Below are 288358 nucleotides of genomic sequence, written 5' to 3' on the forward strand. Positions count from 1 at the left end.
ACCACACTGCTAAGATTTGGTATAAATTTCCGGTAAAATCCACTCATACCAAGAAACCGCATTATTTCCCGCCGTGTCGAGGGTATCGGAAACGCCCCAATAACTTCCGTTCTTCACATCCCGTGGGACCATTCGACTCTGTCCGATTGTATGGCCAAGGAAAGTGACTTGGGCTTTTCCAAATTCACTTTTGGCTAGGTTTATCACCAAACCCGCCTCCTAAAGTTGATCGAATAACTCCCTCAGATGTTTTAAATGTTCTTTCCATGTCTGGCTGAAAACCACCAGATCGTCGATGTAGACCGCACAATTGAGTAATCTGAAACGACTGTATTAGTTAACCGTTGAAATGTTGCTGGGGCGTTTTTCATGCCAAATGGCATAACTTTGAACTGGTATATACCATCTGGAGTCACAAAAGCTGAAATTTCCTTTGCCCTTTCAGATAAAGGTACTTGCCAGTTGCCTGTCAGTAAATCCAATTTGGAAATAAAAGCGGATTGTCCCACTTTTTCAATGCAATCCTCCAAACGTGGGATAGGATAAGTGACCGTTCTTGTAACTGCATTCACCTTTCTATAGTCCACACACAACCGTTGTGTACCATCTGGTTTAGGTATCATCACTATGAGCTCCATTGGCTGGAACCCACTTCAATTATGCCATTTTTAAGCATACTCTCAATCTCTCTGTTAACCTGTGCCAATTTTAAAGGATTAAGTCTATATGGATGTTGTTTGATAGGAACAGCATTTCCCACATCTACATCATGTATAGCCATTTTAGTACTTCCCAATTTTTCTCTACAAACTTGCCCATGTGATATCAATAACTCTTTCAGGTCAATTCGTTTTTCCTCTGGAAGGTAACTTAACAATTCATCCCAATTTTTAAGAACGTCCTCATTTTCCAATTTAATTTCAGGTATGTCAAATTCACAGTCATCTGGATTTGGTTCATCACTTTGAGTTAGAATCATTAAAACCTCCTTTTGCTCTCCTTCCCTTTCAAAGTACCTTTTAAGCATATTCACATGACATACTCGGTGAGTCTTCCTTCTATCTGGTGTTTTTACCACATAATTCACCTCACTTAATTTCTTTTCAATCTGATACGGTCCACAAAACCTAGCTTTTAAAGGCTCACCTACCACTGGTAACATTAAAACTTTACCCCTCCTGGCACAACTACAAACTTTGGATTTCTTGTCCGCTACCCGTTTCATCACGTTTTGTGCAACTTTCACATGTTGTCTAGCCAATTCACCTGCTCTATTTAATCATTCCCTAAAATTTGACACGCAATCCAATAGTGTAATTTCTGATTTCGCACCCACCAATTTTTCCTCAATCAATTTAAGTGGTTCTCTTACCTCATAACCAAAAAGTAGTCCAAAAGGACTAAATGTGGTTGACTCATTAGGTGCATCCCTAATTGCAAACAATACGAATGGGATTCCTTTATCCCAATCCTCTGGAGAATCTTGACAACATTGTCTTTAATGTCTGATGCCACCTTTCTAACATTCCCCGCGATTCTGGATGGTACGCCGTTGATTCAAATTGTTTTATTCCTAATCTATTCATAACTTCTTTGAATAATTTTGAAGTAAAATTCGATCCTTGATCCGATTGAATTTCTGTGTGTAGTCCATATCTAGTAAAGAATTTAAGTAGCTCCTCCACAATCCTTTTAGCTGTAATATTACACATTGGAATGGCCTCTGGAAACATAGTAGACACATCCGTTATATTCAAAAGATATTGATTCCCACTTTTTGCTTTAGAAAGCGGTCCTACACAATTAGGACCCTTGTAAAAGGTTCCTAAACTGCTGGAATGGGTATTAAGGGCGCTGGTTTTATCACTGCTTGAGGTTTCCCTATCACTTGACATGTGTGACATGATTGACAAAATGTAACTACATCTTTATGTAGTCCAGGCCAATAAAAATGTTTCTGGATTTTAGCTTGAGTTTTCCTTATTCCCAAATGAACTCCCACTGGTACCTCATGTGCAACTCGCAACACCTCCTTTCTATACCCTACCGGCAATAGTACTTGATGAACTTCTGCCCACTTTTCATCCGCCTTCATATGTACAGATCTCCATTTTCTCATCGAGACATCACTTTTACAGTAATAACACTCTGGTATACTCTCAGATTCCTCTCCCGTATATGCTTTCTGATATATCCGTTTTATTTCTACATCTTTCTGTTGTAACTCCGCCAATTTTCCTGAACTAAAAATATCCGTCTCATCCTCCACCTGTTCTTGGTCTTTTTCAACCATCTGATCAAAAATTGTTTCTAATAATTGCACTTCAACTTCATCTTCACTCTTTGATTTCTCCTCTTGTCTTAACCTGTGACTTTGCGACCTTGTTACTACACAATCCAGAAAAATCCCAGGATATTTGTCCTTCAACCCTTCAGTTGTCTGATGTTCCACTGGCTTATCAACCACAGTAGGCATCACTCCCACCTGCGATCCAGCTATATCATTCCCCAAGATAAACTGTATTCCTGGACAAGATAATTTATCTATTACTCCTACTACCACTTCACCACTCTTCACTGGACTTTCCAACCTTATCTTATATAATGGAACGCTACTCCTCTCACCCTAAATTCCACATATCACCACCTTTTCTGGCAACATTCTTCCCAAATGACATAATTCCTCACCTCTATCTTTTGGATAGACATATGGACGATAAGGGAATAGTGTAGTTGGGCTTTAGAGTGGTTTTACAGGCCGGCGCAACATCGAAGGCCGAAGGGCCTGTATTGCGCCGTAATGTTCTATGTTCTATGTTCTTACCATTTAAGATTGACTAGCCCCTGTATCTCTTAAAATTGTGACTTCTTTACCTGCTCCTCCTGATACACATGAGTAAACTTTACCCACACAAGTAAATTCTTTAAAGACATCTGGCACCTTCTTAACAATTACTTCTTGAACAGGTTGTTCAATCATTTGCACCTCCTTCGCTTCCCCTGGGCTTTCCTTTACCACTCTAACAAACCCCACTGTCTTATCCTGTTTTACCACATCAGCCTTCCCAGTGCTTTTCTTCAACCACCAACACTGTGACTTTACATGGCCTAGTTTATTACAGTGAAAACATTTTAAACTTTTCATTTCTTTTCCACCCTCCTGGATTTCTTTTTTAATCTGAGGTACACTCTCTTCATTGTCTCCCAATCAGATCCTTTACCACTTTACCTTTACCACTTGAGTATTTCTCATGTCCCCAGTTTCTATCACTCACCGGCTGAAACTGATGTCGGAAACCAGTCTTTGATTTATGAACTAATTCATAATCATCTGCCATTTCTGCTGCTAACCTCGCAGTTTTAACCCTCTGTTCTTCCACATGAGTTCTCACTACATCAGGAATTGAATTTTTAAACTCCTCCAAAAGTATGATTTCTCTGAGAGCTTCATACATTTGGTCTATTTTCAAAGCTCTTATCCACCTATCAAAATTCCTCTGTTTGAGCCTTTCAAACTCCATGTATGTTTGACCAAATTCTTTCCTTAAATTTCTAAACCTCTGTCTGTAAGCTTCAGGCACTAGCTCATGTGCACTTAAGATGGATTTCTTCACCTCCTCATATGTTCCAGATACCTCCTCCGGTAGTGACGCAAACACTTCACTAGCTCTACCTACCAACTTTGTTTGAATCAGTAACATCCACATGTCCTGTGGCCATTGCATTTGTTTAGCTACCTCCTCAAATGAAATGAAAAAGGCTTCTACCTCCTTCTCGTCAAACTTTGGCAATGCTTGGATATATTTAAATAGATCCCCACCATGTCTTCGACAATGACGCTCTGTCTCATTATCCTCATCCATCTCCTCCAACTGTACATGTCCCTTTGCGTCTGCCAAATTTAACTGATTTTCATGTTTCAGAGCCATTTTGCAAAGTTCAAACTCTCTCTCTTTTTCCCTTTCCTCTCTATCTCTTTCTTTGTTTCTTTCTTCTCTCTCCTTTTTTTCCTCCTCTCTATCTCTATCTCTTTCTTTTTCTTTCATTGCATATTCAAGCCGCTTTAATTCTTTTTCATGTTCAAGTTGCTTTAATTCTTTTTCATGTTCAAATTGCTCAATCTGCAACTGGAGCTTTGCCATATCTAATGAGTCAGAATGTATCACAGGCAAACGTAAATGCGCAGATACCGTGTTAAGGACCTCATCTTTTTGTATTTTGCTGGGCAGTGTTAACTGCAATGCTTTTGCCAAACCAAACAGTCTGTTTTTAGTCTCTGTCAGTAAGGTATCACGTGTTACCGTGTCCACCCCCAAAAACTTCTGAGCCTCCGAAAGAGCCATTGTTCACAACACTCTCCCCACTTAAACTAAAATACCACACCGGAAAAGCAACAATGCTTCACTGTCTTTAAGTACACAAAAGCCAATCCAATAGATAGACTTTTATCCCGGACGAGCCCCCAATTGATATGGGAGAGGTGTTTTCAGAACCCCAAAATGAATCATGGAGTTCAACCATTTAATGGATTGTTGCTTTGAAGCACACTGCTTGTTCCCCAGTTGTAGTATTACAATTATGGACACGTAGCTTTTAAAACACAACAATGTTAATTCCATGAACTCAAATTAACCTTTTAAATAAACATTGGATCTCATAAAACCCCTTACTTCAAAGATAACTCTGAAAATAATACAACACTACCCAATCCTGCAAACTGTTCCTTTACACATCCAAAAGACTTCACCTTCACAAAAACAGTAACACACCAGGTCACAGTAAATATGTACTTTCTGTTGGATGGCAGAGATATATCAGCTTGGTTGACTTCAGCTCCAGCACCTTGGTTTTCTTCCTGCAGCTCTCCGCAAAACACACAGTCACTCCCAGCTTTCTCCTCAAACTGAAACTAAAACCCCCCAAAAGCAGAAGTGAGCTCAGCTCCCCCCCGTGACATCACTTCAGTAATATGATCAGCTTCATTTCTTAATGATACTTTTAAACATCCAATTATTAAAAGCACTCTCACATGACAAATTACATCCAACCACTAGATGGTGATCAAGCACACATACTTGAATCACATGATACTCCTGATTTGGGGAGTGGGTTGTGAGGCGAGATAGAGAATAGTTGTGTTATCAGGAGCTCTGTAGTTAAAATCATAGTTTTAGTCAATCTGTTATCTTTTATATCTTAGCAAGCAAGTCAAATCTATTTAGTTGAAGTGTTAATAAATTAGCTTTATTCAAAACTTAGCTTGATGTTCTTTGTGAGACACTACACTTCGAAGCCACCTTTAGTCAGAAATCAAAGAACATCACATGATACCAGGAGTGGACATCATAAGGTTGCAGGTGTGCATTGTGAAGATAAATAGGAAGGTGCAGAAAGAAAAGAGAAGTTTGCAAGATATTTCCGTAAATCTAAACCTGAAAAAAAAATTCCAACCAGAGTCCGACGTCAATGATGACGTTGAAGCAAATCCCAGTTGAAGCGAGTTGGAAAGTCTGTAAGCTCCACAGCAATTTCATATTGCGGGTAAAGAAAACGTTAATTGCCACAAATTCAAGCAGCAGTTTGAGTTGTATATCTCTGCCCTAAACCTACAAGTGTCTTGCAACCAGCGCAAAATAGCACTGTTTTTAACAGTGGCAGGTGCGCAAGCCATTGAAATTTTTAACTCGTTCCAGTTTGAGGATGAGACATATCAAAAAAGTACGACAAAGGTATTGAGAAGTTTAACAAGCACTGCCAGTTGCAACAAAATGAAACGTTTGAATGGTATGTATTCAGGCAAAGAGTGCAAAAAGCAGGTGAAACGCTTGACTGCTTCATAACGGATCTGAGACAAAATGCACAGATATGTAGGGCTGGATTCTCCGATTTGGAGACCATGTCCTCACGCCGGCGTGAAAACGGTGCGCTTTTACGCCAAGAAAACCGTCTCTAGCTGCCGATACGGCCTGGAGAATTGCCGGGTCCGTGGCCATGCGTGCACACGGTGGCACCCTGCAGCAGCCGCGCCGTGCTTCATGGCGGATGCTGCTCGCGGACCCAGCCTGCGAAGTAGTCCCCCCCTTCAGCCGGCTCGCACGCCCTGGACCCGCCCCCACCACAGTGCCCCCAGCCCCGAATATGTCCACCCCTGCCCGTGGATCGGTCCTCCCCCAACTGTGGCGGCGCTGGACTGAGTCCGAAGCCACTATGCTGAGTTCCTGATGGGTGAGACCATGAGAGACCCACGCCGTCGGGAACTCGGCCTTCGGGGACGGAGCATCAAGGGGCGGGCCTCAGCCAACGTACGGAGGCCGTAGATATGGCGTGCGGCGTAATCTGCGAGTAAGCTGCTTTTCAGGGGGCGGAGCATCACAAGAGGCACCGCCCCCGATTTGGCATCATCGGGGATTCTCTGCCCCATCGCTGAACGCGATTTTGGCTTCGGGGATCAGAGAATCCAGCCCGTAATTTTTTGATTCTCCTTCACTCACTTTTGCGAGAGCAGATAGTCCACGGAGTAAAAAGTGACAAACGGCGAGAAAGGTTTTTGCGACAGTCTAAGTTGACCTTAGAAGGAACAATCAGTATGTGTAGAACAAGCGAACTTCCAAGAAATCAATTATCAGAAATGAATGTCAGAGAAAGTGGTGCGAAAACGGACAACGTGGCCGATGCCATTAATGCAGTGGAGCACCTAAAATAGAAATGTGCTCCAGGCGGTAGCCATTTTAAGAATAATGGCAGCCATTTTACACATGACATCGCGAGCGTCATTACATGTAACAGGTGTGGCAACACACATCAGATTAAAAAATACCCTGCATTTGGAAAAGCCTGTGCTAAATGTCACAAGCTAAAGCATTACACATCTCAATGTAGATCAGGAACACATTCGCAGCAGTTTAAAAACGTAATACAGTAAACAAAGGAAAAGGCGTGCAAGAAGGAAGCATTAAAAAAAAATTAAAACAAGCGATCAAACCTGACTCAGAGGAAGATGAATTTGATTTAGAGGATTCCTTCTTTGTTGAAATAATGGAAAGCATAGAAAACGCACATCAAAAAATTCCCAATTTGGAAACTTTAAAACAAATTTCCATCGTTCAGAATACAGATGATTGAACCTTTCCTTTAATAATAAATGGAACCAACATCAAGGTAAAATTCGATACTGGAGCAAGAGCCAATCTTATTAATCAGACAGATATAGTCAAATTAAGGATAAAACCGGTGATTGACGAGAATGATTGTCAACTATGAGATTATAATGGCAACTTCATAACTATAATGGGTACTTGCTATTTAACTGTCGAAGTTAAAGAGAAAAAAATTCGAATTAAATTCGAGATTGTTGAACCAAATAGATCATCGTTACTTGATGTTCAGGCATGTCAGATTCTGCAGCTCATGAAACACATTTGCAGCTCGCACATGATTTCATATGACTGCAATGACCAGATTGAAGCTTTTATTCTGAAATTTCCGCACGTTTTTCATGGTATGGGAACACTACCATTTGACTAGTTAAAAATCCAGTTAAAACAAATGCCAAAACAGTAATTCATCCAATAAAGTGGGTACCAGCTCCTTTGAGGGAACATTTAAAAGTGGAACTTGAGTGTGTGCAGCAGTTGGGAATAATCACCAAAGTGGAAGAACCAACTGACTGGGCCAGTTCTATGGTTTGTGTGCAGAAAGCCAACGGTGACCTGAGGATCTGCATTGATCCCAAGGATCTGATTCTGAATATTAAGCGGGAACACCATTCGATTCCTTAAAGGGAGGAAATTACTAGTGAAATGTCAGGTGCCAAGATCTTTACCAAGTAGACACGTCCAGGTGTTTCTAGCAACTAAAATTAGATGATGAGAGTAAAAAACTCTGTATGTTTAACACACCATCCGGCAGATACTATTTCAACAGAATGCCTTTTGGGATAATTTCGGCTTCTGAAATTTTTCATTGGGCTATGGAACAGATGGTCAAAGGTTAGGCAGGTGTACGAGTGTACGTGGATGTCATAATCATTTGGTCATCAAATGAAGAGGAACATAATGCACGACTTCTGCAGGGCATGAAGCACATTGAAAAGTTTGATCTCAAACTGAACAGAGCCAAATGCCAATTTGGCGTCTCTGGACTAATTTTCTCGCGTGATCAGCTATCAGCTCAAGGAGTCCAGCCAGATAGTGAAAAGATCGCCGCCATAACCAGAATGTCATGTCCAAAAGACAAGAAGGCAGTCCTGAGGATGCTGGGTGTTGTCAATTTGGGGGGAAAATTCATACCAAACTTGGCGTCACGCACCACAGCACTGAGACAGCTGATCCAAAAGAATGTGACCGTCAATTGGTTTAATGAACACAACAGAGAGTGATCTGATCTGAAAAGTGCACTCAGTACAGCATCTGTTCTGTCGTTCTTTGATTCCAAAAGCAGTACGAAGATCTCAACAGATGCCAGCAAAGACAACATCGGCGCAGTGCTGTTACAACAGACAAGTGAAGGGCTATGGCAACCAGTTGTATATGCCTCGAGAGCGATGACACCAACTGAGTAGCGCTATGCACAAATTGAAAAGGAATGTTTGGATCTACTCACAGATATGGACAAATTCCATAGCTACGTGTATGGATTACCCACATTCACAGTTGAAACCAATCATCGTTCCCTCGTCTCAGTTGTAAAAAAAGAATTTAAACGACATGTCTCCATGACTCAGAGAATGGTCATGAAACTTCAAAGGGACAATTTTGAGTTTGTCTATATGCCAGGAAAGGAGATAGTTGCAGATGATGCACTATCACGTGCAACCGATGATCCGGAGACGACAGACATCGTACAGATCATTGAAGCTCAAGCAACCTTCAGTGAAGAGCCGACCTGTGTCTGATGAGAAGTCAAATTAATCAAAGAGGAAACAAGTAAGGACAAAACCATCCAACGAGTTTTAAAAAACATGCATGATGGTTTGCCCAAAGGAACTTAATCCAACTACCAAAACATACAAACAGAATTGAGCAGTGTCAGTGGGTTCCCGCTCAGGCAAAATCATATTGCAATACCAACTTCTTTATGACAAATGATCCTCAGCAAGGTGCATGACTTCCATCTGGCAAAGGAAAAATGTAAAAGAAGAGCTTGTGAGTCCGTATACTTGCCGGGAGTCAACAACGACATTAGCAACCTAGTTGCACAATGTGAAACGTGTGAGAAGGACCAGTCCCATCGAAAAAAGGAAGCACTGACCATGCACAAAATTGTCACAACTCCATGGTCGAAAGTAGGCATTAATCTGTTTTTCTTTCAAGGCAGTGAATACTTGGTAATCATTGCCTATTTTTTGAATTATTCTGGGGGCATCAAGCTACCCAACTCAAGTTCGAAGACAGTCATCAAGTCTACAAAAGAAATATTCGCTAGGCATGGCATCCCATTCACCGTAATAAGTGACAATGGACCGTGTTTTGATAGCATCGAATGGACTGAGTGTCCCAGACAGTATGATTTCCATCATGTAACCTCCAGCCCATATCATCCACAATCCAATGGAAAGGCAGAGAAGGGAGTGCATATTGCCAAGAAGTTATTAAAGAAAGCTAGGTTTTCAAACAGCGATCCAAACTTAGCTTTGTTAAGCTACAGAGTGAAACCACTTGCGGAAGGTTTCTCACCAGCATAGTTGCTGATGAATCGGAAGATACATACCACGTTACCATCTCTTACAACAACAAATCCTGAAAACAAAGATGCAATCCAAAAATACAAACAGAACCAAAGGAAGCAACAAAAGTACTATGATAGAACAGCAAAAAATCTATCACTGCTAGAACAAGCAGCACGGTAGCCTTGTGGATAGCACAATTGCTTCACAGCTCCAGGGTCCCAGGTTCGATTCCGGCTTGGGTCACTGTCTGTGCGGAGTCTGCACATCCTCCCCGTGTGTGCGTGGGTTTCCTCCGGGTGCTCCGGTTTCCTCCCACAGTCCAAAGATGTGCAGGTTAGGTGGATTGCCCATGATAAATTGCCCTTAGTGTCCAAAATTGCCCTTAGTGTTGGGTGGGGTTACTGGGTTATGGGGATAGGGTGGAGGTGTTGACCTTGGGTAGGGTGCTCTTTCCAAGAGCCGGTGCAGACTCGATGGGCCGAATGGCTTCCTTCTGCACTGTAGCTTCTATGACATAACTTCTATGAAACAAGGTGTTAGTGTCTGACAACAACTACCAAATGGATGGTCGAGCATGGCAATGTCATACGCCACAGAGCTCCACATTCCTGTGTAGTAGTAACGGAAGAGGGTTCTATCTGAAGGAGAAACCGCAGAGCACTTCTTAAGATTACGACCCATTGAACCCACATTTTCAAACATCACAATAGATACAGAGCTACTCAAAGCAGCTCCAACTATATGTCACAAAGACAACATTCCAGTAGCGAACACAACAGCAGCATTGGAACAACACCATGCAGAAGCATCGCAGAATAGCCAAACACAATTGCAAGCCAAGATTGCACTGAGAAGATCTACACATCTCAGGAAAAAGCCAGACAGACTTAATTTGTGAAAAAGCGAAAATAATTATCAACTGACGGACAATAACATTATGAAACCATGTACAGCCTCAACAAGCATCATGTACTGTAAATATGTTTGAATGCATATCCAAATAACTTCAAAGAAAGGAGGACATGACAATATGTGTATTGTGAGAATGATGAAGGGTTAACAATTTACTGTAACTACATCCAACAACGAGATGGAGATCAAGTGCATACACATGGATCATGTGATACTCTTAATTTGGGGAGTAGGTTGTCAGGTAAGATAATGAATGGTCGTGTTATAAGGAGCTCTGTCGTTATAATCAGTTTTAGTCAATCTGTTATCTTTTATATCTTAGCAAGCAAGTCGAATCTATTTAGTTGTAGTGTAAATAAATTAGCTTTGTTCAAAACCTAGCTTGATGTTCTTTGTGAGCTGCTGCACTTCAAAGCCATCCTCATTCAGAAAGCAAAGAACATCACAGTTGCTACAATGGTTTAAGTCATCCTCCAAAGTGTGACATGGTTAGCTCTTCTGTGCATGGATAGAAACCTGATGTTCGTGTGCAACAGGAGCCTAATGGAACTACACACAAAAGTTGTAGGATGATGGGAAGGGAAAAGTAAAATGACATGAGACCAGAATCAGGAAAAGTGTCAGCAGTCACAAAACCTCAAAATTTTCAGGTTTTATTAACAGCCTTCATGATCTTCGTGAAAACATTTGCAATTAGTGCCTTTCACAACCTGAAAACATCACAAAGCAATTCCAGTGATATTATTGAAGTGTAGTCATTGTTGAAGAACCGTAGGAAACACAACAGGCAAATTGTGCACAGCAAGGTCCCATAAACAGCAGCGAGATGATCAAATAATCTGTTTTTTCTATGTGATGTTGATTGAGCGATAAATACTGGCCAGTATACCAGGGATAATGCCCTGTTCTTCAAAGTAGTATCATGGAATCTTTATATCCATCTGTTATGGTAGACAGGGCAGTAGCTGAGTGGATGTTGAACCCACAATGTTCTGCCTCAGAAGCACCTAATGCCTCAAACACATGCTTGAGTCACAAAGATGAACCTTACAAAGCAAGTTAACTGTCTGCAAAAGAATTCCAGTGTTAAAGTAGTTGACTGAGAACATAATTTCCCAAATACTGAAAAAACAAATAGTTTGGATGCTGAAAATCTGAAATTAAAAGCAAAAACTATTTGTGAGCTCAGCCAGTATCTGTGGGGCGAGGAACAAAGTTGTCCAGTCAATTATCTGTCACCAGAAAGAGAAAAACAGTGACATGTACAAAGGCAGGGAAAGATAAACAGTCTGTGATAGGGTCTAATGGGCAGAGAATGGTGCAAGGTAAAAGGAGATGGGAATGGGACGAACAAAGAAATAAAAGATAGGTCAAGAGGAGGTGTAAATGGCATCAGTAGAATCATTACCAACAACTGCTGTCTGAACAAAATGGGAGCAGTGTTAATGATGAATGCAACATTGAGTCTAGAAGGTTATGTAGTGCCCAATTGAAGGATTAGAAGCTTGATCTTCCATTGAGCTTCATTAGAGCAATATGGGATTTCAATAATGGCTGCTTTTACTGCCATTGCTGTGTATGTGCAGCTGAGTTCTGATGACAAGGCCAGGTTAACATCTGCCATATTTATAGGAGACGTACACAGTTATCATAGGCTCTGACAACAGCAGCAGAAAATGTTATGAATTTCTTTCCTGGACTGACAGTGATGGATTTTGGAAACTCTTTTTACAGGGGGTTAGAAGGGTATGATTTGCAGATGGAAAACTAGCGGGATAATTTACTGTAGTGACGTTAGCTCGATTTTCTAAACACTGGGAGGGATTTCACGGGCCTGTTAGCCGTGGGGGCAGAATCCGTAATGACCGCAAACTATCGCAAGAGACCAAAACGGGATTTGCGCCGGCGAGATTCCAGAACACGATCTGCCCGAGCCCTCCCTGATGATGGGATTAGGCTCACGCCCTGGAATTGATTTGCATCAATTTGAATGCATTACCGTGTACTTAGTGAAATTGAATTGGAATTCCAACCTCATCGAATCTTCCACCTATCAGCCATGATGTCACCCGAGTGAGAATTACTACTGCATTTTAAAAACAGGTGCCAGTTGCCATGACGTCCGAGAGTGAGGAAGGAGGGGAGCACTGCCATTACCACCTAGTACCAGGGGACAGAGCCCACTGGCAAACTCCGGGTGAGGAGTGGGGCGGTTGCGGTTTGGGGATTTCTGGGATGGACGTCGAGGCTGGTGTGTGGCCCTAAAACCTATTGCCTGTGTTGTATCAAATGTTCTTAGAGCACTTTCTTCATCAGCGGATTGCAGCAAAGTGTTATGGGGCAGCTGTGGGTGTGGGGATTATGAGGTGGGGTGTAGAGTGTGAAGAGAGTGAAGGAGGCGGGTCTAATAAACTGGGTGGATGAGATCCTGAAAGAGAAGCCAACGCGGTGATGGGCCTGGAAGGTGGGGGGCAGTGCACGACCAAAAATAAATAATTTTTAAAATATGGAGTGGCTGTCCAAGAGTCTTAATGCAGTGGCCTGACCACAGCGAGATCTCAGAATTACACAGCCTGCGAAAAAAGGAACCCATTGGCCTTGCATATCCTCGAAGCAGAAAGCAATTGTGCCCTCTAACATTCCCGAGAGTCATGTTCATCAAATTAATTGGCCAACAAGATTAAACCCTTAACAATGTCAGCTATCCACAGTCTGAAAGTCAAGGATAGGAGTGAAACCTCAGGGTTCAAGGTTTAACACTTCCGTATACGGGATCGAGAGGGACTGTGCCTGTGCCCCAGCTTCTGCCATAGAGGATCCATCAGCCCCCATGATGGGCATCATCGTCTAGTTAACCCTACCCATGACGGGTGGGAGACCATAGGAACCTCCTGTCTCCACCCCCAGTGATTTAGAGAATAATGGAGTGGACAACCAGACAGGGGCCTGAGGCGACTGCGAGGGGGGAGGATATTGATGGGGGCTGGTCATGCAATGGAGATGGTAGGGCACCTGAGATGGAGTGGGTGATAGCCATAGGATAAGGTGTAGGACTGGCTGCTTCCAGCGCCGCGAGGCCATTGGGTGAGGGGAGGTACTGACGTTAAGCAGCGGCAACACTAACCTGTCTGTATCTCACTCTCTCTCTCTCTCATCCCTTGCAGCTTACTGAGAGATATCAGTGGAGCCAGTGGAGCTGCAATTCTGCTCATTACAGCCTGGGGGAGCGCAAATTCCTGCAACAACTAGGAGCAACAGCATTCAGGGAGCACCCAGCACCAGGAGTGCAGGGGGTCACAGGGCAAGCTGAAGGGCCGGAGGCCACATCAGCCGAACTGGGGGATTGAAGGCGAAGAAGGAGACTGAGGGGATACAGGGCCTGTGTGTCCCTCATGGAGATGTCGGACAAAATTTGCCACTGGAGACTCTGCATCACCAGGGAGACAGTGCAGTACCTCCGCCACATTCTTTCCAACTTGGCGCCATGTGGATTTAGAGGCTACCTGTTCCCTGTGGCGATGAAGGTCATGACAGCCTTCAACATCTATGTGACAGGTACGTTCCTGGGCTCCACGGCTGTCCTGTGTGGCATTTCACAGTCATTCTCCCATAAGTACATGAGGTCATGGATTCTCTCTCTGCAAGGGCATCAGGCATCATTCATCTTTTTAAAAATTCAGACTACCCAGTTATTTGTTTCCAATTAAGGGGCAACTTAGCATGGCCAATTCACCTACCCTGCACATCTTCTTGGGTTGTGGAGGTGAGACCCATGCAGTCAGGGGAAAAATGTGCAAACTCCGTATGGACAGTGACCTGGGGCCGGGATCGAACCCAGGTCCTTGGTGCCGTGAGGCAACAGTGCTAACCACTGCATCACCGTGCTGCCTGGACTTCATTCCTTTCAACCTCGACCAGGTCCAACAGGAAGAGAAGGCTGCGGGATTCTGCACCACAGCTGATCCGTCATATGTGCAGGGAGCAATCGACTGCGGTCGGATGGATAAAAATCCCGGCCTTTGTCTGGGCGGGAAAGAGTCTGAGGATATAAAAAAAACATCTTACATAGAGGGCGACACGTGGGAGGCTTGGCTCTACTGAACCTCCTATTCTACCACTGGGCAGTGAACACAGAGAGGGTGTGGGGGGTGATTGGGAGAGCCAAAGGCGGAATGAGTTCAGATGGAGGAGACCTCCTGTACAGGGACATCCCTCTGGGCGCAGGCCACCACCTCACTCCAAGCCCTCCAACCAAATACTCGAGGAGCCCGGTGGTAGTAGCCATATTAAGGAGCTGGAACCAGTTCAGACACCATTTCAAAATCAGTGGCATGTCTGTTGAGCCCCCATCTGCAGGAACCATAAACTTATTCCGGAAAAATAGGTGCCATCTTCAAAACGTGGAGTGAGGACAGAGGAATACTGACGGTGAGGGACATGCACGTGGGTGGTAGAGTAGTGACCCTGGGGGTGCTAACAGAGAAGTTCCAACTCCCGAAAGGGAAGATCCTACTGGATAGACTATTAGCACCGGACTTGCTAGGGGGCCGTAAATGTGGTGACACATACAAACGACTGTTCGAAGAGGTGAAGTTCCCAATGGATGAGACAGGAGAAAAATGTGGGGAGGAGCTGGACATGGAGATAGGGGGAGGAATCTGGATCAAAGCTCTGAACAGGGTCAACTCTTCTTCCTCATGCGCAGGGCGAAGGCCAAAGCAGTTAAATGTGGTGCACAGGGCACACCTAACCGGGACATGCATGAACATGTTCTTCCCGGAGGTAGAGGACAAGCGCAAGCAGTGTCAGGGGGTCCGGCCAACCACACCTGCACATTCTATTCCTGCCCCAAACTCATCGGGTTCTGGACTGCCTTCTTCGAGGCCATGTCCAGAGTAGTGGGCGTAAAGATGGAGCCATGCCTCTCAATGGCAATCTTCGGGGATTGAAGCACCCAGAGCACTTTATGGGGAGAGGGGCCGATGCCTTGGCCTTCACCTCCCTGATTGTGTTCCAGAGCCATCTGCTCGGATGGAGGTCGGCAGACCCACCCCGAGCTTCAGACTGGCTCTCTAAAGTTAGAAAAAATAAAATTTGCAATTAGGGGATCAGACAAAGGATTCCACAATAGGTGGAAACAATTCACCAGCCTCTTCGAAGACCTGTTCATGACCAGCAACTTGGGGGAGGATGGAGCAAGGGAAGTAGAGGGAGTGGGGGCTGATGATAAAGAAGGAACAACTAGAGAAAGGGAAGTAGGGATGAGGCATGATGGGAGGGGGGGGAGAGGGGGGGGGGGGGGGGAGGTGACAGGCCCCAAGATTTGGAGATGCTGACCTGTGGAGGCAGCTTGACACCATGGAAGCCAGGAGGGATGTCCTGTTCCTACGAGGGTTCAGGAAAGTCAGCCACAAGGCAGTCTTCCTTGCAGGTCACAAGTGCTGCCTGGGATGAGGTGGCGGCAGCTGTCAGCTCAGGGAGTGTGGCCAGGAGGGCTGGCCTTCAGTGCCGAAAAAAGGTCAATGACTTACACCGGGCAGCCCGAATCAGTAAACACCAAAAACCTCCCTCCCACCCACAACCCCGTGGGAGCACCCACCCCCAAATCCCCATGTGAACCCCAGCCCTTTCTCCACCCCCCTCCCCCCTCAACTCCCCCCCCCCCCCCCCCAACCCCTCTTCACACCCCCTCTCCCACCACTGTGAACCATTATGTGGCGAAAGATGCCCTCTCTGTGTCTACTCAGGAAACGCTCCATAATTATTGGGAGAGAGCCCAGACAGACAGAGGGGTGGCAGACATAAGAAACCTCTCCTCCTTTGAGGAGTGGGACTTATGGTGACCGATATGGCCGAGGACAGATCAGTCACCCACACGGAGGCTGACGGAAGCCGGAGAGGTGAGGACCCACCAGACTCCACCCAGGGAACCTGTAAAACATGAGTAGTGATTGCCTTACTGACTGAGTCATCCTTCCCATTGACCACATGTCCCATTCTCCAGCAGGTCCTCCAGATGACGGCACCGGCCCACCCCGGGCAGCCCCCTCTCCTGACTCTGAGGGTGCAACCGTAGTCGTGGCACAGCTGTTATCCCCACCCTCCACCAGCACAGATACACGCACCTCAGTGGGACATAGAACATATAGTGCAGAAGGAGGCCATTCGGTCCATCGAGTCTGCACTGACCCACTTAAGCCCTCCCTTCCACTCTATCCCCGTAACCCAATAACCCCTCCTAACCTTTTTGGTCACTTAGGGCAATTTATCATCGCCAATCCACCTAACCTGCACGTCTTTGGACTGTGGGAGGAAACCGGAGCACCCGGAGGAAACACACGCAGGCACAGGGAGAATGTGCAGACTCCGCACAGACAGTGACCCAGCGGGGAATCGAACCTGGGACCCTGGCGCTGTGAAGTAACAGTGCTATCCACTTGTGCTACCGTGCTGCCCTACGTTAGTGTCAGTGTTATGTTAGTGCAAGTGTTATGTTAGTGTTAGTGACAAGTTAGTGGACAGGCTTCGGGGGCACAATCTGGAGAACCACATCACTGATGATGCACAACAGGTGAAGGCAGGAACCCCCAGGTGATACTGCAGTCAGAGGACTGCTGGATGGCAGGACTCAGCCCAGCTGGGTCCCAGCTGGTACAGAGGTACACGGAGCTGATGGAGACGATAGGGATCAACATGGGCATTCAGAGGGAGATGTCAGCTTCACTCCAGCAGATCCATAGCCGCTTGGGGGATTCCCAGAGGCTACGGGTGCAGGAGATTGTACCGCCAATGAGTGGCACCGAGACTAACACTGGTAGGGTGGAGACTGCAGTGGAAAGCCTGGTGCACAAAATCGGCACCATGAGTGAAGGTGTCCAAGGCATCGCACAGTCGGTGGCGCTCATGGCTGACGTTCTCGGCATAATGTTCGACTTGCTTGGGGATGTCACCCAGTAACAGGGTGACCTTGATGAGGCTCTGCGGGACATGCCCCGCTCTCAGATGGGAATGGTCGAGGCACTGAGAAGCTTGTCCAAGTCGCAGGTGGGCATGGCTGAGGTGTTGCAGAGCAAGGCCCTGTCACTGAGGAGCATCGCTAAGGGCGTTGACACTATGGTGCAGACCATGGGGAACCGCCAGGGCTGGCAGCTCAAGCCACCTGCCCTTCCAACCCAAAATGAACCCAAGGGCCCTATGGGCACCGATCGGAAGGAAGGGGCACTGGGTGCCAAGTTGGACCTGTCCCATGGACTGGGGATGGTGGCCACCAGCTCCCCTGAGTTCCACCCCTCTGATGAGGCTGCATCTTGCAGTCAGCAAATGGGACAAGGCAGCACGGCTGTGCGTGAGCCGCTAAAAAGTGAGCTGGGGCCCTCCAGCCCCAGAGGCTCCAGAGCCCCCAGAGGACATACATCAGGGGCATCGAAGGCCAAGGGACGAATTAAGCAGCTGGCGGCCTCCACCTCAGATGCGCATCCTGGGGAAGCGCCAAGCCATAATGGTAGAACTAGGAAGGCATGGTCATCGAAGAACACGGAGGGCTCCGGATGAGTGGGTGTTACTTGGGGTGGGGTGGGGGGTGGGGGGGGGGGCGCCGTGTCAGGAGTGGGGTTTGTGCAACACATTAAACACCTTTTCGCAAAACCATTATGATGCCTCTGTCATTTCCTTCCACAATGCGGGCTGACTACTTGGATGGAAATGGGGCTTAAGTGGTGATAATTGGTTTCTCGCCATGCTCCGACGGGGTCCCGATTTCGCTTATGGGAGTGGGCCGGTTGCAACGCAAACCATTTGGCACCTGTCACAGATCTCGTTTTTGGCCGCTCCCGCTATTCACCGGCCTCGTTACACTTGAGCGAGCGAGCAAAGAGGCCGGAGAATCGCGCCCATAGTTTCAAGTAAGACATGGGGTTGCATTTCACAGGGGGCAGGGGTGGAGATCCAGAAGGAAAGTCAGCTTTCCCCGTGCCAGTCTGTTCTGCAGACATAATATGCTGCAGGTGGGCTAGACTGGCTGACAGTGGGGTTTCCACCTTCACTGGGGAAGAAGTCACGCATTCAGGAGATGCCAGCTCATCCGACTGGCTGGCAACTCTAGCTGTCTCAGTTGCGCCATGAGTACAATGGTGGGCATTGCTGGGACTGCAACCAGTCCCAAGATAAAAGCGCAATGAACCCCGGAGTAAGGTAAGTCTGGGGCATTTGGCCAGTTTAGGGAGTTGGGGCTGGTGGGTTTTGGAGAGCAGGCAGCTGAGAAGAAAATGTGGTATCACCTTAGTGGCCACCCCTGATGCGCCAAGGACCTCCCGTGAAGTAGTAACCCTCTCCCTTCCTGTCCTTCTCAAAATTTTCAGCTCACCCATGTCTGCCACAGGATGAATTTTTTAATTGAAACCATCCACTGTAGTAGGATTCGAGCCAGGGACCCCTGAGCATTGCCCTAGGTTTGTGGTTGACCAGTTCAGTGACCTATGCCTCCAGGCCACATGTGGGCAGGATATTATCAGTATCAATTGGCGGGCTGGCAAACTCGATTGACTCCTAATTACCTATTTACCATGGCAGGACAGCTGTGGATTTTGGTCGTCACCCACCTACCGTATTATGGTGGGGCTGGGCACCCACCACAGTTTACTTGTCTCCCCCATTGAAAATACACCTGGTGAGGCAGGTAAAATCCTGCCCATGGTGAATTTTACAGATGTGCACTTCAGCTTGACCAGGAGTGTAAATCTAGAAAATTGCCCATGCATGAAACCCGTCAAGTGCATTCATATGATTTTTTCAAATAGTCACCACTCGTAAGTGATGCTCTCATGACTGAAAAAATATGGCCTGGATTTTCCTTTCGGAAACTGCTGGCTTTGAAGCCCATATAAAGTGTGCAGTGGCTAGCCACCATAACGTGGCACAAAAAAGTGGCCACCTTTTGAAATTATTTTGAAATTCCACCAAATGCCATTGCCAGACACCGTGAGGCCACATGTAGATGGTGGTAGGTAAACATGGCCAAGCTCCCTCCACACATTCTCATGATAAATGCCCATTGCCCAAGAGTTGTGGTGGATATTGCATAAAGTAATTTCTGCTCAAATGACTGCAGCTTTATTTAACTTCCTCTGCACAATGGCAGGACAGCTGTGGATCTTGGTCTCCACCCACTAACCAATAACTTGGTTATTCTTTCCAGCCTACACATTGTAATTATTGACAGGCGAGATCGATTGCCCATTGGGTAGCCCACCCTTCCTGTGCTATGAAGAGGAGAAGGATAAGGAATGCAAAAGTCTCAATTGGAGGAGCTCGGCAGATACATCAGATAAGACGCTTTGTTTATGGCATGTCGGTGCCCATTATATAGGGTCTCTAGACAAGAGGTCTTACTTAATCTTCTTTGCTGCTCAATGCCTGGACTGCCCCAAGAGGCTATTAGTGGGGAGTGGGTATGTGGCTGTTAGGCCTTCAGCTGATTGATAATGTGCAGTTCACTTGAATGAGGAGCTTGGCACTTTCTGTACTAATAAAAATGACTTTCCTTTGACTTTTTATGCCTCCAGATCTTTCCAAGCAGCATCACATTATTTTGTTGTATTAGTCAGAGAGAAGTTCACCACTCTTTAAAAAAATCACTGATGCCATGTGAACTCCAGAGTTTATTATCTTCCCTATAAAGCCTGCAAAACACAGAGAGAAATTCTGTTGATAAATTGTGTCTCCACAGAGCAGCAAGCAATTGATGGAACAATCAGGGCTTTGAAGGTCCGATTTAATAATTTAACAATGGGAAAGGATTTCACTCAATGATTATTTAGCTATTATTTTTCACAGACCTTGCACCTTAATGTCCATAATCCTGCAAGAGATCAACAGACATAAATTATATGATGATCCATCAAGGTTGATTAACCATGAACCAGGTAGGTTGCTTCATGATCAGTGGTTAGCAATGCTGCCTCATGGCGCCAAGGACCCGGGTTCGATCACGGCTCCGGGTCACTGTTCATGTGATGTTTACAATTTCCTCTCATGTCTGCACGGGTCTCACCCCCACAACTCAAAGATGTACAGGTAGGTGGATTGGCCATGCTAAATTGCTCCTAATGGGAAAATAAAGAGATATGTTGTGCATGGCTAATGACTCCAATGTGATATCCTGAGACAAAAGGAAAGAAAAAATACAATAATTCCCAGAAGTGCTGTCCATAAGTGTGATTGCAAATGGCCATGTAATCAGTGACAGTGCTTTCAAAACATCAACATTACTCAAGTTCCCAGCCTTCCAGTGGCAGTAAATCAATGCCCAATGGTTTTAATGCTGAAGGCTTGCCCTGTACATGTAACCAAAAGAAGTCCACAAAAAACCCACTAGATTGGCAGACCAGTCAAATGGCTGGACAGAGGTCCTCTTCCAGTATCAACCCACCTATGAGAGGAATGTCTGGCCCAATAAGTGTAAAATTAACACAGAATAAATTGCATTTGCAACATTAATAGGTTACTGCCTTAGAGGCAGTTCAGGAAAGGTTCACCAAGTTGAATGCTAGATGAGGATGTTGCCTTTTGAGTAAAGGCTGAGCATGTTCAACCCTTACTCATCAGTTTAGAAAAATGAGAGGTGATCTTATTTAAACATAGAATCTTCTGAGGGGGCTTGACAGGGTAGTCACTTCAAAGATGTTTCCACGCAAAAGAGAATCGAGAACGACGGGGCACAATTCCAAAATCAGGCGTCTTCCGTTTAAGATGGAGGTAAGGATGAATTTCTTCCCTCAGAAAGTGGATAATTTTTGGAATTCTATACCCAAGAGAGTGGCAGAGGCTGGGTCATTGAATACATTCATGGCTGAGTTAGATAGGTTTTTGATCAACAAAGGAATCAAGGGTCATGGTTGGGGTTGGGGGTACAGGCAGGAAAATGAAGTAAAGACCACACTCGGACCAAACATGATCTTACTGAATTCTGGAGAAGGCTCAATGATCATATGATCGAATCCAGTTGCCTGGGATGGAACATTTAAGTAATGAAGAGAGGTTGGATAGACTTGGGTTGTTTTGTTGGAGCAGAGCAGACTGAGGGGTGACCTGATCGAGGTGGCACACGATTATGAAGAACATGGACAGGGTGGATAAGAAGCAGTTAATTCCCTTAGTTGAAGGGTCAGTCACAAGGGGACACAAGTTTAAGGTGAGGGGAAGGAAGTTTAGAGGGGATGTGAGGAAAAACATTTTGACGCAGTGGTAGTCTGGAATGCACTGCCTGGAAGGGTGGGCGAGGCGGCGTGCCTCACACACTTTAAAAATTACCTGGATGAGCACTTGGCATGTCATAACATTCAAGGCCATGGGTCAAGAGCAGGCAAATGGGATTAGGTAGGTAGGTCAGGTGTTTTTCATGTGTCAGTGAAGACTTGATGAGTCGAGGGGCCTCTTCTGCATTGTGTGTTTCTGCCCCTATTTCTTCGGTTTTATTCTTCAAAAAAAGTTTGCACTTTCTCCCCGTGTCTGCATGGGTTTCCTCCGGGTGCTCCGGTTTCCCCCCACAATCCAAAGATGTGCAGGTTTGGTGGATTGGCCGTTCTAAATTGCCCCTTAGTGTCCAAAAGGTTAGGTGGGGTTACTGGGTTATGGGGATAGGGTGAGGGCATGGGCTTAAATAGGGTGCTCTTTCCAAAAGCTGGTGCAAACTCAATGGGCCGAATGGCCTCCTTGTGTACTGTAAGGATTCTATGATTATATTCTATGATGCATTCAACATTTGTGCTGAAGTGAACCATTTTCAGCTGTGCAGCAATACAAACCACATAGTATAATTCAGGTACGGACGTAACCATTACTGAATGTGGAACAATGATGCCCGACCACCTCTCTGAGCTGGGAATGGTTGAGAAGAAAGCTTTTGCAGCTGAACAGCGATCAGCCAGAATGAACAGAATCTCCAACTGGAAGAGAAAAGGTTCATTTTTAAGCAATACAAAATAATTGAATCAGTAAATGTTTTAACTACTATATATTGCTTCATTTATCACCCTGTATGTCAAACAGTGACAGACAGGCAGCTAAATAACATTGCAGCAAAGAGGAACTTGTCCTATTCCGAGCAACCTGCATCGTTCATTTGAAACATAGCTATAGTCATTCCACCTATTTCACAGTGCAAATCAGTGAGGAGACCCAGATAAACTGAAGGAAAAAGCATGTTAAACATTCAATTAATCTGAAACGAAGAGTGGAATGAGGCAGAATATCAATGACCAAGAAAAAAAACGGTAATGTTACCAGCTCGATCGCTTTATTGCTAAGGAAATGAATGAAATGCAAATGAAACTGAGATTGCATTAGCTGGAATCGACTGTGCTGTGTTTTAAACTGTTGCCTGAATCTATATTCTGAGGAATGAGCAATAATGGGTGTCTCCTGGTGTCGACAACTGAGCTATCACTAAACCAAACTCAAAAAAATTGCTACCCCAGAGCAGTTCAGGCAATGGATAAGAGGCACACCATCATTACCGACTTACAATGTAGGTCTTTTAATCACAAATCCAAATTATTTATTAAAGTGCATGTTTGAGGATGAGGCACACAGGTTAAAAACACTTCAATAGGCTAGAGCTGTACTGGTTAAAGTAAAGTGACTCATCAGAGAGGCAGTAATCAGTTAAACTACTATCCACGCTGATTGTCTGGATTCCTGCTTTGACTTTGCCCGGAAAGCAGACTGAATTAGGCTGAAGAGTCAGACAGAGGTGTGGTGAGCATGATGAACATGAGAAATTATTGAAGTTCTTAATTACCTTCATTCCAGGCTGGAATTTGACAGCAAGGGAGGATATTAACAGCAACAGTAATTGCACTCGAAATCCCAAACTATCCTGATTAAAGAAATATGAGATAAATCTTTGTGGTCTGATAGCCAAACCGCTTCGGCACCTCGGTGATTATACTCTTCAACTAACTGTCTAATTTCAGTACAGCACCATCCGTGAGCATCTTCCACTGAGGAGCTGGTTTCTGTAGCTGCACAGGCTTTTCAGGTGCAAGAATACAAACTTATGGGGCTTGATCCCTACACTTGTGCTATTATAACCAGGTTTCATTACTCCAGTGGCAGAATATTTCCATCGAATCAAGATGTATTTAATGGCTGCAACAGGGGCTTCCTTCTGAGCGATGAGTTGCAAGGTTTCCATTGCCTTCTGTGCATGCACCATCCCCAAGGCTATCGCAGCTTCCATGCGGCTGAACTACATTCCCTCCCCACACCCGCCATTTTTTTTCTTTGTGTTTCCTTTTGCCGGGAACTTGGGAGAGTGGCAGGCCTGGAACTCTGGGGCAAAGTTTTGGAACTTGGGGTGGGGGCTTGTGCGGGAAAATACCAGGCACCCGAGGTCGGGAACTCAGGGGGAGGAGGTTGGGATGGGTGGTGATGGGGATGAAGTGGGAAGAATGAAGAAAGGCCTGAACTGATTGCTTGCAAATCTAAAAATGTTTATCTGCGCAACTGGGCTGTTATTTTTTTTTAAAGTTTTAGATTACCCAATTCAGTTTTTTTCCAATAAAGGGGCAATTTAGTGTGGCCAATTCACCTACCCTGTACATCGCTGGGTTGTGGGGGCGAAACCCAGGGGGAGAATGTGCAAACTCCACACGGACAGTGACCCAGAGCCGGGATCAAACCTGGGACCTCGGCGCCGTGAGGCCACTGTGCCACCGTGCTACCTGCTGTTAATTTATTGTAAAACCAGAACAACAAATGACAGTTACCATCATCAATTAAAGAAGCTGCTCAATTTAACCTTGTCATGATGATGGAGAAAAGAAACATGGAATTATGCACTCAAACTAAGTCCCATAGAATTCCTACAGTGCAGAAGGAGGCCATTTGGCCCATCGAGTCTGCATCGACCCTCTGAAAGAGCACCCCACCTAATCCCATTACCCTGCCCCATCCTACCCAATGTTTGGACACTAAGCGACAATTTAGCATTGCCAATCCACCTAACCTGCACATCTTTGGACTGTGGGAGGAAACTGGAGCACCCGGAGGAAAACCACGCAAACACGGAGTGAAAGTCCAAAGCCTGCCTTGGTGGCAACTTTCATGACATCTCGGTTGATTTCCAAAATCTTTCTCCTTTGTAACTCTTCAAAACAACATCCCTTCACTCTCTCTCTCTAAACTCCGCCCAGCCCCTCAATCAAAGGTTCTTTGCTGGAGTTTACAGGCTTCAACCCATCAGTATGATCTTGGCTGTTTGACTACCCATTTCCGTTTCCACAAAAGAACAGAGCCATACTATAGATATGCAACTAACCTCCCATTGACAGACAAAGAGGCAAGCAGACTCTTTAATGGGCTAATAGCTGGTCCGACAGGAGTGTCCTGAAGAACAATGGCTCTGGGACATCCTGTATATTCCCACTAACGACTTTAAGCCTGACTGGGACAATGTAACTCAGCCGGTGTTGGTGTACCCCTCTGACTCTGTGCTAGCGGGGTTTTGTACCCCCAGTATGTTTAACCCCTAAATTCCCTGCTACATTGGGGTCTCATTTCCAGATCCAATTTTCTAATATCTCCCCTGCATGACAATTACAGTAATCAAAGCAGGACCCCTGCAAAAATACCCAGTTTTTTCAGGAATATCCAAAATCTCTCTATAACTGTGGAAGTCAATCAACCAACAATAGAATCACACCTGGAAAGAGAACTGAAATCTTTCCACCAAGCCACAGAATAGCTGAAGTGAAGAATCAATATTCACCTGCAGGAGTCAACCAATACTGGAATCAATCCATAATATTGTCACAAGTAGGCTTCAATGAAGTTACTGTGAAAAGCCCCTAGTCGCCACATTCCAGCACCTGTTCAGGGAGGCTGGTACAGGGAATTGAACCCGCGCTGCTGGCATTGTTCTTCATTACAAGCCAGTTGTTTAGCCAACTGTGCTAAAACGGCCGCAACATTCATCATCTACTCCTCACAACTCAAGGATTGTTCTGCATAACCTTTTATTTATATTTACTCACTATTGGACTCAGTTCTTACTTCTAATCTGTATAAAATCAGGTGCATGTGCTTCACCATTTCTCCTCACATTTTTGGAATTAATAAATTTACTCTATCTTAATTCAAAAAAGTTTGGTTAAATTGGCTCCTTTTCGGGGCAGCACGGTGGCGCAATAGTTAGCACTGCTGCCTAACAGAGCCCAGGTTCCAGGTTTGATCCCGGCTCTGAGTCACGGTCCATGTGGAGTTTGCACATTCTCCCAGTGTTTACATGGGTTTCGCCCCCACGACACAATGATGTGCAGGGTAGGTGGATTGGCCACGCTAAATTGCCCCTTAATTGGAAAAAATGAATTGGGTACTCTTAATTCATTTTTTAAAAATTGGCTCCTTTCTAAAGCATGGGTCTCGTAAAGGTACCCAACGGAAGGGGAAGGTTGTTAGATTGAACCTTGTTGCTCCCAGCAGAGGGTGGGATGAATAAAGACACGGAGCCAGTCAACCTTCCTCACCTCAGTTTGTGGCATTTAGGGAATGTCCCAGCCCCACAGTGACAAATTGAGGGGTCTCGTCCTGATCAATAACCTTTGAAAAACCTCGCCTGGGATTGATCATAATCTAAAATATATTAATTTGTTGATGTTCAATCAATATATTAATTGAAAGACACTCTGATGTTCTGTTGAAGATTAACATGAATGATAGGGAAGAGCTTATATTGCCAATCACTCAAACCTCCTGAGCCCCTGAAAGCCCATTCACCTACAAGGCACAAGTAAAGAGTGTGTCTTTTTTTGCCTGGATGATTGCAGCATTGACAACACTCAAGAAGCTCGACACCATCCAGGACAAAGCAGGCCACTTGTTTGCTCCCCGTTCCAGAAACATTCAATTCCTCCACCACCGATGCACAGAGGCAGCTGTGTCTACCATCTACAAGATGCACTGCAGGATCTCACCGGTGTTCCATCAGCAATGCCTTCCAAACCCACGATCATTACCATCGAAAAGGACTAGAACAGCAGATACCTGGAAAGACCACCACCTGCAGGTTCCACTCCTAATCACTCACCATCTTGACCTGATAAATAGATCACCGTTTCTTCACTGTCGCTGGTTTAACTTTCTGGAATTCCTTCTTTAATAGCACAGTGGGTGTACCTACACTTCAAGAACTGCTGCGGTTCAAGAAGGCAACTCCCCACCACCTTTTGAAAGACAACAAGGATCGGTAATAAATGTTTTCCCAAGCAGTGACGCCCAAATCCTGTAAAATCAGTTGTGAATAATGGAGATAATGTGTTCATCAAACGGCATCTTACTTCGAGTGAGAACATCTGAATGATGAGGCACAGTGGCGATGGGAAGGAAAGAAAAGGAAGCAAATCCAACATTCTGGATCCCATTACCTGGTGGGATGTCCACTCCATGTTCAAAGATCTGTAGGTTGAGAACTGGCTCGTTGAGTCACATGAAGATCCATGGCAGAAACATGTGACCATGAGAAGACATCATCCTTGAATCAAGGAACAGCTGAAGATGATTAAATGGATAAAATAAATAAAAGGAATAAACACTCCGCAGTGATTGCTTGCCGAGTGTATCAGCCCACATGCACTCCATTTGGGAAAGCCCGAAGACTGTCTCGAGCCCCCCTATGCCCAGTTAATACGACCCTCTGCCCTGACTCTGAAATGGAAGCACGATACGGCGAGGTGACTGATACTTGTACAATGGTGGCCAGGTCATGAAAGAAGGATGCAAAAAAACATTTCTGAAGTGAAGGAGTGAATTCTAAAAAGTGGTCCATGTTCCACAAGGAGTACTATCTTCTCAATGTTTAAGCCCCATACCAATTATGCAAATAAATATTTCTAGCTATTCTGCAGCAGGAATATTGTCAACATATATGTGCCTTTTGAATCCCAAGCACAGTGAATTGGTGAATTATGTACACTGGGGAGAGATGGAGAACAACCATTTCACTGAAGAATGTCGATTATGTTGTAAACTGCAGAGGTTTATAACAGTTATTTGAACTCTCAGATTAGGCTGCCATGCAATTACTGCAGGCTGCTGGTTATTTATAGTATCCGATGTTTAGTTTAATGTTGTAAGATTTATTCAGTTTATTGGCCACTTTGGCATAGAGAGAGGCCACCAACATGCTCCCTGTCCCTCGTGTTTAAAGCCGTCTCTACTGCAAGATTACTGATTATAATGTCATGATGAAGCACCTATCGAGAAATTGTCTGGTGACTGCTTATAATAGTGCAGTATCTTAACAGATCATATCCCCCCCGCGGAGTCTGTTTTCATTTGCATTCTGTTTGATGCAAAAGTAAAGAGGTGACTTAGAATACGTATATGTCCCAAATATGCCGTGTTGACTTATGTTGCTGATTTGATTGGCAGTTGGAGAACAATTTGTAAAGATGGTAATTTGTATATTAATAGACTATTTACAGGAGAATAAAGAGAACAAATACATTGTGCCGGAAGCCCATCAGATGTCCTATTTTGATAGCTAATTGAGCTATTTAATGCATTTTAGTTTATTGCACTGCTCTATTGTAACCTGTTATCTTCTATTTTATTGCAATCTGCCATGGACAAAGCTTTTTTTTTACGTTGTTTAACTCAGTCTATCCTGGCAATCAATGGCATCTGTACTCTTAAGTTAATTGGATATAGATGAGCTCTGAGCTTTCCATGCAAGTGAGTGATTATTCAGCTTAGTTTTCATGGCAACTGGTTGAGGCTCTGAACAAGTCTTGTGAAATAAAATGGTGGCCACTCCCTAGTCAATGTCTGAGGTCTGCATTACTCTTTGGGATATACACATATTCTGTTATTCTCTCTATGGTGTATACCTGCTGTGTAATTTCCTTTAATATATAAAATGTAATAACTTATTTTTTCTACAATATTTAAGGGTTGAATTATTCTCTCTCTTTGGCATATTGCCTATGTTATTCTCTACTTAACATTGTGGAAGAGAATGGACTGTTAAATATTGCAGGATATAATGATTATATAAAGGGTAGGGAAGGAACAAAGAGTGTGGGGTAGTTGTACTAAGTGAAATGAAAATGAAAATTTCCATAGTTCCGAACAGAGCCTGCTCTCCCTTTTTGAGAGAGAGTTGACTGCGGGTAATCTAACCTGAGAGTCACAAACCTCAGATGAGGGGCAAGGTTGAGAAGGTGGGGCCTTCATGGATAACCTCAGCTGGCACAGGAATTAAACCCATGCTGTTGGCGTCACTCGGCATCACGAACCAGCTGCACAAGCTAACCGCCCCCCGACTAATTAAAAGTGACAAAATAGCAATGGGAAAAAGGCACATAACAATAATAGGGAAGCAGAATCTTGGATGGGGGGGGGGGGGGGGGGGGGGGGAAAGGAGAAGAAGTGGTGGGCTAATGCAAACAAAGCATATGAAATAGGAACAGAAGTAGGCCATTCAACCCCTTGAACCTGCTCCGCATATCACTAATATCACCGCTGATCTATTTGTGTTTCCAATTCCATATTCCCGTCTACCCCTGATGGAATACAATGTGGAAAAGTGTGAGGTTATGCACTTTCATTGGAAGAATGGAGGCATAGACCATTTTCGAAATGGGAAAAGGCTTAGGAAATCAGAAGCACAAAGGGTTTTAGGGGTCCTAGTTCAAGGTTATCTTTAGGTTAATGTGCAGATTCAGGCAGCAGTTAGGAAGGCAAATGCAATTTAGTATTCATGTCGAGAGGGCTAGAATACAAGAGCAGAGATGTGCTTCGGAGACTGTACAAGGCTCTGGTCAGACCCCATTTGGAGTATTGTGAGTAGTTTTAGGCCCCATATCTAAGGAATGTGTGCTGACCTTGGAAAGGGTCCAGAGGAAGTTCACAAGAATGATGCCTGGAATGAAGAGTTTGTCATTTGAGGAGCGGTTGGAGCTGTATTCATGGGAGTTGAGAAGGATGAGGGGGGAACTTATTGAAACTTACAGGATGATGAAAGACCTAGATAGAGAAGATATTTCCCTAGTAGGAGAGTCTAGAACCTGAGGGCACAGCCTCAGACTGAAAGTACGATCCTTTAAAACTGAGATTCTGAAGGGACGATCCTTTAAAACTAATTCTGCTCCCATGTCTTATGGTCTTATGGTCTAATCTTTGATAGAGTAACAATAATCTATCGACTCCCACCTTAAAGATATTCAATGACCCTGTCTCCACGGCCTTCTGGGGCAGAGAGTTACAAATTCGCACAACTCTGAGAGAAGAAAAATTCTCCTAATTTCTGCCCTGAGGGGTGATTTTAAAACTAATTTTAAAACAGTGTCCCCTTGTCCTGTTGTCATGAACAGGTTTTATTTATAGAACACCTAATAGTGGAAGGGAAGTGGAGGCAGAAGTATGAAGGCAAATCACTGAAATGTAAATAATCATGGATGATTTCAACCATTTTTAAATAAACAGGCAAAAGAAGCAGAGATGGGGAACACCGGGCTTGAAGTTTTTCTGGTGTGTTCAGGACTAGGGGGCACAGTCCAAAAATTAGAATCAAACCTTCCAGGAGGTAATCTAGAAACACTTCTTCCCACAAAGGTGTCAGCAGTTTTAAATGGCAATTAATACTGGATATTAATTTTCAAACTGAGATTAATAGATGATTGTGAGCTGTGAGGTAGTAAAGGATAAGAAGGAAAGTTACAGACCAGCTACAATCTAACTGAATAATGGGAAATCCCAGTCTACCTCCAACAATTGGCCTAATGCTCAATTGGCCTCAATAAGCTCAATTGTTAACCTGCCACCTGCTCATTGTTACCCCCTCCCCACCCACGTGAACCCCACCCCCCCCACCCCCCAACCCATACAGTCCCCCTTCTGGGAAAGTAGTCCAGGAAGAGAATGGAACCACAGATTGGCATGCTGGCCATTGGTGCAAAATTACCCACCCGGCCACCTGCGGTCTCAGCCCCAGAAGAGTATATAAATCTCCTCTTTTTTTATTACCTGTGGGGGGAGCCCAAAACAAGAATTTGTAAAAAAAAATCTATTTGGAAATTCAGGAGAATCTTTTTTGCCGAGAGAAAAGAGTGTGGAATACGCCACCATGTGGAGTGCTGTGGTTGAGGCAAATCACATGGATGTATTTTAAGGGGAAGCTGGATAAACTAATGGAAGGGAAAGGAACAGAAGGATATGCTGATAGAGTTAAATAAAGTCTGGGAGAAGGATTCACATGCAAACTTTAAATGGCAGCAGAGACTAGTTGGGCTAAATGGTCTGTTTCTGTGATGTATACTTGATTCACTCTGCATCGAAAGCTGGGTCATTTACTCATAATTTACTCGTGCTATCGCCACTGAACAGTGGTAGAATCACGGAATTCCTACAGTGTAGAGGGAGGCCATTCAGCCCATCGAGTCTGCACCGACCCTGCCCACCCCTCGCCCCATCTCCGTAACCCTGTAACTTCACCTGCACATCCCTGAACATGAGGGGTAATTTAGCATGGCCAATCCACCTAAACTGCACATCTTCGGAATGCGGGAGGAAACCGGAGCACCCGAAGGAAACCCACGCCGACATGGGGAAAAATGCAAACTCCACACAGACAGTCACCCAAGGTCGGGATTGAACCCGTGACCCTGGCACTGTGAGGCAGCAGTGCTAACCACTCCTCGTTCAGAAAGAGTTCACGTGCCGCTACAGTGAGCGCTGAATTGTTTTAGTGCTGTGACTGTAAAATGCACACAGAGAGTTCTTGTAAGTTTTTAAAAGAAAAGAACATTTATTGAACTTAACACCAGATCGAAATTTTCAAAAATAATAAAAGTGCTGTGGTGCAGTTGCTTTTGAGAATAGTTAAGACCAGAGATTGGACAGGTTGGGTTTGTTTTCCTTTGAACAGAGAAGGCTGAGTGATGACATAATTGAGATATGCAAAATTGTGAGAGGTAGAGACAGAGTAGACAGGAAGATCCTGTTTCCCTTGGCAGAGAGTTCATAAACCATGGGTCATTGATTCAAGCTAAGTGGCAGAAGGAATAGAGAGGACATGAGGGCGGTGGGTGTCTGAAATTCTCTGCCTGAGGTGGCGGTGGAGGCACAGATCCTAAACACTTTTTTAAAATACCTGGAGCTGTGCCTTAAGTGCTGTAAATTGCAGGACTGTGGGCCGTGTGTAGGAAGATGGGATTAGCAAGGGCACCGGGGTGTCTTTGGGGTTGCATAGATACATAGAAGATAGGATCAGGAGGAGGCCTTTTGGCCGTTCGAGCCTGCTCCGCCATTCATCACGATCATGGATGATCATCCAACTCAATAGCCTAATTCTGCTTTCTCCCCATAGCCTTTGATCCCATTCTCCCCAAGTGCTATATCTAGCCGCCTCTTGAATATAATCAATGATTTAGCATCAACTACTTCCTGTGGTAAGGAATTCTACAGGCCCACCACTCTTTGGGTGAAGAAATGTCTCCTCATCTTTGTCCAAAATGGTTTACCCTGAATCCTCAGACTGTGCTGTATAAGTTCTTTGGTTCTATGGTGCACACAGGAAAACAAGTAAATTTCAGAATGGGAGGATAGAATAAGGGCGGGATTCTTCTTTTTTTTCTGGTGCGGTGCGACCCTGCCGGCAACGGGATTATCCGTCCCGCCAGCAGGCCAATGGGGTTTCCCATTGTGGGCAGCCCCTCACCGTCTGGAAATCCCTGGCCGTGGGTACACTGCAGATGCAATGGAGAATCCCGACAGCGGAGAACCCAGTCCTAAGTCTTTAAAAGTATTTTTTTAAAACTTCAGTTCCAGGAAAATGATGCCTTGGATAGTTTCAGCCTGTCTCCATCATTTCTCCAAATTCTGTGATGGGATGATTTAAGGATGTTGATGGATGATTTTCTATTTGGTCGCCTGAAGTCAGCAGCTCTTGAATTGGTTTTCTAAAGCTACCCGGCGGCATATAGCTGGTCAAACGACAGGCAGGGCTCAAACTTGCAGGGTGAAGAGAGAGGGAGTGATAGTGGCCACTTATAGCCCTACCTCTCCTGCATCTCTTCTTCAGTTCTGTGGCTTGGAGATGATCAGTTTCTTAAAACACAAAAGCGGGTTAGTTTGTTCACCAAATGACCCTCGCTCAGAAACTGACAAGTTACCCAAGCATGGTCATGGCACATTTATTCCAAGTCCATGGTTTAGACCGGAGTGATTAGATTATGGATGGAAGAGTTCCCTTCTCAGCCAAGTTCTATTGTCCGAACTGATTATGTCAAATGACGAGCTGAATGCACATGTGCTGCCTGAAGATTTTGTGAACGGGTCAGGAGATGGGCTGTTCACATTCCTCGAAGGTGATTGTCTCTGATACATTCTTCCAGATAGCCTGACTCCATTTTGTTGGCTTCAAAATTTGTAGGGTACAATTCAGCCATCTTGGAAGCTGCTGCTTTAAATCATTGAAGTTCAGTCTTTTAAAATTCAACCAATGGTTTCAGCTCAATTAATAAATAAATAGTCATTTTCGATGTAAAGCAGGGCCCTATAATACCAGGACCAACATTTATATTTTTCCAATCCCTTTATGCCACATATGAAATAATGAAAACCTTTTCATTATTTTAATGCACTTTGTCATGTCGTTTGACTGCTAATTGATGTGTTATTGGGGATACTGTTCTCTAGCACATAACAATATACAACGTTATAATATACCATCTGAAATAATATTGGAGTTAGTTTATATTAATGCAATTTGGGCAGTCAAAAACATTGATAGATGGATTAGACTTTGTTCTCATGGTTCCCAGACATAATCCTTATTAACTGCACATAGTTTTCACCCTTGTGACAATTAAGAAAGCATAAGAAACATAAAAAACAAATACTCAATCACCCAGGATTGAATCTCACATGCAGCCTATAAATGTAATAAGTATCTTTGCTATACTCCTTAACATAACCTGGTTTGATGATAATGGCATTTGAAGATTCAGTCCTGCACATTTCCTCAATACAGTCATTATACTTTCACATGTCATCACTTCCTGAATGAGCTACCGCTTCATCCCTCTATTATTTCAGTTAACTAGAAATGCTCTTATAGCTATCTGACACTTATTTTTAAATTGATTTCTCTCTCTGCTTTCCTACCAAGCAGACAAGTACATCGAGAGATGCCTCAAATACAAATACAAAGAATATAGGCTAAAATAATGGGTCTATGGCATTGCTGTGGACATAGATGGCAGAAAACTGAAAGCCATGTCTATATTCTGTCTGTGATCAATATATCTTTGGAAAGGAAGGTGGGTATGTTTCGCAACCTATGCGTGTGTGGTTATTTTATATAAATTCAGCAGCAAACGTTTGTAAATATAAAAAAAGGATTATTTATTCACACATTAAAAAATCTAAATGCTAAAAATCACTCATTCATTCACTCACTGCTCACTCACTGAGGACCTACACCCTGAGGGTTTAGCTGTCCATCAGACTCAGAGGGGGGGGGCATCTACAGTCCTAGGCACACAGACATTGCTGGTCCTTCGAACAAATAATGGAGAGCTTGTGCCGCAGGAAGCTCCGCTTCCGAAGGGGACGGTGCGGCACCTGTGCCATATCCCCGGGACTTGGCACCACGTGGAAGAAGAGGATACCTGCTCCCGGTGGCCATCAAGGCCACCGCAGCTCTGAACTTCGATGCCTCAGGTTCATTCCAGGGCTCAAGTGGGGACTTTACAAGCTACAGCCCACAAGTGCATTCATGAGGTTTACCCTGGCAGTGGACTATATAAACTTTGACAAGGACCAGGGCCAACACGATGCCCGGGCAGCAGAATTCTGGGTTCCCCAGGTCCAGTGGCTAATAGATGGTACGCATGTCACCTTGCACTCACCAAGCTGTGTTTGTACAGCAGCAAAAAGGAGTTCCACTCCCTGAAAATTCAGCTCATATGCGACCATCACATGAAGATCATGCGTGTGTGCATGCTTCTCAGGGAGTGCGCACAACAGTTACATCCTGGAGCACCCAGGGTGGCTGGTTGGCTCTTGGGGGATAAGGGGTACCCTTTGAGGATGCGGCTAATCATAGAATCTACAGTGCATAAGGAGGCCATTTGGCACATTGAGTCCCCCCAACAACCCTCCCTTGGAAAGAGCACCCTACTTAAGCCCACACCTCCACCTTATCCCCGTAACCCAGTAACCCCACCTAACCTTTTGGACACTAATGGGCATTTAGCATAGCCAATCCACCTAACCTGCACATCTTTGGACTGTGGGAGGAAAGCGGAGCACCCAGGGTAAATCCACGCACATACGGGGAGAAAGTGCAAACTCCACACTGTCACGTGAAGCCGGAATTGAACCCAGCACCCTGGAACTGTGAAGCAGCAGTGCTAACCACTGTGCCACCATACCGCTGGTATGGAGGCTGGTGGCCGACGCTGATATCCAATACAACAAGCCTCATCCGGCCACACGGTGCGTCATTGAGCGGTGCATTGGACTCCTCAAAATGCAGTTCTAATGCCTTGACCGCTCTGGTGGTGCCCTGCTGTACACGCCCCCCATAAGGTCGCTGCTTTGCAGTGGTCTGCTGTGACCTCCGCAACCTTGCACAGCAGTGGGGCGACATGCTGGAGGTGGAGTGTGAGGAACATGTGTCCACCTCCAAGGAAGAGGGCGAGGATGAGGAGGCGCCTCACTAAGAGGAGCTGGGGAACGAGCCCAGGGAAGACCTGCTGGACCAGCTGTAGAATGGAGGTCAGGCTGCAGAGGCGAGGGTTCGGTAAACCCGGAGGGCCAGGAGGCCCAAATCCTCGCCCGCTTCACATAGGATGTTTCCTCGTCTGTCACTTGCCCCCTCCCCAACAACCCTCCCACCCCGCAGCCCTCCTCCCATCCCACTGCCTTCCCCCACCACCCCATCCCCACCCACGCTACACCTTCCCACCTCCTCCCACCATTTCCCACCCTCCCACCCTCTGTGTAACATCACTGTGTTGGCATTGTCAGCGGGTCACTATCGAAGGCAGGGGTGATGATAACCTGCTGAGAGTGGAGCACTGGTGCTCCTCCCTCAATGCAAGTCTGACCCCTGCCATCTGCTCGCTCACAGCCATCACCTGCATGTGGTGTGCTGGGGTGTGGGGGGGGGAGAGGGGAGTGGTGGGGGGGGGGGGGTGGAGGGGGGGGGTGGAGGGAGAGACATCCAGGACCTCCGTGTCCAGGGAGATGGGGTATGGGAATGGTGCTCGGCCCGCATTGCGGATAAAGGTGTCAGAGGTGTCATATTGGTTGCGGTCAAAGATTTTTACGAGTTAACACATGTGTCCCCAAATACCCCAATCCGCTGATGGTGCTGCTCCGCCCTTTCCCACCCCTCCCAGACCCCCCATCCACAACCCACTCAAAACCACTTTACCCCCTCCCCTCCACCCTCTCCCCGTGCCCTCTCAGTGATCCTCAACCTGCTTAGCCTCCTGGGCTCTGCCACTGCACCTAGGTGTGTTGCCTCTCATGGCACCATGATGCCAGCTGGGTGACAATTGCTTCCATATGCGCATCCACCTCCATTCACCCAATCTTTCCCACACAACATGTGTAGTCCATGTGCCCCCCTCCCCCTCAAAATCTGCATCAACCTCTTCAATGAGTCTACAATGAGATTTTAAGAATAATGATTGCAATGATTGATGGATAAAGGGGTGTTTTGCAGCCGCCCCCTCGTCCTACCTTGGTGAAATATGCCAGTGCCGAAGGTAAAATTGGGAGACTGGCACGCTAGCCAGTGCAGGTACTTCCTTCCACCTTCCTACATTTCAGCCCCCGACAGGAGTACGTAGATATGTCGTGAAGAGGTTTTCAGAATAACATAGAGGTTGACTACCAGATTTGTTTGCTGCTGTTTTCCAGTTTAGTGCATCCTATACTTTAACCAGTGCAAATTGTAATTTAATTCGTTAAAAATTCCTTTCAATCACAGTCTTTAAGCCAAACATGAAACCAATTCTTCCCTTCAGTTATCACCAAGCCCCATTTACGATAGACATATTCTGTCATATTCTGTTGAAACATCTTGTTAGTTCTCTTGACCTATTGCCAATAGCTATTAACCTTACTGGGACATTTAGCTACCTATCACAGAGTACAGTAAATGTATACTTTTAAAAATGTATTTAATGGTGTGTAGGCATCCCTGGCATTTATTGGCAAGGCCATTTTAAAGTCACCACATTGCTGTGGGTCTGGAGTCACATGGAGGCCAGTATAGGTACAGATGGCAGATTTATTTCCCAAAGGGGCATTAGTGAACCAAATGGGTTTTTCCGACACTTACTTTGTTAGACTTTTAATTCCAAGTTTTTCTGGAATTAAAATTTCACAATCTGCCATAGTGGGATTAGAACCCGGGTCCCCGGAGCATTATTCTGGGTATCTGGATTACAAGTCCAGTGACAATACCCCCACACCACCGCCTGTGCACTCATCCAAGGCATTAGTCTAAGGTTTCCCCTGATTACACATTACAGGTTGCATGTAATGGGGAGGGCAGCACGGTAGCACAGTGGGTAGCACTGTTGCTTCACAGCCAGGATCGCAGATTCGATTCCCGGCTTGGGTCACTGTCTGTGCGGAGTCTGCACGTTCTCCCTGTGTCTCCATGGGTTTCCTCCGGTTGCTCCGGTTTCCTCCCACAAGTCCCTAAAGACACGCTGTTAGGTGAAATGGACATTCTGAATTCTCCCTCTGTGTACCCGAACAGGCTCCGGAACGAGGGGCTTTTCACAGTAACTTCTTTGCGGTGTTGATGTAAGCCTATTTGTGACAATAAAGATTATTATTATGTCAAAAAGTGGAACCTCTATCCGCTTACTTTGTCAGGAAGCATTCTGATAAAAAAGATGAATCCTGATCTGATTTAAGTTCATAGCACTCTCCATTTTTAACAATAAAGGATTTTGACATTTTCACCGAATATATATATACCTATACTCTGCTCTGCGCTCTTTTATTTCGATATATTCCAGTTTCCAGGTCTTGTTCACTTGTCAGTTATTTTTGTTAGCTCCTGAGCGGTAAGGTTGGATTTAGTAGTCAAGAGCATGAAAGCCTGGTTTCCATGATAGGTGGTATTCCTGTTGATGTGGCTTCCTCCATTCAGATCTCATTAAGTCAAATTGATTTTAATTTCAATCAACATTTGCTGAGTGAATATCTCATTATCACACCTCAAAATGAAGTGAGGTGGTTCTGCGGCAGCTTGTATTTTCATTAGTATTTACTGCCAGTGAAGTCAGAGTGAAACCTGGACCTCTCTGACATTTCTTCATATGCAAACCCAACCTCAGCGCTATATTTAATCTTTTAAACCATTTTGTGGCGAGCTTTTTCGCTGAATATTAAAATGCCTCCAAGCTGGCCAACTTCAGGTGTTAAGCCGGTTTAGCACAGCTTCAGCGCTGGAAGCCGTTTTAGTAAAGGGGTTGAAGAAGATGCTCGGCGTGGCTGCCTCGAGGCTTGTTAAAGCTCTGATTGGCAATGAGATTGCTCGCTCATTAAACGGAATGCATGACAATTTGGCAGCCAGCTCTTCAACTAACAAGCTCGCCTACCAGTGATTGGCTGAACAGACGCAAAGAAGCTGAGAATTTGGGCCACTGGTTAAAGATATTCTCAGCTTAGTCCTCCAGCTTGCTGACGTTTTGAGAAATTTCATGAATTTTTCTCAGACACTTTGTCAATATTTCATCAGTGTCGATCAACATTTCCCCCAGCTATTCTTGGAGGGTTTTTGCTGAAGAGAATGAGTGTCATGTTACTTGACTTATTGGACGCCTGACAGGAGTCAACAGGAAAAATCGAGTTCTTGGTCATCAGCATCTTTCTAGGGGACACATTGATCTGGAAAGAGGTGGGACAGCAGGGGACCAGACAACCACACCGGTTGTTGCAGGAGAATGTTCGGGGGGCTGGGGGGCGGGGGGCGTGCAGAGCAGTAGAGTTTTATTTATTCATGTTTTACAGGATGTGGGCTTTGCTGGCTAGGCCAGCATGTGTTGCCCAGCCTTAATTGCCCTTGAGAAAGTGGTGGTGAACTGCCGTTCCTGCCCATGTGGTGTAGGTACACCTACTGTGCTATTAGGGAGGGAGTTCCAGGATTTTGACCCAGCGACAGTGAAGGAACAGTGATATATTTCCAAATCAGGATGGTGAGTGATTTGGAGGAAATCTCCAGGTGGCTGTGTTCCCATGTATCTGCTGCCCTTGACCTTCTCGACGATAATAGTTGTGGGTTTGGAAGGTGCTCCCTAAAAAGCCTTGGTGCGTTCCTGCAGCGCATCTTGTAGATGGTACACGCTGCTGCTACTGTGTGTTGGTGGTGGGGAGAGTGAATGTTTGTGGAAGGGGTGCCGATCAAGCGGGTTGCTTTGTCCTGGATGGTGTTGAGCTTCTTGAGTGTTGTTGGAGCTGCATTCATCCAGGCAAGTCGGGAGTATTCCACCACACGCCTGACTTGTGCCTTGTAGGTGGTGGACAGGCTTTGGGGAATCAGGAGGGGAGTTCCTCACTGCAGGATTCCTAGCCTCTGACCTGCTCTTGTAGCTATATAATTTATATGGTTAGTCCAGGTCAGTTTCTGGTCAATGCTAACCCCCAGAATGTTGATAGTGGGGGATTTGGTGATGGTATTGCCATTGAATGTCAAGGAGCGATGGTTTGATTCTCTCTTAACGAAGATGGTCATTGCCTGGCACATATGTGGTGCGAATATTACTGTGTGCAGAGATAGGATCCATTCCCCCTCCTGCAGATCATCTCCATAATGCTAAATCTGAAAACCCATGCAGTCTCTAATTAAGTCCCTGAGACATCCTGATACATTTATTTATGCTTCAGGAGCATGTTCCATGGCATCAGTTAAACTGGGTGCATGGTCCTTATAAACTCCTGAATTAAAATGTCTCCAATTAGTGTTTGAGCTTTAAACCTGCAGTTGTCTATTTTAACACATTTAGGCAAATTATAATCTTCGTATCCTGTAATCAGGACCAAAAGTATGTACTGAAACGTAATTTTCAAGCAGGTGTGTCTTATTCGTATCAACATCTATTTAGCATCTGATTTCACCCTTTCGTCAAAATACCCCCTTTTGTTTCCATTCTCCTATCTCCTAAAAGAAAGGAGTCGTGTTATTTGATGTAAGGCACAGATGTTTTTCTTAATGCAGGGCACAGCTGCTCACAGCGCTAGGGACCTGGGTTCTATTCCAGCCTTAGGTGACTTTCTGTGTGGAGTTAGCATGTTCTCCCCATGTCTGCGTGAGTTTCCTCCAGGTGCTCCGGTTTCCTCACAGTCCAAATATACGCAGGTTAGGTGGGATTACGGGGACAGGAGGGGGAGAGAGCCTAGGTAGGGAGCTCTTTCAGACCGTGCTGGCTCGATGGTCCAAATGGCCTACTTGTGCAGTGTAGGACATCCATGGATTAGTTCTTTTATGTTGTTTTTTTTTAAATTTTAGAGTACCCAATTATTTTTTTCCAATTAAGGGGTACTTTAGTCTGACCACCCCCACAACCCTGCACATCTTTGGGTTGTGGGGGTGAGACCCACGGGGAAACGGGGAGAATATGCAAACTCCACACGGACAGTTGCCCGATGCCGGGTCCAAACCCAGGTCCCCGGTGCCGTGAGACAGCAGTGATAACCATTGCGCCACCATGCCACCCATACGGATTAGTTCATTGTAGTTTTAATATGAAATATGAAGGGAAACTTTGTGATTATTTTTTATGAGGCCACAAAGGACTCCACACCGAGTAGTTCAACGAAACTTAGTTTATTTTACAGTAACTATTACATACATCACACGGTAAATCCCAACTGGGTCTGCTTTGCTGGTGCCTAACTGGCCGGCTTTCTATACCCTACAACTTTTCATTGTTCAGAGGTCATCTGCCCCCTTAACCCAAGTTTCACAGCAACGTGAATTGTTCCCACCCCGTAAGTTACCTGCGGGTTATAACATTATGTTTCTTCTGTGAGCCAATTTTAAATAGGAAGTCTCTTTCCATTTCCTGCACCCTAGTTATTTCCTGCATGCAATATCTGATTATGCAAATGCACCGTATGAAAGCTTTCATCTTTCCTTGCGAAGCCTGGAAAGGTAAACAAATCTGAAATTATATAGTTTGAAATGTAAAACATACTATTATAGAATCATCAGCATTGAGTTGGCTGATGTGTTATGTCTGCAACAAAGTTAGTGGGATTGAAGTGGGGGTGGAATCTATATTTCTAATCTTTGGAATTGGCTTGTCGTCGTTCCACAAGCTGCCTCTGCAGATGAGTACGTGGTGATTCATCCCTAATTATACCGAGTGAGTGAAGGGCAGGATTTACAGGCATCAAAAATATATATTAAAAATGTCATGCGGCTTTGAAAATGCACAGCGGGAGAAGGAAGCAGGAGATGTATTCTGGTGTGTTCCAATTGGAAAGACATTTAGAGGTACTCAAAGTCAAAGTTTCCCTGGGAATTTAAGTTTAGACAATCTTCCGAAAGGTTTGGAGTGCTTTGGCGTGTTAGTTATAAATGACTTTCTTTTAGAGCTGGGTTGCAACCCTGTTTTATATTTGCAAACCCAAACAGGTGCCTATTTGTGACATGAATAAAGATTATTATTCCTATTATAAACTTTCGGGCCAACAAATCGGCCACCTTGACCAAATCACCAGATTGCATTTTTCTTAACTGGACTCATTAAAAAAAAGAAGACATTGGTGACAAATGTGTATTTTCTTTATTTGTGCTTGTAATGTTTGAGCTGTCAGTTTGACTGTTTGATTTTATGAGCACGGAGGAGGTTCATTACGTTTACAGTAGGAAGAGATTTGAAAAGTGCCAGAGAGACAGGGGAGGTGCAAAAATTGAGAATCTGTCAACTACGACATAATTATAAATTTGAGTAAGAATAAACCTGGAAATCTCTTTGCTTGCTTATAGTGAAACTCTGTTATGACAATTTGAGTCAATTGTGATCCATTATATACAAAACATGGAGCAAATATTTTTTTAGAGATTATACCTATACCATCAGAGTTTTCAAATAGCCTCATCAACCACACAGAGATAAACATCCGTATCTACATCTTTTTTACCATTCCCCATTAGCAACGTTATTCATGTCAGTTAAGTATGATTCATTAAACATTTTAGCAGCATACGCAGTATTAAAGTTTAAGACATCTATCATTAGTAATCTAGAGGCATGTATATGTGGGCAGCATATGCCATATTTTGACCACATAAACCTCCCACTAAACAGGCAAAACAAATGATACCAGTGATATAACCACTGATGCAGCCTATACCCATAATCATTCATGTCATTTTTATATTGATATTCCATTCCGATCACTGCTAGAAGTGTACGTGTACAGACATTGACTAAGGATAAATTCAGACTCAGCAGTGGTGTCGTTCCAGCGTTAACTAGGTTGCAGACCATCACTGTCAGGCATGCCCATGAATAATAGCCAGACAGATCAGGTTCTGGAAGGTGACCAATGCTGTTGAACTGTATTGGTAAATTGTAAATGCCCCCCAAAGAGGGGCAGAGGAAACATTAGTGAAGGGAATTGGCAAGAAAAATGTCAAAATGTTGCTGTAAACACTGTCCTTATGAACAGAGATACTGACTTTTTGGCTATACGCTGATTTAAAGACTCCTTAGCAGTTGCCACATCAATAACTAATACGATATGAAACCTGCTACTGTACTGACACTGTCTTATCAAAGTGTATGAGGCCATACGAAAGAGGTAAACAATGCATGATGAAAGCTGACACCTCAGGGTTATTGTTGCTGATGAACAGAAATAAACAGCTGCCAGCAAACCTGAGCATTTGAAACAGAGGATCAGTACTGGTAGGGCCTCTACAATGTCATCCATTTCCATTCAGATATCATTGTCACTGCAACAGAAACACTCTTCCATGCCTTTGCCAGATCTCCTTCACTATGGGTGTCTGAGGGGCCTTGGCTGGCACCTTGAGGAGAAGAGGCAACTGGAAAGAGGTGGAAGTACCTTTGCCCACACACTCTTGCATCGCCTCTGATGGATGCCACCAAGGACTACAGCAGTGGCGTGTTGCTCCTGCAGCAGTGCAGGCTGCAGACCCAGACCAAGGTCTCCATGGTGGCTGCCACTCTGCCACTGTTGACCTTGGTGCAGTACCATGCAGTGCTATCATGTCAGACTGTACTCCTCTGTCGTCCATTTCAAACTGAGGAATGCAGCTGACATCCCTTCCTGATGCTCCCGTGATTGTCACTGTAGCTCCAGCAACAAATTTCAGACCGGATCTGGAGGCTTGACATTTGCCTCAGCAGAACAATGTCCTCCAGAAGTCCTCTGAGTGCCACGCGTTATGTTGTCCCTGCCTCCACCTGCTGGGAACCAGTATGCATGCTGTCCACAACAGATTGAGAATCAAAACCTGCTCTAGATCTATGTCCCACTGAGGTGTTTGTGCGCTGGTGAAGGGTATGAGCGAGTGCTGTGACGGGTCTTTGGCTATGGCGTCCTCCGGTTCCTCAGCCGAAATATGGCAGGAATGTGGGATTAATGAGATAATGAGTTAATTTAATGAGATTAACAAGGAATTTGGGACAAAAATAAAATAACAGACAAGTGACAAGACTAGCAGACATCTGGGGGAGTAATGAGATGTGCCTTGCCAAGGAACAAGATTAACAGTGGCATTGAGGTGTCAATGGCCTAATCAGAAACATTGTTCACCAGAGATCAGTGGGGCTATATAAATGATAACTTCTAAAGGCAAGGAATTAGAGGGATGTAGACAGGAAAATCCACAGAGGCGAATATCAAAGAGACTATACAGTATAACTGCAAGCACCCTCACTTTGGAGGCTATTTCTCCATCCAATAGTCATTGTGGTTGACTGATAATAATAATACTAATAATAATCTGTATTGTCACCAGAAGGCACACATTAACACTGCAATGAAGTTACTGTGAAAAGCCCCTAGTCGCCACATTCCGGCACATGTTCAGGTACACAGGGAGAATTCAGAATGTCCAAATTACCTAACACCATGGGCGGGATTCTCCGACCCTCTGCGCCGTAATCGCGCCTGGCGCGGGGGCGGAAAATAGCCGTTCCCACTGGAAATCTGGTGAGACGGCGCTTCCGCGATTCTCCGCGGATACACCAGGTGCACGCTCGCCATCGACGCGGCACCTGTCGGGGGCCGTTGAAAGCGGCGCTAACTTGCACCCTAGCATCCTGGCACTTCCAAGCAGGTACGCGGGAACTGTCCCGGCACTGGAACCTGGCACTGCTGAGTTGGCACTGCCAAGACGTCCAGGATGTAGGCTGGCACTCGCAAGGCACAGCCCTTGCTCTGTCCCTGACCACCTGGAGGGCTCCAATGGCCTCCAAGACTCCCAGCTTGGGCATCACGCCTGGTCTACATTTGTGGAGACCAGTACTAATCGACGCCCGAGTGAGGCCTCGCTGATGCGGCCGTTGACTCGTGGGAGTCGGGAGAATGTGGCCTCAAACAGGCCCTGCATATTTAGTTTAGCCTAATACTTATTTAAAAATGATTATCTGGACCATGCCCAGTGAGGGTGTGATCCAGATTGTGCCAGGCACAGCAAGTCGGGTGACTCACGATCGGCTACCTCGGTGCCTGGCGCGAAGTTCATTTTAGGCCTTTCACGCAATGCACCCATGGAACAGGATCGGCACCGGGAATAACATGATGGAAAATCGTACATTTGGTTTTTTTCTGTCCAACACTAATTAACTTCTGAAAGAATGAATCTCCACACTTGTAAAAGTTACATTTTTGGGGCCAAATAGTTTATTAGGCAGTAATTATTGCTACTAGATTTTCTCTATTATAATGGTGAGAACTGTTGGCCTTAGGGTCACTCTGACTGCAAAATCCAGGCCAATAAAGCAAGGCTCTATATCCAATTAGATTTTAGAGAAAGCATACTTTGGGCAAATTTAACTTCATCAATTTACACGGAAGTATTCAACCTCACTGGGGAGAACGTGCAGACTCCACACAGACGGTGACCCAAGCCGGGAATCAAACCTGGCAGAGTTTGTGAAGAGTTGTGAAGCAACAGTGCCGCCCAGTTAAAGGCCCTCAGTTAAAACTGGCTGTGGATGCGAGTGACATTGCTGTTGCTGCAGGAAGACAAACTTGACATTGAGAAACCTGTGGGCTATTTCTCAAGGAAATTACCGACAGAGGTATTGCACCATGAAAAAGAGACTTAAAGCTTGGAACTGGCATTGCAACATTTTGTGATTTGCATTACCAGTAATCCTGCAGAAATAATCATCTACACGGACTAAAATTTCTGGATATTATATGTTGTTATAACCTTTTAATTTAAAAATCATTCATGTGGCCGGGAAAGAGAGCATCATTGTGAATGCTTTATCACAAATATTGACGAGACTTTGTGGGACATTGCATGTAAATTCTTTGCGGTATATCTTTATTGTTAATGCATGCTCTTAAAACTTTGCAAGTTTTTATAAGGTAGAACAGCTAAGAAATGATTGAGAAATGGAAGCATCTTCCAAATTAAGACTTTTCATTTTTAAAAAGATCTGGGGCGTAATTCTCCCGAAACGGCGCGATGTCCGGCGACTGGCGCCCAAAACGGCGCCAATCAGACGGGCATCGCGCCGCCCCAAAGGTGCGGAATGCTCCGCATCTTCGGGGGCCGAGCCCCAACATTGAGGGGCTAGGCCGACGCCGGAGGAATTTCCGCCCCGCCAGCTGGCGGAAACGGCCTTTGTTGCCCCGCCAGCTGGCGCGGAAATGACATGTCGGGGCGGCGCATGCGCGGGAGCGTCAGCGGCCACTGACAGTTTCCCGTGCATGCGCAGTGGAGGGAGTCACTTCCACCTCCGCCATGGTGGAGGCCGTGGCGGAGGCGGAAGGGAAAGAGTGCCCCCACAGCACAGGCCCGCCCGCGGATCGGTGGGCCCCGATCGCGGGCCAGGCCACCGTGGGGGCACCCCCTGGGGTCAGATCGCCCCGCGCCCCCCCCAGGACCCCGGAGCCCGCCCGCGCCGCCTTGTCCCGTCGGTAAATAGGTGCTTTAATTTACGCCGGCGGGACAGGCAATTTATCGGCGGGACTTCAGCCCATCCAATCGAGCGGGGGGGGCCGCCAACCGGCGCGGCGCGATTCCCGCCCCCGCCGAATCTCCGGTGCCGGAGACTTCGGCAACCAGCGGGGGCGGGATTCACGGCAGCCCCCGCCGATTCTCCGACCCGGCGGGGGGGTCGGAGAATGACGCCCCAGATGTGTTTGGCATATAGGAATTCAACAAATTTAACAACTGAACTTGAGATGAAAACAAAATAACAAGACGAGTAGACATCTAGAGATGCGATTTTCTGAGTAACAAGATTAGCAGGAGTCTATTGAAATTGAGGTGTGAATGGCCATATCAGAAACGTTGCGATCAGTGGGGCTATAAATAATAATTTCTAAAGGCAAGGAATTTGAGAGAGGTAGAAAGCTGAATCCACAAAGGTGAATATCAAAGAAACTGAACAATATAACTGCTCGCACCCTCACTGGAAAGGAGATTAGTTCTCATCCAACAGTCAGACGGGCCATTTCCATCTGTTATGCGAGCCATGGAGGCCTATTCCAAGGTGAAATATTTGTAGTTATGGAGGTAAACCTATCAAACACAAATTTATTCATAAGGTAGCTTTTCCACATTGTGAAATCGATTCTTTCTGACCCAGCAGGCTAGCTTTGACAAAGAGTTGCCCAGACTCAAAATGTTAGCTCCGTTCTCTCTGCCCAGATGCAGTCAGGCCTGTTGAGATTGTCCAGCATATTCGTTTTTGTTTCAAATTCCAGCTCTGTCGTAATTTTATTTTATCAAAAGAATTTGTGAAACAACAGGAAATTACTATCTGATTGGAAGATAGAATCATAGAATCCCTACAGTGCAGAAGGAAGCCATTCAGTCCATTGAGTCTACAATGACCCTCTGAAAGAGCACCCTACCAAGGCCCAAGCCCCGACCCTAACCCTGTAACCCCATAACCACACCTAACCTTTTGGACACTACGGGTAATTTAGCATAGCAAATTAGCCTATCCTGCACATCTTTGGAAACCGGTGCACCCGGAGGAAACCTATGCAGATACACGGAGAGTGCACAAATACAGACAGTCATCTGAGACTGGAATTGAGCCTGGGTCCCTGGAGCTGTGAGGTAGCACTGGGCCATCGTGCCGTCCATAGAGCAAGGGTTTTATGTTAAGGCCACAGCTGGATAGATGTCACTTGTTGTACCGTGACTGCAATTTTCCCTTTGTCATGATGCAGTGCTTCTCCATGCTGTTTAAATTCCTCCATTTATTTTCTCTCTAACTGGAAAGGTAATTTCAGCGAACCTCTGTATTAAAGCTCAGGCAGAGGGCATGCCACCCCCACACAGGCGCAATTCATATTATGATTTATTTTTAATACTGTCTCAACTCTTTCTCATTCATACAGTCACAGCTGTGCATGTGGGATTTTTAAAGAAAGAAATGTTCGAAAGATCCAATGAACCCACCCAAAATTTTAACCCCTTCAGGGCTGATGAAGAGTCCTGAGAAAACCAAGCTCTCTTTTAGCTCCTAACAAACCTGATGTGTACTTTCAGTTTATTCTGGTTGAATATTATGGGCAACATTATTAAAATGCAACTTGCAGCTCACAGAAAATATTGAGTGAAATTTGAAAGTGTGCGTATAATCAAAGAAAGGTCATTAATCAGAATTAAATATGTTTCTTGGATTGAACCACAATTAGAAAACTTGCAAATAATGAAAAAAACAGCACAGCAACAAGGTCAAGAGGAACTAATTCATCAGCTAACACTTCAGTATTGATTTAGCAAACAAATTGAATAACTGTTACATCATTAATAATTACAGCCAAGAGTATTATTATGCTGCTCGTGTTCAATTCTTTATTTTTTTATAAGAAGGCTAAAACAGATTTGTGATCACAGTCAATAAAATCATTAAGCAATGTTCGCAGCCAGGGAAAATAACAGTCCAAATGTTTGTTCAACAGGAAGTCTGTTGTACATTCATTAAAAAACACCACAGAAACTTCAACAATTATTCCACAAAATATGACAACATAAGTGCCATAAGTAAAATTCAGCTTTAGCTAAATGTATAAAATAATGCATTGTCATTCTGAAAAGCTTTGCACATAAAAATTACTTGATCTGATACCTATGGCGGGATTATATTTTTGTATCTAACAGATAGTTTTTAAATATATGTAATATTTTACACTTATACACATAAATGAGCATATCTGTCCTACTCAGGTCGGCAAATATTCTGAGAAAAAGAGTTTCATCAGGCTGAAATGCTAAATTTGAACCTTCAAGCATTCGAACACAATTTTTTTCTCAATCAGAATTTTGATTTTGGGCTCTACTTGCAGTGGCTCAGGAGTCAAGTAGCAGAGTAAGATTTCCTGTGGCATTTTAATTCACTGCAGTATTCATAATTCCAGATTAGGGATTCTTGGAGTGGGCACATAATAATTATGACCCCCATCTGATTGTTAAAGTCTCAATTTTTAAAAGGACCCTGACAAGAATCAGAATGGAACTCTTCTGATATTACCAGAGGAACTAGTTTTATAAAATCTAAGGCTGAGATTTCTCAGCACTGCCGCAGCAGGTGCAGTGTGCCGTTGGCCACCCAATGGCATCTTCCAAACACGCCAAAGACTTTTGCATGGCTTGCCCATCTCACCACTGGGGAACTCGCCACAACAGGGTTGTCAACAGGAAGGGGATGGAAAGTCCCGTCCTAAGTGCTAAATCTTGTGAAGGTGACAAAAGACTCAACAATTAGCTGCAGAGCCAGCAACAGCCCTGAGTCATCTCCTTTCAGGAATACCTTCCACAAGATAGTCTAGCGGTGCGCATTTCCCTTGCATCAGGGGCCCATCCTGCCCACTGAGAGCAGCCATACTCAGCAGCACCACTGAATTGGTGGTGGCTGCTGCTGGTCTGATGCCAAACCGAGACCTGAAATTGAGGGATGGCCCAGGCACGAGTGTGTGCCTTTCGGGTGATCTTTAGAAGGGAGTTCTGTGGGGTAGAGCGATTGGCAACAAGAGCAAGGGCAAGGGAGTGACTCTCAGCAGGCTAGCACTTCCTGATTCTGGGTCCCATCCTTAGGTGCTGAGCACCTTTGAAGAAGGGACCCACCTTGTGAGCCCACAAGAAACCACACCTGGAATTGCTTGTCGTGCTTCCTGCTTGGAGAGCTCCCTGAATGCCATTGGGTTAATCGTATTGCTGGCCTGATGAGGCATCTAAATGTACATTGATGAGGCCCTTTAGGTGGGTGCAATGAGGCCCACTTAAAGGCCTAAATTAGCGGCAGGGCAAGAAGGCCATTTAAGGGCTTTCTGCAGCAATATCACATGCATGTTGAAATACCCCTCACTCTCCCCCCCCAACCCCCTTAAATGCAAAGTTTTTTTTAAATTTAGAGTGCCCAATTCTTTTTTTTCCAATTAAGGGCAATTTAGTTTGGCCAATCCATATACCCTGCATATGTTTTGGCAAACTCCACACGGACAGTGACCCGGAGCCGGGATCGAACCTGAGTCCTCGGCGCCATGAGGCAGCACTTAAATTCAAAGTTGATGTTTTTCAAACACTTCTGGAATTTTATGATGTTAACCCCCCTACAGGATCAATACCCACCCCCCATTTTTCAGGTTAAAAGTAACCCTGAGTGTCCAGTATTCACAAATGCAGCTGATATTCTTCAATGGCTCGGGTTGACAGGCCTTTGTACAGAGACCAGTGCCTGACATAGTGAAGACATGGCCCACATCAATTAGGCTTCATGTTTTCCCAATGTCTGAAATTCATTTTCATCAAGAGAATTAAATAATAAAAGAAGTAAGATTAACTTCACTTTAAAGAGTAAGGTAAATAATTATCTCTTCAAACTAAAGACGTGGGGGTGATGCTTCGACATCCCAGAGCGTGTTGCGAGGTGGCGCGTCGCTCGCTGCTGCCGAGATTCCCAGCTCCTGCTAATGGGATTTCCCATTGAAGCCACCCCTTGCCGCCGGAAAACCGGCGGGTGAGGTCTGCTGCCGGCGGGAACAGAGAATCCGCCACCAGCGAACAACTGGAAAATTCCAGCCATTATTGTGGTAAAGTAATAGTGCAGCAATGCTTAGAACCACACGTTTGCTCATTCACAAAGAACAAATGCTCAACTGAGTAAAACGTTCCAGCCAGGCCATTTGTAAGTTAACTAAGAAAAAGCTTCCTGTTCTTTTTTTAAGCAGGTAATATAAGCCCACTGAAAACTAATATGCTCATTTATTAAACCGTTACCAAAAAAAAATAATTTAATGCGCAGAATTTCTTTTTAACCTTTGGGGGAAGCAATATCTAAACTGTTTTAAAAAGTGAGATTATTTCAGTAAAATACGTGCCAGTTGATTTGATCATCATAATATTAAGAATGCACAATTAACTTAATTTAAAATCCCTTTCAGAACATTTTGGGGACAAGAGATAAAGGTGGTGAAATTTGTCTTCGTAGGTAGCATAAAATGAGTGCTCAATCGTGCATTCCACTGACATGTTGCCTGAATGTTAAAGGATGAACACATATGTATGCCCTTACTTCATTCACTGCTTGAATCGGGTGTTAACTTGGTTATTCCAAGTGAGTTTACTCTGTCCAAATAGCAGACATATGAATGTATTAAATATTAACTAATATTGGCAACAGTACTTTCTGGCCTTTACAGGATATTTGCTGAGTTCTGTTCGTGTGCAAATTCCTCAATAAAACCTTACACTAAGAGTGGAATTTTTCCATCCCTCTCCCGTGGCAGCTTTAATGATGGGCAGGGAAGAACACCGCAGCAGTTGCTGGAAAATCGATATTCCGCCGACGTAAAATGACATCGGGAGTTTGCGCCCCCCCCCCCCCCGATATGGCATGCCGCAATTCCTGTTAGAGGACGTCGCGAAACCGGTTGATGGAATGCAGATGAAGGCCTGACCGGAATCCTGCCCCATCCATTTGTCCGCACTGCCAGTGGGCAATCACGCCGGTCCGGAACTCGTCTGGGCCAAGGTGGCCATGGAGATGTCAGGGCTTACCTGAAGAAGGTCTGGGGTGGCCTGTGGAGATCGGCTTGCAGCGATCGTGGGCTCTATTAGGCCACGTGCAGCAGTGGGTGGACGGAGCACCTATGAGTTGGATTTTCGAGCTGCAGTAACTTACAGGAGATATAATTTTTTTCTTTAACAGTGAGTGAGTTGATGCCCCGGGCACCTATTAAATATGTCACCCAGCCAGACTTGATGGCCAGCCATCCCGCCCGTCCTGCCATGCAAAATGGCAAGAAACCACTGACTGCATAATTAATCAGACCAGCATCACATGACATGGTGAAAATTCCCACTGACATCTGCGGCGCGAAGCATTCCCCATTCCTGCACCCGGAATGAAAAATTCCACCTCTAGTCTGGTCATCTTTGTAAAGAATTAGATACTGAAAAGAAGATTGAATTGAACAAACTGCAGGTCCCCCCCCGCCCCCCCATCAGTTTATAAAAGGATGTATAACAGTACACCATTCCCTATTGCCATACCCATATTGCCTGCAGCTTCAACAAAGGTTCAATTAATGATTTTATTGAACCTAATGGATCAACCCTTTTTAATAGTTTTAAATTGCTGCTGAAATAGAAAGAACAGATTGGAAATGGCAGAAAAGACCAGCAGGTACATTAAATCTGTCACAACCTCATCAAAACACATTAATCCACCTCCACCCCCCACCCGCCCAACACACACACACACAGATATCCTACCTCACCCTACATAGCTGTACAAGCTCCTGCAAGAGGCACAAAGATCAGCTCTCTCAGACAATCGAAGTCTAAGAGATCACGCAGACCAAGTATTATTCATACAGCCATTTACCTTCTGTATTGTATTGTCTCTGTCCCTAGCCAAAGGTTAATGGAACAGCAAACCAGCACTTGCACCTTCTATACCTTGACACATGCTGCCTGTGACAGCAGCTGGTTACTACTTATGAGGGAAAAAAAGCCCCTTGCACTTCAAGTCGTAAGTTATATAAACCAGAATGAATAAGTTTCTTGGACACACTAGCTATCACCTTTACTCTCATTCACCGATCACACCTTCCAGCAGGATTTGAGCTGACTGACATTTAAAATGAAGCAGAAATTGCCAACAGAATATATTGATGTTAGCAGTTTGAATAGATGATCTGAGAAATTCCATCTCTTTATCGACAGCATTTTATGTGGATGGCCAATTATCTCAGTAATGTCAATGGGCAGGTATCTACAGTCGTTTGCGTATTTGACTTATTTTTAACCTGAAACTTCAATCGGTAATTGCATTTGGGCTTAGCTTAGCATCGCTCCCAGCAGCAGTGATTTTTCCAAATCCCCAGTTTGCGTTCTAATGAAGTGCCACTGTGAAGCTGAGAAGCTGGAGGGTCAGTATCGCCGCAAGGTTCCAGCAGATAGAGCCTGAAAAGAAAACACAATCCGAGCAATAAGTTAGAACGAAAAGTCAAACACTGTCTCTGTAATAACATTTTAATACTCAATATTTGCTGAATAAACCAGATTAATCAATTTCCATTTTGCTGCAAATGAGGTCACCGACTTCATTAATGCCCCCTGACGTCACCACAATCTGCTTCCATTCAGCTAACCGTGTTTTTAATGGAGAAAGTGGACAAGGTTAGTTAAGTAGTTATATTCAAGCACCGTCATTATGAAGGACAAATTAATATCATGGTCACACATTGCTGTAAGAGAGACTAATTTATATTTGCTATTTGGAAAATGTGTGGTCTAACTATTTGTCAGAGGTCTGTCCACTGCTAGAGTTGGAGATGGCTAATAGGATTTGTAGAGTTAAAGTCGTCTGTAAGTCTTTATTATAAAAATGAGTAGGGTATCAACCTTCAAGGGCCAAAATGGGGAGTGGGAACAGATAGAAAAGGAAATGTGAAGAGCATTTTCAAAGGGACCCAGTATACACGGTGGATTTTGAATATCAATGGAATCACAGAAATATTAAATAAAAGGACATAAATCCAGTGTTCATACTAATGACCTCACTGGCTCAAAATCCTGGGCTTACAAAGGATTTTATCCTTTGAAATATCTCTCCTCCATTATTCAGCAGGTCTGGATGTACAAGTCTCTTATCGGACGTTGCGTTGAAGATAGATGTAGAGTCTGCTCTCTTCAAGTCTGAGATTGTACATGAATGATCATTGTCATGAAAGAGTACCTTGAAGAAATGGGTGTTTACTACTGCAGTGGTGTCCGAGAGTGGGTGGAGCTGGGCTGTCTGTCAGCTTTTTACATTCGTTTTAGGCTTGTTTGCTGCAGGATATGTTTTTGTTTTGTTTTCAGTGTTGGAGCTGAAGCCAGACACAGCAGGTGTACTGCTGTTCTCTCTGCCAAGAAAAGACTGTCTCTTGATCATTTGGTGAATTCAGAATTATAAATATTTTCAGTAGTGACTTTAATCTGATGTGCTTCTGTTAAAGGTTTTGTTTTTAAGCCGTATGGATGTTAAAAGGAAAGCTTAAAGAATTACTTAGTGTTGTAGTCTTTGGGGGTTGTATTTGAATTGCTAAGATGTTCATTGTATGTTTTAAAAAGGTTAACTTGAGTTCATAGAATAAACATTGTTTTGCTTTAAAAAATACTTTTCCATTTTTGCTGTACCACACCTGTAGAGTGGGCCGTGTGCTCCCCATACCACAATCTATTAAAAGTTGTGGGTCAGGTGAACTCCATGATACACTTTGGGGTTCTCTAAACCCTGGCCCATAACATCATTGTACATAAAGGTAATGCAAAATATAGGCACATAATTTGCTCAAAGTGTTCCTCCAACGTCCATTAAGAGTGTATACCATTATTGGCAGCACGGTGACACAGTGGTTAGCACTGCAGCTTCACAGCGCCGAGGTCCCAGGTTCGATCCCGTCTCTGGGTCACTGTCTGTGTGGAGTTTTCACATTCTCCCCGTGTTTCCATGGATTTCACCCACACAATCCAAAAGATGTGCAGTCTAGGTGGACTGGGGCTGGTTTAGCACAGTGGGCTAAACAGCTGGCTTACGATGCAGAACAAGACCAGCAGCACGGGTTCAATTCCCATACCGGCCTCCCTGAACAGGTGCAGGAATGTGGCGACTAGGGTTTTTTCACAGTAACTTAATTGAAGCCTACTTGTGACAATAAGCGATTATTATTACAATTATTATTATTAAATTGCCCGTTAATTGGAAAAAATGAATTGGCTACTCTAAATTTTATTTTTTTAAAAAGAGTGTATACCATTCTAAAAATATCTCTTTTCATTTCTGGTCGTACACTTTCAGTTTCATTTTCATTCATTTTAATGAAGGTTGCATTACATCAACTGGACAGTAAATCCTGAATCATCTGTGCCAAGGAAAGCAATTGTCAAGGTGGGACCTGTAGTCTCCAGCTACTTTAGGGTCCAAAGCAGTTTGAAGCAACTTTGATATTTCAACACAATCTCATTGAACCCGAGCAATTTGTTGCAGGATTTCATAAGCTCTGCATATGTACAAGATGTGTCATGAAGAAGAAAACCACACAGGTCTATGCCGCAACAGCTAGGACCTGGAATAGTGAATTGACTATTGGTCAGTCACTAAACCCACGTTAGCTTATCACAAGCAAGAAGCCACATGGAGTTGGAAGGTAATGGAGCACATTTTGCAGTTCCAATGATGGCAGGACTGTCGGTATTTGCCATTATTATAGTGTGAAACTGTCAGTAACTTTTGTCCTTGCATGCGCTGTTACATGCAGAAATACAGAAGCTGCTGTCAGTGATTTCCTGCTCTTTTACAGGATGTACTGTTGAAATCCCCATTGTTGAAATCACTCATATATGCTTCAAACCCACTGTAAAAAATCCCCAAAGCATTATGCCTTGTTGAATGAAGAAAAACAATATTTTTAATAGAATGCAAAACTATTATTATTGCTGGACAACATCTCTAGCCTTGAGAAATGAACTTCATATTTGTGGAATGTCAATTTTATTTCTCATATTTTCCATAGGTTACTGATATAATAATAAAATCAGTAACCAAAATATTGTGGATGCCATGAATCTGAAATGAAAACAGAATATGCTGAATAAACTCAGCAGGTCTGGCGTATCTGTGGAGAGAGATACACAGTAAACGGGCAGCATTCTCCATCGGCCAACACCGGAATTGGGAAACACGATTGGGCGGAGAGTCGCACGTCATTTGAAATTAGTGACCGGCGGCGGGTGCCAAACGGAATGCCATGCTCCAGCCACTTGACAGCCGCATGTCAGCGTGGCCATGCAAATTGTAGAGTAAACACAGTTGGAATATCAGTAACGGGCCCGACACGGTATTCTCCAGACCTCCAGCAATGCTCCGTCTCCGTCAGGAGGAATTACAGTTGGCGTGATTTACTTGTGGTACATAAAATCTGGAAGCATGCGCCAAGGCTGCTGAGGGAGAGAGAGAAGGTGGGACCAACCGGTAAGGGTGGAGATACGGCTGCCCAACAGACTGAGGAGGAGTTGGAAAGGGAGTGCTGCATCAGGCCCCATGTATATATCGGCCGTGTTACTTTCTGGTGCTTGACCGGACGAATTAGTGCACTAGAGAACGTCTAGTTCATGACTACTTGAACATTTATTGATTTACAATAACGTGGGTCAGATAACAATATGGAAACTACTAAAATGACTAACTATTAAATTAATGTTATAAAATTATCCAAGAGAGACTATCCACTATGATGACGATCTCCAGACTCCCCGAGGTTGCAGTGTCGCGTAGTTGTTCTTTATTGCCACATGCTGGTTGGAGGTTGTATCTGTTAATATTTAAATAACTGCTTATACATCACAGGCAGCACCTGTCATTCGAGGACCTGCCGGACTTGGCCTGTCACTGAAGACTCCGGCTGAGCAGGGGTATCACCCGACATCTCTGCCAGATCATAGTGCATCTTGTTCCGTGGGGGTATGGGGAGGACACCCTGCCCCCGTGGTTGTCAAAGTGACGGTTGCACTGAACGTTTACACCATGGGATCTTTCCATGCACCAAGTGGGCAACTGTCCGGGATCTCTCAGGCCTCAGTGCACAGGTGCATCTGCATTGTAACGGAGACCCCGTATGCCCGGCCGACACAATACATTACCTTCGCCATGGACCGCGCCCACCAGGTTGCTCGGACAGTAGGATTTCCGCCATTGCTGGGATGCCCCAGATCCAGGGGGTGATGGACAGGACGCATGTACCCCTCCGAGAACTGGTGCACGATGTGCCGGTCTTCACGAACTGAAAGGGGGTTCTCCATGAACAGGCAGTTGGTGTGTGACCATGAGATGTACATCATGCACGTCGGCACCCGATACCTGGGCAGTGTGCACGACGCCTTCATCCTGGCACACTCAACAGTTTCTGACATCTTTGCGGCACACTCCCAGATGAGAGTTTGGCTCCTGGGTGGCAGGGGCTATCTGTTGCAGTCATGGCTGATGACACCTATCCGGATGCCACAGACCAACACGCAGATCCGCTATGACACCCATGCAGCAACCAGGGACGTGAGCGAGTGGTGCATCGGCATGCTCAAGATGCGGTTCAGGAGGAGGACAAATATCAGGCATCGTCCGACGAGGAGGATGTAGAAGCGAGCTAAGATGTGCGGGGATGTGGCCCATGCGGGGCATGAGGCCCGGGCAACCACAGGAGGCTGCATAACGTGTGTCCCTGGGCTGCCGTGCACTGGACAATCTAACCGCCTCCTGGTTCACTGACTAGAGGCCTGGCAACCAGAAGCCCTACTGTCCGGTCCTACCCTCCCCATATTTCCCCTCCTCCAAACACCCCCGCCTCGTCCACCCTCCATGAACCCCCCATCACCATCACACCTGTCCACCCTCCCTGCGCCCACCACTCCCCCACATCTACGCCACCCTCCGTGTACCATACCTGCCTCATTACATGGTGCTGGTCCTGGGTTGAAAGTATCAGCGAGTCTAGTCCATAGGATTGATGTTGATGATGCCCCGCTCCGCAATGAGCTCTGGTGCTTCACATCGTTGGTTGGAGTTTGACTCTTTCCCACTGTAGCACATTCCCCGTACACCCAAGTGATCCCTGCATGCAACCTGACCATTCCACCTCTTGGTTCCATCGAACCCTTGGGGTGGCAGAGGTAATCAACGGGTCAACCTGAAGTTTGAGTATTGTATTGTTCCCAACAGCCCTAGTTAGGTAGATGCAAGGGTTATTTTGGTTTGTGTTGTGGGGCAAGGGCAGGTATTGCGATGGAGTAGAGCCGGTTAGTTTAAATGGCCTACCCCTCTTCCCATTTTCCGCTGTTCCAATGAAACATTGACTCTTTTCATTCCAAACAATCGAGCCCGCTTAACGTTGTCCCCGAGATTCATTAATAAAGCCACTGCTTACCTGCACCACCAGCAACTCGTGGAAATCCTGCATTTTCCTTTAAGGCATTAAGTTTCTCTTTTGGCAAGTCTCTTTTCTGTGCTTCAGTTACCGCACCATAATTCTGTGGCCCCAAATTTCTCAGTTGCTCAACACTCATAGCCTAACGTAATAGGAAAGAGAGATTTTTGTCAACTAATTGAGAACAGATTGCATCTGAAAAATCCATTTCGGTACTCCCACAGATGATGTGAGAGTACGACTTCATTAACGTGCTCTGCTTTTTAGCTAAAATCTAGCAAAGAATTACAAAAGCAAAACGTAAGTGGCAACAAATTCACAGGCACATTCGACACATTATCAGGGAATTTTCAGTCATTGCCAATCCTGGCAAAGCCGATACAGATCCGCTGTCTTGAAGACAAAAGACAAACAATTTGTAACTGGTCCACTGGGACAGATTTACTTGCTCCCTCCCCTGGTGTCTTAGATGCAACACATAAAAGAATATTGGCTGGAAAGGATTGCTTGTCTGTTATGGGACCTTAACATCTGCTTCGCGATAAACTTTTTCGAGTAGTTTGTTTTGTACGACAGAGGAATCTTGATCCACAGCAAGCATGGCTCTCCCGTTCTCTCCGCCTGTCACTGGCATGTGCTGGAAGGAGTTGCAAGTTGACACACTCAACCTGTTGGCCGTGTTTTGGACGCCCCTTCCTTGACTATCAAGTTCTGGGGTGGGACCCAAACCCAGAGCTTATCCATAAGAGGCGAGGTTGCTACCCACTTTGCCAAAAGGCCTCCAGAGTTAAGAGTTCCACCTGTATTAACGGGATATTGTAGGTTCCATTGTAATGCACCAAGCATTGTGCAGTGACAATCATCATCGTGATTTACTAATGACACTGGGCATTCATGAATTTGGATAGATGATAAAGTGGGTGAAATCTCACTTTGGGAGGGGGACATAAAAAATTTACCTCCATTCTATGAGGTAAATAGGACGTGAATTGTCACTTAGCTCAGATTTGATTAGCATTTGCACAGTGCAGCGTCTGACCAGTTCCATGAGCAATGGAATTGCAGAGAAGCGTCGAAGCTCCATGTTCTGCAATTGTAACCATTGTCCCCTCAAATTGACTTGTACCCAGCCGTAATGGCCCGATCTTTAGGGCTCAATCTTGTGAGATGCACTGTGACATACGTTTGGTTCTTCATCGGCAGTCTGCTCAATTTAAGTGAGGGCCTGGAAATCAAGAGAACCTTCTTGCTGCTGTAATATCCGTCCACCCAATGTGTCTCATCAGAAAGCCTAAAAATACTTCAAGATGTTTCAAAGTGCATTAAAAATCAATAATATTCCTCAACTGTGTTAAAGCAAGTTCCTTAGCACCTGTTTTCTCATTTGAGTCCTTCTGATAATCCACTTCCCAGTGTAATACAGTACAGAGTTGCTATGGTACTTGCCGAAAAGACTTTGACAGGGAACTTGGAGATGGCTGCTGGTCTCAGGAATGAAACTGTGGATGTCATCAATCTGGCCACTTCTTCAGCACTGAGCCCAGCTGTAAAGTAGAGGTATATACTGGATAGATCAGGACATTAAAAAAGCAGCACATTTTCAACACTTTCAATAGCTGCTGTACAACCAGCAGGTTTCTCCACTGGGTGTTGTATTCATGATTCCTGCAGCCTGCTACATGCAAAGCAGAAACCTGAGCGAGTGGGAAGGAACCTATCCATCCTTGAATTTTTCAGAAGATTGTTGGGGGAAACATAATCATTTCTGTCAGCCCTTCCCGAATCAATCTTGTTGTTCTGTATTTGTTTTTAACCCTTTATGCCCAATTTCCAATCCTATGCTCCAGGCTGATTTTGGCCTATTGTTTTGAATTATTGCACAGTCAAGAACAAAAGATTTAAATTATGGAATACATTCTCAGAGTTCTTGGTAGGGACAGAGGCTGTCAACAGGGTTGAAGATGTATGGAAATGCTATTTGAATTATTTGCTTATCTGAAGGATAAACAATGATAGGGAATAGTGTCATGGGACTGTCACTTTAAGAAATGTTTGTCTTCTCAAGTGGCTGCAGTGATGTCAGTGTGTGGGTGGAGCTGGGCTCTGGCTCTGCTTTTTACTTTCGTTTTGAGCTGGAAGCTGTTTTTCGCACTGAGTTTTAGTTTCGTTTTCAGTTGGAGAGCTGCATTCAAACCAAGGAGGTGTATTTTGGTCTCTCTCTCTGCATAGAATTTACAGTGCAGAAGGAGGCCATTCGGCCCATCGAGTCTGCACCGGCTCTTGGAAAGAGCACCCTACCCAAGGTCCACACCTCCACCCTACCCCCATAACCCAGTAACCCCATCCAACACTAAGGGCAATTTTGGACACTAAGGGTAATTTAGCATGGCCAATCCACCTAACCCGCACATCTTTGGACTGTGGGAGGAAACCGGAGCACCCAGAGGAAACCCACGCACACACACGGGGAGGATGTGCAGACTCCGCACAGACAGTGACCCAAGCTGGAATCGAACCTGGGACCCTGGAGCTGTGAAGCAATTGTGCTATCCACAATGCTACTGTGCATGCTAAAGAATGTCTCCAGATCACTTGATGATTTCAAAGTAATACCTGTTTCTGTAAGGAATGGATTGGATTGGATTTGTTTATTGTCACGTGTGCCGAGGTACAGTGAAAAGTATTTTTCTCCGAGCAGCTCAACAGATCATTAAGTACATGGGAAGAAAAGGCAATAAAAGAAAATACGTAATAGGGCAACACAATGTATACAATGTAATTACATAAGCACCGGCATTGGATGAAGCACACAGGGTGTAGTGTTAATTAGGTAAGTCCATAAGAGGGTCATTTAGGAGTCTGGTAACAGCGAGGAAGAATTTCTTTTTGAGTCTGTTCGTGCGTGTTCTCAGCCTTCTGTATCTCCTGCCCGATGAAAGAAGTTGGAAGAGTGAGTAAGCCGGGTGGGAGGGGTCTTTGATTATACTGCCCGCTTTCCCCAGGCAGCGGGAGGTGTAAATGGAGTCAATGGATGGGAGGCAGGTTCGTGTGATGGACTGGGTGGTGTTCACGACTCTCTGAAGTTTCTTGCGGTCCTGGGCCGAGCAGTTGCCATACCAGGCTGTGATGCAGCCCGATAGGATGCTTTCTATGGTGCATCTGTAAAAGTTGGTAAGGGTTAATGTGGACATGCCGAATTTCCTTAGTTTCCTGAGGAAGTATAGGTGCTGTTGTGCTTTCTTGGTGGAAGCGTCGATGTGTGTGGACCAGGACAGATTTTTGGAGTTGTGCACCCCTAGGAATTTGAAACTGCTAACCATCTCCACCTCGGCCCCGTTGATGCTGACAGGGGTGTGTACTTTGCTTCCTGAAGTCAATGACCAGCTCTTCAGTTTTGCTCGTATTGAGGGAGAGATTGTTGTCGCTGCACTACTCCACTAGGTTCTCTATCTCCCTCCTGTATTCGGACTCGTCGTTATTCGAGATCCAGCCCACTATGGTCGTATCGTCAGCAAACCTGTAGATGGAGTTGGAACCAAATTTTGCCACGCAGTCGTGTGTGTACAGGGAGTAGAGTAGGGGGCTAAGTATGCAGCCTTGTGGGGCCCCGGTATTGAGGACTATTTTGGAGGAGGTGTTGTTGTTCATTCTTACTGATTGTGGTCTGTTGGTCAGAAAATCTAGGATCCAGTTGCAGAGTGGGGAGCCAAGACCTAGGTTTTGGAACTTTAGTATGAGCTTGGCTGGGATTATGGTGTTGAAGGCGGATCTGTAGTCAATAAATAGGAGTCTGATGTAGGAGTCCTTGTTTTTGAGATGCTCTAGGGATGAGTGTAGCGCCAGGGAAATGGCGTCTGATATGGACCGGTTGCAGCGGTATGCGAATTGCAGTGGATCAAGGTGTTCTGGGAGTATGGAGGTGATGCGCTTCATGATTAACCTCTCGAAGCACTTCATTACGACTGAAGTCAGGGCCACCAGACGGTAGTCATTGAGGCACGTTGCCTGGTTCTTCTTTGGCACTGGTATAATGGTGGTCTTCTTGAAGCAGGTGGGGACCTCGGAGTGGAGTAGGGACAGGTTAAGGATGTCCGCGAATACCTCTGCCAGCTGGTCCGCGCAGGCTCTGAGTGCACGACCAGGGATCCCATCCGGGCCCGTCGCCTTCCGAGAGTTCACTTTCAGGAAGGTCGGTCTGCCTTCGGAAGCTGTGATGGTGGGTATGGGTGAGCTATGGGCTGCTGGGGCACTCGACAGTGGATTGTTGGTTACCTGCTCGAACCGAGCAGAGAATGCATTGCGTTCATCGAGGAGGGGTGCGCTGCTGCCGGAGATACTGCAATGCAAACCTATTGGAATGCAAACCTTTTTGTTAAAAAGGGTCTTTGACTTATGGATGTTGTTAGGAAAGTTACTGAGGGTTACCTATAGAGTACTGTATCTTTGGGGTGGGGGGGGGGAGGTATCAGTATTGGTAGTTGATAAGATGATTACTGTGTGTTTATAAAATGTTAACTGGATTCATAGAATAAATATTGTTTTGTTTAAAAATACTTTAGATATATGTTGCAGCACACCTGTAAAGTAGGCCCTCGTGCTCCCCATAACCAAAATCTATTAAAAGTTGTGGGTCAGGTGAACTCCAAGATATACTTTGGTGTTCTCTAAACTCTGGCCCATAATAATAGTGTGATCAAACAGCTACTTTTAAAAGTCTTTCATGGTGTGTGAGCATCACTGGCTAGGCCAGCAGTTATTGCCCAAGACTAATTGCTCTTGAGAAGGAGGTGGTGAGCCACGTTCTTGAACTGTTGCAGTCCATGTAGTGTCAGTACATCTCACATTTTTTGTATTCGTTCATGGGATGTGGTGTTGTAGTCAATATTTTCCTGCTTCTGTAGTAGAAAGATTCAACAACGCTCGTTGAGACAAAATAACAAGGCTTTATTTTCAAAACGACTGCATGCAGTAATGGCTGAAACTTGAGGTCAGAGAGCAGTTAGTGAAACTTGCTGATTCCTTCTCAAGTCCGCGCTTTTACAGAAAATCAGTTCAGTATTTATACATTATTATTATCAAGGTTGCGTGACTACAGCTAGTCTTATCAGGAGTTGCCGAGGTCCGGTATTTTGGAATGGCTTGACCTTCTCTGATCTTATTCATACTTCAAGTTATGCAGAGTCGGCCTTATTAGTCTTACAGGAGTCTGAAATGGTTAGGGCAGCATTTCTTACATTGTACCAAATATTTGACCAGTCTTCCCATTGATCAGTTTTCCCATCATGCCATTACTTTATTCGTACCATATCACAGTGGGCATCGCTGGCTGGGCCATCATTTAAGAGTTAACCACATTACTGTGGGTCTGGAGTCACATGTAGGCCAGACTGGGTAAGGACGACACATTTCCTTCCCTATAGGACGTTAATGAACCAGATGGGTTTGTACAACAATTGACAATGGTTTCATGATCATCATTAGACTTGTAATTCCAGATTTTTATTGAATTCAAATTCCACAATCTGCTATGGTGAGATTTGAACCTGGGACCCCAGAGCATTACCCTGGATTGCCAGTCCAGTGACAATACCACTATGCCACTGCTTTCTCTAACTGCTATTAGAGATTACATTCCCCAGATTTGAACCTGTGATGGTGAAAGAATGATGGTATAGTTCCAAGTCAGGATGGTGTGTGGCTTGGAGGGAAACTTGCATGTGGTGGCGCTCTCACACACATCTTCTGCCCTTTTTTAAGTTCGTACAGGTGGAGGGTTGTGAAGGGATTGTGGAAGGAGCCTTGATGAGTCACTGCAGTGCATCTTGTAGATGGTACACACTGTTGCTACTGTGTGGTGACAATGGAGGGAGTGAATGTGTAAGGTGGACCTATCAAGCAAGCTGCTTCATTCTGGAGATTCGTGAGTGCTTTTGGAGCCACACTCATCCAAGCAAGTGAAGAATATTCCATCACTGACAAGTACTGACTTGAGACTTGTAGATGGTGGACAGGCTATGGGTAAGAGTTCATCTCTGCAGAACTCCCAGGGCAGGATTCCCTGCCTCCCAGCCACATGTTTCTCAGCGGCTTGAGGTGGCGTGCTGTTCGCTGGTGGCGGGATACTCTGCTCCCTCCACTGACAATGCAAATTCCCATTGAAGCCACCTCACGCCCTCAGGGCGCCATGGGCAGGGTGCACCGCTGGCAGAACCAGAGAATCATGCTGCCAGCGAATGGCTGGAGAATCCTGGCCCCAGCCTTTGACCTGCTCTTTTAGCCACAGTATTTATGTGGCTGGTTCAGTTCAGTTTCTGGTCAATTAATAGATAGGTTTCAGCAATAATAATGTCATTGAATGTCAAGGGGAGATGGTTGGATTCACGCCATAATGTAACATATAAGCATGTCTCACCTGCTACTACCCCTATCTCCTGTAATTCTGCTCCAGTCCAGCTCCCCACATCGGGAAATGCCTCCACTGCTTTTTCCTTCAAAGCAGTTAGAGCCTCTATTTTCGGACACATCACACTCCCAATTTCCCTGGCAGCAGCACTGTGGAATATAAAACAGAGCAATCTGTGAGTTTGTTATTGCCTTGGTAATGCTTAGTACAGATGATTTAATTCAAATTTAGAATAATTAAGTGAAGTAAAATCTGATCCTCATCAGCCACTAAAACAAAAGCACTGACCCATGAAGTACATCAGTCTGTAACTGCAGGGAATGTGTCAGTGGGATCAATAACCACCACCAATTACAGTTTACGTTGCAAGAATTAGTATGAACTTTCTCCATTTATTTAACTCTGTTGAAGGTATTTATTTAATGCAGTCGTTAAATGCTACATTCAGGCAAATAATTTTTCAGCCTTGATCCCCACTCAGTGTTAAACTATTTAGTCCCAGCCGGGATGATACCATGTGTGCTGCAGTGAACCACATGCCCCATTGGGCGTGGGGAAAGTGAGAACAAAGATCAGTCTTAATTTCTGCTCAAATTACATTTCAGTGAATCTTTACTTGAAGTGAATGTGTGTGGACATTCAAAATATACTCAACTGTGATGTGCTCCACATTCACTGGCTTACTAATTTGCCCTGTCTACATCCGTAATGAACCACGGCTGCTTGGAATAAGTATTGGACAGCTAAAGCCGAGGAAATGCACGCGACTGAGCGTTAGCAGAAAGGAAAGAGGAAAAGAGATAAAAAATGTTTTTAAAAAAGACTCCTAACACACATTTCCATCATCAACTTTACTCCAGCTGTTTTAACAAATTACAACCACCTCTCCTCCCTTGACCTCTCAAGGTGAAACGGGTTCACTCTTCCAGCTCTTGCAAACAACTGTCAAATTTCATGGAGTGATTGAGCATCAGAGTCTGCTCCTTGCCCACGAATTCCAACCAGTCCTTTTTCAAAGTACATTCCCCAACACCACATCAGCTGCTTTTGTGGAAAACTGTTTCACGTTTGCATGACCCAGACATTTTTTGGAATAATTTTCCCCATTTCAAACCTTAATCTCACGTCAAAGCGAAAAGTCCACAGGACAAAATGATGAATGAGTAGGTTTTACCTGTAGGCTGTCGCATTAATTTTCTTGATCTGTTCTGAGTTACGGGTACAAAGGAAATAGCCCAAAGCCACCAGATCTGTGCTTGTGAGTGTATTGTCTGCTCGCTCACCCAAAAGGTTCTGCATGATAGTCTTGGCTCGTGTGTCATACTATGAAGGAAATGCATTCTCAGTAAATCATCAGGCCTTGTATGCAATAATTTAATTATACAACTGAAAATTCACAATATCAAATTGGTATATGTTTATCTTTAAGAATCAGTGATAAATGATGCAAAACAGAGAGTAATCAGTATTACAAAGATGCCTATTTGCGCCTGAGAGGCACAACAAGACTTGCCATTCAACACTTCCTCCAACTGGAGATCACTGCATCTTTGCCAGTTTTTCAAATGGCTACATCTGTGATCTCGAGAATGTTCTCCTCAAACCAATTCCTCAAACCTCCCTTTAAACACTACCCAAGCTTTCTGGCCAGGATTCGCCTACTAAAATCGGGATTCGCGATCGGGCGGAGAATAGCGCGTCGGCCGTAAATCGGAATTCACGCCGGAGCATCAGACCCTTCGCGTGTCTCCGCGTCTGCCCTGCAGGTCATAATGGGCTTCCCGCCCCGAGCAATCTTTGTTTGGATTGACAGCTGCAGGCAACTTCAAAAAAGCTAAGTGTTTTCAGTTCCTCTTTCTTAACCGCAGTGCTTGGGTATTCGCAAACATTGCCGTTAGGAGGAATGGGGGGTGCGGGTGGGGGGGCAGGGGGAGTATGTCAGATGCATTCAACCGTTAAGGGAAAGATAAATAAATAAAGCTGGCAATCAAAGGCTAGTAAAAGGCACCAGGCTGTACAATTGAATGAAAACAAAGGTTTTCAAAGGATTTCATTGGATTTTAAAGATTTTCAAAAGTGTTGAGTTTTCCATGAGGACTCCCAGAGGCTTAAAAAAATGAAGTGTTAAAAACATGGGTCTGAATGAGCAGCTGTGGAAAAGGGGAACGTACTTGGGGCTTCCTGGCTTGAATCAACAATGACGTGTTTGATCTGCTCTGCAGCTGTCAAACAGAGCATTTCAACGTAGCCAGGGTGCACGTGCTGCTCTTATAGGCTACAAAAGCGAATCCCTTCTATTGAAACTGACTTCTGTTAGTTAAAGGGGTCCTCTCACACCAGCAGGTTTGAAGAGAGAGAAATGAGAATCCCTCCTGCGGAATGGGATGCAGCTGTGATTTGCGAGCCTTCCAAGTATCCAGGGATCACAGAGATGAAAGTGACCAGGACACTTCTAAGCTTTCACAGTACAGAGACAGGAATGAAGGTTTTGATCAGAAAGCTGCCTGAAATCACCATGCTAAGAGTGATCCTCAGGTTTCTCAGGGCTAGAAGGGGGAGTCCAACCTTGAGACACCCAGCCCAGGGAAGATTTCTGAAGCCAACCCCCTGCCCCCAGCCCAAAACCACTCAACCGCCAAGACCCTTGGGGAGACCCTGCCTCTACAGCCTGGCAGCGGTAGAGGAGCACATGGGCACTGGATTTACCTCCTTGACTCCCCCTTCGGGTCCAATGTGGCAGCTCAGGGTGTCAGTGCCAGGGGGAAGTGCACAATTAGTACTGCCAAGGGGCGAAGTCTGAAGGGGGGGACCTGAGGGGGAGGAGGTTGGATCACTCTCGTACTTGTGTGGTGTGGTGGGGATGATTTGTTATTATAGTGGTGGGGGGAGAATGCCTCTCTTTGCTAAGGGGTTGGGGGTGCTCCCCTTGTCAGCATTGGGGAGAGGGGGTCACCATTTCCATTGTGGCGGGGGAGGTGTCTTGTCTGTGAACGTTGCCGGTTAAGGCATGCCAGACTGTGTGTTTCCCAATATGCACATTTTTAAATATTAAAAGTGGGTGAATCCCATCTGGGAGGTGTTCTTGGTGTCAGCGGGAAGCATTCCAGGTTTCCCACTGGTGGGAGCTCTTGGTCTGAAAATAGGAGAATCATGCCCTATTAGTCTGACTGATCCTTAGTAGATCCAAATAATTTTGTCATTCTCTCGCGGGCAGTCTCCGGGGTCCTGGGGGGGGGGGGGGCGCGGGGCGATCTGGCCCCGGGGGATGCCCCCACGGTGGCCTGGCCCGCGATCGGGGCCCACCAATCCGTGGGCGGGCCTGTGCTGTGGGGGCACTCTTTCCCATCCGCCTCCGCCACGGTCTCCACCATGGCGGAGGCAGAAGAGACTCCCTCCAATGCGCATGCGCGGGAATGCCGTCAGCGGCCGCTAACGCTCCCGCGCATGCGCCGCCCGGAGATGTCATTTCCGCGCCAGCTGGCGGGGCACCAAAGGCCTTTTCCGCCAGCTGGCGGGGTGGAAATCTGTCCGGCGCCGACCTAGCCCCTTAAGGTTGGGGCTCGGCCCCCAAAGATGCGGAGCATTCCGCACCTTTGGGGCGGCGCGATGCCCGACTGATTTGCGCCGTTTTGGGAGCCAGTCGGCAGACATCGCACCGTTTCCAGAGAATTTCGCCCCATGGCCATAATTCTCCAGCCGTTCACTGGCGGTGGAATTCGCTGGTCCCGCCGGCAGCGCGCCCCTGCAGTTTTCCCGGCGGTGTGGGCTGTCTTCAATGGGAAATCCCATCGACATGGCGGGAACAGACAATCCCATCGTCAGCACCGCGTCCTGCTGCCGATGAACATGCGGCAGGGCGGTGGGGGGGGGGGGGGTCGGAATCTAGCCACTCATTTCTGTTTATTTGTAATAGATAAAAATACATTTTCTAAATAGTCTTATCAACCCAATACCTTCCTAATGTTACTTCCTTGAAAGTCAGAACTCAGGGTCAATGTGGAATAATTCCAATCCAATTTTGTTCTTTGAACAAGATAGAGCAGTAAAAATAGCTTTTGGGTTTTGTATGAATGGTAAATCAGCTGCTCATCCTCACCTCAGGGCTGGCCCAATCCTTGTAATCTGAGATAGCACCAACAGTATCAATATCAGGTTTAGTAAAATACTTCTTTACATCCTCATCATTGAAGCCAAGTGTGATCATTTTCAGGGAGGCAAGTTCATCGTTTGTAATATCCATGCCATAAGCCTAAAGAGACAAGAATCAAATATATATAACTGCACCTTGGAGATATAATATATATATATATATATAGAGAGAGAGAGAGAGAGAAAGAGAGAGCTAGAGAGCGAGAGAGAGAGAGACTTCAACATAGTAAAATAAAACAAGGTTTAAACATTTTCTTTGGTACACAAACTGTGATGGACACTACGGAAGTTTAGTTCATACGGAGGAAGAAAATTGCTGGAGACCCCAGAATGCAGGTAAGTGGGTCTTTCTAGGCCCTTCCCGCCCTGAACTTAATAAGGGCCAGTTGGATATGTAATGGGCTCTCCATCCTTGTATCTGCGTACCTGCCTCCCAGATGGGGCGTTAAATTCTGCTCATAGTCTCACGGTCTGTTTCACCATTGTAATGCATTGAATGTCAAAAATATATTGCATTGAATGGCATTGAAGGTGCTGTATGTCCACAGTTGGCAAGAACTAAACACACAACAGAAACTTAACTTAAGCCATTTTAACTGGAGATACCATTTTAACCCCATGCTAACTATTAATTGGTGCCACTCAATCTATCATGCTGTATAAAGTGTGGAGTCTCACTCCTTTAATATTAATTGTTGCAGATTTTAAGAATGTCATTTAAACATTTAAGTTTTTATTTCCTATCTGTTTTATTCTTTCTCTTTTAACCAATTTCACTTCCCCTCTCCTTCATTCTCTGTACCAGATTTGACATTGAAATCATCCATTACATACAAACAAGGAGCAGGAGTAGGTCATCCGGCTCCTCGAGCCTGCTCCGCCATTTAATAAGATAATGGCTGATCTAACAGTAAGCTCATATCAGTGTCCTGCCTACCCTCGATAACCTATCACACACCCCTGCTGGCCAAGAATCTATCCATCACTCCCTTAAAAATATTCAAAGACTTTGCTTCCGCCGCTTTTTCAGGAAGGGAGTCCCAAAGACACACAATGCTCTGAGAGAATAATTTCTCCTCATCATCGTTTCAAATGGACATCCCCTTACTTTTAAACAACGATCCCTCGTTCTAGATTCTCCCACAAGAAGAAACATCCTCCCCACATCCACCCTGTCTAAACCCCTTAGGATCTCATATATTTCAATCAAGTCACCTCTTACTCTTCTAAACTAACCTTCTCTGAACTGCTTCTAACCTATTTAAATCCTTCTTGAAATAAAGTGACCAATATTGTTACATTCCCCCGGGTTTAGCGATTTGATGGTAGATTGAATTGAGGTATTTAAACAGAAAATAGGATTCTGTGGGCTAGTTTCAGAAAATTTTTCCTTCATCTTGTGGAGGAATTCAAAAGAAAAGGATGCACTCCTAAAATTAATATTAGACCAGGGGTTTCCAAACTGGGGTCCGTGGACCCCCAGAGCTCTGTCAAGGATCTCCAAGAGGTCCGATCTGCCGATCACCACATGACTGGCAAACATAGGTTTGAATGCGATTTTGCTAATTCTTCTCAACAATGTTAATAAAAATTAGTATTATGAAGAAGAAGAATTTTCAAAATCAAATCAGCCAATCAGAGCAAGACCTCTTGGAGCACTGGTTTCTTTCCAGCATTATTCCTCCCATTAAAAATCACACAGCGTAAGACTGATATACTTTTAATCAGAGAACTTTTTAATTATTACCAGATTAATACTTGCATAGATACAGTTAGAAAAGACGTGTTTACATTTGATTTCTGTGTTTGCACCTATATCATGGCAAAAAAGGGGCATCAACATTATGAGAATTTCTGAGATTCCCCAATGCTGTTGGGAGGTCATTGGGAGGGGATCTGCAGCTTGAAAAGTTTGAGAAATCCTGTACTGGACCATTCTGAAGTGAAATCAGGCAGCATTGTTTGACGTAAGGATATGGGAAATGTGGAACTGCCTCGCTGGGTAACTGGAACTGTTGGGTAAATTCCAGTTACCCAAGGCAAAGATATCAAAGGATGTGCATCAAAGGTGGCTAAATGGAGTTAAGGACCAGATGAGGCATATTCTAATTAAATAATGGAGTAGACTTGAGGGGCTGAATGGCCTGCATCTGTTCCCACATTTACAACCTGCCTGATATACAGTCCACGGAAATCAACTGACTTAATTTAAAATAAATGGGAAAATAATTCTCCCTAAACTACTCATTAATGCCTGTAATGAATAATGCCGCAGGAATTTGAATGAAACACTCATCTCCTGCTTTGTGTTTTAACTCGTCATCTACCCTGTCCTTCATTGTAACTGCATCATTCGCTGTGGTCTCTCCAATGATGATATGGATAACTCCAAGGTGTGAAAGGAAAACAATCACCTCTTCTTAGAACAATCTATTCAGTGTAAAAATAACTCTTCAGCACGCAGTGAAAGGGAATGTTCTAGCTGAATATGTGTGATTTCACAAAACCATTTGATTTCAGGCTGCTTCGTCATAGCAATCACAGAATGCCAAAATAAGCAAGCTTTAAAACTTAATGCTCAAACTAAATCACATTCTCAATTAGCTTACCAGTTAATGCCTTTGGTTGTCAGTTAAATTTTCAATATCTTCTCTGGCCTGCGCTCCTTTAAAATGCCATTTACATCATATTATGCGCCTCCGGCTCCTTTTATTATTCCAAATTGCCTTTACTGGTTATCTGATACTTCTGTAACCTTCATCAACATATCATCTCTCAGGCCCAGAACTGTGTCAATTTTCACTTTGCTTTCTTCATTAATATTCAATTAAACAAGTAATATTTGGCTGGAGTAGACTTGAGCCTGACCCATAATATCCAATTCACTTAATGTCAAAAAAGGTAGTTTTTATATTTTTGCACATAAATAGGTGAGTCGATTGAGGAGACAAATATCTGCACAGGCATCTAGAATCCTCAGGAAGTCTTCATATACTGGGCTTTTATTTTGTCCAATGAGATTAATCAAATCGACTAGCTTCCTAATCATTGTTTTTCATTAACTTTGCATTGCAGATCTGCTGTTTAAAGGCAACTCTCAGGAATGCGCCAAAATGCTAACTAGTAATCAGACATTTCTCTGTGCAAATGATCATCACATAACGAGTCTCTGAGTTCAAATCAAGCACATTTGTTGAGCCAAAACGGAGTGAAAATTCTAAATTTACCTAATGTAAATAATGCTAGCAGGAGAAGGGGAGAGGCCCCATCAGCAGATCATTTGGGAAAAGGAAAGAAATGGCACAACATCTGCATTCATACCTCAGAGAAGGCTTTTTCAAAGTGGGGCTCACGACTCATGGGTGAGCTGCGGGTAGGTGTAAAAAGGGTCGAGGTGCACCCTGAAATTAGGATCGCGAACACAAAGAATGCCACGAAAATTGCTTTTGTGACGGTAGATATGCATGGCCCAGCAGTGTGTAGCTGACATCCCAACAGCAAGCCAGGAGGTTAGCTGTAATTTGGCACCATCAGATGAATAAGACTGCAGCCGTGTAAAGGACATTTGATCATCGCCAGTCAATCTGATTCTTCACTGTTCTGAACTGAATTCTTTCAATTGACCAATGTTCACCTTGGTAGATTTTCAGGTTAATCCACCAAGAGACTCAGTCCCCATTTCTGTAGAGAAGCTGATGATCATAGAATTTACAGTGCAGAAGGAGGCCATTCGGCCCATCGAGTCTGCACCGGCTCTTGGAAAGAGCACCCTACCCAAGGTCAACACCTCCACCCTATCCCCATAACCCAGTAACCCAGTAACTAAGGGCAATTTTGGACACTAAGAGCAATTTATCATGGCCAATCCACCTAACATGCACATCTTTGGACTGTGGGAGGAAACCGGAGTACCCGGAGGAAACCCTCGCACACACGGGGAGGATGTGCAGACTCCGCACAGACAGTGACCCAAGCCGGAATCGAACCTGGGACCCTGGAGCTGTGAAGCAATTGTGCTATCCACAATGCTACCGTGCTGCCCTGCTAGCACAGGTAGCACAGAACCCACCAGATACACACACTCTCTCTCTCGGTTCTCTCAATAGAAGCAGCTTTTGTGAAGAAAAACACCAGGTTGGAGAGCTTACTCATCCATTCAAAATGTGTTGAGGGACAATAGGGAGAAAACCGTCTTCTTTCGTTCTGTCTGGATGTTGATCCTCACCTGCAGCAAAACTTGCTGCATTTACTGGACTAAATCTGGCACAGAACAATTACACTCTGGCTATTTCGCAATAGTTACCGATGGAAAGTCCTCCAAACTTTACGGGGACTCACTACCTTTGTCTACCCTTTCCCACCCAAAAATAATCTTGCATTTTTAATGTGGTATTCTTTGTGTTGCTTATTTCAGGATGGTTGGCGTAGTGTTGACAAAAACCATAAAGAATAGCTTTTAACTTAAACAAAGCTATGATTTTATTTAGGCTGCTAAACTGGGATTCAATGATATCTAACTACACTAATCTACTGCTAATCTCACGACTGGTATAAACTATAATCTAACTTTATTCACACTATCTGCTCTAATGACCTTCACTAGTTATCTCCTGCATTCACACCTTGTCTAAGGTCTAGCATCACTGTTTTATATAGTTGTGTCTGTAGCTCCCTTTAGTGGCTACTCTCGACACAACATTAACCCTTGCAATGCTGATAGTTATGATAATACCACAGTTAAATGAAAAAAATTCTTGATGTCAGTCCTCAAGGCAGCCTTCTCGAGTTTAAACCTGTTTCCTACTCTCTCAGTTTATCATAGAATTTACAGTGCAGAAGGAGGCCACCCGGCCCATCGAGTCTGCACCGGCTCCTGGAAAGAGCACCCCACCCAAGGTCAACACCTCCACCCTATCCCCATAACCCAGCAACCCCACCCAACACTAAGGGCAATTTTGGACACTAAGGGCAATTTATCATGGCCAATCCACCTAACCTGCATATCTTTGAACTGTGGGAGGAAACCGGAGCACCCGGAGGAAACCCACGCACACACGGGGAGGATGTGCAGACTCCGCACAGCCAGTGACCCAAGCCGGAATCAAACCTGGGACCCTGGAGCTGTGAAGCAATTGTGCTATCCACAATGCTACCGTGCTGCCCTTTAATTTACAATGATGTTCTGCATTCATCATTCCCAATCCTTTACTAGCATAATTTGTCTTCCCATGCATGATTATCTTTAAGATTCAGGGCTATTAAGCCTAAATTTCTGTATTTGTTTCCTCTGTGCTAGTCATGGTTCAGTGGGTGATGCTCTTGCCTCTACATCAGACAGACGGTTGTGGGTTCACCTCTACATCCAGGCCAACACCCAGTGTAGTACTGCAGGGGTGCTGCCCTGTTTGAAATGCTGTTTACCAGATACCATGTTGAATGGAGGCTCTGCCTCTCATGTGGATGTAAAAGGTTCTATAGGATTACATTTATCAGAATGCTCCTGGATCAGGGGACATGGTGCAGTGTGATCCCCCAAATGGACTGTTTTTCTCAGGAACTTCTATTCTAGTCTCTGATTTATTTAACTGCACAGATATTCACCTGAAAATGTTGCTAATTTAGTCAAGTCATTAAACGGTAGCACAATGGTTAACATTGTTTCTTCACAGCGTCAGGGTCAGGATTTGATTCCCCCTTGGGTCACAGTCTATGCGGAGTCTGCATGTTCTCCCCGTGTCAGCTTGGGTTTCCTCCAGGTGCTCCGGGTTCCTCCCACAAGTCCCAAAAGATGTGCGGTTAGGCGAATTAGACATACTGAATTATCCCTCTGTGTACCCGAACAGGCGACTAGGGAATTTTCACAGTAACTTCATTGCGGTGTTAATATAAGCCTACTTGTGATACCAATAAAGATTATTTATTATTATTGAATAAGAGCACGAAGTTGTCGCTGATGTCCTAACTAACATTTATCCGTTAATCAACATCACAGAATAAAACAGTTTATCTGGTCTTTATCAAATTGCTGTTTGTGGGAGCTTGCTGTGAATGAACTAACATCACAGCAGTGACTGTACTCCATTGGCTGCAAACTTATTTATACTCGTGTAGTTGCGAAGATGCTGGCAAATACTGTTTTTTTTTCCATTATTCAAACTTTGACATCAAACCCGTGGCTCTCCTCTGCACTTTGAATATTTCTCTTTCATAGTGTCATAGAGTTTTACAACACAGAAAGAGGCCCTTCAGCCACTAATCTGTGCCGGCCATCAAGGAGGTCCTGAAGGTCAGCTTGTTTGAAAAACACTGCCTCAGAGGTGATGTGGATGTACAGTTGGCTCAAGTTGGGAAACAGCAGAACTATTGGAGTAGCAGGTAGAAGTCATTACATGTAGCATGGACTCTGTGGGAGAAGGTAGCTGTGACGAGGATCTGCATAAGCCCAAGAGCTCCCTTGTAATACCAAATGTAAGCCAGCAAAGTCGGCAACATTTTCAGGTGAATGTCTGTGCAGTTAAATAAATCACAGAGACTAGAATAGATGTTCCTGTGAGAAACAGTCTATTTGGGGTATTGTACTGCGCCATGTTCCCTGTTCCAGGAGCACTGTCATATACATCTCGCTGCACCTAAACCATGCCAGCACAATTGAGTGTGACATCCAAGATCAATTTTCCCTTACAGCTACCATACATTCAATAAATTCTAATTGATTGTGACTACAGGATATGGAGACTTCATTGAATGAGCAAGCAGTTAATACAATTCCTCCTGAAGGAAGCAACACACAATGCCATGTTGATGGAGGAGGAATTGCCACTAATCAACGGTTTACATCAGGTGAAGAGGGAGCAATAGCAGTAATGGGGTTCATTTCTTCGGTAAGTTGGGGATGGCAATGAAGGAGCCTCAATGCATTTCATATTTCATGATTCTATGTATTCCTGAAGCTCCACAGCAGTTACCACTTCCTTCAAAAAGTGGCTGATAAGGCACCAAGAGCGCAATTCAACTAAAAGCCCCCTGGCGAGCACGTTTAGCCATGTATTTCACAGCGCTCATAGTGCCGAGAAACACATGGCTATAAAACACCACTCGCATTAAATAAGGGGCCTCAGTGGAATCAACAGCCCCATTTTCTAACGGAGGAACTCCGCTTGCCAGAACTCCTCAGTGTAGCGAGAGATCGGGACGCCATTTAAAAATCTGGATCTCCGAGCCCCCCGACGCAACCCCGACCACCCCCACCAGCACTATGGGAGGGTTCTTAACCACTTCCGACGTGGGTGGTTGGTGGGGCGGGGGGGGGGGGTGGGTGGTTTGCGGGGGTGCCGGGGATCCTCCCATATTGCGTTCAGTCTGGGGGGGAGGGGGGAGCGTGGAGTTCAGGGACTGTTTCGGTGGCCTCAGAGATCGGGATGTCATTTTTAAATGGCGTCCCGATCTCTCGTTACAATGGGGACTTCTCCATTGTACAAAATGGGGCTATGTGCTGCCTCGGCCGTGCATTTCCCAGGCCCCTTATTCAACGCGACTCGCATTGAATAGCCATGTGTTTCTCTGCACTGCGAGTGCCAGGGAACACGTGGCTAAATGTGCTGGCTAGGGTACTTTCTTCCCTTTTGGGAAATCGCGCCCTGTGTATGTGGAAAGCCTAAGAATACAAATTGGGCTGTGCAGCCTGGTGAAGATGAGTGATCCTGCAAGTCTCATCGATCCCTGACTGCAGATAAGGGGGATAATTATCTTAGGGGTTCTGCTTTGAAAAGAAGGCAGTCAGCAGAGCTGCAGACACATATAGAGGCACTTCTTTGCTTTCTTCTTGACTGAAGGCTATGTTAACAGTGGAGTCCACTGTCCCGCTGTGTGCAAACATCTGAGAGCATTTCAATTCATTGCACAGAAACCTGCAGAAAGTGGTTCTCCACTGGGTTTAATCTGAGCACACAGTTTGTATCATTAATTTAGCTAGAAAATTAGATACTATAATATTGCTTGAATACTAACATTCACTATGTTTCATTGTGTGAAGTGCTTTGAGAAGTTGCGAGATGTTAATGGGATCCTTTAAATGCAAAACATTTAAGATGTCTTTGCTGAAACATCATTTACAATTTAAAGATAATTGGATTGCTAATGGCCAAACAGAATGTAACAGCTGACCACTGTCTATCAGATGTTCCCCCCCACACTTTCTCCATATAGGGAGCAATATTTCAGCAAGAACTGTCTTGTGCATTCTTATTATAAATGTAATGGGGGCGATTATCTTCTGCCAAGCTTTTCAATTCATGATGAAAAATGGGGCAGTAGCTGGCACAACTTTATTAAAAACTCCGAATGTCTCTAGCTGCCCAAAGTCATGATTGATGAGTAGCCCTCACAATAGTGGCTGATTTTGAGCAACCAAGTAATGATCCAAAATGGCAGAAGCTTTACTAGATATTGATATCAGTGTCCTACCCCATTTATGTGAAATGGAAAAATAAAATGGTAGCGCTGTTTATTTTGATGTTGACAAAATAACCATGAAGGTCCCTCCTAGGCTCATAGAAGTCCTTCCATCCACTGCTCGTTGTTGATGGTTCCTTCCTCACCTGTCCTTCCCACCCCAGGCTAGGTCACTCCCCCTTAAGGAAATACTTTGAGAAGAGCTCCCAGATCGATTCACAAAATTCCCCTCCTGTCCGACTGGAAAGCTTCCTGTTAGCTGTGTGAAACTTGCCTGAATTACACAAACAGCATCAACCATGAAAATGTTTTGTGCCTCTCGCTTAGCGTCACCAGGTGAGTTGTGCACATGCTCTGCCAACTGGCTGCCTGATGTACTCTGCATATGTAAATTGGACTCCAATGGTTAATGTGCTCACAATTGTGGCTGGGAACACAACCAGAGCTTTCCCCCTCCCATCATAACTGCTCACCTGCAAGGCCTTTAACTTTAATGCTTCCAGCTGAGGTGCGGTGAAGCCTTTGACCTCAGTCAGTGTGTCCAGCGAATTTATGAAATTTTCAACTGAAATGCAACTCAATTGTTCAGCAGTCCACAAATTGTTTGCCTGACCAAGAGTTTCAATTTCTTCTAAGGTAGGACGTGCTGTGCAAACTGGAAATAAAAATAAATAATGGATAAGAAGAAAGACATTTATCTGCTCTGATCTTCAGTTCAGTCAATGTCAGATAGAAGTTCCCTCCCCTGAAAATGGAGCAAAGACTCTATGCCATCCAAACCCAGCGGACTGGATTCTCTGTTTCAGTGACTAAGTGCTGACGCCAACGGAGCACGTGTGGCCTTTTATGACCAAATATTCTGCACCGATTCCGGGACCAGTGAGGGGCTAGCAGCGGCGCCGGGTGAAACTCCCGGCTCCTGTGCCGAAAATGGCATGAGAATGGCCAGGCCCTTAGCGCATGTGTATGGCTGACGACCTCCAGCGGTCGTGTGTACAACATTGCGCCGACCGTGTGCAGACCCTGCAGCCGCCATGCCTGATTCCTACACAGCTGAGACACACATGTCCCATACCGTTGGGAACTCGGCCCATCGGGGTGGAGCATCATGGGAGAGCCGGCTGATGACATGCCAATGCCATTGCAATGGCGCGCGGCCGTGACGCGATGACACCATTTCCGAGGGGGTGGAGCATGGCTGACCGGCGTCAAACCGGCGCCCGTCCCGATATGGGCGTCGGAGTCAATTCTCTGCCCGATCGTCGATTACAATATTGGCATTGGGCAACAGAGAATCCCATCAGTTTCATTGGAAATTAGTTTTAAAGCAATTTCTCTGGTCAACTTTTGAAAAGTAACGGAGTAAGGCTTATTGACAAGAGTGTTCAGAGGTGTGAATGTGTCACATCAATCACCTGTTGGACCACTTTACAACTTAGCTCCTTGTCCCACCACTTAACCCAGATCCATGGGACCGAGTATATTCAGCGCGACGAGCTGAATTCTCTGTCTGTTCATGGCAGCGAGATTCTCCGGTCCCGCTGCAGGGAATGGGAGATTTGACTGCGTGCCAAATTGTCTGTTCTCACTCACAATGGAGAACCCCAGCCATTCTGGAGTGGGGCTTGAAACCACAATCTTTGATTCAGAGAGTGTTACCACTGCACCAAGGTAAAAATCAGATTGAAAGTATCTGTAGAAGCACAAACTCCTGGGCCTCAATGTAATGAACACCTCAAAAGAAAACAAATAATTTTAACCTCAACTTGTGTGTCACATATTTAGCATTTCTGATGAATTTAACTTCCGGCACTTCACCTACTTCATCAATCAAAAACAAATTAAAATATTTTTCCTAATCTGGCCATATCTTTTTTCAAGTATATTTATTGGAATTTTGCATCTTATAAACAGATGCAACAAAGTTACAAAATAATACCATACATACGGAGAGCGGCAAATAAAGGCTCAATATACATGGGCACAAAATGGAATAGGAGAAAGACATCACAACTGGCTTGGTACAATCATTGGTCGAAAGTGAACATTAGCGTGACCCCATCAGAATATTCCCGTGACCCCATCAGAAACCAAGGGAAGAACAGGGTAAAGTCACAGAAACATGACAGGGCGGTGCACATCCTCCCACACCACATGACTTGCAGCCAGATCGGGCGTGTACCAAGGTACAAAACCCTGAGCTCCGGAGGCACTACAGGCTTCAGCAACCCAACATAGCCTTCTCTCTTGGATAGCCAACCCAACTGCATCCATGCAAAAGCTAAGAATGGATACATCATACCCAGCACTACAAAAAAAAAACAAAGTCCACAAGAAACCCAACTCTACGGGGAAGTTACCTGGCTATATTTATAACGTAACTACTTGAGAATTAAGCACTGAATAGGAAGAACGCAGAGAGGGAAATCTAGTAAGACAGATTCCATTTCAGTCATTGACCCTGTCTGATTTTCTCTAATTAAAGTAAATGAAATGACAGTTGTTTTATTGACCTGTGGTCTTCTTGCCAGATATTCCACTCTGCATAGTTCCCAGAAGATGCTCAATTCTTAGGCCGCAAAATCAAAGGTTTCTCCCATACTGTGACCAAAATGTTATACATCCCTTGTCCTTTTCCTTCAAGATACTTTTGGCCTGAAGGTCGATAACCTCCATGGTACATACCTGTTTCCCGTTTTCTCCTACTGCTGCTTGAAGCCTTTTTCAGAATATCAAAGATTTTTTTAGAAAGCAAAGAGAGGTTGGGGGCGTGGTTAAAATCAGAAGGAATAAAATCGTTAACGGGCTTGCGAGTGGAGACGATTTCCTCGAGTGCTGTTCGGATATCATCCTAAGGAATAAGCGAAATGTTACAAAAGAGAGCCAATATTTACCATGCTTTATAATAAAAGATTATCAGCATGTGACTGGACCCGATAAATACGTGATCCATGAGGGCACAATGATTGGTATGAATTCACAAAGGGAGAGTTAAAAATGCCAGTGAAGTAATAGTGGACAAAGTTCAAAAAATATGTTACAGCAGTTAGAATCAGCAGAAGAATGTTTAGTCATGTTGAGAGGAAAGTAGAACACATATTCACAGAGGCTACATTAATGCTTTAAAATGCATTGGTTAGATTCCATTGCGAGTATTATTCTCACTTCTCATAAGTGAGCCACTAAAAGAAATACAAGTATTGGAAAGGTTACAGGAAAGATCAACAACAATTGTCCCAAGAAGAAGGGGAAACAAAACTGAATGTCACTGTCTCATGCATATAGCCATGACACTACAGTACTGCTCTTCACATCTCTTACGGATAAAGCATAATAAGGACAGTAACATATCTAAAGTACAAAACCCATAAGAAATGCCAGAGCTGTTTTCCGTGCAATGATAATGCAAGGCTATTATATGGGAGTCTATGAGTCCAATTTCTCCTGATGCATATGGCCTCTTTGACCAAGAATCAGGGGCAGCATGGCAGCACAGTGGTTAGCGCTGCTGCTTCACAGCGCCAGGGATCCGAGTTTGATTCCGATTTCGGGTGACGGTGTGAATTTTGCACATTCTTCCCGTGTCTGCGTGGATTTCTTCCGGGTACTCTGGTTTCCTTCCACAGTCCAAAGATGGTCAGGTTAAGTAGGTTGGCTATTTTAAATGACCCCTAGGTGGGTTACAGGGATAGGTTGGGATATTGGATCTAGGTAGAGTGTTTCTTCGGGAGGGTTGGTGCAGACACGATGGGCCTAATGGCCTCCTTCTGCCCTGTAGGGATTCTATTACCTCACCTAAACTTACTGGATTGGCTTCTATTTTTCCTTACGTTTCTGTGGAGAAAGCAACATACCTTTCCACATTAAATGCAATGCAAAAGTAGTCATTAATTTTGGATCATGGGTGCGAGGATATGTTAAATTTCTTTTGCCTATATTTTCAAGTTTATCACTAACATCCACAACCCCAGGACCACAAACATCTTGGGTGCTACCATTAATCAGAAACTGAACTGCCCATATAAATAAGCCATGGGGTACGGGCCTCTGGCACGGAGTCTGTCCCTGTTGCTCAGAAGGGAAGGGGGGAGAGGAGCAGAGCATTAGTAATTGGGGACTCTATAGTCAGGGGCACAGATAGGAGATTTTGTGGGAGCGTGAGAGACTCACGTTTGGTATGTTGCCTCCCAGGTGCAAGGGTACGTGATGTCTCGGATCGTGTTTTCCGGGTCCTTAGGGGGGAGGGGGAGCAGCCCCAAGTCGTGGTCCACATTGGCACTAACGACATAGGTAGGAAAGGGGACAAGGATGTCAGGCAGGCTTTCAGGGAGCTAGGATGGAAGCTCAGAACTAGAACAAACAGAGTTGTTATCTCTGGGTTGTTGCCCGTGCCACGTGATAGTGAGATGAGGAATAGGGAGAGAGAGCATTTAAACACGTGGCTACAGGGATGGTGCAGGCGGGAGGGATTCAGATTTCTGGATAACTGGGGCTCTTTCTGGGGAAGGTGGGACCTCTACAGACAGGATGGTCTACATCTAAACCTGAGGGGCACAAATATCCTGGGGGGGGAGATTTGTTAGTGCTCTTTGGGGGGGTTTAAACTAATGCAGCAGGGGCATGGGAACCTGGATTGTAGTTTTAGTGTAAGGGAGAATGAGAGTATAGAGGTCAGGAACACAGATTTGATGTCGCAAGAGGGGGCCAGTGTTCAGGTAGGTGGTTTGAAGTGTGTCTACTTCAATGCCAGGAGTATACGAAACAAGGTAGGGGAACTGGCAGCATGGGTTGGTACCTGGGACTTCGATGTTGTGGCCATTTCGGAGACATGGATAGAGCAGGGACAGGAATGGATGTTGCAGGTTCCGGGGTTTAGGTGTTTTAGTAAGCTCAGAGAAGGAGGCAAAAGAGGGGGAGGTGTGGCGCTGCTAGTCAAGAGCAGTATTACGGTGGCGGAGAGGATGCTAGATGGGGACTCTTCTTCCGAGGTAGTATGGGCTGAAGTTAGAAACAGGAAAGAAGAGGTCACCCTGTTGGGAGTTTTTTATAGGCCTCCTAATAGCTCTAGGGATGTAGAGGAAAGGATGGCGAAGATGATTCTGGATAAGAGCGAAAGTAACAGGGTAGTTATTATGGGAGACTTTAACTTTCCAAATATTGACTGGAAAAGATATAGTTCGAGTACAATAGATGGGTCGTTTTTTGTACAGTGTGTGCAGGAGGGTTTCCTGAAACAATATGTTGACAGGCCAACAAGAGGCGAGGCCACGTTGGATTTGGTTTTGGGTAATGAACCAGGCCAGGTGTTGGATTTGGAGGTAGGAGAGCACTTTGGGGACAGTGACCACAATTCGGTGACGTTTACGTTAATGATGGAAAGGGATAAGTATACACCGCAGGGCAAGAGTTATAGCTGGGGGAAGGGCAATTATGATGCCATTAGACGTGACTTGGGGGGGATAAGGTGGAGAAGTAGGCTGCAAGTGTTGGGCACACTGGATAAGTGGGGCTTGTTCAAGGATCAGCTACTGCGTGTTCTTGATAAGTATGTACCGGTCAGGCAGGGAGGAAGGCGTCGAGCGAGGGAACCGTGGTTTACCAAGGAAGTGGAATCTCTTGTTAAGAGGAAGAAGGAGGCCTATGTGAAGATGAGGTGTGAAGTTTCAGTTGGGACGATGGATAGTTACAAGGTAGCGAGGAAGGATCTAAAGAGAGAGCTAAGACGAGCAAGGAGGGGACATGAGAAGTATTTGGCAGGAAGGATCAAGGAAAACCCAAAAGCTTTCTATAGGTATGTCAGGAATAAGCGAATGACTAGGGAAAGAGTAGGACCAGTCAAGGACAGGGATGGGAAATTGTGTGTGGAGTCTGAAGAGATAGGCGAGATACTAAATGAATATTTTTCGTCAGTATTCACTCAGGAAAAAGATAATGTTGTGGAGGAGAATGCTGAGCCCCAGGCTAATAGAATAGATGGCATTGAGGTGCGTAGGGAAGAGGTGTTGGCAATTCTGGACAGGCTGAAAATAGATAAGTCCCCGGGACCTGATGGGATTTATCCTAGGATTCTCTGGGAGGCCAGGGAAGAGATTGCTGGACCTTTGGCTTTGATTTTTATGTCATCATTGGCTACAGGAATAGTGCCAGAGGACTGGAGGACAGCAAATGTGGTCCCTTTGTTTAAAAAGGGGAGCAGAGACAACCCCGGCAACTATAGACCGGTGAGCCTCACGTCTGTAGTGGGTAAAGTCTTGGAGGGGATTATAAGAGACAAGATTTATAATCATCTAGATAGGAATAATATGATCAGGGATAGTCAGCATGGCTTTGTGAAGGGTAGGTCATGCCTCACAAACCTTATTGAGTTCTTTGAGAAGGTGACTGAACAGGTAGTTGAGGGTAGAGCAGTTGATGTGGTGTATATGGATTTCAGCAAAGCGTTTGATAAGGTTCCCCACGGTAGGCTATTGCAGAAAATACGGAGGCTGGGGATTGAGGGTGATTTAGAGATGTGGATCAGAAATTGGCTAGCTGAAAGAAGACAGAGGGTGGTGGTTGATGGGAAATGTTCAGAATGGAGTACAGTCACAAGTGGAGTACCACAAGGATCTGTTCTGGGGCCGTTGCTGTTTGTCATTTTTATCAATGACCTAGAGGAAGGCGCAGAAGGGTGGGTGAGTAAATATGCAGACGATACTAAAGTCGGTGGTGTTGTCGATAGTGTGGAAGGATGTAGCAGGTTACAGAGGGATATAGATAAGCTGCAGAGCTGGGCTGAGAGGTGGCAAATGGAGTTTAATGTAGAGAAGTGTGAGGTGATTCACTTTGGAAGGAATAACAGGAATGCGGAATATTTGGCTAATGGTAAAGTTCTTGAAAGTGTGGATGAGCAGAGGGATCTAGGTGTCCATGTACATAGATCCCTGAAAGTTGCCACCCAGGTTGATAGGGTTGTGAAGAAGGCCTATGGAGTGTTGGCCTTTATTGGTAGAGGGATTGAGTTCCGGAGTCGGGAGGTCATGTTGCAGCTGTACAGAACTCTGGTTCGGCCGCATTTGGAGTATTGCGTACAGTTCTGGTCACCGCATTATAGGAAGGACGTGGAGGCTTTGGAGCGGGTGCAGAGGAGATTTACCAGGATGTTGCCTGGTATGGAGGGAAAATCTTATGAGGAAAGGCTGATGGACTTGAGGTTGTTTTCGTTGGAGAGAAGAAGGTTAAGAGGAGACTTAATAGAGGCATACAAAATGATCAGGGGGTTAGATAGGGTGGACAGTGAGAGCCTTCTCCCGCGGATGGAAATGGCTGGCACGAGGGGACATAGCTTTAAACTGAGGGGTAATAGATATAGGACAGAGGTCAGAGGTAGGTTCTTTACGCAAAGAGTAGTGAGGCCGTGGAATGCCCTACCTGCTACAGTAGTGAACTCGCCAACATTGAGGGCATTTAAAAGTTTATTGGATAAACATATGGATGATAATGGCATAGTGTAGGTTAGATGGCTTTTGTTTCGGTGCAACATCGTGGGCCGAAGGGCCTGTACTGCGCTGTATTGTTCTATGTTCTATGTTCTAAATACTGTGGCTACAACAGTAGGTCAGAGGCTGGGTAAGTAAATAATTTCCTGACTCCCCAAAACCTGTCCATCATATACAAGGGGCGGGATTCTCCGAAATGGAGGCAGAGCGTTCGCACCGTCGAGGTTCACGACAGCGCGAAACGGCCCCTATGCTGACCGATCCAGGGGCCGATAGTGGGCTAGGAGCGGCGCCGGGTCATTTATACGTGCCAGGCCTTGGCGCCGCGTAAAGGCGGCGCCGCATACATGACACGGCCGGCGCCGCATACCTGGCGTCACCCATGCATGCGTGGTAGCCGTCCTCTCCGAGTCCACCCCGCAAGAAGATGTCAGACGGATCTTGCGGGGCTGCAGAAGAAAGGAGGTCCTCCTTCAGCGAGGACGGCCCGACGATCGATGGGCACCGATCCCGTCCACACCCCATTTGAGGCCCCGTCTGGTGCAGGATCCCCCCCCCCCCGCCCCCACAGGCCGCCCCTCCCAGCATTCCCACGCTGTTCCCGCCAGTAGCGACCAGGTGTGGATGGCGCCGGGGGGAACCCGCCATTTTGGGCTGGCCGCACGGCCCATCCGGGCCTGAGAATAGCAGGGGTGCCGGAGAATCGCCATTTTGGGTGTCTCGGGCGGTTCTCTGGCCTGCGCCGCGCAGAACACGACGGGGCCGTTCTCGCCGCTTGGGAGAATCGCGGGAGGGCGTCGGACCGACGTCGCGGGAAAATTTGGCGACCCAGGCGATTCTCCCAACCGGCGCGGGAGCGGAGAATCGCGCCCAAGGTATAAGTCAGGAGTTTGATCAAATATTATCCACTTGCCTGGATGAGTGCAACATCAATGCTTGAAAGATTTGACACTATCCAAGATAAAGCGGCCCACTTGATCAACATCCCATCCAACACCTGAAACAACCACTACCTCTATCATCAGCACACGATGGCAGCAGTGTGCACCATCAACACTGCAGAAAGTTGCCAAGACTCCTCCCAAGTCTGTAACTCATACTACCTAAATGACAAAAGCACCAGACACATTGGAAGACCAGCACTTCCAATTTCCCCTCCAAGTCACACGCCATCCTGACTTAGAACTATAATCACCATTCCTTCACAGTAACTATGTCCAAAACCTGGAACTCTCTCCCGGATAGGATTGTGGATGCAATCACACCACATTGTATGCCACAGTTCAAGAAGGCTGCTCACTCCAACCTTCTCATGGGAATTAGGTATGGACAATACATTCTGGCCTTGTCAGCAACACTCACATCCCAAGAGCAGCAAAAATTGCCTTCTGCCTGGAGATGAGGATAAATTCACTGATCCCACATTTTCAGCATGGAGCCACATAGCAAAAGTATAAATCGCCGATTCAGTTGTATGGTGTAGCCCCATTCCTGTTTGCCAACCTGTCGAGCATTGGTCTCTTCTGGGAATGTGAGGCATTGGTCAATGTGGCTAATAAATTGACACGCAACATCTAATCGAAGCATGATCTTTGTTACTCAGTACAGGTACAAATCGTAAGATAAGTCTGCAAAGTGCAGTTATGGTAGTTTACTTACATTGTTGGGAATTGCATTAAAATCATCAGGTTGTAGAACTGCTAGCAAGTCATGCAACTCAGTGAGTTCATCAACTGTCCAGTTTGAGAGAGGCCTGTGTTTAAAAAACAGATAATATGAGATAAGGTAAAGTCGCCATAGTCCAAGATGATCATCACCTGCTTTCCCCTTTTAGGGGGAGAGCTGACAGGTGCTGATTTACCTGAGGATCACTACGGCTCAGACGAGGGGCAAGACTGAGAAGGCGGGGCCTTCATGGATAACCTCAAATGATATGGAAATTGAACCCGTGCTGCTGGCCTCGCTCTACATCATGAACCGGGGCGTCATTCTCCGACCCCCCGCCGGGTTGGAGAATCGCCGGGGGCTGCCGTGAATCCCACCCCCGCCGGTTGCCGAAGTCTCCGGCACCGGATATTTGGCGGGGGCGGGAATCGGGCCATGCCGGTTGGCGGGCCCCCATGCTCGATTCTCCAGCCGGATGGGCCGAGGTCCCGCCGATAAATTGCCTGTCCCGCCGGTGTGGATTAAACCACCTTTTGAACGGCGGGACAAGGCGGCGTGGGCGGGCTCCGGGGTCCTGGGGTGGGCGAGGGCCGATCTGGCCCCGGGGGGTGCCCCCACGGTGGCCTGGCCCACGATCAGGGCCCACCGATCCGCGGGCGGGCCTGTGCCGTGGGGGCACTCTTTCCCTTCCACCTCCGCCACGGTCTCCACCATGGCAGAGGCGGAAGGGACTCCCTCCACTGTGCATGCGTGGGAAACTGTCAGCGGCCGCTGACGCTCCCGCGCATGCGCCGCCTGGTGATGTCATTTCCGCGCCAGCTGGCGGGGCAACAAAGGCCATTTCCGCCAGCTGGCGGGGCGGAAATTCCTCCGGCGTCGGCCTAGCCCCGCAATGTTGGGGCACGGCCCCCAAAGATGCGGAGTATTCCGAACCTTTGGGGCGGCGCGATGCCCGTCTGATTGGCACCGTTTTGGGCGCCAGTCGGCGGACATCGCGCCGTTTCGGGAGAATTTCGCACCAGATGTCTAACCAAATGATCTAAACCGGCCCACTAAAACAGATAAAATTATGCTTAAAGGATGGGATTTACCAACTGTTCATGTCGGCAGGAAATTCCGGTTCCACGCCGCCTGACAGGTTTCCCAAACGAGGTGCGGTGTCACCGGGAAATGCCGTTGACAACGGCAGGGTCAGTAGTTCCCATTGGAAGCTGCATCCGCCGCTGCCAAAAATCACGCGGCGGGGCGGTTGGTAAATCTCACCCAAAATAATCATACACATTAGCCATGAAAACCTCTCATTCAACTAAAGATGTAGTTAATAAGAATGGATGTAGTTAACCCTGTTTTGTGCTTACGGATAGGTTAACAGGATCTTCTCTCTCAGGGCGTTTTTCTTCCCTCCATCAAACCGTCCACATTCTCGAAGTTGATCAACAATTTCACTGAACGCTGTGTTGTTTAACCTCTTAATCTCTTCAGGATTAAATTCACAGACCAGGGACCCCAAACTGTTGCCTTGCTCCTCTGTTATTGAGGATATAGCCACATTCTGTCAGCGAATGATGGAACAAAACTCAAGTTAAAAATCAGTTCATTGGCTTTTTTGTTTGCATAAAATTTAAAGAAATGACTTGATTTTTATAAGGATAGCTTCAAAATACTTGCTGCAAGATGCAAAATGAAACAGGCTATTCAGCTAATTAGTCCCTGTCAGAATAGCTTTCATTGCAGGCAAATGTTTCCAATCAGTTGATCTGTCAAATTTGCATATGCCTTCAACACTTCCCTTTCATCCACCTGTTCAATCGTAAACGTTGACAGCGCTAGCCTCAACCATTCCCCTGGGAAAGTGAATTCCACAGCCTCATAATTCCTCGGACCCCGATGTTTCTCCTATCTTCTGTGCTGAAATGGTTCCCATTTTATTTTGTATCTCTGATCCATTGGTCTTGATTCCTCAACCACTGGAAGTGACCTACCCTGTTCCATTCTTTCTTAATTTTAAATCTTTATATCCGATCTGCATTGTTAGAAAAACAATCCCTGAGGCTTAAAATTAGTCTGCACAGCTATTTGAGAGGGGGTGTGGTCATGATTTGCAATCTGTCCACAGCTGTTGAGGTGGATGTAGGCAGCATTTAAATTTGGCTGAGAAATTAATTTCAGTTTTCCAACATCTGCAGTATTTTGCTTTTGTACCTTAACCGAGACCCTGTTTAATACAGGTTTATCATTAGCTTACAGACTTTATGTTCTACAGATCATTTGATAAAACGTTGAATTCTACTGGCCTTTTCCACAATCTTGCCAATCTGACAATATTTACGTTCAATATGTCGTAAATCTTACCTTCAAATCCCTTTGTTCTTCCACAGGACCGAATAAAATCTCATTCAGTGTGTAATTGGACACGATTCAGTGAACTTTTAATGGCGCATTTAGTAAGGTGTTTCTTGGCGGCGGCAACACTGAGAAACATCCCACTATTCAACGGCATTTTGTCTTTTTTATTGGCCTCGGGCATTTCTCTCCGCCAAGGTTGCACTTAGGGAGGGGCTTCCTCGCAGATTGGGGCACCATTTTGTCCAGCAGCATCAAACTCCACCCCCCTTCCAGTTTTTGTGACCTCCTTCAGCCTCCAACCTTGGGGCGGTCCCCAGGGTCACCTCCTCACACTTCACCCCATCTCTCTGGCAAGTCCCCCAGACCTGACCCCTGTGCTAACTTAGCTATTAAAACACTGAAAATACCAGCCTGGAACCCTGGAAGTGCTCCTGGCACCATCTTAGCGATACCCAGGCACCCTGCCAAGGTGCCAGGGTGACACTGCCAGGGTTTTAAGGTGCTACCCTGCCTGTCCTGACCACCTGGGCGTGTCCAATGGCCTGGAAGACCAACCCCCCACCAGGTGCCGTTACACCTGACCCACGTTTGTGTGACCAGTACTAAACAGCGTCCTGGTGAGGTTGGTGAGTCCCGGGCGCTGGGTGAATCCAGCATCCGGGTATTTAAATGTGCTGGGCAGAGTGAGCTGGGTGATCCAAGGTCGCGGCGTGGGTGAGGTAAGTACTGCTTAACAACTTCCTTACCTTGCAGGTCAGCTGTTAGTTTCGGGAGATCAGTTTCGGGAGCAGGCCTATTGGCTGACTGTAAATCAGGAAGGATACAAAAGGTGTGGCTGAAGTGCCTATAGAAAAGGAGTGCTGGGGGAAAACAGAGTGTATCTAAGTTTGGGTAAGGCTGAGTTCGGGTAAGAGGTGAGTGAGGGCTGTGTTTGTTTTTTGGAGTTTGGTGTTTGGGGTTGAGTTTCCCCCCCCCCCCCCCCCCCCAAAATTTTTTTTTTTTAAAATCCAATTAATTAAGTAAATTAATTAACTAGTTAAGGGAATTTGGTGCTCATCTTAAGGAGGTGCAGAGAAGCAGACCTGTGAGGGAGCCTCGGGAGCAATTACATCACAGCCAGCAGGTAAGTGATTGGCTTGTAACTGGTAAGTGATTTCTCTCTCTTTGACTTTCTCCTAGCTGTGTAGTGTAGTTCAAATTTAACTTCAGGTTTAAGTCATGGCAGGCGAGCTCAGACCCGTGTCATGCTCCTCTTGTGAGATGTGGCAAGTCAGGGACCCTTCTGGTGTCCCTGACTCCTTCACCTGCAAGAAGTGTGTCCAACTGCAGCTCCTGTTAGACCGCTTGACGGCTCTGGAGCTGCGGATGGACTCACTTTGGAGCATCCGCGATGCTGAGGAAGTTGTGGATAGCACATTCAGTGAGTTGGTCACACCGCAGATTAAAATTACTGAGGCAGATAGGGAATGGGTGACCAACAGACAGAGGAAGAGTAGGAAGGCAGTGCAGGGATCCCCTGCGGTCATCTCCCTCCAAAACAGATTTACCGTTTTGGAAACTGTTGGGGGAGATGGCTCACCAGAGGAAGGTGGCAGCAGCCAGGTTCATGGCACCGTGGCTGGCTCTGCTGCATAGAAGGGCGGGAAAAAGAGTGGCAGAGCTATAGTGATAGGGGATTCAATTGTAAGGGGAATAGACAGGCGTTTCTGTGGACGCAAACGAGAATCCAGGTTGGTATGTTGCCTCCCTGGTGCAAGGGTCAAGGATGTCTCGGAGCGGCGGCAGGGCATTCTGGAGGGGGAGGGTGAACAGCCAGCTGTCGTGGTGCATATAGGCGCCAACGATATAGGTAAAAAAACGGGATGAGGTCCTACAAGCTGAATTTAGGGAGTGAGGAGTTAAACTAAAAAGTAGGACCTCAAAGGTAGTAATCTCAGGATTGCTACCAGTGCCACGTGATAGTCAACGTAGGAATGACAGGATAGCTAGGATGAATACGTGGCTTGAGAGATGGTGCAAGAGGGAGGGTTTCAAATTCCTGGGACATTGGGACCGGTTCTGGGGGAGGTGGGACCTGTACAAATCGGACGGTCTGCATCTGGGTGGGACCGGAACCAATGTTCTCGGGGGTGTGTTTGCTCGTGCAGTTGGGGAGGGTTTAAACTAATGTGGCAGGGGGATGGGAACCGATGTAGGAAGTCAGTGGGGACAGAAACAAAAGGCAGGAAGGGAGAGTGTGTAAAGCATGACCTGAGAAAGCAGGGCAGAGAGCAAGGAAGGTCTACATTAAACTGCATTTATTTCAATGCAAGGGGCCTGACGGGCAAAGCGGATGAACTCAGGGCATGGACTGGCACATGGGACTGGGATATTATAGCTATGACTGAAACATGGCTAAGGGAGGGGCAGGACTGGCAGCTCAATGTTCCGGGGTACAGATGCTATAGAAAGGATAGAATAGGAGGTAAGAGAGGAGGGGGAGTGGCGTTTTTGATGAGGGAGAACATCACGGCAGTACTTAGAGGGGATATATCCGAGGGTTCGCCCACTGCGTCTATATGTGCGGAACTGAAAAATAAGAAGGGAGAGATCACCTTGGTAGGACTGTACTACAGGCCCCCAAATAGTCAGCGGGAAATTGAGGAGCAAATATGTAAGGAGATTACAGATAGCTGCAAGAATAATAGGGTGGTAGTAGTAGGGGACTTTAACTTTCCCAACATTGACTGGGACAGCCATAGCATTAGGGGCTTGGATGGAGGGAAATTTGTTGAGTGTATTCAGGAGGAATTTCTCATTCAGTATGTGGATGGACCGACTAGAGAGGGGGCAAAACTTGACCTCGTCTTGGGAAATAAGGAAGGGCAAGTGACAGAAGTGCTAGTGAGAGATCACTTTGGGACAAGTGACCAGGGGCGAAATTCTCCCCCAACGGCGGGATGTCCGCCGACTGGCGCCAAAGCCGGCGCCAATCAGACGGGCATCGCGCCGGCCCAAAGGTGCGGAAGGCTCCGCATCTTTGGTGGCCTAGCCCCAACATTGAGGGGCTAGGCCGACGCCGGAGGGATTTCCGCCCCGCCAGCTGGCGGAAATGGCATTTGTTTCCCCGCCAGCTGGCGCGGAAATGTGGCGCATGCGCGGGAGCGTCAGCGGCCGCTGTCAGTTTCCCAGCGCATGCGCGGGAGCGTCAGCGGCCGCTGTCAGTTTCCCGCGCATGCGCAGTGGGGAGAGTCTCTTCCGCCTCCGCCATGGTGGAGGCCGTAGCGGAGGCGGAAGGGAAAGAGTGCCCCCACGGCACAGGCCCGCCCGCGGATCGGTAGACCCCGATCGCGAGCCAGGCCACCGTGGGGGCACCCCCCGGGGTCAGATCGCCCCGCGCCCCCCCCCAGGACCCCGGAGCCCGCCCACGCCGCCTGGTCCCGCCGGTAAATACCAGGTTTGATTTACGTCGGCGGGACAGGCAATTCCTGGGCGGGACTTCGGCCCATCCGGGCCGGAGAATCCAGCGGGGGGTCCCGCCAACCGGCGTGGCCGGATTCCCGCCCCCGCCCAATCTCCGGGAGCGGAGACTTCGGCGGGGGCGGAATTCACGGCGGCCAATGGCCATTCTCCGACCCGTCGGGGGGTCGGAGAATGACGCCCCATAACTCCATTAGTTTTAAGATAGCTATGGAGAATGATAGGTCTGGCCCAAGAGTTAAAATTCTTAATTGGGGCAAGGCCAATTTTGATGGTATCAGACAGGAACTTGCAGATTGGGGGAGACTGTTGGCAGGCAAAGGGACGGCTGATAAATGGGAGGCTTTTAAAAATGTGTTAGCCAGGGTGCAGGGTAAGCACTGTGTAAGCACATTCCCTTTAGAGTGAAGGGCAAGGCTGGTAGAAGTAGGGAACCCTGGATGACTCGAGATATTGAGACTCTGGTCAAAAAGAAGAAGGAGGCATATGACGTACATAAGCAACTGGGATCAAGTGGATCCCTTGAAGAGTATAGAGATTGTCGAAATAGAGTTAAGAGGGAAATCAGGAGGGCAAAAAGGGGACATGAAATTGCTTTGGCAAATAATGCAAGGGAGAATCCAAAGAGATTCTACAAATACATAAAGGGGAAAAGAGTAACTAGGGACAGAGTAGGGCCTCTGAAGGATCAACAAGGGCATCTATGTGCAGAGGCACAAGAGTTGGGTGAGATCCTGAATGAATATTTCTCATCGGTATTCACGGTGGAGAAAGGCATGGATGTTAGGAAACTAAGGGAAATAAATAGTGATGTCTTGAGAAGTGTGCATATTACAGAGGAGGAGGTGCTGGAAGTCTTAAAGTGCATCAAGGTAGATAAATCCCCGGGACCTGATGAAATGTATCCCAGGATGTTGTGGGAGGCTAGGGAGGAAATTGCGGGTCCCCTAACAGAGATATTTGAATCATCGGCAGCCACAGGTGAGGTGCCTGAAGATTGGAGAGTGGCGAATGTTGTGCCCTTGTTTAAGAAGGGCAGCAGGGAAAAGCCTGGGAACTACAGACCGGTGAGCCTAACGTCTGTAGTAGGTAAATTGCTAGAAGGTATTCTGAGAGACAGGATCTACAAGCATTTAGAGAGGCAAGGACTGATTCGAGGCAGTCAGCATGGCTTTGTGCGTGGAAAATCATGTCTCACAAATTTGATTGAGTTTTTTGAGGGGGTGACCAAGAAGGTAGATGAGGGCAGTGCAGTATACGTTGTCTACATGGACTTTAGCAAAGCCTTTGACAAGGTACCGCATGGTAGGTTGTTGCAGAAGGTTAAAGCTCACGGGATCCAGGGTGAGGTTGCCAATTGGATTCAAAATTGGCTGGACGACAGAAGGCAGAGGGTGGTTGTAGAGGGTTGTTTTTCAAACTGGAGGCCTGTGACCAGTGGTGTGCCTCAGGGATCGGTGCTGGGTCCACTGTTATTTGTGATTTATATTAATGATTTGGATGAGAATTTAGGAGGCATGGTTAGTAAGTTTGCAGATGACACCAAGATTGGTGGCACAGTGGATAGTGAAGAAGGTTATCTAGGATTGCAACGGGATCTTGATCAATTAGGCCAGTGGGCCGACGAATGGCAGATGGAGTTTAATTTAGATAAATGTGAGGTGATGCATTTTGGCAGATCGAATCAGGCCAGGACCTACTCAGTTAATGGTATGGCGCTGGGGAGAGTTATAGAACAAAGAGATCTAGGAGTACAGGTTCATAGCTCCTTGAAGGTGGAGTCGCAGGTGGACAGGGTGGTGAAGAAGGCATTCGGCATGCTTGGTTTCATTGGTCAGAACATTGAATACATGAGTTGGGACGTCTTGTTGAAGTTGTACAAGACATTGGTACGGCCACACTTGGAATACTGTGTGCAGTTCTGGTCACCCTATTATAGAAAGGATATTATTAAACTGGAAAGAGTGCAGAAAAGATTTACTAGGATGTTGCCGGGACTTGATGGTTTGAGTTATAAGGAGAGGCTGGATAGACTGGGACTTTTTTCCTTGGAGCGTAGGAGGCTTAGGGGTGATCTTATAGAGATCTATAAAATAATGAGGGGCATAGATAAGGTAGATAGTCAACATCTTTTCCCAAAGGTAGGGGAGTCTGAAACTAGAGGGCATAGGTTCAAGGTGAGAGGGGAGAGATTCAGAAGGGCCCAGAGGGGCAATTTCTTCACTCAAGAGGGTAGTGAGTGTCTGGAATGGGCTGCCAGAGGTAGTAGTAGAGGCGGGTACAATTGTGATTTTTAAAAAACATTTAGATAGTTACATGGGTAAGATGGGTATAGAGGGTTATGGGCCAACTGGGACTAGCTTAATGGTAAAAACTGGGCGGCATGGACTGGTTGGGCCGAAGGGCCTGTTTCCATGCTGTAAACTTCTATGATTCTATGATTCTCTATCTGCGATTGGCCCAGAGCCCAGCGCAGAGCCCAATTTTGGACTTGCGCGTGATTCACCTGTCACACCTGATGCGGATCCGGGTGCAATGGGGTCGCTGAATCCTTCCCGTTATCTTTTTACGAAGTAGTGTCACTTTCCATTTAAGAACAGTGGAATTCCATCCCATCAACTACTTTTTTAGCCCATTCCCCGGTCTTATCAATATTCTTTGCAGCGTCTCTTGACCTTCTTAAGAATGAACTTTGTTATTTATTTTAGTATCATTAGAACAGTTCAGCCATAACTTCTGTTAATGTTTACCCCAATCATTGATATACACAGTGCCCATTAATTGTCCCAAATCTCAACCATTAATCACTTCCAGCCATTTTGAACGCTGTCCGAAATGTCTACTCTTTTACTAATCAATTTTTAGCCTAGCTTCGAACCTCTCATATGTTACCTTGTTAGGCAATTTCCTAACATCCATGTACGCTTTACCTGCTGGGTACATAGTCTACTATATTTGCCATCGCCTCAAAAAAACTGAATGAAACTTGTCAAGCAAGGTCATTCCTTTTTAGCACTAATGGAATAGCGTTGAAGCTGTTATGCCACTACACATTTTAAATTCAAATCCAATCCAACACGAATGAGGAGAGCATCTTATCTTCCTCTGTAGGAGGAGCTGCCCACAATATGAATTGGTTCACTCCCTCACTTGTTTTTATAAAGCTGGTGCTCACAAAGCACAATTGTTCACGATTTGGCAGTATGTTGGTAACATCAGTCAGACAGACCTTCAAGATGTCGGCTGTGGGAGGTGTGAAAGTGCTTGGCAGTTATAAGCTTTCCCGAGCTCAACTGAGAGAATTGGTTGAACCAGTTGGCCAGGTTATATCTGAAGATGCCGATGCAGGTACGGGAATGATAGTGGAAAAAGGTAGTGGAAAAGCACCGACTCAGCAACAAAAAAAATCACCTCAAACAAGGAATTTTCTTCATTCCAGGTTTTGGTCACTGAACTAATGTTTGCTGAAGTAGCCGACTATATTCACTTGCTTTCAAATATTTTCCCAACAAAGGAAGAAAACAGGAACTGAGAAACCACTGCTGGTTTTCTCAGCCTTCTCCTCCTTCACTGCTCTTATTAAAATTACAACAATAGGTTCATTCCAGAACATGCACCTGTGTTTTAGTCATCCTGTAAAAGCAGCATAAATCCACAGTCAGCATCCAACCTGCTCCCAAAGCAAAGACACTTTCTGGAAAAAGAAGTCTCGCTCATCTGGTTTTGAGTCAGTTTGGAGTTTTAGCATGAGAACCAAATTGAAACTCCTTTGTTACCAAATCAAAACTTGGAGTGCAAATGTATTCACACTCTTCTCTTTCATGTGAGACCCTCTCCTTTTTCACTTCTGTTTCACTTTTTCCTCCCTTGCTCTTCACTCTGGTGCAAACCTGTAAAATGTTTCTCCTCAAGTTTTCTTTTACCATTCATCACACTGAGCAGGGAGATCCAGAATTGAAACACGGCTGAGAGTGAAACTGGGGCCAGCAGAAAATGGATTCGGATCAGGAAAGACAGATGGCACAGATCAGGAGTTGAGTGAGATGTGACACCACACCAGGGTTTGAAGAGTATGATTCGAGAACCATGAATGTAGAAAGCCCGATTATACCTTTGCTACCGTTAATTTCTGATGCTGGTTTTGACTGTGTAGCAAATGAAGTGAAATTAGAAAACCAATTTTCATTTCCAACTTCAAAATCAATATTTTTCAACCCTGTAACCTCCTTTTGAACTATTCTAAAGGGGTTGTCACACAGTGATTGCTTCCAAGCTTTGTGAGGATCTAAAATTGATGGAATTCAGTATGTTACCTGGCTCCCAACTTATAACAACACAAAGGTTACTTCAAATCCACGCGGATGTGACTTAAAAAAAAAGTTGAGCGCAATGCTTCACAGAGGAAGTTTGTGATAGAAATCAGTCAAAAATGGTCTTTCAATGTCATATTTGTTTTGGTTTTGAATTGGCTTGTGTGCTTCAGGCAATGGGTGATCATGGATGATTCTGAGCAATACAGGGTGCAATCCTGTGCCCTTTTTTGAGGCGGGTATGGTGGCGAGGGGGGATTTATTGATGTGGGAAGGTGTAGGACAGGTACTCTGCTTCCTTTCCACCTCCACTCTGATTAAGCCTGTGGTGAGAAGGCCCTTGGAAGGTCTTCCTGCCTCACTGCCAATTGAAGATCTGAAGTGTGTACCTAATGGCCACTTTTAAGGGCCTCATCTCATCTTGCCACCCCTGGTATTAACAAAGCAGTGTGGTGAGGTGAGAGGGGGTGGGGTGTGGGTTGGGGTGCAGGTAGCTTGCCTTATAGGAAGCACGACAAGCAAACCTGTGGTGGATAGCTTGCAAATTCTTGGGGCCTTATCGAGGAACCCAGCATCGGGGATCGGGGTGGGGGGGGGGGGGGTCGTCGTGGAATGGCTGTTCCCTGTCCATGCTGCTGGCTCCCCTCCTCCACAGCCCTTGTCCCATGACACCCCTCCCATCATCACTCAACTGGGACCCAGCAGTAATCCTTTGCCTGGGGTGAGCGCAATACTGGGGTGAGCAGCCACTGATTCCCCGATGGCACCTCCATTCCCCGAACAGGCGCCGGAATGTGGTGACTAGGGGCTTTTCACAGTAACTTCATTGAAGCCTACTTGTGACAATAAGTGATTATTATTATGTTATTATTCATTCGTGCTGCTGCCCTCTGATTTTGCCCCATCACTAATCTGCTTTCACATATATATTTACCAGTCCTTATTGATGTGGAGGACAATGCACTTGAATGTATTTGCATTTGAATCTTTGGCAAACCAAAGTCTGCAGAATGCCAAAATACATTTGAAAAATCCCAGCTATTTATATCTGACACCGATCTACCGGCAAATAACTTATCAGCAAAACCCTAGAAGCACAAGATTATTAGCTGTAACAGGATATAGAATTTCACGCGCCTGAGGATAATTTATTCCCTGCAAAAACAAGTCAACTAATCATGCTAAATCAGTCTGGTGTGTTTGGGGCCTCTTTGACGCACGACCAACCAGACTGCTGCTGATCTTTTAATTAACAGATTAGGATTAGCCCAGCACAAATGTTGAAGTTTGAGGCAGTTACCCTTCGTAGTAAAATCAAAATCATTTGAAAATCAATTTTTGGATGGAAGTTGAAGCAGTAGCACATTTATTTCACTTATGAGGCTGGCTGGTGTGATGTACTTGTGATTTTATAATGAATATTATATCACCTTTGTTCTTGCACCTTAATTAACTCTGTGGGCATTGTTGATGGTTTCATTGCTCTGAATCTGATTTAAATTTAAAATGATGTATAATTGCAGTAAATTATCAATGTGTGTTCTGCACGCCACATTGCAAAATCCATTAATAAACCATGCTGATATTTGGAGAGCAAAACAGATGACTGATAATGTCCATGATGCTCAAGACCTCTGCTAATTTAGAGAGAAAATAATTAACAAAATACTGAAAGCGCAGCTGTATTGATTCTTGGACTTGTTGAATTTATTCTAAACTTGACACGGAAAGCGATATTTACTGGTTTAATACTGTGGTACAGGAGCTGCCCGTTTGGTTTACTTGATAAATGCCTACCTTCAACAGATAGCTCTCACTTATACGGGAGGTGAGATGGTGAAAATGGATTTTAATTTTATTGTTCTTAGTTCACAATGAGACAGAATTAAGACAGGTGCTGGGGGTCTCGGCGCCAGCTGGAGAGCCAGTGAGAACTCCACATCACCTGTTTTGTGAAGGCTCGTTACATCTCTTGTTCCATTCACAGACTTGTCAGGCATGCGGCAGGCCACCTCCGAGACCAAGGGTCCTGGGGAAGAATTCTCATCGACTGTGGCACAAAACAACAATGGCAAATAAGGTGGGCTCCACCCCTTTTGTTCCATTCAGGTTTTGCACTAATTTTCGATAGCAATCCATGGTATTAGCTCCCAACACTCGATTACTTAGAAAATAGGAGGAGGAGGCCATTCAGCTCTTAGAGCTCTGCTATTCAGTATGGTCCTGGCTGATCATCCTTCTGTTCCTGCCTTCGCTCCCTATCCTTTCACCAAAAAAGCTATATCTAACTCCTTCTTGAAACCACACAATGACTGTGACTCCTGGTTCTGGACTCCCCCCACAATCAGGAACATCCTTCCTGCATCTACCTAGTCTCATCCCAGAATTTTGTAGGTTTCTATAAGATCTCCCCTCATTCGTCTGAACTCCAGCGAGCATACTCCTAACCGACTCAATGTCTCCATCCCAGGAATCAGTCTGGTAACCCTTTGCTGAACTACCTCTACAGAAAAAAACTCCTTCCTCAGATAAGTGGATCAAAACTGCATACAATACTCCAGGTGTGGCCTCACCAAGGCCTTGTATAATTGAGTCAAAACATCCCTTCTTCTAGATTCGAATCATCTGGCTGTGAAGGTCAACATATTGCTGCACATCCATGCTTACCTTCAGCAACTGGGGTACGAGGACACCCAGGTCTCGTTGCACATTTCCCTCTCTCAATTTTATAGCTATTCAGATAATAATCTACCTCCGTGCTATTGCAACCAAAATTGATGACCTTATATTGATCCACCTTATACTGCATCTGCCATGCATGTGCTCACTTACTCAGCTTGTCCAAATCACACTGAAGCAACTCTGCATCCTCCACACAGCTCATCCTCTCACCTAGCTTTGAAACTTCAGCAAATTTGAAGGTATTGCATTTAATTTACAGGACCGGAAACATTACAGGGAGTGGAGAAATGTCTTCACTCAGGGCGTTCTGGATCTTTGGAATTGCCTCTCCCAGGTGGACGCTCCATCTTTGTGTATTTAAGACGGGGAGAGACAAACGGCGTGATCAACTGGCCTTGTTGCGACAGACTCCATGACCCGGTAAAGCTTTAAATCCTGTGAGAGGTTTCTCACAAGATTTGTGATGCTCAGAACGCCTCATGAGATCCAACAAGATCTCGCGAGAAGTCACCAGTAAGGCGAGATCCAGATTTACATATTTTAAGTGAGCCATGAGGCACATTTAAATATGTTGCGCCCAATTCTCCCAAGCGCCAGGAACTAATGCCCGCACCTGGGAGATCTCGGCAAGGTGCTGTTTAGCACTGGCCAACATAAACGTTGACCAGGCATCATGGCACGTGGGTGGAGGGGGGGGTGGGGGGGGAGGAGTTTTCCATGCCATTGGAGGCCTCCTTCTACACTTTAGGCATTCTATGATCTACATGCACTTTACCATTTTTGCTCTGTACATGCATTTATAGGTTTAAAGGGAACAAGATGCAAAAGGCACCAGTTAAAATAGACAAATGCTTCATTCTAATTGAAAAAGGGGACGGTGAATTTGTTTGTTCTGATGTCAGAGTGTGGACAATGCTCGACTGAATTGTGTGAGTATTTATAATCTACCTCATGCTGTTTTATAAGCCTAGCGTGCAAGTGTTTTTAACGTAGAAGTGATTGTTCAGATATTTTGACTGGAAATGGTAGAACAATCTCAAAGTAAAAATCATTACTGACACTTGTTTACTCCTTTTATTTTTTCTCTTTTTTTCCGGCCTAAGTGTGCTGGGTTCGCGAATCACACTCAACAAGGACTGATAATGAAGAGTAGTTTATTCACTAGTTTAGCAATTACTCAAATACTTGCTGAGGAAAGGCGTAGTGGTATTGTTGCTGGACGAGTAATCCAAGAAACACAGGGTAATGCTCTGGGAGTCCAGGTTCAAATCCCACCGTGGCATATAGTGAAATTCAATAAAAATCTGGAATTAAAGGTCCATGTCATAAAAATCTACCTGGCTCACTAAAGCCCTTTAGGGAAAGAAATCTGTCATCCTTATCTGGTCTCACCCACATGTGACTCCAGACCCATAGCAATGTGGTTGACTTTTATCAGCCCTCGGAAATGGCTGAGCAAACCACTCAGTTCAAGGGCATGAAATGGTGGCCCAGCCGCGATGCCCATATCCCATGAACAAATAAAGAAACTTGTTTTCTGCCTGTGCTCCTGGGAATAACTCCCACAATCCTCTTTCCTAGACATGTAATCATGTGGCTCTTGGTCTACAACCTCTCCTCCTCAAGCCACTGGTTCAGAGTCTTACAGGAAATGCCAAGCTTGATCTTGCTCTCACCTGAGGTCCCCACATGCCCTTTTTAGTAGGACTTCAGTCCTATTTATCAGCAACCAGCACCCTTGGCTGAACTTGTTTTCTCTATCCACGGATCCCAAGGTGATTGACGTTCCCAGTCGCCATCCTGGATGTCAGCCAGCATATTGCAGGTCCAAGGTTAAACTTGTGACCTCCAGCCCATTTGTTTCAGGCCCAACCAAAATGCAAACGCTGTATTTACCCACCATGCCCCTAGAGAAGCTCTCTGTATTTATGTTTCACGTTAAGATTTACAATGCCCTGGGATCTGTTGCAAATTAATTTAAGACCCAAGAATTAATCATTAGATCAAATCATCCCCGAATTAGGATTTAAGATTCTGCTGATATCTGAGTTAAACTATGAACTTAATCCAGGACGTCACTATGCACCTTGTCCATACTGAGTAACTTGGTAAGAGAGAAGGTTATCTCCACAAGAGGAAAAGTCAGAACTCTCCGGCAGTTGGGACCCTTGGTTCCTGCCGACAGCACACCCCTACGCAAGGGTTTCCCAACGGTGGGGGCGGTTTCAATGGGAAATCCCATTGACAAACGGCAGGAGTAGAAAATCCCGTTCCAACAAACTGTGCTCCATCAAGAAACACGCGGCGGGGGGACCGGAGAATCTGCCAAGGTCACAAACATCTCACTCGACGACAATTTTTTCATGTCTGCATAGCTGTAAGCCATCCCACCACAAGATTTTCTCCTTCGTTAATGTCATTTGCTTTTCTACTTAAATCAGATGGTAAGATGCCGGCAGCAAATCTTAAATTGAACCATTTTGTGTTTGTTTGGGCATGCAGTCTAAACTCACAGAGTATAACTTTCTTTACCATGAATCTGTTTTAGGCAATTGGATTGAACCACTCCTAAGATTGATGCTCAACACTGAACATGAATATGGCTGAGAGGTAGACACAAATACTTCGTAATTCATATTCCTTTGTGTCCATGAAGCAACTTGCCAAGTCAAAATGTTATGATTTGGACAAATTGTTCAGAGAGCCATGAGGAACAGCAACTGGATGATCCACATGTAAACCAGGGCTGTGGGATTATTGGCTTTATTACCATGCTTTCAGCATTGTCAGGGTAGACCAAGGAAAAGAAAATTCCACAGACCACTAAGAATCCCAGCTGGATTTTTACTCCCTTATAATCGAGAAAAGGAAAGTTGGTCAGGCTCAGGGCCAAATTCGAAAATGCCAATTCGTCCTGGGTGGATTTTTCTTTCTTCATTCTGTCCAGGAAAAACCTAACACCCAGGAGATGAAGACAAATGGCTCCGTCATCGTCTGTCATGAGCTCCATGGTCCTTAATCATTTGGAACATTGATTGGCTGCCACCTTACGTCAGAGTGAAAGATAACGAATTGCAAAACCTGACAGACTTTTTAATAGAATGTTTACTGTAGAGGATAAATTGTACAATCCAGAAGTCAGTGAATCTAGAATTGCAAACTGAAGCATCTCCAGATGGACACTTACTTACGCATTCAGTTGGCAGATGTTATTTACCAAACTATGCATCTGTCATTGGCATTTCAGAAATGAAGCTTTGGGCTACACTTCAAACAATGTACAAAATTACAGTTCTAACATGCAGTGACATTTCTGAAATCAAATACTGGTAACAGCATTAAGGTACTTCAGCTCATAAAAAAGTTTTCTGGTTGGTATTCATGCTGAAGTACCATGACTGCAACATTTCAACCACTTCACATATCAGAGCTGTCTCAAGGAAATGTATAAAATCAAAAGCTAGCGCTCTACTATGATAGGGTTCTTAACCTGGGGCTCAGCAGTCCCCTAGGGTCCATGAGAAGGAACCTGTGGGGTTTAAAAACAAGAGACTTTTATTCAAAAAGGGAAATGCACTCAGATTAACGTGGGATCAGGCAATCAAACTGCTCCACTAGTGCTACCTCAAACCACTGCAATGACAGCAGCATCTAACACTGAGCCCAGGCATCTGCTTATTGAGAAGGGAGAGAGGTGATGGTACTGGTCACTGAACGCACAAATCTCCTGGCTTGTGCCTCCTCGCTCCTCTTTGCCAAGTCCCACATTATAGTCCACTAACCACACACACCCCTCCTCCCCACTCAGCCCTCACTCTCCTACTCAGTCCTCACTCACTCCTCACTCCCCAAAATTTTTTCAATAACCCATTCAGTTCAACTCACCAACTAAGTTCAGCCACTGATGGTTCTATGCATGGTTTCATTTCAGTTCAGAATTATTTTTTGCCCTGCTTTTGTTATTTGCTGGGTCACAGTTGTGGCTGGGGCCAAACAGTAAGCCACTGCCTTCACTAAAAAAGCAGAGTGGAATACATCAATACTGAAAATATTCAGATTGACGCTACCAACAAAACTGCAACAGTTTACAAACTCAGTTAAATAGTTTGCACTGCCTAATTTTTTCCCCAGCTTCTATCCTGCTGTCTTGAGTCACACTGAAGTATAATTACCGTCATCGGTTAAAATGATGTAGAGACATCAATCACTCATGAGGGATTGGGTAAACATGTTGTAAGTTCATTTATTTAGATGAAGCAGATAAGAACATTTATATATAGGGAGACTGCTTGAAGACATTAGCCATAGAGCTGAGTGTGTGTGCTCTGCTCAAAAGAATACTGAAACCAGATCGCATGACACACTTCTTTTCTAGTGAGTCTATGCTACCATCCCTTAAAGACATATTACAACATTTGCAGTGATACTGGTTGGCCTTTTCCTGTACCTCATTCGTTCTTCGCCAACAGGTCCTGACCTTGAATATTAACAGTTTCACAAGACAAAGGAGGGTATCCATGCAAATCTGAGATCAATGAGCTCGTAGTTTAACCTTCCTGGATTGCCCGAGAGTCATTCAGAACAAAACATTCTAATTCCAAAACTACTGCGAGCAATAATTCCTGTACTAGTTATAACATATTGGAAAATGTTGGGGAGGGAGAGTGGGGAGGTGAAGCTGTCTGACAGACAATTGAGCAGAGAGCCAAGGCCGACTGATGTACCGGGAACATTGGTGAGGGAGACAGTGCGCATTGAGGGAAAGAGGAAGACAGGAGGTCAGATGATTGGGGCCCATGTGAAGGGAAACACATTGTTGGATGGCTAGGGTGGGGGCCTGTATTTTCTTCAGTGCCCGGATAAGAGCAGCAACATGGAGGGTGGGAGCAGCTCAGAGAACGTTGGTACCGAAAATATAAGTTTGTTTTGTGGAAATTTTACAACATGGAAATGAGGGCAACAAAATCCAAAAGAGAGCTCTTGCAGTATGGCATTCCAGTTCTTGCAACAACTAATCCGTCTTGTGCCACTCCTTGAAATCAAGTAATTTCTCAAGCCTCTGGTACTCTCCCAAGATTAACCATAGATCAAAGAATATCTTCAGAGCATGATTTTGTCCTTTACAAACATATTTCTCATCTTGTTCCACTATCTGACAGCTGTGACATTGTTTTTCTTTGCGATCAGCGGAGGGATTCGTGCTGAATTGCACATTTGTTGTCAGGGGCGAAATTCTCTGGTATCGGCGCGATGTCCGCCGACCGGCGCCCAAAACGGCGCAAATCAGTCGGGCATCGCGCCGCCCCAAAGGTGCGGAATCCTCTGCATCTTGGGGGGCCGAGCCCCAACCTTAAGGGGCTAGGCCCACGCCGAAATTGAAATCCGGCGTGTCGCCTTTCCCGTGAGAAGGAGAATCAGCGAGAATCGCGCGCGCGCAATCTACGTGGTGCAGGTCGGGGGCCATTGCCAGAGGCCCCTGCGGCGATTCTGGGAAGACAACTGGCCGAGTTCCCGATGGTGTGGTTCTAACCACGTTTTGCCTGTCGGGAACAGCCGGCGGTGGCTGAGGACACAGTCCAAGGCCGCCCTGGTGGGGGGGCAGGATGATCCTTCACCGGTGGGGGGCCTCACAGATGGCCAGGCAAACGATCGGGCAGCACCGATCCGCGGGCGCGCGCAATCTCGGGGGTACACCTACATTCCTGGTGCCACTCCGCGGGCTGTGGGATGAGATGATGATGTTGGAGTCAAAGATGCAATAAATTCAGTTCAAAGAATTGAGGTTTCAGTTTGTGAGCAAAATCATTAGATGCTTTAACCCTAATCTGAATGAAGGGGCCAAAGATACACAAAACAGAAGGGAGTAAGTGCCCCCCATATCAAAAAGTTGTTACTTTACCCAGAGACTAAAAGAGAAACTGAGATTTGGATCAATACACAAAACGAGGATGAGTCATCAAGTTGGCTGCTGGGGGAGCATGACACTAATTACTTGACGTAAAATTCTATCAATCTTATTTGCCACAGGACACTTGCAGCACACTAATTCTTTGATCTCGTAATTTCTGAAAACTTACCAGGCAATTGATGGCATAATCGAGAAGTTGTCTACGTCTGGGTGAGCTTCGAGGTAGCATTGTTAAATTGGCCTGGCTTATTAGCTCAACCATGTTGGAGCACAAATTTTGTGGAATGAGCTTCAATTCCTCAATATCCCTGAAACATACAAGTTATATATGTGACAACAACAATAATTAGCATTTGTGTCGAGACTTTATAGGAGAAGAAAAAAGATGTGTGATGCAAATAATAGAAACCAAGCCAAAGGGATAGATATTGGCCAGGATTTTCCAGCCCTTCCCGCTGATGCCATTGGAGTGGGCGAGCTATGCAAAATGTCGCAGACATCAGTGGGTGGTGGTGGTGAAGGGGGAAGGTTTTAGTGGTGGAATTCCAAGTCAACCGGCCTGGGTGTCTGAAGGCACAGCTGCACGTGGTGGGGCAAAGGGAAGGGGATCCTGGACAAGAAACCAGAGGCAGAGGGAATAGCAAGTTCTTCGACAGAGGGAGAGATAGAGGTGCCATGTTGTGGGACTACAGGAATTAATACAAATAAACAGCTGTCAGATACCACTGAATAGGGTCACAAGTTTAAATCATGAGTCATGAAATATGCATTCAAAGACCTTGAAATGTTCTTGCATTAAGCATACAATTAAGGGCGTGTTCCCCATTCTCCAGTCTCCATTTGCACTGATGTCTCAGTTGCAGAACGCTGTTTATGTCTCAAAAAACATTTCCTTTCAAGATTTGAGAATGCAAAGGGAAAAATCATTTGAGGAACTTTAAATAGTGTACACCTTAAAAACAAGATTATACTGTGATATAACACCAGCTCATTCTTTGATTCGCTGAGTTCTGTCTCCACGTTTTCCCAATTAAAATTATAGTCCTCTTGAGAAATTTTACCAGAGGCAGAAAATTACAGTTTGTTTTAACAGGAACCAACTCAAAAGACATATCAATAAAACTTAACTTCAGCTCTCTACGTTCTCAGATTAAATTAGATATCCACCATGACTGAGGATTGTGGCCACCTATGACGACCCACAGGCACGCACCCATTCCTTCTTCTTTCATCTCAACTTACCCCTCATCCAAATAGCTTTTGACTTCCAAGTCTCAGATGGTGTGAGCATGTACCCCTTTCATTCGGTCCCCCTCCCCCATCACAACTCAGCACTTGTGCCTGTCTCTTTTTCAGAACTTCAGGAACTCAAATCGGGAGACTATGGTGGAAGGCGAAGAGAGGAAAACACAGAAGGAAGTGATGAAGAAACATCTTCATTCTCACTAATGCCTGCAGCCAGCAGCTCAGATGCTGGAAGTGTATAGTTGAGAAGATAGCTTACTGGTGGAACTCACACTTCGAAATTAGCAATGCGCCTAGTATATTGTTACAAACGCAGTCTTTATAAGCCAGTTTTTTTTTACTGTCTCATTTAATTTAGGATAAAACAGAATGACCTAGACTGGGGTTAGTGAAATCAGAATCAGTTTCAGGTGATTTGGTTGTGCAGGGGCAGAGGCCCAGGTTAAAACCCATGGAAGTGTCATGGAGGGGGTAGCTCAGTCTTTCTAAATGCAGATTCCCAGACTCAGATGGAGAGATAGAGGGCGGGATTCTCCGACCCCCCCGCCGGGTTGGAAGAATCCCCGGGAGGTGGCGTGAATCCCGCCCCGCCGTTCCGACGCCGGGTGCCGTATTCTCCGGCGCCGGTTTTCGGGTGGGGGCAGGGTTTACGCCACGCCGGTCGGGGGCCATTGGCAGCGCCTCCCCCGGCAATTCTCCGGGTCCCGATGGGTCGAGTGGCCGTCAGTTCCTGGCCAGTCCCGCCAGCGTGAAATGGACATGGTCCCACATGGTGGGATCTGGCTGGTAGGTCATCTAGTGGAGCCCTCGGGGGGGGGGGGGGGAGGGGGGGTGCGGGGGGATCTGACCTCGGGGGGGGGGGGCCCCCACAGTGGCCTGGCCTGTGATCGGTGCCCTTCGATCTGCGGGCAGGCCTGTACCGTGGGGGCACTCCTTCCTTCTGCGCCAGCCTCTGTAGGGCTTTGCCACGGCCGGAGCGGACGAGAACCCCCCTGCGCGAGCGCAGGAACACGCTGGCCGATCTGTGCATGTGCGGAACCTGGGAGGATTCCGCAACTTCCGGTTGGCCCGACGCCGGAGTGGTTCGCGCCGTTCTTGGCGCTGACGTCAGGCCATCCCGCCAATTGCGGGAGAAGCCCGCCCAGAGAGAGAGTGAAAAGAGCTGCTGCCATTTCAGACAGAAGGAAAGACTGCTTTTGTTTTTGCCACCAAGCAGAATGCTGATGAGAATAGATTTCCTGTTTGGGGGGGAGCAATGTGGAAGGAAGGCTACACAAGCAGGAAGGGGGGAGGGCAAAGGTTCATGATGGCATGCAGAGGTGCATGGAGGTGAATGAGGATGACAAACAATGGAAAACAGAGAGCAGTCCTTGGGGAGAGATTCCGGACCACAACAAGGCTGCATGAAAAGCTCACAAGCAAGGGCATGCACAAATACTCCAAATGTAGATGTCCAATAGGAACATGGGCACCTGGAGGTGATTGCCTTCGGGTAAGGGTGGTTGAATCAAGGAACAGACTTCTTCTTGAGGCTGCTAGCCATTTCCCTCTAGGTTGCTGACTTCCTGCTTGGTCTGTTACACCAGTCCAGCTCACTGATATCACTCTCACCAGGTGGACTGGAGAGAGTGATATGAGTGAGCTGGACTTGTACAAAAGGCGTGATTTAACGGGGAAGAAGTTGAGTCCTGTTTTGCACACCTGCATCGAGAAAGGCACCGCTATTTCACCACACTTTGCTGAGTTTTTTGGACTTGGCAGGGCATGCCCCACTGAGGCCGCATTTACATTTCTTGCACTAAGCTCACCATTTAAGGAAGACAAGTCATGGATCGGAGCACCATTTTAAAATTCCGCCTTGATCATTTGACCCCTCTCGGACACCTCAATGCACCAAATTTACCTGACACAGGGTCCTTGAGCCCCCATTTTTTAAAGACAAGGCACCCCTGGGTATGATCCCTGACATGGGCAAGCTGGCACCTGGGCACCTTGGCACTGCCATCCTGTCAGCCTGGCAGTACTGCTGCCAGCCTATCATTTTCATCAGGGTGGCACTTCCAGCATGCCTGGGTGGCACTGCCAAGGTGGCAGGCTGGCAGTGTCAAGGTGCCCAGGTGCCAGCGGAAGTGCAAGGGTTATTACCACCCTGCCCAACTCAACCACCCACAGGTCTCCAATGACCTGGGCGCCCCCTGGGCACGCCCTGCCCCCCCCCCCCCACCCAGGTGCCATTCCAGCGCATCTACCTTTGTGTGGACCAGTACTAAGCAGTGGCCTGGTGAGGTCTCCCAGGACCCTGAGAGAATATGGCTCATTTAAAAATGTACAGCTGGATCTCGCCCAGCAAGGGTGAGGTCCAGATCATCACGTCTTACAAGACTTGGGTTGTATCTCGTGAGACCTTTCGAGCATTGCGAATCTCGCGAGAGGCGTGTCGCGTTATTCAATGGCATTGTCACGTCGCCAGGTCGAGTGCGATGAGGCATTTAAACCACACCCTTAAATAGGGCACCGGACCTACAGCGGGTCCTCCTCAGCTGACAGCTGATGGACGAATCGGCTACTGGCTCTCCAGGTGATTTGAAGGAAAAGAATAATAGAAAAGAATAAAAGAACAATAGGAAAAGAAAGTTAAACACCAGTACTCAATTCCCAGTTTTTACTGGTGCTCCATTTTTAAGTATACAAGACCAGTTAGAACCAGTATTCCTATTTCCTGGTTGATACTGTTTTTCCTGTTTGGGTTGCGCATATTGAATGAGGTTTCAAGCACTCAATCCTGCGCAGGATCCCACTATTCTGGTCGGCAGGTCAGGTGCTGCCTGAACCACCCACCACTGCATTTAGCCTCAAAATGCGAGAATTCTGCCCTAGATTCTGAATAAACGATTAGTGAACAGCAATTAATTCGAGAAGGCATATTTGATATAGTTATTGAAGCTACCTATTAAACCATAATTATTCAATCTTGTATATTTGCGTTAATAAATGGGAAGAAAACCGATATATATCAACATGATTACAGGAGAATTTCATCCAGACTAATGATAAGACTCGAAAATAAGAAATTCCAATTAAGTGTGTAAAATTTAAAGTAATGACAGCAGAAGTATTGTCATACATTGCGGCCTGCCAGAGAGGATTGACAGAGAGCAGAATGCAGGCACTCCAGCTGCCAGTACTGGAAATCAATCTGAAAAGTGTTATCCATCAGATTCAGTGCTGATGAAAAGTGTCTGAAATTCAGCCTCACATTCAGTAGATGTGACTTTTATGAACTTGCCGGACGGTGTTTAGAAAAAAAACAGCCTGGATACAGCGTATATTGAAAAATAGTAGGAGTGGGAGGAAACACTCCTTAATGGAGGTATTAGTTACAAAATGCCTTTCCTCTATCTTTTAAGTCATAATTTAGAATGAGGTAAGGGGCTCCTGAACTGTAAATTAGACATTATGAGCTGAAGCTTTGGTAAGTGCCTGTTTCTGAGGGATTGGGGGGTTAAATCACCTTGAGGTTGGAGATCTTAGGGCGGCACGGTAGCACAGTGGTTAGCACTGTTGCTTCAGAGCACCAGGGACCTGGGTTCAATTCCGGGTTTAGGTAACTGCGGAGTCTGCACGTTCTCCCCATGCCTACGTGGGTTTCCTCCGGTTGCTCCAGTTTCCTCTGAATTCTGAATTCTCCCTCTGTGTACCAGAACAGGCGCTGTAATGTGGCGACCATAAGCTTTTCACAGTAACATCACTGCAGTGTTAATTAAGCCGACTTGTGACAACAATAAAGATTATTATTATGAGCAGCTCTGATTGGGGCTGGAATGGCTTCATGTGCGGTGAGGAGGACAACACCCTTTCCAGAGCTAATTCTCCAGCCCACATTCTGTTGGCAGCTTCAAGGCAAACCAACATTGTAGTTGTTGTGTTATGTTACCTCGAGTAACATAAGCTGCTACTTCATGTAGGCTCTGCTGAAAGATGCTCCAGACTCGGAGATAAGTTTAACGTATTTATTGAACGATTAACAATGCTCTTAAATGAGTTCGACACTCTACTAATCTGCCTCTAGTAACTCAGTCGACTCTGCTAACTATACAAGCTTGCTCTCGACCATGTGCTAGGGGGTGATGTTGCTGATAATCAACACTGTCCTGCTCTCTTGGTTTCTGCCGGTGGAAGAGGCAGAGCCTGTGTGCCTTGTCCTTTTTGTATAGGTCGTGTAGTGCGCCCTTGTGGTAATGCCACCTCTGGGTGTCCTGATTACCCACTGGTTGTGTCCTGTTCTAATGACCCATTGGTTGCGTGTCTGCATTTCATGACATCTCTGGTGCTCCCTCTAGTGGTTACTTAGTTGTAGTGTATTTACATTAACCCCTTGTGTATATACAGTGATGCATATCACTACATCCCCCCTTTTTTATTGTTACATATTTTCTGTACCTTGGTAAAGAAAATTGTACAAAGCATGTAGATAAATGATGACATGTACAAGTTGTGATGATATTGATGATTATACAAAGCCAATTAATATTTATGAGTCCAATCTTAATAAAAGAATTTGTGAGTCCAAACTTTATGAATTTGTTCGGTTGAGTTGCTTTCTTCTTCTGTTGTTGAAGTGGTGATGGCAATGTTGTCATTTCTTTGTGAACGTCATCAGGGTTCTTGTGTATAAGTAACCAGGAAGTCATCATGAGGTGTTTGAATGGTCGAATCACTTCGTTGTCTGATTTAGACTTTTTTTTCGATGCTTGTGGTAACGATTCTGTATGTCATTTTTGTTGTCTGACACAGACTTTTTTCTGTGTTTGCGGTACTGATGCTGTATGTCATCCTCCTTGAAAGCTGGTTTGCTTGTTTGTAGGGAGCAAATGCAAATTTGCGAGATTTGTTGTCATGCCATGGTATGTTTGTACTCTTGCCATTGTTTGGAGCTGTGCAGTTACATTGTCCTTCTTGTGCAGAGTTGTACCATGTCGTACAAGTTGTTGTTTCATTGTTGTTGTTTTTGTTTTTTTTGTCATGCTTGTTGTTGCTGTTGTTGCCTTTGTTATACTTCTTGTTGTTGTTTTTGTCATGCTTGTTGTTGCTGTTGTTGCCTTTGTTATGCTTCTTGTTGTTGTTTTTGTTGTTGTTCTTGTAGTTTTTGTTTAGATCCTTGGGGTCAATGCAAATGCGTAGGTCCCCCAAGACTTTTTTATGCGCACCGTCAAGCTGGCCCAGTCGGTTGGTTCGGTGACCTTAGAGATGATGCCTTTCTTTTGTAAGCTGGTGAGCTCTGCTTTCAGTCGCTCCCTCAGTGGAACTGGTACTGTTTGTGGTGCGTGGACCACTGGTTTGGCGTCAGGCCGCAGTAGAATCTTGTATTCATATGGAAGCATGCCCATCCCGCTGAAGACATCTGGGTACTGGGTCAGGATGTCGTCGATGCTGGCCTGAAGATCCGGATGGGACAGCGTGGTGTAGACCCATCGGATGAGGTTCAATTGCTTACAGGCGTGCGCACCTAGCAGGGACGCCCTGTCTGGTTTAACAATCTTGAAGCATAGGCTTGTCTGTATGTGCCGGTTGGACGCTGTCAGGTGGCAGGACCCCAGTGCCCTAATTGCATTGCCAGTGTAGTCCTGGAGTTTTCAGGCAGCTGGAAGGAGCTTGGGAGCCTTCTTGATTCTCGTGACGTCCGACTGCGAGATCAGTTTGGTGGAGGCACCTGTGTACAGTTTGAATTGGATGGGGCACTGGTTGACATCCATCACTGTATTCCATTCGTCCTCGAAATCCGCGGCAAGGATTGACAGGACTTGCGATGTGCCCGGTGTGGCGTATTCGCACTTCGTGATGATGCCTACTTGGTATGTGTTATCCAGGTAGTCATCGTCTGGATCTGTTGCACTACTTTGATCAGAGTCATGCGTTCGGTGTTGCACATCTTGTATGGGAATTTTGAGTTCTTCGTCACTTGTCTCACATACAGTGGGTAGACATTCAGTGTCTTCTTGTTGGTTAAATGAGCTGGGTAGACCTTCATAGTTTTCTGGTGGCTCAAATAAGCTGGGTAGACTTTCACGGTCTTGTTCATGCATGGACTTCGCTATGGAGTCTTGAGTTGCTTCCATTGTGGAGTCTGTCAATGAGCTCTCCATGGAGACTTGTATCGCACTCTCTGTGGAGTCTTTCATTGCTCTCTGTGTGGAGTCGTGCAGTGGTCTCGCTGTGGAGTCGATCTGTGCACTCCCAATGGGGTCGTTCAGTACTCACTGTGTGGCATAGTTTTCTTCTTGGGTATTTGACAGGTTGCTGTCATCCAATGTATCGACGATCTGCCATTGCATCATTGGATTCATCTACCATGAGTAGAGGCGTGTTGAGCTTTTCAAACCGTGGCGCTGATGCTTTTATTATCATCATATTCGAATAACTCAGCCATGTCTCAGTCGTATTCTTCGATAAACAAATCATCTTCTTTGCTTTCAGATTTGTCATTGTGCTCTTCACTTCGGGTGCTGCAAACTGCTTGTCCCAGGGCAAACTGCTGCGGAGGTTATGTTCGACTGCTGGTAGAAGTTCAGGCATTGTTCTGTCTTTCGAGGTGAAAGGATTGTGTTTTGTAGCTTTAAAACTCTTTCTTTCAATTTTCAGACATTTCCCCTTTAAGTGGGCGTGGTCCGGGGGCCTCTGCATCATGACGCTAATGAGGTAAAGCGTAGGAATGGATTGCGCATGCGCAATCAGAGTTTCCTTTACTGTGAGCTCTTTTCGCAACTGCGCATGCGTGGTGCGGTTCTCGGCCGTTTCGTATTCCCGGTCGTGTTGCGCATGTGCCGGGCCCCGGGATGAACGCGCGAAATGGCTGCCATCGGCAATTTGGAGGCGCTGCATCCGGGAGATGGCCTGAACACTCTGCACCTCGTGGGAGGCTTGTTTCTCACTCTCAGCATTTTTGCATGGTGAGTAGCAATTTTGTGAATGCTCATTCACAGTGCACGTTTCAATAGTCACTTTTAAGGTCATATGCTTCATTTTCAGCAATTGATCTCGCAGAGGATCAGAGTGGACACCAAAAACGATTTGGTCTCAGATCATGGAGTCAGTTATGTCACCGAAATTGCAGGATTGCGCTAGCAGCCTAAGGTTAGTTAGATAACTATTGAAGGATTCGTCTTTACCTTGCATCCTTTGCTTGAAGATGTAGCGCTCAAATATTTTGTTCGTGTCCACCTCTCAGTGTCTGTCGAATTTGTCCAGGATGGTCTGGTATTTTGTTTTGTCCGGCCCTTCTGAGTATTGAAATGAGTTGAAGATCTCTATCGCATGTTCACCCGCAATGGTGAGTAGAAGAACTATCTTCCGAGCATCGGTCGCGCCATTCAGGTCGGATGCTTCCATGTATAGTTGGAATTTTTGTTTGAACGAACGCCAGTTAGCACTAAGATTACCGGTGGTCCTGAGTTGATGAGCAGCCTAAATCTTGTCCATTGTGCCTGGATTCGGTAGCTGGTTGTCTCTAACCTTGCTGAGTTGAACTAGGGAGATTGAGCAGTCACTCCTGTACCATGTTGTGTTTTGTTACCTCAAAGCTGCTACTTGATATAGGCTCTGCTGAAAGATGCCCGAGACTCGGAGATAAGTTTAACGTATTGATTGAACGATTATCAATGCTCTTAAATGAATCCGACACTCTACTAATCTGCCTCTAGTAACTCAGTCTACTCTGCTAACTATACAAGCTTGCTCTCGACCATGTGCTAGGATGTGATGTTGCTGATAATCAACACTGTCCTGCTCTCTTTGTTTCTGCCGGTGGAAGAGGCAGAGCCTGTGTGCCTTGTCCTTTTTATATGGGCCGTGTAGTGCCCCCTTGTGGTAATGCCACCTCTGGGTGTCCTGATTACCCATTGGTTGCGTGTCTGCATATCATGGCATCTCTGGTGCTCCCTCTAATGGTTACTTAGTTGTAGTGTATTTACATTAACCCCTTGTGTATATACAGTGATGTATATCACAACAGTAGTCAGGACCTCAAGTAGGAGTAGGAGTTAGGCCTTTTATTTATATATAAAAAGGGTCTCATGCCTGCTCCAGTCATGGGTAAAGAAGGCTCTTGTTTGTCTTTACCTAATGAGGCAGATGATGCAATTCCTTTTGGAAAGGTGCCCATTGTTCTTGTCCACTGCCTCAGGGACAAAGGAGGTATAACAGGTGACACCAGCCTAACTTCTAGCTCAATGTTTATTTTTACAGTTATATGTTTATTTCATTTTCTGCAATCACTACCAATGTCACATAAGCATGAATCATGTGTGCACAATGAAGTCATGTCTGTATTGTCCCAACAATGTGGTGGAATCCTCAATGCAACGTAGGTTTAGAAAAATGATACCTGGACGACAGGGGTTGAGTTACGAGGAGAGATTACTCAAATTAGATATGTTTTCACTGGAATTTAGAAGGTTAAGGGGTGACTTGATCAAAGTGTTCAAGATATTAACAGGGGAATACAGGGGGCTGGATTGTCCGTTCTAGAGGCTCGGTGCCGGCACAAATGGATAATCCGATGGGAAAATCAACGCGAACCGCTCACTGATTCCGGTACCAGTGGGGGGCTAGCACCGTCGCTGTGTGAAACGCCTGCAGGTCGCGCGGAAAATGGCCGGAGAATTGCCGGGTCCTGGGCTGCGCATATGTAGGGCTGACGGCCTGCACCGGTTGCACCAGAAAACATGGCGCCGGCCAGGCTGGAACCCTAACCCACCAGCCCTGACCCCATAGCCACCCCTGTCCACCTCCCACCACTCCCCCAGCCCCAACAGAAGCCCCCCAGCTAGCGGCACGGATCCCGCACAAGTGTGGCGGCGTTGGACACTATCCGCAGTCGGCTCGCTGGGTTCCCGACCGCTGGCACCACATGTGGCCCGCGCCATCGGGAATTCGGCCCATCGGTGTCGGAACATCGTGGGTGGGCTGATTGATGATGCGCCAACGGTGTTGCAACTGCGCGCAGCGCGAGTCCCGATGATGCCGGTTTGGAGGGGCGGAGCATCGCGGACCAACGACTAACCAGCGCTTGCCCTGATTCCGGCAGCGGGAGCCGTTCTCCGCCTGATCACTGATCCCGATTTCGGCGCCAGGCTATCGAGAATCCAACCCAGGGGGAATAAAGATAAGAGGCCAGTTCCCCTTTAACAGGATCATCCACTTTTCCGGCAGCACACTCATGGCTGCTGATTTCCTAACACGGCGGGGTTGCCCACAATGAGAAACCCATTGGCCCGCATCCGGGTCGGAAAATCCCGCTGCCGGCGGGAGTCAGCCGCACCAGAAAACAGGTGGGACAAGGCATCCCGCCCAAAGTGATTGGAACTCTCTCCCACACACAGCAGTTGAAGCTAGAACAGTTGTTAATTTAAATGTCAGATAGATAGATTATTGTTAAGCAAAGATATTAAGGGATATGGGCCAAAGGCAGGTATATGGATTTGACTCCCATCCATTGACTCTGTCTACACCTCCCGCTGTCCTGGGAAAGCGGGCAGCATAATCAAAGACCCCTCTCACCCGCCTTACTCACTCTTCCAACTTCCTCCATCGGGCAGGAGATATAAAAGTCTGAGAACACACACTATCTGATTCAAAAACAGCTTCTTCCCCACTGTTACCAGAATCCTAAACGACCCTCTCATGTATTGATCTGATCTCTCCACACATCCTCTCCACTGAGTAGTACTATACTCCTGTATGCTTCACCCGATGCCTGTGTCTATGTATTTACATTGTGTATTTTATGTCTGCCCGATGTATTTTCATTTCATGTATCGAATTATCTGACTGAACTGTACGCAGAACAATACTTTTCACTGTACATCGGGACACGTGATAATAAACAAATCCAATCCAATCCATGATCTCATTGAATGACAGGAAAGGCTCCAGGGGCCGAATGGCCTATTCCTGTTCCTATGTTCATACATACCACAGCATATGCTAATTCTGTGGTCCTTCTTAATACATTAGTGTCAACAAAGTTAAAGCTGTAACCGACTTTGTATTTTGGACTTACATTGCAGTCGACACATCCCAAGTTTATTTAACATCTTTCAGCCAGTAGGTGAAAGGAAATTTAATTTCATCAGCGTGAGCAGGTTTTGGAGGTGAAAGATGATGGGCAGGTTTCTCCATCCCGATCTGGTGCGACACGCCATCGGGATTCTCTGTTTCACCGGCTGGTCAATGGGGTTTCCCATTGTGGGGCAGCCTCACGCCGTCGGGAAACCCTCCGTCTGCTGGTAAAATAGAGAATGCCAACGGCAGAGAATTCAGCTCGATGGGTCTCTGCCACTGTAACGGTTTCTCGTTACACAAGCTCACATAGTGCAGACATCCTGCAGCCTGCATCGCTATGCAGTGATTATTACAGGACAATTACAGCCAAACTGTTGTTTGTTAGTAAGAAGTCTTACAACACCTAGTTAAAGTCCAATAGGTTTGTTTCAAATCACTAGCTTTCGGAGCAGTGCATTCATCTGAGGAAGGAGCAGCGCTTCGAAAGCTAGTGATTTGGAACAAACCTGTTGGGCTTTAACCTGGTGTTGTAAGACTTCTTACTGTGCTCACCCCAGTCCAACGCCGGCATCTCCACATCATGTTGTAGGTTAGGCATTTTGCTCCAATTGTGAGACTCTGTTGAGAGGGTCATTCCATATTGTTTCAACTTTGATTGCAATGCTCATAAGTCCAGTCTCTGAGGCTTTCATATTGATCCTCGTCGACCGCCGGAGAGGTGGTGGGTGGGGGGTGACGGTGTCTTGACAGACGAGTGGGAGGCACGACTGGTGGCCTTGTGGTTTGAGGTTTCTGGAGGTGGCAATTCGACATGTGGAAATGGAGGGGAAAGTGGTTGTGGGCAAGCAACCTTTCGCAGTGCCCTTCCATTCCTTTGCACAATGGAGCCATCAGCCATACGTATGACATAGGATCTGGGCGCGGCCTGTTGAACAACGACAGCCGGAGCAGACCACCCACCATCCGATATCTTGATCCTGACCGTGTGTGCCGGGGACAGTACGTCCAGATTGTGCATGTGCATCATAGCCCAGCTTCTGGCTGTCGCAAAGCTGCTGCAGCTTCTGCAGCACCGGGAGGTGATCAAGGTTATAGAACATAGAACATAGAACGACACAGCGCAGTACAGGCCCTTCGGCCCACGATGTTGCACCGAAACAAAAGCCATCTAACCTACACTATGCCATTATCATCCATATGCTTATCCAATAAACTTTTAAATGCCCTCAATGTTGGTGAGTTCACTACTGTTGCAGGTAGGGCATTCCACGGCCTCACCACTCTTTGCGTAAAGAACCTACCTCTGACCTCTGTCCTATATCTATTACCCCTCAGTTTAAAGCTATGTCCCCTCGTGCCAGCCATTTCCATCCGCGGGAGAAGGCTCTCACTGTCCACCCTATCTAAACCCCTGATCATTTTGTATGCCTCTATTAAGTCTCCTCTTAACCTTCTTCTCTCCAACGAAAACAACCTCAAGTCCATCAGCCTTTCCTCATAAGATTTTCCCTCCATACCAGGCAACATCCTGGTAAATCTCCTCTGCACCCGCTCCAAAGCCTCCACGTCCTTCCTATAATGCGGTGACCAGAACTGTACGCAATACTCCAAATGCGGCCATACCAGAGTTTTGTACAGCTGCAACATGACCTCATGACTCCGGAACTCAATCCCTCTACCAATAAAGGCCAACACTCCATAGGCCTTCTTCACAACCCTATCAACCTGGGTGGCAACTTTCAGGGATCTATGTACATGGACACCTAGATCCCTCTGCTCATCCACACTTCCAAGAACTTTACCATTAGCCAAATATTCCGCATTCCTGTTATTCCTTCCAGAGTGAATCACCTCACACTTCTCTACATTAAACTCCATTTGCCACCTCTCAGCCCAGCTCTGCAGCTTATCTATGTCCCTCTGTAACCTGCTACATCCTTCCACACTGTCAACAACACCACCGACTTTAGTGTCGTCTGCAAATTTACTCACCCACCCTTCTGCGCCTTCCTCTAGGTCATTGATAAAAATGACAAACAGCAACGGCCCCAGAACAGATCCTTGTGGTACGCCACTTGTAACTGAACTCCATTCTGAACAATTCCCATCAACCACCACCCTCTGTCTTCTTTCAGCTAGCCAATTTCTGATCCACATCTCTAAATCACCCTCAATCCCCAGCCTCTGTATTTTCTGCAATAGCCTACCGTGGGGAACCTTATCAAACGCTTTACTGAAATCCATATACACCACATCAACTGCTCTACCCTCGTCTACCTGTTCAGTCACCTTCTCAAAGAACTTGCTAAGGTTTGTGAGGCATGACCTACCCTTCACAAAGCCATGCTGACTATCCCTGATCATATTATTCCTATCTAGATGATTATAAATCTTGTCTCTTATAATCCCCTCCAAGACTTTACCCACTACAGACGTGAGGCTCACCGGTCTATAGTTGCCGGGGTTGTCTCTGCTCCCCTTTTTGAACAAAGGGACCACATTTGCTATCCTCCAGTCCTCTGGCACTATTCCTGTAGCCAATGATGACATATAAATCAAAGCCAAAGGTCCAGCAATCTCTTCCCTAGCCTCCCAGAGAATCTTAGGATAAATCCCATCAGGCCCCGGGGACTTATCTATTTTCAGCCTGTCCAGAATTGCCAACACCTCTTCCCTACATACCTCAATGCCATCTATTCTAATAGCCTGGGTCTCAGCATTCTCCTCCACAACATTGGGCAGGTGTATGGCTGGAAGCGTCATCCGCAGGTCCCTGTTCATCAGCAGTTGATCTGGCAACATGCCAGTGGACAAGGGAGTCACCCGGTACGCAAGTAGTGCATGGTGTATGTCAGAAGCGGAGTCCGAGGTCTTACGGATGAGCTGCTTAATGATGTGAACCCTTTTTCGACTTTGCCATTGGACTGCGGATAGTGCGGACTGGAGGTGACATGCCTGAAATTGTCGCTCTTGGCAAATGTGGACCATTCTCGTCTGTGGAAGCACGGGCCATTGTCGCTCATGGCGGTATTCGGGATGCCATGCCGTGAGAATGTCTCTTTACACCCTTTGATGACGGTTCATGAGGTGAGGTCTGGCAGCTTCAGCACCTCAGGATAGTTCGAAAAGTAATCGATGATTAAGATATAGTCACAACCATTCGTGTGGAGTAGGTCAATGCCAACCTTCGACCACGGAGAGGTCTCTAGGTCATGTGATTGGAGCGTTTCCTTGCTCTGAGCTGATTGGAACCTCTGACAGGTTTCGCAGTTCAGGACCATGTCCGTGATATCCTGCTTGATGCCGGGCTAGTAGACAGCTTGCCGGGCCCTGCGTCTGCACTTTTCTCTGCCCAGGTGTCCCTCATGAATCTGCCGCAGCACCATGCTCTGGAGACGTAGCGGGATGACTATCCTGTGCAGCTTGAGCAGGTTGCTGTTGATCAGCGTCAGGTCGTCCTTGATGTTGTAGAATTGAGGGCATTGCCCTTTCTGCCAGCCATTGCTGAGGTTGTGTATGACCCGCTGCAACAGGGGGTCTTTGGCCGTCTCTTCTCGCCGGGAGAGTGCTTGCACACAGTTGTACCTGAAATTCAATGTGCTGGATGATCTCCAGTGGTTCACTGGGTGAATTGACGGAGTGGGACAATGCATCGGCGATGATGAGCTCCTTGCCAGGTGTGTACACCAAATTGAAATCATACCTCCGGAGTTTGAGCAGAATTCTCTGCAAACGAGGCGTCATGTCGTTCAGGTCCTTTTGGATGATGTGGACCAGAGGCCTATGATCCGTCTCAACAGCAAACGTTGGCAAGCCATAGACATAATCATGAAATTTGAGGATGCCGGTGAGAAGACCTAAACACTCCTTTTCAATCTGCGCATATCTGGTCTCAATGGGTGTCATTGCCCGTGACGCGTGTGCTACTGGTACCCAGGATGACGTGTCATCTCTTTGAAGCAACACCGCCCCAATGCCATCCTGACTCGCATCTGTGGATATCTTGGTCTCTCAGTCTGCGTCAAAGAATGCAAGGAGGGGTGCAGTGGTGAGCTTGGCTTTCAGCTCCAGCCACTCTGTTCGGTGCTCCGCCTCCACTCAAAGGTGGTTGATTTTTTCACCAGGTTGTGTAGGGCCGTAGTGTGTGTGGCCAAATTCGGGATGAACTTGCCAAGGAAATTGACCATTCCCAGGAAGTGCAGTACAGCCTTCTTCTCCTCGGGGACTTTCATTGCCTCGATGACATTAATTTTGTCTGTGTCCAAGCGCACACCATGTTCCGAAATTTGATCGCCCAGGAACTTCAGCGTGGCTGTCCCAAAACAGCACTTGGACCGCTTTAGCTTGAGGCCATGTTCATGTATGCGTCGGAATACTTTCTTGAGTCGCGACACATGTTCCTCTGGGTTGTGGACCAGATTATGATATCGTCAACGTAGAGACGAACCCCTTCTATTCCCTCCATCATATGTTCCATGATGCGATGGAAAATCTCTGATGCCGAGATGATGCCAAATGGCATTCGGTTGTAGCAGAATCTGCCAAAAGGTGTGTTGAAGGTGCAGAGCCTTCTGTTGGATTCTTCAAGTTGGATTTGCCAAAATCCATGGGATGCGTCCAATTTTGTGAAGAAGCGCACGTGTACCATCTCACTTGTGATTTCTTCCCTCTTCGGGATGGGGTAATGTTCCCGCAGAATGTTTTTGTTTAGATCCTTGGGGTCAATGCAGGTGCGTAGGTCCCCCGAAGGCTTCTTTACGCACACCATCGAGCTGACCCAGTCGGTTGGTTCAGTGACTTTGGAGATGATGCCTTTTTGTTGTAGACTCGTGAGCTCTGCCTTCAGGCGCTCTCTCAGTGGAGCAGGGACACGTCGTGGTGCGTGGACCACTGGCTTGACATCAGGCGCAGTAGATTCTTGTACTCATATGGCAGCATACCCATCCCGCTAAATACATCTTGGTACTGGGTTAGGATGTCGTTGATGCTGGCCTGAAGATCCAAATGGGACGGTGCATGGTGTAGACCCTTTGAATGAGGGTCAGTTGCTTGCAGGCTTGCGCACCTAGCAGGGACGCCGTGTCTGGTTAACAATCTCGAAGTGTAAGCTAGCTTGTATGTTGGCTGGACACCTGCAGATGGCAGGATCCCAGTGCCTTGATTGCGTTTCCATTGTAGTCCAGGAGTTTGCAGGCAGCTGGAAGGATTGTGGGGGACTTCTTGATTCTCTTGAAGTCCACCTGCGAAATCAGGTTGACGGAGGCACCTGTGTCCAGTTTGAACTGGATGGGGCCGTGGTTTACCTTCATCACAGCATGCCATTCGTTCTCGGAATCCACGGCCAGGATTGATTGGACTTGCGATGTGTCCGGCATGGCGTATTCGCTCTTCGTGATGATGCCCACTCGGTAAGTGTTGTCCAGGAATTCATCATCTGGATCCGTCGCACTGACTGGATCAGAGTCATGCATTCGGTGTTGCACACTTCTGATGCGCTGCTGTCAGAATTGGGAGCACTGGTTCCTGACTGGTGGTGCAGATCTGCACAGGGCTGCATAGTGGCTTGGTTTCCCACAGTTTAAACAGTGTTTGCCTCTTGCAGGGCAGTTTTTTAAAAAATGGGCTGTGCCGCAGTTCGTACACGTCATCGGCGTCATGATGCTCAGTGCGTCGTTGCACATGTGCAGTGCGGTTCTCAGACATCTGCACCTGCGCAGTACGGTTTTCGGCCGCTTCATGGTCCTGATCGCATTGCGCATGTGTCGAGCCCCGGGAAGAGCGTGCAAAATGGCCGCTTTCGTCAATGTGAGGTGCTGCATCCGGAAGATGGCCTGAACACTCTCCACCTCGTGGAAGGCTTGTTTTTCACTTTCTGCCGTTTTGTACTGTGAATAGCGATTTTTAGAATGCTCATGCACAGTACACATTTCAATCGCGATTGGCAGGGTCATGTGCTTGATTTTCACCAATTGCTCTCGCAGAGGATCAGAGTGGACTCCAAAAACGATTTGGTCTCTGATCATGGAGTCAGTGATATCACCGAAGTTGCAGGATTGCGCTAGCAGTCTAAGGTTAATTAGATAGGAGTTGACGGATTCGTCTTTACCTTGCAGCCTCTGCTTGAAGATGTAGCGCTCAAAGATTTTGTTGGTGTCCACCTCACAGTGGCTGTCGAATTTGTCCAGGATGGTTTGGTACTTCGTTTTGTCCTGCCCTTCGGAAAAATGAAAGGAGTTGAAGATCTCTATCGCATGGTCACCCGCAGTGGTGAGTAGAAGAGCTATCTTCCGAGCATCAGTCACCCCATTGAGGTCGGATGCTTCCACGTATAGTTGAAATTTCTGCTTGAATGATCGCCAGTTGGCACTAAGATTGCCGGTGGTCCTGAGCAGATGAGGAGCCTGAATCTTGTCCATTGTGCCTGTATTCAGTAGCTGGTTGTCACGGATCTTGCTGAGTTGAACTAAATAGATTGAACAGTCACTCCTGGTATCATGTTGTGTTCTGCTGCTTCGGATAACACAGGCTGCTACTTGTCGCAGTCTTAATTAAAGGATGCTCCAAACTCTGAAATGAGTTCAACGTGTTTATTGAACTATTAACACAGTTCTCAAATGAGTTTGACTCTCTGCTAATCTAACTGTAGTAACTCAGTCGTACTGTACCAACTTGCTCTAAGCCATGTGCTGGGGTGTGCTGCTGCTGATCAACCCTGTCCAACTCTGTAGATGTCTGTCTGTGGAAAGAGGCAGGGTGTGAGTGCCTCATACCTTTTATAGTGTTTATGTCATGCCCCCTTGTGGTGATGCCACTTCTGAGTGTCCTGACTGCCCATTCGTTGTCTCCTATTCTGAGTATTCATTGGTTGCATGTTTGCATATCATGACAGTAGACTGCTCCATCGTAAAGTCCAGCAGGTTAAATTTGCCTGGGACTTTTCCAATTCATTTCTGCTGCCAAAAACAAAGAACCATTTCAAAGACGAACTTGGCTACCGACTGAAGATCTGAAACGAGGCACTGGGAAGGTTGTTTGTCTTTGAGACAAAAGCAGAACTTTTCACCTAATGGCAAATAGAGAAATTGGGTGGGATTCTCCCGCAATTGACGGCGCGGCCCGTACTGGCGCCAAGAGCGGCGCGAAGCACGCCGGTGTCGGGCCGCCCGGACGTTGCGGAATCCTCCGCACTTCCGGGGGTTAAGCCGGCGTTGGAGTGGTTGGCGCCGCACCAACCGGTGCCGAAGGGCCGCCACGGGCCAGCGTGAGTTGGCGCATGCACAGGACTGCCAGCGTGTTCTGGCGCAGAACCACCAGCGTGTTTCCTGCTCATGCGCAGGGGGTTTCTTCTCCGCGCCGGCCATGGCGGAGCCTTACAGAGGCCGACGCGGAGGGAAAGAGTGCCCTCATGGCACAGGCCCGCCCGCAGATCGGTGGGTCCTGATCGCGGGCCAGGCCACTGTGGGCCCCCATCCCCCCCTGGGCTGGATCCCTCCGCCCCCCCCCCCCCCCCCCCCCCCCCCCAGGACTCCGCAAGCCGCCCTCCAAGCCAGGTCCCACCGGGATTGACCATGTCTATTTCACGCCGGCGGGACTGGCTGAAAACAGGTGGCAGCTCGGCCCATCAGGGCCCGGAGAGTTGCTGGGGGGGGGGGGGCTGCTGCTGCCAATGGCCCCTGACCGGCGCAGCGTGATCCCCGCCCCCGCCCGAAAACCGGTGGCGGAGAATTCGGCAGCCGGCGTCGGAGGGACGGGGGATCGGAGAATCACGCCCATTGCCTGTATTTTATGCTCCAGTTTTAAATTAATTTAAAATTATATTTGTTCAACCTTAAAATAGAAGGAGGAGTCAGGCTGTGTACAGGAAAATGGATCAGACTGATGGATTTGTTAATTAAAAACACACAAGTGTGTTTGAGGTTGGTGAGATGATGGGGTGGCGTTGCCTTAATTACTGCACAAGATTACAAAATGCATTGCTTGAAACCTTAGTGAGTGAGCCCCAGATGACATAAAGGTCAGACTGGCCTTGGGCAGTGGCTAAAAGGCAGCTCATTGAGAGCTTTGTTGCCATAGCTAGAAAAAAAAAGATTAATAATATCCAGGCTTGAGCTGACAAGTGCCAAGTAGCATTCAAACCACACAAGCATCAGGCAATGACCATCTCCAACAGGAGCTAATCTAACCAGCACCCTTTGACATTCAATTGCACCACCATTGTTGAGTCTCCCATTGTTAACATCCTGGGGGTTACCACTGGCCAAAAGCTGAACAGGACTAACCATTTAAACTTCCTATGACTACAAGAGCAGTCAAAGGTTAAGAGTTCTGAAGTTGGTAACTCACCTCCTGCGTCCACTTGCCTGGATGAGTGCAGCTCTCAACGAAACTCAAGAAGCTTGACACCAACCAGGGCAAAGCAGCCCGCTTGATTGAGACTCCATCTGGAAACATTGATCCCTCCACCACTGGCGCACAGTAGTAGCCATGTGTGCATCTATAAGACACACTGCAGGAACTCACCAAGGTTCCTTAGGTAGCATCCTCCAAACCCACAACAGCTACCATCTAGAAGGGCAAGGGCAGAAGACACATGGCAACAGAACCACCTTGAAGATTCCTTTTGAGACACTCACCATTCTGACTTGGAAATATCTTGGCCTCCCTTCACTGATGCTGGGTCAAAATCCTGGAACGCCCTCCCTAACAGTACTGGGGGTGTACTTCCACGACATGGCAGCGGTTCAAAAAAACAGCTCAGCACCACCTTCTTAAGGACTATTAAGGATTGCCAATAAATGCCAACCTAGCCAATGATGCCCACAACCATTGAATGAATGAATAATACATTCCTTCCTAAAATACCACAGGGAGGAATTTTGAAACAAAGCATTTAACGTTCCTATATTATTATTCCACTTTAAAAATTCAAGGCCCAAGAATGTACAACACTGGAAGGGGGTTACAGGATTGTGACTGAAGACAGAAAAGTAGATAACTATGATGAAGTCGAGAGCAGAAATAGTTAGCACTGTGACCCCATGGAAGTTAAGGGGTTGGATTCTACGATTTTGGGGCTATGTCCGCAGGATCCGTGGTGTTTTACGTGGGAAAAATCGGCGAGGCCCCAGCCCTGATCCTCCGACTGCTGTGGGGCTGGCCGCCGTGCCACGTAAAACGCACGGCCTTCCCGATATAACTCGGCCCATCGGGGGAGGGCCTTCAGGTAACGTCCTGAGGCCGTCCCAACAACGTGCAGCGCACTCCTCGATGACAGTGTTTTGAAGGGGGCGGAGCATCCGAAAACAAGTACCGGTCCCGATCGGTCGTAAAAAGGGATTCTCCGCCCGATCGCCAAATCCGAATTCGGCGTCAGAAAGCGGAGAATCCCACCCACGCTCTATTCACTCTGAACAAAGCAAAGCTCTTTGAAAGACTTTCGTTTTATTGAATAAATAGGTTGCAAAAGGCTAGGGATCGTTAGTTCTATATTTAGTTGCGTTCAGTTCATTTGATCTCATGCTTAACACATTAATTTTAATGAAGGAAAATGTTACCAAGATTCCTATTCCTATCCATTAATATTAACTGCCCCTAGAAGTGTGAACATCAGACAAAAATTGGTTCAAGTTTCTGTATGATGTCCCCTTTAGCTAATTAACAGTTTAAAGCCTGATACATAAATAATAAGAGTCGAGGAACAGGAGTCAGCCATTTAGTCCCGCAAAATAGTTTCATCTTTGAATGAATTGATAGCTAATCTCTCTTTTTTTTTCTTTATTCTTTCATGGGAGGTGGGCATCGCTGGCAAGGCCAGCATTTGTTGCCCACCTCAAATTGCCCATTTCAAAGGGCAGTTAATAGTCAATCACATTGCAATGGGTCTGGAGTCACGTGTAGGCAGGATCAGGTGAGGACGACAGATTTACTTCTCCAAAGGGTAGAAGTGAAGTTTTTATGACAATCATCAATGGATTATGCGATGGAATTTTCCACCGTTCTCGCCGATGGGTTCGTCTGGTCACACCGACAGCGACACCCTGCCGGCAGGGGGTGGGAACAACAGGGAACCCTGGCAGAACCGGAATATCCCACCACTGGCCAACGACGAGCTGCCTCCGCAATGCACAACATGGGGAATAGCAGAGGGGTGGAAAATCCCAGCCATTATCATCCATTACTGAGTCTAGCTTTTCAATTCCATGATTATTAATCACATTTAAATTCCACCAGCTGCAATGGCATTTGAACTGTCGGCTCCAGAATGTTGGGTCAGGCCTCAGGATTATTAGGGCAGCCTGGGAGCACAAGTGGATAGCACTGTGGCTTCACAGCACCAGGGTCCCAGGTTCGATTCCCCGCTGGATCACAATCTGTGCGGAGTCTGCACGTTTTCCCCGTGTCTGCGTGGGTTTCCTCCGGGTGCTCCGGTTTCCTCCCACAGTCCAAAGACATGCAGGTTAGGTGGATTGGCCATGCTAAATTGCCTTTAGTGTCCAAAAAGGTTGGGAGGGGTTATTGGGTTGCGGGGATAGGGTGGAAGTGAGGGCTTGAGTGGGTCGGTGCAGATTCGATAGGCCGCATGATCTCCTTCTGCACTGTATGTTCTATGTTCCATTAGTTGAGTGTTGTTACCAGTACGTCACTGCCTCCCCCTCAACTCCATATGCCTGCTTTTGTCCCATATCCCTTAATGCTTTTGATCAAAAAAACTCTCAAACTCAGATTTAAAGTTAACAGTCAATCACCCGGCAACAACTGCTGTTTGCAGAAGACAATTCCAAACGTCTATCACCTATAGTGCATAGAAATGGTTCCTAACTTTACTCTTGAAAGGCCGAGCACCAAATACCAGGGGCGGGCTTCTCCGATCGCCAACGCTGAAATTACGTTCGGCAATCGGCCAGAGAATCCCCGTTTACGCAGGAATCGGGGGCATGACCTTTTTACGATGCTCCACCCCCTCAAAAACGGCGTACTCGTGGAGTACGCCACACGCCGTATGGACGGCCCTCCCCCGATGCTCCGCCCCAAAAGGGGCCGAGTCCCCGACGGCGTCGCTCGCGTGTGCTCACAGTGCCGCCACAGACGGAGGTGGGGAGCCGTTCCACTGGCAGGGGTCTTCGGCAGGGGCTGGGGGCACTGGTGGTGGGGGGTGGTTGGTCCATGTGTGGCCCATGGGTGGCGAGGCTAGCTACAGGGGGGGCAGTTTTCGGCTGGCCGGGTCCGTGCGCGGCCGGCGTCATGGTGCACAGTGCAGCCGCCACCATGCGTATGCGCTGTCACGGACCCAACCATTATCTGGTTGTATTCGCAAGCAAAGCCGGAGCTTTAGACATCCCAAGTGGATCCCATGGGAGAGCGTGCCATGTAGCATGTAGGGCTCATTGCCTCGCATCCCAAACACACTTTGATGCATGGACACTGTGCTTAAACACTGCAGGAGGCATTATCACAGATGCAGCAGCCAACTTTTGATCACCTCGGGGATGGGCTCCTGTGCCGGCTACATGTCCGCGTCCAAGTGTATGTCAGGTGGTGGGGACAGGGCATGTCAGGTGGGGGGGACAGGGGGCATGTCTCGGGGGATGGGGCGTGGGATTGGTGATTGGTACTCATCGCAGAACAAAGAGCCAGAGACGTCATACTGGTTGTGATGAGGGGATTTTAATATCCCTTGTACAAGTGTACACCACTGCACCACTCTAGCAATGGTGCTACTCCAGCTATTCCAACCCTCACATCCCTCTCCCCCAGCCCACCATAATGCCCCTTGCGACCTCAAAGCACACTCCACTCCTTACCCCCCTCCTCCTCCCCCCCCCCCCCCCCCCGCCTACTCTCCCCCCCCCCCCCCCCCCCCCTCCCCAGTGCCTTCAGTGATCCTTTTGTGCTTGGCCTTCCTTGCTCTACCGTTATGTCTAGGTGTATCCCCAGGATGCACATCAAAAGTGAAGGCAGCCAGCTTCTTACTACATCTTCGATGCCCCTGACGGGTGTCCTCTGGAGGCTCTGGGGCCGAAGGGCCCCTGTATACTTGCTGGCAGTGCATGCACAGCTGTGCCGCCCTGTTCCGGGTGCAGGCTGCGAAACATGGCCTCATCAGAGGGGTGGAGCTGATGGCCACATTTGCTAGTTCATAGGATGGCTCCAGGTTGCCACGCAGCGCCCCCTCCTCCCGGTGTATGCCCATTGGACCCTGGGGTTCACTTTGGGGAGCCCCGGCTGCCCCTGCGTCATCTGGTTCTTCCAACCCTGGTGACTCCCCATCATCTGCACCATGGCCACAATGCCCTCAGCGAAGTTCCTCAGTGATTGGGCCAGTCTGGAGGCCAGTCTTCCTGGACACGCTTCCCGAGCTGCCGGCCGCTGCCAGTTTAATCCCAGGTGGCATTGGCTGCCCTGCGCTCACCATCTGGGACCCTAGGAGGAACAGAACAACCCTCCTGGCCTTCAACACGTCTAGGAGTCTCCCCATGCCCACGTTTCCAAACCTTGTGGCCGATCGTCTTGGCGCCATGGCTGCGAATTGAGTGGGGTTCATTGTACAAGGTCTGCTTAAGTGCTGCTCGACTTTCTTAGCGCGGGACTGGGAAGCCTGGACCCGGTAAATCGGCTGGCAAGCCTTCAGTTGTGGCGAGAAGCCTGTGGGGACTCGTTAAGTGGACCAAGTCATTTTGAATAACGTTACCGGCCTCACCGGGCCGAGTGCCGGGAATCTCGCGGCAGTTCCGGCTCGCTACCACACTTTGAAATCTTTCTGAAGAATTGTGACATTTCTTTGTTTCATAATGTCTGGCATGTCAGTCCCTTTCCTACTATCAATACCGACGCAACCTGTTCCAGTTCCTTACTTTCATCTCTCCTGTCATCATCATTAGCAAATCGGCCACATTGTTTTTCACCCATCCTCGTTTTCCCAAGACACTTGTAGAAGTATTTCTTTGTTGATTTTGATATCCGTTGCAAGTTTCCTCTTGCAGCTCTTACTATCAGCTTTCTCAGCCTTTTCTGTTCCTGGAATCGCTTCCGTTGACTGAGGTCAATGTCTTTTGCATTCTCGAAACCTTTTTCCGTTTTATTGTCTCCGCTTGCTGGGGGCAAGGCATATATGGCACATTGTGCTTCCTTCACAGAAGGGATTTTGCAATGTATTGGTTTTTTTTTTTAAGGCAAAGCGGACTTGCACAGTTTAAGGAAAAGCAAACTGCGGGATTCTCCGTCGGCGGGACCCTCTGCTTCACTGGCAGCGCACCCACACCCGCGGGTTTCTCGACGTGTGGGGGTGGCCTCAATGGGAAATCCCATTGGCCGGCTGTGGGAATGGAGAAATCCGTTGCTGACAGGAACTTGCCACGCCTGGACTGCGGGGACGGAGAATCCCATCCAAAGGCTACAGCCATTGAAGAAGCGAGTTAGACCTGGACAAATCAATTTGTGGAATGCAGAGGCTCATTTGAATGGAAACAACGAGCATCAATTGACTCGTTTCAAACTCATTTACACATGGCGAAACCTGTTCAGTTTCAGAATATCAGGAAAAGGTTTCTTGAACCCAAAGAAAGGGAGAAATGTAAGTGATTTTATTCACAGGCCTCCTGGTGGATCATAACATAGGAGAGAAGTCAAAGGAACATTCCTCCCACTTGACTTGAATGCAGTAAGATGAAAGAAACCGAGCGATATGAGCCAACTCGTCTTGGCAGAGAACTTTAAATGCTTCAGGCCTTATGCTGGAAACAAAGATTCAGGAAGTCAGCTTTTGTCGTTGGATGTGTAAAGAATGAAATGGAATGGAAAAATAAGCCAGTCATCGCATAAAAAGGGAGATTATATGGTTTCTTTCATTTTTTTAAATTTTGAAGTGAGGAATGTGGTTGAATGAAGAAAGTAACATTACTTACGGTTGAAAAACCATGTAGGAAACTAAGAATTTGTTAATATCATCCACTGTCAATTTGTTGAAGTAATTTGGTCTGCTGGCTTTCTGGTCTTTGAAGAATTTGAGAGAGAAACAGCGAATCTATAAATAACATGAACAGCATCATTATGTCAATGATATGTAAAAGGGAGATATTGTCAACATGGTCAATGCTCTAAAGAGCTATAATATTGTTAATCAACACAGCAGTTTTGAAAATAGTATCCATTCACTGTCTATGAACTCTAATGTGTTGAGACGAGAAATGTTTCCCCGTTCAAAATTATATAAAACCATGACTTACCCATTACCTCATCAAGACCTTTATCAATTCCATTCAATTGAATAGAAACAACACAACTCATATAAAATAAGTAAGGAAATGTTTTATAATAAATATGTTCATTGGGGAAATATTCTGCCACAACAATACATATGCTTTGAGAGAATTTCCATATCCCCACTGTGATGAGTGTAGGAATTTCAGATATATTGCATATGCATTTGGTGAAGTAGGGGTTAAATGCTTGGCTGAGTGTGTGTATGATGGTTGCAGTAGTGTTTTTCAAATTCCAGCTTTGCAAGATAGCTCGGCTTTTTGGAGCCAGAAGTGCAATTAAAGCATTGTAAAAGTTTGGACGAATGGACTTTTATTCAGTTTAAGAGGGTTTCCTGCGGAATAGTTAAATCAATACATTGTGTTCACTTGCGTAAGACATGATAGTTAATGGGCCGAGCCAAGGGATGGAGCAGTCAGGTGTTGAGATTTAGGTTTATTCTGTGGGCGGATGGTGAGCTGAGAAGCAGCTTTAAATGAAATGAAATGAAAATCGCTTATTGTCACAAGTAGGCTTCAAATGAAGTTACTGTGAAAAGCCCCTAGTCGCCACATTCCGGCACCTGTTCGGGGAGACTGGTACGTAATTGAACCGTGCTACTGGCCTGCTTTGGTCTGCTTTCAAAGCCAGCGATTTAGCCCTGTGCTAAGAAATACAGCCAGAGATTGTGCATTATTCTGACAGGGGGTTGGCTTCTCCGATTTTGAGACTAAGTGCTGACGCCGGCGTGGAAACAGGGGTGTTGTACGACAGCAAAAATGGCGCAACAGCTGCAACGATTCAGCAACTCTAAATGGGCTAGCACCATTGGCACGTGGAACAAACCGGCTCCAAGCGAAACGGCGCCGGATTCGTCAGCACTTGATTGGCGCACATGAAGCCGTGATTGGCGCACATGAAGCTCACATGCCGCTTCCACACTTAAACGACCCTTCCCTCCCCCCCCCCCCCCCACACACACACCGTCCCACCCAACAAGATGGCTGGAAGGAGAGCAGTGCCACGGTTCAGGGACGCTAAGCTGCAGACCCTCCTGGACGCCGTGGAGGAGAGGCGGATGGCCCTGTACCCCAGCCGGGGAGGAAATTCATCAGGCGCCGCCATTCGCCTTGCCTGGGCACAGGTAGCAGAGGCAGTCAGCGCCTTGGGCAATGTCGTCTGGACTGGCCTCCAGTCCAGGAAGAAACTGCACAACCTCCCCAGGATTGCCAGGCTGAGTAGGCAGCACTGCCCCCCCCCCCCCCCCGTCACCAACCCCCTTCCCCTGGCACCAACCCCCTTCCCCCCCGCACACACAGGTAACCCTCCCCCTCCCAGCCCCTCCCTCCCCCCCAGGGCTGGCCAACCCCCCCACCCTGTCCCACCCATGCCAGATGCAATGGCCGGGTGCCCTGGCCACTGATGCCATCATCTCTCCAACCGCCCGGCTGCATGCGTCGGAATGTCTAACAGTGCCATTGTTTGTGTTTGTCCCACCCAGGAGAAGGCCGCGCACAACTACCGGGAGTGGGAGAAGAACAGAGGGGGATCACCAGATCTATGGCTCCTCACAGTGCCCAAGCAGAGGGCACTGAACGTGGTCGGCCACCCGAAGAAAAGGAAGGCGCCGACACAGAGGGCGGCGGCGGGCGAGCAAGTGAGAACCTGCTTAGTTACAGAACCCCATGGCACATGTGTGGACATCCCCTCTACACCCCCTGCAACCCCACACCCCCCTCAACCCCCCCAACATGCACACCCTCACCCCCGCAACCCCACCCCCCTCACACCACCAACCCGCACCCCCTCATCTCCCTCATCCCAAGCCCCCCTAAGCCCACAACCTTCACCCCCCCTGAACTCCCCCATCCATCCCATCCCGTCCCGTCACGACCTCTAGCAATAAATGACATCTTGTGTCTTAAAGGACCTGCCGGAGATGAGGCCAGTCCATGTGGAAACCCCTGCCCTCAGCCTCTGCCAGTCCCGGTTCCCCCTGGATGGCAGAGCACTGAGGGGGAGAGAAGTCTGAACACCAGCCCTCTGCCCGAGACTCAAGAGACCCCAGAGCTCGGGTCGGTGGAGGACACAGACTTTCCGCCACAGCTGTCTCTAACACCCTCCACCATCTCTGCATGGGCACATTAGTGAAGAGGCTCCGGGGACACTATCGGGTGAGCACCATACATCGCATCCGTTATAGCAGGTGGAGGTAGGAGCAGCCAAGGGTCCTTGATGGTTGGAGGGCAGGCCAGCCCCAGGAACCATCCGCTGCCCAGACGGGTCCCGGGCTCCTGGAACATCCAGTCCCAGCCACAGTGCAGGTGCAGTCAGAAACCCGGGGACGAGAGGAGGGGATAAAGGACAGCTTCCAGCACCTGCAGGCACAGGTGGAGGAGTCCATCCGCGTGCAGGAGCAGGGGATGATACCAGTCATACGTGCCACCCAGGCCGACACTGCACGGGTTCGCGGTCGAGGCAATGGTGGCGATGTTGTCGGATATGAGTCACCGTGTGCAAGGCCTGGGGCATTCTGTGCAGGTGGTTGCCAAGGTCAGGACAGGGCTGCCCTCTCACAGGCAGCCATGTGGCAGAACCACCTGGACATCGCAGCGGTGCTCCTCAGCGTGGCCCAGTCACAGCACGCCACGGCTGAGAGCGTCGACGACATTGCCCAGGCGCTGGCCAGTGTGGCGCAAACACTGGGCGGGGTGGCTGAGTCCCAGAAGGATGTGGCCCAGGTGAAGAAGGAGATGGCCCAGTCCCAGAGGGACTTGGCCCAGACACAGAGGGAGGTGGCCCAGTCCCAGAGGGAGGTGCCCCAGACCCAAAGGGATGTGGCCCAGCCACTGGCTGATGTGGCATAAACCCTCAGTGTGGTGGTACAGTCCCAGATGGAGATGGTCCACTCCCTGTGCTCCATTGCCGCAAACGTGCAGACCCCGATCGAGACCAGAGAGGGCCTCCAGGGCTGACAGTGCCAGGTGGCGGGTGGGCCTCAGGGGCTGCTCCACTTTGTAAGGTTTTCGGGCAATTCGGCCCTTTTTGGACTGCCCAAGGATAAAACCCAGAGACTGTAAACTGGACACTTTTCAGCCAAGGGAACGTAACCAAATTTCCCAGCAGGCTTGGTCCGCTGAGCTGAGTAGGGGCATAGGTATTTACAAACCCCCCCAGGAGCTACAAGGAAGAAGGAGCCAGACAACTAGATGAGATTAAAACACAGACAAAGGGGCATGGTAATGCTGTAAGGGGCCTGCCTGCAAGCAGGACAATGGGATGGTCATAGCCCCATGCAGATGTAAATGACTTGGCCTCCACCAGAGCAGAATCCAATTAACACCCCATCAACATAGCAAGGTGAGAATAGCAGCCATCTCCGGAGCAGCTGGAAGACTTTGAAAATCTTCACAAGAGAGCTTAACCTTGTTATCCCAAAAAGCAGACTGTCTGGGCTCAGTATATTGCGCTGGAAAAGCCCCTTGAAGATAAACGGTAGAAAAAACCAAGTTGGAGGCGGACCTGGGGGAGGTACTCCAATCCTGACAGAAGCCACCGGCAGGAACTCACTGGGTGGAGGGGGCGGAGTCGGCGCCAAATTCAAATCGCGGCAGGTCTGCCTGGCTGGAAGGAGCGGACCTGCGAGGAGAACCCGGAAGCGAACAGCTCTGACCGGCTCAAAGGGGGCGGGACCAGCGGGAACTTTAAACTTGGACCGATACAACGCAAAGGGGGAGGAAAACCCGGAAGTCGACAGCTCTGACCGGCTCAAAGGGGGCGGGACCAGCGGGAACTTTAAACCTTACCAATTCAATGCAAAAGGGGCTGGCCGAACACAGGAAAAAGCCAGGTAAAACGGATATAAAAGGGGCTGTGTTGCGATTGAGGGGCGCTTGGCTTGACCTCTCCACCTTTGACTTGACCTCCTGCAGCCTGTGACTGTAAGTACCCTGCAGCAGCTTGCGAAACTCCCTTGACCTTGATAGTGGTTGAGGCTTTGGGGAAGGGGACTTGATTTGTGTTCTGTGTCATTGCTAAAACTGTGTAACAATAAGATTTTACGTTGTGTCCGTTATAGTACTTTCTGAATAGACTTAGTTTGTGTTAGAGTTTAAGATTTTATTATAATTTCTTCTGTTTGATGATTTTGACCTGGGTTTTGCAATAAACCTTGATTTGCTGATAATTGGAGTCGTTTAAATTCTTCAATCTCTCACCAGCGATCTCTGACCAAGTCATTGTTAAGATACTCCTCACCTTAATTCCGGGTTCGAGAATCTAGGGTCATCTTGAACGATTCACTCAGGACAGGCTGCTGGTTAGGTAATAAACAGCAGTGTCCTATTCTCTCTCTTGGGAAAGCTACTCCAGCGAAGTAGGAACCGGGTGGGTGTTGCACCACCGGCAAGAGAGAGAATCACCTGGGCATTGGTGGGGGTCTGGATATCTGTGTGATATAAGCCTCAGGCTTCCGGTTAGGGATAAACGGCAGGCTTGATTCAGTGCTCTCTTCCGTGGAGGTGTCCCAGTGCGGCATCCCCTGGCCTCTGAAGTTTCAGTGCCAGCTGGAGAGAGACACACACAGATACTCAAACCCCAGATATCGGCCCAGTAGTGGAGTAGCAGAGATGGAACCCTCTACAACTTGCACCCCCATCCCATGGAGTAGCCTGGAAGCTATCGGGGACCCAAGTTAAGAGGAGGTGATGGGGCCCGTGCCGGTGACTATTGCAGGGGAGGTGCCGGAACAGCGCAGCACCTCGGACACCCCACCTCCTTTCCCTGGTGCATCTGGTGGGCAGCGGGCAGAAAGGGTGGCACCACGCCACCCGGGACGCCCGAGCAGCAGCCTGGCCCATCCAGGCCGGGTTGCCCCAGAAGACGCGCCAACAGAGACCTTTGCCAGCAGAGCAGTAGTCACAGCAGTCCGCCACCACTCCTGCTCTACCATCTGGGGAACAACCTAGGTGTAGTGTTAGGGCTGTAAGGCCAGAAAGTTAGACACCGGTTAAGTTGACATGGGTGCAGGGCACGGTTAGGAACAAGGGCACAGACTGTGTATATTTGTTCACAATAAACTCCTGTTAACACTGTTGAAACCTGCCTTGGTGCTGTCTGATGGGTGTGTAGGTGGGACGGTCAGTGCTGGCTAGTGGGAATGGGGGGTGGGGGACGAGTGCAGGCCTGGTGGGTGGACCATGCTCCCCACCCTCCCTCCCTCCCCCCTACCCCGACCGACCCCAGCACCCCCACCCCAGGGATTCGACGGGACCGTGTGATGGACTCACCTCGGATTAAGGGATCATCCTGGTGGAAGGTGCTGCTGTGTACATGAGTCAGACATTGTCATATGATGTGGAGCACGGAGCTCATCACAAAGCGGGTTGTCATCATCCTCCATCCCATGGACCAGACCCGCTGTCACTGCCAGCCCAGTGCCCCCAGCTCGTCGCGCCGCAGATATGTGTTGTGGAGGGGGTGTGCATGCGGGTGGTTTGGTGGTGTGGGCAGTGAGGGGGTGTGGGTCTGGGATGGTGGTGTCCGTGCCCCAGGCCAGCAATCCCGCTTCCCCCTAGTCGGTGAAACGTGAGGCGATGAGGGGGTCCCGTGCGCGCTGGCCCTGGCGATGGCGTTGTGCGGCCTGCCATCCCTACCCGGGCCCCATGACCCGCTCATTGTCTCCCTGCCCCGCATCCTCCTCGTGTGACAAGGTCTGTCCTTACTCCTCAACCTCCTCCAGCACATTGCCCCTCTGCTGCGCGATGTTGTGTTGGACGCAGCAGACCACCACGATGTGGGTGACCCTCCTATCCTCATATTGGAGGGCCGCTCCAGAGTAGTCTAGGTACCTGAAGCGCATCTTCAGGACTCTGTAGTAGCTCTCGACCACACCCCTGGTTGCTGTATGGGCATCATTGTAGCAGTTCTCGGCATCGGTCTGTGGCCTCCGGGTAGGCATCATCAGCCACGACAGCAATGGGTAACCCCTGTCGCCCAGCAGCCAGCCCCGCAACCGGGGGGGTGCCCATCAAACATGTCGGGGCTCACCGAGTGTGCCAGTTTGAAGGAGTTGTGCACGCTCCCCGGGTACTGGGCCCAGACGTGCATATTGCGCATCTGTTGGTCGCAGATCAGCTGGACGTTCATGGAGTGGTAGCCCTTCCTGTGTAGAGCGACCTGTTATCCGCAGGTGGCCGTAGGGTGTCATGCATCCCATCGATCAGCCCCTGGACCCGGGCATCCCGTCAATGGCAGCAAACCCGCTGCCCGGGCATCCTGGTGGGTGCGGTCCACATGGTACTGGATGTACTGGTCCACCTGTGCATATAAAGCCTCCGTGATGGCACAAATGCACTTATGCGCCGATATCTGCAAAATCCCAGACAGGTCCCCACTCGGCAACTGGAACGTCTCCATGGCATAGATGTTGAGCGCGATTGTCACCTTGATGGTCACCGAGAGCGGGTGTCCTCCCCCATACCCGAATGTGCCAGGTGTCCCACCACCTGGTATATGTGTCGCACTGTCTCTCTGCTCATCCGCAGTCTCCGTCTGCATGTCCAGTCTGGCAGGTGCTCAAACGACATGTGATTGCGGTACATGCAGGGCCTCATGCGGTGCCCCCTTGGCACCTCCTCCTCCTCAGACTGTTGGCTGCCGCAGGGTATATTGCAGAGCTGCGGCCATCGCAACGGCGGCCAGCATCACAGGTTGGTGTCCTAAAACCATTCTCTGCAGGGGGTGAAAGGCCAACATGTTAGACTGGCACATACTGCCGTGTCCACCCAGGTACCATGGGCAATATGGTGGCTCCGGTAGGCACTGTGGGCCTCACCCACGCATGATCCCCCCTACCCCCTCCTCCCAACCCCTGCCCCGTCGGTGCCCCCGATCCTGGCATCCGTCCCTGCTGCTAGGGGCACCGTTGGTTGGCACTGCCCTCACTGGGGGCTGCTGTGGGTGTGGCCCTGTATGGTCTCCTGGTAGGTGGCTGCCGGTTGCGTGGGGTGTTTGGGGCAGGGGGGCCGCTGTGACGGGGGTGCGGGGGTGGGCACACCCATATGGCTGGTGTCACTGTACAGAACCAGGGGCCGGGGTGGGCGGTCAGCAAGATGGCCTCCGTAATGGCGGTCAGTGCCTGGCCAGCGTCCCAGCCCCATGGGGGGCATCCCAGCTGCTCGGCCTGTCCCCTCCCCCCCACACCCCCTCCCCTCCACCGGCCCTGGCAGGGACCCACTCGCTGCAGCCAGCACGGCCGGTGTCCAGGCAGGTAGCCCACAGTCACTCCATGCCATTTCCTACCTCTTCACTCTCACTCAGCAGCCAGGACGCCAGGTTCATGATTTTTAGAACCACAAGTGAACCACGCTATTGGGAACTCGGCTCATCAGAGACGGTGAATCGCGGAGGCCCCTGAGCATCGGGCGTGGGGCCTGCAAATGATATGCCTACTGTACTTTCACGCCGCGCGTCGGGTGCCGTATTTACGCCATGATGCCGGAGGTGCCGGAGCATCCCGATTTGGTGTCCCGGGGGGTGGGGGGGGGGGGGGGGGGGGGTGGAGGGGGTTGCGGGGAGAAAGGGGAACCAGGATTTTCAACCGCTAACTATACAGGCACATAGCAGGGGGATTGTGCGGAAAAGTGGGTAAAACGGAGTTTGATTAAGTTGGAAGCTTGTATGGAGCATAAATACCATTGCTTACCAATAGGTCTCAATAGTTGGGTTCTGTGTTTTAACCTCTCTATAACCTGATCATATGAACTGGACGGGAATGTCAAATTGGCATAAACCTACCTGATTACTTGAAACAAGGGGATTATTTGCAAGTGCCTTCACCACATCAGGCTTCAGTGAGTTAATGAGGCTACATGGAATTCCTTTGACAACAGTCTTCACTTTACTTCAATAAGAAATAGAAAAATAAATTCAATCAGAACGTAAATGAGCACTGCTTCTAACTTAATATTAAAATTTAATTGATATTTTCATGCGCATTGCATAGTTTAAGATTTCATAACAATTGCCACAAAATTATGTTGAAATACTACTTTAAAACCTCTTGGAATCGTAAGAATTTCAAACAAGATAAACACACTTTTAATACATCCAATGAATGTTGATACAAGACAGAGAGATTGCCGAAGCTTTTCATCTTGCACTCGTCAGGATGAACACGAGAAATTTCAAAGAATTTATACCACAGGAAAAAAGACCAACAATTGGTTGGCAAGGGATTCTGTGTTCTTTAAGTATGGATAGTTCTTGCCTTATTTAAGTTGTCAAGGAGAAATCAACAGGGCAGTACTTGCTGAACAAACCTGAGTGCCCTAACAGCTGCACTAACTACCAATTTAAAATAATCACTCAAGCTCCTAATGTGGCTCATTTACACCTGCTCAAAGTGACATACATTCATACACAGGCCGGAGAAAATAGCCATTTAAAGAATTTGGGTGTAACCGGAAAGTATAACACTGGCACATTTGATGCCTTTGAAAAAGGAGAGGGGAGAACTGGACAGATTGGATAGTGAGTAGAAAACAAGAATTAATTTGGAGGCATTAAATGATGAAGGTAGCTCTGCAAACAGAAGGAACATGTTCAAGCTTATATATTTTTTTAATTACCCGCTGGCTTTGGGTGTCTTGCAATTTTGCTGTTGCTTTCTGCATGACAGCACCTCAGCCAGAGTTGTCTTGCCAACCAATCAGTACCCTTTTCTGCTGTAATATAAATCGTAGTGCTCATCTGAAATTTGTCATTCTTGCATTTGTCCTGATGAGTGCAAGAGGAAAAACTTCAGCTACATGTCTTTCTTTTCAGCAATATTCCAGAATTTGTATCATGAAATGTTCTGGTCTGTAAGTTTGGTTCAGTTGGCAGCTCCCTCTTCTCTGACAATGAAGGTTGTGGGTAATTACCTGATGTTAGAGGTCAAAATATAAGTTGGTTTTCCAGTGTAACACACACTGAGGCAGTGCCACATTGTTGGAGGTACTGTTCTTCAGATAAGTCGTTAAAAATTGTAGTTTAAATGTCTGGCATAGAAAAGGGTTAACATGAACTGAGGACAGCACTGTCCACACTGTGCATAATAGGAACTGATGACCCAAACCTAGAGGTCAGTTTTGTACTGGGCAGAGCAGTGTATGGAAGCAAGCATGGAAGCAGCTCTTAGCTTAGATCTTCTACTGTACTTATAGTTAGCAATAGTTAATAAATATTTACTGTTAAACTACTCAGGACTCAGAACCTCTTCATTAGACGAACTGACTACCATACACCTTACAACAAAAATACTGCCTCGTCTTGCTGCTCGTTTGTCTGTGATTAACATTAAAAAATCCATTTGTACTATTTGAAAGAATGGAGTTCATTGGGCTTCCACAGTATTCCCCAAACAGCTTAACTAATCAATCTTATTATTGCTGACTTTAATACCTTGCTATGAACAAATGACTACCAACACAATAATAGTTAGCACACTGTAAAGTAATTTACTGTATATTAGATGTTTCGATGTGTTTCTGACAGAAACCTCACTATAGATATTTCAAGTTATTATTGTTCTTTAAGCATGGGTAGTTTTAACTTTATTCAATGCATATACACAATCAACAGTGAAACAAAAATAACATTGGCAATTCTTTAAATCAAAAAAACTAGCAATTTCTTTAACAAATCCTTCAAATTGATAAACCTAAAATGCAGGCTAGAAAGGTCTTGGGCTCACCTCATATTTTTAACATCATTGAGTTGGTCTTTAACACGATTAATGACAGCGGCAGACTAGAAAATTAGAAAGAAAGTCATTTGTTTCCGGAAGGAGAGCATCATCGGAAAATAATTTCATTTCAGAACAACATTAGATGACATCTTTCCTTTTAAAATAACTGTACATAACACAACAGAGAGAAAATTCCTTTGGCTATCATCTAGATTCATAATTATGTAGCAATTTCTAATAGAAGATTTGTCAATTTTTGGGAATTGGCAAATAGCAATTAAAATAACAGCACAATCTTATTGATCATGCCAAGAGGGCTTACCACAGTAACTAGTAGCATTTTAAACAGTAAAGTAAGGGGGCGGGATTCTCCGTTAGCTGATGTCAAAATCGGGAAAGGTGGTTGGTGGGAGAATTGGTTCCGGCACTGAAATTGCAGCAGGTGCCGATTTGACGCAAAATCGCAATGCTCCAACACCTTGACAGTGGCGTCAATGCGTTCCAGAATGCACATACAGTAGGCGCCATTTGCATATCATTAGCCCACCCGATATTCTCCGTGGCCTCCGCGATTCTCCGCCTCCGATGGGCCTAATTCCCGATGGCGCCGTTCACTTGTGCTTTCAAAAATTGTGAAACCGGCATGGCGGCTGCTGAGGGAGAGAGAGGGGATACGGAAGATGTCCAACATCGCCATAGTTTGCTGACAGTTGTGCTGCTGGTTGAGGGGCTTCTGCAAGGGCTGGGGGGGTGACCAGGAGATGGGCTGTGGAGTCAGGGTGGACGGGCATGGATTGTTACCGCACCCGGCAAGGCAGCCATGCAGCTGCGCAGACCACTAACACCCCAATTTGAACCTAGTATTGGTATCCCCCCAGGGCACCCCCATTAGGCTCATTGAAATATGTACTCGCTTAATTCAACCGGAGCCCGGAATTCACCGGCCTTGCCAATGAGGCCTTAACTGGGCACCATTTGGTATTGCTTCACAAAGTCATGAACTCGTTATGTTGGCACCTCGGGGGGGGGGGTCTCACTGGGAGTTGAGGCCCCCGGGTTGTCGGGGACAGGGCGGGTTGGTACTCTGGCACTCCCCTTGGCACTTAGGCACCTTCACAATATCACCTGGGCACCCTGAATACTGCCAGGATGGCCAGAACAGCAGGGGCACTGTCAGGGTGCCAGGCTAACACTACCAAGGTAACTAGGTGCCAGCTTTCTTGTGCCAGGGGTCAAGGCTGGGGGGGGACCTTGCCCATAATAAGTGGAGTGAAGGGTACCAGAAGACCCCGGAAGAGGTACGTTGGGTGAAGTGTGGGGATCCTGAGGCTGCGATGGGGGCTCAAATGGGGCTTGAAAGATTGGGGCTGCCTTTAAAAGTGGCACCTCGATCTGTGAGTCACCTTGACGTAAAGAATGGCTTTGATGGGATGTTCCTTGGCAAAGTGCAGTTGAATAGCGCTGAGAAACAACCCACTAAGTAAACTTTAACTTGAGTCCGCTGAATCGCGCCCGACATGTTGGTTGATGCAGCGCTTGGGCTGTTGTCTCTCTTCCATTCCACTCCCCACATACTATGTTCTTGTGACTTATGGTCTTACCTGGCCCTTGTTCCAAGGTTTGCCTTTTTTCAAGTAGTCTAAATTAACAATGTCGCCAGATTCTTTCAGGTTTTCTACTGGAACTTGTGGCACCAGTGTATCTGGAAGTTTTTCCAAGGCTTCATCAATTTTCACTGACTGCAAGATCTGTACAGTTGAAAGAAATTCTATTAGCTCATGTTTCTGCGAGTAACAATCATGTTTACATTGAAAAACAGTTCAAACATATGGGTGTATATATAGTCATCGACAATCAACTGCTTCACGAGCACCTGCCATCAGTTGAAGCCCTTAAATGGGAAATTACTGCCCACTTAAGGGGAGAGGTGCGGGGGGTGGGGTGGGTGGGGTGGCAGGCTTGCCACGTGGGTAATATAAAAAAACAAACCCTGTTGGATGTGCTTGCAGGATGCTGGGAGGGGATTCTGTATTCAAAGGCACTCAGTTCTGATTGAGGAACTCGGTATCAAAGAGGAGGGCCCACAGAGAACCACTCCCTGCCATTGCTGCCAACCCCCATCCCCATGACCTCCATCTTAGATTCCCCAATTCTCATGGTGCCCAGTAACGGTGCCAGGCCTGGGCTAGGTGTTGTACCAGTAGCAGCCACAACCTCAACAAAGGCACTTCTGATTGATCACCAGTTGTCAGCAACCTTTGGCCCCTCCCCCTCCGTCTGCTCCATTCCCGGGGTCCTTGATCCCACAGTGAAGCCCACTGCTGACCTGTTAAGTGCCTGAGTGAAACAAGATATTGCGGACTTTCCCAAAAAGAGGCCACGTGGATCTTTGGAGCTGACGGCCAAGATCCCCATTGTCTCCTCAAGACCCAGGCCAATATAATGGAAAGATACTGAAAGGTGTAAGGCCGGAATGCTCTGGCACTGACAGTGCGCCCTCATCCTCGGGTTTCATGGCAGCATGGGATGGCTTCAATGGGAAATCCCATTGACAAGCAGCAGGAAGAGAGAATCTCACTACCAGCAAACAATGGGCTGCAGAGGAATATGTGGCTGGGGGATCGGAGAATACCGCCCGTTGATGACTAAGGAGACCCAAGTATTATAATATGTAATTACCTGAAAATGTCAGTCAATAAAGCCATAAAATGGACCACAGAATTTTATAATGTAGAATTCAATAATAAAAAAGTCATGCCAAATTTGTACAAAACATAGTTAAGACACCATTAAAGTATTGTGAGCAATTTTCGATGCCTAATCATAGAAAGGGCAATAATAAGGACAGCACGGTAGCACAGTGGGAAGCACTGTTGCTTCACAGCTCCAGGGTACCAGGTTCGATTCCTGGCTTGGGTCACTCTCACTGTGGAGTCTGCACGTCCTCCCTGTGTCTGTGTTTCTTCCGGGTGCTCCAATTTCCTCCCACAAGTCCCAAAAGACGTGCTGTTAGGTAATTTGGGCATTCTGAATTCTCCCTCTGTGTACCCAAACAGGCGCCAGATTGTGGTGACGAGGGCCTTTTCACAGTAACTTCATTGCCGTGTTAATGTAAGCCTACTTGTGACAATAAAAATTATTATTATTTATTATAATTAAATAGCATAGAAACCACGCATGTTGCTCCATCATGAAGGCCAGTGATAGGACACAACATGGGTGGAAAATTGAGATATAGTGAGATTGCTTTCACTGGGACAGAAAAGGGGGTTTATGGGGGTTTTTCAAATGATGATGAGTTTTGATGGGGTTAATAATGATTGACTATTTCATCATGGTCGGGAAGTTGAATCGCTTTAAAATTGTCATTCAGGATGGAATTTTATGCCCCCTCCCGCCGGTGGGATTTTCCATTCCTGCCGAAGTCAATGGGCCTTTGAATGGCTCACTGTGTTTTCTCACCCCGTCCCGTTATTACTGGGACGTAAAGGTCCACCCTGACATTGAGGAGAAATGCGAAGGGAAGTTTTTACACAAACAGATTTTCGAGAATAGAATAAATTAGATGCATGGGGTAAATTATCACATTCCCACCTGCCGCGTGAATCATTGCAGACGGGAAGTAAATTTTGACGGATGATTGAAAGGTCTGTTGACCTAAGGTGGGAATGTCTGATCTTGGGGCGGGCAGTACACGGTAGCATGGTGGTTAGCACAAATGCTTCACAGCTCCAGGGTCCCAGGTTCGATTCCGGCTTGGGTCACTGTCTGTGCGGAGTCTGCACATCCTCCCCGTGTGTGCGTGGGTTTCCTCCGGGTGCTCCGGTTTCCTCCCACAGTCCAAAGATGTGCGGGTTAGGTGGATTGGCCATGCTAAATTGCCCATAGTGTCCAAAATTGCCCTTAGTGTCCAAAATTGCCCTTAGTGTTGGGAGGGGTTACTGGGTTATGGGAATAGGTGGAGGTGTTGACCTTGGGTAGGGTGCTCTTTCCAAGAGCCGGTGCAGACTCGATGGGCCGAATGGCCTCCTTCTGCACTGTAAATTCTATGATAATCTATGAGTACTGAAAAGTCCTGCCCATAAAATAGAAGTGACAGAGACCATTTAATGCTTTCAAAGAGAAAATCGGATAACTTGTTTGGCAAAGAAATATGATGGGGCTTTGGCAAGAGTTTAGCACAGGGGAATTAATTTTGGATAACTGTAACATGAGGGACCAAATAACCTGCTGCTGTGCTGTCGAGTTCAATAGTTCGAGTGGAATACGAGGGGTTGCAGGCTCTGAGAGAAATATTTCTTATCTGATGGTAAATAGATCAATTATCATTGAAAATGTACGGCAAGTTGACAACGAAAGAACATTTCTTTGAAGAAAATAATCAACCTCTTGTTTTTCATTATGAAAGGCCATTTCAGGTTGATTTGCTAATTGGAACTCATATGCTGCATGTTAGCAGTTTGGAGGATCAGTTTTACGATTTCCGAAGTCAAGCTAGAAATGTATTTTCTCAATTATAAGATCAATACAAAGACTTGCCCTTTTCATGATAGCCTTGTTCTGCACTGGCAGCATAGAGGTCAAGGACTCTTTGACATCCGTTTCATTAAAGGCATTTAGGATTTCCTTGCCATTGAATTTTTCAAATGTTTTTGCACCAATGCCAGAAACCAGAATACCTAGAGTCTTCAATTTGTCAGCTGTGACCTGCAAAAGATACACAGTAAATATTATTTCAAATGTACGGCTCAGGCCCCGTATATTTTTAAACGTTGGAGCAGAGCACATTTAGTAGCAATGGTTGAATTATTCAGTTGGAGTCCAGGGGCGTCATTCTCCGCCGGCGGGAGTCTCCGTTCTGCCGGCGCCCGGGGGTTTCCCGACGGCGTGGGGCTGCCCCACAATGGGAAACCCCATTGACCGGCCGGTGTTACGGAGACTCCCGCCGGCCGGTCGGCGCAGAAATGTGGCGGGGCGGGTAGGAGAATTTCGCCCCAGGTTTAAAATATTTCCATCACTATAATGTTTTTCAGGTCCTTCCTTCTATCACGTAACTGGCTTCTTAATATGGGGAGAAGGCAGGAGAATGGGGATGAGAAAAATATCAGCCATGATTGAATGGCGGAGCAGACTCAAGGGGCCGAGTGGCCTAATTCTGCTCCCATGTCTTATGGTCTTATGGAATTATATTAAAGGTATGTGTCATCTCATGAAAAAATTGGTGCACTATTTTGTTCTGTTCATATGCCTAAGAGCACCTTTTGAGCTCTGGCCACCTCCTCAGAAATGCCTTGAGATACTCAGAGGGTATAAATGCCAGCTTCTTCATCTTCTATCACTCAATACCTATCTTGGGAGTTTCGTTTGGCTGTTTGAAAGACTTGAAAGGGAAGCCAAGCCACTTTGAATCATTTTGAGCCAAATTGGGTAAGACCAGCAGATTTCCTTGTCTAATCATGGGATGTTATAACAATCCACTCGTTTCATGGTCGCTAATGAGTGACATTAGACTTTTATTCCAGATTTTGTTTAATAAATTGGATTAAAATTGCCTTGATGCTGTGGTGGGATTTGAACTCTTGAATCAAGACTTTTCATTCTGGCCTCTGGATTACTAATCCAGTAAAACAACCACTATGTTATCAAACATGCACCATATGCTCAAATTTTCCCCGTAATATTGGCACGGAAAGTTGCTCACACCTCAGATTAAGTAAATAATAACATACACACTATGAACATGCATTTTACTGATTACTACTTACGTTTTCAGCATCCTGATACTTTCTAAAAATGGCTCTGATTTGACCTTTGGACCACCCTTTGACCATCTTCAGTTTAGTGATAGCACGTACAACGATCTCATCCGAGAGATTGGACAATTGACTGATTTTAAGCCCAATCGCAGCTTGCCCCAGCTTTTTTAGATTTTCAGCACTCGTAATGTTGACAGCAATATCCTCCACCAACGCCTCGTAGATCTGCAGAAACATGTCCATGTTAAATAACTGAACAATATATACACCATAAGTGCTTTTGGTAGGGATCTTAAACAGCATTGGCTTTCAAATAAAGCAGGACATGTACATAAGGTGAATGCAGCAAGTCAGAACAAACTATTGAAGTAAGGTGCCATTGGTCACCAGGGATGCTCAAAGTATCCCACTCATTATACTTGCCTTCTTTATATTCCTTGTGCAGTTCAGCAGTTCATTCTGCAAAGCATTTATTGCTGTTGCACTAAGAAATTTCAGTTGCTTGACAGGGTAGAAACACACCAGCTGACCAAGGCTGCGGATAAGGAGGGCGGAGGAGGGGAAGAACAAAAATCAGAATTAGTCTCTGAATATGATTTGGATTTTATGACAACAATAATCTTGTTGTAAGGAATTTGTGAGCATAATTAATTTGAAAATCAGGCCGCAACATTATGTGAAATGGTGAACATTTATGAGCAGTTTATTAATAATAATAATAATAATAATAATCTTTATTTTCACAAGTAGGCTTCACACTGCCATGAAGTCACTGTGAAAATCCCCTCGTCGCCACATTCCGGCGCCTGTTCAGGTACACAGAGGGAGAATTCAGAATGTCCAAATTACATATCAGCATGTCTTTCGGGACATGTGGGAGGAAACATGAGCACCCGGAGGAAACCCACGGAGACACGGGGAGAACGTGCAGACTCCGCACAGCCAGTGACCTACGCCAGGCATCGAACCTGGGGACCCTGGAGCTGTGATGTAACAGTGCTACCCATTGTGCTACCGTGCTGCCCTTTTTCTTTATGATCCAAGACCTGGGGCGTCATTCTCCGACCCCCCGCCGGGTTGGAGAATCGCCGGGGGCTGCCGTGAATCCCGCCCCCGCTGGTTGCCGAAGTCTCCGGCACCGGATATTCGGCGGGGGCAAGAATCGCGCCGCGCCGGTTGGCGGGCCCCCCCGGTCGATTCTCCGGCCCAGATGGGCGGAAGTCCCGCCGATAAATTGCCTGTCCCGCCGGCGTGGATTAAACCACCTTTTGAACGGCGGGACAAGGCGGCGTGGGTGGGCTCCGGGGTCCTGGGGGGGGCGCGGGGTGATCTGGCCCCGGGGCGTGCCCCCACGGTGGCCTGGCCCGCGTTCGGGGCCCACCGATCCGCGGGCGGGCCTGTGCCGTGGGGGCACTCTTTCCCTTCCGCCTCCGCCACGGTCTCCACCATGGCGGAGGCGGAAGAGACTCCCTCCACTGCGCATGCGTGGGAAACTGTCAGCGGCCGCTGACGCTCCCGTGCATGCGCCGCCCGGGGATGTAATTTCCGCGCCAGCTGGCGGGGTAACAAAGGCCGTTTCTGCCAGCTGGCGGGGCTGAAATTTCTCCGGCGCCGGCCTAGCCCCTCAATGTTGGGGCTCGGCCCCTAAAGATGCAGAGCATTCCGCACCTTTGGGGCAGCGCGACGCCCGTCTGATTGGCGCCGTTTTGGGCGCCAGTCGGCGGACATCGCGACGTCTCGGGAGAATTTCACCCCTGTTCCATTTCATATCAATTATAATAGCAATATAGCATGCAAAACTAACATCATTGTTAAATTTGACAAATTTGCTACTTTGAATTGTTCCTCAATTGAACCTGACACGCTGCACATATTCGATAAAATTCAGCATCACAGAAGTTTGATGCTCAGAAAGAATCATAATCTGGCCAAGGAGGCATGAATTATGACAGAAGCCAATTATGACCCAGCAAAACTTTACCGAATCTGAGGTAAATCTGTCAGAATGGGCAAATTATAAAAAATGACATAATTCTCATTGTATGAATGGCAGCCTTTTCATCTAAAAACGCGAATTTGTCGGCTGATATTTTCGGTTCTGACTTTAATATCTTGCCAATTTGCAGCGATACCTGCTGAAATGTTCAGCTTGCTGCTCCACTGTCTCTTCATGTAGGAGTGGAAACCATTTTGTTTCTGAGAAGGGGGAAGATCTATAACAACCATGTTGCCATGATGAAATGGTATCAGGTGAGGTGCTGAGAGAGAATATCAAATAAAATAGAACGTGCAAATAAAAGTGGAGAAAACAACTTCCTTGCTTTGCAGATTTGCATTTAGGGATATCAAGAAGCTCCCATGCAAGGGTTTACCCGGCAATTGTGCAGAGGCACTGATAACTGCGCTGGGCTGGGAACCACTGTTAATTTTGGATGGTCTTGCCAGTTTTTCTGTGACAGTTACTGTGTGTGGTGTATGCATTAGGGGTATTACGGTACCCTGTGATGCTATTGGTGGATAGACACCGGGTCCTGATTGGATCAGCCGCCTACTGGCTCCACCCAGTAAGGCGGAGTATAAGAGCCCGGGTTCTCCCAGCAGCCGCATTCGGTAACTGTGCTGCTGGGGAATAAGTCTGCGTAATAAAGCCATTGATTGACTCCATCTCATCTCGTCTCATGAGTGATTGATTGTGCTACAACTTATTATGCAAACTTTAAAGAACATGGAGCTCCGAATCACTCCGGAGTGTCTGCGAATCAGCCCCCACGCGGCAAGCTCAGCGGCCAGTTTTAAACACTGGTTAGCGTGTTTTGATGGATACCACCGAACGGCCACCTGCGTATCTACAGAAGACCAGAAAATGCAGGTCCTGCATTCCAGGTCGAGCCCGGAAATCTGCACTCTCATAGAGGACGCGGACGATTTCCAGTCGGCGCTTGCCATGCTGAGAGGAATCTACGTTCGGCCCGTCAACCAGGTCTATGCACGCCACCAGCTCGCGACGAGGCGGCAAATCCCCGGGGAATCGCTGGACGAATTCTACAGTGCGCTGTTAATACTGGGGAGAAATTGCAACTGCCCACCAGTTGCGGCTAATGAACATACGGAGCTACTAATTTGGGATGCTTTCGTGGCAGGTATGCTTTCATCCCAAATTCGCCAGTGACTGCTGGAAAGAGACCCACTAGGCCTCAAGTAGGCATTGGCCCTCGCTGCCTCGCTCGATGTGGCATCACAGAACGCCCGTGCCTACGCCCCCGACCGGGCAGCAGCACCTTGGGCACCGTGGACCCCTGCCGCGACCGACCCCCCGGCACCAACCCCCCCCCCCCCGCAGGCCTGTGCTGCCAGAGCGCCAGACCACCCGGGGGTGCCGCGCTGCTACTTTTGCGGGCAAGCGAAACACCCCCGACTGCACTGCCCGGTCCGCTCAGCCCTCTGCAAAGGGTGCAGAAAAAAGGGCACTTTGCAGCAGTGTGCCAGGCCCGGGGGGTCGCCACAATCTCCGGGGGAGAACCAAGACCCCAACCTCAACCCCGCCAACGATCCATGTGCGGCCAACGGGCGCCGACATCTTGGGTCCCGGACTCCATGCGGGAGGGATGGGCGCCGCCATTTTGTGCTGCTCCGGCCATGTGTGATCAATGGGCAGCGCCATCTTGTCCACCCCGACCGTATGCGACCCATGGACGCCGCCATCTCGGCTGGCGGCTAAGGACCCCGGAATGGACGACCCCACAGGGCCTGAGGAAAACGCCCCGATGCAGCTACAGCGACTGGCTTCGGTGACCCTGGACCAGTCGCGGTCCCGAACGCTCCAAACGGCAACAACGGCGGTACTCATAAACGGGTACGAGACGCCCTGCCTGATCGACTCTGGGAGCACGGAGAGTTTTATACATCCCGATACGGTAAGACTCTGTTCCTTTCCTATCCACCCGAGTAATCAAAAGATTTCCCTGGCAGCAGGATCCCATTCTGTAAAGATCAAAGGGTTCTGCATCGTGAACCTCACGGTGCAGGGGAGGGAGTTCAAGAACTACCGGCTTTACGTCCTCCCCCACCTCTGTGCTGCCACACTCCTGGGGTTGGATTTTCAGTGCAACCTCCAGAGTTTAACGTTTCAATTCGGCGGCCCTATACCCCCACTCACTATCTGCGGCCTCGCGACCCTCAATGTCGACCCGCCTTCCCTGTTTGCGAACCTCACCCCGGATTGCAAACCCGTCGCCACCAGGAGCAGACGGTACAGCGCCCAGGCGCGAACCTTATCTGGTCAGAAGTCCAGCGGCTGCTGAGGGAAGGCATAATCCAGGTCAGCAATAGTCCCTGGAGAGCTCAGGAGGTAGTTGTAAAGTCCGGGGAGAAGCAGAGGATGGTCATAGACCATAGTCAAACCATCAATAGGTACATGCAGCTGGATGCGGACCCTCTCCCCTGCATATCCGACATGGTCAATCGGATTGCACAGTACAAGGTCTTTTCCACGGTGGACCTTAAGTCCGCCTATCACCAGCTCCCCATACACCCGAGCAACCGCAAATACACTGCTTTTGAAGCAGATGGGCGGCTCTATCACTTCTTAAGGGTTCCATTCGGTGTCACTAACGGAGTCTTGGTCTTCCAATGGGAGATGGACAGAATGGTTGACCGGTACGGTTTGCGGGCCACGTTTCCGTACTTTGATAACGTCACCATCTGCGGCCACGACCAGCAGGACCACGACACCAACCTCCGCAAGTTCCTCCAGACCGCAAACGCCCTGAATCTCACATACAACAGGGAGAAATGCGTGTTTAGCACTGACTGTCTAGCCATCCTCGGCTACGTAGTGCGAAATGGAGTTATAGGCCCAGACCCTGAACGCATGCGCCCCCTCATGGAGCCCCCCTCCCTCACTGCTCCAAGGCCTTGAAATGCTGCCTGGGCTTTTTCTCTTATTACGCCCAGTGGGTCCCCAACTACGCGGACAAGGCCCGTCCGCTAATTCAGTCCACTGTCTTTCCCCTGTCGACAGAGGCCCTCCAGGCCTTCAGCCGCATCAAAGCAGATATCTGAAAGGCCACGATGCATGCGATCGACGAGTCCATCCCCTTCCAAGTCGAGAGCGACGCGTCCGACGTAGCTCTGGCGGCCACCCTGTGGTAGTATGTATTAGGCAAACGCCTCATGAGCGTCTCCTTGTCTTCCCTAGGAGGTCCTCCTCTGGAACGTCGCTGCCGACCTGGCTGGCGGCCCCAGGAACCATCTTGCTCCGAAAGCATGTGCGGGCACATAAGGTGGACCCATTGGTCGAAAGGGATCACCTCCTCCACGCGAACCCGCAGTACGCTTACGTGGAGTACCCCAACGGCCGACAGGACACGGTCTCCCTGCGGGATCTGGGGAACAAGTCTGCGTAATAAAGCCATCGATTGACTCCATCTCATCTCGTCTCGTGAGTGATTGATTGTGCTACACACCCCCCCCGACACCATTCACCCAACCCCCCCCTTCCTGCCATCGCCGCACCCCGCGACCGCCCCCTTCCCAGGAGGATCGGTTCCCCTCCCCTCAGGCCCGACCAAGAATAAAGCCCAAGCGGAAACCGTAAGGCTCCCGGAGACGACAACACCGGTACAAGCACCACCACCACCACCACCACCACCACCAGGGCCGAGGCGATCGACACGGACGACCAGACCGCCCGACCGACTCGTGGCGTCGATCTAAATCAATGTATGGACTTTTCACAAGAACATTTTGCTTTTTTCCCGATACCTTCTGTAAATAGTTGAAACAGGACAAAATTGTACAATACTGTATTGCCATGTGAATGTTTTTTTTCCTCCCAGGACCAGCCCTGTAAACCCCTACCACCATACGAAGCATCACCCCGCCGGGTTCATTTTTGACAAGGGATGAATGTGGTAGTATGTAGTAGGGGTCATGTGGGACTGGAAGCCCTAATGTCATTGGCTGACAGATCCCGGGTCCTGGTTGGCCGTTGACCTCTAGCTCCGCCCTGAAGGCGGAGTATAAGAAGCCGGAGTCCTCCCCCGCAGTCCATTCTACTATCGAGCTGCGGGGGAACAGACACGCTTAATAAAGCCTCATCGACTTCACTCTATTCGTCTCACGGAGTCTTTGTGCGCTACACACCCTCAACCAAGCGGGCAGACCCGTGGCCTTCTTCTCACGTACCCTCCACGTTTCAGAAATCCGCCACTCCTCAGTGGAAAAGGAGGCCCAGGCCATAGTGGAAGCTGTGCGACATTGGAGGCATTACCCGGCCGGCAGGAGATTCACTCTCCTCACTGACCAACGTATGGTTGCCTTCATGTTCGATAATGCACAGCGGGGCAAGATCAAGAATGACAAGATCTGCTCTGGAGGATCGAACTATCCACCTGTAACTATGAGATCTTGTATCGTCCCGGAAAGCTGAATGAATCGTCCGATGCCCTATCCCGCGGCACATGTGCCAACGCACAAGTGGACTGTCTTCGAACCCTCCACGAGGACCTCTGCCACCCGGGGGTCACTCGGTTCTATCACTCCATCGAGGAGGTCAGAACAGCCACCAGGAACTGCCAAATCTGCGCAGAGTGCAAGCTGCACTTCTACAGGCCAGATAAAGCGCACCTGATAAAGGCTTCCCGTCCCTTTGAGCGCCTCAGTCTGGACTTCAAAGGGCCCCTCTCCTCCACCGACCGCAACACGTACTTCCTGAACGTGGTTGATAAGTACTCCCGGTTCCCATTCGCCATCCCCTGCCCCGACATGACCGCGGCCACGGTCATTAAAGCCCACTGCACCATCTTTACACTGTTCGGTTTCCCCGCCTCCATACATAGCATTAGGGGATCCTCCTTCATGAACGACGAACTGCATCAATTCCTGCTCAGCAGGGGCATCGCCTCGAGCAGGCCGACCAGTTACAACCCCCGGGGAAACGGTCAGGTAGAGAGGGAGAACGGAATGGGCTGGAAGACCGTCCTGCTGGCCCTATGGTTCAGAAATCTCCCAGTCTCCCGCTGGCAGGAAGTCCTCCCGGACGCCCTCCACTCCATCCGGTCGCTGCTTTCTCCACGACAAATCAAACATCTCACGAATGCCTCCTTGTCTTCCCTAGGAAGTCCTCCTCCGGAACGTCGCTCCTGACCTGGCTGGCAGCCCCGAGACCCAGCCTGCTCTGAAAACAAGTGCGGGCGCACAAATCGTACCCGTTGGTCGAGAGGGTTCATCTCCTCCACGCGAACCCTCAGTCCGCCTACGTACCCCGACGGCCGACAGGACACGGTCTCTCTGCGGGACCTGGCACCCGCCGGAACTCCACACCCCCCCCCCCCAACACCAATCACCCCCTCCCGCCCACCGGCGCACCCCACAGCCGGCCCCATCCGGGGTGGATTGGTCCTTCCCCCGGCTCCGTCTAGGGGTAGTGAAGCAGGAAGAGACATCGCTATGCTCCCAGAGACGACGGTGCCCGAGCCAGCGCCTGCATCACCACCGGGGCTGAGATGGTCGGGGAGGACGACCTGGGCACCCATTCGACTCATCGAATCTTTATAACCAAGCAAGAAATGCCTCTGTAAATAATTCAGTTGCCCAGTAAAAGTGGCATTGTAAATAGTGTTGGTAGTTTGATATCGGAGCATAGCCGCTGTGTTAGTGGCATCCCAGGTACCGGCTCTGTAAACCCCTACCACCATAGGGCCCACTACCCCTGCCGGGTTCTTTTTTTTAACAAGGGGTGAATGTGGTGGTATGCATTAGGGGTATTACGGTACCCTGTAATGCCGAGAGGCTATTGGTGGATAGACGCCAGGTCCCGATTGGATCAGCCGCCTAATGGCTCCACCCAGTAAGGCGGAGTATAAAAGCCCGGGTTCTCCCAGCAGCCACATTCTGTAACTGTGCTGCTGGGGAACAAGTCTGCGTAATAAAGCCATCGATTGACTCCATCTCATCTCGTCTCGTGAGTGATTGATTGTGCTACATTCGAGGCAAGGTACTAACATGGATTGACGATTGGCTGTCAGGCAGAAGGCAGAGAGTTGGGATAAAAGGTTCTTTTTCGGAATGGCAACCGGTGATGAGTGGTGTCCTGCAGGGTTCAGTGTTGGGGCTCAGCTGTTCTCTTTATATATTAACGATCTAGATGACGGGACTGGGGGCATTCTGGCTAAGTTTGCCGATGATACAAAGATAGGTGGAGGGCCAGGTAGTATGGAGGAGGTAGGGAGGCTGCAGAAAGATTTAGACAGTTTAGGAGAGTGGTCCAAGAAATGGCTGATGAAATTCAATGTGGGCAAGTGCGAGGTCTTGCACTTTGGAAAAAAAATAGAGGCATGGACTATTTTCTAAATGGTGACAAAATTCATAATTCTGAAGTGCAAAGAGACTTGGGAGTCCTAGTCCAGGATTCTCTAAAGGTAAACTTGCAGGTTGAGTCCGTAATTAAGAAAGCAAATGCAATGTTGTCATTTATCTCAAGAGGCTTGGAATATAAAAGCAGGGATATACTTCTGAAGCTTTATAAAGCATTAGTTAGGCCCCATTTAGAATACTGTGAGCAATTTTGGGCCCCACACCTCAGGAAGGACATACTGGCACGGGAGCGGGTCCAGCGGAGATTCACACGGATGATCCCAGGAATGGTAGGCCTAACATACGATGAACGTCTGAGGATCCTGGGATTATATTCATTGGAGTTTAGGAGGTTGAGGGGAGATCTAATAGAAACTTATAAGATAATGAATGGCTTAGATAGGGTGGACGTAGGGAAGCTGTTTCCATTAGCAGGGGAGACTAGGACCCGGGAGCTCAGCCTTAGAATAAAAGGGAGTCACTTTAGAACAGAAATGAGGAGAAATTTCTTCAGCCAGAGAGTGGTGGGTCTGTGGAATTCATTGCCACAGAGGGCGGTGGAGGCCGGGGCGTTGAGTGTCTTTAAGACAGAAGTTGATGAATTCTTGATTTCTCGAGGAATTAAGGGTTATGGAGAGAGAGCGGGTAAATGGAGTTGAAATCAGCCATGATCGAATGGTGGAGTGGACTCGATGGACCGAATGGCCTTATTTCCGCTCCTATGTCTTATGGTCTTACACTGTGAAAGAGTTGGAAGGGCAAAAATCAGTTCTAACTCCAGATATCTAATTAAACACCCAGATCCAGCCACACATGGGACGTCCCCCAAGCAGGCAAATCCCCGGTGGATACCCCACACCAGCCCTGGAAAAGTCCAAACCACCCCCGTCCCCCCCATTGGGCCTCACCAGTTCCCGATCTGACCACAGCCCTCCACTCCCCCACCCGGTCTGATAACTCCCCCCCCCCCCCAACCATCCGCCGCCCACGCGCCCCCCCCTCCCCCCCCCCCCCCCAGTTCAAAGCCCCCCTCCCGGTCCAATCCGACCCGATCACCACCTGTGTTCGGTCCTCCCCCTCACTCCCCCAGTCCGCCCCCACCTTCCTGGACTGACATCCACCTCCCGGTGTGACCCACCCTTCAGTCTACCCTTCCCGGCCCACAACCTGACCCAACCCACCTCTTCCCAATACGACCACCTCCCATCACCAACGCTCGCCTCCCCTGATCCAGCCTTATGCCCCACCTCCTGGTCCGATCCCACCCCCCACTCCCAGTCTGACCCAATCCTCTGTCCCTCCAGTCTGCCAAAACCCCCACCCTTGAGCAAGGAAAGTTGGACGAGGCAGGGCTTTGAAATCCCAGCGAGGGTAAATCCGTCGAGCGTGTCAATCTGCCAGAGATTGCTACACTGAGAAAGTTACGGGCCAATCTTCTGCCAACAACCTTTCCATGAAATCAGTGTCCCTATAAATGGTCAGATCTGGGATGTTGTTCAGTTTTTGATAAAACTGTAATCTGAAAAATATCGATATCCTTACTTGGCAATTACTGTTTCATTGCTGATGTCAACATGAACACATTCCTCAAGTCCTCTTAAGAATATGCGAGCTTGCACAGGTGTGAGGTCGAACAACTTGTCCAAAAGGTCAGAGGAAGTGTTGAAAAGCTGACAAATCTGTAAATAATTACATTTCACAAGTATTGATAATGGTTCAAACAGTATGCAAAATTTCATTTTGCAGTTGTGTTTTTACATGAATAACCATTTTCATAACACAGCAAAGTGACCAAACTTTAATTTACTTTGGTTATTCATTTCCTGGATGGAAAGTCCAAATTCACTTTGAAGAGCTACTAATAAGTGACTCAGGGGACTCGTTTAACTGTCTCCATTTCTGTCTCATTGATGGGATGTCAAGAACAACGGCACGAGGCCACACTTACAATGCAAAATAAACTAGGTGTTAACTTCCTTATTACAGAGGTACAGACAGATACATCATTTCATATCGGCATCACAAAAAAGAAAACCTGGGAAGGAATTACTTTCTAATCATTAGGATGGGATTTACAGCAAATTATTGGCACACAGATGACAAACATTAATTGTTGATATATCACACGTTAATATGAAAAACAATGAGTTAGAAAATTATAATTGTGCCACAACAGTACTTTTAGTATTAACTATTTCATATTTTGCGTCATTATACATTGCAAATCAAAGCCAAGGTGAAACGGAAAGAGATGTTATTGGATAATTGACTATATGCGTATGTAATTCCATGCCGCTTTTAATGTATTCTGTCCTTATTTTTATATTTTATTCCCAATTTCTCTGTGTACATTTATCATGGAAATCACCATCATAAATTGATCACAGCAAAATTGTCAGACGATTGTCAGAGGATACAACATGATGTAGATAGATTGGAGACTTGGGCACAGAAATGGCAGATGGAGTTTAATCCGGACAAATGTGAAATGATGCAATTTGGAGATCAAATCTAGGTATGAATTATACTGGAAATGGCAGAACCCTTCGGAACATTAACGTGCTGAGGGATCTGGGTGTGCAGGTCCACAGTTCCCTAAAAGTGGCAACACAGTTGGCCAAGGTGATTAAGAAGGTATATGGCATGCGTGCCTTCATCAGCTGGGGCATTGAGTACAAGAATGTTGCAGATCATGACTAATCATGTTGCAGCTATATAAAACCTTGGTTAGCTGCATTTGGAATATTGTGTGCAGTTCTGGTCACCACATTATCGGAAGGATGTGGAAGCTTTGGAGAGAGTGCAAAGAAGTTTCACCAGGATGTTGCCTGTTCTCGAGGGTGTTGGCTATGAGGAGAGATTGAATAAACAAGGATTGTTTTCACTGGAAAGACAGAGGCTGAGGGGAGACCTGATAGAGGTCTACAAATTATGAAAGGGTGGATCGCCATAGGCCTTTCCAAGGGTGCATGAGTCAATTACAAGGGAGCACAGGTTCTAGCTGAGATGGGGAAAATTTAAGGGAGATGTGCGGGGTAAGTTTTTCCACACAGAGAGCGGTGGGTGCCTGGAACGCGCTGCCAGAGGATGTGGTGGAAGCAGGCACATTAGCAACATTTCAGCGGCATCTGGATGGGTACATGAATAGTGAGGAAATAGAGGGATACCGACCGAGTAAGGGCAGAAGGTTTTGTTTTTGGTTAAAGCATCACGATCGGCATGGGTTTGGAGGGCCTGTTCTTGTGTTATACTTTTCTTTGTTCTTTGTTCCTTGTTCTTTGTTATTTAATATTATGGGTTGGATTCTCGGTGGTGGGCCGTTTGCTGGCAATGGGATTCTCTCTTCCTACCTCTTGTCTATAGGATTTCTCATTGAAGAGGGAAACCTGCAGCCAGAGTTGTGCTAGCAGTGGGAAAAGAGAATCACAATGGGCGGAAGATCCCGGCATACATCCATGTTCTAGGACTGCAGAGGCACTGGAAGGAAGGTGCACTTCCAACATACCTTAAGTATGGTGTCATAAGTAAGCTTTAGTAGCTTCACCGAGGTACTTTCCTTTAAAAATATGGCTACAGATTTAGAATTTAGAATGGAGAGAGCTGAGAGGAAGTGCATACAGATGGAAGATTTTTGTAAACACAACTCCTTATCTTCTGTGTCGTGGCATACGGGGAGTCAAGACTATACATAATTGTCACTGCTTCCCACCACTGCTGATTATTGGTGTTCACCATTTAAACACTGGACAGTATTTCAGGAGCCGCTGTGCAACCTTTCCTCAACTCAAGTAGCTTAATCCCTCTGCACTGGGCAGCATTGTGGTCCCCTGCCTTTATGCACCATTGCTACTTCCCACACTGAGCAGTGCTGCAAACTGAGGCAAAACTCCATCCACATTTGACACCAACTATTCACAAAGCAGCTCTTTGGCAACTATTCATTCCTCTAACATCCCAAATCTAATTGAGAATTTGTTGATGCTCCACAGACCATCAAAGCGGACAGTGCCAAATTGTCCCCCCATTATCTATAATCTTAAATATCCTCCATCGTCTACTTCCTTGTCCTCATCCTCTTCCAGCCTCCATTTATCCCTGTCCATCTTCCCCATTGATCTCCTCCCTTCCTCAACCTTCTCCCTATCTTCCCCATCCTCTCTTCTATCCAAGACTCATTTCCTAACCTCCCTGTTCCCTCCCTTCTTTGTTTCTCTCACTCTCGTCCCAGAATATGGAAATGGTCTTTGGTTAAGTATAACCTGATTCTTTGTAATGTGAGAAAATATTTTTTTACACACAATGAGTGGTTCTTGTCTGGAATGCACTGCCTGGAAATGTGATGGAAACAAGTTCAATCGAGGCATTCACGCCGGCATTAGATGATTACTTGAATATAAACAGTGTGCAGGGGTATGGGGAAAAGGCAGGGGAATGGCACTAAGTTATAATGCTCTTTTGGCAGCCAGTGCTGACACAATGGGCCAAATGACTTCCCTCTGCGCCGTAAGTGTAATATCCGGCATGGGACTTACGGGATAGGAATGATTGGATTGGATTGGAGTTGTTTATTGTCACATGTACCGAGGTACAGTGAAAGGTATTTTTCTGCGAGCAGCTCAACAGATCATTAAGTACATGGGAAGAAAAAGGAAGAAAAGAAAATACATAATAGGGCAACCCAACATATACAATGTAACTACATAAGCACTGGCATCGGATGAAGCATACAGGGTGTAGTGTTAATGAGATCAGTCCATAAGAGGGTCATTTAGGAGTCTGGTGACAGTGGGGAAGAAGCTGTTTTTGAGTCTGTTCGTGCGTGTTCGCAGACTTCTGTATCTCTTGCCCGATGGAAGAAGTTGGAAGAGTGAGTAAGCCGGGTGGGAGGGATCTTTAATTATGCTGCTCGCTTTCCCCAGGCAGCGGGAGGTGTAGACGGAGTCAATGGATGGGAGGCAGGTTCATGTGATGGACTGGGCGGTGTTCACGACTCTCTGAAGTTTCTTGAGGTCCTGGGCCGAGCAGTTGCCATACCAGGCTGTGATGCAGCCCGATAGGATGCTTTCTATGGTGCATTCAAATGGTCATTGGATAGACATATGGACGATAAGGGAATAGTGTAGATGGGCTTTAGAGTGGTTTCACAGGTCGGCGCAACATCGAGGGTCGTAGGGCCTGTACTGCGCTGTAATGTTCTATGTACTCTAGGTACTCTATCTGTAAAAGTTGGTAAGGGTTAATGTGGACATGCCGAATTTATTTAGTTTCCTGAGGAAGTATAGGCACCGTTGTGCTTTCTTGGTGTAGCGTCGACGTGGGTGGACCAGGACAGATTTTTGGAGATGTGCACCCCTAGGAATTTGAAACTGCTAACCACCTTGGCCCCGTTGATGCTGACAGGGGTGTGTACAGTACTTTGCTTCCTGAGGTCAATTACCAGCTCTTTAGTTTTGCTGGTATTGAGGGAGAGATTGTTGTCGCTACACCACTCCACTAGATTCTCTATCTCCCTCCTGCATTCGGACTCGTCGTTATTCGCGACCCGGCCCACAATGGTCGTATCGTCAGCAAACTTGTAGGTGGAGTTGGAACCAAGTTTTGCCACGCAGTCGTGTGTGTACAGGGAGTAGAGTAGGGGGCTAAGTACGCAGCCTTACGGGGCGCCGATGTTGAGGACTATTGTGGAGGAGGTGTTGTTGTTCATTCTTACAGATTGGGGTCTGTTGGTCAGACAACCGAGGATCCATTTGCAGAGTGGGGAGCCAAGTCCTAGGATTTGGAACTTTAATATGAGCTTGGCTGGGATTATGGTGTTGAAGGCGGAGCTGTAGTCAATAAATAGGAGTCTAATGTAGGAGTCCTTGTTTTTGAGATGCTCTAGGGATGAGTGTAGGGCAAGGGAAATGGTGTCTGATGTGGACCGGTTGCAGTGGTATGCGAATTGCAGTGGATCAAGGCGTTCTGGGAGTATGGAGGTGATGCGCCTCATGATCAACCTCTCGAAGCACTTCATTACGACTGAGGTCAGGGCCACTGGCCGGTAGTCATTGAGGCACGTTGCCTGGTTCTTCCTTGGTACCGGTATGATGGTGGTCTTCTTGAAGCAGGTGGGGACCTCGGAGTGGAGTAGGGACAGGTTAAAGAGACTTCAGTTCCTGGAGCAGGCCACAGGCTGCAGAGTTGCTGGGAGAGGTGAGTGCATACTTAAAAGAGACTTCAGTTCCTGGAGCAGGCCACAGGCTGCAGGGTTGCTGGGAGAGGTGAGTGCATATTTAAAAGAGACTTCAGTTCCTGGAGCAGGCCACAGGCTGCAGGGTTGCTGGGAGAGGTGAGTGCATATTTAAAAGAGACTTCAGTTCCTGGAGCAGGCCACAGGCTGCAGGGTTGCTGGGAGAGGTGAGTGCATATTTAAAAGAGACTTCAGTTCCTGGAGCAGGCCACAGGCTGCAGGGTTGCTGGGAGAGGTGAGCGCATACTTAAAAGTGCTTAGTTTACAGGTCGAGTGGCAGTTGGAGACTTCACTTGCTGGAGCAGGCCTATTGGCTCATTGGAAATCAGGCAGGGTACAAAAGGTGTGGCAGGAGTGCCTTTAGACATGGAGTGCTGATTGGAACAGAGTGCATCTGAGTATTGGTGAGTGACTGAGTTTGGGTGAGTGGCGAGAGAGGGCTGTGTTTTTGTTGGTGTTCGGGTTTATCCTTGAGGTTCTATCAAAACATTTTTTTTTAAAAATTATTTAACTTAATTAACTAGTTGAATATGGCTGGACAGGTGATGTGCTGTTGCTGTATGATGATGGAACTGGTGGATCCCATTGAGACCGTCAGTGACCACATCTGCAGCAACTGTTGGCTGCTCGAGGAAAGTTGGCTCAGAATTGATGAGCTGGAGACCGAGCTGCACACACTGCGGCACATCAGGGAGGGGGAAAATTACCTGGACGCTTTGTTTCAGGAGGCAGTCACACCCGGTAGAATAAGTTGTGTTAATTCGGTCAGTGGTCAGGGACAGAGTGGTGTGACTGCAAGGGAGGCAGGTAGGGGGAACCTGAGTTTAGGAGTTGAGGAGCCTCAGCCCTTGACCTTGTCCAACAGGTATGAGGTACTTGCTCCCTGTGTGGATGAGGAAGAGGGCTGTAGGGAGGATGCGTTGACTGACCACTGCACCGTGGCACAGGAAGCCATTCAAGAGGGGGGAGTAAAAAGACAAGTGGTAGTTGAAGGGGATTCTATAATTAGGGGGATTTATGGCATCCTTTGTAAGCCAGATCGTGAGTCCTGCATGGTATGTTGCCTGCCCGGTGCCAGGGTGAGGGACATCTCTGATCGGCTTGAAAGGATTTTGGAGAGGGAGGGGGAGGATCCAGTTGTTGTGGTTCACGTTGGGACTAACAACATAGGTAAGACTAGGAAAGAGGACATGTTTGGGGATTATCAAACACTAGGAACTAAATTAAAGAACAGGTCCTCCAGGGTTATAATCTCTGGATTACTACCCGAGCCACGCGCCAATTGGCATGGGGTTGAAAAAATTAGGGAAGTTAACACGTGGCTAAAGGAGTGGTGCGGGAAAGAGGGATTCCATTTCATGGGGCATTGGCATCAGTACTGGGGCAGGAGGGACCTGTACCGTTGGGACGGTCTTCAGCTGAACCATTCTGGGACCAATGTTCTAGCGAATAGGATAAATAGGTTGGTCACAAGGACTTTAAACTAGCAAGTTGGGAGGAAGGGAAGAGTAAAGCTATGGACAGTATAATGGTTAATGGAGAGCAAGGCAGCAGGTTACGTGACAGGTTATTATGTAGAGATATGGGTTCAAAGACAAGGAAAATTAGGAGAAAGGCTAAGAGGAAAAATAATTTGCGGAAAGTTACTGATCAAGGTGTTAGGATTCATAACAAAGACATAAAAAACAGCATAAGTGTACTTTACCTGAATGCTCGTAGTATACGGAATAAGGTGTATGAGTTGATGGCGCAAATCATCGTGAATGACTATGATTTAGTGGCCATTACTGAAACATGGTTAAAAGATGGTCACGACTGGGAGTTAAATATCCAAGGGTATCAGAATATACGAAAGGATAGAATAGACGGTAAGGGCGGTGGTGTAGCTTTGTTGTTTAAGGATGGCATCCGGGCAATAGTAAGGGATGATATTGGTGCTATGGAGGACAAGGTTGAATCAATTTGGGTGGAAATCAGGAATAGTAAGGCGAAAAGGTCACTGATAGGAGTAGTCTATAGGCTACCAAATAGTAACAGGATGGTAGGGCAGGCAATAAGCAAAGAAATAACGGATGCATTTAGAAATGGTACAGCGGTTATCATGGGAGATTTTAATCTGCATGTCGATTGGTTTAACCAGGTTGGTAAAGGCAGCCTTGAGGAGGAGTTTATAGAATGTGTCCGGGATAATTTCCTGGAACAGTATGTAATGGAACCTACAAGGGAACAAGCGGTCCTAGATCTGGTCCTGTGTAATGAGGCAGGATTGATTAATGATCTCATAGTTCGGGATCCTCTTGGAAGGAGCGACCACAATATGGTGGAATTTAAAATACAGTTGGAGGATGACAAGGTAAAATTAAACACTAGTGTTTTGTGCTTAAACAAAGGCGATTACAATTGGATGAAAGAAGAACTAGCTAAGGTAGACTGGGAGCAAAGACTTCATGGTGAAGCAGTTGAGGAACGGTGGCAAACCTTCCGAGCGATCTTTCTGTGTTCAGAAAAGGTTCATACCGACAAAAAAGAAAGACGGTAAAAAGGGGAAAAATCGACCATGGATATCTAAGGAGGTGAATGAGAGTATCATATTGAAGGAAAAAACATACAAAGTGGCAAAAATTAGTGGGAGACTAGAGGACTGGGAAGTCTTTAGGGGACAACAGAAAGCTACTAAAAAAGCTATAAAGAAGAGTAAGGTAGACTATGAAAGTAAACTTGCTCAGAACATAAAAGCAGATAGTAAAAGCTTCTACAAATATATAAGACAAAAAAGAGTGGCTAAGGTAAATATTGGTCCTTTGGAAGATGAGAAGGGAGATTTAATAATAGGAGACGGGGAAATGGCTGAGGAGTTGAACAGGTTTTTTGGGTCAGTCTTCACAGTGGAAGACACAAATAACATGCCAGTGACTGATGGAAATAAAGATATGATAGGTGAGGACCTTGAGATGATTGTAATCACTAAGGAGGCAGTATTGGGCAAGCTAATGGCGCTAAAGGTGGACAAGTCGCCTGGCCCTGATGGGATGCATCCCAGAGTGTTAAAAGAGATGGCTAGGGAAATTGTGAACGCACTAGTGATAATTTATCAAAATTCACTAGACTCTGGGGTGGTCCCAGAGGATTGTAAAGTAGCAAACGTGACACCACTGTTTACAAAAGGAAGTCGGCAGAAAGCGGGTAATTATAGGCCGGTAAGCTTAACTTCGGTTGTAGGGAAAATGCTGGAATCTATCATTAAGGAGGAAATAGCGGGGCACCTGGAGGGAAATTGTCCCATTGGGCAGACGCAGCATGGGTTCATAAAGGGTAGGTCGTGTCTGACTAATTTGGTAGAACTTTTTGAGGACGTTACCAATGCAGTAGATAACGGGGAGCCAATGGATGTGGTATATCTGGATTTCCAGAAAGATTTTGACAAGGTGCCACACAAAAGGTTGCTGCATAAACTAAAGATGCATGGCATTGAGGGTAAAGTGGTAGCATGGGTAGAGGATTGGTTAACAAACAGAAAGCAGAGAGTGGGGATAAATGGGTGTTTCTCTGGTTGGCAACCTGTAACTAGTGGGGTCCCTCAAGGATCAGTGTTGGGCCCGCAGTTATTCACAATTTACATAGATGATTTGGAGTTGGGGACCAAGTGCAATGTGGCAAAGTTTGCAGACGACACTAAGATGAGTGGTAAAGCAAAAAGTGCAGAGGATACCGGAAGTCTGCAGAAGGATTTGGATAGGTTAGGTGAATGGGCTAGGGTCTGGCAGATGGAATTCAATGTTGCCAAGTGTGAGGCTATCCATTTTGGGAGGAATAACAGCAGAATGGATTATTATTTAAACGGTAAGATGTTAAAACATGCTGCTGTGCAGAGGGACCTGGGTGTGCTGGTGCACGAGTCGCAAAAAGTTGGTGTGCAGGTGCAACAGGTGATTAAGAAGGCTAACTGAGTTTTGCCTTTCATTGCTAGAGGGATGGAGTTCAAGACTAGGGAGGTTATGCTGCAATTGTATAAGGTGTTGGTGAGGCCACATCTGGAGTATTGTGTTCAGTTTTGGTCTCCTTACCTGAGAAAGGACATATTGGCACTGGAGGGAGTGCAGAGGAGATTCACTAGGTTGATCCCAGAGTTGAGGGGATTAGATTATGACGAGAGGTTGAGTAGACTGGGACTGTACTCATTGGAGTTTAGAAGGATGCGGGGGGATCTTATTGAAACATATAAAATTATGAAGGGAATAGATAGGATAGATGCGGGCAGGTTGTTTCCACTGGTCGTGGAAAGCAGAACTAGGGGGCATAGCCGCAAAATAAGCAGTTGAGGCTCCTTCTTTAAACGATTTTAAGAAAAAGATTGATACCTTTCTAAAGAATAAAGGGATTCGGGGATATGGTGTACAGGACGGAGAGTGGAGCTGAGTCCATAAAGATCAGCCATGATCTCATTGAATGGCGGAGCAGGCTCGAGGGGTCAGATGGCCTACTCCTGTTCCTAGTTCTTATGTTCTTATGTTAAAAATGTCCGCGAATACCTCTGCCAGCTGGTCCGCGCACGCTCTGAATGCACGACCAGGGATCCCGTCCGGGCCCGTCGCCTTCCGAGGGTTCACTTTCAGGAAGGCCAATCTGACTTCGGAAGCCATGATGGTGGGTATGGGTGAATTATGGGCTGCTGGGGCACTCGACAGCGGATTGTTGTCCGCTGTCGAGATAATTAGCGGATGATTATCTTCACAGTGGTTCTCGCAGACTACGAGCTCCCCTGCTGAGGAGTGGAGGAACTGCATTCAGCTATGTATAAAAGGTTAGCCGGTAAGGCACTGACCGAGGAGAGACCTGGCAAGGATCTACCAGGTGCTGTACGTAACGTAATGGCAAATAAACTAAAGTTTGTTATTCTTACTCGGTGTGGACTCCCCGTGTCCTTCTTAAAGTAACAATTCTGTGATTCTGATACTGTGATTTGCATTTGGTCGGAGCCAAAGCGTTTTCATTTCAATGAATCCAACATATACACTGCCCACAAATCATAACAATTTAATGTCAAACTACAGGAGTTTTGAAAAATCGTGAGAAGCAGAAATGTTAAAACTGATAAGCTGCTGTTGCTAATAAAATATGTGCCATGGGGGCCAGGTAATGTTTATGGTGTGGGAGAGGGGGTTGAAAGGAATCAAACAGAAAGGACTAAATAAGCCAAAGCAATACGGTCAGTATCAAGAATGGCAGAGGCAAAAGCCCAACTTTGAATGTACAGAAACATTTCTGAACTTGAATCTAGTTTTTAAAAGTCAGTGAATTCTTACCGTACTATTTTTACCTCCTGCAATTCTTTTGAGAGTGGAGGTAGGTGCTTGGACAATGAAACGTTCAAGTATGTTCAGAACATCCAGTGTGAGCCAATGGTTTTTGCCTTTACCTTTTCCTGAGGAGGAGAACATGCAGTGTTAATTATCCTGATTGCTGCAACAGGCTCAAGATGGACAGTAAGGACTTTGGCTTCTCAATATATCATCAACGCTGTTATTTTTTTGTCAGGCAAATAGCAGAAGGAACTCAAGTACCTCTACACTAAGATGGTGCAGGAGAAAATTCTTAAGATAGAATATCTTGATATCTTGGGCAGCACGGTAGCATTGTGGATAGCACAATTGCTTCACAGCTCCAGGGTCCCAGGTTCGATTCCGGCTTGGGTCACTGACTGTGCGGAGTCTGCACATCCTCCCCGTGTGTGCGTGGGTTTCCTCCGGGTGCTCCGGTTTCCTCCCACAGTCCAACGATGTGCAGGTTAGGTGGATTGGCCATGATAAATTGCCCGTAGTGTCCAAAATTGTCCTTTCGTGTTGGGTGGGGTTACTGGGTTATGGGGATAGGGTGGAGGTGTTGACCTTGGGTTTGGTGCTCTTTCCAAGAGCCGGTGCAGACTCGATGGGCCGAATGGCCTCCTTCTGCATTGTAAATTCTATGATTGGCAGCCCTTCGCTAAACGTTCACTCCCTCCACCATTGATGAACAGTTCATCTACAAGATGCACTGCAGGACTCACCAAGGTACCTTAGGTAGCACTTTCCAAACCCACAACCATTACCATCTAGAAGGACAAGGGCAACAGATTCATGGCAACACCACCACCTGGAACTTCCTCTCCACGTCACTCACCAAGCTGATTTGGGAATATATCACCATTCCTTCACTGTTGCTGGGTCAAAATCCTGGAACTGTCTCCCTAACTGCACTGTCGGTTTATCTACACCACGGAAACTACAACCGTTCAATGTAACAGCTCATGACCACCTTCTCGAGGGCAATCAGGGATGGAAAATTAATGCTGGCCTAACCAGCAATGCCCACATCGACGCATTCATGAAAGAGCTTTGAATATATTTGGTTTCATTTTGGCACAGAGAAATACTTGCTTTCTGGAACAGATTTGGCTCCTGTTGGAACACTGCAGTCTCTGGCTGGATGTCTTCAAAAGCTGTTTTAACTGGTTTGTTTCAGCTTCCCCCTTGTCCTCAGGCAAGTCTGCACCGCTTCAAATACTATTAATCTTTTTTGTTTACTATCCTATTGTGAGAGCAAAATACCTTACTTGTGTACTAAAGGGTAGCTAAATCAGAACTCAACTCAAAGGTTTTCTCAAAATACCTGAATGCCTTAACTCCACCAGCAATGACATCACCTCCCCTAGCTGAAAATAAAGTAACTCCACAGGAACTCCCCTAATCAAACAACAGTGCATTAGCCCGAGCTTTTTACTCTGGTCAATTTCATCTCTGGCGCCTAAAAGCTTTCTGGTCTTGGAAAACAATATTCTTTTAAAAACATGACTACTACAGTCAAACACACTCCAACCCGGGCTTTTAACCCTTAAATTACTAAATGTAAATAATCGAATATTTCTAAAACCCTGCATTCATCACAGAGCAAGTGCAGGAATTTGTAGATGACAGTTAATGCGGGAACAATTTGCTGCTGTCCATCTTGGTGCTCTGTAGACCAACGTCAGTTTTTAAAATTAATATTGACGTAAGGACTTGTAAAGTAATATCGCAATAGGGACACATTATAAAACTGTGACATGCTAACAACTGACATCAGTTGACCCTGGGACCTTGGTGACTGTAACATATATCTAATATATGCTTTTCTGCACATGATATGACCTGACCAGGTGGAAGTTTTGTGTCCAATTTTCTTCTACACCTGAATGATATAAGGAAGGACTTGCGCATGTGCAGCACACCCTCAGTACTTCTCAAAATCCTCACAACCAACCAATTGCTTTAAAAGTGCTTTCAAAGTGTAATTTTTATTTAATAGGCAACTTTCGCGGTCAACTTGTACACATCAAATCCCTGTGAACAATAGATAAGATGAATGGACACTTTGTTATTCCTTTGAACAACTGTTGGTTGATGGAAAAATACCGAATGGCATTGGAGAACTTCCTACAGATTTGTGAAATATTTTCTCTAAGTAATGTCAGGGGATTGTGCTCATTTAGACTGGCAGATAATTCCTGACCTAACAATTTATTTGAAAGGTAGTGCACTTCCTTCAGTATTGCTCTGGGCTGTCATTGTGCTCAAGTCTTTGAAGTGTTACCAATGAAACCACGCAGACACATTTAAGGATTCCATAGAGCGTATGAACAAAATGTCAAGGTAATTGGTGGGTAAAATTTCAAATCCTCCAGTCTCTTGCAAAAGTGAACAAGTGATTCATGATTGACCAGGTATGGAACGGACCAAATAAAAAGTGTGGTGGTAACATCTGCAAGTCTGCAACAATTATTATTCATATGATTGCATTTGCGCAAATATAATTACTGCTTTTATTACAATTATGATGATATAGGAGAGGTGCAAATTTCATCAGACAAAGATATAAATTAGATTATCTTAGCTCCAATTGCTCACTGTGATCTGGAATACTTCAGTGGTGGTTAATTGCTCAAATTAAATTGGCCTGTCCATGTAAGGCCGATATTCAAGTGGAGAAGTGGTTTGAATTAATACATCCTGCAGTCAATTGGAAACTAATTGCTGACAACTATTTCATTGGATTCACCTTTATGGACATCCCAGACTCTCAAGATGAATAAAGATGGCAGAAAATAATTGTTTCCCACACCCCTCTCCCCTCAGTTATTTTCTACTTGCTCAGTTGAAGTGCGATATTTTAGAAATCCAGAATATGATACCTGGAAGTGATACTGAAGAATGACATGTTGTAGACAAGACGATTGATCATGAATATTTTCTCCATCTTTGGTCCAATCCATAACAACAAAAACTTATATTTATAACATAGCTCTAAAGTAATAAAACATCCCAAGACATTTCACGGGCACATTATAAAACAAAATAGTTGTTCAGTCATAGAGAACTTGAGTATTGCTGAAAGAAGAGACATACTGTCAAAGCTTTTCATCGTGCACTCATCAGGACAGACGCAAGATGTCAAATTTCAAAGGGAGCAACAATTTATCCTGAATGAGGAAAGGGTGCTGACTGCTTGGCAAGTATACCTTGATTGGATGAGCCATTGGCACGGAGAGTGCCCAAGGTAAGCATTGTTCTCCAAGCTTTCGTTGAATTTGAAAAAAGGCGCAGTGTCTGGACAGGTTCCTTTTGCCTACAGAGGGTCGGTCTCAACATATAAATATATGTAGCTTTTAGCAAGCTTAAGTGAGTCACATTGCGAGCTCAACTGATAACTGTAAAATAGCATAGTCGGGATTGGTGCTGTCCAATTGTGGAATCACATCTGACATTAGACGTGATGTACTGAGTCTGGCAAGCATGTCTGGCTGTGTATACTCAGGACTCTGTCTACTGTCAACAGCAGAAGGGAGGTGCTAATAGTACCATCAGCCGGTCATTTGGGAGATGTCTCCAATGTAATTGGTATGATTGTCAACACCCTTCAGCCAGATTTTATTTAAGGGCATGATGGAAAGAAAGGGCCTTGTTCACAAGAGAACATATTTCCAATGGGAGATGCATTCAAGAGTGGTGAGAGTTGATCCACTGGCAGAGACAACAGGGTCAGTAGAGGGAAAGATTGAGTTGGATAGAACAAAGATTGACAGGATGAGCCCCCAGCAAGGCACACCATTCCAGTTATACCTTTTCCTTGGTCGGGATTTTTTTTCCCTGGTTTTCTCTCATAGGATGTTGGTTTCCAGGTGCTCATTCCAGCCCCTGATGTCTTTGTGTAAATATCTTCAACCCACTTATAAATCTGCTTCCTGCTGCCTGGGATAAGTTGATCATATTTTTCATTTAAGAATCTCATCCTGCAGTATATAGTGTTGAAACAGAAAAATCAATGTCTGTAATAATAACAGTGAGAAAAAATGGAAAGACATTTTTCCAAATTAGATCGAAAGATAATGATTTTAAAGTTGATTATCTATGTATTTGGTGACAATGGGCGTCATTCTCCGACCCCCCGCCGGGTTGGAGAATCGCCAGGGGCTGCCGTGAATCCCGTCCCCGCCGGTTGCCGAAGTCTCCGGTACCGGATATTCAGCGGGGCGGGAATCGGGCCGCGCCGGTTGGCGGGCCCCCCCGCTGGATTCCCCGGCCCGGATGGGCCGAAGTCCCGCTGATAAATTGCCTGTCCCGCCGGCGTGGATTAAACCACCTTTTGAACGGCGGGACAAGGCGGCGCGGGCGTGCTCCGGGGTCCTGGGGGGGACGCGGGGCGATCTGGCCCCGGGGGTGCCCCCACGGTGGCCTGGCCCGCGATCAGGGCCAACCGATCCGCGGGCGGGCCTGTGCCATGGGGGCACTCTTTCCCTTCCGCCTCCGCCACGGTCTCCACCATGGCGGAGGCGGAAGAGAGTCCCTCCACTGCACATGCGTGGGAAACTGTCAGCGGCCGCTGACGCTCCCGCGCATGCACCGCCCGGGAATGTCATTTCCGCGCCAGCTGGCAGGGCAACAAAGGCCGTTTCCACCAGCTGGCGGGGCGGAAATTCCTCCGGCGTCGGCCTAGCCCCTCAATGTTGGGGCTCGGCCCCCAAAGATGCGGAGCATTCTGCACCTTTGGGGCGGCGCGATGCTCGTCTGATTGGCGCCATTTTGGGCGCCAGTCGGCGGACATCGCACCGTTTCGGGAGAATTTCGCCCTATATAAGTGAAAAAAATAATATTCTCCACCCATAAACTTGAAGGTGCTCGGGCTGGGTTAATCTTCAGTTTGGGAACAGATTGATTTTAGACAGTCTCAACTATTTTGCAGTCAACAATTTTACTTACTGACTCCCCTCCGTCATAAATATGGAAAATGATTTCTGGATTTTGCTGTGTGAGAACTTACAACTTATTTGAACTTTGGCTCTGGGCGAGAACTTTACATTCCCATTATCTGCCTTCTTGTTTAAATGATGGAATCATGTGTGTTTTGTAAAATTCATGCACTACATGACAAGGCTAGAAACCATTCTAAAAGGCTAGCCTTGTCTTGTACAGCATGATGTGGTTCGTTCACTAATGGTAGTGGTGCCTTTTTGATATGAAATAGAGTAGAGGGTAGTGTTATGAGCCAGGGTTTAGAGAATCCCAAAGTGAACCATGGAATTCACCTGACCCACAACTTTTAATAGATTGTGGTATGGGGAGCACACGGCCCACTCTACAGGTGTGGTACAGCAGAAATGGAAAAGTATTTTTTAAAGCAAAACAATGTTTATTCTATGAACTCAAGTTAACCTTTTTAAAACAAACAGTGAATATCTTAGCAACCATTAATTCAAAGATACCCCCTAAAGAATACAACACTAAGTAATCTGTATGCTGTCCTTTTATACCCAAAAGACTTACAAACCTTTAAACAGAAGCACATCAGAGTTTACATTCAATACTGAAAACATTTATAATTCTGAATTCACCAAATGATTAAGAGATAGTCTTTCATGGTAGAGAGCTCAACAATACAGCTGCTTTGGCTGACTTAAGCTGCAACACACTGAAAAACGAAACCAAAAAGACAGACACACCCAAGCTTTTCTCAAAGTGAAACTAAAAAGCAGAACCAGAGCTCAGCTCCACCCACACTCTGACACCACTGCAGTAACATGAGCAGCTAAACATTTCTTAAAGCGACATTCTCATGACAGTAGCAGCTTCCCCAGAACAGATAGGTTTCAAATTGCAGTCCACAAATTCAAGAAGGTTGATGATAGGAAACATGAAAATCACAAGAGGATTTGATTTTCCAAATGTGCACGGAGTTGAGAATGATTCCAGGGCCAGTTTACCTCAGGTGGCTGCACAGCTGGTTTGTAATAAAAAGCAAGGCATGGGTTCAATTCCCGTACCAGCTGAGGTTATTCCTGAAGGCCCCACCTTCTCGACCTTGCCCCTCGCCTGAGGTGTGGTGATCCTCAGGTTAAATCACCACCAGTCAACGCTCCCCTTCAAAGGGGAAAGCAGCCTATGGTGACTTTACTTTTACGATTCAGGAGTAGCAGTTGGCCCCAGCCTATCTTTTGGTTCGGGATGATGCATGGTTTTAGGGAACTTCAGAAAAGGAAATATAGGAGTATATTAAAACATTTTTAAAATATTTACATGAGAATACTGATTTATTTCAACATAGAGAGGCCTGCTTCACTTACAGTTCCACCAAATTGTAATGAGTAACATTAAGACTGAATGACTTGATACAGCCTGGACTCAGATCGCCAATAGCCTCGTTAAAATCTTTAAGGTAATCAGTGATATTTCCTGGAGCACTGAGGTTGTTCTTTAGGTCATTTTCCCATTCTTGACATCTTCCTGCTCCCTGCAATTTACAATATGCAAACCATTTAATAATCCTGCGTTATGATCTGGAAGGAGTTAATTGCCGCACAAACCAAATCTCAATGGGAAATGTGGCCCATGTATCACAACTTTTCATTATTTGACAACGAGAATATAAGTCAACCAAATTCAGAAGCCACAAATTCCAGAACCACTTTTGGGATTTAAAACATGAAATGAAAACATTTATTAATAAAGGATAGAACATAAGCACACAGATTACATTTACATACTCAAAATTTATCTTGCAAAACATTGCCCCCAAAAGATACCCTAATTGATCAGCACAGCAGCACAGTGGTTAGCACAGTTGCTCCTCAGCTCCAGGGCTCCAGGTTTGACTCCCGACTTAGGTCACTGTCTGTGCAGAGTCAGCACATTCTCCCCGTGTCTGCGTGGGTTTCCACCAAGTGCTCCAGTTTCCTCCCACAGTCCAAAGATGTACAGGTTAGGTGCATTGGCCACGCTAAATTGCCCTTAGCGTCCAAAAAGGTTGGGTGGAGTTGATGGGTTATAGGGGTAGGCTGGAGGTGTGGGCTTAAGCGGGGTGCTCTTTCCAAGGGCTGGTGCAGACTCGATGGGCCAAAAGGCCCCCTTCTGCACTGCAAATTCTATGATTTTATGATTCTATGATTCTATGATCAGATTCAAGTAAACATCAATCAGGCAACAACCCCTTATAAAAGCAAATTACTGCAAATGTTGGAATCTGAAACAAAAATTGAAAATATTGGGCAATTTCAGCAGGTCTTGAAGTGTTGGGTACTCTAATACACAGACGCACCAACACGGTTGCGAATGGTACAACGCAGTTTTATTTCAATGAACTATTAAAATATTAAACTCTGGTATTCAGCACATGGTGAACCTCTGAGTGGCTGGCAATGAGGTCTGTGCCCTGAGCCCTCTCCTGCTCGAGTCCCCAGGAAGTGTCGTGTTCCCTGCTTTGTACTGTGTATGCTCTTGTCTGTGATTGGCAGTCGTGTTTTGTGTGTTGATTGGTCCGTTGATCTGTCCATCATTATGTGTGTATGTATGTGCTGTGATGTTCACCTGAATATGATGACAGGTCTGATAGCATTTGTGGAGAGAGAACGGAGCTAACATTTCGAGTCTGGATGACTCTTTGTCAAAGTTTAGGGGCGTCATTCTCCGCCGGCGGGAGTCTCCGTTTTGCCGGCGCCCAGGGGTTTCCCGATGGCGTGGGGCTGCTCCACAATGGGAAACCCCATTGACCGGCCGGTGTAACGGAGCATCCCGCCGGCGGGTCGGGGCAGAAATGTGGCGCGGCGGGATGGAGAATTTCGCTCAAGGTATTTTCTATTTTTGTTTCAGATTCCAACATTTGCAGTAATTTGCTTTTATAAGGGGTTGTTGCCTGATTGATGTTTACTTGAATCCTGGGGCTGGTTTAGCACACCGGGCTAAATCGGTGGCTTTTAAAGCAGACCAAGGCAGGCCAGCAGCACGGTTCAATTCCCATACCAGCCTCCCCAAACAGGTGCCGGAATGTGGCGACTAGGGGCTTTTCACAGTAACTTCATTTGAAGCCTACTTGTGACAATAAGCAATTTTTATTTCATTCAAGTTTCTTCTGGATGTTTAACTATATGAATTCAGTAATATTAACCCCAAGGCAAAGCTACTGCTGCTTTAGTGAGGCATGCCACACAATCTCTCACTCCTTAATTCCACTCGACTGTGGAAATTCAATAAAATTCAAAACCAAACGCTGCTTTCTGAAAAGCAGATACTTTTCTGGTATGGCTGGAAGGCTGCTTCACCTTGCCTCATCACAGCCCTTCGCTCAGCACAGAGCAGCAGCCCCAGGTCTCACATAGTCAGCCCCACCTAAATACTCACTGATAAGGGGATCAAAGAGATACCGCATTGTTTACTGGAATGGGATGCACAAAAGTCTCCGGAAGGGGTGGGCAGAGGCCCAAGCAGTGCATGTGCGCCTTGCTGATGATAGGCTCGGGGGTAGGGTGGTTGATTCGAAGAACAGATTTCTTCTTGAGGCCACTAGCTTATTCACTCTGGGTTGCTGACATCCTGCACAATCTGTTGAAGACACGTGGGCTGGAGAGAGTTTAATAGATTTGCTGGACTGGTGTTTAAATATGGCATTGGGGCCTTCAAAGTCACCAGCTGATGGTGGGCAGACGAATCAGTTGCTGACCCAACAGGAGATTTGGAGGGGAATTCAACAGTGCAAACTTAATGAGGCTCCAAACTCTGTCGTGGGATTGCACCATTATGGCCAGCAGCAAAGGTGCCACTGGAGCAACCCACCACCGCACTTTATCTCAAAAAATGAAGGAGTCTGCACTGAGTGTCCGTGGGACACTTTAACATTCCAACCAATTGGGCAGCACGGTGACACAGTGGTTAGTACTGCAGCCTCATGGTGCCGAAGTCCCAGGTTCGATCCCAGCCCTGGGTCACTGTCTCTTTGGAATTTGTACCTTCTCCCCGTGTCTGCGTGGGTCTCATCCTCACAACCCAAAAAGATGTGCAGGGTAGGTGAATTGGCCATGCTAAATTGCCCCTTAATTGGAAAAAATGAATTGCGTACTCTACATTTTTTTTTTTAAAAAACATTGCAACCAAGCCTTCTTCTCATCCTGTTATCCCTGGAATTCATTTAAATGGCCAGAAGATGAACTCCGGCTGAATATCCAATCCTCAGCCTCGCAGACTTTGTGCAGACTACGAAGTGAACAGGGTATCTTCCTGGCAGGAGAGTTTCCTCAGAGCGCTAGTCAGAGTGGATACAGAAACCCATATATAACGAAGATGTTAATGATTTTAGTTAGTGGAAAAGGACATCTTTTCCCTGGCCTGCACACAGTTGAGGGAGTGTACTTCCCAACACAGTGATCGGGGAACTGGCTTTTGAAAATTTAATTCCATCATCTGAAGTAAAGCATGACGAACATTCACATTTCTAGAGAAACAAGTCACTGAAATGCGACTCTATATAACCTTATATAAATCTAGCCTGAAAACTAGTTTCCCATGTACATTTCTGAATTTCTTTTCATAAAATACATTTGTTTCAGTTACTTATGGAGCTATATATTGTTTATACACAAGGCTTCAACTCATATTCACAAATCCTTTGATGATTTGAATTGCAAGCTAGTATTATCTTATTCAGCATGCTGGCAGTTTTCCCAACTTTATAAACACTATAATTACAAAGTAAGCATTCACTGTTACAACACTGTAATCATTACATTATGATCAACGCCATCAGACAAATAAAACGCAAGACCGTGAATAAAATATAGGCAGTTCTAGATTACATCAATGATTAACTCTTAAAGTATTAACCGTGGCCTTCTATTGTCGTTTTGCAGGAAAAGCTAGAATCAGAGGACACAATCTCATACTAAACAGACAATCCTTTAAAACATAGATGAGGAGGAATTTCTTCAGCCAGTGGGTGGTGAATCTGTGGAACTCTTTGCCGCAGAAGGCTTTGGGGGCAAAATCGTCGAATGTCTTGAAGACAGAGATAGACAGCTTCTTGATTAATACGGGGATCAGGGGTTATGGGGAGAAGGTAGGAGAATGGAGATGAGAAAAATATCAGCCATGAGTGAATGGCAGAGCAGACTCGATGGGCCGATTGGCCTCATTCTGCTTCTATGTCTTATGGTCTTATTTTAACTGTATGTCTTGCCTTTTATTTCACAGGTTAACAACTAATTAAAGGAGTTCATTACTAAGGAACACATCTTTGGTCTGAAACCTCCCCCTGAAAGGCATTGGGACATTGGAAAGGTCGAATGCATTGTCTTTGGTCATTGTCACATTGCCTCTTCCTTTGCATGAATTCTCTTAAAGCCTCGTGCTATTGATTCAATGTTTTGTGTTTCTCCCTTGCCCTCCCCACCCCAGCCATTACCTCAATCCGAATGAGATTGTCCATGGCCTTAGCATTCTGTCCAATTCTGTGAGCTCCTGGCACCACATCTTCTGCATCCATGATCAGCCACCTCCATCTAGTCCTGAGTGCATTGCTGCTGAAATCTTTATTTCTACTGTTATTACCACCAGACCAGACAATTTCAGTGATCTTCTGGCCCACTTTCCATCTCTCACTGACCACAAATACGAGCTCATTCAAATTCCCAGACCCACTCACTCAGCTATTAACTCTGCTCCTGCTTTTCTACATTGAATCAGAGGCCGGGATTCTCCAGCTTCCCCATTCTCCGGCGCCGTCTTTCGGGCACCCACGGGATCGGCACCGCGCCAATCGGGGGCCGTTGCTAGCAGCCCCCCGGCAGTTCTCCGGGCCCCGATGGGCCGCGTAGCCGACGGGTTTGGCAGAGTCCCGCCGGCGTGGATTAATTACCCCCCACACGGCGGGACCTGGAAGGTGAGTGTGCGGGGGCCGTCCTGGATGGGAGGGTGGGGGATACCGACCCCAGGGGGGGCCCTCACGGTGGCCTGGCCTGCGATCGGGGCATACCGATCGATGGGCAGGCTGGTTCCGTGGGGGCCTACTTTACTCTGCGCCAGGCACCTATAGGGCTCCGCCATATTGCCCGTGGGCCGGCGCGGAGAAGGGAACCCCCGCGCATGCACGGAAATCCGGCGGCCATTCCGCACATGCACGGAAATACGCCGGCCGTTCCGCGCATGTGTGAAATCACGCCAGCCATTCCGCACATCGGCGAACTCGCGCGGGCAGTTCCACGCCGGATGGAGCTGCGGGGACCACTCCGGCACCAACCTAGCCCCCTAGGAAGGTGAGAATTCCTCACTTTCGGGGGCCGTTGACGTCGGAGTGGTTGGTGTCGGTTTTCACGTCGGCCTGGGGACATAGCCCCATTATTAGAGAATCCCGCGCACAATCCCCCAAAGCCTATAATTAAAATTCTAATCCTTCTGTTTAACTCCTTTAATAGTCTCTCTCTGCTCGCTATGGATATGGCCTCCTTCTGCTGAATGACTCCCCTCCCAAATTGTTCAGGCTTCTTCTATACTATGATCCAAGCTGAAGGCAAAACCAAGACGCCAAGCTTTCCTTTATTGAGCAAGTTGATCGACTTGTTCAATCTCACAGTACTCCCATTCCCCAGTGCACCAGCTATACCCTGATTATATGTGCTTAAAGACAATTAATACCCATAATCTGTATCTCTTAACCGTAACAATGTAATTGACAATATATTAGCACCCTCATACATACTCTTAACTTTTACTTTATCATTGCTTCATCTACCTAATCCACGCACTCAGCCGTTCCCTAAATCTTATCGCTCCACGTTTCTCCCCTTTTAAGATGCTCCTTAAACTTCACTTCTTTGACCTAGCCTTTGGTCGCCTCATCTAACATTCCGAGTTCAACATCGATTTTCTTAATTATGCCCCATGAAATGCTGTGAGATGTTTGTTTGTGTTGAAGTTGCCAAATGTGATTAAAAACTAGTGGTTTGGAGGTGCCTGGATGGATTAATAGATGAGAGGATTAGTCATAACATTGAGGTGGGCACCAGGATTGATCCCTTGTCGATGCTGATCTTAGCCAAGGTAGTAGCAGGAATGCTGCAGCTGTTTATTGTGACCCTGGGTTAGGGCAAGGAACTATATCAGTCAGGGTCCCTACTCCTGCATTGAGCCTCTTGTAAATCCTCTGTGTGTGAATGTCTGGTCAGGATACAATTGAGCCATATCTCAAGAATGAATAGTTTATCAACACTGTGAAAGTTGACGCATGAAGAATAATGACATTCTGAGAGCTTGTGCAAACATATGTGGGTAGACCTTCAAGTGCCGCCTGCCACGGGAATCAGCGTGGATGTGATGGAAAATTTGATAGACCATCGTGACCAGAAAATCCCACCCATGCAGTCAGTACTTTCAGAAGGAGCAGGGAAAAGAGATACCATTGGAGCAGGGAATGGGAGAATATAATGGAATTATCTTCTGAGGACAGGAGACTTCCTATTGGAAAAGACCTCCTCGCGTGCTGTTTTTAAGTGAGTTCATCTCTGGCCAGCTGTCACTGAGCTAGATTGCTTCTGGAATCCCTCTCAGTTTTGGATGTTTGTGAAATATTACAGAGACGTCCAGTATTGATAATAATCAAGTGGATTTTTTATTTATTATTCAGAGATCCAACTGGCACCAGTAAAATTAAGAAATCTCCTCTCGAGGGAGTTGGCAAAATGGGCTGCATGTGATCAAACGTCTGTGCTGTTTCCCTTCAAACTCCCTTTCACTGTATAAATATATAGTGCAGTGTCTTACCTTGTTTGAGTGTTTATCATTTCTTCCAGGCTTCCCTTTGAATGTCAAACAAAAAGCAAATGTTAATAAATCCGTAAATAAATTTAATGCGATTCATGTTATCCATTGATGTATTTGTCATGAACAAACAGATGAAAAATTGCCTGCTGAGTTTCATGTTGAAAAGATCTGAGATTCTTTAATCTCCTTATCTACAGGTTAAATAACAGTGTATTATTTAAATTCTGTGGCAGCTTGATGGATGATAAATGCAATCTGAGAAGTGGGCTGAAGTTTGTGTATTATTCTAGCTAGCTGCGCTCCAGCTCAAAAAATCAGATGCTGATGATAACATCTACCAGAATAAAAACAGATCTCCTTCAAACAGTTAAAAAAGAGGGGAAAATAAATCAGCCCAGAGCTCTTCAGGTCTCATAAACTTTACTACCGCACAGGTTGAACCTGAACCATGGAGACCCATCAGAGCCAGGGTCATTTCACTTCAGCTTCCTTCAGTCATCCATTGTTTAAAGTTTTTGCCTGATGTCACAGTGTTACTCCAATGCAATGCCATCTCACCACATTCTGCTGACATAAAGACAATGGGCAGGATTTTCTGGCCTTATTCGCCAGCAGGAAACCCCATGGCAAGACAGAGGAGCCGTCAAGAATGCTGTAAGCTTCGGCAGGAACGGAAATCTTGCCAATGGCCACAAGGGAGCCACATCTGACACCAGAAAACACAGCACGGGGTGGCTGGAAAATCCCACCAAATGTTAATAAAATTTCAAAAATAAAAGGTTTTGCCAGAATTTCCTTAGCATTTCCGATTATCTGCCATAAAATTAGTGGAAGATGACAGAAACCCCGAATAGACTTTCTGCTAAAGTGATAACGCTCAACTGGAGAACCCACAGGACATTGTATCCTTGATACTTTGCATTTTTAAACCTCTATCTGGTTCAGGATATTTCCAGGTTAATTTGACATTTCAGTTTGCCTGCATTTCTTTTTAATGGATGGATTACATATCTAACAAGGTAGCTATACAAGTAACTACCTCCTGGCCAGCTTATTGAAAGCTTTCTGCAAATATTTTCAATTTTCTGAGAAATTACATCCCTTCCCTCGTCTCTTAAGGGTTGACTCCTCCCTACGATCTGATTCCACGGACAGCAATTGCCCTCCCCATACCTTGCAGAATTTTGAGCCTCAACATATCATGTTCGACCGAACTGTAAGATTGCCAGAGTCATCAAATACAAGTTGGATCCTGTTCTCATCGAAGAATCATATTGGCCCACTTGGAGCAAGGTTTGCAGGAGAGCAATCCTTTTGGGAAGCCAATGATGATTTTCATTGCCTGAACCTAGGCCAGCTAGTTGAATGAGCACAGTCACAGGACTGAACCTGGATGTGTTTGCATTCTATCTGAATAAGGTGGTCACAGAAAACTCAGAGAGCCACTGGCAATGGAATCACTTTCAGTGCAGAAGGTTTTGAGATGAACATAAATAAGAACACAAAGGGGTAAAGTTTGTGTAGGTTTGGTCTGAACAATTTGCCCAAACGTGGTTCAGTCAATGCAAATAATCAAGGAATTTAAAGCACATGAAACATTCGGCACACATTTATTTGCGTGTTGTCAAACCTAAACTCTTCCATGAGCCAGGGCAAGTGTTTTGGAATGCAATTTTTGTTTACTCTTGCATTTAAAAAAATCTTTGTCAGTGTTAAAGTGTTGATCCGGTGCCATTTTGTTAATATTGCTAAAAATGGGTTTATCATAAAAATAAATATTTTGGTCAGTTTCTCGTCCTCAACCTGTGAGTAAGCAGATTTCAAATAACTGGAAATTATTTCAAAAACTGAATAAAACCATTCACTGGGTTCAATTATACGAACTAGTCAGTTTCTTTGTAACTTTTTCCATATTTCAAAGTGCTTAAAAAGTACCAAAAAGGTATTTTTCTTATTATTTGATGGATTGTGGACGTCAATGGTAAAGCCATCATTTATTGTCTATTCATGACTGCCCTTGAGAATGTGCTGGTGAGGTGCCTTCTTGAATAAAACTGAAAGATTGGGCCATTTCAGAGAGCAGTGAAGAGCCAACTGCATTGTTGTAGGCCTGGAGTCAAATATAAGTCAGGCTGGGTATGATGGCTGATTCCCTCTCCTGGTGTACATGAGTGACCAGATAGTTTTTTTTATGACATACTAGTATTTTTGTTGGCCACCATTAATGATGCTCTATTTTAATTTCAGATGTTATTTAATTGATTAAATTTAAATTCCCCAGCTGTCGAACTTGATCTTGTTAAAACGGAGATTCGAGGATGCAGTGATAAGATAGATTGGTTCCGAGATTGGAAAATTTAGCTGCACAAATCATCAACATAATTACAATTTGTTAGCACTTAGATACACAATAATCCTCAAGACTCTGTGAGCAGATTAATTGCCTATTATGAGTTTACCTGCCGTCTGACCAATCAAGCACAAGCAGGGAATGAAAATGACGACTTGGAACATGCATCCCATTTTTACTCTGTTTGAATGTTCTCTGATGTCAGCAGTGAAACCTTTAATAAATAGAAATGAAAAAAAAAGTTATTGGTTAATGTGTGGTGAAGAATTTTATTGTTCATTACTACGTGCAAAATGCTGAAAATTACTTTTGAAGAATGAACCATTATTACCAGAAACTAAAAGCACAGAGGTCTGAAGTAGAATTTAACATCAATTGGCTTACTTGATATATTCGAGATTATTAATAATCAAATTAATTACATAGTGTCTCTAAAATTCTGTTCAATTTAATGGTCACCTACCTTTTAATGATGTGGCCTTTTGATCAATCACAGTATTAAAACATATTTAACTTACAGCATCTAATGATGACAGTTGAATTTGGCAAGACATTCTAAACCTGCCTCTCAAAAAGGCTCTTGACCCCAAAGCAAACTTCCCCAAGTTCCCAACTCCTCTTGGGTGCCACAAACACCATCCCCCAACAAAACAGCCCCAAATCCATGAAAATAGTGCGTGTGTGTGTAAGTGTGTGTGTCTGTGTGGGCGCACATCCGCCCCTGCAATGGAGCATGCAAGGCCCAGGCGTACTGTATGTGGGCTTGATGCCTGCAGCCTTGTCCTGAAGCCAAAACAATGGGGGCAGAAATCCCTGAATTGTGTCCTGCCTGCCATTGTCAAATCCAATACCTTCATTCCGTTCGGGATGGAAGTCTGAAAATCCAGGCCCTAATGTCCACAAAACCTGAATTTCTGTTGCCACATTTTTGTTAATTTCTTTTTGCTGAATTTTTGTTCTATTATAAAATCCTATATCCACACTTACATTGGAGATTATAGGAATACCCCATTATAAGTTGTAGATATATTCCTGGAAATCACTACTTAAATCAAATCTGTTTATGTTGACAGAAGATTCCCATTTAAGTGTCTGAAATATCAGTCGACGCATTCTCAATCCAGGCTTTTCACCACCAATACATAGCTTAAGCATGAAATAAACAAAACACAATATAAATAAATCTTCCACAATGTGGCAAAAAAACAATGAGAATAATGTTTGATTTTCCTGATTGCTTTAAATTAAACCATACATCCCCACAGTGCGGAAGCACAGTGGTTAGAACAATTGCTTCACAGCTCCAGGGTCCCAGGATTGATTCCCGGCTTGGGTCACTGCCTGTGCGAAGTCTGCACGTTCTCCCCGTGTGTGCGTGGGTTTCCTCCGGGTGCTCCGGTTTCCTCCCACAGTCCAAAGATTTGCAGGTTAGGTGGATTGGCCATGCTAAATTGCCCTTAGTGTCCAAAATTGCCCTTAGTGTTGGGTGGGGTTACTGGGTTTTGGGGATAGGGTGGAGGTGTGGGTGTGGGCTTGGGTGGGGTGTTCTTTCCAAGAGCCGGTGCAGAATGGCCTCCATCTGCACTGCAAATTCTATGAAATTCTATGAAAGCAGGCCATTTGGCCCGTCGAGTCTGCACTGACCTTCCAACAGAGGACCCTACCTAGACCCACTCCCCCACCCTATCCCTGTGACCCCACCTAACCTGCACATTTTTGGACACGAAGGGGCAATTTAGCATGGCCAATCCGCCAAACCTGTGCATCTTCGGACTGTGGGACGAAACTGGAGCACCCGGAGGAAACCCACTCAGGCACGGGCAGAATGTGCAAATTCCACACAGACAATAATCCAAAGCCGGAATTGAACTCTGGTCCCCATGTGCTGTGAGGCAGCAGTGCTAACCACTATGCCGCCCATGTAAAGCTACAAAATATATATTTGTTTCTGATAGAGATGAGGAGGAATATCTATGCAGATGGTTAAAAAAAATAACTTTTGCATCTCGTTCCCAACTATTTCATAACGGGAGAGGCAGTACTTAATTTTGAAAGTAATTCATAATGAAACTACTCGATTTGGGACTACTTAAAACAGAGTTAAAATTAAGAGCAAAATACTCCAGTTGCTTGTTACACTAACTAAATGTGTCACATGGTGATTAGACCCTCTTGCTCAGAGTGACATTGTAGCTCCCCAGTTCCTGCATCTCTTTTCAACTCCTCAAACTCTGCATGAATGTAATCAAAGTCCCACAGCTTTTGAGATGATCTTTTCAGCAATAATTCAGTTGAGCCATGGTGCTGGCAGCAATGAGGAGGGAAGGATGTGAGAATCTGAAGACCCGGTTAAAGTAAGGATTGGGACAGAGCTATTAGGAACTCATGGGGATCAGAGTATTTTAACTGCCCCCCCCCCTTGCTGGTTGGGTCAGATTGTAATTGCTCCAATGCAAAAATGAGGACAGAATGTACATGTTTAAAATTGGAACAGAACCCATTTAATTGTACATCTGGGTCCAATGAGGGCATTTAAAAGTTTATTGGATAAACATATGGATGATAATGGTATAGTGTAGGTTAGATGGCTTTTGTTTCGGTGCAACATCGTGGACCGAAGGGCCTGTACTGCGCTGTATTGTTCTATGTTCTATTTGTAAGTCACCCGCTAACTACTTCACCTGAAGACGACACTTGACTTTCAGTATGTAGTGTTATGGAAGATGTATTATTATCGTTATTTCAAAGTGCAGACATGAGAGACACAGAGAGAGAGAAAGAAAGAGAGAGAGACATGGAGATAGAATTCTCCGGCAGGTGCGATTCACTTTTCCTGCTGAGAGTGCACCCGCTGCCCATGGGTTCCCCAGCGGCGTGAGATGGTTTCAATGGGAAATCCCGCCACCAGTGAACAGCGCACCGCTGAGAAACACGCGGCTGGGAAACCGGAGAATCCCGCTCAGTGTTGTGATCCCAGTTGACCTTAGAACTGGATGGAAATACCCCAAAATGGAACCCTGGCTCAAAAGACAGTAACTTTAATGTTTTGATATAAAATGTAGAGGAACAGAAACACAGGAGCGCTAATTAGTTTTAATAATAAGGAAAAAATATTTATTAAATGTGAAAAAAATTGGATAATGACACAATACGCTTTTACTTCCTCCTCCCTTATCTTAACAACTACATATAGGTTTTAGGATTAACACAGATTACACAGTACATCTTTTTTTTTTAATTTAGAGTTCCCAATTCATTTTTTTTCCAATTAAGGGGCAATTTAGTGTGGCCAATCCACCTATTCTGCACATCTTTGGGTTGTGGGGGTGAAACCCACGCAAACACGGGGAGAATGTGCAAACTCCACACAGACAGTGACTCAGAGCCCGGATCGAACCTGGGACCTTGGCGCCGTGAGGCAGCAGGGCTAACCCTCTGCGCCACCGTGCTGCCCTACACAGTACATCTTAATCTACAATGGTCTCATTAACACAAAGTCCTTTTTAAGCACACAAGATGACAGCTGGCAAATTCACTCTCTACTCTGAATCCTCAGTGAATGTTTATGGATGTCTCCTCAGAATCCTCCGGGCTGGTTGCCATGTGGGAGTTTCCAAACTCCACTCCCAAAAACACACTTTAAAATCTTCTCTCATAATTAGGCTTTCTCTTAGGGATTTGCATCCTGAAATCCAGACCAGATTTTCAAAATTATGCCATTAAACAAAGCTTCCACTCCACTTTTAACAGCAAATCCAGTCCAGGATTTTACACCACCTTCTTTTAGGTTTCTTTTGCCTTAACCTCTTTGACAAAAACTCCAAGACCCAGACACAGATTTTCATAATTATTTCAACTCATGTTCTACAAGCTGTAGTAAAATCTCACAAACCTGGGAATCACTGCACATATCTTTCTGGCCTCTCAGCTTTCTTCTGAGCTCTGTCTGTCTTTACTGAACGGTGCTTTGTTCTGGTACCTTTAACCTCAGAACTCTTGGGAACTTCTCTTCATATTTCTAGTTTCCTGAATCAGCTGCTCTTCAGAACTCTGCACTTGTTTTCTTAACCATTGCTCCAAAGTATGTTTTTTCTTCTAGCGAAGCTGGGAGAGATGCTCCCTCTCTATTCTTCTAACCCAACTGCTTCTAGAAGAGCTGTGAGAGTTGCCTTCTATCTCACTGTCTATCTTCAAATTCAATCAAATTAGCTAAACTATAACTTAAAAGCTTCTCTAACTTACAAGGTCCCAGTTGCTAATCAACACCCACATGCTTATGCTTTTTATTTACTCTTCACACCATAGCCCTCTCTCAGTACAACAGAACACAGTTGGAACTTAACCAACCCCCGCACATATAAACACCTTTGTTCAGCATGAATCTGATGATAGGCTTTACCTTTCCAGGCACAGAGACATTAAATTAAACCCACTTAAAATTATACCTGATTTCAGGGGCGGGATTCTCCGACCCCCCGCCGGGTCGGAGAATCGCCGGGGGCTGGCGTGAATCTCGTCCCCACCGGTTGCCAAATTCTCCGGCACTGGATATTCGGCGGGGGTGGGAATCGCACCGCGCCGGTTGGCGGGCCCCCCCCCGGAGATTCTCCGGCCCGCGATGGGCCGAAGTCCCACTGCTGGAATGCCTGTCCCGCCGGCGAGAATCAAACCACCTCTCTTACCGGCGGGACAAGGCGGCGCGGGCGGGCTCTGGGGTCCTGGGGGGGGGGGGGGGGCGCGGGGCGATCTGGCCCCGGGGGGTGCCCCCACGGTGGCCTGGCCCGCGATCGGGGCCCACCGGTCCGCGGGCGGGCCTGTGCCGTGGGGGCACTCTTTTCCTTCCGCCTTCGCCATGGTCTCCACTATGGCGCAGGCAGAAGAAACCCCCTCCAGTGCGCATGCGCGTGGATGCCGTGAGCGGCCGCTGACGCTCCCGCGCATGCGCCGCACGGCAAAGTCATTTCCGCGCCAGCTGGCGGGGCACCAAAGGCCTTTCCCGCCAGCTGGCGGGACGGAAATCTGTCCGGCACGGGCCTAGCTCCTCAAGGTGAGGGCTCGGCCCTTCAAGATGCGGAGAATTCCGCACCTTTGGGGCGGCGCGATGCCGGACTGGACTGATTTGCGCCGTTTTTGGCACCGGTCGGCGGACATCGCGCCGATTGCGGAGAATCCCGCCCCTGATGTTTACCGATGCAAATCTAATTCCCTTAAACTATCTTTGCTTTCCTAACATTAGAGAGAGAGAGGATAAGAGAAAAACATTTGTCTGCTTGCTAGTACAAGAATTGTTCAATCCTGCAGTTCCAATTCTGGTAAGGTATCTGGGGTTGGATTCTCCGCCCCGCTGTGCCACATTTCTGCCTCGTCCCACCGGCGGGATTCTCCATCATGCCGGCCGGTCAATGGGGTTTCCCATTGTGGGGCAGCCCCACACGGTCGGGAAACCAACGGGCGCCGGCAAAATGGAGCATCCCGCCGGCAGAGAATCCCGCAGCTGATACTTTGTTATTGTAGCTGTTTATTTAAATGTTACAGCTCTTCTGTACCCCATTGATGCATCTCATTTATTTTTCTCTCTGGTTACAATAATATTCCTTGCAACTAAAATTTCTGAAGTCGAAACAAAGCAGTGTGAGAAAAAATTATTGTCCCATGATGAGTTGCGAGACTCCACCACAAAACATTTTTCTAGTGAGTCCTGTTTACCAGTTGTCAAGGAGCTGTCAAAATACTTACCAGCTAAGGATGTGACCTAACTTTGAATTTATAGGTATGAATAATACATTACTGCATGTTCACATTTAGCATACATAAATTAGGAAATTGGAGATTAATAGTATTGTCAAAGCAACTCCATATTACAATTTGTTTGGTGATTGGAATTCAGAAAGAATCATTATCTTTTGAATAATGCTGCCCAGAATCAAATCAATCCAGTGTCTCCCAAACTAATCTGATTCATCAGTAAATAAGCTGAAACTAGTTTCTCAGATCCCTTAAAAACATCATCAAGCTTATCATCCTTCTTAAATCACGCACATGTTGTGACTTGAAAATGTTTCACTGTTCCTTTATCATCGCTCCCATGACCTGGGTGATAGCAGGGGTTATGCTGCAGCTATACAAAACCCTGGTTAGACCCAACCTGGAGAATATGAGCAATTCTAGGCACCACACCTAAGGAAGGATATTTTGGTCTTGGAGGGAGTGAAACGTAGGTTTATAAAAATGATATCTGGACTACAGGAATTGAGTTACAAGGAGAGATACTCAAATTAAACCTGTTTTTGCCAGAATTTAGAAGGTTATGGGGTTTCAAGATATAAACAGGAAAGACAGCGTAGATAAAGATAAACTATTTCCACCGATAAAACGAGGGGGCAATTAGGGCTAGACCATTCACGAGAGATGGTAGGAAGCACTTCTTCGCTCAAAGGTGGCAATGGTTTGGAACTCTCTCCCACAACCAGTAATTGAAGTTAGCACAGTTGTTAATTTTAAATCTGAGATAGATGGATTTTTGATGAACCAAAGTCAGGTATATGGAGTAGGTCACAGATCAGCCATGGTTTCATTAAATGGCGGGACAGGCTCGAAGGGCTGAATGACCCACTCCGGTTCCTATGTTCCTATTGCCAGCAGTGTTTTTCTGACATTGAACAGGAAATGTTTAGGAGTGTTTTATGGCGAGATGGTCCAAGGGTGGAAGAAAAGACCTGACACTGAGATCATGACTGCATGTATCAGAGGAGTCTGCTGGTAAAGATGGCATTGTCTTTATACTTTTTTTGAGCCTTCCATATAAAATAAGGTGAGATTGGGAGAGCAGGGGCCTTCAAAGTTTAGCTGTGACTGATTCTGTTCACCATATAACCCCTCCATCATGTGACATCCCATCAAGTATCCCGAATGGGCAGAGAGCCTCTCTTTGCACCGCTAATGAGCCAACTTCCTACCAAATGACCACTAATTGGCCATTCGATGCTAGATTCAGCTGAAACAGCCGGGGGCAAACGGACCACTCACTTTCTGTTCCTCTCCCTCACCAAAGGAAAATGATAAAATCTAGCCCTATATCTCATTACAAAATTTTCCAAGATATTGACAATCATTTTGAGGGAGTGAATGACCAGTTGATTGAAAGCATGTAAATTTGGTGTCAAGATTCAAAAACGGTGACAATGCAGAAGAGTACAGCTTCATTATTCTAATTTCAGATACACATGAAATAGAACATAGAACATAGAAAAATACAGCACAGAACAGGCCCTTAGGCCCACGATGTTGTGCCGAACCTTTTTCCTAGATTAATCATAGATTATCATAGAATTTACAGTGCAGAAGGAGGCCATTCGGCCCATTGAGTCTGCACCGGCTCTTGGAAAGAGCACCCTACCCAAGGTCAACACCTCCACCCAACACTAAGGGCAATTTTGGACACTAAGGGCAATTTATCATGGCCAATCCACCTAACCTGCACATCTTTGGACTGTGGGAGGAAACCGGAGCACCCGGAGGAAACCCACGCACACACGGGGAGAATGTGCAGACTCCGCACAGACAGTGACCCAAGTCAGAATCGAACCTGGGACCCTGGAACTGTGAAGCAATTGTGCTATCCACAATGCTACCGTGCTGCCCTTAAGAGTAAATTAATCTACACTATATCATTCTACCGTAATCCATGTACCTATTCAATAGCTGCTTGAAGGTCCCTAATGTTTCCGACTCAACTACTTCCACAGGCAGTGCATTCCATGCCCCTACTACTCTTGGGGTAAAGAACCTACATCTGACATGATGAATCATAAGGAATATCTGTGCATGGCTCAGAGGATTACAAACTTTCCGATGTCGAATCTTTAGACGAACAACTTGGCGAATAGCAAGATTCAGCAGGCGACCATCCTGCTTGTCCGATCACCTTGGTATATTTTCGTAAGTGAAAATTGGGCTGAATCTTACTGTGCTGTCCATAGTGGACTTCCAAACTATGATTATAAAGATTATTAATTAAGCTCAAAAACAGAAGGGATTCAGAGCACATGTGATGTTTAGACAGGTACCCAGTGGCAAGGTAGTTCATAATGGGTACAGGATAGGGAGATAATTTCATGATACAGAGTGGCAGGAACCAGGAAGAAGTGTAGAGTTATAAGTAATTTCCATATTTATTTTTCCAATTATACTCACAATTTGGGTACTCGAATCAATGCAAAATAATTCAATATGCAAATGCAAACTGGGAAACACTAAATGGTAATCGCAAGTAAGTCAAACAATGCGGGATGGAGGCCGGAATTCACCAGCTGTTGGGATTTTCTTTTCCCGCTGTGCACCCCCACCTAATGGTGTCATGAGCTGGCTTCAATGGGAAAGAAGGCACTTCAAAGCGAATCGTAAAACCAGTGAATAGATTGGTAAATTTTGCAGAGAAGATTAAGCTGAACAATATTTTAAATGAACCAGCTAAATTAGACACAGCTTTCAACTAGCAACAAGTAACTTTAGAACTGCCATAGATTACAGCGTATAGGTTGGCCTGGTGTTTAAGATTACCCTTTTACGAAAGAGATGCTGAGGCCTGCACTCAGTAGGGCTGGATTCTCCCCTAACTGGCGGGGCGGGGGGGGTCCCGGCGCCGAGTAGTGGCGTGAACCACTCTGGCGTCGGGCCGCCCCAAAGGTGCGGAATCCTCTGCACCTTCAGGGGTGCCGGCCGGCGAAGAAGGGGCTTGGCGCCACGCCAACCGGCGGCGAACGGGCTCTGCCGGCCGGCACGAGTTGGCGCATGCGCGGGAGCACCAACACGTGCTGGTGGTCATCCTGGCGCATGCGCGAGATGGTTTGTCTCCGCATCGGCCATCGCGGAGGACCACAGCGGCTGATGCGGAGGAATAGAGTGCCCCCACGGCACAGGCCCGCCTGCGGATCGGTGGGCCCCGATCGCGGGCCAGGCCACCGTGCGGCCACCTCCCGGGGCCAGATCCCCCGAGCCCCCCCGAGAACCCCGGAGGCCGCCTGCGCCGCCAGGTCCCGCCGGTAAGGACCTACTCCAATTTACGCTGGCGGGACTAGCAAAAGATGGGCGGGACTTCGGCTCATCACGGGCTGGAGAACTCGGGTCGGGTGGCCCTGGGGCCCATTGAGACTCACCAGTCCACGCCATTCTCCGAGGTGGGCGGCGCGATTCACGGCGGGGCGATTTTTGGGGGGCCAGAGAATTCGGAGGATGACGGGAGCGGGATTCACGCCGACCCCCGGTGTTTCTCCGACCCGGTGGGGGGTCGGAGAATCCCTCTATCCCCGTTTTTCAGCCAATTAATGCACATTTAGGACTGTACTCGTGTTCAGATTCAGCTTCAATTTTTCTGCTCAGAAATACTTGAATAGGGTGAGACTCACGTTATACCTTGTGGCATGGGAACATGCAGCACCATATGGGCATATTCCCCAAGAAATTAAATGGGAGTTTCAGACACGGCAGTACGTTTCAAAATGGTGGCCACCTACAGCAACATCGGTTCAGGTTTTATTCTAGAATCCCTGTTTTTGAAAGGATTGTTCAAAGCTTCAGTGGGTGACCAATACTTCATGATCTATGGTAATATCAGGACGTCCTTTTTTCACACAAAACGTAATCAACACTCAAATTGAGCAGTAGAACAGAGGCAGAAAGTCAGGAGCCATTTAAATCCAACAATATAAGGCTATCCAGATGGATGTTTTGTGATGAGCTCACATGTTTTGTGATGTGGCCTTCCTTGTCCATAAGTATTACATTCCCTGCTCTTCAAAATCATTCAGATTTTAGAGGTTATGCAGTGACTTTATAAGCTATGTATGAGAATGCAAACAGCCATAAAATGTGTATGATAATTTCATATAAACATCTTCACAAAATATATAGGTGACTTACTGATTCAATTACTTCATAGAATACTTGTGAATGTACAACTACATTTGTAACAACCTCTTAAAATATATGTGTGAAAGTACACGCACATGCAAAGATATATATGGCAATTTTCTATATATACAATAAAATCTGAATCCATGTGTTATAGAAGTTATTTCTTTCCTCGAACTTAAGTTTGCGCATTTCTTCGAGTGTTGCTTCCGTTCATCCATGTCAATAGCACCTGGGGCTGGCACGCAAATCAAATGATACCTCACAAATATCATTTTTTTTCAATATTGCGGACTTTTGATACAGGGGCGAGATTCTCCGACCCCCCGCCGGGTCGGAGAATCGCCGGGGGATGGCTTGAATCCCGCCCCCGCCGGTTGCCGAAGTCTCCGGCACCTGAGATTCGGCGGGGGCGGGAATCGTGCCGCGCCGGTTGGCGGGCCCCCCCGCTCGATTCTCCGGCCCAGATGGGCCGAGGTCCCGCCCCTAAAATGCCTGTCCCGCCGGCGTAAATTAAACCACCTACCTTACCGGCGGGACAAGGCGGCGCGGGCGGGCTCCGGGGTCCTGGGGGTGGCGCGATGCCCGACTGATGGGCGAAATTCTCCGGTATCGGCGCGATGTCCGCCGACTGGCGCCCAAAACGGCGCAAATCAGTCGGGCATCGCGCCGCCCCAAAGGTGCGAAACGCTCCGCATCTTGGGGGGCCGAGCCCCAACCTTAAGGGGCTACGCCCGAGCCGGATGAATTTCCGCCCCGCCAGCTGGCGGAAAAGGCCTTTGGTGCCCCGCCAGCTGGTGCGGAAATGACATCTCTGGGCGGCGCATGCGCAGGAGCGTTAGCGGCCGCTGACGGCATTCCCGCGCATGTGCAGTGGAGGGAGTCTCTTCCGCCTCCGCCATTGTGGAGACTGTGGCGAAGGCGGAAGGAAAAGAGTGCCCCCACGGCACAGGCCCGCCCGCGGATTGGTGGGCCCCGATCGCGGGCTAGGCCACCGTGGGGGTACCCCCAGGGGCCAGATCGCCCCGCTCCACCCCCAGGACCCCGGAGCCCGTCCGCTACGCCTTGTCCCGCCGGTAAGGTAGGTGGTTTAATCTTCGCCGGCGGGACAGGCATTTTAGCGGCAGGACTTCGGCCCATCCGGGCCGGAGAATCGCGGGGGGGGGGCCGCCAACCGGCGCAGCGCGATTCCCGCCCCCGCCGAATAGCCGGTGCCGGAGAATTCGGCAACCAGCGGGGGCGGAATTCACGCCAGCCCCCGGCGATTCTCCGACCCGGCGGGGGGGGGGGTCGGAGAATCTCGCCCGATTTGCGCCATTTTGGGCGCCAGTCGGCGGACATCGCGCCGATACCGGAGAATTTCGCCCCTGGTGCGGTGGGAAGGAGAAACCCACCCATTATCTTTCCACTAGACACTCACAAACGTATCAAGGATCAAACCCTAACCAGCCTGGGCTTCTTTGCAAGTTTGAATAGTTTAGGCTTCTCAAGTTAGAAAAAAACAATATCTACATGGAGCAGTCTACATATGCATGTCTGCCAGGTGCAGTCCCTGGAGCCAAAATGGGCACTGCTCCTTCAATGGGCTGAACCCCCCACTCATGAACCTTAATGACAGGGCTTCAGGGAACCCTGCACATATTGTCCACTGTCTCATCAAGAACATTGGCACCTTTTGTTTTATGAAGGATGTAAGTGGCTGCCGGGAGAAAAGAATCCTGTTGATCCTTTTTAATCTATCATTAATGAGTCACCAACACTTCTCTGACATCAGCACTAACAAGAGCAGAGCCAATGCTTTTGATGCAAATAAATCTATCATGAACATTTGATGCTTCAGTACTTCGGTACTGACCTATTGCCACAGTCAGGTACTATTATGGCGGGGCAAGGTGTGCAGGGGGTAGATTCATTATACTTTCTACAGACATGACAAAAAATTAAAAAGCTCACATGATAAAGCTTTTCTCTTAACACTATTTAACAAGAAAACAAAAAGAAAATATAGTTTTGGTGCCCTAATGAAACACAACAAATAAAAAGCTAACATCATACAATTATAGAAATCTTCCGACCCTTCCCGCCAGTGGGACTTTCCGGCTCCACTGATAATGATCCCACCGTGCGGAATGTTCCCCGCGGACATTGACGGGAATGGAAGATCCCGGGCGGGATTCTCTCAGCCCGGGGCCGGGCCGGAGAATCCCCGCGACCGGTGCAGATTGCGCCACACCGCCCCGACGCCAGGACGCAATTCTCCACAGAGCGGAGAATCAGTGCCATTGGCGCTAGCATGGCTGGCGCGGCGCCGGTCAGGGGCCGTTCTACACGGCCCCCCCGTCAGTTCTCGATCCATGATGGGCCGAACGGCCGTAGCAAAACACCCGAGTCCCGCAGGCGCCGTTCTAATCTGCTCTCAGCCAGCGGGACCTTGGCGTGGAAGGGTCCTGGGGCAGCCCGTGGGGGAGGAGGGTGGACCAACCCTGGGGGGGCCTCCGTTGTGGCCTGGCCCACGATCATAACCCACTGATCAGCGGGCCGGCCTCTCTGGCTAGGGGCCTCCTTTCCTCTGTGCTGGCCCCTGTAGCCCTACGGCATGCTGCGTCGGGGTCGGCGCGGAGAAGGGAGCCACTGTGCATGCGCGCATTGCTGCCGGTGCCCTGTGCATGCCCGGACCCCGCGGTGCCCAGTTGACGCCGGGATCAGCAGACAGAGTGGCGTGCGCCGATCCTGATCCTGGTGCCGTGTTGACACCGTCGAGAAACGCGGCAGTGAATCCCGCCCCCACCACCGAATAATGACAGGCTGCCTCCCGCTCCAAAAAATATGCTGGGGTGGGTGAGGGGGGGGGGGGGGGGGGGGGGTGGTTGCTGCAGAACCCCTACCCATCCTATCCATCACTTGTCCCACATGTTTTCTTTTTTTAAAGTTTTCTCAATTGGTCCGGTGGCATTTAAAGACTTGTGCACTTATACCCACAGATCCTTCTGCTCCTGCGCCCAACTTACCTCATATTATAAGGAAGAATAGTATACCTATAATACACTGAAAAAGAAACTTCAGAAAAGCAAGCCTGTTAAAATCTGAAAATAAATGATTTGGCTTAAAATTTACAACTTACGTCACCAAAGTACACATATTTTTCTGATATGCAAGCGCTCCTCAAATTTCTCCAATTATTGGACAATTTTAGTTTATTGGCCTTTGTGAGCAACGTTTCGACTCAGCAACATGAAACCTTTGTTCAGTTCAATAGAACCACCTTTAGGGTTCATATGCGAAACTCTGTTAATCAATCAAAGGCCGTGCTCATAGTCTAAGGCAATGCATTGCGGATTTTACCTGTACCAGGTACTCTATAATTTCCACTTCAGTGCATTTTTTGTTTCCAGACATATTTTAGCAAGTGAATTAGAGCAGGAAGAATATTTTGCTTTTCCCTTTCAAAGTGAACAAAATTGCAGTGTCCATCTTACCTTTGTTCTGCCTGCAGGTTGAGTGAGTGCTCGGAGCTTGTTCAGCCCAGCACAGTCAGTGCAGACTGCTGGTGGATCAGTGCGTACTTGTACCGACCTGTCGGGGTTTTGGGTGGTGTGATGGGAGGAGTGCTTTACCTCACAGTTTCTAGCAAAACCTGTGGCACGCACTCTTTTTTTTACTTGTCATGCTTTTGTCAAATCCTCACCTTTAGTACTTACCATTGTGCAATTTTAAAATATTAAGATGACGTTTTGTACAAAATGATGAACAATACTGGAAAAGATATCGGAGTTTTGCTTCACTGAGGTGTGGCCAAAGGGGTTTGCAAAGCCTCCCATCTGTTTAGCTTTGGATCAGATTTGTCTAGTTTCCCAGTGCACTCAATGGAGTTTCTAAACTAAAAAATAACCCCAGAGCTGGACCTTTTTCCCCCCACTTCACTGCAGTGCATGACACAGCAGGGCAGGACGGTATGCCGTCTAGATGCCCTTTCGTACCTGACTACATTTCTGGCTCAGAGAACATTAATCAACGTGAGATTGTTACCCTGGCCTCTGAGTTGCACTCTGTGAGTGAAGGTGAAGAATAACTGTGACAGGCCTTTGGTCAGATCACAACAGCAGCAAGAGATGTCAGTGAGGTGGGAAAACTGAAATCTCTATGGAAAAGACAACATTTGGATAATAGATGGTACAAAATGTAAATTCAGTAGTTAGCATCAGTATTTCCCCTGACTTATCTTTGGCAAGGGTCCTTTGAAGAATCTGCTCCATGGGCACCAGTGAGCAAGTTCTTAAGATAGTGAGGACTCAATTTTCCGACTGGCATTATTTTAATGTCAGCTTTAGCCCATTTTAAGCAATTCCAGCTGGATCATGAATACTCGAGTTGACAGGCTAGACCTGCCCTAACATGCCCATTTTGTGGAAGGCAAATATTGAAGAACAGGATTCATTTAATTTTAGTGTGAATATATCCCACAACCAGTAGCTGTGGCTCACCTATTGCCTCAGCTACCTGCGTGCCTCATTTCCAAACAAGACAATGCATGTTTCAGGATGGGAGCCATGTGAAAGGTGTTGTACCACAGTGATCCATGAGCTACAAACTTGAACAGTGGTCCCACCTTTTTAGTTTGTGAATGATTCAACCCATCAGTTGAAGCTCTAGTATTCAACAAGGTTAGTTTATGATAGGATGACAGCTGAAGGTTACTTAAAGGAAAGTGATAAAGTTATTAACTAAAATACGGGTACCAAGATCCAAATGCAGACAAAGAAAACTTTCTTCTTTCAGAAATAAAGGGGATGAAACTTAAAATTCAGGTCTCGCAGCTGTGATGGCTTACATAAGAGCATAAGAACTAGGAGCAGGAGTAGGCCATCTGGCCCCTCGAGCCTGCTCTGCCATTCAATGAGATCATGGCTGATCTTTTGTGGACTCAGCTCCACTTTCCGGCCCGAACACCATAATCCTTAATCCCGTTATTCTTCAAAAAACTATCTATCTTTATCTTAAAACCATTTAATGAAGGAGCTTCAACTGCTTCACTGGGCAAGGAATTCTATAGATTCACAACCCTTTGGGTGAAGAAGTTCCTCTTAAACTCAGTCCTAAATCTACTTCCCCTTATTTTTAGGTTATGCCCCCTAGTTCTGCTTTCACCCGCCAGTGGAAACAACCTGCCCGCATCTATCCTATCTATTCCCTTCATAATTTTCTATGTTTCTATAAGATCCCCCCTCATCCTTCTAAATTCCAATGAGTACAGTCCCAGTCTACTAAACCTCTCCTCGTAATCCAACCCCTTCAGCTCTGGGATTAACCTAGTGAATCTCCTCTGCACACCCTCCAGCGCCAGTACGTCCTTTCTCAGGTTAGGAGACCAAAACTGAACATAATGTTCCAGCTGTGGCCTCACTAACACCTTATACAATTGCAGCATAACCTCCCTAGTCTTAAACTCCACCCCTCTAGCAATGAAGGACAAAATTCCATTCGCCTTCTTAATTATCTGTTGCACCTGTAAACCAACTTTTTGCGACTCATGCACGAGCACATCCAGGTCTCTCTGCACAGCAGCATGTTTTAATATTTTATCATTTAAATAATGATCCCTTTTGCTGTTATTCCTACCAAAATTGATAACCTCACATTTGTCAACATTGTATTCCATCTGCCAGACCCGTGCCCATTCACTTAACCTATCCAAATCCCTCTGCAGACTTCCGGTATCCTCTGCACTTTTTGCTTTACCACTCATCTCAGTGTTGTCTGCAAACTTGGACACATTGCCCTTGGTCCCGAACTCCAAATCATCTGTGTAAATTGTGAACAATTGTGGGCCGAACACTGATCTCTGAGGGACACCACTAGCTACTGATTGCCAATCAGAGAAACACCCATTAATCCCCACTCTTTGTTTTCTATTGATTAACCAATCTTCTATCCATGCGATTACTTTACCCTTAATACCATGCATCTTTATCTTATGCAGCAACCTTTTGTGTGGCACCTTGTCAAAGGCTTTCTGGAAATCCAGATATACCACATTCATTGGCTCCCCTTTATCTACCGCACTGATAATGTCCTCAAAAAATTCCACTAAATTAATTAGGCACGACCTGCCCTTTATGAACCCATGCTGCGTCTGCCCAATGGGACAATTTCCATCCAGATGCCTCGCTATTTCTTCCTTGATGATAGATTCCAGCATCTTCCCCACTACCGAAGTTAAGTTCACTGGCCTATAATTACCCGCTTTCTGGCTACCTCCTTTTTTAAACAGTGGTGTCAATCCGCCGGGACCACCCCAGAGTCTAGTGAATTTTGGTAAATTATCACTAGTGCATTTGCAATTTCCCTAGCCATTTCTTTTAGCACTCTGGGATGCATTCAATCAGGGCCAGGAGACCTGTCTACCTTTAGCCCCATTAGCTTGTCCATCACTACCTCCTTAGTGATAGCAATCATCTCAAGCTCCTCACCTGTCATAGCCTCATTTCTATCAGTCACTGGCATGTTATTTGTGTCTTCCACTGTGAAGACCGACCCAAAAAACCTGTTCAGTTCCTCAGCCATTTCCTCATCTCCCATTATTAAATCTCCCTTCTCATCCTCGAAAGGACCAATATTTACCTTAGCCACTCTTTTTTGTTTTATATATTTGTAGAAACTTTTACCATTTGTTTTTATATTCTGAGCAAGTTTACTCTCATAATCTATCTTACTCTTCTTTATAGCTTTTTTAGTAGCTTTCTGTGGCCCCCTAAAGATTTCCCAGTCCTCTAGTCTCCCACTAATCCTTGCTATTTGTATGCTTTTTCCTTCAATTTGATACTCTCCCTTATTTCCTTAGATATCCACGGTCGATTTTCCCTCTTTCTACCGTCCTTCCTTTTTGTTGGTATAAAGCTTTGCTGAGCACTGTGAAAAATCGCTTGGAAGGTTCTCCACTGTTCCTCAACTGTTTCACCATAAAGTCTTTGCTCCCAGTCTACCTTAGCTAGTCCTTCTCTCACCCCATTGTAATCTCCTTTGTTTTAGCACTTCACACTAGTGTTTGATTTTACCTTCTCATCCTCCATCTATATTTCAAATTCCGCCAAAATGTGATCGCTACTTCCGAGAGGATCCCTAACTATGAGATCATTAATCATTACACAAGTCCAGATCTAGGACCGCTTGTTCCCTCATAGGTTCCATTACATACTGTTCTAGGAAACTATCACGGATACATTCTATAAACTCCTCCTCAAGGCTGCCTTGACCGACCTGGTTAAACCAATCAACATGTAGATTAAAATCCCCCATGATAACTGCTGTACCATTTCTACATGCATCAGTTATTTCTTTGTGTATTGCCTGCCCCACCATAATGTTACTATTTGGTAGCCTATAGACTACTCCTATCAGTGACTTTTTCACCTTACTATTCCTGATTTCCACCCAAATGGATTCAACCTTATCCTCCATAGCACCGATGTCATCCCTTACTATTGCCCGGATATCATCCTTATATAACAGAGCTACACCACCTCCCTTACCATCCACTCTGTCCTTCCGAATAGTTTGATACCCTCGGATATTTAACTCCCAGTCTTGACCATCCTTTAAACATGTTTCAGTAATGGCCACAAAATCATAGTCATTCACGATTATTTGCGCCATCAACTCATTTACCTTATTCTGAATACTACGAGCATTCAGGTAAAGTACACTTAGGTTGGCTTTTATACCTCTGTTTTGAATCTTAACACCTCGATCAGTAACCTCTCCTAAGTTACATTTCCTCTTAACTTTTCTCCTAGTTTTCCTTGTCGTTGAACCCATATCTTCATGTAACAACCTGCCGCGTTGCTTACCATTTATGTTTTTACTTCCCGTTTTCTTCCTTTTAGTATTACTGGGCCTATTCACTGAGCGTCCCTCAGTCACTGTACCTTGTACTGTCGCACTTTTTGATTTTTGACTATGGCTTCTCTGCCTTACACTTTCCCCCTTACTGCCTTTTGTTTCTGTCCCTGTTTTACTACCTTCCGACTTCCTGCATTGGTTCCCATCCTCCTGCCACATTAGTTTAAACCCTCCCCGACAGCTCTAGCAAACATCCCCCTAGGACATCGGTTCCAGTCCTGCCCAGGTGCAGCACGTCCGGTTTGTACTGGTCCCACATCCCCCAGAACCGGTTCCAATGCCCCAGGAATTTGAAACCCTCCCTCTTGCACCATCTCTTGAGCCACGCATTCATCCTATCTATCCTGACAGTCCTACTCTGACTAGCTGGTGGCACTGGTAGCAATCCTGTGATTACTACCTTTGAGGTCCTACTTTTTAGTTTAACTCCTAACTCCCTGAATTCAGCTTGTAGGACCTCGTCCCGTTTTTTACCTATCTCGTTGGTGCCTATGTGCACCATGACAGCTGGCTGTTCACCCTCCCCCCCAGAATGTCCTGCACCCGCTCAGAGACATCCTCGACCCTTGCACCAGGGAGGCAACATACCATCCTGGAGTCTTGATTGCGTTCGCAGAACCGCCTGTCTATTCCCCTTACGATTGAGTCCTCTATAACTATAGCCCTGCCATTCTTCTTCCTGCCCTGCTGCGCAGCAGAGCCAGCTACGGTGCCATGAACCTGGCTGCTGCTGCCTTCCCCTGGTGATCCATCTCCCTCAACAGTATCCAAAGCAGGAAATCTGTTTTGCAGGGAGATGACCGCAGGGGACACCTGCATTGCCTTCCTACTCTTGCTCTGTCTTTTGGTCACCTATTTTCTATCTCCCTCAGTAACTTTCATCTGCAGTGTGACCAACTCGCTAAACGTGCTATCCACGACGTCCTCAGCATTGCGGATGCTCCAAAGTGAGTCCATCCGCAGCTCCAGAGCCGTCAAGTGGTCTAACAGGAGCTGCAACTGGACACACGTCTTGTACGTGAAGGAGCTAGTGACAGTGGACATGTCCCTGGGCTCCCACATCGCACACGAGGAGCATGACACGGGTCTGGGATCTCCTGCCATGTCTTAAACCTTCGATTAACTTATACAACTACAATTCCAAAAGACGAAATAAAAAATAAATAAATATACCAATGAAAAGGAAAAGAAAGAAGAAAAACTACTTACCAGTCACTTACCAGTGTTAAAAAGCACCTCCTCCCCACCCAGCTTCGAATTCCCAAACTCGCTCTTTGCTGTCTCACTCTGGCTGTGTCTTCTCTGGCTCACTGGGAGAACTCACTGGGAGTGAGTTACAAGTTGCTCTTTTAAATTGGCCTGAGTTGACTCGCCCCCCCACCCCCCTCCCCCACCTGCTTTTAGATCAAAGTAGATTCAGGTGACTGACACTTAACTGCCAACCAGTTATGTGAGTGGGTGGGGCAGCCCTTGTTAACCTTCACTGCACAATTCTAGATTAATTTAAATTTCTGAAATGTAAAAAGGAACAGTCTTACCGATTGAATTCAATTTAATTCAATTCCCACCTAGCTTCAAATTACGAAGATGAATAGTCAGATCTTTCCTTTGTAGGTGGACTCAGTAGGTAAACTCAGATGTTGAGAGAGAGTTAAGTATTCATTTCTCATTGGAAACTACAGGTACCTACATTTGCAAATTAGGAGCAGGAGTAGGCCACTCGGCCCCTCAGACCTGCTTCGCCAATCAATAAGATCATGGCTAATCTAATTTTAACTTCAACTCTGCATTCCTGCCTCACCACCCCCCCCCCCCCCCACCCCGATAACCTTTCACCCAACCCTTGCTTATCAAGAATCTTTCTTCCTGTGCCTTGAAGATATTCAAAGACTGCCTCAACCACCTTTTCAGGAAAAGAATTCCAAAGTTTCACAACTCTCTGAGAGAACTTTTTTTTCTTCTTTATCTCTGTCTTAAATGGACGACCTCTTATTTTTGAACACTTTTTGATTCTCCCGTTGGCCCCTGTGTTGATATATGTCGGTGAACGGACAGTGTGGAGAGCACTATCTATTTACAACAAGGATTTAACACTCTGTGATTTGGGGGTTGGTGAATCAATCTGCAGGTAGCCCTGTGGCTAGCCTTAAACTAGGCAGGCAAGGAGGACCTCTGGCCTGCCTGAAGCACTGTCGCTCACTTCCCCTCTTCCCCTTCCCCTCACACCACCCCCTGCCCACACACCCCCAGGCATGTAATCTGGCCCGGTATTTGAAACTGGAGGCTGACTGGAAATGCCTGCCAGCAGGTTTAACTTTTGACCTCGCCTGCCTTTGATCCCAGTTCAAAATCCTGGAACGCCCTCACGAACAGCATGGTGGGTGTACCTACACCACAGGGGCTGCAGAGTTCAAAAAGGCAGCTCACTACCGCTTTCTCATAGGCAATTAGAGAAGGGCAACAAAGCTGTCCTAGTCAGCGGCACCTTAAATTAATTTTTTAAAAATGCCTTAAATGATAGAAGTGTTAAGCTCCTGAGCATGGATGAGCAGGAGCCAGAATTGAGTGCAGATATTGTGAAGTGTGAGGCTCTCTGATCTTATTAGAACCTTTCAGGTTAAACAACTGAGGGACAAAGGTAGGAAGTTTCTGAAAAACAAACAAAAATCTAGGCAGCATTGTCGTTTTAACTGTCCGAATCTGCTCTGCCATCATCCACGGCATCCCACCTCATAAAATCCGTTCCACCAATTGGGCCAAGTTCAGCCTATGCAGCTGGGCACAGCTCAACACCACCTGAATACCAAGGTATCTCAAACCTGTCTGCACCACCCTAAACGGCAACTCTCCTTCCCCCTATCATTGTTCGGCAACATCTCACTCTTTCCCATAGTTAATTTATACCCCAAGGACTGGCCATATACCCCCAGAAACCCCATGATCTCCCAATGCAGCCCAATGGGTCTGAAATATATAATAAAAGATCATCTGTGCACAACAAAACCCTGAGTTTGATCTTCACCGCTCAATCCCTCTCCAATCATTCGATGCCTAAGCGCCATTGCCAGTGGCTCTATCGGCAAGGTGAAAAGCAATGGGAATACACCCCTGTCTAGACTCCTAAAGTATCCCGAACGCACTTGGTTAATCCGCACACCTGTCATCGGCGCCTTTTCAGCAACCAGACACTATCCACAAACCCCAGTTGAAACCCAAAGCTCCTCAACATCTTGAACAAATATGGCCACTCCATCTGATCAAATGCCTTCTTCGCGTCCATCGCCCCACCACTACCTCAACCTCCTGACCCCCCTAGGGCATCATAATCACATTCAGTAAAGTCCGGACATTTGTTGACAATTGCCTTCCAGACAAAACCCGTCTGATTCTCCCCAATCAACCCCGCACATAGTTCTCAATCTGTGATGCAAGCACCCTCGCCAATAACTTGGCATCTACATTCAATGACATTATCGGAGGCATGACCTCCATTGCTCCAGATACTTATCCTTTTTAAGAATTAGGGAGATAGAAGGCTGCAAAAAAATAGTAGGGAGTTCCCCTCCCCCTCGCCTCATTTTATGCCCTCACCAGCAGCTTCGTCCCAAACCCGCCCGGATCTGGGGCCTTCTCTGCCTGCATTGGCCCCATGCCAAATATTATCTCCTGCATCGGGGCCTCGAGGCCCTGCATCCTGCAGGAGCGGTTTCAAGACCTGTGTATTGAGTTAGCTTCCACATGGGGTTATTCCCTGTGGCTCAACTCAGTACAGAGAGGAAAAAAGCACAACAACCTGGACAAGATGGCTATTTAATCAAGCTTGTTGTGTGTACACGGAGAACAGACAGGATATCTGCCAAAATCTGTTCTGCCGAACGAAGACCAGGAAACAGTACTTATACAACGCTCAAAAATCAATAGCCCACCCAAGTTGGATGCGATCCAATCCCTGAAGCTGCTAATTTTAAACTTATCCAATAGAATTGCAAGCAATGTTTAAACTTCACCCAACAGAATTGCAAGCAGCGCATGATTGATCCTCATCCTAACAGCTATGCTTATGAGTAATTCGCTGGGCATTCATTGTCTGTGAAAAGCAGGACAGCAAAAACCCGCATCCTGCACTGTTTCACAAAGACATCAGAAGTGACATCCTTCCGGACAAGTTAGCTATCCGAAATCCCATTTGATTACTTATTACTGCTATGTCCTAAAATGCATGTTTAATGGTTAATAATGATTACTCAGTCCTATAATTCATCTCAATCCTTAACAAAGTAACTTATGTAAAACTACTCTAGTGGCATGCTAACTATTCAGTTTTAAGAGGTATAATCGCTGAACCCCCCCTTCACATCCTCCCCTCCTTCACCTTGGGAATATCCAACCCATCCAGGAACTGCCTCATCTGCTCTTGCCCCCTCAGGGGCTCTGACTCAAAAAGCGTTCAATAAACGTCTCAAAAGCTACATTCACCCCCTCCAGATCCACCACCACCTTACTCCCCTCGCCTCTCATTCTACCAATCTCTCTTGCCGCTGCCTGCTTCCACCAACTGATGGACAGGTGTCCTACTTGCCTTATCCCTGTCCTCATGCACTGCCACTCTGGCCTTCCCCAACTGCCCCACACCTTCTCTGTCAACATTAACCCAAACTCCATCTGGAGCCTCTATCTCTCCTTCAGCAACCCCTCCTTCTCCTATCCACCCTCAAGATCTCATCAATGAAGCTTGCCCTATCCTCTCATTCCACTTTCGCCCTGGGCGCCAGAATTGAAATAAACTCTCCCTAACTACGGCTTTGAGTGCCTCCCACAACGTGGCGGCAGTGACCTCCCACGTATCATTCACCTCCACGTAACCCCGAATGTCAGCTCGCACCAGCTCGCACACCCCCTCATCCGCCAACAGCCCTACAGCTAACCTCCACTGTGGCCACAGCACCTCCCTCCGAACCACTCGCAAATCCACCCAATGCAGTGTGTGGTCAGAGACCACGATTGCTGAATACCACGAGTATGCCACCCTCGCTAGGAAAAAATCGATCTGGGAGTACACCCGGTGCACATGGGAGAAGTATAAAAACTGCTTTACCTCGGACTCCTAAACATCCACGGTTCCGCCTCCCCATGCGCTCCATGAACCCACTCAGCCCCCTCTCACTGCCAACCTCCTCAATGACTTTGGGCTCGATCGATCCAGGCTCGGATCCAGGGCCGCATTAAAATCCACCTCCCCATAATCAGTCGGTGCCGGAATCCAGAATCTTCTTCAGCACCCACCTCATACAATCCATATCGTCCCAATTCGGGGCATAAACATTAACCAGGACTCAGCATCCCCTCCAGCTTCCTAATGACCGCCACATACCTACCCTCTGGATCAGCCACAATTCTCCCCACCTCAAACGCCACCCTCTTATTGACCAACACCACCACTCCCCTCATCTTCATATCCAGCCCCGAATGGAACACCCGTCCCACCCATCTCTTCCTCAGCCTCATCTGATCCCCCAACTTCAGGTGCTTCGCCTGCAGAAACACCATGTCCACCTTCAGATTCCTCAGGTGCTTGAACACACGCAACCGTTTAACTATTTGAACGCTTGCGCATTCCACGTGGTCAGGGGGCTCCTCAACCCTCTCCCCTGTCGATGAGCCATTGTCCTTCCTGCATCATGTGCCCCTACTGGCCCACCCTCGAATGTCCACTACCATCTATCCCGTCCCAACTGCGCCACACCAACCCATGTCAGCAACCCTCCTCCGCACTCCGCCCCCCAAACAAAGAATCGACCCCCCCCCCCACCCCACTCCTTCCTCCTGGCAAGTCCCCACTTCACTTCCATTAAGTAGCCTGCCCAGCTAGCATGGTGGCCCCCGCCCAAGGCCTGTAACCTACCTAACCCCCTCCAATCCACCCCCTCCTCACAACCACCAACAAAGAAGAACAGAAAGCACACTCACCATCACGGCTCCCCCATCAAAACCCACACAAAATACCCACCCCAGACATTTTAACATAGACACAAAGTTCCTCTTCCAAGTTCAGTGTCCTCACACACCTCCCGGTCAACGGTCTCTCATAAAGTCCATCGCCTCCTCCAGCCAGTCAAAATAAAACTCTTGCTTCTGATAAGTTGCCCACAAGCAGGCAGGGTACAACACCCCAAACCTCACTCCCTTCTTGAAGAGGGTAGTCTTTACACATTTGAACCTGGCCCTCCTCTTTGGCAGCTCCGCATCCAGATTCTGACAGACCCGCAGTTCACTCCTTCCCCAGGTATATCTCCGAGTCTGCCTCACCCGCTGCGGAATCTTCTTCTTGTCCAAGAAACAGTGCAACTGCACCACCATCGCCCTCAGCAGCTCCCCCACCTGCTGTCTCTTCCACAGCAGCCTGTACACCTGATCGACCTCAAAGGGCCGATCAAAGGCCTCCTCCCCCATCAACTGCTCCAACATCCTTCCTACATACTTGGCGGCATCTGCTCCCTCGATACGCTCGGGCATCCCACCTATCCTCAAATACAGTTGCCTAGAGCGATTCTCGAGGTCCTCGAACTTCTCTCTCAGTAACGTCTGCCGATCCACCACCACCCCCAACTCCACCCCCAGCGAGGCCACCCACTCCGTCTGCTCCCCCCACCACTTCCTCCACCTTCGGTATTGCCAGGCCCTGAGCCTCCAGCCTCTGACCCACTTTCTCAATCCCCGCCCTAAGCGGCTCCTCCAGCTTAGCCAAGTCCTCCGAGGCTTCCTTTCCTCGTGAGCCACCACTTGCTCCGTCGACCACTGGGCAGACAGCGCTGTCCCTTGCCCTCCACCATCTTGACCTGTGGCTCACCATGAAAACTGAACTGCTCCAGTTGCCCTCTCTTTCTCGGAGCACTTCTCGTGCTCTGATCCATGCACCTGACTCACCAGTGGAGCATTACCTTTGCCCTCAGTTCGCCCTCAAAAAAGACCCCCATAGTGGTGGGGAAGGACCAACAAAATCCACCGTGAGTGGGAGCCACCAAATCATCTCACTCCATGGCCACCATTGGAAGTCCCGCATAGCTGAAGACTTAGAGAAATAATAAAAGCTGGATTTCATGGTAAATCAACCCTGGCTGTGAGTATTCAATTTGTCTGCTTTCGTCAGTTGATGTCAGCAGAGGCACTACCATTCTGGCACCCCAGATGGGGCACGTCTAACTTAGAGAAGTTGGTCCAGTCCAGGGTGAAACATCTCAATCAACCAGACTGAGCCTGAATTAAGAGGGCAATGGTCCCACTTGATGACTAGGATTAAGTGGGTGGAGTGTGCATAAAAAAAGGACTAGTTAGCCGATTAGTTCTGAGGGGACTGCTAACGTTGCAGACAAAATTGTTAGAATAAAATATTAGATGGTCAATAGCAAAAGTAAGCTCCAATAATCTGTCGTGGGTGGTCAGCAAACGTCAAGTGCGTAAATGAGGTGAGACTGGAAGGGACGTTGTTGGCAACAGTCTCTGGAAAGGAGTTCAAAAGGACCCCAAAACCCGTCAATTATTGTGTTGCTTAAGTGAATTGAAAAATGGCTGAATCCCCTCGGCCAGAATGGGAAACGGCACTCAGGACAATGAGCAGCATAGAAACAAGTTGATGAGGACCGCGCAGGTTCAAAAACAAACTGCACAAAGACAAGCAGTGGCAGAATGCCGTCAGGAAAAAAGAGGAAGAGAATACCACAAACTTTGATTGGAGAGCTAAAGGCTCCATTACAAGGTTTATCACAGAACAACACCCCAGATTGCAGAGTAGTTAAAGAAAAGGTTAATAATGGTGCTGGCATATGCTAGAATGTGACTGACAGGCAGTTTAACAACAGAGACAGGAGCATCAGAAGCAAACAATGCCCGGGAGCTTCAGACGAATGTGACGGAGATTACGAGTGCATCCTTGATAGGCTTTCTAAAGGGTTTCAAATAGGAAATAGTGAATTGGAGAAAGTCCAGAATAAGTTAGTCTGTAGCGCACATCTGTGTGTCTTACTCCTAAGTAAAAGGTGCAAAGAGTTTTTTTTTTTAATTTAGAGTACCCAATTCATTTTTTCCAATTAAGGGGCAATTTAGTGTGGCCAATCCACCTACCCTGCACATCTTTGGATTGTGGGGGCGAAATCCACGCAAACACAGGGAGAATGCGCAAACTCCACACGGACAGTGAGTCAGAGCCGGGATCGAACCTGGGACCTTGGCGCCGTGAGGTAGCAGTGCTATCCACTGCACCACCATGCTGCCCCTAAAGGTGCAAAGAGTTAAGGGAATTGGCAGATAAGCTGCAGAATGGATCTGATTGCTTGCAGGAGTGCATGCCTGTCCTGAACAATCAGTTACATTGGGAAGAGGAGGCACATGATAGGGTGCGCGGTGCTAAGCAAAACCTATTGCTATTAGAACAAAGATCGGATCAAGATACTAATTTACAGTCAGAAAATACCAGACCAAGTGAGGAGTTAGAAAATGCGAGGGGGATTTTGAGGAAGTTAATTCAACCACAAAGTTCCAGTGAGGGAGTGTGAGGAACAAGAGCTAACTCACACAGCCCTGAAACGGGCATTCGTACAAGCTCCAGCTTTGGGGTTACCACGCTTGAGACAGGCATTTCATTAGCAAAAATAGCCTGATATAGAACAGACAATTTCTAGCTCGGTTAGAAACAAGCTGTGGCGCACAAAGACTCCGTGAGACAAACAGAGTGAAGTTGATGAGGCTTTATTAAGCGTGTCTGTTCCCCAGCAGCCCGATAGTAAACTGGCATGCGGGGGAAGGCACCGGCTTCTTATACTTCGCCTTCAGGGCGGAGTATGAGGTCAACGGCCAACCAGGACCCGGGATCTGTCAGCCAATGACATTAGGGCTTCCAGTCCCACATGACCCCCAATACATACTACCACATTCACCCCTTGTCAAAATGAACCCGGCGGGGTGATGCTTCGTATGGTGGTAAGGGTTTACAGTACTGGTCCTGGGAGGAGAGAACAGTTACATGGTAGGACCGTATTGGACAGTATCGTCCTGTTACAACTATTTACAGAGGATATAGGAAAACAAAATGTTCATTGGACAGTCCATCTTTGTTTTACATCGACGCCACGAGTCGGTCGGGCGGTCTGGTCGTCCGTGTCGATCGCCTCGGCCCCGGCGGTGGTGGTAGTGCTTGTACCAGCGTTGTCGCCTCCGGGAACCGCACGGTTTTAGCTGTCGGTGCAAAGGGGAGGGGGACTGATCCTCCTGGGAAGGGGGCGGTCGCGGGGTGCGGCGGTGGCAGGAAGGGGGGCGGTTGGGTTGATGGTGCCGGGGGGGTGTGCGTGGTGCCGGCGGGCGCCAGATCCCGCAGGGAGACCGTGTCCTGTCGGCCGTCGGGGTACTCCACGTAGGCGTACTGGGGGTTTGCGTGGAGGAGGTGAACCCTTTCGACCAACGGGTCCGCCTTATGTGCCCGCACGTGCTTTCGGAGCAGGATGGGTCCTGGGGCTGCCAGCCAGGTCGGCAGCGACGTTCCAGAGGAGGACCTCCTAGGGAAGACAAGGAGACGCTCGGGAGGCGTTTGATTAGTGCTCGTACATAATAACGACCGGATGGAATGGAGAGCGTCCGGGAGGACCTCCTGCCACCGTGAAACTGGGAGGTCCCTGGACCGTAGGGCCAGTAGGACGGCCTTCCAGACCGTGCCGTTCTCCCTTTCTACTTGCCCGTTCCCCCGGGGGTTGTAGCTGGTCGTCCTGCTTGAAGCTATACCCTTGCTGAGCAGGAACTGGCGCAGCTCGTCACTCATGAAAGAGGACCCCCTGTCGCTGTGGACGTATGCGGGGTAACCGAACAGTGTGAATATGCTGTTCAGGGCTTTAATGACTGTGGCCGCGGTCATGTCGGAGCAGGGAATGGCAAAAGGGAAGCGGGAGTATTCGTCCACTACATTAAGGAAATACGCGTTGCGGTCGGTGGAGGGGAGGGGCCCTTTGAAATCGAGACTGAGGCGTTCAAAGGGACGGGAAGCCTTAATCAGGTGCGCTCCATCTGGCCTGAAAAAATGCAGTTTGCATTCTGCGCAGATGTGGCAGTCTCTTGTGACTGTACGGACCTCCTCTAAGGAGTAGGGGAGATTGCGGGACTTGATGAAGTGGTAAAACCGAGTGACCCCCGGGTGGCAGAGGTCCTCGTGGAGGGCTTGGAGGCGGTCAATTTGTGCGTTGGCACATGTCCCGCGGGATAGGGCATCAGACGGCTCGTTCAGCTTTCCGGGCCGGTACAAGATCTCATAGTTGAAGGTGGAGAGTTCGATCCTCCACCGCAAGATCTTGTCGTTCTTGATCTTGCCCCGCTGTGCATTATCGAACATGAAGGCAACCGACCGTTGGTCAGTGAGGAGAGTGAATCTCCTGCCGGCCAGGTAATGCCTCCAATGTCGCACAGCCTCCACTATGGCTTGGGCTTCCTTTTCCACTGAGGAGTGGCGGATTTCTGAGGCGTGGAGGGTTCGGGAGAAAAAGGCCACGGGCCTGCCCGCTTGGTTAAGGGTAGCCGCGAGAGCTACGTCAGAGGCGTCGCTATCGACCTGGAAGGGGAGGGACTCGTCGATGGCGCGCATCGTGGCCTTTGCGATGTCCGCTTTGATGCGGCTGAAAGCCTGGCAAGCCTCTGTCGACAGCGGGAAAGTCGTGGTCTGTATTAGGGGGCGGGCCTTGTCTGCGTACTGGGGGACCCACTGGGCGTAGTATGAAAAGAACCCCAGGCAGCGTTTCAGGGCTTTTGGGCAGTGCGGGAGGGGAAATTCCATGAGTGCGCGCATACGTTCGGGGTCGGGGCCTATTATCCCATTGCGCACTATGTAGCCCAGAATGGCTAGCCGATCGGTGCTAAAAACGCACTTGTCCTCATTGTACGTGAGGTTCAAGGCTTTGGCAGTCTGGAGGAATTTTTGGAGGTTGGCGTCGTGGTCCTGCTGATCGTGGCCGCAGATGGTTACATTGTCGAGGTACGGGAACGTGGCCCGTAACCCATGTTGATCAACCATTCGGTCCATTTCCCGTTGGAAGACCGAGACGCCGTTTGTGACGCCAAAAGGGACCCTTAGGAAGTGGTATAATCGCCCGTCTGCCTCGAAGGCTGTGTACTTGCGGTCACTTGGGCGGATGGGGAGCTGATGGTAGGCGGACTTGAGGTCCACGGTGGAGAAGACTTTATACTGGGCAATCCGATTGACCATGTCGGATATGCGGGGGAGAGGGTACGCGTCTAGTTGTGTGTACCTGTTGATGGTCTGGCTATAGTCAATGACCATCCTTTGTTTCTCCCCTGTCTTCACTACTACCACCTGCGCTCTCCAGGGACTATTGCTGGCCTGGATTATGCCCTCCTTTAGTAGCCGCTGGACTTCGGAGTGAATGAAGGTCCGGTCCTGGGCGCTGTACCGTCTGCTCCTAGTGGCGACGGGTTTGCAATCCGGGGTGAGGTTCGCAAACAAGGACGGGGGTTGCACCTTGAGGGTGGCGAGGCCGCAGATAGTGAGTGGGGGTATGGGGCCGCCGAATTTAAACGTAAGGCTCTGTAGGTTACATTGAAAATCTAAGCCCAGCAAGGTGGGGGCACAGAGTTGGGGAAGGACGTTAAGTTTGTAGTTTTTGAATTCCCTCCCCTGTACCGTTAGGGTAACTATGCAGAATCCCTGGATCTGTACGGAGTGGGATCCTGCGGCTAGGCAAGTCTTTTGTGCGCTGGGGTAGGTAGTTAAGGAACAGCGTCTTACCGTGTCGGGATGTATAAAACTTTCCGTGCTCCCGGAGTCGACTAGGCATGGCGTCTCGTGGCCGTTAATTAGGACCATTGTCGTCGTCGTCTGGAGAGTCCGGGGCCGAGCCTGATCGAGCGTAACCGAAGCGAGCCGTGGTTGTAGTAGTGGGGTGGGGTCCGTTGTTGCCGTCCAAGAGGACGTCGGGGATGGATAAAATGGCCGCCCCCATACCTCGCCCGTAGATGAGGGGTGACAAGATGGCGTCGGGGGTGGACAAAATGGCCGCCCCCATGCGTCGTACAGGTCGGGGGCGGTCCAAGATGGCGGGGCCCCTCCTCCCCTCGTGGTGGTCGGGACCCAAAATGGCGGCGTCTGCGGGTCGCACATTGAGTGCTGGGGGGTCTGGGGGGCGCTAGGACCGCGCGGAGTTCCCGGGCCGCGGGCGCTAGGACCGCGCGGAGTTCCTTTGGTGCGAGCGCCAGGGCCGCGGGCGCTAGATCCGCGCGGAGCTCCCTCGCTGGGGACCGGCAGGTCAGTAGTGCGAGCGCTGGGACAGTGAGGAGGTCCCTCGCCGGGGACGGAGATCGGGGTCCAGGTAAGTTGTATTGCCGGCGGGTCAGGCGTGGGGCGCGGGACGGGGGTGAGGGACCAGGTCGGCGGCTCCGGCGGGTCAGGCGTGGGGCGCGGGACGGGGGTGAGGGCCCAGGTCGGCGGCGCTGGCGGGTCAGGCGTGGGGCGCGGGACGGGGGGGAGAGGCCCAGGTCGGCGGCGCTGGCGGGTCAGGCGTGGGGCGCAGGACGGGGGTGAGGGCCCAGGTCGGCGGCTCCGGCGGGTCAGTCGTGGGGCCGCGAGCGCTGGCACCGCGCGGAGCTCCCTCGCCGGGGACAGCGGTGGTCGGGGTCAAGGTAGGTGGCGCCGGCGGGTCAGGCGTGGGGCGCGGGACGGGGGTGAGGGTGGTGTTCGGGATACGGAAAACCCCTTCCTCTCCGTGGAGAGTGTTGGCCGGCACCCAAATCGGGAGCGCCGGCGGCGGGTCATACATGGGCTGCGGGGAGGGGGGTTGGGGAGCGTAGGCGGCGTGCAGGGCTCCCATTTCTCCCGGGGCCGCGGTGGTCGGGACCCAAAATGGCGGCGCCTGGGGGTCCCACATGGCGTGCTGGGGGGGTTGGGAGGCATAGACTGCCTGTAGGGCTCCCTGTTCTCCCGGGACGGCGGCGACCACGCGGGACCGGCACACCACCGCATAGTGGCCCTTTTTCCCGCAGCTTTTGCAGATGGCTGCGCGGGCCGGACAGCGTTGTCGGGGGTGCTTCGCCTGGCCGCAGAAATAACAGCGGGCGCCCCCGGTGCGACTCGGCGTTTGGACTGCGCAAGCCTGTGGGGTGTCCGGGGGGGGGGTAGGGGGTTTGCCGCGGCGGGTACGTACGGGGCCCAATGGCCTGCCGCGCGGTCGGGGCCGTAGGCGCAGGTATTACGCGCGGCTACGTCCAGCGAGGCTGCCAGGGCCCGTGCCTCTGAGAGTCCTAGTGACTCTTTTTCTAGAAGTCTTTGGCGGATTTGGGAGGATTGTATACCTGCAACAAAAGCATCGCGCATTAACATGTCCGTGTGTTTGTTTGCGTTCACCGACGGGCAGCTGCAGGCTCGTCCCAAAATCAGCAACGCGGCGTAGAACTCGTCCATCGATTCTCCGGGAGCTTGCCGTCTCGTCGCGAGCTGGTAGCGAGCGTAGATTTGGTTAACTGGGCGAACGTAGAGACTTCTCAGTGCTGCGAACGCCGTCTGGAAATCGCGGGTGTCTTCAATGAGGGTGAAAATCTCCGTGCTCACCCTCGAGTGCAGGACCTGCAGTTTTTGTTCATCTGAGACTCGGCCTGTGGTCGATGTGATGTAGGCCTCAAAGCAAGTCTGCCAGTGTTTGAAGGCTGCTGCTGCATTCACTGCGTGGGGGCTGATCCTCAGGCATTCTGGAATGATCCTGAGCTCCATGGTCCTTTTTAGGCACGCTTAATAAATTGTGGCGCACAAAGACTCCGTGAGACAAACAGAGTGAAGTCGATGAGGCTTTATTAAGCGTGTCTGTTCCCCAGCAGCCCGATAGTAAACTGGCCTGCGGGGGAAGGCACCGGCTTCTTAAACTTCGCCTTCAGGGCGGAGTATGAGGTCAACGGCCAACCAGGACCCGGGATCTGTCAGCCAATGACATTAGGGCTTCCAGTCCCACATGACCCCCAATACATACTACCACACAAGCTTTGATAATAATAATAATCTTTATTGTCACAAGTAGGCTTACAATAACACTACAATGAAGTTACTGTGAAAAGCCCCTAGTTGCCACATTCCTGCACCTGTTTGGATTGGATTGGATTTGTTTATTGTCACGTGTACCGAGGTACAGTGAAAAGTATTTTTCTGCGAGCAGCTCAACAGATCATTAAGTACATGGGAAGAAAAGGGAATAAAAGAAAACACATAATAGGGCAACACAAGGTATACAATGTAACTACATAAGCACCAGCATCGGATGTTTGGGTACACAGAGGGAGAATTCAGAATGTCCAATTCACCTAACAGCATGTCTTTCGGGACTTGTAGGGGGAAACAGGAGCACCGGAGGAAGCCCACGCAGACACAGGGAGAACGTGGAGACTCCGCACAGACAGTGACCCAAGTCGGGAATCGAACTTGGGACCTTAGCATTGTGAAGCAAGAGTGCTAACCACTGTGCTACCGTGCCACCCATAATAAACCTATGTTGGTGAGATCAGATTTTGAAAATATACTTTAAAAACATAATGAAGACATGGAGATATAAAATTTAAAACAAAAGTTGAAAACTGCAAAATCAGATTTACTTACAGAAGTCCAAGAGAATAAAGCTTATCTGGAAGAGCTGCAAACTGTTACTGAACAAGGCTCATCCCAGAAAGAACTTAAAACATTGAGTAAGAGATGAACTAAGTTACAAGAAACTGCAAGAGCAATCCACCAAATAAGCAAAACATTTCGACATCAAACTACTGACCACAAATATCAGCATGAGATAACAAGTTGAAATTGCAACTCCAGAGGCAGAGGGGTTGGAAGATTTAGGAGTGGGGGGGGGGGGGGGGTTGAGGAAATTAATTCAACCACAAAGTGCTGCCTCCCATGAAGCAAACCATTCCCCATGTTTAGTTAAAATTAAATACCCTGAGGCACAAATCAGTCATCAATCAGCGAGCAGTTCTTGCTGTTGTCTCCAACGCCAAGACAGTTGAAATCACTCCACCCTCTTCTCCTCTTCTCCTGTGTGATAAGAGGATGCCGGCATGTGAGGTTAGCCACGACCTCTCCACTGTCATGATCCATGAGCTTTGCTCAGGGTTTGTTGACCCAGTTGAAGGAATACCGTCATTAGAGTCAAGCCATTGCTGAATCAGTGAGTTGCACGGGGTGGCACAGTAGCACAATGGTTAGCACAGTTCCTTCACAGCGCCAGGGTCCCAGGTACGATTCCCGGCTTGAAGTCACTGTCTGTGCAGAGTCTGCAAGTTCTCCCTGTGTCTATGTGGGTCTGCTCCGGTTTCCTCCCACATGCCCCAACAGATGTGCTTTTTAGGTGAATTGGACATACTGAATTCTCCCTCAAGTGTACCTGAACAAACGCTGGAGTGTAGCGACTAGGGGATTTTCATAGTAACATCATTGCAGTATTTATGTAAGCCTACTTGTGACACTAATACAGATTATTAGATTCAAATAATTGGTTGTGAAGGGAACTAAAATTTATTTAATTCGAGCCACTGTGATATTTGGCTGTCTAAAAGAAATTCAAACAGTGCTAGAATCCGAAAGGATTCGAACAAAACATCCAGGACAAAATTCAAACAGAATTCTATTCCAAAGCAAAGATACGCAATCCAATTTGAATGTTACGAAACATTTGAGTTATAAAAAATGTTGAGAGCCTGTTTGAAATTTACATCATTGCATCAAACAAGTCAAACCTTTCGACATCAAACCACTGACCAGAGATGTCAGCATAATAAGTTGAAGTCGCAGCTCCAGATCCGGAGGGATCTGATGTGCACCTGTGGAGCTGTACAATCAAAGAATATGGAGGAAGGTGAGGTAGATTGGGGTGAACTGGCAAAGCCGTGCATGGTTACGATGGTCAGGAGGAAGTCCAGAGGCCTGACTCTCCTCCTCCTTGGTCTGAACATCCTAGCCCTATCGCTCCGCAAACGATTCCCATGAACCCCAACACAACACAGACCAGGGGAATGGAGTATGACATTCCACAGAGAGTGGCCAAGTTAGCAAAAATAACAAGAGAGATCCCGGTATAGGAACATCCTCACATGTTCTTCACAGTTTAAATGCAGAGAGGAGAGGAAACTCTTGTTTATGTGTTTCGGTTCAGCCCTTTGCTCAGCCTTACCAGACCAAGGGGGTCACTCGAGGAAGTGAAAATGACGATACTAACGGCTTTGGAATACAGCAGAGAGAACCCGGGAGAAAGTCTGAATGCATGCAGGCAAAGGAAACGGAAACATCACACGTCCTTTGCTAACCACCTGTGGACACTAATGTTCGAAGGCTGTTACAGTACAGTTAAGATAATAAGAACACCTACTCCCCATGAACGTCAGGTCTTGACAACGAACAATCCCAAAGGATCATTGATGACAAAACAAAAGGCGGGAAGCCCGGGGCACCAAGGGCAATGTTTTCCCTGTGGCTCATTATGTATTCTTAGTTGAGAGCTCAGACTTCCATTAAAGCACTGAAACACCTGGGCCCCAGGCAGATGATAGTCCATAATACCTCTGAGGTGCTGTGAACCTAAGATAGGACTATTCCTGCAATAGAGCCAAATAGACTATGTGGGCCCCTTTCCACCATGTCAAGGGGTTTACAAATACATTTTGGTCATCATTGGTATTGAAGCATTCCCTAGCAGGACGAATATGACAAACGTAGCAACCAATGTGCTGGTACAGTAGGTGTTCACTAGATGACGACTTCCCCATCCACATAGCCTACCCTCCACAGTCCTGCGGTGTAGTGGAAAGAATGAAACTCACTTTGAAAAAGATGATTTGGAAATCTGCCCAACAAAATAACTAACCCGAAAAGATCTGAGTAAAGAAGACATTTTGGCTGATTGGCTAGCAAGATCGACCTTGGAAATAAGGGCAGGTATTACCTTGGATGTTTTATGGATCAAAATGAGATGGAGCATGTGGGAGTAATGGCGATAACAAGGACCCGTCTTGGACCATCAGGTTGCGTGAACCTGACAGGACAGAGCTCCCAACAAAGAAGTGCAGTCTGGATTGGGAAGTGGCCCGACCTATCATGTGATGACATTTGTAAAGATCGGCTGCGGGATGCTCCATAGGCAGGACCCTCCAGTTCTTCAGCAGCGAACTCACGCCCACGTGTTTCCTGACGCGTGGGGTGACCCACAATAGGAAACCTCATTGGGTGGCTGCGGGAACGGAGAATCCCACTGCCGGCAGCGGAACGCCATGCAGAAAACGGGGCAGGAGGGCGGAGAATTCCTCCACTATTCTTGAAACTTCGGTGACTGGAAGCATGAAACAATGTCCAATGGGGAAACCTCAACAAAATGTGTTCAATTCAGTGGATCAAAGATGGTGGGGGGAGGGAGTGTTGTGTGGGAAAGATGGCTAAAATGAGGCATGATGGGAAAAGAGGACAATGGCTAATATTAAAGAGGTGAACAGAGAAAATTGCAGCTCTCTGCAAAATGAATTTTGTGGGAACAGGCAGAATGACGGCTTACAACTGGACATAGAACATAAAACATAGAAAATACAGCACAGAACAGGCCCTTCGGCCCACGATGTTGTGCCGAACCTTTGTCCTAGATTAATCATAGATTATCATTGAATTTACAGTGCAGAAGGAGGCCAATCAGCCCTTTGAGTCTGCACCGGCTCCTGGAAAGAGCACCCTACCCAAACTCAACACCTCCACCCAACACCAAGGGCAATTTTGGACATTAAGGGCAATTTATCATTGGCCAATTCACCTAACCTGCACATCTTTGGACTGTGGGAGGAAACCGGAGCACCCGGAGGAAACCCACGCAGACACAGGGAGGACGTGCAGACTCCGCACAGACAGTGACCCAAGCCGGAATCGAATCTGGGACCCTGGAGCTGTGAAGCATTGTGCTATCCACAATGCTACTGTGCTGCCCTTAAGAACAAATAAATCTACACTATATAATTTTACCGTAATCCATGTACCTATCCAATAGCTGCTTGAAGGTCCCTAATGTTTCCGACTCAACTACTTCCACAGGCAGTGCATTCCATGCCCCCACTACTCTCTGGGTAAAGAACCTACCTCTGATATCCCTCCTATATCTTCCACCTTTCACCTTAAATTTATGTCCCCTTGTAATGGTTTGTTCCACCCGGGGAAAAAGTCTCTGACTGTCTACTTTATCTATTCCCCTGATCATCTTATAAACCTCTATCAAGTCGCCCCTCATCCTTCTCCGTTCTAATGAGAAAAGGCCTAGCACCCTCAACCTTTCCTCGTAAGACCTAGGGCGAAATTCTCCCCCAACGGCGGGATGCCCGCCGACTGGCGCCAAAGCCGGCGCAAATCAGACGGGCATCGCGCCGGCAAAAAGGTGCGGAAGTCTCCGCATCTTTGGCGGCCTAGCCCCAACATTGAGGGGCTAGGCCGACGCCGGAGGGATTTCCGCCCAGCCAGCTGGCGGAAATGGCGTTTGTTGCCCCGCCAGCTGGCGCGGAAATGCGGCGCATGCGCGGGAGCGTCAGCGGCCGCTGTCAGTTTCCCCGCGCATGCGCGGGAGCGTCAGCGGCCGCCGAAAGTTTCCCGCGCATGCGCAGTGGGGAGAGTCTCTTCCGCCTCCGCCATGGTGGAGGCCGTAGCGGAGGCGGAAGGGAAAGAGTGCCCCCACGGCACAGGCCCGCCCGCGGATCGGTGGGCCCCGATCGCGGGCCAGGCCACCGTGGGGGCACCCCCCGGGGTCAGATCGCCCCGCGCCCCCCCCCAGGACCCCGGAGCCCGCCCACGCTGCCTGGTCCCGCCGGTAAATACCAGGTTTGATTTACGTCGGCGGGACAGGCAATTCCTGGGCGGGACTTCGGCCCATCCGGGCCGGAGAATCCAGCGGGGGGTCCCGCCAACCGGCGCGGCTGGATTCCCGCCCCCGCCCAATCTCCGGGAGCGGAGACTTCGGCGGGGGTGGGGGCGGGATTCACGGCGGCCAACGGCCATTCTCCGACCCGGCGGGGGGTCGGAGAATGACGCCCCTACTCTCCATTCCAGACAACATCCTGGTAAATCTTCTTTGCACCTTTTCCAAAGCTTCCACATCCTTCCTTAAATGAGGCGACCAGAACTGTACACAGTACTCCAAATGTGGCCTTACAAAGTTTTGTACAGCTGCATCATCACCTCACGGCTCTTAAATTCAATCCCTCTGTTAATGAACGCGAGCACACCATAGGCCTTCTTCACAGCTCTATCCACTTGAGTGGCAACTTTCAAAGATGTATGAACATAGACCCCAAGATCTCTCTGCTCCTCCACATTGCCAAGAACTCTACCGTTAACCCTGTATTCCGCATTCATATTTGTCCTTCCAAAATGGACAACCTCACACTTTTCAGGGTTAAACTCCATCTGCCACTTCTCAGCCCAGCTCTGCATCCTATCCATGTCTCTTTGCAGCCGACAACAGCCCTCCTCACTATCCACAACTCCACCAATCTTCGTATCGTCTGCAAATTTACTGACCCACCCTTCAACTCCCTCATCCAAGTCATTAATGAAAATCACAAACAGCAGAGGACCCAGAACTGATCCCTGCGGTACGCCACTGGTAACTGGGATCCAGGCTGAATATTTACCATCCACCACCACTCTCTGACTTCTATCGGTTAGCCAGTTTGTTATCCAACTGGCCAAATTTCCCACTATCCCATGCCTCCTTACTTTCTGCATAAGCCTACCATGGGGAACCTTATCAAATGCCTTACTAAAATCCATGTACACTACATCCACTGCTTTACCTTCATCCACATACTTGGTCACCTCCTCAAAGAATTCAATAAGACTTGTAAGGCAAGACCTACCCCTCACAAATCCGTGCTGACTATCCCTAATCAAGCAGTGTCTTTCCAGATGCTCAGAAATCCTATCCTTCAGTACCCTTTCCATTACTTTGCCTACCACCGAAGTAAGACTAACTGGCCTGTAATTCCCAGGGTTATCCCTAGTCCCTTTATTGAATAGGGGCACGACATTCGCCACTCTCCAATCCCCTGGTACCACCAATGTTGACAGTGAGGACGAAAAGATCATTGCCAACGGCTCTGCAATTTCATCTCTTGCTTCCCATAGAATCCTTGGATATATCCCGTCAGGCCCGGGGGACTTGTCTATCCTCAAGTTTTTCAAAATGCCCAACACATCTTCCTTCCTAACAAGTATTTCCTCGAGCTTACCAATCTGTTTCACACTGTCCTCTCCAACAATATCGGCCCTCTCATTTGTAAATACAGAAGAAAAGTACTCGTTCAAGACCTCTCCTATCTCTTCAGACTCAATACACAATCTCCCGCTACTGTCCTTGATCGGACCTACCCTCGCTCTAGTCATTCTCATATTTCTCACATATGTGTAAAAGGCCTTGGGGTTTTCCTTGATCCTACCCGCCAAAGATTGTTCATGCCCTCTCTTAGCTCTCCTAATCCCTTTCTTCAGTTCCTTCCTGGCTATCTTGTATCCCTCCAATGCCCTGTCTGAACCTTGTTTCCTCAGCCTTACATAAGTCTCCTTTTTCCTCTTAACAAGACATTCAACCTCTCTTGTCAACCATGGTTCCCTCACTCGACCATCTCTTCCCTGCCTGACAGGGACATACATATCAAGGACACGTAGCACCTGTTCCTTGAACAAGTTCCACATTTCACTTGTGTCCTTCCCTGCCAGCCTATGTTCCCAATTTATGCACTTCAATTCTTGTCTGACAACATCGTATTTACCCTTCCCCCAATTGTAAACCTTGCCCTGTTGCACGTACCTATCCCTTTCCATTACTAAAGTGGAAGTCACAGAATTGTGGTCACTATCTCCAAAATGGTCCCCCACTAACAAATCTATCACTTGCCCTGGTTCATTACCCAGTACTAAATCCAATATTGCCCCTCCTCTGGTCGGACAATCTACATACTGTGTTAGAAAAGCTTCCTGGACACACTGCACAAACACCACCCCATCCAAACTATTTGATCTAAAGAGTTTCCACTCAATATTTGGGAAGTTAAAGTCGCCCATGACTACTACCCTATGACTTCTGCACATTTCCAAAATCTGTTTCTCAATCTGTTCCTCCACATCTCTGCTACTATTGGGGGGCCTATAGAAAACTCCTAACAAGGTGACCGCTCCTTTCCTATTTCTGACTTCAACCCATACTACCTCAATAGGGTGATACTCCTCGAACTGCCTTTCTGCAGCTGTTATACTATCTCTAATTAATAATGCCACCCCCCCACCTCTTTTACCACCCTCCCTAATCTTATTGAAACATCTATAACCTGGGACCTCCAACAACCATTTCTGCCCCTCTTCTATCCAAGTTTCCGTGATGGCCACCACATCGTAGTCCCAAGTACCGATCCATGCCTTAAGTTCACCCACCTTATTCCTGATGCTTCTTGCGTTGAAGTATACACACTTCAACCCATCTCCGTGCCTGCAAGTACTCTCCTTTGTCAGTGTTCCCTTCCCCACTGCCTCACTACATGCTTTGGCGTCCTGAATATCGGCTACCTTAGTTGCTGGACTACAAATCCGGTTCCCATTCCCCTGCCAAATTAGTTTAAACCCTCCCGAAGAGTACTAGAAAACCTCCCTCCCAGGATATTGGTGCCCCTCTGGTTCAGATGCAACCCGTCCTGCTTGTACAGGTCCCACCTTCCCCAGAATGTGCTCCAATTATCCAAATACCTGAAGCCCTCCCTCCTACTCCATTCCTGCAGCCACGTGTTCAACTGCACTCTCTCCCTATTCCTAGCCTCGCTATCACGTGGCACCGGCAACAAACCAGAGATGACAACTCTGTCTGTCCTGGCTTTTAGCTTCCAGCCTAACTCCCTAAACTTGTTTATTACCTCCACACCCCTTTTCCTACCTATGTCGTTGGTACCAATGTGCACCACGACTTCTGGCTGCTCCCCCTCCCCCTTAAGGATCCTGAAGACACGATCCGAGACATCCCTGGCCCTGGCACCCGGGAGGCAACATACCTTCCGGGAGTCTCGCTCGCGACCACAGAATCTCCTATCTATTCCCCTAACCATTGAATCTCCTACAACTATTGCTTTTCTATTCTCCCCACTTCCCTTCTGAGCCCCAGAGCCAGACTCAGTGCCAGAGTCCTGGCCGCTAGGGCCTTCCCCCGGTAGGTCATCCCCCCCAACAGCATCCAAAACGGTATACTTGTTTTGAAGGGGAACGGCCACGAGGGATCCCTGCACTGTCTGCCTGTTTGTTTTTTTCCCCCTGACTGTAACCCAGCTATTCTTGTCCTGTACCTTGGGTATGGTTACCTCCTTGTAACTCTTCTCAATCACCCCCTCTGTCTCCCGGATGATCCAAAGTTCATCCAGCTTCAGCTCCAGTTCCCTAACACGGTCTTTGAGGAGCTGAAGTTGGGTGCACTTCCCGCAGGTATAGTCAGCGGAGACACCGGTGGTATCCCTCACCACCCACATCCTACAGGAGGAGCATGCAACTGGCCTAGCCTCCATCCCTTCTTACCTGACAGAATATAGCTGCCCTGTGGACTAACTAGATCTCCGCCCTCCGACTCTGCTCCCAGTCAGCTACACTTTCTGTAAACTCCTGGCTCTCTTCGCACTCTTTGCGGAAATGTCGGAAACAAAATGAAAGGAGCACCTTACTCCCTCCTCACCTAACTCCCTCGGTCACCAAACTCTTACTATCGCACTCAAAAAGCACCAAATTCAGCACTCAGTGCAAACAAAGTCTGCACTGTAGGGGATCACTTTTATGCTGTGATTCTCGCCTCTGAAAACTGGCCTAATCCAATTAACTAATTAACAAGCTCCAGCTGCAAGTGCCTACAAGTAGAAGCCTGCTTAAAGCTTATTGAAAATTCACCTTCTTCTAAACCAAACAGCAACTTTTAAGTTAATTAACTAAATAAAAGAAAGACTAAACTTTAGGTAAAAATGAAGCCTTATACTCCCTCGGTCACCAAACTCTTACTATAGCACTCAAAAAGCACCAAATTCAGCACTCAGTGCAAACAAAGTCTGCACTGTAGGGGATCACTCTTATACTGTGAATCTAGCCTCTGAAAACTGGCCTAATCCAATTAACTAATTAACAAGCTCCAGCTGCAAGTGCCTACAAGTAGAAGCCTGTTTAAAGCTTATTGAAAATTCACCTTCTTCTAAACCAAACAGCAACTTTTAAGTTAATTAACTAAATAAAAGAAAGACTAAACTTTAGGTAAAAATGAAGCCTTATACTCCCTCAGTCACCAAACTCTTACTATAGCACTCAAAAAGCACCAAATTCAGCACTCAGTGCAAACCTGGACATTCTGCTGATAAACTTTGTTTTGGAAAAGCGAGAACAAGACACTCTCAAGGATGAATGATGCCTATAAACGAGACATTTTCAAAGCCAGGGCCCTGACCCACGGGTGTGTCACAGGCGGATGTCGAGAGGATCTCAGGGCCATCGGTCGCGGCATTCCCCATCAGGGAAGAAATGGCCAACAGCTGCGATCAGCTTTTGAAAATCCCAGTCGCGATCGGCTATCAGAATCCAGCCATCCTGTGCATGCGTGCCCCTACTGCAGTACACAAGCCCGGACACCAGCGAGGCAGACCATCTCCTCCTGACATCAGCAGCATGTTCTTTTAAAAAATCTTCTCACAAAAAACGGCGGCAGAGAGGAGGTCACACGCCCTGCACACTGATGTCATGTGCTCTGGGCGTGAGAGAGATTCCTCCATTTTGTAGCTGCGAGCAATGCTGGTGTGAGCTCCTGGGCCTGTGGTGAACAACCCACGAACAAGAAGCTGAAAACAGGAACAAAGCAGTATCAAGATGATTTCCTGAGGTATGGGTTTATTAATTGTGCCACTGCAAATCAGGATGCAATGTTTGTGTGCATTACATGCAGGGAAGAGTGGCAAATAAAAGATTAAAACCCTCAAAACTTCATAGGCATTTCAAGATGACTAAGCATGGAGAGTTCAAGGACAAACTCTGGGATCAAAATTTGCGGGACGAGACCAGAGTTTAAAAGCTCACAGCCATACATCCTTCAGATCGAGCCTGGCCAAATTCTCTCCAAGTGGGTGGTATATCTTTGATTCAAGTCTTGACACTTACGTAACTGTTTAAATAAAGACATAGCTGCAGCCGTAGAGAAATAATAAAAGCTGTATTTAAAGGTAAAGCAACTTGGCTGTGCGTATTCAATTTGTCTACTTTCATCAGTTGATGCTCCACATTGGGCACCAGCAATAGTAAATCCGCTGTTAAAACCACATGTGTTGATGAGCAGAGTAAAGCAGGTTACTCCGTACGCCAAATAAAGATAAATGAAATAGTTCTTTTCATTCGTTCAACGCATTTGGACTCTGAGACAATGCAATAAGATTCCACCAGCTGGAATTAATTTTCAGATAGGTTGTTCACTGAGATATTACATTAAACAACTGAATCATTCTTGTTTTTAATGCAAAGCAGGATCACTCTGAAAAATTGTGCTGATTATTGGAACCCTGCTTAGAATCAAATGCAGTAATCATGTACATTGACGTATAAAGATGTGCTCCCTGTTGTGGGAAGTAAAAATCTAACGAATTCTCTGCTCACATGGATGTATTACACAGAGACAGAAAGAACAGTGGAGGTTTGTTCCTTTCATACAACCCCACCCAACAGATAAAAGGAAAACAGGTTTGGATCTTGAGACTGTGACGAATGATGTTTTCCGTCTTTCCAGCCCTGAGGAGCACTTTTGCAGTATTCAAATGTAAGAGCTGTTGCCATGAAGAAAAACATGAACCAGCCGGCTGCGACAGACAGCAATGCACCAATGACCGAATCATCTGGGGGGCAGGGGGGGTGCGGTTTAAAAGTCATGTTGGGATGAATATTGGTCAGGGCAACTGGGGGGAACACCCTGCTGATTTTCAAAACAGCTTGTTTAGCACAGGGCTAAATAGCTGGCTTTTAAAGCAGACCAATGCAGGCCAGCAGCACGGGTTCAATTCCTGTACCAGCCTCCCCGAACAGGCGCCGGAATGTGGCAACTAGGGGCTTTTCACAGTAACTTCATTTGAAGCCTACTTGTGACAGTAAGCGATTTTCATTTAGGGGCTGGTTTAGCACAGGGCTAAAGAGCTGGCTTTTATAGCAGACCAAGGCAGGCCAGCAGCACGGTTCAATTCCCGTACCAGCCTCCCCGAACAGGCGCCGGAATTTGGCGACGAGGGGCTTTTCACAGTAACTTCATTTGAAGCCTACTTGTGACAATAAGCGATTTTCATTTCATTCATTCACCATAGAAACCTTTACCTTAAACTTGTGAGGGCAAATGGAGTCTCAGTTTAAGAGTTCACCCAAATGACAGTGCTGCAATTTCTTTGCCTCTTCCGCCAGTTAGATTTTCTGGTCCCACCATAGTCAATGGATGTTTGAATGTCTTGCAGCATTTTAAGACCATCACAGAGCTATTAAAGTCTTCTTGAAGTATCAATCAAGATGCTCAAGTACCTGGAGTGAAACCTTCTGACTCAAGGGCAAGACAAAACCAAGGATGATACCACATTTGTATCCCGAGAGGAATCTGCATTTTCTAGCTTATCATACTGTGGCTGCTCTGGGTTAGATTATTTATTTAAGTCTGTGACATACGGAAGACCTTCAACAGAATCTAATTTTTTGTAGTGGCTTTGTGCTTGTATGTTTTTGAAACTTAATAAATGTCTATTGTTGTTTTTTTACCTCTCAAATAATGTAATCATAGAATCATTGAATTTACAGTGCAGAAGGAGGCCATTCGGCCCATCGAGTCTACACTGGCTCTTGGAAAGAGCGCCCTACCCAAGCCCACACTTCCACCCTATCCCCATAACCCAGGAACCCGACCCAACACTAAGAGCAATTTTGGACACTAAGGGCAATTTATCATGGCCAATCCACCTAACCTGCACATCTTTGGACTGTGGGAGGAAACCGGAGCACCCGGAGGAAACCCACGCACACACAGCGAGAACGTGCAGACTCCGCACAGACAGTGACCCAAGCCGGGAATCGAACCTGGGACCCTGGAGCTGTGAAGCAATTGTGCTAACCACCATGCTACCGTGCTGCCCGAGATTACTTCTGGCAGCGGTGGGATTTGAACCCATGCCCCCGCAGAGACTGGAGCCTTAATCCAGCACCTTAGACCGCACGGCCACACTACCACAATCATAGAATCATAAACTCTACGGGATGGAGACAGGCCCTTTGGCCCAAACTGGCCCATGCCAATCAAAATCCCATGTAAGATAACCCCATTGGCCTGCATTTGGCTCATATCCCTCTAAACCTTTCCTCTCCAAGTATCTGTCCAAATGCCTTTTAAATGTTGTTAATGCCCCTGTCTCAACCATTTCCTCCGGCAGCTCATTCCACATACGTGCCACTCTCTCTGTAAATAAATTGCTCCTGAGGTTCCCATTAACTCTTTACCCTTTTAACTTAGACTTATGCCCTCTAGTTCTCAAGTCCCCAACTCTGGGAAAAAGACTGAGTGCATTCACCCTATCCATACCTCTCATGATCTTATCATAGAATCATAGAATTTACAGTGCAGAAGGAGGCCATTCGGCCCATCGAGTCTGCACCAGCTCTTGGAACGAGCACCCTACCCAAGGTCAACATCTCCACCCCATCCCCACAGCCCAGCAACCCCACCCAACGCTAAGAGCAATTTTGGACACTAAGGGCAATTTATCATGGCCAATCCACCTAACCTGCACATCTTTGGACTGTGGGAGGAAACCGGAGCACCCGGAGGAAACCCACGCACACACGGGGAGGATATGCAGACTCCGCACAGACAGTGACCCAAGCCGGAATCGAACCTGAGACCCTGGAGCTGTGAAGCAATTGTGCTATCCACAATGCTACCGTGCTGCCCTTATACACCCTTATAAAATCTTATACACCTCTCTAATATCACCCCTCTGTCTCCTATACTCAAAAGAAAAAAGTCCTAACCTGTCCAATCACTTCCCATAACTCAATTCTTTGAGTCCTGACAACATCCTTGTAAATCTCTTCTGCATTCTCTCCAGTTTAATAACATCTTTCCCATAGCAAGGCGACGAAAACTGAACACAATACTCCAGATGCGGCCTCACCAACGTCCTGTACGACTGCAACATAACTCCCTCAACTTCTATACTCAATGGTCTGACTGATGAAGGCCAGCATGCCAAAAGCCTTCTTCACTGCCCTATCTACCTGTGACTCAACCTTTAGAGAATCGTGCATCTGAACTCCAAGGTCTCTCTGTTCCACAATACTCCATAAGGTACTATTCACCGTGAAAGTCCTACCTTGATCAAAATGCAACACCTCACACTTATCTGTATTGAACTCCATTTGTCATTTCTCAGCCCACATCTCCAGTTGACCAAGATCCTGTTGGAATTTTTGATAACCTTCCTCACTGTCTACAACACCTTCTATTTTAATGTCATCTACAATTTGATTGATCATGCCTTGAACATTCTCATCCAAGTTGTTGATATGAAACAGCAATGGGCCAAGCACTGACCCCTAAGGCACAGCACTGGTCACAGGCCTCCAGTCCGACAAACATCCTTCCACCATTACCCTCTGCTTCCTACCATCAAGGCAATTGTATATTGTTATGGGCCAGGGTTTAGAGAACCCCAAAGTGTATCATGGAGTTCACCTGACCCACAACTTTTAGTAGATTGTGGTATGGGGAGCACACGGCCCACTCTACAGGTGTGGTACAGCAGAAATGGGGAAAAGTATTTTTTGAAGCAAAACAATGTTTATTCTATGAACTCAAGTTAACCTTTTTAAAACATACAGTGAACATCTTAGCAACCATTAATTCAAATACAACCCCCAAGGAATACAACACTAAGTAATCCTTAATTCCCAAACAAAATCCAGAAGACAAAAGAAACACCTTTTAACAGAGGCACATCAGGTTTAAATTCACTACTGAAAACAGTTATAATTCTGAATTCACCAAATGATCAAGAGATAGTATTTTCATGGGAGAGAGAATAGCAGTACAAAAGAACAAAGAACAAAGAAAATTACAGCACAGGAACAGGCCCTTTGGCCCTCCCAGCCTGCGCCGATCCTGATCCTTTATCTAAACCTGTCATTTTTCCCAAGGATCTACTTCCCTCGGTTCCCCTCCCGTTCATAAATCTGTCTAGATGCATCTTAAATGATGCTATCGTGCCCGCCTCTACCACCTCCGCTAGCAAAGTGTTCCAGGCACCCACCACCCTCTGCGTAAAAAACTTTCCATGCACCTCTCCCTTAAACTTTCCCACTCTCACCTTGAAATCATGACCCCTTGTAATTGACACCCCCACTCTTGGAAAAAGCTTGTTGCTATCCACGCTGTCTATACGTCTCATAATTTTGTAGACCTCAATCAGGTCCCCCCCTCAACCTCCATCTTTCCAACGAAAACAATCCTAATATACTCAACCTTTCTTCATAGCTAGCACCCTCCATACCAGGCAACATCCTGGTGAACCTCCTCTGCACCCTCTCTAAAGCATCCACATCCTTCTGCTAATGTGGCGACCAGAACCGCACGCATATTCCAAATGTGGCCTAACCAAAGTCCTATACAACTGTAACATGACCTGCCGACTCTTGTACTCAATACCCCGTCCGATGAAGGCAAGCATGCTGTATGCCTTCTTGACCACTCTATCGACCTGTGCTGCTACCTTCAGGGTACAATGGACCTGAACTCCCCGATCTCTCTGGACATCAATTTTTCCCAGGACTTTTCCATTGACCGTATAGTCCACTCTTGAATTAAATCTTCCAAAATGCATCACCTCGCATTTGCCTGGATTGAACTACATCTGCCATTTCTCTGCCCAACTCTCCAATCTATCTAGATTTTGCTGTATTCTCTGACAGTCCTCCTCGCTATCTGCAACTCCACCAATCTTAGTATCATCTGCAAACTTGCTAATCAGACCACCTATACCTTCGTCCAGATCATTTATGTATATCACAAACAACAGTGGTCCGAGCACGGATCCCTGTGGAACACCACTAGTCACCTTTCTCCATTTTGAGACTCTCCCTTCCACCACTACTTTCTGTCTCCTGTTGCCCAGCCAGTTCTTTATCCATCTAGCTAGTACACCCTGAACCCCATACGACTTCACTTTTTCCATCAACCTGCCATGGGAAACTTTATCAAACGCCTTACTGAAGTCCATGTATATGACATCTACAGCCCTTCCCTCATCAATTAACTTTGTCACTTCCTCAAAGAATTCTATTAGGTTTGTAAGACATGACCTTCCCTGCACAAAACCATGCTGCCTATCACTGATAAGTCTATTTTCTTCCAAATGTGAATAGATCCTATCCCTCAGTATCTTCTCCAACACCCATTTCCTCTGACTCCACGCATAAATTCCCTCTTTTGTCTTTGAGTGGGCCAATCCTTTCTCGAGTTACCCTCTTGCTCCTTATATACGAATAAAAGGCTTTGGGATTTTCCTTAACCCTGTTAGCCAAAGATATTTCATGACCCCTTTTAGCCCTCTTTATTGCGCGTTTGAGATTTGTCCTACTTTCCCGATATTCCTCCAAAGCTTCATCAGTTTTGAGTCGCCTAGATCTTATATGCTTCCTTTTTCATCTTAGCTAGTCTCACAATTCCACCCGTCATCCATGGTTCCCTAATCTTTCCATTTCTATCCCTCATTTTCACAGGGAGATGTCTGTCCTGCACTCTAATCAACCTTTCCTTAAAAGACTCCCACATTTCAAATGTGGATTTACCCTTAAACAGCTGCTCCCAATCCACATTTCCTAGCTCCTGCCGAATTTTGTTATACTTGGCCTTTCCCCAATTCAACACTCTTCCTTTAGGATAATTCTCGGCTTTGTCCATGAGTATTCTAAAACTTACGGAATTGTGATCGCTATTCCCAAAGTAATCACCGACTGAAACTTCAACCACCTGGCCGGGATCATTCCCCAATACCAGGTCCAATATGGCCCCTTCGCGAGTTGGACAATTTACATACTGCTCTAAAAAAAACTCTCCTGGATGCTCCTTACAAATTCTGCTCCATCTAGGCCTCCAACACTACATGAGTCCCATTCAATGTTGGGGGAGTTAAAATCTTCCATCATGACCACCCTATTGCTCCTACATTTTTCTATAATGTCTACATATTTGTACCTCTACTTCACGCTTGCTTTTGGGAGGCCTGTAGTAAAGTCCCAACAATGTTAGTGCACCCTTCCTATTTCTTAGCTCTATCCATATTGCCTCAGTGCTCGAATCCTCCATCGTGCCCTCCTTAATCACAGCTGTGATATCATCTCTGACCAGTAATGCAACTCCTCCACCCCTTTTACCTCCCTCTCTCTCCCTCCTGAAGCATCTTTCCCTTGGGATATTTAGTTGCCAGTCTTGCCCTTCCCTCAACCAAGTCTCAGTAATACCAATAACATCATATTCCCAGGTACTAATCCAAGCCCTAAGTTCATCTGCCTTACCTGCTACACTTCTCGCATTGAAACAAATGCACCGCAGACCACCTGTCCCTTTGCATTCATCATCTCTTCCCGGTCTATTCTTCCCTTTAATCACATTAAGTGTATTATCTAGTACCTTACTGGCTTTAGTTGCTGCCTCTTTACTGACTTCTAACTTCCTAATCTGATTCCCACCCCCCTGCCACATTAGTTTAAAACCTCCCCAACAGTGTTAGCAAAAGCATCCCCTAGGACATTGGTTCCAGTCCTGCCCAGGTGTAGACCATCTGATTTGTAATGGTCCCACCACCCTCAGAACCGGTTCCAATGTCCCAAAAATCTGAACCCCTCCCTCCTGCACCATCTCTCAAGCCACGTATTCATTCTGACTGTTCTTGAATTTCTACTCTGACTGTCTCGTGGCACTGGTAGCAATCCTGAGATTACTACCTTTGAGGTCCTACTTTTTAACTTATCTCCTAACTCCCTAAATTCTGATTGTAGGACCTCATCCCATTTTTTACCTATATCGTTGGTGCCTATGTGCAACTGGCTGTTCACCCTCCCCTTTCAGTATGTCCTGCAGCCGATCTGAGACATCCCTGACCCATGCACCTGAGAGGCAACATACCATTCGGAAGTCTCGTTTTCGACCACAGAAACGCCTGTCTACTCCCCTTACGATTGAATCCCCTATGACTATAGCCCTGCCAGTCTTTTTTCTGCCCTTCGGTGCAGCAGAGCCAGCCATGGTGCCATGAGCCTGGCTGCTACTGCCTTCTCCTGGTGAGTCATCTCCCCCAACAGTATCCAAAACGGTATACCTGTTTTGGAGGGGGATGACCGCAGGGGACACCTGCACTGCCTTCCTGCTCTTTCTCTGCCTTTTGGTCACCCATTCCCTGTCTCCCTCACCAATCCTAATCTGTGGTGTGACCAACTCACTGAACATGCTATCCACGACCTCCTCAGCATCGCGGATGCTCCAAAGTGAGTCCATCCGCAGCTCCAGAGCCGTCATGCGGTCTAACAGGAGCTGCAGCTCGACACACTTCCCACACATGAAGGAGTCAGGGGCATTGGCCGCGTCCCTGAACTCCCACATTGAGCACGAGGAGCATAACATGGGTCTGGGATCTCCTGCCATTTTTACACTTTACCTTAACTGATTACAAATATAATATCAAATAATGAATAAGTGAAAGGAATAAAAAATAAAATTCCCAATCATAATACTTACCAACACACAAAGAGTTAAATTTCTCCCAGCTACTGCGAATTGGAGCACTTTCCTTACCAGCTAATCAGGTCACTGCTTTGCTGTGATGTGACTCTTCAAGATAAGTTTTTGGTTAGAGGAGGAGGTAGGGTGGGAAACACTGAAGAAGTGTTTCGGGTTTAACTGTCACTTGACAACATCTCCTCCACAAACCACCTTCAAGATACGGTGACCGCAATGCACTGATGCAAATTGTCCCCGCAACAGCCAATCAGCAGCTCTGCTCTACTGCCCTCTGCTGGATGCTTGCCTTTCACTTGAACACCGAGGGTGTCTTGCTCAGGTACACTTTCTGGATGCAGTGACTGCAAGGCACTTATGCACATTTTCCCCGCAACAGCCAATCAGCTTCTCCGCTCTACTGCCCTCTGCTGTACACCTACAACACTGAAAACGAAACTAAAACACACCCTGCAGCAAACAGCCTAAAACGAAAGTAAAAAGCTGACAGACAGCCCAGCTCCACCCACACTCTGATATCACTGATAAACACCCAGTTCTTTAAGGTATATTTCTTAAACACCCATTTCTTAAAGGTACTCTCACATGACAATATCTAATTTGCCAGCTCTCCCTGGATTCCATGTGATCTAACCTTCCAGAGCAGCCTACCATGTGGAACTTTATCAAAGGTCTTACTGAAGTCCATATAGACTACGTCTACTGCCCTGCCCATATCAACTTTCCTGGTCACTTCATCAAGGAACTCTAACAAATTTGTAAGTCATGATCTCCCATGCACAAAGCCATGCTGACTACTCCTAATCAAACCTCCTGTCTTTCCAAATGCCTGTAAATCTTATCCCTCAGAATCCTCTCTAGTAACTTACTCACTGCAAATGTTAGGCTTACCGCTCTATTATTCCCAGGTTTTTCTGTGCAGCCCTTCTTAAATAAGGGCACATCATTTGCTACCCTGCCGTTTTCTGGTACCTCCCCCATGGCTAATGACGATGCAAATATCTCAGTTAGGGCTCGCACAATTTATTCTCTAGCCTCACACAGTGTTCTTGGATATACCTGGTCAGGGACAGGAGATTTATCCACCTTCATTTATTTTAATGCATCCATCACCTCCTCCACTGTGATGTGAACTGTCCACAATATATCGCCACTGACCTTCCCAGGACCCCAAGGCTTCATGTCTTTCTCTACAGTAAACACAGAGGAGAAATATTCATTGAGAAACTCGTCCATCTTCTGTGGTTCCACACATATGTGTCCTCTTTGGTCTTTGAGCGGTCCTATTCTCTCCCGAGTTATTCCTTTTCCTTTAATATACTGAAAGAATCCCTTTGGATTCACCTTAATCCTCTCAGCCAAAACTACTTCATGTCGCGTTTTTGCCCTCCTAATTTCCTTCTTGAGTATACTCCTGTATCCCTGTACACCTTCAGAGAATCCTTTGATTCCTGCTGCTTGTGCATGAACCCTGACCTATTTCCCAAGAGTAGACCAAGTTTTGCCCTTTCCCGAACAGGACCCTCCACATACTGCCTGAGGAATCTTTCCTGAAACTTAACAAATTCCAGCCCATCTAAGCCAGTCCAGTCCAGTCTATGTTAGGAAAATTAAAATCCCCTACTATGACAGTCCTACTACTCCTTCAAGTCTCCCCATTATCTCTGCATATTTGTTCTTCAAATTCCAATTGACTATTTGGGGGTAATAGTACAACCACAATAAGATCACCATCCCCTGTCTATTTCTTAGTTCCACCCACAAAGCCTCACTGGATGACCCCTTGGTTATTTCATCTCTGACTACTGTCTAATGCTCCCCTCAATCAAATGCTAGCAGTGCAAAATTATAAGCAGAACCACATTAAGCAGGGAGATCCCATATTGTGTATCAGACCATTGTAATGTCTTGAAACAAGTGTGGTGTTAACATATTTGTGTAAATCTTCATTGTCATTACATGAATGGTAAACCCCTGACACCAGTTCTGAATTGATCTTTTAGTTTGCAATTGCAAACTTTCAAGACTGAACATGTTTGGTTTCTCTAGTCTGTTCATACCCTTGTCTGCCAATGCTGGTGATAACATGGTAACATTTTGATGAACTGACCTAGCCAGTCAAATCGGAGCAACCAAGGTGTGATTTGACCAAACTATTCAAGTCAGCACCATATCATCCACAGATGGATTGGCTGAACGTTTTCTGCAACCCATTAAAGCATTCTTTCAAAATATCGAAGAACTTGGGTAAATTGGCAAAAAAGAGTAAACAATTTTCAAATGTCTTACCAGAATATTGTTCATGCTATCACAAAGAGTTCACGGGCAATGCTGCTGATCAAGAGGAAACTATGAACACAGTTTGATTTGTTAACTCCACAACAAGCACAAATTGCTGGGAGGGAGCAAAACTCTAAAAGGCAAGTATTCAACCAGTGAGAGAGAGTGCTATCAAGGAGCTACACCATCAATGAGGCAAGGGCACCTGCTATGATACTAGCAAAGGCAGAACTAATGTCATACACGGTTCAGATGGTTGTTGAAAGAGTTTGCAACATCATGCTGAGCAGTTACTTGCTGCACAAAATAAGTCTGCAGAAACCTCTCAAGAGCTTATTCCCTTGGTAAATCTAGAGAGCAATATTTCAGAACAAAGAGCAGACACCGAGATGAGTTTAGATTCTGTTTATGAGTTATTTCCAATGCCTACAGTGACAGATACTGAAATAACCACTCAAGAAGCACCATCTACAGAAAAGAATGAGGACACTTTTGAGGTCTCAGGTAGCCAAGTTCCAGAACGCTAAATTCTGTTTAAATTATTGTTTAAATTTAGAGTACCCAATTATTCTTTTCCAATTAAAGGGCAATTTAGTGTCGCCAGTCCACCTAACCTGCACATCTTTGGGTTGTGGGCAGACACGGAGAGAATGTGCAAACTCCACACAGACAGTGACCCAGTGCCGAGATCGAACCCGGGTCTTCAGCGCAGTAGACAGCAGTGCTAACCACTGCACTACTGTGCCACCCAGAATGGTACATTCTACCAAAATGGAATAGACATCCACCACAGACATTGTCTTATTGAATTCTATAATATGGACAGAAATAATACATAAGTGATCTATTGTATGAATGTTAATTGTTGTCTTTACACTAATGAAGAAAAGGGGGAGGGGTGTCAAGTATCAGAGCATTCATTCTTGCTGGTTTAGCATCATCTGGTGTGTAGTGACGTCTTGGGGACTGTTCTGTAAGACTGTTTTAATTGTGTAACTTCAATCTTATGTGCTTCTGAGACAGATTTTTTATCCCTCTCGCCAAAGGACATTTCTTGTCCCACTGAAGGCAACACCCATATGACGGGTTTGGCTGATGAGTAACGCAAATGACCATTGTCTTTGGCGGGACCGGAAGATCCCATTGGTAGCCAATGGTGAACCATCTCCATTGTAGGAGAACCTGCCATGGGAGGAGAGTCTGGAAAACCTGGTCTCCTTTTTTCTACTTTTCAATAAATCTTTCAATTTGCAAAATCCTGAAGCTATTACTGGAGTTCTATGCTTTTGGGGACAGTAGCTCTGTCCCCTCAATTTCAAAATACAAAAATGTAGATTTTTGATCAGGAAGATCAGGCAGCATGGTAGCACAAGTGGTTAGCACTGTGGCTTCACAGCACCAGGGTCCCAGGTTCGATTCCCCTCTGGGTCACTGTCTGTGCAAAGTTTGCACGTTCTCCCCGTGTCTGCGTGGGTTTCCTCCGGGTGCTCTGGTTTCCTCCCACAGTCCAAAGACATGCAGGTTAGGTGGATTGGCCATGATAAATTGCCCTTAGTGTCTAAAACGTTACGGGGATAGGGTAGAAGTGAGGGCTTAAGTGGGTCGGTGCAGACTCGATGGGCCGAATGGCCTCCTTCTGCACTGTATGTTCTATGTTCTATATCCACTGGGAAGTGGCTTGCTCAGCAATAACATCTGCTGTGCAGTTAACAACAATCAGCTTATAAACCTCTATCAAGTCGCCCCTCATCCTTCTCCGTTCTAATGAGAAAAGGCCTAGCACCCTCAACCTTTCCTCGTAAGACCTACTCTCCATTCCAGGCAACATCCTGGTAAATCTCCTTTGCACCTTTTCCAAAGCTTCCACATCCTTCCTAAAATGAGGCGACCAGAACTGCACACAGTACTCCAAATGTGGCCTTACCAAGGTTTTGTACAGCTGCATCATCACCTCACGGCTCTTAAATTCAATCCCTCTGCTAATGAACTCTAGCATACCATAGGCCTTCTTCACAGCTCTATCCACTTGAGTGGCAACTTTCAAAGATCGATGAACATAGACCCCAAGATCTCTCTGCTCCTCCACATTGCCAAGAACATCCTTACCTGGTCTGGCCTACATGTGTCTCCAGATTCACAGCAATATGGTTGACTCTTAAATGCCCTCAGGGATGGCAACAAATGCTGGACCAGTCAGCGATACTCAAATCCCATGAATGAATTTTTAAAAACCTTTAACTGGCTGAATCAATTCTCAAAACGCAGAGACTAAAATACTCATTGCAAACCACTCAAAATCGACAATTAATGTTGTTTTCTTACCTTAAATGAAGGAACCTTTGTTTCAATTGCTATCCTGTGTTATTCTGACTCTGGCCGCCTACTCTTGCCCCCTTTGGCTCTTTATTATTGGCTGTGATGTAGGTAAACCCACAGTGTTGGTAAGGAGGGAGTTCCAAGATTTTAACCCAGTGACAGTGAAGGAATGGTGATCTAGTTGCAAGCTAAGAAAATAAGTGGTTTGGGGGGGGGGAAGTGGCGGCAGTGCGGGGGGGGGGGGGGGGGGGGGGAGGGGGGGGGGGAGACTTGCAGGTGGTGGTACCCCATGCAATTGCGCTCTTTGCCTTTCTAGCTATTAGAGGTCCCTGGCTTGGCAGGAGCTGTCAAAAAAGTCTTGGTGAGTTGCTGGCCCAATTTTGATACGGCCTAAAAGCATTCTTTGGTTTACTCTACGAGACGTGATGTGTAAATGCATTCAGCTGTTTGGCCTGCCCAAGTATTTGAATTAAAAATCCTGATGATAATTATAGAATCTATAATAATTTTTCAGTCATTTGTTTTTTAACGTCTCGATTATGGGCCCTCACATTGACCGACATTCCGTTATCGTGAGACCTAGGATCCAACTGGTGTTAGGAATTTCTAATTGAACACACAGGATTCTGTAACCAGATTCTCTCTCTGAGTAAATACTCAGACTAACTGTTGAGCTTCCCTTATTTTTGTTCCAGCTGAGATCAGAAACTAACACGAGAGGGATTCATCTCCTAATTAATTGTTCTGAGAAAATTCTTGAATATTAAAATAACTCAACTCCTCAGAAAATAATCTGTGCCACTTAACTGACGTGCACCATACTGAAACATATTACTCATGCTGGGAGGCTGAAGGCGAATTATTAGGTTGAAATTTAAGACTTCTAATCAGGCGAGAACATCCACAGTAAGGCCTCTGGTGAATCAGACAAGAGAGTGAGGCAGTCTAAAACTATGCTTATTACTGTCACAATCTCCTTACCATCCTCCAAATTTCTATATCTCATGAGTGTTACAGCAGTGACGTTTCTACACTGTCATTGAAACTGAAGGACAAATTTAATTCTTGTGGTCGATGATCAGATCATTCCTAGCGTGTGCATCAAGACGTGAAACTACTTACAGAATGTGGAAATATCTTCTAAATATCTTTTTGCTACTGTGGGCCTCGCCAAGTGACTAAGAGTAGTGCAGGGAGCTAGAATAATAAGTTACAAAAGTACTGTAATGTAATAAGTTCAAGGAGGCAGGATTCCTTTTAGTAACAAAACCAACAGCCGAACAACCAGGTGCATTCATCTTGCTGTCTACACTGGGAGTGCAGAGGATCTGACATCTGCTATTATATACAGAGAAAGGGGTTCCCTGATTGGGCCACTAATCAGGGAACTCATATTCTAATTGGCCAATTTCAAAAGCCTGGACTAAGTCATTACATGTAATTTTGTAATTTAAATAGGAAACTAATTTGAAAATATGGGGCGAAAGAAGACTTCGGCACCGGAGATTCGGCGGGGGCGGGAATCACGCCGCGCCGGTTGGCGGGCCCCCCCGCTCGATTCTCAGGCTCGGATGGGCCGAAGTCCCGCCGCTAAAATGCCTGTTCCGCCGCGTAAATTGAACCACCTACCTTACCAACGGGACAAGGCGGCGCGGGCGGGCTCCGGGGTCCTGGGGGGGGCGCGGGGCGATCTGGCCCCGGGGGGTGCCCCCACGGTGGCCTGTCCCACGATCGGGGCCCACCGATCCGCGGGCGGGCCTGTGCCGTGGGGGCACTCTTTCCCTTCCGCCTCCGCCACGGTCTCCACCATGGCGGAGGCGGAAGAGACTCCCTCCACTGCGCACGTGTGGGAAGCTGTCAGTGGCCGCTGACGCTCCCGCGCATGCGCCGCCCGGAGGTGTCATTTCTGCGCCAGCTGGCGGGGCACCAAAGGCCTTTTCCGCCTGCTGGCGGGGCGGAAATTCGTCCGGCGCCGGCCTAGCCCCTCACTGTTGGGGCTCGGCCCCCAAAGATGCGGCGCATTCCGCACCTTTGGGGCAGCGCGATGCCAGTCTGATTTGCGCCGTTTTGGGCGCCAGTCGGCGGACATCGCGCCGTCCCGGAGAATTTTGCCCCTGAAGTTACTGAAAACAATGTGATAACTATTACTCATCAGAAGTAAGCCAAAAATGACCTGATCAACTAAATTTCTTTACAAAAAGATATTGTATTCTGTAAACTCGTTATTAAAATGAAACTGAATGTCAGGTAATTAGAGATTCCTATTTCAGTGCAAGTAATGATCAGGACAAATAGATTCCCAACTAACCTGTTCAACAGTGTGCACAATTTTTTCCTTAGAGTAATGCAGGGCATTTGCCATTGGAGCACATGTTGGAGTTTTATCCTTGAGATGGGTAGCAAGATTCAGGAAAAGCCCCACCTTGGTCCTCCCGCTTCGGTAGAGAGTGTCAGGAAGGACAGGGTTATTCGTTCCGGGGGCAGGTGTGAACTGCAGTTGGGCCAGCTGACCAAGGGAAAAATGTGGAAGCAGCTCACAGTGGCTGTTGGGTGCAGAGGCGAGCTGTTTAAAATGCCCACCTCAATGCTGTGGGACTTTTACCCAGTTTTAATAAAAAGACAGGGCCGTACAGCCCTCACACCACCTGACTCCCCACACACTCCCCAGGCCCCATCCATGCCACATCATTCTGCTCACCCACCCCAATGGCTCCTCATGACAAGCTATGCCCCCAAGCAACCCTTTATGCCCCCATGCCAATCTAGACCACTTCCATGCCCATTCACCCACTATGGACTGCATTGAACATTGAACCCAATGACAATTGGATGTGTAAAAATACTATATATAAACCCCAACATTCATTGGTAACTTTCCACAATATTCAAAGTATTTTTATTGTAGCTTAATAAAAGTGTCAATCATCCAGACCCTTTAAAGTATCAATAGCAGAAACTGGAAGCACGTGAAACAACATAGGTCAGAGATCCAGAACTGTCAATGAAGCAATGTTTTCCCTGTGGCTCATTATGTATTCTTAGTTGAGAACTCAGACTTCCATTAAAGCACTGAAACACTTGGGCCCCAGGCAGATGATAGTCCATCATAACTCTGAGGTGCTGTGAACCTAAGATAGGACTATTCCTGCAATAGAGCCAGCTAGGTCAGACATACAGTGTGAGGGCCTGTGACCCATACCTGCCCACCACTCAAAGAACCCCGGTGAAAATTGGAAATTCCAGGAATGGGATGAAGAATCCCAGAATCAGGCCCCAACTATTTTTAAAAGTTTTCAGAGTCTCCCCAGCTCTGTAAAAATCCAGTCCAATGCACCTAACTGCAAAATAGCATTTTTTTGTCACTTTTATTTTGTTCTTGTTTGACTCACATTTTTTCTGCCGTAGTGGGCTTGAGTTGGCAGGAAGTCATAGCACACAGTTCAATTATCAATTTTCACTTTGATTGAGTAAGCAATTGCCTATAAATGAAACAACAACATCTGGAAACTCTTGTTAAAGTCAAGGCAAGGCCAACATAGACAGGGGATGAATGGATTAAGAATCCCTCAAGTCATTTAGAGCATCCGTTTCCCTTTGTAAACACTGAAGATTTTGATTGAGAGACAATCACAAATTCTGAAGTAAATCGTATCCCACTTGCTCACTCAACAATAATAGTTACTTTCTAGCTATGTTGCTGATAAATAATGTTCTCACAAATAATACATTATAAATTAATAGACCACATTATAAATACAGCATCAAAACACTTCACTGAATGTTCTCATTACAGGCCATGGAAATTCCACCATAGCAGGACTCACTGCAGGAGACTCCGAGGCTTTGGGTGGGACCAGGTGTTCCTGGTGGTGGGTGGGCCCAGGAAATCCTTCCCAAGTTATCCTCTGGTGGGAAAACCAGAAGGGGAAATGCTAGTCACACGTCGGCATTTGTTTCCTTCGTTCTTTGAAGGAGACGTTAAGAGGCCACCAGAGTGCTGTGGATCTGGAGTCACATGTCGGTAGGGTAAGGATGACAGATCTTCTTCCTTAAGGGATCTTAGTGAACCAAATGAGTTTTTACAACAATCAATGAAGGTTTCATGGTCATCATTAGAATTTTAAATCCAGATTTGTATTGAATTCAAACTTCGCCATCTGGAGTGACGGGATTTGAACCTGGGACCTAAGAACATTGCCCTAGTTCTCTGGATTACCAGTCCAGTGACAATGCCACTATGCCAGTGCCTCCCCCTAAAACCTACCCATGCTGCAACAATGCTCTGATGGTGACTGCCTGTTTCTTTGTCCTGACTTCTCGTGCAAGTAACTTAGATTATCATAGGTGGGAGATGATGAAGACATACAAAAATAATTGCCCTTACAAATTTGTGATTTTTTTCAACTTCCTGCAACTAGTTAGAACTGACGCTGTTTAGATCACATTCTGATGAAACCAAGAGATAGGCCCTGTACCAATCATTTTTTATGGTATAATCACAAGTGGAATCCAAACATCTATGTGATTCCTGCCACAGGCTCATTATCCAGTAATTCCCTGTCAGGAGTTACATTTTCTGCCCTTAGCTTACCTCCAAGCCAAAAAAATGAAAATGGACAGATGCTGCAGCATTTTATACATTATTACAGTCAAAGTAAACAGTTCAAATCAATTTTATCCGACAGACATTCATAAAGAATAAATAACACATTACTTTATTGAATCTATGTATATACTTTGAATAAATTTCAAATATATTTGAAAATAATTTTTAACCTTTTCTTTCAATTGCTGACTTTTATTCCATAGAGTGATTATTATGGCATCTGGAATGCAGAAGGAGATTAAACATCTTTAAAAGTACCTCAACGTTCATTTCATCATTGTTTAATGTCATGGTAGATACTAACTGTGAAGACACGATATCCATAAAGCTTCTGTGTGCACTCAGAGATAAAAATTAAAGGTCATCATTATCTCTGAGGAGGAAAAAAGCAAATGTCACACAGGAGACAAAAGTAGCGCCATTTCACTCACCTAAATGAAGCTGGTGTTGTACACAAATGCTGGTACACACCCTACTCTGCCATATGGTTCCCTCTCTTTGATCAAAATTGAGCGGTGAAAGTACAGAGAGATCATCCATTGTTAGTGAGAGCTCTACATCATTGTTCACAAGATCTGACGTAATTCAGGACCTATAAGGCTGGTTTTTTTATCCACAATTATGCTTCTGCCTCTTTGGACTCAACCCTTAGTTGACATTATCCTTATTTAATTGCTGTTGGCAATTGTTCAGCCAGTGTCAGTCATCTCACCCAACTACCTCTTTTTCACTTATCTTTCTATCCCACTACATCATCGGTATTGACTAATTCTATCACTTCAGGACTATGTACAGCTGACAACATCCTCCTATTAGATTAATAAAAAGTTTACACCTCAAGCCATCGATCCATATCCATTCCCATATCGACAGATTCCTCAAAGAACTGAGCAGGAAAGCTTTAGATGGTAGCAGATTATTTGTACATTGTGCCCAGTTGTCTGGCTGGCTGGCTCCATTGCACCTCATACTTTCACCTTATGTTCTGTCCTTCTCGTCACACATGTCCTTGGCTGAACTCCACAGCGAGATCACAGGGGAGATTGTAATGTATTGAACCACAGTACCATTGAATTCGTACAGTGCTGTAGGAGGCCACTCGGCCCTTTGAGTCTGCACCGACCATCTGAAATAGCACCCTACCCCACCCCCTGCCCAATCCACGTAACACAATATCCCCACCTAACCTGTACATCCCTGGACACTAAAGGGAAATGTTATCATGACCAATCCACTTAACCTGCACACCTTTGGTAATGTCATTGGCCGCATAATCCAGAAGCCCAGGCTGATACTTTGGCCCATGATTGAAATCCTACCACAGCACTGGTAGAATGTAAATTCTGGAATTGAAAGCTTGAATTGAAGCTATCACCGGATTCTAGTTGAAAGCCCATTCACTAATGCCCCTTTAGGGAAGGGTCATCTGTCATCCTTACCTCCAGAACCAAGGTAAAGTGGTTAACTCTTAACTGCTCCCTGAAATGACCTCAGTTCAAGAGCAGTTAGAGTGGACAATAAATGCTAGCTTTGCCAGTGACACTCACACCCCATGAAAGAATAAAAACACACATCTCTACCAGTACATTTCTACTTGTGTTAACTTCCAGGGTCTTCACGAAGTACTTCATATCTTCATTTGAAATGTTGACTCACCAGAATACTTCATATCTGGCTTCATACCAGCCAAGCAAGTTCTCAACAGACTTCAAGAACTCAACTTCATTATCTGCTACAAAATGGTCCACGTGCATCTAATTCTGGTGCTGATATTTTTAGACATATTTATTCTGGATCTTCTGTGGAAAACTCCTTTCAAAAGTTAATATCCCCTTCAAGGTAAAATCCAGAATTTGCATGGAAGAGTACCTCCTCAGGGCTCTTGATCTGATATTAGCAGCAAAATATTGCTGTCTCTGAAGTTGATATTTTTCCACCGTCATTCGATTTGATATTCCATCAGGCCAAGATCTAAGATAAAAATCACAATGGAATGACACATTCTGGGAAGTGTCCTCAAGTTAGATCATCCATTGGGATCTACGAAATATCGATCATTTGAAAATGTGTGAGAAACGTGGAATTGAAGAGGAACAGAGAATTCAGGGGTCCAAGCACAGGAATCACTTAAAGCTAGTGGACAGATACAAATAATTATTTCAAAGGCTAATGTAAAGTTGTCCTTCATCTCAACAGGGTTGGAATGCAAAAAGGTGAAACTATCGGCTGGATTCTCCCTTTCAGGGACTATGTCCACACAACATCGTGAAAAATGTGGCCTTTCCTGTGTGAAAATGCCACATATTCACAGCCCTGCTAGCAGGGACCCGTCGTGAAACTCGCAGCCCCAGCTATAGATACAGGCCCCCACACATCCGGGTCAAAGGTCGTTCATGTGCACGGCGGAGGCTTCCAGCGGCTGCGCCGGGCTCCATGGCGGACTCAGGCCGTGGAGTTGGACCGCACTAGTAGTACCCCCGATCGACCACGCGCCGGACCCGGACCGCCCTTGAAAAAATACCCCGGTCCCGTATGAATCCCCGCCTGCCCTCTGATCTGCCCACCCCAACCATGGCAGCCACGGACTGACTCCGCAGCCACCTCGTGAGTTTCCTGAATGGCTGGGACTATATAAAGTCCACACTGGTCGGGGGCGGAGAATAGCGGGGCGTGCCTCTGTCAATGGCAGTAGGTGGGGGATACATGGCGCGGCGTACTTCCCATGTATGAGGCTTTTCGGGGGCTGGAGAATCGAGGAACCGGCGCTGGTCCCGATTCCATGCATGGAAATGGATTCTCCGGCCCGGTGCCTGACACCGGATTTCGGCGTCGAAGTGCAGAGATTCCAGCCATGTTCCAGTTATAAAAAGCTTCTGTGGATTCTCCATTGGCGGGATCCTCTGCTTTGCCAGTGGCTCACCCACACCCGTAGGTTTCCCGACGCCGTGCGATGGCCACAATGGGAAATGAAAGATCCCGCTGCCGAACAGGGGCGCGCCGTGCCGGAAAATAGGGCTGGCGGGGTGGAGAATCCCACCCCTTGGCTTTGAGTTTGCCATTCAGTTCTAGACACTGCAGCTCAGGGAAAGAATATATTGGCCTTGGAAGTACCAAGATTCACCAGAACGATAATGGGACAAAAAGGGTTAAGTGATGAAAGATTTCATGGAGCAGGCTTGTGGTCTCCCTGCATATTATTGACTAAGAGGTGATCAAAGTGAGGTCTTTAAAGTTGATCAAAGGAGTAAGCAGAATAAATAAAGATAAAATAATTCCTATGCTGGTGGTTGTGGAAGTTGAAGGGGCACAACTTCAAATTAATATGAGGCGATTAACTGGTGATGTCAGAAAGCACTTAATCACACAGAAGTGGCAGAAAGTTTCTCTCCCAGAAAACTACTGAGCTGGGAGCCAATTGAAAGTTTCAGAACTGAGACTGATAATTCTTTTGTCAGGAAAAGCTACAAAGAATTAGGGAGCCAAGCAAGTAGGTGGAGTTAAGTTACAATTCGGATATGATCTAATAGAATGGTGGAACTGACTCAACAGGCTAAGTCGGTCACTTCTATCACTATGTTTCTATGTCACTTATAACCATACCCTCCTCCGCCGATAAACATCACTCGTTATTTCATCTTGAGTCAAGGGTAATCTTAATAACAAATGGAAGTGCCTTCAGATCAATGACCTGAAATGACAAACATTATCATTGGCTTTACAACACTTTCAAATTAGTAGAGCTCCATTATCAAAGAATAGAATCCCTACAGTGCAGAAGGAGGCAATTCTGTCCATCGAGCCTGCACCAACCCTCTGAAAGGGCATGCTACCTCGGTTCACACCCCTGCCCCAAAACCCTGTAATCCCACCTAACCTTTGGGCACTAATGGGCTATTTTAGCTTGGCCAATCCATCTAAACTGCACATATTTGGACTGTGGGAGGAAACCGGAGCAAGCGGAGAAAACCCACGCAGACACAGGAAGGACGAGCAAACTCCACACAGGCAGTCATCCAAGTTCAGAATCGAACCCAAGGCCCTGGCACTGTGAGGCAGCAGTGCTAGCCACCGTGCCACCCTAGCACATCAAGAAGCAGGGCAGAACTTACTTTGGTTCTAATTTCCAACAAGCTTGAAAACAGTTGACCATAAAATCAGGAAGCAGAATTAGGTGGCAAAAAACTAGGGATAGAGGAAATTCTGAAAGAAGGAACGAATTGAACATTTTTGAAGCAGTGAAGTAAATCCTGAACAGCTGGATACACAGCAGTAAGGGATCATTTATAGACAGTGAGGAAGAAACTTGTGTGTGAAGGAACATTTAGACTCAAGGAGGATCAAGAGAGGAAAGTTCAATAGCACAATGTCAAAAATGAGAATGGTAAAGTTATGTCGGAGAGAGGAAAATACTTTCTCCGATTTCAAGCAAGAGAGAGAGATAGAGGAACTTTGTATTTTTGCATTTCCACTCATCACTGCTCTCAGTGTAACAATTTTATATTAATTAGAATTTATTTAGGAAGAAGAATAGGCACTTTTCTATCAATTATATATCTGTGCCTTTCAAAGTGGAGACCAGTGTAGTCTCGTTAATATGGAAATGAGTTCCATTCAAGAGATATTGAAGAGATAATTGTTTTTCATCCATCATATAATTAGGGCAAAATAAATAGTACCAAGAATAATAACTCATTATTTCAAGCAATTAAATCATCGTGGAAGGTGTTGTGTAGTTCAACAATATGCAAATAAGTTTCTCGAACAGAGTTGGAAGCACCTATTGAAATAGCAGAGATTATTTCTGCCTCTTAAAGAATCCTAAAGCACAAACCCTCTCACATGACCATCACTATAAATGTCTTTTGACTGCTCACCTCCGGCCCACCCATTTCAAAGAAACTTTGAGGGAACAGAAGTGCTGTATTGAATTGCAAAGCGAATTGTCAGTCGCTGACTAATAGGATCATGTGTGAACCAACAATATCTAATGGATCTCACCTGCTATTGCTGTAATTACCATAGATTTCAATGCATAAATCATGCTGCACACAGGTTCTCATGGCTTGTGAACCTGGAAATGCAAACTGTGTACCTGCAAGGGACAATGAACTGTTCAACCACCTGCATAAACAGTCTTGGATGCCGCTTTATTTGTGGTACATTGTGAATGTTAACATAGATGCTGCAATCTATTTATGGACTCCCATTGAAAAAACTCCACATTGTCTTCCATGCTCCCTTTTCGAACATGTTCTCAGTCCTTCTTTCAAACTTCTCTGTCTTTTTCCTTTCTATCTTTCTTCATTCCTGTCATTAATTGTCTCTCTTCTTCCCAACACTGGCAAAAGTCTAGAGGGCAGTGTCCTGTGAACAATGGCAAACTTAACTGCAGAATGAAGCTCCTTCAATCAACTAAACCACAACATGTCTCACGGGTACAACCATCAACCTCCTTCTGTGGGAACCATGACCCAAGAGGGCACTGGTAACCACGGATTGGTTGCATTGGTCCATGATTATAATTCGTTGATAGGCCACCTGTTTGGCATCTTCCATGGCTATCAAGTCCTGGGCTTTCTTTTAATTCATCCATAGGATATAGATGCCACTGGTTGGGCCAGCCCATCCTTGACATGGGTCTCAGGAGCCAATTTAAGAGTCAACTTCATTTGTTCATGTAGGCTGACCAGGTAAGGGGAGCAACTTTCCTTCCCTAAAGGATATTAGTAAACGGGATGGGTCTTTACAACAGCAGTTCCGTGATCATGAAACTTTTAATTTCAGATGTTTGTTCAATTCAGATTTCAGCATCTGCCACGGTGGGATTTGAACCCGGGTCCCCAGCACATTATCCTGGGTTTCTAGATTGATAGTCCAGTGACAATTTCAGTACACCACCCCCAGTCCAGAGGTAGGGTCACTGCCACTGCTCCACAAGATCTCCGCCACAACTATCATATTTATTAAAATGTAGAATTTTCAGGTGGAAAATTAAAATTATCTGTGTGATAGAAACAAACAGAAAAACAAGAGGACAGGGATGGAATGAGTGGATGTACAACAGAAAGATGTGAAGTGATACATTTTGGTAGAAAGAATGAAGAGACAAATTATATCGTACAACTATAAAGGGGTGCAAGACCAGACAGACCTGGGAGTATTTATGCAAAAAACTTTGAAGATGGTATGGCAGGTTAACAAAGCTGTTAATAAAGCATAAAGAATCCTGGGCATTTTAAATAATGGCATCGACTATGCCATCTAAACTATGGGGTGGAATTTTCTGAAAAATAGAACAAAGGGTGAAATTCTCTGCCTCGCGATGCCACAAACACAAACTGCAATTGGGCGGAGAATCGGGTATCTGGTCAAAATTGATGTCCATGTCTGGCGCTGATCTGGGTGCCATGCTCCAGTCCCTTGCTGGTGGCGATAATGAGGCTTGTGCCCTGTACCAGTGGCGGCATGCAAAACCGGCATTTACGTCATTTAAATATGATTAGAAGGTTGGTCATTGTATGCTTTGTCCTTCCGTAATGCTCCACGCCTCTCAGATGGAAGTCTCGTGGGCGTGAATTACTACAAGTATTTACTGTCATGGACCGGGCGCCATGGTTGCAGGAGGCTAACAAAACACTGAAAAGCTGTTGAGAACTATCGGGCTTGCTGGGGCTGGCTGCCCGGGCTGGGGGCAGTAGCGGGTAGTGACTTACTGCCAAGTGTGTACGTGGGGTATCTCCGCGGGATCGGGGTGGCTTGACTTAGACTCCCATTGCTTCAGTCTGTATTTTAGATGCACCCCTTTGGTGCTACTTGCAGGCTCCTGGTTGCTCACAATGTTGCCTCCGTCCTTTAAATGCTCGGAAGACCTTTGGTCATTACGGAGCCCACCCAGGCCATCCCTCTGGTTAGCCACATACCCCATGCTGTATCATCAAGGGCAAAACTCCTTCAGGAGCCCACCATGTTGGCACTCCTCAGAGGTACTGCCCCTTTGCAGAGGAAGCAGGGGATCAGCAGTGCTCACATCAACCTGCACTGCGGTCAATGGAACCATCCCGGATTTTCTGCCCTTCTCAGGGCAGAGGACTCACCAGTGACACCCACCCTTCCCCATCACCAGATGTCTCCTCCTGGTGGGACTGGCAGTGCTGACTGCCTCTGCCACCAGCCCCTGACAGTGTTCAGGACGACAGGCTTGAGTCGGCGGCCCACGGTGGGGAAGAGGGTGCCCCTCCGCTCCTCACTGCCATGAAACTGTGGTCCACCTCGGACCCCTGAACAGCAACCATGTCAAAGAGAAGTAAGTGCATTCCAATCACTCACTGCACTTACAACTCTTTGATGTGGTTGCTGTTTGTAATCATTGGGGTTTCTTTTTTAAAATAAATTTAGTGTACCCAATTCTTTTTCCAATTAAGAGGCAATTTAGCATGCCATTTCACATATACTGCACATCTATTTGAGTTGTGGGGGTGAGACCCACGCAGACAGTGAATAATGTGCAAACTCCACATGGACAGTGACCTAGGGCCGGGATCGAACCCGGCTCCTCAGCGCCATGAGGCAGCAGTGCCAACCATTCACCACTGTCATGCCCCAACATTGGGGTATCAGCAATTAGAGTCACTCATCCATGAAAGGAGATGAACGAATCAAGGCTGCAACTATTTTGTGGAAGCTATCAATCGAAGTTCACTACTAGAAATAAATGAATGGCTTGCAGCTAATGTATCTTAGGGATTTAAACAAAGGCCTCAGATGTTCCCCTTCCATGAATGGACAAGTGAAACTTCCAGGTAAGAGTTACTGCTCCATTTTTTCACTGCCCCTATCTGGACATTTGCATCTGTTGGGGTGGGGGGGATCCCTTTTGCAGAGGGGCCCTTGTGGGGGTCCTTTTTGTTAGGGTGTGTCAGTGGGGGTTTTCTTTAGTTCGGGGTCTCTGTGGGGGTTCCATCAATAAGGGGGTCCCAGGGAGGGAAAGTCTCCCTACTGAGGGTTTCCCGGGGTGGTGGGGGGGGGGGGGGGGGGGGGGCTAGACTGGAGTGCTGGATTGTTCTCCTTGGACTTAAGGAACCTAAATTATATTTGTGAGATGTGTTCACAATTATGAGTGGTTTAGATAGAGTAAATGAAGTGAAACTCTTTCTAATGGCTGTAAGAGTGGATAGCCAAGAGGTACATCTTTATGGTGATTAGCAAAAGAACCAGAGTCAACACGAGAAAAATTATTGTTATGTAAAGTGTTGTTTTGATTTGAAATGCACTGCCTCAGAGGATAGGGTGTAAAAATTCACTAGGAGAAAAGAAAATGCAGGGATCTGGGTTAGTGGAACGAACCAGATCGCTCTTTGATGGGATTAATGGTCTTTGCTGTATTATTCTGGGAATCTAATTAGATAATGCAACTCTGCTCTATTGTGTTTGGTCCTTTGTCCTTCACGAAGGAATCCACCAAAAACTGCGACTTGTCCAAACCAGAATCTTTTATTGAGTCTCGTGTGGTAAGGTAGCAATCTGATACTGAGCACGTTATCATGGAGTCTGCAAACTACTCATCAAACTTGCACCTAGCACTGACTATTCACATGTATGTCTTACTACCCTCTCAATCTTCTACTCGAAGATTATATCAGAGTCCCAGGTCACATGACCTTGGTCTAGAGACCGCATAGTATGTCTGTACTGCCACCTGTTGGTTGGAGTTCGCACACCATCCAACTATGATAGAGCCCATAGGCATATCACCACATGCTCCTGCCAGTTTTATTATATTATTTAATCTTCCTTATAATCCTTCGCATAGGAGGTCTTGTTGCACCATGAGTAGCGTCAGAGCAGTGGCTCAAAGCTGTGGTTTCAAGTCCCATCCCAGGACCTAGTAGCCGAGGAAGATGCGTTCGTAACATGGCCAAACTTGCAAAATCCTTCCAACCCATTCCAATGGCAGGCGGTAAGAGAGGGAGAACCATGCTTGATGTGGCATGACGTCTCTGAAGCTCTACGCTTCTGGTGACAAGCCAGTGCCCTGCTTTAGGAAAAACCTTGCCATGCAAAGAGGTGAAAGTTTGCCTTGTGCACTAGGTGAGGGATGAGAAACGACAATCATTACCCCTTGCACAGACACACAAGTCGAATTCCCAGGTTTGCAAGTCATAATAACCTGTGGACAATGCGGCCTCAGTAACATTTCAGCACAACAACATTGGTTGTGAACAGAGGGGAGATGGTTGAAAAACTACCTTGAGTTGTACTCCAGAGAGAACAGGGTCACTGAGGAAGCTCTAAGCACCACAGAGACCCTGCCTGTCATGGCAGAGATGGCCATCAAAGCTACAGTAGAGGAGTTTAACAAAGTTATTGCCTCACTTGCCAGAAGCAAAACTCCAGGTATTGACGCATACTTTCATACCCGAATTCAGTAAGCACCGCGCACCAGCAGTCCTGCGCTATCTGCATAATCTGTCCATCTCTGCTGGAGGGAACGGTGCCTCAGGATATGTGCGATGCAAAGATTATCCCCTTGTCCAAGAAGGGCAAATGTAAGAATTGCAACAACCATTGAGGTATCTATCTCCCTGCTGAGCATCCTTGTCAGACTGCAGACCTTGGCTGAATGCATCTATTCCAAATCCAAGTGTGGTTTCAGAACTGGAAGGTCCACAATTGACATGATCTTCTCAGTCCGTCAACTGCAAGATAAATGCTGCAAAAAAAGGAGATGACTTCATGGAACTCTCCAAGACATCGGACCATGTGAGCAGAGGTGTTCTATTTAAGTTGTTGGAGCAAATTGGTTGCCTTCTAAAGATACTCAATGTGATCTCCTCTTTTCATGACAACATGATGAGTCAGGTCAGCTATGACGGGGTCACATCAGAACAATGAAGTCAAAATGAATTGTGTTCTGTAGCCAATATTCTTTGGCTTATTCTTCACTTTGCTGCTGTTGTCTGCCTTTAGTTCAGCTATAGAGTATGCCTACAAGAATTAACAGAAAGCTGTTCAGCCTTGCTCACCTGAGATCAAACATAGAAGTGCACCAAGTCCTCATCAGAGACTGCTCTACACTGACGATGCGCCACTAATATTTCATACTGAAGACCTATAGCAGCAAATGGACAGACTCTCTCATGCCTTTAAAGAGTTAGGTTTAATCATCAGCACAGGGAAGACGTCATGGCCGAGGATGTGGCCATACCGCCATCTATCAGCATTCAAATCAACCCGTGCCTTGCAAAAGGTGTAGCTCTTATGTCCAAGCTGAGCAACAGAGTTGGAACAACAGCAACCTGATTGAGAACGCCAAACCGCATGTCTACCTATCCTGTGTCCTCTGTGCATTTCTCTACAGTGGTGCGTCCTGGACAACATATGCTGTACAAGAATAAATGTTTAACAGTTTTCAAGTTTGATGCCTCAGGCATATCCACTGAACTCCGAGGACAAGGTCACAAACTCTGAGGTCCTGGAGTATGTTAATTCCATCAATATGCCCTCATTGTTAAGCCAATAATGTCTGTGCTGGCTCGCATACATTCATCAGATGGATAGCGCCCATACACCATAAGATTTTCTGTACAGTACTCTGGCTATTGGGCTACAACCTGCTGGGCATGCGTGCCCTCGTTACAAGGGGGATATGAAAATGGGAGACGTTAGCCGGGATTTTATGGGCTAGGGCTCCCTCATGGCGGGTTTCCCATGGTCAAGGTGGTTCGCCATTGGCTGCCAGCAGAATCTTCCAGTTGCCCCAAAGTCAATGGCCATTTGCCTTTCTTGCCAGCTGCACTAATGGGGATCCTGCCAGGAGGGCCACCTTCAGCCAGACTGGAAGATTCCACCGGAGGGAAGGGCCGGAACTTCCCGGCCACTGACACTGACAATTGGGAGACGGTCACCGATCATTGTGACCTCTGGAGGGGCATTGGAAGATGCGAGTAGAAATGTAAAACTCAGCTAGCCAAGAAGAGGACTCAGAGACAACAAGCCTGTGAATCCTGCACCTTCTCAGTCCGCTGACTTGTTCAGCAGCGAATGCAGAAGAGAGTGCCATGCCAGAGTGGGGCTCCTGAACTACACTAGGTGATGTTTAACACAGAATTGGCCACCATGGTGCAAACCATCATCTCATGAGATGGAAGGCTGCAAAAAACGAACATGGACATCAGATTGAAACAGGCAGGTCATGAAAATCTAACTTTCCCAAGATAGGAATTTGGACTTGCTTTGCAAGGTAATGTGGTGGTGATATCATGGTTGTGTTGTAATTCACTGACTGACCACTAGGTGTCTCATTAGTATAGAAGTGAATGGTAGAGTCAGGTGCTCTCAGACTGACTGGCGAGCTGAAAGAGAAAGGTTATTTGTGCATGATCATACTGTTATTCATCTGTTATTTTGTATACAGTTGACCCACAGTTAATATTAATAAATTGTTTATAGCTTTAGCTACAAGTGTTCTTGTAATATAAACGTGGCCATCCAACAAGAACATTACAGACAATGCAAGTAATGCTTTTACTATTGTTTTTGTGTAGAACTAAGTGAGAAGGGAACAAGGCAAGAGGGCAGAATGATACTTTCCTGAGCTTCAGGGTGGTCTTTTGCTTCAGCTTCTCCATCCCCTGTTTTATCTCTTATCAGTAATGACATCTAATCTGTCCTCCCCTAAGAGACTCAAAGACTTGAGAAGTAGACTTTAGATGTCAGTTGGAGAAGGAAGACATTCCCAATCTGAAACCCATTCTGGGTATTACGAGTTATTGGGCATTTTGATGTGAGAGCAAACTCCAAAATACTACATGAACGCCCGGAAAGATGTATGTATTCCAACACTATGAGTTGTAAGTCGTAGCTTGGCAACATAGCCTGTTGTGGTAACTGTCTACGTGAGATGCAATGGCAAGCTTTTTTGTGCTGGGGCTCATCAGAGATCAACAGTAGCTATGTTATGTGTAAATATGTGTAAACACTTTGAGGAATATAACTGGTGAGGGCGGCACAGTAGCACAATGGTTAACACTTGCTTCACAGAGCCAGGGTCCCAGATTCAATACCGGCTTGGGTCACCATCCGTGCGGAGTCTGCATGGTCTCCCTATGCCTGCTTGAGTTTCCTCCGGGTACCCCGGTTTCCTCCCACAAGTCCCGAAAGACATGCTGGTTAGGTAAATTGGACATTCTTAATTCTCCCTCCGAACTGGCTCCAGAGTGTGGCGACTGGGGGATTTTCACAGTAACATATTATTATATATGGTACTGTTAGATCCCTTTAAGTGTGCTGTCTACTCCCACCTGTTATCATGTGCAGCAGATACTGTATAACATTAATCCTGGTTGCTTTGTCAAGGATGGGGAGTGTTCTAATGCCAATTCTCTACCTGCACCTAGTGGTGCACTAAGGCAGGCTTTTATCTGATTCCATAATTAGTAATTCCCGGAACAGGTTGCTAGTCTGTCACCAGAGGCTTATAGCTTGAAAGGTGCCACTCCACATCAAGGGTGGATAGCCAGGAGTCTCTCCCGCTCTTAATGCACTGGCTGTTTGGAAGGAATGGCAGGCTGTGCAGGCTGACACACTCAACCTGTTTGACCGCGTTAGGAATTCACCTTCCTTGGCCATCAAATCCTGGGATTGGACTCGAAACTGGAGCTTCTGGCTGGTATGCTATCCACTGTGCCACAAGGAAAGTTTGAACAAGACCAACTATTCTTTTTACCCAACTCATGCAGTGAAATGAAAATCACTTATTGTCACAAGTAGACTTTAAATGAAGTTACTGTGAAAAGCCACATTCCGGCGCCTGTTCGGGGAGGCTGGTATGGGACTTGAACCCGCACTGCTGGTCTTGTTCTGCTTTACAAGCCAGCTGTTTAGCCCACTGTGCTATGCCAGCCCCTGTGTTACTCACAGTATTACTCACTGTGTTACTGTGTTACTCACTGGTAAACCAGTGTTACTCCCTCCATCAATCATTGCCAACATGGCAGAACCATCAATGGTAAAGGAATTATCAAATCTCCTCTAAACCCTATGGCAACACAGTACACAGATTGTTTGAGCACAAGTGCATCTCCATGTGCTCTTATGAACTGCACCAGTTGAATCCTGTTGAATCCTGTTGAAAAGGAAAAGAGGTGAAAGTCAACAGAGATCACAAATCTTGCACACTAATGAGGATTACTAAATCCTGACTGATGAGCCTTGAGTGTCAGCTTGCTGGATACTCTGTCTAAGCGAACCTTGACCAAGCACACAGAAATTTACCTGGGAGGGCTTGGAATTCCCGTTCATTGCTCAGTTGCGATATTTTATCGGGCCTGCACCTAATTCATACACAGCTCACTTTCTCCATCACTTGGGGGCAATTGGAGGCATTCTAGGAAAATGAATAGGAATGGAATCCCAACAAAACAGTTCACTTCCCCATTTTTACTCACCTTTTCATCGGGGGTTTGTTTGTTTCTTGGGCACATAGGTCAAAGCAATTGGCCGCTGAGAAGCCTGTTTCATCACCGGCCATTCGAGAAGGCAGTGTGATCAGATTGAGATCAAAGGTAAAACTTGTAAAGTGAACAATGATATCAAGAAAAACTTCACAGAATGAAATAAATTGAAGTAAGCCTAAAACTGAGGAGGAGCAAAAGAAGTGCCAGGAGAAGAAGGAATAAAGTGAGATAAGTACAAGTAGAAAATGGAGGCAATAAATTGGGGAAATATATATAACTGCAGGGGTGGGGGGTGGCGGGGTGGCATGAGGAAGAACTGTGAGTTTGGAGGAAAATGGAGAGACAATGTATAATCGAGGCATTTTGCTCCCAAACTGTTTGCAATAAGCCTGAAAAAAATGATATCTGCCTCTGAAACTAAAGGGGGATGACCCTTATGTATACTTTTAAATTCAACCTAGTTGTAGAGCAAATGAGAACCCTGCGGGCTATGCTGTGACAAAATACAATACATGCTGCCCATTTACTTCTGTGCCACACCTGTCCACATATACTCTAATGGGCAGCTCCTTGTGTTAAACCATCAGAAAAATGTCATTACTTTCTAATGAGGATTAGGCTGTTGTAAGCAAAGCAACATTAAGCATGGTAAAAGGTCATATCCTCAGACTCAGCTGATTGGAACTGCAAGAAATCTGAAGCTATTGGATTGTGCGTAGATCTGTGCTACCTAACAATGATGATAATGAATGTATATTAGTCTGCAATGAGGATCCGAGGTGCATTGAAGTATGAACTGTAACCCTCTGTCCTTGTTTTCTGGCCTCAGGCATGATGATACAGTCAGCTATCCACTTGTAATGTGATCATTCGACTGTAACTTCCATAACCAGGGCTAATCTGTCAATGTCAATACCTCAGCATTTGAAGTGCATTCATTTACACTTTAGGTTCTATTGAGAAATCTAGTGTATAATCTCATTTGTGGATCGTGGCAGGTCTTATAGTGAAAAATGTAATGCATCGTTTCAGCATTCATTTTTTAACTCTGCTACACTTCATATTAATGCCCAGTTTTGTTTGACTTGAAGTGACTGAGATGAATTGTTCAATTGCCTGATCAAAGGACCTTATTAAGATATTCCTTAAAATGAATGCGCCGGGTTAAAATAGGCGCATTTAGTTTATGAATGGCCTAAATCACAAGGACAATTACAAACAAGGAAGGCCACTCAGCTAATTTTGTTCATTCTTTCAGTAAAAATGTAATAATCAAAATAATAATCTTTGTTATTGTCACAAGTAAGCTTACATTAACAATGCAATGGAGTTACTGTGAAAATCCCCCACTCTCCCCATCACAGCATGACTGTCTCCAGAGTTTTGCCACTTTCCTGCCTGCAAGACCATGCCAGGCAACATTGTTTTTTTGTGTGAAGAAGTGTTTTATGAGCCTAACTTTTACCTGTTTGTATATGTATTCTTTTGTCACACAAGAATGTCCCAAGGTTTCTTATGTTCCTCCATTAGATCCCCTCATATTCACCTCCTTTCAAGGCTAAAGAATTCATGATGTAGAGATGCCGACATTATACTGGGGTGGGCACAGTAAGAAGTCTTACAACACCAGGTTAAAGTCCAACAAGTTTACTTGGAATGATGAGCTTTCAGTGCGTGGCTCCTTCATCTGGAGAGTGAAGAGGTAGGTTACACAACCACAGCATATATAGACAAAGCCAATGATGCAAGATGATACTTCCTCAGATGATACAAGTATCATCTTACATCATTGGCTTTGTCTATATATGCTATGTTTGTGTAACCATCCTCTTCTCTCACCTTTCTTTTAATAAATTTAGAGTACCCAATTAATTTTTTTCCAATTAGTGGGCAATTTAACGTGGCCAATCCACCTGCCCTGCACATCTTTGGGTTGTGGGGTTGAAACCCACACAAACACGGGGAGAATGTAAAAACCCCACACGGACAGTGACCCAGAGCCGGGATCGAACCTGGGACCTCGGCGCCGTGAGTGCTACCCACTGCACTATCGTGCTGCCCTACCTCTTCACTCACCTGATGAACGGATCACGCTCCGAAAGCTAGTGATGCCAAATAAACCTGTTGGATTTTAACCTGGTGTTGTAAGACTTCTTACTGTAAAGAATTCATGTTATTCTAATGTTCCCTGATAATTCAGACTTCAGACATCAGCCTTGTGATCACACATAGAATCACCTCAATAAGATGCTTCTTTTTCTGCCTGGGTGGAAATTTGGGGCAAATTAGCATGGCCAATCCATCTGTACAGGTTACAACACAGACATAACACACCCAAAGGCACCACAAAGACAAGTACAGTGGTACATTACCCAGTCAGCACAATGAGGCCTGGGCCTTCTTACATTCTTTTATTCGACATAAAAATATTTGATTGGTAAAACAATAATGTGTGTTCTTTATTTGAAGATGAGACTATATTCAAACAATATTAGCCAGGAGGTTATGTTTATATGTCTGCACCCTTCATTTGCTGGTGTATTGTTGATCCAATATCATGGGACTATTACATCATATCTTGTTTTAGTGGTTTTGATTGACAACAGTTTCAAGATTTATTTGCTTAAAGGTGCATACACATCATATCACAACATCTTCCTCTTTTCTAAACCAGAGGTTTACTTTTAAAGAATCAAAATTATTTACACATCAGCAAAAGAAAATAACATTGGGCGTGATTCTCTAATCCTGAGGCTAAGTGTTGATGCTGTCATAAACGCCGTCGCGTTTCCTGACGGTGTCGACATGGCCTCAGGAGCAGCAATTCTGACCCCTAGAGGGGGCCAGCACGGCACTGAAGCGACCCACGCCGCTCCAGCTGCCGGTCCCGGCGTCAGATGGGCGCTGCGGGTCTGCGCATGTGCAGTGGGGCCGGCGCCAACACGCGCAAGCGCAGTGGGACCAGTGCGATTGCCGCGCATGCGCGGTGTCTCCCTTCTCCGCGCTGGCCCTGACGCAAAATGGTGTAGGGCTACAGAAACCGGCGCAGAACAAAGGAGGCCCCCAGCCCGAGAGGCCGGCCTGCCGATCGGTAGGCCCTGATCGCGGCCTCCCCACGGGGTTGGACCCCCCCTCCCCCCTCACCAGGCCGCCCCCGGATCCATTCACACCGAGGTCCCGCTGGGCAAGAGCAGGTTAGAACAGCACCGGTGGGACTTGGGTTTTTGTATACAGTCGCGCGGCCCATCCTGGGCTGAAAATCGGCGGGGGTGTCCCGTAGAGCGGCCCCCAACCGGCGCCAATGGCGCTGATTCTCCGCTATCCGGAGAATCACGTCCCAGCGCCAGAGTGGTGTGGCGGGATTCGCGCGGCCCCCCCGGGGATTCTCCGATCCATGCGCAGGCTCGGAGAATTCTGCCCTCCATGTCTGAATGTACCATGATACAAAGCAATACATTTACAAGCCTCTGAAACATCACAGCAGTTTATTTATCCGTCTAGACTTAGTTTTCATGATCTTGCCTGTTGTCTATTTTCAAAAAACTAGTTAGGGGTGTCGTGTTGGGTGTTCCGCTACACAAACGAACCAACACGGTTGTAGATGGTACAAATCTGTTGTATTACTCTTGATGACAACATCTGTAAACTTATGACTGTGGTTCGTATTTTACCCGTTAACCTGTGGACCTAGCCCTAACACAAGCTTAGAGAGGCACTCAGCACATGGTGTATGTCTGAGAGGCACGCTGTGAGCTCTGTGCCCTGAGCTGTCTCCTGCTGGAATGAGCAGGAACTGTGGTGTTCCCCGTTTTATAATGCGTGTGCTCTCACTGGTGATTGGCTGTTATGTTGCATGTGTGTTGATTGGTCCGTTGATCTGTCCATCAGTGTGTATGTGTGTTTGCACCAAGATATGTTTATCTGAATATCATGTCATCCCCCCTTTTTACAAGAATATGTGCCTATGTGGGAATAAATATTGGTGTGTACTGAGTGCAGCTGAATATGTGTGTGCAATATCTACAACATGTACATGAGGCTAAACTATATACATGGGAAGGTGTCAGGTGCAACATAGCAACGAGGTTGTACCATAAACAAAATAAGTGCAATCATCAAACATCGAAAACGAACTGCTGTAACGACAAAAAGAGAAACACATTAACATTGTGGCATAACACTTTTGTGAGTCCAATGTGCAAACAGGCTCATAAGTCCAGCCTAGTAGGTGGGCGGCGAATTTGGGTTGACCGTTAGGGTGGCACACCATTCATCACCCGGATTAACTCTGTTCACTGGCAACAGCTGGTGGGACCTACTTGGGAACTTCCGATTCCTGTCAATGACCGCAACGCAGAAGGCTTCCCGGCCGTCGGTATCACCAGTCTGTACGTCGTCAGGGTATGACTCGGTGTATGGAGGCTGAATGGCCCGCATGTCCCTGCGAGGCTGGCTGAATTGGGGAGCGTTGGCAGGTTGAGCTGCTCGACAGCAGGCAGCGTAGTGGCTCATCTTGCCACAGCGGAGGCATTGTCGGTTCTTTGCCGGACATTGCCGCTTTAAATGTGCGGATCCACAGTTGCCGCACGTCGTGACGTCATGGCGTTCGGTGCGCCACCGCGAATGCGCAGTATGGTCCTGCGTAGAGCACGCCTGCGCATCACGTCCCTCTGCGTTGACGTCTCTTTTGGCATGTACAAGCGCGGGAGGTCGCGGAAAGCACGCAAAATGGCCACCCTCGTCCGGGCTGGGGGCTCGGAGGAACTCGATCGACTGGACCCGCTCGGCCTTGTAGGACCCCTGCCGTGCCGATTCGGCCACCTGGAATTGGGAGTACCGGCTGGTCGCGTTTTCATGGAGGACGCAGGTTTCGATGGCGGTGGCTAGGGTGAGGCTCTTAATTTTGAGGAACTGCTGGCGTAGGGTGCCCGTGGTGACCCCAAAAACAATCTGGTCCTGAATCACGGAATCGGAGGTGGCCTCATAGCCACAAGACTGCGCAAGGATACGGAGGTGTGTCAGGAAAGATTGAAAAGGCTCATCCTTACCCTGCAGGCGCTGCTGGAATAGGTACCTCTCGAAGCTCTCATTCACCTCGACGCTGAAGTGTTGCTAAAGTTTTAGAAGGACCGTCTTGTACTTCGTCTTGTACTTCGTCTTGTCCTCACCTTCCGCGAACATCAGGCAGTTGTAAATGTGGATGGCGTGTTGCCCTGCCGTGGAGAGGAGGAGGGCGATTTTCCTGGTGTCCGATGCATTCTCCCTTTCTGTGGCTTCTAGGAAGAACTGGAAGCGCTGTTTAAACAGCTTCCAGTTGACGCCGAGGTTTCCAGCGATTTGGAGCGGCTGCGGCGGGCTGATGGTGTCCATGGCGCAGGATGGCGGATCCCTGAAGATGTGCAGGTAGGTCTCACAGTTGCTGGGTTCCAACCCTGGTACTATGTCGTGTTGGGTGTTCCGCTACACAAACGAACCAACACGGTTGTAGATGGTACAACTCTGTTTTATTACTCTTGATAACAACATCTGTAAACTTATACTGTGGTTCGTATTTTATCCGTTAACCTGTGGACCGAGCCCTATCACTATCTTAGAGAGGCACTCAGCACATGGTGTATGTCTGAGTGGCACGCTGTGAGCTCTATGCCCTGAGCTGTCTCCTTCTGGAATGAGTGGGAACGGTGGTGTTCCCCGTTTTATAGTGCGTGTACTCTCACTGGTGATTGGCTGTGATGTTGCGTGTGTGTTGATTGGTCCGTTGATCTGTCCATCAGTGTGTATGTGTGTTTGCACCATGATATGTTTATCTGAATATCATGACAAGGTGTGCAGTGTTTTTGCTGTGTCTTTGGCTGTGTTCTGTTCACAATAGGATTACTTGGTGTTTCTGGTAGCGGTATTGTTCTGATTTGGCATTTGTTTTGTAGTACTGTCATGCCGTTTAAACTTGGTACTATCTTGGTTCTGGGAATATATGCTGACAATTGCTGGGTTCCATGAGCCATCAGTTTGGCATTCTACTTTAACAATTAGGTTGGGTAATTCCTTATCAGCGTGCTAGACTTGGGGCATCTTTCACCTTCCCTATTTTGTGATTAACGCATCACATATTCCTGGGAGTTAAAACAAGAGATGATCGGGCTGAAGGTTGTCCACAACTTCACGTTGGTTTTGCAGTATGATGAAGTTTACGTTTGCGAATGGGGAGACGTATTCAGTTCCTAAGGGGCTGGTTAAGCACACTGGGCTGAACAGCTGGCTTGTAATGCAGAAAAAGGCCAGCAGTGCGGGTTCAATTCCCGTACCAGCCTCCCTGAACAAGCGCCGGAATGTGACGACTAGGGGCTTTTCACAGTAACTTCATTGAAGCCTACTTGTGATAATAAGCAATTATTATTATTATTTTTTTTTTGCCACGTAGCCTAAGGGTTGATGCTCTGAGCTGCAGAGTCAGAGGGTATTCTCCCAGTGTATGCTCTCTGTGGTCTGTGGTCCTCAACATTTCCTTGACGATACTATGGGTGGTGACTAAGGAAAGGTCCTGCACGCATGCCAGTCGGCCTGTGATCACCAGTCCCATGGCGACAACAACAGAAAAGTTGTTGAAGCAACGCTTGAATGAAATGGATCCCAGGTGCGGTTTCTCTATCTCACTGTACCCAATGAATTTGGCAGCAGGAGGTTGAATCACCACTTGCCACTTCTGTGCGTACATACATTTCAGTGCAGGAAGTAGTCCAATGTTTACACCTGCACCAGTATCCACATTTTGATACAATTTGTGCTATCTCTACATCTGTGGGCACATAATCTAAATGGTGGCAAAGGCTCCAGTTGGTACCATTGTGCCAATATACTTATAATGTTCACCATGCCAAACATCTGCTCACATTGTGTAACAATATTTTGGGTGTTCTCATCACCTGACTATATAGTTTGGTAGATGTTTCATGGATCTTATTTTGATGATGTCTGTTACATGCCCTTGGTTGATTGGACTAATTGCCTGGTCTCTCGTTTTGATTTCTTATTCTGTCAAACTGCTTTTCCTCACTTTTGTTTCCTGTATTGCTGCTTCCAGTGTCATCTGGTGCCGCATGCCTTGCATGCATCATCTAAAGCTAGGCAATATCTGGGTTTATGTTCAAGGCCTCACCACCTGCACTGCTTATTAGGCTCGCCTATATTGGCTATTGTTGGTGGACGTATGCATGGCCTGCAGCCTCTGTCTACCCAGTAGTATGGCTTCATACTTGAGTTTGTTTTACAGTAATGCTTCCATGCTATAACATTTGGGTTGGCCCAAGAAGCCATTTTGGAATTCTTCTATTAGGGTAGATGTTATCATGAGCGGGATTATTCTGCCGGCACACCATAAAGTTGCAAACACGTCCTTTGTTTCTGCACGTACTTCTGAATTAGTAAATGGTCTCAGTCAGTTGTTGCCTAAAATTCATGAATTCCAGACCGTGTATTCTGAGGTTAAGATTCGCTCATAATTGATCTTCGAATGTTGACCATGTTTTATTTGAATGTTTAAGGTCAGTGTCCAACCAACCTGAAGTGTTGAGTCTGTCTAGGCCTTCGTTGCCCATTTCAGCTTTAATCTTGACACCTTGGTTATCTGGTACAGAAGAACTGATGTCCAGAAAACAGAGCCCCCCCGTGTTGTTGAAGCAAAGTAAACTGAGGTAGGAGATCCATTGCCTTCCAATTTTGTGATCACCCTGTCCCTCCTGCAGTCACTAAAATTGTCTATTCAGGCATTTTTTTTAACAATCCTTCGCAGCTGCGTTTGGCTCCCTGAGTTGCTGTATCTTAAGTGGCCACAGCTTTAGGTGATCACAGGTTGTTGTTCAACTGCAATGGTGGCACTGTTGAGCTGTTTCTATGTCGCTGGGCTTACTGAAGCTCCACCCATAAAACAGTGCCTCTCGGCATAGAAATAGCCTGCCTCAAAGAACAAAATATAATGTCGCTGGATATAGTTTTGTTTCCTGGCCTGGTGTCCAGTGTTCAATTGTTCCCCCACAAACACCTCCTAACTTCCTCCAACAGCTCCCCTGCCCCCAACTCCAACCCCTGAAGGGAAAATAAGATTCAGAATGGATTCCTCTCTCTTTGGATTTCTGCTTGAAGCTAAGCCCTCCGGGGTAGGCTCTTTTTTTAAATTTAGAGTGTCCAATTATTTTTTTCCCAATAAAGGGACAATTTATTCATTCATTTTTAAAAAAAAAATTTTGAGTACCCAATTCATTTTTTTCTAATTAAGCGCCAATTTAGCGTGGCCAATCTATCTGTCTTGCACATTTTTGGATTTTAGGGACGAAACCCACGCAAACACGGGGAGAATGTGCAAACTCCACACGGACAGTGACCCAGAGCCGGGATCGAACTTGGGACCTCGGCACCGCGAGGCTGCAGGTCTAACCTACTGTGCCACTGTGTTGCCCTATTAAGGGGCAATTTAGTGTGGCCAATCCACCTAACCTGCACATCTTTGGATTGTGGGGGTGAAACCCACGCAGACACGGGGAGAATATGCAAACTCCAAACGGACAGTGACCCAGGGCCAGGATTCGAACCCGGGTCCTCAGCGCTGTAGGCAGCAGTGCTAACCACTGAGCCACATGCCGCCCTCACCGGAGTTGGCTCTTTAATTACTGTTCTTGCACACTTGGTACCAGGCAAGCTTATACTAATTAAGCTAACCCAAATTGGAACAATCGTACCGGGACCGGGCAGCATGGTGGTACAGTGGTTAGCACTGCTGCCTCACAGCGCCAGAGACCCGGGTTCAATTCTGGCCTTGGGTGACTGTGTGGAGTTTGCGCTTTCTCCACGTGTCTGCATGGGTTTTTTCTGGGTGCTCCACTTCTCCCACTGTTCAAAGATGTGTAGGTTAGGTGGATTTGCCATGATAAAATTGCCCCTTAGTGTCCTGGAATGAACAGGTTGGGCAGGGTTGTGAAAATAAGGGAGGGGTATGGGCCTGGGTGGGTTTCAGTGCAAATTCGATGGGCTGAATGGCCTCCTTCTGCACTGTAGAGATTCTATGATCAGTGCCTGCTGGCAGGAATGAGGTGCAATGTCCCTTAACGAAGATGAAAAGTGTAGTATCCATACTGTGCTGCAGAATCACTTGCACGTGGTGAGTCTGTATTTGGGGATTGTTTCATTTACACACCAGGTGCGATTTAACAAAATTGGGAAAAAATTGTGGGGTGGTACTTGGAGGCTGCAGCACCGACAATGATCCCGCGATGAAACAGGACTTGGGTATTTTTGGCCTTGGTCAGGACCCTCCGCCGAGGCCGCACTTACCTTACTTTAAAATACCGCAACAATGTTGCAAACCCTTCAACCGCGCAACTGCAGCTCTGGACCTCCCTCAACTTACCTCTTTGGGGATCTTCGAGCTCCCCTCTCCTTACCTCTTAAGGGCAGAGCAACCCTGGGCCCTATCCCTGGCACGGGTTATCTGGCACCTGGGCTTCTTGGTACTGCCAGCTTGACACCCTGGCAGTGCTCCTGCTGCCTGGCAATAACATCCTGGTGCCAGGCCAACAGTACCATGGTGCCTGGTTGGCAGCGGGAATGCCTAGATACCACCTTGCTGAGAGACTGACCACCCGGGGGTCTCCGAAGGCCTAGAAGAACGCCCCCCCCCCCGCCCGCAACCGCCCCCCCCCACCCCCCCCCCCCACCCGCAGGTGCTATTACGCTTGGTCTACACTTGTGAGGACCAGCGATAAATGGCGCCCGGTTGAGGTCTCGCTGGGGAGGCCCTTAGTTCCCATGCGCTGAGATAATGTGGTGCAGACATAGTTAAATGAGCCGAACGGCTCATTGAAATATGTTAACTTGGATCTTGCACAGCGAGGCCGAGATCCAGAGCACGGCGTCTCACAAGCTCCCATTACATCTCGCGAGGCGTTCTGAGCATCACAAATCTCGTGAGATTTAATGGCCTCAACGTCTCACTGAGTCGGGTACGACGCGCCCACCAATTCTTCAGTTGATAGAAGCAAATTACTGCGGATTCTGGAATCTGAAACAAAAAGAGAAAATACTGGGCAATCCCAGCACGTTTGAAAGCATCTGTGGAGAGAGAGAGAGGAGAGCTCTAGGGCGTCATTCTCCGACCCCCCAGAAGGTCGGAGAATGGCCGTTGGCCGCCGTGAATCCCGCCCCCGCCGGTTGCCGAAGTCTCCGAAGGGAGAAAAGTCGGCGGGGCGTTAATGTCGCCGCTGCCACGGAGAATGTCACGGGTCTGCGCAAGGCAGCCGATTTTCGGCCTGCCGATATTCTCCCTTCCGGATGGGCCGAAGTCCCGTCGACGTGATGACCGTTCACATCGACGTAAATTAAACCTCCTTTTCATCGGCATGACCCGGTGCTCCAGGCTCACGCCGACCAGCGTGGAGGTGAGTGACGGCCTGGGGGGTTGGCTCTGGGCAGGCAATGGCGTGGCCGCAGTCTGAATGCGTGAGGAGAGGTGTGTCTCGGGTTGTGTGTGTGTGTGTGCGGCGGGGGGGGGGGGGGGGGGGGGGGGAGGGTGGTTAGAGTAGGCTGGGCTCCGGGGGAGTGCCGGGAGGGGGTCCGTGCCGGGGAGGTGGATGGGGGGGGTCCGTGCCGTGCCGGGGTGGAGGTTGGGGGGGGGGTCCGTGCTGGGGTGGAGATTGGGGGGGGTCTGTGCCGGGGTGGAGGTTGGGAGGGGGTCCGTGCCGTGCCGGGTTGGAGGTTGGGGGGGGTCCGTGCTGGGGTGGAGGTTGGGGGGGTCCGTGCCGGGGTGGAGGTTGGGGGGGGTCCATGCCGTGCCGGGGTGGAGGTTGGGGGGGGGGTCCGTGCTGGGGTGGAGGTTGGGGGGGGCCCGTGCCGGGGTGAGGTTGAGGGGGGGTCCGTGCCGGGGTGGAGGTTGGGGGGGGGGTCCGTGCCGTGCCGGGGTGGAGGTTGGGGGGGGGGTCCGTGCTGGGGTGGAGGTTGGGGGCGGGGGGGGGTCCGTGCCGGGGTGAGGTTGGGGGGGGGGTCCGTGCCGGGGTGGAGGTTGAGGGGGGTCTGTGCCGTGCCGGGGTGGAGGTTGGGGGGGGTCCGTGCTGGGGTGCAGGTTGAGGGGGGGGTCCGTGCCGGGGTGAGGTTGGGGGGGGTCCTCGCCGGGGTGGAGGTTGGGGGGGGGACGTGCCGTGCCGGGGTGGAGGTTGTGGAGGGGTCCGTGCTGGGGTGGAGGTTGGGGGGGGGGTGGTCAGTGCCGGGGTGAGGTTGGGGGGGGGTCCGTGCCGGGGTGAAGGTTGGGGAGGGGTCCGTGCCGTGCCGGGGTGGAGGTTGGGGGCGGGGGGGGGGGTCCGTGCCGGGGTGAGGTTGGGGGGGTCCGTGCCGGGGTGGAGTGGGGGGGGGGGGGGTCCGTGCCATGCCGGGGTGGAGGTTGGGGGGGGTCCGTGCCGAGGAGGGGGATGGGAGGGCAAGTGAGTTGGTCCACCTGGCCAGGTGCCAGCCTCCAACAGTTGGACCCATGCGGTCCATGCCACCTGGCTGGGGGGAGGAGGGGATATGGGCAATGATGACATGTCATCGTTCCCCTCCCCCCACCAGGCCGTCATGTTTCAGATCATCCAGCGATGTTGGCCGCCGTGGTGGCAGCCGCTCATGTCTATGTTGCCCTGAATGAGGAGGAGGAGGAGGAGGAGCGTGCCAGAGAGGCGGCGCAGGCTGCCGCAGAGGGGCAGACGGCAGCCGCCCAGGCTGGAGTGACACCTGACCAACAGGACGAGGAGGGGGAGGAGGACGTCGTGGCCCCACGGCAACGGAGGCACCCGAAGGCACCCGTGTGTACCGGCCCCGGCAGTCATACCAGGACCTCACGGATCGGGAATGCAGGAGGAGACTCCGGAAGAGCCGGGAAACCGTGGCACACATCTGCCACCTGCTGGCACACCTGTCACCGCATGGCACTGGCGGGGGACACCCTCTCCCCGTGTCCGTCAAGGTTACGGTGGCCCTTAACTTTTATGCAACGGGGTCATTCCAGGCACCGAGTGGGGACCTGTCTGGCATGTCGCAGACATCGTTGCACCGGTGCATCCGGGCAGTGACTGATGCCCTATATGCCATGGCGCACCGCTACATCCGCTTCCCCGTTGACCGGGCCAGCAAGATGCCCGGGCCGTGGGCTTCTCTGCCGTGGCCGGGTTCCCCATGGTCCAGGGCGCGATCGATGGGATGCACGTTGCCGTGCGGCCACCTGCAGATAACAGGGCCGTGTTCACTAATAGGAAGAGGACCTATTCGATGAACGTACAGGTGGTCTGCGACCACCGCATGATGATCCTGCACGTCTGCGCCCGTCACCCAGGCAGTGTACACGACTCATTCGTGTTGTCGCGGTCATCCATCCCCGGCATGTACGAGGGACGCCATCCCGGCTGAGGGGCTGGTTGCTGGGCGACAGGGGCTACCCATTGCGATCGTGGCTGATGACGCCTATACGGAGGCCACGCAATGAGGCGGAGAACCGCTACAATAATGCCCATGTAGCGACAAGAGGAGTGATCGAGAGGTGCTTTGGCGTGCTGAAGATGCGTTCAGGTGCCTGGACCTCTCTGGGGGCGCCCTCCAGTATCGGTCAGATAGGGTCGGCCGCATCATTGTGGTGTGCTGCGTCCTGCACAACATAGCCCAGCAGAGGGGCGATGTGCCGCAGGCAGAGGAGGGCGGAGTGGAGGAGCAGCGGGAAGAGGCCCAGTCCTCCCCAGATGAGGGGGATGGGGCAATGGTCAGGGCAGACGGGGTAGACACAGGCGGGTGGCTGTTCCACCGTTACCGGCTGGCCCAGCGGGCACGGGACAGACTGATAGCCGCCCGCTTCACTGACTAGATGGGCGTGGGAATCGGGTAGTATGGCCACAGACCGCACACCATGGCAACAGCCGACCACCCACACCCCCCTCCCATCCACCCACCCAGCACCCTCACCCCCCTCCCCAACCCCACCCACCCCACCCGCATGCACACCACCCCCCCCCCCCCATTGCCGATCCACCTGCGGCACAACGGGCCGGGCTCACACAGTTGCGGGTGGACGCGTGTCTATCGCAGGCCATGGAGGATGATGACAACCCGCCCTGCGATCCTGCGATGAGCTCCTGGCTCTACATCGCTGGACTATGTCTGACCCATGGCCACAGTACCACCATCCACCCGGGCCATCCCTGCATGCGGCTGTGACACTGCAGCGCACGGTCCCGTCCTCTGCCCGGGGGATGTTGATGACATGCACGTGCCCTAGCCCCTAAAACTCATCTGTGCCCTGCACCCGTGCCAACTTACTCAGTGTCTAATTGTTTGGCCTTACGGGCCCTTTGACTACGTCGACGTGGTTCCCCAGACGGTACAGCAGAACTGGAGGTGGACTCCTGTGATTCCTGCCCTCTGACACTGGATCCCTTTGGCGGCCGTTTCCTGGGGCGTACTGGCCTAGGTGGGCCAGGCTGCGGCCCGGGCGACTGGGATGGCGAGCTTCCAGCCTGTCCTGCCCGTTGCCCACCCGATGCACCTGGGACGGAAGGGGGGGGAGTCCGAGGTGTCGCAGTGTACCGGGACCTCCCCTACAGAGGGAGCCGGGACGGACCACACCACCTCCTCCTCCCTCGGGGTGCCCGATGGCCCCCAGGCCTCTACATGGGTGGGGGATGCGAACGGACTGGCCATCCGACGCCCCCCCGACATCTGGCGCTGCCAGTCCTGGAGGCCCGTGCTGGTATCGACAGGGGTCTGCAGGTTTGCAGCCATGGAGCCCAGGGGGTTGGCAAACCCTGTCTGTGACAGTGCGATGCCGGCTCGCACATGGCCACTGGCGCCGATGCCCTCAGCGATGGCCTGCAGAGACTGGGCCATGGCCTGCTGAGACTGGGCCATGGCCTGCAGAGACTGGGCTATGGCGTTGAGCGCCTCTGCCATCTGGCGCTGGCACTGGCTCATGGCCTCCTGTGAGAGGGCAGCCATTTCCTGGGCCACAGGCGCCGCCTTCACGGAAGGCCCCAGGCCTCACAAACCGTTCCCCATGTCTGACACCGTCGCACCCATTGCCTCCACCGCAGACGCCACCCGTGCGGTGTCGGCCTGGGTGGCACGCATGACTGGCACCACTCCCAGCTCCTGGACGCGGGTGGACTCCTCCACCTGCGACCGCAGCCGCCGCAAGCCGCCCGTCACCCTCTTCGCTCGTCTCCAGGTCGGTGGTTGCATCGGATCTATGTGTGGGTGTGGTAACTGCAGGAACCCGGGATCCATCTGGGCGGCAGATGTTCGCTTGGGCTGGGCTGCCCTCCGACCGCCCGGTCCCTCTGCTGCTCCTACCTCCACCTGCTGTACCGGGACGGCTGTGTTGTGCGCACCAGTGAGTGTACCAGACGCCTCATCACTAAAGTGCCCAACCGTGGTGAGTGTTTCTGCGATGGTGGAGGGTGTCGGTGACAGCAGTGGCGTTGTGTCGTGCTCTTCGTCCCACTCTGAGTCCATGGCACTTTGGGGTGGGGGTTCGTCTCCACCCATCCACTCTGAGTCACTGTCCGGTATTTCGTCTTCCTGGGTAGTGCTGTCCCGGGTAGGGGTGTCCTGGGTAGTGGTGTCCTGGGTAGTGGTGTCCTGGGTAGTGGTGTCCTGGGTAGTGGTGTCCTGGGTACTGGTGTCCTGGCTCGGATGTGACGGGGGCCTGTGGCTGCCCCCCTCGTCGCTGGGTGGTCGCTCCCGCACGTGACGGGGGTGTCGTCTCCCTGTTGCTCCAGGTCTCTCCGTCTCCTGTGGTGTGCGAGGGGCATCCTGCGGGCGTCGCATGCTGGAGGGTCCGGGTCTCTCCGTCTCCCGTGGTCTCCGAGGGGCATCCTGCGGGCGTCGCATGCTGGAGGGTGCGGGTCTCTCCGTCTCCTGTGGTCTCCGAGGGGCATCCTGCGGGCGTCGCATGCTGGAGGGTGCGGGTCTCTCCGTCTCCTGTGGTCTCCGAGGGGCATCCTGCGGGCGTCGCATGCTGGAGGGTGCGGGTCTCTCCGTCTCCTGTGGTCTCCGAGGGGCATCCTGCGGGCGGTCTGCATCTGCGGGGATGGGTGCCTGGACGTTTGGTCCTGCGATACACAATGAAGCATGCATGGTTAGACATCAGGCAGTGATCAGGTGATACGGGGGAGGGGGATATAGGGGAGGGGGGATATGGGGACGGGCTGTCGGTGGCTCACTCGCTAGTACGCCCCCGACCTCTGCATCAGCAACCTCCCGGTCCTCAGGTCCGCCAGCCAGTTCCAGGGCCCTTTCCTCGTGTACGGTCAGTGGCCTCTCATCAGCGGGCCCTCCTCCAGTCCTCACATGCTCCCTATTGTTGTGTGAGCGCTTCTCCTGTGTGTGGGGGGGGGGGGGGCAGGGGCAAAAGGCAACAGTGTTAGGCAGGTATATGAATGCACACCATCGGTTGCGCGTGCATTGCAGAGGTTAAGGTTAGGGCTGGATTTACTTGGGGATATGGGGGATATGGGGGATATGGGGGAGGGGGGATATGGGGAGGGTAGGATATGGGGGAGGGGGATATGGGGGATATGGGGGGGGATATGGGGGATATGGGGGAGGGGGGATATGGGGGAGGGGGGATATGGGGGATATGGGGAGGGGGGATATGGGGGAGGGGGGATATGGGGGAGGGGAGATATGGGGGATATGGGTGAGGGGGGATATGGGGAGGGGGGATATGGGGGAGGGGGGATATGGGGGAGGGGGGATATGGGGAGGGGGGTATGGGGGAGGGGGGATATGGGGGAGGGGGGGATATGGGGGAGGGGGTGGATATGGGGGATATGGGGGAGGGGGTATGGGGAGGGGGATATGGGGGATATGGGGGAGGGGGATATGGGGAGGGTGGATATGGGGGAGGGGGGATATGGGGGATATGGGGGAGGGGGATATGGGGGAGGTGGGGGAGGGGGATATGGGGGAGGGGGGATATGGGGGATATGGGGGAGGGGGATATGGGGAGGGGGGATATGGGGGAGGTGGGATATGGCGGATATGGGGGAGGGGGGATATGGGGGAGGGGGGATATGGGGGAGGGGGGATATGGGGGAGGGGGGATATGGGGGATATGGGGTAGGGGGGATATGGGGGATATGGGGGATATGGGGAGGGGGGATATGGGGGATATGGGGAGGGGGGATATGGGGGAGGGGGGATATGGGGGAGGGGGGATATGGGGGAGGGGGGATATGGGGGAGGGGGGATATGGGGGAGGGGGGATATGGGGAGGGGGGTATGGGGGATATGGGGGAGGGGGGATATGGGGGAGGGGGTATATGTGGAGGGGGATATGGGGGAGGGGGGGCTATGGGGGATATGGGGAGGGGGAATTATGGGGGATATGGGGGAGGGGGGATATGGGGGAGGGGGGATATGGGGGATATGGGGGAGGGGGGATATAGGGGAGGGGGGATATGGGGAGGGGGGATATGGGGAGGGGGGATATGGGGAGGCTCACCGTGCCTGCTCTGACGAGGTCGTTCACCTTCTTGTGGGACTGGGTGCCTGTCCGTGGTGTCAGGGCCACAGCGATGACGGCCTCTGCCACTTCCCTCCACAGACGCCGGCTGTGGCATGGGGCAACTCTGCAGCCGTGCCCGGGATGCAGGGCGTCCCTCCTCTGCTCCACCGCGTCCAGGAGCGCCTCCACATCGCGTGACTCGAACCTCGGGGCTGAGCGACGGCCAGCCATCCAGTCGGGTGTTGCGGTCGGGTGTTCCGGTCGGGTGGGGGGGAGCAGCGCGGCCTTATGAGCCATCACGCCGTGCAGCGCGTATGACGCTGCACGGCGTGAACCACTGCGCAAGCGCGGATCCCGTTACGTCGCTGCTAGCCCATTTTGGGCCGGAGACTATCGACCCATTTTTCCGACGTGACGCAAGTCGGATTTGCGCCGTTTTTTGCGCCGATCGGCGGACTTTCCGCCGATAACGGAGAATTTCGCCCCTAATGTTTCGTGTCTGGATGACTCTGTCAAAATCCTTCTGTTGCGTGTGCAAGGTTTGAGGCTGGAATAGTTCTCAGTTAAATCTTCTAAAACCTTGCAGCCATCTTGGTACGTTTGATGTAACCATATCAATCATATGACAAGGGTTGGTCAAACAATAATGTATTTTGTATTTGAAGATATACATTCAATATACGCTGGGGAACTATAGGCAGAATCTTACCAGAATTTGGCAAAGTGTCAGGCACAGACTGAAAACTGGCATGGAACTCTCCAGTTCCACAGAGCAGTTTTCTCACCAGATCTTGAGACCCATTACATTTTTAAAAATAAATGGGTGGGGATTATGCCAACACACTGGCAGGGAGGGGCCAGTCAGAGCCAGCTCCCAGTGCTACAGACATCGGGGAATCAACTTTATAGAGTGTCCTCATCAGAACTGAATGGCCCCTGGCCCCCGCCACAAAGATATTGTGGGTTCCCCCTTACACCCCTGACAATCATCGGGCCCCCCACCACCACTGCGGAAGTATCACTGGCCTTACCCCCCTCCTTCCCAAGTGCCCACTCTTCCCCCATGCCTGCAAGTTCCCACCACACCAACCACTGCCCCCAACCACACATTAATGGAAACCACCACTCATATGGCACTCCCACGAGGGCCCATCTCTGTCACTGCACTGGCACAGGCTGGCACCTGGCAGTGCCAACATGTACAAGGGGGAAGGACCCTTCCCCCGGGGACTATACTTGCCTTTGCACTTGTAGCGGGATCCCCTCGACTGTTTCTCGCTTTTGAAAAGTTGTTGTAAACCTCGCTGACGGAGCACTTAATGTGGCGGGGAGGCCCATTAATAATATTTAAATTTATTGAAGCATATTTAAATGAGACTCCTGCCCTTTTTGGGCGTGAACCTCATGACACCAGCAAGGGGCGGGGAAAATTGGGAAACAGGATTCTCTCTGGATTTTCCACCCACGTTACCATTCGCTCTGACGGTGATTGCGGGCTGAAAATCGCCCCAGCGTGTCTGATTTCTTCATCGAGGAACCTGGGACTACGACACCACATCTGTCTCAGTGGCAGTGAGTGACAGCAGTTTGAAGAAAAGTGCCGTTAAATGTACATGGGTCTGGTTTAGCACATGGCTAAAGAGCTGGCTTTTAAAGCAGACCAAGGCAGGCCAGCAGCACGGTTCAATTCCCGTACCAGCCTCCCCAAACAGGTGCCGGAATGTGTCGACTAGGGGCTTTTCACAGTAACTTTATTTGGAGCCTACTTGTGCCAATAAGCGATTTTCATTTCATTTCATTTTTCACATGCATATCATTTCACAAAAGGACTAAACGTATTATTGGACATCAGTCAGAAAGCTCTTAACTGGTGGCCCCTATTTCTGCTACAACAATGGTGGAGCTTCCTCCCTAATTTGTGGTGCAACTTCATCCAAAGGACAGTGTTGCACTGGGAGAGCATCATACTCAAGACACTAACCCAAATCTGAAAATGAAGACAGGTCGAGGTTCTGTTGGGTGGAGTAGACAACAATTGTATTTGACTTGACGTGCGATCACGTGTGGAGAGAATCAAAATTACCCGTCCAATTTAGTGGCATCGCTCATTGTTCTAAAAACCAGTCCCTCAGCTTGAAATGTAATTGCAACACATGTCAAGGAGCAGTCCTCTTTTAAGAAATTCCTTTCCCTCAGGCAAGAACACAACTTGTCTTTAACACCATGTCTAAACCTGGCTGACGGCACTGCATGTGTGCGACATACATTCCAGAACTCGCGCGCTGTCCATTTTACAGCAATGTGTCTGAGGGCAGCACGGTAGCACAAGTGGATAGCACTGTGGCTTCACCGTGCCAGGGTCCCAGGTTTGATTCCCCACTGGAGTCTCTGTGCGGAGTCTGCACGGTCTTCCCGTGTCTGCGTGGGTTTCCTCTGGGTGCTCCGGTTTCCTCCCACAGTCCAAAGATGTGCAGGTTAGGTGGATTGGCCATGATAAATTGCCCTCAGTAACCAAAAAGGTTAGGAGGGGTTATTGGGTTACGGGGATAGGGTGGAAGTGAGGGCTTAAGTGGGTCGGTGCAGACTCGATGGGCCGAAGGCCTCCTTCTGCAGTGTATTGTCTATGCTCTATGTTCTACTCTAATTGGCCCGAAAAGAACTGAGGAAAGAGGAAAGAGAAAAGCAGCCTCAAAATGGGTGGTCATGACTTTAGGGAAGAATACGTGGGGCTGGTACTGAATGGGAACTTGAGCTAAATAGGCAGTGAGTTTTTGCATATCCTACTTCCTGATCCCTACTCAAGTAAGCCCTGTCATCTAAAGTACATGCACCAACCAGAGTATTCACTTTATAGTGAGAAAATCATTTTGTTCAATGTGTGACCTTCATTGTATAAAAGTCTAGTAAGTGTTGTGTCGCCTACTTCACATGGGTGACCTGCATTTTACTCAAACACCACAGATCACATTGTTGTAAGCATTTTCCCTTTGTTTCTAAACCTCAAAGAAATACATAGTGATTCCTGTTCATTACCAATTTGTTTATTCTCAAGCTGCAGTAGTCTGTGCCACTGAGAATTGCCTGATACCTAATTTTTCAAGCTGAAATGACAATGCAAACCCCTTGAGTATTGAGTAACCTGAGCAGCATGTGAAATATGTAAATGTATATAGCATCTGCAAAATGATTTCTTGAACATTTCTAACACTGAATAAGTAGAAACAGGAACAAATAAACACCAGAACATGTTGGGTTCTTTGAATTGATGAACAATTAATTTGAGTAATTTTGAACTTCTCTGGTCCTTGAGGTCTATTTATTTTAAAACATTTAACCTGCAAGTCTCCTTTTCCTTCCTCATTCTAACATTTCCTCATGTGCTGCACAGAGGACAAAGTCATTGGCATGAATGTTAGAAACGGTATTAAGAGGACGTGCACACAGTTCAATCTCAATGCACCAAGGTTCAAGTAGGGGTGGGACTATAGAGAGATGTCCTTCTCTCCACTGACTTATTTGAGCAAAACCTGACTGCTGAGTTGGGATCCAAAGTGCTGACTGCTGGTGTGAAACACAGATGGTTGGAATGCGTAAAGACACCGGGGTATGGATACAAGTCAAAGACCAGTCAGAGATGCTGAACCAAGTTCCACGTGAAATCTTCCAGTATTTCAAGTGTACATTACAGACCACTGTTTGGACTTGAGAATGAGTTCTCTCAGTATTCTTAATGATAATCTTCCATCAATGCCATCAAAGTAGATTACCAGTCATTTGTCTGCACATTATTGTGGAATCGTACGGTACACAAAATGAGCAGAGTTGATATCTCATTAAAAAAACTGCACTTCAATGTAATTCATTGTACCTGAAGCACTTGCAGACATTTTTCAATGGTACAATAAATGTAGGGTTGAATTCTCTGCCGGCGGGATTCTCCGTCTGCCGGCAGTGCACCCCCACCCATGGGTTTCCCGGCAGTGTGAAGTGGCTAAAATGGGAAATCCCATTGGCCGGTGGCGGGAAAGGAGAATCCAGCTGCCAGCAATGGCACGTCGCCGACGAACATGTGGCTGGAGAGGCGGAAAATTTACCCCGCAATCTTTCAAGAAGAAAATAGAATTTGAAATCTGCACAATACAAAAAAAACTTCAGTTAAACTGTTATCACCAGGGGGTGGGGGGGGGGGGGGGGGGAGAAAAGATAATGGGCTGGATTCTCTGTTTGGGAGACTCTGGGTTGAATTCTCCGCCATCAGGTTCTGCAGTAGCATGGGGGTTTCCCGACGGCATGGGGCTGCCCCTCAATGGGAAACCCCATTGACCAGACGGCGAAATGGAGAATCGCGACGGCGTGCCCCACCAGAAAACTGGCGCGGCGGGACGGAGAAACCGACCCTTTGTTCTCCTGTCGGAGGTGAATTGCACCTGATTTGCCCTCATGCTGGGAGCACAAATCAGGACGCGATACTCAATCATTGGCCATGCAAACCTTGACATGCCAAGGATTGCGAGGGATTAGACTCATCGAGTCATAGATGTTTACAGCATGGAAACAGGCCCATCGGCCTAGCTGGTCCACACCACCCAGTTTCTATCACTATGCTCGTCTCACTTGCCTGCATTTGGCCCATATCCCTCTACGCCCACCCTGCCCATGTAACTGTCTGACAGCTTTTTCCCGAGAGAATTCCCTAGAGAATCCCACTTTCGGGCCGCCATTTTGAATGTGAGGTCCAGCAGCTGGGCCCCCTACCTCCTGCAATGCAATTCAGCACCACCCACCCACCACACAATGCATTTCTTCCCACCCCCCCACCCCACTGGGATTTTCTGGGTCACCCCCCTGCTCCCCCTGCCCCACCCCAATGGTACGGGGTGACCCAAAACCCACCCTCCACAGAAATCCCCTGAATAAAGAGACCCCTCCCCCCAAAACCCTCTCTCAGAAGAGCTGGAAGCTCGAGAGCAGTCCAGACAGGGGAAATGATAAAAAAATCACTGTTTTAAAACTTAACTGTACAATACAACTGCTGGCTCAGGCACAGGAAGTAGCACCAGTCAATTCTTGGAAGAGAAAACTAGTCAGCTAGGTTCAGCCCCCCTCAGATCTTTGATCTTCACGATATTAATTTTACTAGGCTGTAACTGACAGCTTCCACACCCATCCAGCTGTAAACATTGTTTAATTTAGCTCACTTCACGCTTGAGTGACTTTGAAGTAGTCAGCTGTGAAACTAACGGTAATGTTTATGAACATTAAGCTATGATTGATAGCTCCTGGACAACATCGAAGAGGGTTAAGTGCTTTCTGTTCATTTCTCAGCTGACTACTTCAAACTCACTCTAGATCCATTCTAGGACATAGTGTAGACTGACACTTCAGTGCAGTTCTGGCCTGTTTTATTAGATGTGTCATCTTGTTGAATTGGCATTAACTTGGTTGCGTGTGCATAAAAATCCTCTCGGTTTCCTGACCGACATTTGTCCTCAATCAAGATCACCCAAACAGTTTAATTTGTTAATTATCCACCCAGTCATCTGGCAGTACAGAACTTGAGTATTGCTGAAAAAATACATTTTGTTGAAGCTTTTCATCTTGCACTCATCAGGACAATTGCAAGAGGACCAATGTCAGGGGAAACAACAACATTGGTATTCCTGTGATTGTTCTGATGAGTACTAAACAATAAAATGTTTCGACAAAATATATTTTTCGGCACTCAAATTATCCATTTGCTGTTCATCAGATTCTGTTGAGTACAAAATGTATTATTTTGCTTGCCTATATCACAACATTAATTTGGCTCTGAGCACTTTGGGACTTCTCCAAGACCATAAATGCACAAGTATAGCATCAAAATTTGCTATCCATTCAAAGAGACCATTTTCACAATCTTTAATGTAAGTGGCCATAGCCTTTCAACGAAAGCATTGACAATAAAACAGCCAGAAGTCACCTATGAATGAAACAATCACTTTGTAACAAGGGGTGAGATTCTCCGGTCCCCCAGTCACATGTTTCTCGGTGGCGTACCATTCGTTGGTGTCAGGAGTCTGTCTTCCCACCGCTCGTCAATGGGATTTCCCATTGAAGCTACCCCATGCCACCGGCAACCTGTGAAGAGGGGTGTGCCCACTTGGGTAAAGCAAATCAAAAGGATGGAGAATTTTGGCCAAGTTCAAAGTACGTAGAGCAGTACTGTTGCTGTCCAGTACAGCATCAACTATAAAGTATCTTTAAAGCATTAGAATTTCCCAAAAATGAATGTTATCAAACAAAATGTGACACTGAGACACATGAGGACATATTCTCATGTGCAACCAAAAGTTTGGTGAAATAGATAGGTTTCAAAAAGAGGTAGGAGAGGTATAGAGGCAAAGTTTGGCAGGGACTTCAAGGGTTTAATTTCGAGGCAATGAAGGACGTAGATGCCAGTTATGAATCGATGAAAATTGTGGATGCATGGGAAGACAGGATTCAAAGATTGTATCTATCTTGGAGGATTACAGGGCTGAAGGAGATTACAGAACAAGGCAAGGGAAAGGCCATGAAAAGCATTCCACTCCAATGAAGCCTTGAAATATTCACTAATTCTAGAAACTAAGCCACAAATAATTAAATGTTATATACCTTCTACTCACTCCAACAACATTTCTTCAAGCGCATCTCTCTGTCTCAGGTGCCTCACTTAAACAGTGTGCTCTATTTCTGGGACTTAAATTTCAATTTTATTTCCCAGGTGCTGCCAAACTTCAGACTGCCCACAATTGCTTCAAGGTTCCACCCTCCACACCAAACTATCCATTCCCTCCCAGAATTGTGCTGTCTCTGACCCATTCATTTAATTGTGACCAACGCCACCATTTTCCCCCCACCTCAGCACCAATACCTGCTCTCCCACAGATTACACGAGTTTCTGGACATTCTAACCCTATCAAACTTCAGTAACCATCTCCAGCTCTATGCAAAAACAAAAATACCAAAATGCTACAGCTGCCACAAGCTTGGAAGAAAAAGTAGAAAATATGTGAAATACTTAGCGAGTCAGGCAAAGTTTTGTCGTGAGAAGTGAAGGTTTCAGGCATTTACTTCATCATGACCATGGGTGGCATCACTGCGTAACAGCTGTGCTTGGGTTGATGAATGTTTGCAGCATTTCTGCTTTTTTATCCATGAACACCTTGATTGCCGTTCAGAAAGGTAAAACATAGAATTCAGGCAGAGCAATTAAGGATCACGTGTGCAAAATATGTTGAGGCAGTGGGAGATTTCCAGACTGTAATGCAGTTAGAAAGAAGAAGAAAGTTACACCAAGAATGAGAGAATAACAGGAACAAAAAACGTCAGAGCCAAATAGAAAGTTAGAGACACTAATTTAATCTCACCTCACCTGGTAGAACCAGTAAAGGGATTGAAGTGAGAGGAACAACTGAACCTCACTGATCCTGTTGTCTTCCCAAAGGATCTGTACTGGAAAAACACCTTGGAGCTTACGGATTTTCACCTGATCTTAGGACAATGGGAATCTTTTGGTCTAAAATGTCTTTGCCTATTTTTACTTTGCAAATTATACAAATACTTATCATCCACTGACTCCCAGGTTCGATTCCGGCTTGGGTCACTGTCTGTGCGGAGTCTGCACATCCTCCCCGTGTATGAGTTGGTTTCCTTCGGGTGCTCCGGTTTCCTCCCACAGTCCAAAGATGTGCAGGTTAGATGGATTGGCCATGATAAATTGCCCTTAGTGTCCAAAATTAGTTCCCTTAGTGTTGGGTGGGGTTACTGGGTTATGGGGTGGAGGTGTTGACCTTGAGTAGGGTGCTCTTTCCAAGAGCCGGTGCAGACCCGATGGGCCAAATAGCCTCCTTCTGCACTGTAAATTCTATGAAATTCTATGAAATAAAGATTATTTTTTGATACCTGTTTTAATCTACATTTTGCTTATTTAAGTATGTGTTCTCTGGGCCCACGGACCTGGCTTATCTGCAAAGTAAATCTGGTACCTGTGTTAAGTCAGTGCATGATAACAGTTGATACTTTGGCCAGGCAACAATTCTAAGAGAGTAATGAAAGACAATCTGAATTTGACTGCTCTGCAAGTGCAGCTTACTCATAATCCAATGTCCTTTGGTTTAAGAGAAATTCAGTTTTTATTAATTGGCAGAATTTACATTATTGTAGTTAGAAGTTCGCATCAAGGCCAGTGAAATACGATGGGATGGTTGACCATAGGGAAGCAAAACACAGATTCCAAGGATCCCAGGAGTTCTTGCATTTACAACCGAATCTTGCTGGAGAGAATTGTACAGACAATGCTGGTAACAGTTCTAGTCAATGCTATTTGTGAATAACGTTTGCAGCATTTTAATGGGCGTTGTTTAAAAAGAAGTGAGTGGTACCAATGCATATCTTCATATTCTGCGCTGCAAGAACATAAGCAAAGTAAAGGCGCTATAGGCTGCTTTCCTGTTTGAGGGGGGAGAGCTAACTGTTGGTTATTTAACCTGAGGATTGCCATTACTCAGGTGAGGGACAAGGATGAGCAGGCAGGGCCTTCATGAATAACCTCAGCTGGTACAGGAATTGAACCCACGCCACTGTCCATGCTCCGCATTATGAACCAGCTGTCCAGCCAACTGAGCTAAACCAGCAAATGAACAATGTTTCTTCAGGTTTTTTGATCATGATAGTTCTCCTGAGTAGAGTAGTGCATGTAGACCACGTGGTCACGTGAGAATGTGATGACGCGACTACAAAAGAGTTCATGCGACGAGAGCGCGTACCGCTGAGAGCACAGGCAGAGCACAAGTGTTGAAGTCACTGCTAAGCTAATGAATAAACTATTCTTTGTTGAAAGTCTTTGCTGTGAGTGAAAGTCTTTGCTGGGAATCTAACGCATCTACATGGTGTCAGGAGTTGGCAGTGTGGCACAAGGACTTTGCTGCATTGACCCACTCGACTTTGATAAAAATATTGCAGGCAGTTGGGGAACATTTGAGAAGGAGTGGCGTATTTACTGCAGTGCTGTGTTGTCTGACAAGTCACAAAAGGTACAGGTTAATTAAACTCTATAAAACTTAGTGGGCCCCGAAGCCGTCGATATATCCGAGCCGCTTGTTTCCCAGATAGAGGAGGAAAAAGAATACCCTGAAATATCCTAAAAATGTTCGCGGATATCTATCTCCCAGTAAAAAAATCATAATTTGTGATAACCATGCGTTCAGTTCAATAAACCAAGGAGCAGATGAATCAATACAGTCTTACATGACCATCTTGAAGATATTGGCAAAGAAAAATGCTTTTGAAACTCTCACTGAAGAACTAATCAGGAATTGACTAGTTTGTGGAATTCATAGCCATTTAGTCCACAAGCATCTGCTGTGAGAGAAAGGTCTAACATTTCAAGCAGCCATTAGTATCTGTATGTTAAACGAATAATCAGAAAAAAGCTGAGATTTTAGGAAGGAAACAGAAGTATTCACAGTACAGACGACGTCCTACTCCAACTGCAGTAGAGATAACCCTCGAAACAGAACAATTTGTTTTGCACCCCTCAGCAGATGAGGCAGGCCATATAAATTGCTGTTTTTTAATCAGTGTGACGGAAATTTCCCACTGGATGGTGTCATGATATTCAAACACACACATCATGATAGACACACCAACAGACAAATCAGAACACACAACACCACAACCAATCACAGACAAAGACAGGGACAGTATAAAAGGACAAACACGACACCTGGTGGGCAGTAGATCTGGGGACAAGGACAACGACAAGACCTGTTTTAACATCACAGACAGGGAGTCCCCACGTGCAGAGTATCAAGACAAAACTGTAGATAGTAAGTTTGAATAAAACAGCGTTGTACCAAATACAACTGTGTTGGCTCATCTGTGTGTCAGAACGCCCAACACCACAGATGGGAGGGGTTGTAAAACCCTGGCCTAAGTGGATGTCAGCCTACTTTCAGTTTCACTGCAGAGTCGAGTATCAGCTTCATACAAATCGGTTCCTAAAATAGGGGTTGAGCCCGCATTTAATAAATAGCCTCACTGCATCTGGAGGGTGCAGGATTACAATATCCTGCAGCAAAACTACATTTGACAAGTGTTGCACTCAGCCTCCAGGCCACTTCATGAACAGGTTTTACAATCTTTTTAGCACTGTGGGAAAGCATACACTCCTGGTCTTAAATCGTTCAAAGAATCAACTGAACATGAGGCAACTGTCTGCACATGTGCCAAATCGCATATTTGAAAAAGAAAAAATCAAAACTAGAATGAGAAAAGGCCTGAAGAATGTGTGTGAATGGATAGCTTATTCAGAGGGCCAGTGAAGGGATGAATGGTGCTCCGGCTGTACTGTAAAATAATAGAATAGTGAGCTTGAATAGTTGGGAAATTTTAATCAGATCACACTTCAACATTACAGGAACAAAGAATAAGAAAGGTAAGAGTTAGACAGCCAGAAAAAATGGTAAAACAAGCTGATAATTTGAGTGATATTTGAGCTGCCCTTAACTCAGGTATTTTTTCCACTCACACCCATGCAAAAGGATGATCAAGCTAGTGGCCAGTAGAGATATAGGAAGCAAGGGTGACACGGTGGCACAATTGTTAGCATTGCTGCCTCACGGCATCAGGGACCAGGGTTAGATTCCAACCTTGGGTGACTGACTGTGTGGAGTTTGTACATTCTCCACGTGTCTGTGTGGGTTTCCTCCGGGTGCTCTGGTTTCCTCTCACAGCCAAATGTGCAGGTTAGGCGGATTGGCAATGCTAAATTGCCCCTTAGAGTCCAAAAGGTTAGGTCAGGTTACTGGGTTACGGGGATAGGGTGGAAGCCTGGGCTTAAGTAGGGTGCCCTTTCCAAGGGCCCGAATGGCCTCCTTCTGCTTATTCAGAGGGCTAGTGAAGGGAGTGAATGGTGCCCCCGTCTGCACTGTAGAGTACTCCGCTAATCTGGAGTCAGAAATTTCAGCTAGTTAGATTCCAACCTTGAGTGACTGTGTGGAGTTTACACGTTCTCCGCATGTCTCCGGGTGCTCTGGTTTCCTCCCTCAGCCCAAAGATGTGCAGGTTAGGCGGATTGGCGAAGCTAAATTGCCCCTTGGAGTCCAAAAGGTTAGGTTGGGTTATTGCGGAGGCGTGGGCCTAAGTAGCATGATCTTTCGTAGGGTCGGTGCAGATTCAGTGGACCGAATGGCCTCTTTCTGTACTGTAGGGGTTCTACGATAATTTCTATGTTGCACATTGTGACAGGAGTGCTGGACGATACAGCAGACAACTGACTGGGCTCAAGTACATGAGTCCTGGGAATTAGAAATTTCCTGGGCCTCATGATAGCAAGGGTAGGACAGTTATTGCTCACCTCAAGTTTCTGTCTGCCCAGAATTCATATTGAGTCAAAATGCTAAGGCTGTTCGTGAGATATGATGGAGTTTCCATTGCCAGTTGACTTTATCTCTCACATGGGTTATCTGGATTAGCCTCATATTCTAAACTCTTTCTTATTTCTTGTAATTGGCCTTTGAACAGCTTTTATCAGTGTCAAGCTCTTGATCTTTGTGTCCAATGCCCTTTCTCAGGTTACCCCTTATTATTTGATTGCTGTTTGTTTAACCAGTTTCTAACCACGTTGGTCCTCTGTAATTATAATCACTTATTGCAAGATTTGTTTTCTTAGCCAATTCCTTGCTTCTGTTCTTCACCCGCTGGTGCTCAAAAGCCCATGACAATGAAATAGGTGTGTCAAAGATTGTAGTAGAATAGAGCATACAAACAACATCTGAATTTCTGACAGTAAATTGTAAATATTTTCAACCGTCATATGAGTCACAGAATAAAAGATGTACATAAAAGATTCTTATTTTAGTAACACAGCTGAAAACAAATGATGCCTAATGACTTACCAGTGCCTAAATTCTTAAGCGGCTGTCTATAGGATGAAATTCTACAGTGCGGAAGGAGGCCATTTGGCCCATCACGTCTGCACCGACCCGCTGAAAGAGCAATCTAACTAGGCCCATTTCCCCCACACTATCCTCGTACTCCACCTATCCCTGGACACTAAGGGGCAATTGTATCATGACCAATGATTTTTCTTTTAAATTTAGAGTACCCAATTATTTGGTAAGTAAGGGCAATTCAGTGTGGCCAATCCACCCGACCTGCACATCCCTGAACCGTGGAGGTGTAACCCACGCAGACACGCAGGCACAGGGAGAATGTGCAAACTCCACATGGACAGCGATCCAGGGCCGGGATCAAACCCGGGTCCTCATCGCCGCGAGGCAGCAGTACCAACCGCTGCGCCATCGTGCTGCCCCATATCATGACCACTCCTAACGTGCGGAACTTTGGACTGTGGGAGGAAACCGGTGCACCCGGAGGAAACCCAACCAGATACGGGGAGAATATGCAAACTCCACACAGACAGTATCCCAAGGGCGGAAACGAATTTGTGCCCCTGACGAGGGGAGGCAGCAGTTCTAACCACTGTGATGTTTCCACGTTTCCCCCCACCACCCCCTGACATACCTGTCTCAGGCTGAGTGAGATTCAGGCAGCGAAGTGCGTCCAAGGCTGCAGCGGTGAAGTGCAAAAGGAGCGGGAAGGCGAAGGAGGGCACACACCCATTGTTATGGCATTAGCTGCAGTAAAGCAAGTGAGTTCAGCCAGTCCATTGCAAATAACAGGCCAGGGAGAAGATAAGTGTGTAAGGTAAGTGAATGAGATGTGGTGGTGGTGGTGGGGCGGGGGGGGGGGGGGGGGGGGCGGGGGGGGGGGTCGAACTTAGTTGGGGGAGGGGATACGGACATTGATATGGATATGTGTCGGGACGAGGGGGTCGGGTTGAGCGAGGAGGGCCTTTCATGTTGGGGGAGGTTGGTTGGGTTGGAGGAGGGGTGGGGTCCGGTCGGGTCACGGGGGTGGTAAATCCTGTGCAGATGGGGTGGTGGGGAATACCCTGGGGGTGGGGTGCTTGGTTTGGTGGGATTTGGGTGAGTCTCTAGGGGGGCACAGTGGGTTTGGGGGCTAACCCATTTGGGGCTTGGTCTGGGTCCTTAATATAGTTATGCTGAAGCTAGAAGTGCTTTTATTTCTTCTGGCTCTTTCAGGGTAACCATGAGTGACAAACTGGGAGAACCATCCAAAGTTAGTGATTTAAATTGTTTTTGTCGGGTGGTTCAAAGCCTAACGCAATCGTCCAGGGGAAGTTAATCCTTCTGAACAATTGCTGGGTAAATCCTTACATGGGAACTTCCGAGAGGAATTCCCCAGGGTATCTTTAGGTTTACCCCCAAATCCAACACGAGGGAGCCAGGAAGTTATGACTGATCTTTTAATCCCTTGAGCAAAAGCTAAGTTACTTATTTTGCCTCACTTCAAGACTGTCAGTTGGTTCACGAGATAAAACAGTTTATAAATAAACTCTCAATCCCAAACACGATTAGACCAAATAAGTACACTCAGATGTCTGTCAGTCAAGGAATGTAAAGATGAAAACGCCTACTTATAATTAAACACAATTGATTTCCAATTAAAAATATTCAGCTGGAGGGTATTAATTAGGGATAACTTGAGCACAAATAAAGAGAAAGATACTGAAGTTGTGGGTGGTTGGGTAAGGAGGTGTATGCTTGTAGTGTTTCACTCTGTAAATAAATATCAGTCTGAGTAAAGATTGATTCCAGTTTCACCCTTCACCAGCAAAGATTACTTGCAGTATTCAAATTCCAATGGAGCATTGTTCCATTATTATTTGCTCAAGTAATATCATTGCTCAACTAAATTAGTATGTTGGACCTTTTGAATTTTTTTGCCATGTAAACATTAAAAAAGTGGATTTATGTAGTGCCTTTCATGACCTAGGGTTTACAGCTAATTAAATGCCTTTGAAATGTAGCTAATATTGCAGCAAATTTGCACACTTTAATGTCCCACAAATAGCAATGTGACAATGAACAGATAATCTGTTTTACTTCAAGTGGCTTTGGTTGAGGAATAAATATTAACCAGGTCACTAGGCAAACTCTATGCTTAATGTGGCAAGGCTGCATGTGAGAAACACCGCTCACGTGATAATAATTTACACTTAGCCAAATTCTGAAGAAATATTTTATTCAGTCAATCTTGCAAGAACGGGTGCCGCTTGTCAACAGTAGCAGACACACAGAATTTAACACAGCAGGGTTTTTTATATACAATCTCTGAGAAACACACCCCACTCTCTGCCCCGATGGTTGCCGAAATCTCCGAAGGGAGAAAAGTCGGCGGGGCGTTAATGTCGCCGCTGCCGTCGGAGAATGGCACGGGTCTGCGCAAGGCAGCCGATTTTCGGCCTGCCGATCTTCTCCCTTCCGGATGGGCCGAAGTCCCGTCGACGTGATGACCGTTCACGTCGACCTAAATTAAACCTCCTTTTCATCGGCGTGACCCTGTGCTCCAGGCTCACGCCGACCAGCGTGGAGGTGAGTGACGGCCTGGAGGGTTGGCTCTGGGCAGGCGATGGCGTGGCCGCAGTCTGAATGCTTGAAGAGAGGTGTGCCTCGGGTTGTGTGTGTGTGTGCGGCGGGGGGGGGGGGGGGGGTAGTTAGAGTAGGCTGGGCTCCGGGGGAGTGCCGGGAGGGGGTCCGTGCCGGGGTGGAGGTTGGGGGGGGGGGTCCGTGCCGGGGAGGGGGATGGGGGGTCCGTGCCGGGGTGGAGGTTGGGGGGGGTCCGTGCCGGGTGGAGGTTGGGGGGGGTCCGTGCCGGGGAGGGGGATGGGGGGGTCCGAGCCGGGGTGGAGGTTGGGGGGGGGGTCCGTGCCGGGGTGGAGGTTGGGGGGGGGGTCCATGCTGGGGAGAGGGATGGGGGGGTCCGTGCCGGGGTGGAGGTTAGGGGGGGGTCCGTGCCGGGGTGGAGGTTGCGGGGGGGGTCCGTGCCGGGGAGGGGGATGGGGGGGTCCGTGCCGGGGTGGAGGTTGGGGGGGGGTCCGTGCCGGGGAGGGGGATGGGGGGTCCGTGCCGGGGTGGAGGTTGGGGGGGGGGCTCCGTGCAGGGGTGGAGGTTGGGGGGGGGGTCCGTGCCGGGGTGGAGGTTGGGGGGGTCCGTGCCGGGGTGGAGGTTGGGGGGTGGTCCGTGCCGGGGTGGAGGTTGGGGGGGGGTCCGTGCCGGGGAGGGGGATGGGGGGGTCCGTGCCGGGGTGGAGGTTGGGGCTGGGTCCGTGCCGGGGAGGGGGATGGGGGGTGCGTGCCGGGGTGGAGGTTGGGGGGGGGTCCGTGCCGGGGTGGAGGTTGGGGGGGGGTTCCGTGCCGGGCTGGAGGTTGGGGGGGGTCCGTGCCGGGGTGGAGGTTGGGGGGGGTCCGTGCCGGGGTGGAGGTTGCGGGGGGGGGGGGGTCCGTGCCGGGGAGGGGGATGGGGGGGTCCGTGCCGGGGTGGAGGTTGGGGGTGGGTCCGTGCCGGGGTGGAGGTTGGGGGGGGTCCGTGCCGGGGTGGAGGTTGGGGGGGGGGTCCGTGCCGGGGAGGGGGGATGCGAGGGCAAGTGAGTTGGTCCACCTGGCCAGGTGCCAGCCTCCAACAGTTGGACCCATGAGGTCCATGCCACCTGGCTGGGGGGAGGAGGGGATATGGGCAATGATGACATGTCGTCGTTCCCCTCCCCCCACCAGGCCGTCATGTTTTCAGATCATCCAGCGATGTTGGCCGCCGTGGCGGCAGCCGCTCATGTCTACAGGACGAGGAGGGGGAGGAGGACGTCACGGCCCCACGGCAACGGAGGCACCCGAGGGCGCCCCGTGTGTACCGGCCCCGGCAGTCATACCAGGACCTCACGGACCGGGAATGCAGGAGGAGACTCCGGATGAGCCGGGAAACCGTGGCACACATCTGCCACCTGCTGGCACACCTGTCACCGCGTGGCACTGGCGGGGGACACCGTCTCCCCGTGTCCGTCAAGGTTACGGTGGCCCTGAAATTTTATGCAACGGGGTCATTCCAGGCACCGAGTGGGGGCCTGTCCGGCATATCGCAGACATCGGTGCACCGGTGCATCCGGGCAGTGACAGATGCCCTATATGCCATGGCGCACCGCTACATCCGCTTCCTCGTGGACCGGGCCAGCCAAGATGCCCGAGCCGTAGGCTTCTCTGCCGTGGCCGGGTTCCCCATGGTCCAGGGCGCGATCGATGGGATGCATGTCGCCGTGCGGCCACCTGCAGATAACAGGGCCGTGTTCACCAATAGGAAGGGGACCTATTCGATGAACGTACAGGTGGTCTGCGACCACCGCATGATGATCCTGCACGTCTGCGCCCGTCACCCAGGCAGTGTACACGACTCATACATGTTGTCGCGGTCATCCACCCCGGCATGTACGAGGGACGCCATCCCCGGCTGAGGGGCTGGTTGCTGGGCGACAGGGGCTACCCATTGCGATCGTGGCTGATGACGCCTGTACGGAGGCCACGCAATGAGGCGGAGAACCGCTACAATGATGCCCATGTAGCGACAAGGGGAGTGATAGAGAGGTGCTTTGGCGTGCTGAAGATGCGTTTCAGGTGCCTGGACCTCTCTGGGGGTGCCCTCCAGTATCGGTCAGATCGGGTCGGCCGCATCATTGTGGTGTGCTGCGCCCTGCACAACATAGCCCAGCAGAGGGGCGATGTGCCGCAGGCAGAGGAGGGTGGAGTGGAGGAGCAGCAGGAAGAGGCGCAGTCCTCCCCAGATGAGGGGGATGGGGGTAATGGTCAGGGCAGATGGGGTAGACACAGGCGGGTGACTGTCCACCGTTGGCCCAGCGGGCAGGGGACAGACTGATAGACGCCCGCTTCACTGACTAGATGGGCGTGGGAATCGAGTAGTATGGCCACAGACCGCACACCATGGCAACAGCCGACCACCCCCACCCCCCACCCATCCACCCACCCAGCACCCTCACCCCCCTCCCCAACCCCACCCACCCCACCCGCATTCACCCCCCCCCCCCCCGCCCCCCCCATTGCCGATCCACCTGCGGCACAACGGGCCGGGCTCACACAGTTGCCGGTGGACGCGTGTCTACTGCAGGCCATGGAGGATGATGACAACCCACCCTGCGGTGAGCTCCTGGCTCTACATCGTTGGACTATGTCTGACCCATGGCCACAGTACCACCATCCACCCGGACCATCCCTGCATGCGGCTGTGACACTGCAGCGCAAGGGCCCGTCCTCTGCCCGGGGGATGTTGATGGCGGCCCAGGGGGAAGGGGGAAGACTCACCTGGGGCTGAGGTAAGACCACCCCTCACACACACACTTGCGCTCAACGTACATGACACCCCCGCACACTTTGGACAGAGCACAAAGGCAGCTTCTGTAGGTGTAACATTGACTTTAATAACCAAAGGAGTTCATGCATGTGCCCTAGCCCCTAAAACTTATCTGTCCCCTGCAACCGTGCCAACTTACTCGGTGTCTAATTGTTTGGCCTTACGGGCCCTTTGACTGCGTCTACGTGGTTCCCCAGACGGTACAGCAGAACTGGAGGTGGACTCCTGTGATTCCTGCCCTCTGACACTGGATCCCTTTGGCGGCCGTTTCCTGGGGCGTCCTGGCCTAGATGGGCCAGGCTGCGGCCCGGGCGACTGGGATGGCGAGCTGCCAGCCTGTCCTGCCCGTTGCCCACCCGATGCACCTGGGACGGAAGGGGGGGAGTCCGAGGTGTCGCGGTGTACCGGGACCTCCCCTACAGGGGGAGCCGGGACGGACCACACCACCTCCTCCTCCCTCGGGGTGCCCGATGGCCCCCAGGCCTCTACATGGGTGGGGGATGCGAACGGACTGGCCATCCGACGCCCCCCCCGACATCTGGGGCTGCCAGTCCTGGAGGCCCGTGCTGGTATCGACAGGGGTCTGCAGGTTTGCAGAAATGGAGCCCAGGGGGTTGGCAAACCCTGTCTGTGACAGTGCGACGCCGGCTCGCACATGGCCACTGGCGCCGATGCCCTCAGCGATGGCCTGCAGAGACTGGGCCATGGCCTGCTGAGACTGGGCCATGGCCTGCTGAGACTGGGCCATGGCCTGCTGAGACTGGGCCATGGCCTGCTGAGACTGGGCTATGGCCTGCAGAGACTGGGCCATGGCCTGCAGAGACTGGGCTATGGCGTTGAGCGCCTCTGCCATCTGGCGCTGGCACTGGCTCATGGCCTCCTGTGAGAGGGCAGCCATTTCCTGGGCTACAGACGCCGCCTGCACGGAAAGACCCAGGCCTCGCAAACCGTTCCCCATGTCTGACACCGTCGCACCCATTGCCTCCACCGCGGACGCCACCCGTGCGGTGTCGGCATGGGTGGCACGCATGACCGGCACCACTCCCAGCTCCTGGACGCGGGTGGACTCGTCCACCTGCGACAGCAGCCGCCGCAAGCCGCCCGTCACCCTCTTCGCTCGTCTCCGGGTCGGTGGTTGCATCGGATCTATGTGTGGGTGTGGTAACTGCAGGAACCCGGGATCCATCTGGGCGGCAGATGTTCGCTTGGGCTGGGCTGCCCTCCGACCGCCCGGCCCCTCTGCTGCTCCTACCTCCACCTGCTGTACCGGGACGGCTGTGTTGTGCGCACCAGTGAGTGTACCAGACGCCTCATCACTAAAGTGCCCAACCGTGGTGAGTGTTTCTGCGATGGTGGAGGCTGTTGGTGACAGCAGTGGCGTTGTGTCGTGCTCTTCGTCCCACTCTGAGTCCATTGCACTTTGGGGTGGGGGTTCGTCTCCACCCATCCACTCTGAGTCACTGTCCGGTATTTCGTCTTCCTGGGTAGTGGTGTCCTGGGTAGGGGTGTCAAACAAAGAACAAAGAACAAAAAAATGTACAGCACAGGAACAGGCCCTTCGGCCCTCCAAGCCCGTGCCGACCATGCTGCCCGACTAAACTACAATCTTCCACACTTCCAGGGTCCGTATCCTTCTATTCCCATCCTCTTCATATATTTGTCAAGATGCCCCTTAAATGTCCCTATCGTCCCTGCTTCAACCACCTCCTCCGGTAGCGAGTTCCAGGCACCCACTACCCTCTGCATAAAAAACTTGCCTCGTACATCTACTCTAAACCTTGCCCCTCTCACCTTAAACCTATGCCCCCTAGTAATTGACCCCTCTACCCTGGGGACTATCCACTCTGTCTATGCCCCTCATAATTTTGTATACCTCTATCAGGTCTCCCCTCAACCTCCTTCGTTCCAGTGAGAACAAACCGAGTTTATTCAATCGCTCCTCATAGCTAATGCCCTCCATACCAGGCAACATTCTGGTAAATCTCTTCTGCACCCTCTCTAAAGCCTCCACATCCTTCTGGTAGTGTGGCGACCAGAATTGAACACTATACTCCAAGTGTGGCCTAACTAAGGTTCTATACAGCTGCAACATGACTTGCCAAT

The 288358-nt window shown here is 47.6% G+C and overlaps 1 protein-coding gene and 1 long non-coding RNA gene across 4 annotated transcripts; one reads left to right on the top strand and one right to left on the bottom strand.

The window, feature by feature from the left end:
• The first annotated feature begins 10516 nt into the window (after nucleotides 1-10516).
• LOC140397975 (uncharacterized) lies at nucleotides 10517-20123 on the top strand. The gene is made up of 3 exons (XR_011937364.1): nucleotides 10517-10820; nucleotides 13744-14134; nucleotides 19773-20123. It is a non-coding gene; the product is annotated as an uncharacterized lncRNA (long non-coding RNA).
• A 27493-nt stretch (nucleotides 20124-47616) lies between these two features.
• Nucleotides 47617-212593, bottom strand: LOC140398254 (otoancorin-like). 3 transcript variants are annotated; one of them, XM_072486700.1, is made up of 25 exons: nucleotides 212575-212593; nucleotides 180256-180360; nucleotides 177797-177831; nucleotides 171340-171506; nucleotides 168842-169011; nucleotides 165014-165132; nucleotides 155024-155160; nucleotides 145550-145661; nucleotides 145136-145351; nucleotides 143910-144077; nucleotides 140972-141118; nucleotides 139377-139432; nucleotides 137438-137543; nucleotides 129307-129425; nucleotides 104271-104409; nucleotides 86755-86948; nucleotides 85391-85484; nucleotides 78939-79104; nucleotides 76727-76908; nucleotides 67750-67902; nucleotides 64828-64976; nucleotides 63663-63802; nucleotides 58697-58794; nucleotides 57251-57392; nucleotides 47617-52253 (listed from the first exon to the last, which is right to left on the bottom strand). In XM_072486700.1, the coding sequence occupies exons 2-25, from the start codon at nucleotides 180317-180319 to the stop codon at nucleotides 52183-52185; spliced, it is 3144 nt and encodes a 1047-aa protein (XP_072342801.1). In that variant the 5' UTR covers nucleotides 180320-180360; nucleotides 212575-212593; the 3' UTR covers nucleotides 47617-52182. The 3 variants fall into 3 exon arrangements, with proteins under 3 accessions (XP_072342801.1, XP_072342800.1, XP_072342803.1); XM_072486699.1 differs by lacking the exon at nucleotides 212575-212593 and adding an exon at nucleotides 193532-193639; XM_072486702.1 differs by lacking the exons at nucleotides 177797-177831; nucleotides 180256-180360; nucleotides 212575-212593 and adding an exon at nucleotides 175443-176001.
• Nucleotides 212594-288358: the final 75765 nt, after the last annotated feature.

Source organism: Scyliorhinus torazame, chromosome 21 (assembly GCF_047496885.1).
Source record: "Scyliorhinus torazame isolate Kashiwa2021f chromosome 21, sScyTor2.1, whole genome shotgun sequence".
NCBI lineage: Eukaryota > Metazoa > Chordata > Chondrichthyes > Carcharhiniformes > Scyliorhinidae > Scyliorhinus > Scyliorhinus torazame.

Coding starts and splice junctions, on each gene's coding strand:
- LOC140398254 (XM_072486700.1), bottom strand. CDS start 180,319: ATGGGATGCATGTTCCAAGTCGTCATTTTCATTCCCTGCTTGTGCTTG. Junction 145,662..155,023: donor AATGAAACAGTAATTGCCAA/GTAAGGATATCG, acceptor CCTTATCCGCAG/CCTTGGTCAGCTGGTGTGTT. Junction 86,949..104,270: donor ATTATGCCATCAATTGCCTG/GTAAGTTTTCAG, acceptor ATTCGCTGACAG/AATGTGGCTATATCCTCAAT.